The sequence below is a fragment of the Myotis nattereri genome (assembly GCF_964212035.1).
Source record: "Myotis nattereri genome assembly, chromosome: 10".
Taxonomy (NCBI): domain Eukaryota; kingdom Metazoa; phylum Chordata; class Mammalia; order Chiroptera; family Vespertilionidae; genus Myotis; species Myotis nattereri.
The window spans coordinates 68,782,939-69,027,014 of record NC_138085.1 but is presented as its reverse complement, the minus strand read 5'-3'; the positions used below and the strand labels follow the sequence as shown (position 1 = coordinate 69,027,014).

Below are 244,076 nucleotides of genomic sequence, written 5' to 3'. Positions count from 1 at the left end.
CTTGCTTTCTTTTTTAAAAAATATATTTTTTATTGATTTCAGAGAGGAAGGAAAAGGGAGAGAGAGAGAGAGAGAGAGAGAGAGAGAGAGAGAGAGAGAGAAAGAGAGAGAGAGAAACATCAATGATGAGAGAGAATTATTGATTGGCTGTCTCCTGCATGCGCCCTACTCGGGATAGAGCCCGCAACCCAGGTGTGTGCCCTGACCAGGAATCTTACTGTTACCTCCTTGTTCATAGGTCAACACTCAAACACTGAACCACACCAGCTGGACAAGACTTGCTTTCTTTATCTGAAATGCTGATATGATTAATCCCCACCTCCTAGGACTGTTGTGAAGTTGAAGCCCTACTTCCCACCCCCCCCCCACCCCCGCCCCTTGGGACATTACTGTATTTGGAGATGGGGCTTTTAAATAGGTAATTAGGTTAAAATTAGGCTATTAGGGTGAGCCCTAATTCAATCTGACTGGAGTCCTTAACAAGACAATGAGATTTGTACACAGAGACCCAGAGATGCAAGCTCAGAGGAGAGACTGTGAGAAGGCAGGCCTCCAAGCCAAGCAGAGCGCCTCAAGAGAAACCACTTTGCTCTTGGACTTCAGAACTGTGAGGAAATAACCTTCTGTTGCCCTAGCTGGTTTGGCTCAGTGGATAGAGTGTTGGCCTGTGGACCAAAGTGTCTTGGGTTCGATTCCTGTCATGGGCATGTACCTTCGTTGCAGGTTCCACCCCGACCCAGGCCTGCTCAGGGCGCCTGCAGGAGGCAACCGAGGGATGTGTTTCTCTCACATCGATGTTTCTCTCTGTCTTTCCCTCTCTCTTCTACTCTCAAAAAGCAATGGAAAAATATCCTCGGGTGAGGATTAAAAAATAATAATAAAGTAAATTAACTTTCTGTTGGTTAAGCCACCAGTCTGTAGCACTTTGTTATGGCAGCCCGAGCAGGCTAATACAATTAGCATTATAGAAGTGGGCTGAACCAGTAAGAGAACAATGACAGGAGGCAGAGTCCACCCTACTTCTATAGACCTGAGTCATGTCAGTTGACCTCCCTTCTCACATTTTCTATCCCTCTGAAGCAGAGTTGTAAGGATTAACTGAGATAAAGTATGTAAAGACGCTATTAATGACAGATGTCCAATAACAGTGGGTTCCTTCACTTCTCTCTAGAACAGAGGTTTTCAACCTTTTTCATCTCATGGCACACATAAGCTAATTATACTACTAAAATTCTGTAGCATTCCAAAAAATATATTTTATGCTGATCTGACAAAAAATAGGTATAATTCTGATTGATTTACAAAAAAAAAAAAAAAAGTAATTACTGCCCTTTTGGCTCCAAGGTGACTTTTTAAAAAATCAGGTACCTATACTTGTTTATAAGGATTTCTGGTATCAAGAATTAACCAGCCCTGGCCTTGTTAGCCCAGTCCGGGTAGCTCAGTGGGTTAGAGTGTTGTCCCAATACACCAAGATTGCGGGTTCAATCCCCAGTCAGGGAGGGCACATACAAGAATCAATCAAGGAATGCATAAGTAAATGCGACAACAAATTGATGTTTCTCCCTCTCTCTCTCTCTCACAAATCAATTTTTTTAAAAAATCAATCAGACACAACCTTATTATGTGACATGACCAATAAGATGCAACTCCATTATATAACCTATATTTATGGTTCAAGACAGGGCATTCACACACACCAGATGGCTATTGTTGTGTTGTCATTTTTTTACAATCTAGGGAAAAGAGGTCAGTACCCCTGGCTAAGTTGTCAGTCAGGTAGTGCATGTTTAAAATTTTTTGTGGCCTATTGGTTCAAAAATTGCTGTTCTAGATATCAGCTTTCTCACCAGTAATGCAGAGGACTAAAGTTCCAGGTTCCGCACTGCTCCCCTACCCCCCGCCCCCCGCCCCCCTGTCTTTTCAGCTACCTTCTGTGATTCCAACAACAACTTTAGGAACAAAAGTATAAGCCCAAAAAGTGTTTTCAGAGCGCTTTCCCTCACTTTGTCTCCCTTCTGATTTAATTCTATATTTACACATCAATCCCAAGGAGCCTAATGAAACCCCACCAGGCCAGACTAACAGACTATCCAGCCCTACAAGTTTCACTGTGGGCAAATCCAGTCAAATCCAGTCATGCAAAACCACAGTCTTTAGTGTTAAGGCTTTTATACCCCCAGGCACAAGCTTTAAATAACTGTAAACCCAAATTGTAATATTTGGTTCCAAAACCCATTTAAAACCCCATTATCTTTCCACACAGTACCTGGCTGAACAATCCAGTTGCCCTGTTCTTGGTGGATCAAATGCTTTTAAAATAAAGATTCTTTTTATTTGCTTTCTGTTTCACAGTGTGAGGTCTGGTGTCTTGTAGATCTGAGGTCTCTGTGTTCCGTGGCTGGGGATTGTAAAGGCAAACACTGACGAGTTCTCTTTTTTTCTTTTCTTGCCAAAGCATAGTATGAATGGTTTGGAAACAAGAACTACTGTTCAAAAGGGGAAGATGAGTGTAAGTAGAAGTAGCCAAAGAAGTAAAACTTGAGACTTAAAGATGCAAAAGCTAGAAATGTACATTAGGAAAGGAATTATTCATTTGCTTCCTATTTGTTCATGATATGTGAATCCTATTGGCTTATTTACTCTATAGCTTAAAATGAAACAAAGTGTTTTGAATATTTAATTTGCATTAATTTTTTATGGGAGAGAGAGAGGAAGAGAGAGAGAGAGAGTGAGAGAGAATGAGCTGGTTTGGTTGATTAAAGCATATTGTTACTGCAGTCAAAGTCATGCTTACCATGTGTATCCTGGATCCCGGCAGACTTCTAGCAAATGCGTACTCCCTGTCACCAGGGTCCTGGGCAAGGTTAGCACAGAGCAAATGCATCACCACTGTCAGTCGGCTCCACTGGTGATGCACAGGGCATTTCCCGAGTACAAGAGTCACAGCCTCCCACTAGCACACACACGCATTCAAAGCGAGTGCTCACAAATTCCGGAAAGCCAGTTCACCTTCAGCTCTGGAAATGAAGAAATCTCCTGGCACTTCTCTTGAGACTGACATTCTTGCATATTCTTTCCCCTATCATTGCACAAATGACCACAAACTTTTTTTATGTTACTTAATTTCTTATTTCAAAAAAAAAAGGCATTCTGACATTAAACTATGTGACATAGAGGAATATCTAAGTTTTCCCCTCAAGTAAATTTCTGCATTTTAGGGTTTCTGTGGGAATAACAGCAGTGTTTCCCAACTTGGAGGTGCACTTCTGTGAAGTGGAATCAAGGGCTGTTGTTATGAGCTGGATTTTTAAAACTTTAGTGGGACCTATATGTAAATGTATAGTCACAGAGAAAAAAATTGTAAAGATAGTTATCAAGCTCAGCCGGTGTGGCTCAGTAGTTGAGCCTCGACCTATGAACCAGGAGATCATTGTTTGATTCCGGTAGGGGCATATGCCTGGGTTTTGTGCTCAGTCCCCAGTATGGGGCATGCAGGAGGCAGTCTACCAATGATTCTCTCTCATCATTGATGTTTCTATCTCTCTCTCCCTCTCCCTTCCTCTCTGAAATCAATCATATATCCTATATAATAAAAGGTTAATATGCAATTCGACCGTCGCTATGGTGCACACTGACCACCAGGGGGCAGATGCTCAATGCAGGAGCTGCCCCCTCTTGGTCAGTGCGCTCCCACAGAGGGAGCACCACTCAGCCAAAAGCTGGGCTCACGGCTGGCGAGCACAGCGGCCGTGGCAGGAGTCTCCCCCACTTCCATGGCAGCACTAAGGATATCTGACTGCTGGCTCCGCACAGGGAGCAGGCCTAAGCCGTCAATCAAACATTCCCTGAGGGCTCCTGGACTGCAAGTGGGCACAGGCTGGGCTGAGGGACTCGCCACAAGTGCATGAATTTTGTGCACTGGGCCTCTAATATATATATATGTTAAAATGATAGTTACCAAAATATTAACAATGCTTATCTCTAGGGGCAGGATTATGGCAATTTTGTTTTCTTCTTTTGCTTATCTGTATATTCTAATTTCCTTTCAAATCACCTATCACTTTTGTAATAACAAATGATGTAATACAGGATAAAAGGGGAAAATGTGGAAATGTGGTTGTAGTGGGCCACCCAAATATATCAGGTCTTAATCCCTAGAATTTGTAAATGTGTCTTTGTTGGTGTGGTTAAATGAAGGATCTTGAAATGGGGACACAATTCTGCATCATCTGGGTGAGCCCTAAATGTAATTACAAGTGCCTGGCAATTCTGAATTTTTATTATACAAACTGCCTGTTGAAGTTTTTTGTCTCTTCTCTTGTAAATCAATTTTATTTATTTATTTATTTATTTTTATTTTTAAAAAAAATATTTTATTGATTTTCCTTACAGAGAGGAAGGGAGAGGGAGAGTTAGAAACATCGATCAGCTGCCTCCTGCACACTCCCCACTGGGTATGTGCCCGCAACCAAGGCACATGCCCTTGACTGGAATCAAACCCGGGACCCTTGAGTCCGCAGGTCGACGTTCTATCAACTGAACCAAACCAGTCAGGGCTCAATTTTATTTTTTTATGTTATTTTTTTCTTCATTGATTAAGGTATTATATATAGTAAATTAATCTTATTGAATGATAGTTTATACACATCAAAATACACCTATTTAAAGTTGAATGAGTTTTGATAAAGACTACCTCAAACATAATACAGAAGGCTTCCATGGCCCTAAAACATTCCTTCAAACCTATTTGCAGACAATTTCCCTGCCCACCAGCTGTGGTCGGAGACAACCACTAATCTGCTTTTTGTCACAGTAGTTTATAATCTCTCTTGTTTAGAATTTCTTATGAATGGAATCATAGAGTATATATTCTTTGTGTCTGTTTTTATCATAACTTAGCATAAGGTTTTGATATTCATCCATACTCTTGTATATGTCATTAATTTATTTCTTTTTGAGTACTATCCCAATCATATGTATCACATATATCACTATATATATGTATCACAATTTATTTTTATCATTAATATGTTAATTTATGTTTGGGTTGTTTTTATCTATCTATCTATCTATCTATCTATCATCTATCTATCATCTATCTATTTATTTTAATTCTCACCTGAGGATATTTTTCCATTGGTTTTTAGAGAGAGTGGGAGAAGGAAAGGCAGAGACAAATATCCATGTGAGAGAAACACAGTGATTGGTTGCCTCCTGCACATGCCCTGACCAGGGCCCAGGATGGGGAAGAGCCTGCAACCAGGAACATGCCCTTGACCAGAATCGAACCTGAGACCCTTCTGTCCACAGGTTGATGCTCTATCCACTGAGCCAAACCAACTAGGGCTGTTTCTAGTTTTTAGCTGCTATGAATAAAGCTGCTATAAACATTTCTTTTTGTAGACATAGGTTTTCATAAGGTAAATACTTGCGATAAGAATTGATGGGACACATGATAAGTAAATGTTTAACTTTATAAACTATGAAATTGTTGTCTTTGTGTATTAGAGTTCTAGGTGGTCCACATCCTTGATAATAGCTTGATATTATCAGGTTTTTTGTTTTTGTTTTTTATTTCCTACATTGTTTTTATTTTTTATTATTATTATTATTATTAGTTAAGGTATTACAAATGTGTCCTCATCCCCCTCCATTAACCCCCAACCTCCCCCCCCCACACAAACTCATGCTCCCATCCCCCTGTTGTCCATGTCCATTGGTTTGGCTTATATACATGTATACAAGTCCTTCGGTTGATCGATATTATCAGTTTTTTAAATAAACTTTCGTAGAACAGTTTCCGATTTTTAAAAATTGTCATAATACAGAGTTCTCATGTACACCTGCACCTACTTTTCCTATCATTAATACAGTAAATTTATCAGTTTTTAAAATGTAGTTATTCTAAGGAGTCTGTAGTGGTATCTCATTGTGGTTATAATTTCCATTTCCATGTGACTAATGATGTTTGGCACCATAAGATGCTGATTGGTCAAATAAGTATCTTCTTTTGTGAAATATTAAAAATCTTTTGTCAATGTTATAATGGCAATGAGATATAAAAATTCTTAAGTATTTTAGGGACCAATTGTTTTGTCAGACAGATGGATTGTGAATGTTTTTTCAGTTTGTGGTTTGTCTTTTTTTTTCAAATATATTTCTTTATTGATTTCAGAGAGGAAGGGAGAGGGAGAGATAGAAACATTAATGATGAGAAAGAATCATTGATTTGCTGCCTCTTGCATGCCCCCCACTGGGGATTGAGCCCGCAACCCTGGCTTGTGCCCTTGGTCAGAATGGAACCTGGGAACTCTTCAGTCCACAGGCTGATGCTCTATCCACTGAGCCAAACCGGCTAGGGTTGTCTTTTCATTGACTTAATGTCTTCAACAGTTTTTAAATTTTATGAGGTTCCACTCATTTATTTCACCTATGATTTGTACTTTTTTTTTAATCATATTTAAGACCTCTGTTAACCTGAGATAGCAAAGATTCCATCTGCAATCTTAATTCTTTTATTGCCATGTAACATAACATATTCACAGGTTATGGGTTTTAGAATGTAGACATCTTGGGGGCCATTATTCTGCCTACCAAGTAATTCCATTACCAGAATGAAGAAATGCTCTTCTGTTTCTAGTGTGCCGAGTGCTCCACTCTCTCTAAAAATCAATGGGGGGAAAAATCCTCAGGTGAGGATTAACAAACAAAAAAAAAGGGGTTGGGGAGAGATGATAATGATCATGAAGAGGAAGGGTTGGGAGATACGGATGAAGGGGAGGAGGATGAAGAAGATGAAGAGGGGGATAAAGAAGAGGAAAATGAAGATGACTAATGGAACACTGATGGATTCCAATCTTCTTTTTAAATTTTATCCAATCTCTGGGAGCAAGTCTCGGTCTCTATCTCTCTTTTTTCCCCCCTCTTGTGCTCAGTTGCCTAGTTTTTAAGGTCTCTTCTCTCTCCTTAATACCATGGTTCTCACCTTATTGGAGGGGAATTACCTTGAACAAAATACAGTGGGAAAAGAATCTCCCCCCCTTTCTGTTCCAAATATATTTTTATCTTGTCTCAACAAAAACTTTATGGAATCAACACCACCGTCTTCTGCGAGGGGGGGCGGGGGGGGGGGAGAAAAACCTGGTTCATTAGCTTTGTTGGAAGCTGGAGGGTGCTAGGCCCTGCCTAGTGCATAGAATTCTAGCTCTTCCCCCTCCTTTCTCTGCATATGGGGCTCAGATTACAGTCTCCGTGAGAATATGGGCAGTTAGCATTAACCAACATGTATCTGTCTACTTTCTTTTAAAAAGAGGAAAAGATAAAAACAAAAATGGGGGGGGGGGGGAGGCCTAGCCTGTTTGGCTCAGTGGATGGAGCGTCGGCCTGCGGACTGAAGGGTCCCAGGTTCGATTCTGGTCAAGGGCATGTGCCTTGGTTGCAGTCACATACCCAGTAGGGGGTGTGCAGGAGGCAGCTGATCGATGTTTCTCTCTCATCGATGTTTCTGGCTCTCTATCCGTCTCCCTTCCTCTCTGTAAAAAATCAATAAAAATATATTTTGAAAAAAATGGGGGAAAAATGTGGGGATGGAAGGGGAGTTAAAGAAACTGGCTGGACTAGCTTTATAGGATTTCTAGGAAACGGTGTAAAGTTTACAACAACCATATGAATGCTCGATGAAGAAAAAGCTACCTTTAAAACGAAGGGCAATTTCATGGCATTTTCACTTGCCTTTGCCCCATCCCCCCGACAAAATCTCGGGATCCTAAACCGGACTGACCTTTAGAAACGTCCCTAGTTCTAAAATTCTTTACCCCACCCCGTCAACAAAAACGAAGGAACTAGGTAAAAGAAAAGCCAGAAACGATGAGCCTTCAAGAAAACAAAACAGCCAACAGGGAGGAGGAAGCCGGAGCGGTCCACGAATTAGAAGTGAACTTCCTGCCCTGGGTAAACTTCCGGGATCAGCAACAGGGCGACCCAATCAGAACCTTCCTCCGGGAGCCAATGGGAGAGCACATTACAAAGAGCCAATCACAGCAGCGCTGTCACTGTTATGGTCCTGTCAGGGCGCCGGCGTCGTGGTGTTTGGGCCGTCGCCACGGCGGAGACTTTGCTGGGGCCTCCTCGGGGCGCTGCGCTCGTCCCGGGCTCGCTTCCGGCCTGCGCTTCCCGGCTCGCGGGCTGCAGCGTAGGGCGCCGGTGCGGGTCGGCGCCGCGGCCGCCTTGGGGCCTGGGCCCAGCCGCAGCCTCCTCCACCGCCGCCGGCTCCCAGCGGCCGCGAGATGCAGCCGCCGGGCCCGCCCCCGGCCTATTCCCCCACCAACGGGGACTTCACCTTTGTCTCCTCAGCAGACGCGGAAGGTGAGGCTGAGCCCCCTCAAGTCCCCTTGCGCCGCAGGACGCGGGGCCCTGCGCGGCGGGGTCTTTCTGGTGCCGAGGCGGTCGTGGCCGGTGGGGACGCGCCGGAAGCTGACTGCGCCCGCGGGGCCCGGGGAGAGGGCCCGGGCGGCGAGGGAGGGGCGTGGGCGCTGTCCGAGTCTCCGGGTCAGCTCCGCCCGCCCCGCGCCGTTGGGGCAGCTTGTTCTGGGCGACTGGCTCACCTCGAGTGAACCGCGGAACTCGGAGGTTGTTTTGTGTGTGTTTTTATGGAATGACTTGCTGTTACTCAGAAAGGCGACTGGCCAGGGTAGGTGTCAAAGGTGAGAACGAGGAAGGGGAGAGAGCAGTGTTCCTCTGATTTACCGTCGGTAACTCTTGCTGGGGTTGGATTCGGCGCTGCGAATCCATGGAATCTGATATTCTGCCACCGTCCCAGTTCTCCTCCTGTGTTTTTTTTTTTTTTTTTTTTTTTTGGGGGGGGGGTTGACCCGATATTCAGAGAAATAGACCCAGGTATATTTGAAACTGCTTGTACTCCCGCGAGGTGTTGACAATGGCTTCTGCAGATGTCCTTGTGACAACTGTTTGGACGAAGCAGTTGTGCCGGGGAGATTTTTCTCCAGCACAGGAAGTGCTGTTCTCCTCCTGTTCTCTGTTCCCTACCAGGCCTGGGAAGTGCAGTCTTTCTCCGCTAGTCATTTTCAAGTGTTAGTTTTAATACCCTTCTGTGCGCACACCAGTGGTTTTCCAGTGACCAGACTTACTGCCTAACATGAAAAAATAAGTTATACGTAGCTATAGGAATTTCAGTCTGGAGAAGAACGTAGTATTTCCTCAAATCCGGTTTCATAGTGCATCAGTTATTATTGCTGGTTTTCCCTCCTCCCCCTTGTTTTGCTTTTTGATTTTTTTTTTAAAGTAGTACTGTAGTGTTGGTTATAATTTAAAATGTAAAATAATAAATTTTACTGATCATAAAGAAGGTAGCTGATCCATTTCTCTCTCTTTTTTTTCCAATTACCGTTTACATTCGGTATTATTTTGTACTAGAGGCCCGGTGCACGACATTCATGCACTGGGGAGGAGGGTCCCTCAGCCTGGCCTGCGCCCTCTGGCAGTCGGGGACCCTGGGGGAATGTCCCCCGAGGGGTTCTTAGCACAAGGTTTTATTAGACAGGATAGGATAGGATTGGTTTCAGGTGTACAGCATAGTAGATAAACAGTATACTTTACAAAGTGTTCTCCCCTGTATTTCCAGTACACCTGATACCATACAGAGTTATTACAACATTATTGACTATATTTCCTATGCTGTACTTTATATCCCCATGACTATTTTGTAACTTCCAATTTCTACTTCTTAATCCCTTCACCTTTTTCACCCAGCCCCCCAACTCCCTCTATATTTGGTGAAATATAGCAACCCAAAATATTTTGGTTTGTTTCATCTAAATTTTGTAGCATAGTGCTTAGGGAGGCATATCCATGTTAATTTTCCCAGACTTTAGAAGTCTATCATTGAGTATCAGAACCTAATGTTTGTTCAAATTACTTTATGTATATACTGTTCATATCCTCCCTTCCCCTAGGAATTACCTTTCTTAAATACACCTAAGAAGTCTGACAGAGTAATATAATGAGCTAAGGTATTGACTGTACACCAAATCAAGAAACCTGGAATAATTAAAATCTGTAAGGTTTATTCAAACTTTTCCATCTAGCTTTTAAGAATATATAGACTCCCTGTATATCCAAGGACATATCCTATATAATAAAACCCTAGTAGGCAAATCGACTGAACAGCAGACCAACCGGTCACTATGACACGCGCTGACCACCAGGGAGCAGATGCTCAATGCAGGAGCTGCCCCCTGGTGGTCAGTGCACTCCCACAGGGGGAGTGCTGCTCAGCCAGAAGCCGGGCTCACGGCTGGCGAGTGCAGCAGAGGTGGCAGGAGCCTCTCTCACCTCCACAGCAGTGCTAAGGACCCCCTCGGGGGTCCCAGACTGTGAGAAGGCACAGGCCGCGCTGAGGGACTCCCTCCCCAGTGCACGAATGTCGTGCACCGCGTCTCTAGTAAACATATAATAACACCATCTGTTTAACGTTACACAACTTAAATTTACAGAGTATTTTAAGCAAATGTCTTAGTTGGTCTTTATAAGAATTCTGCTGTGTTTTAGTATTCTTGTATTTTATAATAAAACAGCTTAGAGAAGTTGAGTAACTCCACATGAAGGATATGGAATTGAAATCGAGGGTTCTGTCTCCTCAGATTTCTTTCCACTAAACCATGATGCCTCTTATATTTTTGTAAATTGAATACAGTAGGTCCTTGGGTTACGTTGGAGATCTGTTCCTATGGACGTAATGCAGTCGGAACCCACCTACTTTAGCACCTACGTCACTCACATGGGGTACATACACAGCTGTAATGAAGTGAAACAGTAAAAAAAATTTAAAAGAAAGATAATTCCTGACCTTTACTCGTGGTAAATAAATATTAAAAAACATAAAGCACATATGTACATACGTTGAAATGACAGAACTTTTTTTTTTTAATATAAATAAATGGGAGATGGCGACGTAACCATGAAACGATGTATGTCGAGTCTGACGAAACCCAAGGACTGTCTGTAGTGTATCTGGAGTATAGTGTTAAGAGACTTGGGTTGCATCCTGGCTTTACCAATTACTATCTCTGTGATATTGGGCTGGTTACTTAGCCTCTCTTAACCTCATTTCTCTTATATACAAAGTGGGAATAATAATACCCACGTGCTCAAATATTTTGCAAATGCAAAGCACTTATGATTATATCTGGCAGAGTTAAGTGCTCAGTACATGTTAATAATGCTGCTGCTGCTGCTTGGATTTCAGTATTAACTCGCCCCACACTTAGTTTTTATTGTTCTCTAGCAGGAACATTTTACTCTGCAACTCAAAGTCTTTTCTCTGATTCTTAAGCATATCATGTAAATTCTTCTTGTTTTTTTGCTGTTTCTCCAACTGAATCTTTTTGGCTCATAGATGTTTTTCGGTGTATACCTTTCCTCTGTCCACATCTCTCTTTCTTAATAATACCTATCCTTACTATTTGACCACACATATCCTTTGTCCAAAAATCTGCCTTGATGTTCCATCTCCATATCTATGCATATCTTAGTCCTCATGCTTAAAATGCCTTTCTCCTCCTCATCCCAAGTTGAAACTTTTAAACTAAACTCAAATGCTCCTTCCTAGGTGAAAACTTGCTTAACTGTCCCTCATAAACAGAAACTTTTCTCTCTCTCTCTCTTTTTATAAAATACTTTTATTTATTTACTTATTTATTTATTTATTTATTTTTATTGATTTCAGAGAGGAAGGGAGAGGGAGAGATAGAAGCATCAGTGATGAGAGAGAATCATTGATCAGCTGCCTCCTACTGGGGATCGAGCCCACAACCTTGACTTGTGCCCTTGTCCGGAATCGAACTGGGACCTTTCAGTCTGTAGGCCAAAGGTTCTCTCTCTTTTAAAAAAATACATTTTTATTGATTTCAGAGTGGGGGAGAAGGATAGAAACATCAATGATCAGAATCATTGTTTGGCTACCTCCTGCACACCCCCTCCTGGGGATGGAGCCCACAACCCAAGCATATGCCCGGGAATCAAATCGTGATCTTCTGGTTCATAGGTAGACACTCAACCACTGACCAACACCAGCTGGGCTCTCTATTTTTTCTATATCCCAACACCTACCACAGAATCCAGAATATAAATGACATAGAATAATTGTTTGTTACAGGAATAAATGACTTCTGCTTTTGTCTCATGTGATATTAATACTTGGGACTATAAAACTTAGCACATTTTGGATGGTATAACTAAAATAATCACTTAATTTAGAGCCAGAATACTTCAGTTAAAGTCCCAACTCTTATAGAAGCTGTGTGATATTGGGCAAGTTACACTGCTTCTATAAGCTATAAGTGTCTATTTTGTCACATACTAGTATAAAATGAAAAGTACACCACTTACAAGAATATTGTGGGAATTAAAGTCTACTATAGAAGTCTTTAAGGCAATCTTATGAATTTATTTTGTATCAGACAAATAGTAATTCTTTGCCTAGTTTATGTCCACAGACCATCAGCATTGGCTTTACCTGGATGCTTAGTAATGCAGAATCTGCCTTATGCATAATTTGCATTTGAACAAGATCCTTCAGTGATTTATGTGCACATTAAAGCTTGAGCCCTAATTGGTTTGGCTCAGTAGATAAAGCATCGGCCTGCGGACTGAAGGATCCCAGGTTTGATTCCTGTCAAGGGCATGTACCTTGGTTGCGGGCACATCCCCAGTAGGGGGCGTGCAGGAGGCAGCTGATCAATGTTTCTCTCTCATTGATGTTTCTAACTCTCTGTCCCTCTCCCTTCCTCTCTGTATAAAAAAATCAACAAAATATATTTTTTTAAAAAATAAAGCTTGAGAAGCACTGATTTAGAATGTTATGAAAGATCAGAAGAGGATGAATTTTATTTTAGCTAGAAGATCAGGGATAATTTGATGGAGGTGATATTTTGCAAACTCTGAAGGATAGATAATGTTTTGTATATGTAGGATAGAGAGAATACCTTCATGTGCAAAGGGGCTGCATGTGAGGAAGTCCTGACTACAAGAAATGGTCTACTAGATTTTAAAAATATCATTGTACATAATAAATGTTGTAAAGGTATGGTTGAATGGAGAAAGTAGTTAATTGTGTAGGAAGGGTTCTAGGAAGTTTTCAGGGTCAGATGAAGTATATGTTGAAGGATTAGTAGGAATTTTGCAGATTAAAAAGATGGAAGAGCATTCACTTAAGAACTACGAAGTAAAATAATTAGTGGAGGCAATTCCTGTAGCTTATACTTGTGAGAGACCTAAAACAATGCTGATTTAGACCATGAACTCTTTGGAGTTAGAAACTGTGCTTTATTCCCAGTATCATCATACCCAATGCCTACCACAAAGCCTGGCACTTATCAGGAACTCAGTAATTGTTTGATGAATGAATGAGTACATGATACTTCTCGATTAAGATAAAGGTGTTGTGGGGGTGGGAGTTGGGAGGAGAAGGGAAAAGAAGGGTATCTGTAATACTTTGAACAATAAAGATAAATTTTAAAAAAAAGATAAAGGTGGTGTGCTACTGGAACTGGTACCCTGATCTTGGACTTCCAGCCTCCAGAACTATGAGAAATAAATTTCTATTGATTATAAGTTATCTAGTCTGAGGTATTTTGTTGTAGCAGCCTGAATAGACTAAGACTCCTGTGTAAAAATGATAGTATCTACAACTCATAGTACATTATTGTGATCAGTAAGTTCTAGACATAATAAATAATTATTGTTTTGAGTAAATGATAATTTTTTTGTTTATTTGTTAAGGTGATCAAACATCTAGCCTACTCTTGTATGAAGTTCCCTCTCTCCAGAAAGGATATCACCTCTAATACAAGTTAGTAGTATAGATAGAGGAATCTTTAGTTTTTTCTTAAAAAAAATTCCCTACTTGATTTTTCAAAAATTATATCCTTGTAGGTATTATCACAAATATCATCTATATGATATGCTAATGAATTATAATACATGGTATTTAATGGGTGCAAGAACAGTTTTTCTTTCCTACTTGAAAATTGAAAATGACTTTTTAGCCAACCTTTCTTGGGGAGAAAAAGGTAATTAAGCAAGGTTTGTCATTTTAAAAAATTAATCTATTTTCATAAATTTTAAACTCAAAGCATTACACAAATCTATAAATTTTATCTGCATAAAACTATATGCACATGCAAATAAATACATATAAAACTGGTAAAATCTGAGGGTCTGTTAGTGTCCTAGTTTTGATCTATATATATAAAAACCTAAGTGACCGTTAACGACCAAACAACGGGAATGACCAGTCACTATGACGCACACTGACCATCAAGGGGTAGATGCTGAATGCAGGAGCTGCCCCCTGGTGGTCAGTGTGCTCCCACAGCCAACCTCCCGTGGCTTCTCCCCCTAGCCAGCCAACCTCCTGCAGCCACTCACCCCTGGGCCAGCCAGCCAACCTCCTGCGTCTCTCTCCCCCATTCCCCCCCACCGGTCAACCTCCTGCAGTCCATCGCACTGGCTGGCCGGCCTCCTGATGGCCCCGATCAGGGGGCCGGCCAACCTCCTGCGGTCCCTCCCCCTAGCTGGCTGGACCCCCAACAGGCTGGCTAACCTCCCGGGGTCCCTCGGGACCCCACACATGCACGAATTCATGCACTGGGCCTCTAGTAGTTACATAAGAAGCCTGGACCCCAGGCTTCCCTCTGACTGCCTGCACCACCTGGTCTTCCCTCGCAGCCCCAGCTTCGTCCGTCCGGAAGGTTGTTCGGGAGGACGTCCAGTCTAATTAGCACATTAAGCTTTTATTATTAAGCTTTTATTATTATGGATACTACACTTGACCGAGTTCTTCCTTATCTTTCAAAGTGAAGTTCTCAGGCTGAATAGAAAATTCAGAAAAAGGATCCCTCACCCATTCATACACTTGAATTGAAAGGGAGAGAAAATTACTGTTAAATTTTGTTTTGCAGTTTTCCCAGGTGGCTTTCAATAAAACTTGAAATGTCCTCATTCTGAGCCCAAACAGCAGTGGAAACATTTTTAAGGTTTCCCTTTGCAATAGATTTTTTTCAAAGAATATTTCCTCTTAAATCCACATTTTTATTATCTTTACACATTTCCTAGAAAATAACAAGAATATTTTACATAGTGTAATAAGAAAGAACTAATTTACAATTAGTGTTTTAGCCCAGCCAGTTGAGCTAACCGACCCATGAACCAGGAGGTCATGGTTAAATTCCTGGTCAGGGCACAGGCCCAGGTTGTGGGCTCGATCCTTAATAGGGGCCATGCAGGAGGCAGCCGATCCATTGATGTTTCTATCCCTCCCTCCCTCTCCCCTCCTCTCTCTGAAATTTAAAAAAAAAAAAAAAAAAAAGAATAAAATAGTGTTTTAAAATTCTGAATACCTATCCTAGAGTTAAGAACCAAGCTAGCTGTTTCTTACTCTGGTTTAATTTAAGACAGCTGTGCTCTTGAAGTGATTTGGAATCTTTTTCTTTGTTTTTTGTTTGTTTTTTAATGCTATTCTTGTTTTAGTTTGCTAACATGTTAGGCTAACTACCAATTTTTAGACTTTTCTGTTGTTTTGTTCTCACACTGATTGTGTCTTGGTGGTACTGGGAGATGTGTCAAACTGCTGTTGCTGGCATTCCTACATATATATCCATGATATTTTCCCACTTTGCATGGAATGGAAAATATTGCAGGATTATAAGCTAGAGGTGCCTTTTTGAGATTCTGGCATCCATGCTATGACAAATTGCTAAACATATACAATTCTTTATTACAGCATTCCTTAACACTATAATTTATACATCCTTTTTTGGTTTAGATTAAGTGTAGCCCCTTCTACAGGGCAGGAAACAGTTGTTAAGATCCTTTCCTGCCTCATAATTCCAAAACCTTTAATGTCACTGCTGTACTAATGACTTCCTGATCTAAATCTTCCTCTTGTTAAGTCAAGAAAAACATTTCTTCTACCTAATGGAATGGAATTTTAGTTAAATTTTAACTCATTTTCAACTGAGATTAAGACAAGCAGAAAGTAATTTTGAGAGAATATTTTTTAATTACAAGATTCTATGATGGCATCTACAAGAACTAATTTTGAACTTTAGGGAAGGACAGTAAATTCAAAAGTACTTACATTTTATCTCTAACTGAGTAAACTGTATTATAAAACCTTTTTAGAATCATACAGTGTTAAATCTGGAAAGGAATAGGAAACTGGAGACCAGAGGACATTAATGATTTGCTGTAATTAGTAGCTAAGCTAGGATTTAGCTTCATTTTATTATAATTAAATGGTTGCAGGAGTTCTCACAACCAGACTAGGTTATGACTCATAATTGATCCACTCTTTGAAGTTTTAGCCAAAATTATAATGGCTTTTCTCAAAAGCTAACCTAAAATTTAGGTTAAAATTCAGCTTTTTAAAATATATATATATATATATATATATATGTATATGTGTGTGTGTATATATATATATATATATATATATATATATATATATATATACACACACACACACACACACACTGTCTGTGGTCTCCAGAGAAGGCATGTCTATGTTAAGAATGTTTTGGGTTGCCTGGCTGGTGTGACTCAGTGGTTGAGGTCCCTGGTTTGATTCCTGATTGGGGCACATGCTTGGGTTGCAGCCTTGAACCCCTATAGGGGGAGTGAATGATGTTTATTCTCTCTATCCTTACTCCTTCCTCCCTCTCTAAAAAATAAATAAAAACATGTTTTTTTAAAAAAGAATGTTTTGGGTTGCTGTTGCCAAAATTATTTTCTAAAGTACCACTCCAGTTATGTGGCTTCTAGTTAACAACAGTGATGGTTGTTTACTAGTGCATATTGCCTGGTCCTACAGATGTCTTTTTTCTTAACTCCCGTATGACCTCAAGCAAGTCCTTTACTCTCCCCATTTTTTTTTTTTACCAGAATATGTGATATTTGTACTTCTGTGATTATCTTAACCTCTAAGCTACTGTGCAGACTATGAATGGAATTTATTTTGTAATCTGGGAAACTGAATCTCTTCACCTTTTTTAGAGGTGACCTAAAAAACCTTTTATTTTTGCCAAAACTAAAGATGTAATTATATAAAGAGAAGAGTTAGCTGAAATAGCAGGGAACTCTTATTAGTTAGATTTATCCAGAACTAATCTTTGACGTATAAAGCACTTAACATAAATATTTGGTGATTTAAATGAAAGAACATATGAATAAATACATTAAAAAGTAGAGAAAAGAGAAAACTAAGATGGCGGCATAGATAAACACCGGGAAATAGTCGCCTCCCACAACAATTGAAAATTAGCCCAAAGGACGGAGCAAACATCGTCCAAAACAACAGGAAGGCTGGCTGAGTGTAATTTCTACAACTAGAAGAAAAGAAAAGCACGCTGAGAGCCAGAGGAGCTGCGGAGGCTGAGTGCAGAGGTACGGCGGCGGCTCGCGCGCGCGCAAAGGGGGTGGCACCTGAGGACGCGGCTGTCTTTTTGAATCACAAGCTCCCGACTGCTCTGATCTCCGGTTCCGGGAAGTCTCTGGGGACCCAGGACACATACGGGGAGAGGCTGCTCTCTCAGGCGGCAGCGGGCGAACTTGGGGGCGGATTTTCCTCAGAGGTGCTTGCAGCCATTGCCGGGACACTGAGACGCGCGACTCCGGGCGCGGAGAATCAGCCATAGCGTCTTTCCCCGCCCTTTGACTCCCTGAGACCCCGCCCCACCCGGGCTGCGGCAGAGGCTTTTGCATGTGAATGCCCCAGAACTTTGCAACCTGATAATTACCTAACTGCAGCCGGGCCAGCCAGACCCGGAACTTCCAAGAGAAGGCCCAAGGCCCCACAGCGGCTTGCATTGCTTCACAGCTGAGCCTCTTCGTAGTTCCTGCTGTGTGGCCTCAGGCAGGGGCTGAATTAGCACCTCCTTAGATCCAGGAGCCACTGTACCCAGTGGTCAGAGGGGGTCCATTCTCCCACTTCAGACACAGCTGCTTCCCACAGCCAATTGGCCTGGAGGTCAATTCCTCCCAGTGATCCTACAACAATCGAGGCACCAAGAGTGCACCAAGAGTGTCCACCCCAGGTAACTGGGGAGGCTGAGCCACTGGGCCCTACAGGACACCCGGCGCGCAGGCCACTCTATCAACATAGGGAAGCAGCCAAAATGCGGAGACAAAGAAACAGGTCACAATTGGCAGAAACGGAGGAGGCCAGACGACTGGATATAGAGTTCAAGGCCACGTTTATAAGGTTTGTCAAGAATTTTATGGAAACCGCCGATAAATTTAATAAATCCCTCAAGGAGTATGGTGAGACCATGGAGGTCATGAAAAAGGACCAATTAGAAATTATGCATACACTGACTGAAATAAAGAATACTTTACAGAGATCCAACAGCAGACAAGAGGATCCCAAGAATCAAGTCAAAGATTTGAAATGCAAAGAAACAAAAAATACCCAACCGAAAAAGAAAAAAGAAAAGAGATTCAAAAAATATGAAGATAGTGTAAGGAACCTCTGGGACAACTTCAAGCGTACCAACATCAGAATTATAGGGGTACCAGAAGGAGAGAGAGGGCAAGATATTGAAAACCTTTTTGAAGAAATAATGACAGAAAACTTCCCCCACCTGGTGAAAGAAATGGACTTACAAGTCCAGGAAGCGCAGAGAACCCCAAACAAAAGGAATCCAAAGAGGACCACACCAAGACACATCATAATTAAAATGCCAAGAGCAAAGGATAAAGAGAGAATCTTAAAAGCAGCAAGAGAAAGACAGTCAGTTACCTACAAGGGAGTACCCATCCGACTGTCAGCCGATTTCTCAACAGAAACCATGCAGGCCAGAAGAGAGTGGCAAGAAATATTCAAAGAGATGAATAGCAAGAACCTGCAACCAAGATTACTTTATCCAGCAAAGCTATCATTCAGAATGGAAGGTCAGATAAAGAGCTTCACGGATAAGAAAAAGCTAAAGGAGTTCATCACCACCAAACCAGCATTATATGAAATGCTGAAAGGTATTCTTTAAGAAGAGGAAAAAGAAAAAAGGAACTCTTACCATTTGCCACAGCATGGATGGAACTGGAGAGTGGATAAATACCACAAGATCTCACTTATTTGTGGAATATAATGAACAACATAAACTGATGAACAAGGACTGATCCAGAGACGGAGAGGCATTGATTGGACTGTTGGGCCTTGGAGGGAAGGTAGGGGAGGGTGGGGGCAAGGGGGAAAGATCAACCAAAGGACTTATATGTAAGCATATAGGCCTAACCAATGGACATGGACAACGGGGGGGTGAGGGGGTGAGCGGGGAGAGGGGGGATAGAGGGTACACATATGTAATATCTTAATAAAAAATATTAAAAAAAAAAAAAAAAACAATGAACAACAACAAAAAAAAAGTAGAGAAAAATTATCTATAGTTTTTCTTTAGGCAGTAAGTTATGTCTAAAGGTTTGTGTGTGTGTATATATATATGTAATGCCTTTGAAAATAATTTATACAGTCACTTTGTTCTGTATAATGCACATAATAATGAAGGGAATGCAAGATGATATCATGTGATTTATTTTGTATGAATCTGCCATTTAAAATTTAAATTGATTCTGAAAGCAACAAATGAACAAACAAGAAAAACTCATAGACACAGGCAGCAGTGTGGTAGTTACCAGAGGGAAGGTGGATTGGGAGATTGAAAAGGATAAAGGGAGTAAAAAATATGGTAATGGAAGAAGATTTGATTTTAGGTGGTAGGCACACATTGCCATATTGAAGTGACATAGAATTGTACACTTGAAACCTGTATAATTTTATTAACCAGTGTCACCCCAATAAATTTAATTTAAATAAGTAAATAAATAAGATCTGGCCAGTTTCTTCAATGGATAGAGCATAGGCCCATGTAGTCTCAGGTTTGATTCCCGGTCAAGGACACATACCTTGCTTGCAGGTTTGATTCCCAGCCCAGTTTGGGTGCATGCAGGAGGCAACCAATCAATGTAATCTCTCTCACATTGATGTTTTTCTCTCTCGCTCTCTCTTCCTCCCTTGCACTCTAAAATCAATGGGCAAAATATATCCTTGGTGAGGATTAACCAAAAATAAATAAATAAAACAAAAGCATTGAAAAAAATTTTTTTAACTTAACTGTTATTAAGTGTAGATCAAGCATGTCAAACTCAAAGGCTAACACGGGCCAAATAAACACAAGTTTGACATGCTTGGTGTAAATTCTGGTACCAGTCCAGCTAATTAGCTATGCGACTTTTTTCATCTTTCATTTTCTTGTTGTAAAATAAAAGGTATTTAGATACCTTTAAAATATGAAAATGGTATGTAATAGTAGGTCTTCAAATGCTAATTATGTTAGTTGAATTTATGCTTATATTATAAATTCACACATTATTCCTTGGTTTATAATTTTGTCCTCTTTTCTCCTAAGAGCTCAGTGGTTCAATAGCAGCCCCAGATGTCAAATTAAACCTTGGGGGAGATTTTATTAAAGAATCTACAGCCACTACATTTCTGAGACAAAGAGGATATGGATGGCTTTTGGAAGTTGAAGATGATGATCCAGAAGATAACAAGCCACTCTTGTATGTAAAAATAATACATACTCTTTTATTTTTAAAGTTAGTTTGTGGAATGATTATAGTCTTTTATTGTTATTTAAAGATAAGTATGGAAAATCTTAACCTTTTTTGTCAAAAAATTTGGCTATTTTCAGTTTATTAGTGATCATTAAAACTGAGGAATTAATATTTTTAACCTATTAAATTGCAGAAATTAAAGGTCGCATGTTTGAGTCTGGTCAGGGCACATACGTGGGTCGCGGGTTTGGTCCCGGGTCGGTGCATAAAGGAGGCAGCCAATCAGTGTTTCTCTCAACATAGATGTCTTTTTCTCTCTCTCTTCCTCTCTGTCTCTCTCTTTCTCTGTGGTTTATGTCTTTCTCTCTGAAATCAATAACTTCAGGTGAGGATGTAAATAAATAAATAAATAAATAAATAAATAAATATTGCAAAAAGTAAAAGAATCATAATCCTCTCTTACACACACACACACACACACACACACACACACACACACACACTTTAAACTGTTAGGTCTTACCTGGGCCTATAGCTATCTTAAGTAAACATAACAATCTTTTTTTTTTAATGTGAAGTCTAAAAAAGCAGACCACTTGGTTGCTTGTTGTGGAAATTCAGTTTAAGACCATTTAAGATTTCCAAAAAGATGATTGCCCTAGCCGGTTTGGCTCAGTGGATAGAGTGTCGGCACCAGATTGAAGGAATCTGGGTTCGATTCCGGTTAAAGGCACATGCCTCGGTTGCAGACTCGATTCCCCGTCCTAATCGGGGCACATGAGGGAGGCAACCAATTGATGTGTCTCTCACATGGATGTTGCTCTCTCTGTCTCTTGTCCTCCCACTCTCTCTAAAAAGTCAATGGCAAAATATCCTTGGGTGAGGATTAACAACAACAAAAAAAAGATTATCACTCCCAAATGTCTCCCATATAGAAATTCTAAAGCTACCACTGAGGACTATAGAGAGACTTACTTTTTTTTTTTTTTAATGACTATGTTATCACTTGGAAAAAATCTGAAGAATTTAACAATTTTGAAAAGAACCAATAGCTTTATAAAATTCAGGTATTACCAAGTTATTCTCTGTAGTAATTATTGATAGATGAAGTGCTAAAACATCTTATTTCTATGTTGATATACCATATTTCATCAAATATAAGATACTATGGATTATAGGGTATAGTTATATTTATCAATAAGAAAGAAAAACTGCTTAAGACAGCATAAAGCTGAGGACATCAAAGGGCTAGCTCCTTGGTATAAAGATAAAAGAAATAACCCACCATACAAAACGAGACAGCAGGGGAGTTTATTTTTCTCAATTTGGCACTGGATGGGGTATTGGAAGAAAACTTTCCCCTGAGAATGTAAGCCCTGTACTAGTTCTCATCTAGGATTGCAGTCTGAGTTATGTGTACGGTCCAAAAAAGTCTCAAGCAGGAAATTATATTTAAAGTCCCAAATTGGTAGTGCCTTTAGAAGACTGGCAAAAGGAAAGGCAGTTCTTGGAAACACTTGGCTTCCCTTCAGGCTAACATAATTGTAAGACACCAGCGAATGTGAGATTCATCCCAACTTTAGAGATGTTAAAATGCTGAAAATGCATACCTTGGAATCAGTGAAATATGGTACTTCAAATGCAAATGCTTTGTTGACCTGTAGAGACTATGCCATTATATTTAAACTAGTGCCCCAGTGCACAGATTTGTGCACATTGAAAGGAATTAATTAGAAGGTGGCCAGCAGGGGTGGAACTGGGCAAGGCTGGACAGACACGCCCTGGAGCCAATCTTCAGCAGTCCCTCCCCAGCCGGCTGCATCTGGGGCAACACAGCGGCTCAAAGGTTGTCTGTAGAGTGAGTGGGGTCCCTCTGGCAGGTGGGATCCCTCAGCCTGGCCTGCGGGGATCAGGCCGAAACCAGCTCTCCGACATCCCCCGAGGGGTTCTGGATTGTGAGAGGGCAGTTCTCAGGTGACACACCCCAGAATTAGGCTCCCTCCTCTCTTGTTCCAGGTGCATCACCTAAGAACCACTGCTGCCAAGTCACCACAGCTTGGCAGCTCCTGCATTGAGCCTCTGCTCCCTGGTGGTCAGTGCGCATCATAGCTACCGGTCAGATGGTCGCTTAGCCTTTTATATATATATAGATATAGATATAAGTTCTACTACAGATGTCTCCATATTCACAAGTGTGCCTTTTAAATTTTTTTATTTTACAATTATAGGGAAGAATTGGATATCGATCTGAAGGATATTTACTACAAAATCCGATGTGTTTTGATGCCAATGCCATCACTTGGTTTTAATAGACAAGTGGTGAGAGACAATCCTGACTTTTGGGGTCCTCTGGCTGTTGTCCTTTTCTTTTCCATGATATCATTATATGGACAGTTTAGGGTAAGTATATCTTACTTTATATAAATTCTAAATTTTTCAGGAGTTTAAAAATTAAAGATCGCCAAATATTAACTATCATAGGACATTTCATTTGAGAAATGCTTTACCACTATGCATTATTTCTCATTGTTCATCTCTATAACTATTTTTTTAAATATATATTTTTATTGATTTCAGAGAGGGAGAGAGAGACACAAATATCAATGATGAGAGAAAATCATTGATCAGCTGCCTCCTGCATGCCCCCATCGAGCCCACAACCCAGGGATGTGCCCTGACCAGGAATCGAACCATGACATGCTGGTTCATAGTTTGATGCTCAGAAACTGAGCCACACAGGCCAGGCTCCTAGAACTATTCTTAATTATGTGGGAAGTACCTTACATTAATGTTTTTCAAACTTTTCCACATTATCATTCACATAGGAAATATTAATATTTGGCCCTAACCCGTTTGGCTAAGTGGGTAGAGCATTGGCCTGCGGACCAGAGGGTCCCAGGTTCGATTCCAGTCAAGGGCACGTACCTTGGTTGCAGGCTTCTCCCTGGCCCAGGCCCTGGTCTGGGCTCCTGCAAGAGGCAATCAGTTGATGTGTTTCTCTCACATCAGTGTTTCTCTCTGTCTTTCCCTCTCTTTTCTACTCTCCCTAAATGTCAGTGTAAAAATATCCTCTGGTGAGGATTAACCAAAAAGAAAAGAAAACATTAATATTTGTATAGTGACTGGGGTAAATGGCTGGAACTAATCCCTTCTGACCAGAAGTGACCAAAATGGCTGCCCGTGCTCTTACTGATTTCCCCAAGGGATGAAGAGTTGTAAACACAAAATTCATAATCATGTTCTTACCTTTTTCTCATTTTTAGTTCTGTTTTTTAAAATAGACATTTTAATAAATGAGGGTAGGGATTCCATCAGTATTTGTTTTGGGTTTTTTTTTGTTGTTTTTTGACTTTTTTATATATATATTTTTTATTGTTGATAGTATTACAGATATCTCCCATTCCCACCCTCACCCCCCACCCCAAGTATTTGTTTTTATATAATACTTTGTCCTACTTTCAGGGCCTTTATCATCAAAACACAACATACACAGATCACTCCCTCATCCTGAGATTGTTTCAGCTTTAGTCATTTGGAGCTCCTTCAGATTAGCTTCAGTGTCCTTTCAAAATATTCCCATACTTTTTTGAGGACTTTCTTTCCTCTGACTCTACAAAGTGTTCTGGGCTTATCTTTTACCTGCTTCAGCCCTGGAATCAGGTATTTCTCTAAGGCAGTGGTTCTCAACCTTAGCTGCACATTAGAATCACCTGGGAATCTTTTTAAAATCCTGATTTCTGGCCGAAACCGGTTTGGCTCAGTGGATAGAGCGTCGGCTTGCAGACTGAAAGGTCCCAGGTTCGATTCCGGTCAAGGGCATGTACCTGGGTTGCGGGTACGTCTCCAGTAGGAGATGTGCAGGAGGCAGCTGATCGATGTTTCTCTCTCATCGATGTTTCTGACTCTCTATCTCTCTCCTTTCCTCTCTGTAAAAAAATCAATAAGATATATTTAAAAAAAAAAAAAATCCTGGTTTCTGGGCCTCATCCTCCAGAAATTCTGTTTCTTTGTCATGGGGTGGGGCCACAACATTAGTAACAAAGAAACAGAATTTCCGGAGGATGAGGCCCAGAAATCAGGATTTTTTTTTTTTAATATATTTTATTGATTTTTTACAGAGAGGAAGGGAGAGAGATAGAGAGTTAGAAACATCGATGAGAGAGAAACATCGATCAGCTGCCTCCTGCACATCTCCCACTGGGGATGTGCCTGCAACCCAGGTACATGCCCTTGACCAGAATCGAACCCGGGACCTTTCAGTCCACAGGCTGACGCTCTATCCACTGAGCCAAACCGGTTCCGGCCAGAAATCAGGATTTTAAAAAGATTCCCAGGTGATTCTAATGTGCAGCCAAGGTTGAGAACCACTGTTCTAAGGAATCCTAGTTCCTTTTTTTTTCTTTTTTTAATATATTTTATTGATTTTTTACAGAGAGGAAGGGAGAGAAATAGAGAGTTAGAAACATCGATGAGAGAGAAACATCGATCAGCTGCCTCCTGCACATCTACTGGGGATGTGCCTGTAACCCAGGTACATGCCCTTGACCAGAATCGAACCTGGGACCTTTCAGTCCGCAAGCCAACACTCTATCCACTGAGCCAAACCGGTTTCGGCCCTAGTTCCTTTTATTAGGGAATGATATTTAGAAACCAGAACCTGGGCAATAAGAATGCTTATGTAGCTGCTGGGGTGTCATTATTTCTAGACTCCAATTAAACAGAAGATGGTAATGTATGCACATATTATTATGCTAAGTCTCAGGAGTTAAAATGATCTGAAATGTCTTTAATTCTATTAGTTGGATAAATGTGTGATTAATATAAACTTTAAAGACCTCCCATGAAGATTGGTATCCTGTTTCAGGGATGAATTTTCCTTGCAGGATGGTGAAAATCAGGGGGTTGGGAGTAAACTCTTTGTTCTCTTTTTACAGTAATCTTTTATAGTTCTTGAAGTACTGATGTGTCCTTAGGCAATTGATCATTGCTAATTTTTTTTTCATACTTTATTAAATACTAGAGGCCTGGTGCACGAAAATTCGTGCGCTCGGGGAGGAGGGGGGTCCCTCAGGCAGGCCTGCGCCCTCTCGCAGTCCAGGACCCCTCGGGGGATGTCTATCTGCTGGCTTAGGCCTGCTTCCCAGGGGATTTGGCCTAAGCTGGCAGTCAGACATCCCATTGGCAGCCTGGGAGCCCTCAGGGGATGTCCACCTCCCAGGGGAGCAGGCCTAAGCCACAGTTGGACATCCTTAGCACTGCCAAGAAGGCAGGAGAGGCTCCCACCACCGCTCCCCTCACAGCTGTCAGCCCGGCTTGTGACTGAGCGGAGCTCCCCCTGTGGGAGCACATTGACCACAAGGGGGCAGCTCCTGCATTGAGCATCTGCCCCCTGGTGGTCAGTGTGCATCATAGCAACTGATCGTTCTAGGTCGTTCCGCCATTAGGGTCAATTTGCATATTGCCCTTTCATTATATAGGATTTCAGAAAGGAAGGGAGAAGGAGAGAGAGATAGAAATATCAATGATGAGAGCAAATAACTGCCTCCTGCATGCCCTCCCACTGGGGATAAAGGCACAACCGGGTCATGTGTCTTGATTGAGGAATCTAACTGTGACCTTCTGGTTTGTAGGTCAGCTCTAACGATTGAGCCATGCCAGCGGGGCTAAATTTTCAATTTGGATCTAAAATTACATTCACATTTTATTCTTACTAAGTTTTGTAAAGATACCTGGGAAACCAAACAAACTCCCTATGACCTGAAATTGGGTATACCAACGTATCTTATATGGTAGGTAATTGAGTTCCTAGGAACTTCCCAGCTTATTTGGTACAAAGAATTAATTGCATGAATTTTTTTCCCCCTTAGGTGGTATCATGGATTATAACTATTTGGATATTTGGTTCACTAACTATTTTCTTACTGGCCAGAGTTCTTGGTGGAGAGGTAAGTGGTTAATTTTGAAAATAGCCTTTGTTTTCTATGGTAAGCTTTATTTTTGAGCTGCAGATGCCATCAGTGGCTATATTCATCATAAGTACTAGTATTTCTTGTTCCAGAATTGCTTTTAACTTATGCTCCTTCCTTTAAGAGGATCAACATATTAGTATTGTATATACTCAATAATGTTATAAGAAAGGAAGTGGAAAGAAAAGATCCCATCTCACTCATAAGTAATTGACAGCTTTTTAGGGAACCATACAATTTATTCTGTTACAGCATTCTCAAAGTTTTTGATCTCAGGTCCCCAAAGAGATTTCTTAATGTGTGTTATATTTATTATATTTACCATGTTATACATTAAAATATAAAATTTTTAAATATATTCATTTAAAATTAAAAATTAAACTAGATTCACTTTATTTTTTTTTAATATATATTTTATTGATTTTTTACAGAGAGGAAGGGAGAGAGAGAGTTAGAAACATCGATGAGAGAGAACCATCGATCAGCCGCCTCCTGCACATATCCTACGGGGGATGTGCCCGCAACCCAGGTACATGCCCTTGACCGGAATCGAACCTGGGACCCTTCAGTCCGCAGGCCGACACTCTATCCACTGAGCCAAACCGGTTTTGGCAAACTAGATTCACTTTAACATAATACATTTAAAAAAAACATTTTGCAAAACAAAAGCATTAGAAGAGTGGTGGTGTTTTATATTTTTGCAAGTACCCTAGTTCCCTCATACCTGCGGTTTTGCTTTCTGCTGTTTCAGTTACCTGTTAGCAACTGCCATCCAAAAATATTAAATAGAAAAATACAGAAGTAAACAATTCATAAGTTTTAAATTGCATACCATTCTGAGTAGCATGATGAAATCTTCTGCCATCCCATGCAGAGAGTGGATTCATCCTCCATGCAGTATTCACCTACTTATTAGTCATTTAGTGTAGGGTACTAGGGTATTAGATCAGAGAGAGAGACCACATTCACATAACGTTTATTACAGTTTAGAATTGTTAATAATTGTTCTATTTTATTGTTACTTATTTTTACTCTTTAAAAAAAAAAATATATATATATACACACACACACACACACACACACATACATACACACACACACACATTATTGATTTCAGAGAGGAAGGGAGAGGAAGAGAGAGATAGAAACATCAATGATGAGAGAGAATCATTGATCAGCTGCCTTCGGCACACCCCACACTGGGGATGGAGCTCGCAACCCGGGCATATGCCCTGACTGGGAATTAAACTGTGATCTCCTGGTTCATAGGTCAGTGCTCAACCACTGAACCATGCTGGCTGGGCAAGTTGTTGTTACTAGTATTCTTACTCTAGTTAGTTTACAAATTAAACTTTATCGTAGTATGTATGCATAGGAAAAAACATAGCACAGTATATGAAATTTGAAATAAGGTGAGTATAATACGTCATGATCTCTTCCTAATTCTCACATTATTGAAAGTATAACAAAGAATATGTAATGTTCAATATTGGTTTAAATGAATATCTAGATTTCTGTGACATTTATTTAAAAATTTAAAAATTCACAGGTTGCATATGGCCAAGTTCTTGGAGTTATAGGATATTCATTACTTCCTCTCATTGTAATAGCCCCTTTACTTTTGGTGGTTGGATCATTTGAAGTGGTGTCTACACTTATAAAAGTAAGTAGTATGTATTATAAAAAGTAGTTTACTATTTTCCAATAACAAAAGTATAATAGTTCTCTGGCTAAGAATATCATAATCTTTTACCTGCTTTAGCCCTGGAATCAGGTAACTCTTTATGAAACGATTAATAATATTTTGGGACAATGATCTTACTCGCTGATTTTACCAATGGTATTTCATTTATTTTTCTTTTAATTATCAGGAATTATAATATATGTCTGGAGGGGATAAAGAACAGAGAACAAATCAGGCCTGAGGATATTATACTTAGATAATTTTTTAAAAATATATTTTTATTGATTTCTGAGAGGAAGAGAGAGGGAATGATAGAAACATCAGTGATGAGAATCACTGATCAGCTACCTTCTATATGGAAAATATAATTTTTTAGGACCACCACTTTCAGATCTGCTATTACTGTAGCCTCCACACTAAAGTATTTGTTTTTAAGTAGTGCCACTTAATTTTTATGACATTTGGTTTTAAAGTTTATTACTCATTCCAGTATAGAAGAAATTATTTTTTTCAAAATTGGGTAACTACAGGCTAATATTGACATTATGTAAGCGTTAGGAATTGAGTAGAATGTGGATTTTGGAACCAGTCAATTCTGAATTGAAACCCTGGTTCTGCCACTTACTTGCTGTCTGCCTTGGGGAGAGGAGATACTTTTTCTTACCCTCCTCTGCAAAATGGGTATGTCAACAACTGTTATGAAGATTTTAAATGTAATGCCTAGTAACAGTGCTTGATATTGAGTAGGCAACAAGTGGTAACTGTTATTACAAATATTATCCTATGTAATAAGTAATAAAAGTCTAATATGCAAATTGATTAGAACAACCGGCCGCTATGGCACACACTGACCACCAGGGAGCAGATGCTCAACACAGGAGCTGCCCCCTGGTGGTCAGTGCACACCCACAGGGGGAGCGCTGCTCAACCAGAAGCCCTGAGCCAGGCTCACAGCTGGCAAGCACACTGGCAGTGGTAGGAGCCTCTCCTACATCCACGGCAGTGCTGAGAATGTCCGACTGCTGGCTTAGGCCTGCTCCCCGTGGAGAGAGGGCCTAAGCTGTCAGTTGGATATCCCCTGAGGGCTCCCTGACTGCGAGAGAACACAGGCTGGGCTGAGGCGACCCCCCCGCCCCCAGTGTACGAATTTTGTGCACTGGGCCTCTAGTAAAAGAATATTTTGAGAACATCTTTGTATGTTTGAACATTTTAGAGATCAAGGAGATCTTTTTTCCTTTACATTGTAATCCTAAACATTTGTTTAAATTGCCATTATTAACACATAGTTTAAAACTTTTGTAGTGTAGGAGCTAGACCCATGCTGGCATTTAATTATCTAGCCTTAGTGAACATACCACTTTACTGAATCATTCAGAATAACTTCCTGCTCATTTTTTTTTAAATTTGGGTTAAAACATGTTTTAATACTGCTGAGACTACACCCAAAATTGCTAAAACTGTGTCTTCTGTTCATTTTTAGTCATCACATTCAACTGAAAATTGGTCCTTAATAATCTTTATGGAGCATATGAATGTATTATTACAAAATGGAAAATCTTATTTATATCATTAGAAATTTAGGATAAAATTATTTTTAAACTTCACATTTTTCTTTGCCAAATTTGTTTTCCTAATGACTTAATCTTCTGTGTGTAATGAATTATTGTACATGTTCCTTGTTTCAGTCCAAATTTTGAGGAATATGTTGCAGATCTCTCATTATTTAACTACTAGAGGTCGGGTGCATGAAATTTGTGCATGGGGGGAGGGGTGTCCCTCATCCCAGCCAGCACCATCTCCAATCTGGGAACCCTCAGGGGATGTCCCACTGCCAGTTTAGGATCGGGCCTAAACCGGCAGTCGGACATCCCTTTCACAATCTGGGATTGCTGGCTCCCAACCACTCGCCTGCCTGATCACCCCCTAACCACTCCCCTACCAGCCTGATTGATGCCTATCTGCTCCCCTGCCGGCCCGGTCACCCTTATCTGCCCTCCCCTGCCAGCCTGGTTGCCCTTAACTGCCTTTCCCTGCAGGCCTAGTGTCCCCCCCCCCCCCTGAAGCTGACCTCCCCTGCAGGCCTGGTTGCCCCCAACTGCCCTCCCCTTCTGGCCTGGTCACCTCTAACTGCCCTCCCCTGCTGGCCTGATCGCCCACAACTGCTCTCTCCTGACAGCCATCTTGTGGTTGTGGGTGCTGCCATGTTTGAGGGTGTGGCAGTCAATTAGCATATTTCCTCCTTATTGTCTGGATGCGGCCATCTTTGCGATGGCGTGAGGGACAATTAGCATATTCCCTCTTTATTAGATAGGATAGCATTAAAATACAGTTTAATCTACAACCACTAATCTTTTAAAAATTAAATTTCTATAATTCTTACCAATTGTTAACCATTTATTTATAACAACAAAAATTGAAACATGACACAAATGCAATTTGATCATAAATTTATTTTATATATTTTTCTATACTTTTCTGTAGGCTTAAAATATTTACCTGGTTTTTGTTTGTTGTTTTTTATTTTTATTTGTTAAATATATTTTTATTGATTTTAGAGAAGAAGTGAGAGAGAGTGGGAGATAGAAACATCAGTGAAGATAGAGAACCACTGATTGGCTACCTCCTGCACGCCCTGTACTGGGGATGGAGCCCACAACCTGGGCATGTGCCCTTGACCAGAATCAAACCTGGGACCTTTCAGTCCACAGACCGACGCTCTATATACTGAGCCAAACCAGCTAGGGATGTTTTTTATTTTTTAACTAGAGGCCCAGTGCACGAAAATTGTGCACTCTTGGGAGGGGGCCTGCCGGGAGGGCACCGAACTGCTGGCCTGCACCCTCTCGCAGTTCGGGAGCCCTTGGGGGATATCCGACTGACAACTTAGGCCCACTACCCACGGGGAGCGGGCCCAAACCGGCAGTCAGACATTCTTAGTGCTGCCCTGGAGGCAGGAGAGGCTCTCGCCACCACCACTGTGTTTGCCTGCTGTGAGTCTGGCTTCTGGCACACTGACCACCAGGGGGCAGCTCCTTCATTGAGCGTCTTCCCCCTGGTGGTCAGTGAGCATCATAGCGATTGGTAGTTCTGTTCGGTCGATTTGCATATTAGCCTTTTATTATATAGGATTATTGTTGAAAGCATTACATATGTTTCCTTTTCCCCCCCACTAATTCCTTCTAGCCCATCCCTGTGCTGTTGTGTTTTTAGTTTAAAAATCAATAGATGGTTGGACCATCTCAAATACATTTTCAATCAGTATGCCAATATTTTTTACTCTTGTACCAGTGGTTCTCAATTGAGGGTGATTTTCTCCCTAAGGGCATTTCACAATGTCTCAAGACATTTTTGGGTGGCCCAAATTGGTGGTGGAATGTTACTGGTATATAGTAGGTTGAGACAGGGATACTGCTAAACATCCTGCAATGCATAGAACAGCTTCCCCCAACAATTATCCAGCCCAAAAATGTCAATAGTAGTACAAGGTTTAGAAACCCTTTCTATGCCGAGTCTGTTTCTATCATACTTTCCCTGATTTCTACTCTGGAAGTTCTTTCTTTCATTTTAATCTATAAATGGCTTCAGTAACTATATCAATAAGTACTACATAAATTTCAAGTAGGAATAATTTAAAATTAGATATGTGTATACTTAGAAAACCACAGTATATTTTATTTAATTAAAGTCTTCACCAAAATGTTATGTTTTTTTCCTCCTTTTTATTTAACCCTATATTTCTATCTATTCCTGGGAAAATGCTGGGATACTTAATAAACATTGTATAAAATTTTTATTTAATCTGTTTTCTTCTTAGAAGAAAGTAAAGGAAAAAATTTCTTCTGTGTAAGAAGAGTCAGTTCTCTTTCAGCAATCAAATTTCTTTCAGCAGTTTGGCCCAATAATAGTTTTTCCAGAAGTTGCCTTACCTTAAATCACCAAGGACAGTTGTTAAAAGGATTTATAACTAGATCTGTTTCTTAGAAATTCTGATTCATCACAATTAGAGTGAATCTCAGGATTTTCTTTTTTTTTTTTAATATATTTTATTGATATTTTACAGAGAGGAAGGGAGAGAGATAGAGAGTTAGAAACATCGATGAGAGAGAAACATCGATCAGCTGCCTCCTGCACATCTCCCACTGGGGATGTGCCCGCAAGCAAGGTACATGCCCTTGACCAGAATTGAACCTGGGACCCTTCAGTCCACAGGCCGACGCTCTATCCACTGAGCCAAACTGGTTTCGGCAGGATTTTCTTTTTAATAGACACCCTAGGTGATTCTTTTGATTATGCATGTTTGATAGCAAAACACTTCATTTGCAGAAGTCAAGGAGAAGAGCAAGTACTAACATTCTTAAAAGTTTTTTTTAATATATTTTTATTATTTTTTAAAATATATTTTTTATTGATTTCAGAGAGAAAGAGAGAGGGAGAGAGAGATTGAAACATTAATGATGAGAGAGAATCATTGATTGGCTGCCTCCTGCACGCCCCCTACTGGGAATCAAGCCCACAAACTGGTCATGTGCCCTTGACCGGAATTGAACCCAGGACCCTTCAGTGCACAGGCCAATGTTCTATCCACTGAGCCAAACTAGCTAGGGCCATTCTTGGAAGTTTTAAACATTCTCAATAAGTTTTAGTGCTTACCACCATTGGTTGTCAGGGTTGTTTTAAACAATATTGTAAATATTATTTTTACTCTATAATATGCAAAATGTTAATTGACTTGCTAATATGCTACCCTTTGTCTTTTTTGTTTGTTTTTTAAAGCTGTTCGGTGTTTTTTGGGCTGCCTACAGTGCTGCTTCATTGTTAGTAGGTGAAGAATTCAAGACCAAAAAGCCTCTCCTGATTTATCCAATCTTTTTATTATACATTTATTTTTTGTCCTTATATACTGGAGTATGATCTAAGTCACATGTGAGTAGAAAAAGACAATGTTACCTTTGCGTGAAGGTTGGGAATTCTTGCTGAAGGGATTGAAGAAAAGCTGTTGCTGATAAAATTTTACATGTTCCAGATATAAAGACAGGTTTAAGGCTTTTTTAAAACAATATTTTGTTTTTGGATTTAATTAAGCAATTGCAGTTACCTGGATTTTTTTTTTATCAGAATTCTAAATTCTGTTTGATTCTTCATATTCCAGTCAATAAAATATAAAAGCATTGTGTTTTTAAGATTGTGTTGCTATTCTCCTAAAAATTTGTGCCCAAAGCACCTGGAATGGTAATTACACTTCGCTTAAAGGGTAAATATGACAACATCCTGATAATCTAAAAGTGCAATTTTTTTCTTTAAAGGATTTCTCTTCACTGTAGATCTTGTAGATTTATATTTATATTTATACATATATATTTATGAAGTAATTCTTATTAACAAAATATATTTCTGAATAGCAAAAAATGAAGATACTTTAAATCTGATGCTTAAAATTTTTTTCAATTTGGCCATTAATCTTTTTATTTATAAATTTAAATTTGTTTTTTAATTAATTTTAAAATCTCATACATGTTTCAGTATGTCCTTGTTAAAATTCTTAATAATAACAACTAAAACTAATTTTAACATATGTTGATATAGATTTGGTTTGTTTGGGTGTTTTTAAAAACCATTTTTTAATATCTATACATTAAAGGTTTCTGTTTATCTTCTGACCAAAGGAGCAAAAGGTATAATGGATATGACATTCATTAAAATTAATATGTAGAAAAGCAGTAATATTTATAGCATCAGTAAATATTTTTAAGTGGTATTCCTAAGTCGTAAAAGTTGCTTGAAAGAGACCTTTAAAATCTTGTGGTCCTAAACAATGTTACATGAAGTAGAAAAAAAATAAGTGCTTCCTAGCTGTTTGTTTTGTGTTATAACACCTTGTCCTGTATTACTTGATATTTTAACAAGTATCAGGCACTCTAACAGATGTACAATATTTCCTAAGGGGGGAAACAGTAATAAATTTTAGCTAGTGAAATTTTTGTTGCAAATAACTTCATAGACTTTATATCTACCTTTAATTAATATTACCTTGTAAAGTAGATAAAATATTTATGTTCATAAAATAGCAAATGCCTAACTATTAGCAAATTATTGTATTATTTGTTCTGTTCTGAGCTGGAAGAGTTAACTGCTGCCCTCAATATGATAACATGGCCACCTCTTGGTATGTTTTCCTTCAGCGATCTTTTCCATCAGGAAATACCCAGCAATTCTGAACTAGCCTGTAAATTAGCAAGATATCAAGCCCATCTCTCTCCCTTTTACCCTCTCCCCCTTGAAAAAAGAAAGAAAAAACTTACTTTGGGCTGCAGGAAAAGTGAGTCTCTACCTTTGAACCAGAATAATGTGGAAAATTTCATATGCTGATATTTTAAACAAGTTTAAGAAAACAGATTGGAAGCACTAGAGGGATGGAACTTCTGGAACCTAAATAATATGTTGTGAGGAAGGATCTATATCTACAGAAGCAGTAACTGTAAAGTAAATATTTGTCATACTGCAGGAATTCCTGAGGATCAATACATTGTTACAGTGAATTATTATATTTGATGTCCATATTCTTGACCCTGGAATCTTTTCCTAAAAGCTTGAGGATCCATACTAGGGGATAGAATTTCACTAAGCAATAAGTCAAGGTACTTTAGGACAAAGTACATAAAAACAAAAAGGTTTAATATTTTTAAGCTATCATAATGATGTGAGATAAAATGAGGTATTTGTGTTCTAAAAAGGTTTTAAGAATAACTCATATAATCTTGTAAATTGCCCTGTTTGGGGTATATATAAATACAGTTTTAATGTTTCAAGCTCAGACAACATCTTCATATGTTAATGAGCAAAGCAGTTAAATCACATTGTCAGTTTGAAAACATGATTTGTAAATGTGTGCAAAATACAGTACTGCTACAACTAATAATGATAAGTTGACCATAACAATGTTCTCTCCTTTAATTTTTATATAGTGTTTTCTAAGTCATACTGATTTTAAATCATGATTTCCAACCTAATTATTTAGTTCATTAGTATTTCTAGAACAGAAATAGCCAATAGTCTCTTCTAGTGTATGTTTTAAGTATTAACAGCTATAGTAATCCTGATGAATGTTAGTCCTCAAAACAATTATGAGGCATATTTACTTCTGTTTCAAATTGATTGTAAAATAATTGAAATTTTTATTAAAAATCAAAGTCTATATATAATTTTCATTGTATTAAACATTGTTTAGGAAGATTTGTAAAGTTTTATGAACCATTTCTTATCCCTAAGGTCTTATAAAACAGTTTTATATGTAATAATGTATCCCAAAATTCCCCAAATGTTAATATGCTAGTACAGAGTTCTAAATGAGTGAAATTTGCATTGACTTAAAATGAGGTAGATATTTTTGTTTAAATAATGTTTAAAATTTAGTCAGTTTCTTTTAAAATTTGATGTAATAAAATGAATAAAATAATGCTTGAAACTAATAAAAATAATATTTTTCATATTTAGCAAAACCAATAGAATATTTTAAAATGATTATTACTTATCTTTTATATTTTTATTAAGGCATATTTAGTTATTTTTAGACTTCAGGGAATTGTGACATGTTTGTTTTGCCTTTTTGTTTGTTCCTTTTTGTATGTGTCACATGTTTGTTAAAATATCTTACTTCCATACAGTTCTCTCTTTTTTTTGGTATTTGAACAAGTTGCATTTATTGTTTTTCTCTTTGCAACAAAGGAGAACAACACTCAGGATGCGGAGCCATAGATTGTCTCATAGTGTTGAAAATGACCTATTACAGGATTTAGATTTGTGTTAATATAATTCTTTCCGATTGCATGGCATGGCAGTCTGAAGTAGGTCTTAACAAAGCTAAAAATCGCCCTCAGAACTCTCTGCTCTGATATTTTAGTCACATAAACAAAATAATGGTATTTTATTATCCTCTTTCATAGATGGTTTCTTTAGTTGTTAAACCCTTGTATTATATCTTTGTACTACATTTTAATTTCCCATTAGAAACTGATTTACAAGAGCTCTTTTCCTCATGTGTATAATTTCCTGGCAGTAGTTTGTGTGTTTGAGAATCTGTTGCCACTTTTTAAATAAATCCCGAAATAATGATTTTGACATCAGTGAATACTAGACATTCTTACATCTTTGCACTTGAAATCATGATATTTTCTGAAGAAAGTTGCACTTTGTGAATACATTTACTTTTAACAAACTGGTATAAATTCTTAATCCTAGCATGTCTTTATGGGGTGTAATGGTCTGAAAAGAAATAGCTAAAAAAAATATTCCCTGTACAGCCATATATAATTAAACATAAAGTTTAGGGTTAGGTCTCTCACTTAAATTTCTTTTGATATGCGGAGATTGCAATTTAAAGGTTAATTTAAGGAAAGATATCAGAATGATTAAAATGGCATTGTAAAAATAATTCCTTACTTACATTTTGTATTGGTAGTAATCCTGGTTTCAACTTTATTAATTTTCACCAAGATATCCACATGTTTTTACTTTAAGATATTTATAGTTTTTTAAAAAACATGTTTATATTGATTTCAGAGAGAGAAAGGGAGAGGGAGAAATAGAAACTCGATGTGAAAACAAAACATCAATGTGAGAGCAAAACATCGATCAGTTGCCTCCTGCATGCCCCCTACTGGGGATTGAGAGTGCATGGGATGATGCTCAACCAACTGATCCACACCAGCCGGGCTAATTTATAGTTTGCAAGAGCTTGAAAAAAAATCCTTCAGCACCCCTTCTGAATAGTTGAGTGGGATACTGGTGCTACCACTGAGATTTTTTTGACTTAGATGCAGTGAGTGTTCATAGCATCATTAGTAATATCCAAAATTGGAAACAACCCAAATAGTCAAATTATGTCACAAGAGAAAACAATAAGATTGCAAGAGCTATAACTACATGTAAGATTTTGGATGATCTCAAAAACCTAATATTGAACAAAAAAGGCCAGACACAAAAGAATATATGCTTTATGGATCTATTTATGTAAAGTACAAAAATAGGATCTTGGTTACTCCTGAGTGGGAATGAAGTAACTGAAAGAGGGTACTTGGATTGGGGTTTTAAGATGCTAATATATTCTGTTTCTTCATGTGGGTTGTGGTTTTGATCCCCGGTTGGGGCACATTTCTCTCTCACATGAATGTTTTGCTTTCTCACTCTCCCTTGCTCCCTCCCTCCAACCCTTCCTCCCTTCTCTCTGTAAAATCAATCTCTCTCACATCAGTGTTTCTCTCCCTCTGCCTCTCTCTCAAATTAATAAAAAACATCATATCCTCAGGTGAGGAATAAAAAAAAAAAACACCACAAATTGTCAACACCATCTACTGTGCTGTTAATGTTAAATAAAGTCAAGGATTTTTAGGCATGAAATATTTAATAAAACTTATTAATATGGATTTATTGCAATTTAGATTTATGAGCTTACTCGTAAAACATCCAACAAAAACAAGAAAGAAAATAGTCATTACTGCAAAGCTTCAATTGTTACACATAAAAGTATCTTAATAATTAAAAGGCAAAATATCACAATTTTAAAAAATAGTTTAATGACTGCCCGGCTGGTGTGGTTCAGTGGTCAGTGGTTGATCCTTGACCTATGAACTAGGAGGTCACTGATTCTGGTCAGGGCACATGCCTGGGTTGTGGGCTCCATCCCCACTGTGGGTCGTCTAGGAGTCAGCCATCAATGATTCTCATCATTTTAAGTTTAATGACTTTTGTTTTGTTTTGTTAATCCTCTGCTGAGGATATTTTTCCTTTGGTTTTTTTTTTTTTATTTTTTTTTTTAGAAAGAGTGTAAGGGAGGGGGAGAGACGACAGAGCGACGTTGATTGTCTCCTGCATGCACCTTGACCAGGGCCAGGGATGAGTCCCGCACCATAGGTACGTGCCCCAGACCAGAATCAAACCTGGGACCCTTCAGTTCGCAGGCCAACATCTATCCAATGAGCCAAACTAGGTAGGGCAAAATAGTTTAATGGCTTTCATTGATGTTGTGGAACTGAAGATAACATCTGGGGAAGATATAAAACCCTATTACAGATGTTCATGAAAATGATTCCTATGAAAATGGGTGGGAGGCAGTTCCGTTTATACTTGATGACTGCCATCTTAGCCCAATCGTGCTTTTTCCGATTTGGAATCTGCAGCCTTCTCGTGTGGTCCCCATTCTGACCTTGGTACCAAAGGGCCAGTACTTGAAACTGCTTTGGGATCAAGTGTTTGTGAGCCAGAAGTCACCCACGCGCATGTCTTGTTGGTTGGTATCTCCCAGCCTCACATAGTCCATGAGCTGCTCAGCATAGTCCCTCATCTTGTCCGTATGCGCCATCACCCCGCAATGCTTTTCTGTCGCACCAGTCCTGTAAGCAAGTTCCGAAACAGGTGTATGTGGAACTCGTGACCTGGGGAATTTGTGGCCAGGGGGATAGCAGCAGCCTGTTCCCTGCTTCTCCCCAACCCTGTGAGGCCAGAACTGAAAACTCAAGGGGGAACTCGGTTTTTCTTTTGAATGTGCTATGACACAGTTTAGACTTATAAAAAGGTATGCAGATTAATGCACTCAGAAACTGTGTCAAGGAATAAACAGCTTAAGAAGTAGAGCATTACTAATAGTATTTGTGATCACATTTTCTTTCCCCAAATAAAATTGATTTTCCTAAATTTGGTGTTTTTCATTTCCGTGCACTTTGTTATAATTTTATTATTTATGTATATATTCTCAAGCAATATATGTAGGGTTTTTTATGTTTTAAATTTGTATGTCAATGGGATCTTCCTGTATATTTTCTTCTGCATCTTGCTTCATCTGTGGGCCTACAGGTAGCTGTAAATTTATTCATTTCCACTGCTGTAGAGCATTTCTTTGAATGAATATATCATGTGTTATTTATTCACTCTCCAGTGGATGTGTTAGCATAGATAGCTGTTACAAAGGAGGGGAGCAGAGGAAATCAGGCATTATTAGGCATAATCACCTAAGGACCAGAAGCCGACTGGCTTCTTCAGGAAGTTACAGCTTCACACACTCCCCAGGAAACCAGGAGTCTGTTCCTCCCAGGTCACTGGGGGAAGAGAGAAAACAATACAGGGGGAGGTAAGCCAATGTGCAGTAGGAACCAAGAAGGCCACCATGGAGGTATGTCAGTCTAACCTGGGAAAAGGATTAGATTGGATAAGAGACAACCCGGAAAGATCTAGGAAATAGATTGGTTAAGGGGTGGCCCATCAGAGGCCTGGGAAATTGGTCCATTTGAAAAGGGTGCCAGGTCCTTCCCAAGCCTAATCAGCCTAACAAAGAGCTTTCTCTTTTCCTGGGAAGCCAGTTACCATGTTATGAGGACACTCAGAAGTGCTGTGGAGAAGGTAGGTGTATATGTTGAAGAATTGAGGCTTCCTGCCAACAGCCGTGAGATGGAGCCATCTTTGAAACAGATCCCTCTGCCCCAGTCAAGCCTTTATACAACTGCAGCCCCAGCCAACAGCTTGATTGCAACCTCATGAAAGACCCTGAGCCAGACTACTCAGGTGCCATTCTTTGGAAGGAGCATTGGCAAACAGCACACATAAGCAGCTTCTCAAGCTAATGGTTGAAAGGATGGAGGATGTTTATGCTGAAGAAAAGAAGACTGAGAATGGAAGAAGGCAGACAAGCTCCTTTCAGCGGTCAGAATGATTAAAATATGGAAACGGAAACAGACTTACTATAATGCTCAAGGCAAAGAACAAAAGTAATGGGTATAAGCTACAGAACGTGAGCTCATGCTGGGGTAACTACAGCCAAAATTGTGTAAGTGGCTGTAAGAAGCAGGCAGAGGCCAGATAATCACCTGCAATGTTTGACATTTTGGACTGAGCAGTACCATCATCAAATTTTGCCACTGTCCTATTAAAGTCCTTTAGAACATTGTTTTTCCTGTTCCATGACACAGTTGAAGATTAGTTTGCTTTTTTAAAAAAAGAGGGTAGATGTGTAGCCAGACTACCCAGGTTCCAATCTAGGTCTTATCACTTAACTGGGAGAACTTTGGCAAGTTACTTAGCTTCTGATTCTCAGTTTCTTCAACTATAAAATGAAAATAATAGAAGTAGTAGCTACTTCATAGGATTGAAATGATTAAATGTTAATATATGTATATGTATGCATGTGTGTATATGAACACAAGTATGTAGGTTCCGTTCATAGAGCTCAGGAGCAACGAGTGCACCTAACCCTGGATGTGTTTTCTAAATCTCATTTATTATTGAAAAGAACAGAGACTTCTTGAAGAAATGGTTGATTCCAGGACAGGGGCAGGGAAAATACAAGAAGAGCCTGGAGCATCTTTTTGTGTCAGAATCATAGGAACCTATTTGAAGGAGCTCTCATTGACGAAATCTGTAACAGTTTGAACATCAAAATAAATAATGAAAACAAAGGAATATAACCCATTGAGTAAATAACAGGACCACAATGAGAGAGACAGATGGAGGAAGGAGGAGAGAGGAGAGAGAGAGTGCCCGCAAGCACGAAAGAGTTTTTAAGGTAGAAAGTCAGGAAGAAATGATGAAATTAGAAAATTATTTGGTAACCATCATAGTAATAATTATGGATGCTAAAACTAGTGAGTGAAAGTTTGAAGAACAACAGTAACAAGATACCTAATAAGTACAAAAGATAAACTGATAACTTGGCAGAGACACCTGGCCAATACCACCTTAACCAATGTCAAACATAGTATCACAATAATGGGAGAAACCAAAATTATAATGTCTCCTGAAGCATCACTTCTGTGGTATTTTTTAAATGTTTTTTTAATTGATTTTTTTTAAAGAGAAGAAGGGAGAGGGAGAGATAGAAATAGATGTTTTCAAAGAAAAAAACATTAATCAGCTGCCTCCTGCACCACCCGGCCCTACTGCGGATCAAGCTTGAAACCTGGGCATATGCCCTGACTGGAAATCAAACGGGTGACCTTTTGGTGCATGGGACAGTGCTCAGTCACACTGGCTGGGTTTCTGTGGTATTTTTGGCAAAGAATGCTTTCATTGTGGTGATAGTTTCATGGGTGAATGCATATGTGCAAATATATCAAATTGTATACATTAGATATATGCAGTTTTTTAAATATCAATAAGGTGGAAAAATTTTTAAATTTAAACATATGTAAAAGAGCTTAGAATGTGCCTGACACATAATAAGGAATATATGTATGTTTGCTGTTACCATAAGGATATACGAGAAGCCTACATGACGTGAAGATATAAGAAGGTGAAGGTAAAGAACATGAAGGTAAGTGACATGTTCCTGAGATGACCCAAGTCCCAGGAATCCCAGGACTCGTGATAGTTTACTTTAGTGTATAATGTAGCCTGGATTTTTTTTTTAACTTGGAAAAAATCTAAAAGCATATGATTTTTAAGTGGAAAGTAAAAAAATAGCATTTTATTTGGAAAGAATGGAAAGATTTTGTAGGCAGATCAGAAGCACACCATCTGGTTAACTCAAGAGAAATTCAAAGAGCTTAGATTTCACATTTTTATCAGCCATGCATGGCTTAAGATAGATCTCCCTAAGCTAAAAATATCAAATCATATTTGTTCTGCTATTTATGAGTTAGTTGAAAATGCCAGTCAACTGCAGTGCTAAAGACCCCATTTATCTTATCTAAGAATCAGAGTCCATTATGGTTTATATTTCTCAAGTTCAAATGTTCAATGGTGTGCAAAACAAATTTATCATATGAGAAGTAGGCAAAGTTGACACAGTAGTATCTCTAAAATTAAATTTTAATTCTTTAAATATGAGATTCTTATTTTTAAACTAGAGGCCCGGTGCATGGATTCGTGCTCTGCTGGCGTCCCTCAGCCAGGCCTGCGCCCTCTCACAATCCGGGACCCCTTGAGGGATGTCAGACTGCTGGTTTCGGCCCAATTTCCACAGGCCAGTCCCAGAGACCCCACTGGTGCATGAATCCATGCACCAGGACTCTAGTATGTATATAAGATCTTTGGTTAATCTCTTCCTCTTCCTCCCTCCTCCCCTCTTCCCTCTGAGATTCATCAGTCTGTTCCATGTTTCCATGCCTGTGCGTTGAGCATCTGCCCCCTGGTGGTCAGTGTGCATCATAGCTGCCATTTGGACGGTCAGACACTTTGCATATTAGCCATTTATATAGAGAGATGATTCTTAACCAAGGACAATATTGCCCCCAGGGGATATTTTGCAAAGTGTGGAGACACTTTTGGTCCTCACTACTGGGAGTTGGGGGAGAGCACGTTACTGGCATTCAGTGATAGAAACCAGGGATGCTGCATAGGCAGCCCCCACAAGAGTGGATTATCTTATCTAAAATGTCAATAGTGTCAATGTTGAGAAATCCTGGACTAAATGAAAACATTTTTTAAAATTTCTAGCAGTTAAAGTGCTGCAAGGGGTGGAATAATACTTCCAATCCTGTCATCTTTTGTTTTTTATTTTGATTTTTTAATTGATTTTTTTAGAGAGTGAGAGAGAGAGAGAGAAACATGGATGTGAGAGAGAAACAGTGATCAGTTGCCTCCCCCATGCACCTGGACTACGGATCAAACCCACAACCCAGGCATGTGCCCTGACTGGAAATCGAACCCCAGACCCTTCTGTGCTCAGGAGGATGCTCAACCATCTGAGCCACACCAGCTGGGGCTTCTAGTCCTGTCTTGATATAGAATATTATAATTTAGCCTCAATATATATATTTTTAATCAATCAAAAATTTGTACTGCTCTATGAGTATTTGTATGGTTTTACCTTCATTTATATATGCACTACAACTGAACTAGAACTTCATTACTATCTGCCTCATAAGAATTCCACCCTCATCTCAAAATATAGAAAAGGAGAAATTTATATACAAAATTAGAGATAAACTAGGTTACAGAATGAAGCCAATATTCACTAGAGGTTGAATAAAAAAGAGAACCAATTTTAGTGGCTTCTAGCATAATGAAAAATTTTAAAATTTAATAAAGACTATTAGGCAATCTCATTAAAAAAAAATTCAAATGATACTCAAAACACAAATAAGAATTCAGCCCTGCCAGGGTTCACACACTGTGCAAATCTTTAAAGCTGCTCAGGCCATAACTACTCGTCCTGACAAACTGGGGGGATGATAAGTCTCTCCCCATCCTCCTGCTTATTTTGTGCTTGAGGAAAACAATGCTGCAGGAAGTTATCCCTGCTCCGCTCCCCAGGAGCATCATCTTGAAGGTGCACCCGTGGCCCCTGTTAAAACGGAGAAGATATGAACTGCTGAGAGCTCCTCTACACCACTTGGTTGTATTTCTCTCTAGCAAATAATTGTCCACAAAACTTCCATCAGTCTGTGGCATAATCTCGGGTTGTCTGATTGGTTTGAAAATCATGTTTAATGTGTTATGTTCCATGACTACCTCATCTATCTAGAAATCCCTTAAGTGAGAAACAAGTGCTAATTGCTTAGAGTGCACAATGGTTAAAGAAAAAACAAAGTATTAATACTCTTTATATTGATATGCTAAAGAAAAAAAGATTATTATATCTAAATTCAATCCAACTTGGTTCTTTGTTTTTATTAGCTGTTTTAAGAAATTAAGTTAGCCTGGCCGGCATGGCTCAGTGGTTGTGCATTGTTCCTATGAACCAGGAAGTCATGGTTCAATTCCTCGTCAGGGCACATGCCTGGGTTGCTGGTTCCATTCCCAGTGGAGGGCATGTAGGAGGTGGCCAATCAATGATTTTCTATCATCATTGATGTTTCTATTTCTCTCTCCCTCTCCCTTCCCTTCTGATTTAATAAAAAAGAAAGAAAAAAAGATGAGTTAATATTTAGTAAAAAAAGAAAAGAAAATTGCCAATCCAGAGGACTTATAATGAAACTAATGACCCAGTGCACAGATTCATGCACATTGAAAGGAAATTAATTAGAAGGTGGCCAGCAGGGATGGGACTGGGCGAGAGGGGTCAGACATGCGCTGGAGTCAACCTCCCGCGGTCCCTCCCCAGCCAGTCACACCTGGGGTGGCGCCGTGGCTTGAAGGGCATCTGCGTAGTGAGCAGGGTCCCTCCAGCAGGTGGGGTCTCTGGGCCTGGCCTGTGGGGGTCAAGCTGAAACTGGCCCTCTGACATCCCCTGAGAGGGCCTGGAGTGTGAGAGGGCACTCTGCAAAGTTGCTGTTGTACAAGGTGTGGAATGCAAATGCAAGTGTGCAGTAAACCAGATTCGGGGCCAACAGTGTCCCAGCAACAACATAACCCAAGGCTGAAGGTGGAATCGCAAGGCCCTGCAAGGACTCTCGCTACCTCAGTCACTGCCAAGTCACTGCAGCTCAGCAGCTCCTGCTTTGAGTGTTTGCCCTTTGGTGGTCAGTATGCATCATAGCTACCGGTCGGATGGACACTTAGTATATTAGCTTTTTTTTTTTTAATATATTTTTATTGATTTTTCACAGAGAGGAAGGGAGAGGGATAGTGAGTTAGAAACATCAGTGAGAGAGAAACATCGATCAGCTGCCTCCTGCACACTCCCTTACTGGGGATGTGCCTGCAACCAAGGTACATGCCCTTGATGGGAATCGAACCTGGGACCCTTGAGTCCGCAGGCCGATGCTCTATCCACTGAGCCAAATCGGTTAGGACAGCATATTAGTTTTTTATATAAATAGACTAGAGGCCCGGTGCACGAAATTCGTGCATGGGTGCGGTCCCAAGGCCTGGCTAGCGATCAAAGTGCGAGTGTCTGTCATGGATGGGCAGGTCCCAGCTGACCTCTGGGCCTGGGCAGCACCTGGGCCCCTGCACACCCCCCTCTGCCTGAGCCACAGCTCCCAAGTCCCCAGGCAGAGATGCAGTGAGTGCGATTGGATGCCATGGGCCAGGGCTCAGTGTGGGCCTCTGGGATTCCCAGCGGTCCTGCATGGAAGCCAGGTGGGCAGTGCGCCCTCTCCTGGCCAGCCTTGCAGACCTGCTCCTGCTTGAACCCACAGGGAGCCCGACTGGCCCCTGCAGTCCTGGTGGGTGCGGCCTGGCTTACCTGAAAGAGACCATGCGGATGCAGGGCGGGCTCCTTGCAGGCACCCAGCACCTGAGTGCAGGGACTTCCCTGTTGCTTGAGCCCTGGCATTCTGGGGGAGAGTAGCAGTGGGAGTGAGAATGAGCTCAGTGGATACCCCGCATTCTCACTGCACCTCTGTCCCTGTCACCCCCAACCCAGGTAGCTGGCAAGAGGTCAGAGCCCCCTGCCCTGGCAACACAGGAGGTTGTTCACTGCCACCCACCCCCAGTTCCTGTCCCAGCCAGGGGCCCCAATCAGGTGATAGGGCCTGCTGGCTGCTGGTTGCCATCTGCAGGGCAATTGGTAGGGGTCAGGCCTCCTGCCCGGCTCCCTCAGCTCCTGGGAGTCGGGCAGTGGCTCCGCCCCCTGCTGCCACTGGTGGCCCCCCGCTTGCACCTGCCTTGGCCTGGTGCTGCCTGCTCACCTGTTTCACCATCCTGCTGTAGTCCCGCTCTTGTCGGGGCCCATGGGGGCCGGCAGCGCCTCTACTGCTGCCCACTGCCAGCGCCATGTAGCTGACACTGCCATGTTCTGCGCCGCCCCCTGGTGGTCAGTGCATGTCATAGCGAGTGGTCCAATTCCTGGTTGAGGGGACAATTTGCATATTAGGCTTTTATTATATAGGACTAGAGGCCCGGTGCACAAAAATTTGTGCACTCGGGGGGAAGAGGGGGTCCCTCAGCCCGGCCTGTGCCCTCTAGCAGTCTGGGACCCCTCGGGAGATAACGCCCTGCTGGCTTAGGCCTGCTCCTGGGTGGCAGAGGGCAGGCCCAATCCCTAGGTGCAGCCCCTGGTCAGGCTCAGAGCAGGGCCGATTGGGGAGTTGGGGCGCCGCCCCCTGTCATGCACAGAGCAGGGCTGATTGGGAGGTTGCGATGCCATCCCCAGTCATGCTCAGGGTAGGGCCGATTGGGGGGTTGGGGCACCGCCCCCTATCACACTCAAGGCAGGGTCGATGGGGAGGTTGCAGTGCCACCCCCTTTCATGCACAGAGCAGGGCCAATCCGGGGGTTGGGGCGCTGCCCCCTGTCACGCACAGAGCAGGGCCGATCAGGGGGTTGAGGAGCTCCCCCCTGTCACTCAGAGAGTAGGGCCGATAGGGGAGTTGGGGCACCACCCCCTGTCACACACAGAGCAGGGCGGATCAGGGGGTTGGGGCGCCGCCCTCTATCACCCACAGAGCAGGGCCGATCAGGGGGTTGGGATGCCACCATTCTCACACTCAGGGCAGGGCCAATGGGAAGGTTATGGCTCTACCCTGTCACACACAGAGCAGGGCCCGTGGGAGGGGTGGGGGTTGTGGCACCGCCCTCTATCACCCACAGAGCAGGGCCGATCAGGGGGTTAGGGCGCCGCCACTCTCACACTCAGGGCAGGGCCGATGGGGAGGTTATGGCTCTACCCTGTCGCACACAGAGCAGGGCCCATGTGGGGGGGGGGGGGGGTTGGGGCACCGCACACTGTCACACACAGAGCCGCAGGGCGATCAGAGGTTGGGGAGCTCCCCCGTATCAGGCACAGAGCAGGGCTGATCAGGAGGTTGGGGCGCCTTCCCTGGTCACGAACAGAGCAGGGTGGATAGGGAGGTTGTGGCCCCACCCTCTGTCACACACAGAGCCGCAGGGCGATCAGGGGGTTTGGGCGCTGCCCCCTGTCACGCTGATCCCGTTGCCGGGAGGCCTCTCAGCTCCACTGATCCCGGTGCTGGGAGGCCTCGCGGCTCCACTGATCCCGGTGCTGGGAGGCATATTACCCTTTTACTATATAGGATAGAGGCCTGGTGCATGGGTGGGGCTGGCTGGTTTGCCCTGAATGGTGTTCTGGATCAGGGTGGGGGTCCCCACTGGGGTGCCTGGCCAGCCTGGGTGAGGGGATGATGGCTGTTTGCAGCTGGTCACACACCATTCAGGGTGGGGGTCCCCACTGGGGTGCCTGGCCAGCCTGGGTGAGGGGCTGAGGGTTGTTTGCAGCTGATCACAAACCCTTCAGGGTGGGGGTCCCCACTGGAGTGCCTGGCCAGCCTGGGTGAGGGGCTGAGGGCTGTTTGCAGCTGGTCACACACCCTTCAGGGTGGGGGTCCCCACTGGAGTGCCTGGCCAGCCTGGGTGAGGGGCTGAGGGCTGTTTTCAGGCTGGTGGGTGACGGAGGCTCCCAACTGCTCCTTTTTTTCTTTTTCTTTTTTAAATTCTGGGCCAGCTTTAGCTCTGAGGCTCCAGCCCTTAGGCCTCCGCTGCTGAAAGCAGGTAATCAAAACAATGTATAACTCCAGCTCTGACTCCAGCTCTGAGATCCCAGCTCACTGAAAGCTGTTTTCTGGGGTTTTTTTTAGCGTCTATATTTGTTACAATGTTTGAAACTGCAGGCTCAGAGGCCTGCAGCGCCAGCAGGGAACGTTGGAGTCCTCCGTCACTGAAGCAAGCAAGCCTCATGTTAGTTTCAAGCTGCCTGGCTGCCGGCACCATCTTGGCTGACAGTTAATTTGCATATTGCCCTGATTAGCCAATGGGAAGGGTAGCGGTCGTTCGCCAATTACCATGTTTCTCTTTTATTAGTGTAGATGCCACAGCCCCAATGCCATTCTTTCTCCACTCCTCATCCCAGTACTGCTTCTCAAGGGCAACTCATTTATTTTTGTTTTTTAGGTAGTCCTTTTTATAGCTTGGAATAATATCCCTATGTTAATATTTCTTGCTGTATCAATTATAGACATTTACTCCTACCCCTGAAATGTGAGGATTTAACTGCTTAAGCTTTTCTCTTGCTCCTATCCATTTTTGGTAGTTCTATTATCTTTAGTTATTTTATTGGAAGTCTTCATAACTTAAAATAAGATATAATCCTGTTTCTTGTTCTTCAGCTTTATTGTAGCAGCTCTTGTCTCCCCAACGTATGGTGAAGCCATTGCCACACCCTCTTTCCCTTCTCCCCTCACTTCTCCCACCCAGCCTCTGTTGGCTTCACTTTTGCTTTCTGTCTTTTAATTTGATGACATCAAGATTCATGACAGCAGCACTCTGTTCTGTTGCTATAAATAAATAGTCGATGTTTTGTCTATAACTAGTTCTGAACTTTGAATGGCAGTCAGCAACCTTTGCTTTATTATCACTATGTAAATATTAGTGCAGGGACAGGTGCCGCGCCAGGACATTTCTTTCCTGTTTCATGGGTCCACTTTTTGACCCCTCAGCCATCCAAGAGAGAATGCCACTTTCCTTAAATTCCATTAGTTGTTTATAATCAAGACATATTTTAGTTTGCTTCATGTCTGGACTGTAGCTTTCTTGTGATTTTTTTCTTACAAATTCCAATTGCCTTTCTTTTTTCCCTACTGAAAAGAATACGTGCCTCCTTTCTCCATCTCCAGCATGAAAGGCAGTCCATTTCCATTGTTGAATACATGCTCCGTGGAGCCCCCTGGCTTTGTCCTGTGGAGAAAGATGGCTTCCAGCCCTGCTGCAGCTTGGCATTCTTCGACACTGGGGTTGACTGCTGTGTTCTTGTTTCCCATGTCTTCTTCTTTCTTGATTTTTGCCCTTGTTTTGCTGGCATACATCCAAACATTTTCATCAAAACAAGAGTTCTTTGTTTTCTAATTGAGATCATGTTCTTGACTCTCCTTTCTGGGGGGAAAAAAAGTGATATGCACCCAAGTGAATTTCTTTTTCTTTTTTTAAATATATATTTTTATTGATTTCAGAGAAGAAGGGAGAAGGAGAGAGAGAGAAACATCAATGATGAGAGAGAATCATTCATTGGCTGCCTCCTACACATCCCCCAATGGGGATGAAGCACACAACCCGGGCATGTGCCCTTGACTGGAATTGAACCCGGGACCTTTCAGTCCGCAGGCCAATGCTCTATCCACAGAGCCAAACCAACTAGAACCCAAGTGAATTTCTTGTACTTATCTTCCAACTTTTTTCTTAGATCCCATGCAAGAAAAGCACCAATATGCTTTTTAAGGTAGTTGTAATGTTAATTCTGTAACTGAGAGCAACCATTGGTTCTCTATATGGTGGACTAGTTATCCAAATAAAATGGAGAAACCTACTATGTATTTTATAGCATGTAAGTTGTCAGTTCTTATAGAGATTGAGTGTTACCCTGATTGATTTTGTCAAATGGTCTTGAACAATATTTTCCAATAACATAGATTGACTCAATGTAAGGGTGTTATACAAACATTGTAGCTATGTAAAGAAAATACCTGCCCTAGCTGCTTTGGCTCAGTGGATAGAGCGTTGGCCTATGGACTAAAGGGTTCCAGGTTTGATCCCGGTCAAGGGCACATGCCTGGGTTGTGGGCTCGATCCCCAGTAGGGGGCGTGCAGGAGGCAGCAGATCAATGATGCTCTCTCATTATTGATGTTTCTATCTCTCCCTTTCTTTTTCTCTCTGAAATCAATAAAATATATTTTAAAATTATACAAATAAGTAAATGTATTTTTTAAAAAAGAGAAAATACCTAACTTATAACCAAAATTTTTATTTTTAAATAATGGACATGAGATAAACTGTTATTTAGCCTGAAGAATTTAAGCATATTTTAATGTTGCAGATGTTTTTGTTTTTAATTGATTTCAGAGAGGAAGGGAGAGGGAGAGATAGGAACATCAATGATGGTAATCATTGATTGGCTGCCTCCTGCACTGTCCCATACTTGGAGTCGAGCCCACATCCCGGAATATGCCCTGACTGGGAATCATATCGTGACGTCCTGGTTCATAGGTCAACATTCAACCACTGAGTCACGCCGGCTGTGCTGTTGCAAATGTTTTAAAAATACTGTTTCTTGCCCAATCAGTTTGGTTTAGTGGATGGAGCATCGGCCTGCAGACCAAAGGTTCCTGGGTTCGATTCCAGTCAAGCTCACATACCTTGGTTGCAGGCTCCTCCCCGGCCCCAGTCCTGGTCAGGGCTTGTGCAGAAGGCAACCAATTGATGTGTTTCTCTGACATTGACGTTTCTCTCTGTCTTTCCCTCTCTCTTCCACTCTCCCTAAAAATCAATGGAAAAATATCCTTGGGTGAGGATTAACAAAAACAAACAAACAAAAAACTGTTTCTTAGAATATTGATTTTTAAAAATAAATGTAACTTAGAATAGGCTGGATTTGGGAGCCTGGGACTAAAGGCATATAAAGTTTGTGGCTTTTGAAAGGCATCTATAATCCCAGGAATCTTTTTTTTTAAAATATATTTTTATTGATTTCAGAGAGGAAGGGAGAGGGAGAGAGAGATAGAAACATCAATGATGAGAGAGAATCATTGATTGGATGCCTCCTGCACTTCCCCCACTGGGGATGGATCCCACAATCCAGGCATGTGCCCTTGACTGGAATCAAAGCTGGGACCCTTCAGTCAACAGGCGTACACTCTACCCACTGAGCCAAACCAGCTAGGGCTGTTTTTTTGTTTGTTTGTTTCTGTTCTGCTTGTTTTTTGTTTTTGTTTTTTTAGATTTAATTGTGTATAGATAGGTATTTATTGCCATTTTAATGTTCATTTTTTTTATCTTTTCTTCTTCTTCTTCCTTCTTCCTTCTTCCTCCCTCCCTCTCTCCCTCCCTCCCTCCCTTCCTTCCTTCCTTCCTTCCTTCCTTTTCCTCTTCTTCTTCTTCTTCTTCTTCTTCTTCTTCCTCTTCCTCCTCTTCTTCTTCTTCCTCCTCCCCCCTCCCCCTCCCCCTCCCCTTCCTTCTCCTCCTCCTCCTCCTCCTCCTCCTCCTCCTCCTCCTCCTCCTCCTTCTTCTTCTTCTTCTTCTTCTTCTTCTTCTTCTTCTTCTTCTTCTTCTTCTTCTTCCTTTCTTTCATCTTTCTTCTTCTTCCCTTTAACATTTCTTGTAATACTGCTTTGGTGGTGATGAACTCCTTCAGTTTTTGCTTTTCTCAAAAGTTCTTTATCTGTCCTTCCATACTAAATGATAGTTTCACTGGGTCAAGTAATCTTGGTTGTAGGTCTGTGCTTTGTATCATTTTGAATATTTCTTACCAATCCTTTCTGGCCTGCCAAGTTTCTGTAGAGAAATCAACTGACGGTTTTATGGGAGCTGCCTTGTAGGTAACTAACTGCTTTTCTCTTGCTGCTTTTAAGATTCTCTTTTTGTCTTTAACCTTTGGGACACAGCCAATCGATGTATCTCTCTCACATTGATGTTTCTCTCTCTCCCTACCTTCCTTCCACTCTCTCTGAAAAGCAATGGAAAAAATATCCTGAGGTGAGGACAAAAAAAAATCCAGCTCTTCAGAAACTGATTCACACTCTGGCTGGTGTGGCTCAATTGGTTGGGTGTCACACCCCTTTCCACACACCAAAAAGTTGCCAGTTTGACTCCTGGTCAGGGCACATGCCTGGTTGCAGGCTCGATCCCCAGTAGGGGGCATCCAGGAGGCAGCCAATGGATGTTTTGCTCTCTCATCAGTCTTTCTCTTTCTCTCTTCCTGGTTTGTCCTCTCTCTCACAAAATCTGTTGTGTTTTATTTTTTTAAATCTTTAAAAGAAAGAAACTGGGTCACAAATGTAAAAATTTAGCTCCAGAGGGGAAGTTATGCCACATGCTGAGAAGCTTGGAATAAAGCAGCAAAGCCAGAGGACTACTGAATATGTACTCTACATATCTTATTAGCCTGGAGTTAGGGTTGGAATCTCAATGAAAGGGCAGGTGCCAGGAGCAAGGGGGAGGGGAAGTAAAGTCTGTTGATTGCATCAGCCAGGGTTCAGTGCAGGAAACAGAAAGCATTGGAAGTGTTTTGAGCCTGAAGGGATTTGTTGTACATATTTATGTGCTTAGAAAATCTTTGAAAGGGTTGAAGGATCAGGTTCTAGGCTGGGACTTGAGGAATGAGTCCTATAACAATGCAGAATTGACTCACTAGGAGACTGCCATCTGAGACCACTACCAGGAATGACTGAGTGCAAGACCACATTATCATTGTAACTGAACATCAATGAGTTTGCGCTGTCTGTCACTACTTGAGCCAATTAAGCAGAGACAGAGTTGAATCATATATGAGCGTTTATTCCAATACTGCTGGCAGTATGGGAGAGCAGCAGGTCATCCACAAAGATCTGCTCTGTAGCCCCCACCTAAACCAGCTTCTTATATAGGATAGGACAAAGATTACATGGGGAAGTATAGATACAGGCATGGGGGAGTAGGAGGCTGGGGTGGGACTGTTTTGGGCAACAAGGTTATCAATCTTTCCATGATAATAAGCAGTTCTGGGATGAGAATGGATCGCATTCCAAGGCTGACTCCCAGGTCCCGGGGTCATACAACTTCTAGCCAGGTTAGAATGGCCTTTCTTTAACCAGAACAAGGCAATCACAATTAACAGAGCATGAGTATATTTTCAATAACTATAGCTAGTTCCCAATATTCATTGCCCCTAACACCATGATGCCTTCCAGGGTTCAAGACTCGAACATGGTTTCTGTTGCCACAGTAACTGTGTTATAGGCAGCAGGAACAGCACGAAGGGTTAGACTGGTGGGGTTAAACTGAACCTGGGTTCAGCAACCCCGGTACATGAGTTCTGGCTAGGAAAGAAGAATTCAGAGCCAAGACTCAAAGCTATAAGAGAACATTTATTTGGAAAATCATAGAGGTGGAAGAAGTAATATGTAAAAGAAATGGGCTTAGGAAACAAAGAATAGAGACAGGAAGGGCCATAGGAGCTTGGAAGTGAGGAAGGTAAGGGTAATGTGCTTGGTGGGCTTGGGGGACAGAGAAGGGGAAGGGAAAGGCAAAGGGAAAGGGAAAAGCATGGGTGTGCCTACTGGAGGGAGAGTGCACTGGCTCCTCCTCCTGAGGGCTTTAAGGGTAGAGATTTTAGGGGAGGTCCCTGCGAAGATCTAATTATGATATTCAGCAGTTTTCCAGGTGTGTCCTTTCAGGGTCTAGGTTTCCATTGATTGATTGGTCAGCTCCAGGGCAGGGAGTCATTATTCAATGTAGCTGGTCCTGAGGTCAGCCTTGGTGTTACTTGTCTGGTTTTGCTGCTTTTCTGGGCTTGGAGCTGAAATACAACTGAAGCTTTGATGTTATCTCTCTGAAGGAAAGGTCAGAGGACCAGTACTATGTAGAGGAGGAAAGGTCACCCTGGAGGTGAGGTCCCACCCTACAATTGTCCTTTGCTAGGCACCCAGGGCTTTCCACCCTGGTGACCTTCTGTACCTGGCCCGAATGTCAGCTGGTGGCTAGATGCTGTGCAGGGGTACTGAATTCAAGAGCAAACATTTTTCTATGGTGTTTACAATCACTATAGTTTTGATTTACTTTTAACTGTTAGTGCCTTATTGCTCCAATTTTTCTCTTTTCAGAAAACTGATTTTGTGAATAGGTAATATATTCCTAATCTTGTACACATGCCATGTCACAAGTCTTCAGGCATATCCATTGGATATCCCCAGATGTGGAATTGCTGGTACGTAAAAAAGGACATGGACTGGCCAGCGTGGTTCAGTGGTTGAGCACCGACCTATGAACCAGGAGGTCATGATTCCATTCCCTGTCAGGGTGCATGCCCGGGTTGTGGGCAACATCCCCAGTAGAGGGCATGCAGGAGGCAGTCAATCAGTGATTCTCTCTCATTATTGATGTTTCTATCTTTCTCTCCCTCTCCCTTCCTCTCTGAAATCAATAAAAACACATACCAAAAAAAAAACAACAACAACAACAAAAAAAACCAACAAAAACATGGGCTAGAAACGATGAGGAAGACCCAGAGGCATTCAGACACTCTGCAGAGTAAGTCACCCTAATGTGCTTCGATTTGAGTCACTCTGTGGTGGATCCTAGGACCTTATGAAAACCAGGTTTCACGTGCTTGCTTGTCCCTTAAGTTTCCATCCAATTTACTAAGATAAACTTTTCCTTTAAAATTAAAGTAAAATTTCCTTTTGTAGGACAGTTTAGCGATATCTATCAAAATAAATAATGCATGTTCACTTCACCCAGCAATTCCGCTAGAATCGCCATAATATCTAGCAATAGTATCTGGTTGAAAAACATTATGGCCCTAACCTGTTTGCCTCAGTGGATAGAGGGTTGGCCTGCAGAATGAAGACTCCAGGTTCGATTCAGGTCAAGGGCATGTACCTTGACTGCGGGCAAATCCCCAGTAGGGGGTGTGCAGGAGGCAGCTGATCGATGTTTCTCTCTTATCGATGTTTCTAACTATCCCTCTCCCTTCCTCTGTAAAAAATCAATAAAATATATATTTAAAAAAACATTATGGTTCATGTAGTCAGCGGTTTACTGTTAGCTGTATAAAAGAATGAGGCAGCTTTTCATAAACTGATATGGAGAGATCTAGAAACATCATTAAGCAAAGAAGCAAGCTGCAGATAGTTATGTACAGTATGCTTCTAATTGTGTGATAATAAAGAGGACGACATATATACTCAAATTTGATTGTAAATGAATATTTAAAATGTCTAGAAATGATAAATACAAACCTAAGAACAGTGGTTAACTGTTGGTAGAAGACAAAGAAAGCCAGGCAAATGGAAGAGTGAAGAAAAGGATAAAGGGAGGGAAGGAAGGAGGGGGAGAATTGATTTTTTTAAAAGAAGAAGTATAGCCCTAGCTGGATTGGCTCAGTGGATGGAATGTCAGCCTGCGGACTGAAGGGTCCCGGGTTCGATTCTGGTCAAGGGCACGTGCCCAGGTTGTGGGCTGGATCCCCAGTAGGGGGCATGCAGGAGGCAGCTGATCAATGATTCTCTCATCATTGATGTTTCTCTCTCTCTCCTTCTCCCTTCCTCTCTGAAATCAATAAAGATATTTTTTAAAAAAGTATAAAATACACCTTAAGTAAAATAATTCAGAGGACAGTATACTGAAAAACCCAACATTCTTCCAAAACCTCTGGAAATGTCTATGGTGCCCAAATATTTCCTAGTTGCCTTGGTCTTTGAGTTCTTGTTTCTGCTGATTTTTCTTTTTTCTTTACTTTCTTATCTCCTGTGTGGTAGTGTCCTTTTGCAGTCTTTTTTTTTTTTTAAATATACTTTTATTGATTTCAGAGAGGAAAGGAGAGGGAGAGGGAGAGCTAGAAACATCAATGATGAGAGAGAATCATTGGCTGCCTCCTGCACACCCACTACTGGGGATTGAGCCCACAACCCAGGCATGTGCCCTTGACCGGAATTGAACCTGGGACCCTTCAGTCTGCAGGCCAATGCTCTATCCACTGAGCCAAACTGGCTAGGACTCCCTTTGCAGTCTTATGTCACAGCTGTACATCATGGCGTTTTATTCGATTTCCAAAGCACCACCACAGGCTGTCTGTAGCACACCTTTACTCATGGGGGTACATTATAGTACATTATGGCCCAACAAACAACCTCAACATGGATCCTGTTCTTTAAAAGTTCCTCAGCCACTCCCGCCTATGGCTGCCTCTCCAGAAAGAGCCTTGAAGTTGGGTACTTGTCTCCTCTTTGACCTTCTCCCCTGTCCTCTGGTGTCACTCCCAAAAATTTCTGAATTTCTTAGGCAATAAATTTTGGCTCTTTTTGCCTCAGTCCATTCCAGAGGGCCTTAACCAACCATTAAGGATGTGTGTGTGTGTGTGTGTGTGTGAACTTTTTGTTTTGAAATGATTTTATACTTACACTACAGTTGCAAAAACAATCCCTAAAGTTCCTGTTTTCCCTAATGTTAACATCTTGCGCAACCATAGTGCATTTATCAAAATCAGGAAATTAACATCAGTAAAATATTATTAACTACATGACAGACTTTGTTTGGATTTCATCAGATTTTCTGTTACTGTCCTTTTTCTGTTCCAGGATCCAGCATTGAATTTAGTCATGTCTCCTTAAGTCTTCTCCAATCTGTGATAGTTCCTGTCTTTCCTTGTCCTCGTGACCTTGAAACTTTTGAAAAGTATAGTTATTTTGTAGAATGTCTCTTAGTTTAGATCTGTTTGGTGTTTTTCCCATGGTTAGATGGAGGGTATGCATTTTTATTCTTTTTAATTTAAAAAAAATATTTTTTATTGATTTCAGAGGAAGGGAGAGGGAGAGAGAAACATTAATGATGAGAGAGGATCATTAATTGACTGTCTCCTGTACGCTTCCCACTGGGGATCGAGCCAACAATCTGGGCATGCCCTGGAATCAAACCGTGACCTCTTGGTTCATAGGTCGACAGTCAACCACTGAGTCACACTGGCCTGGCTGCAGTGAAATAGTCAGTCAGGTGGCGATGACTTCAATCTACGGAGAGTCATTGAAAAAAACAGTACCTCCTAAATATGTATTAACTTCATAAGCCTAATTTTTTGCACTAGATGCAATATTTGGAGCTAACATGCTATTGTTCCCCCTGACAGCATTTTCCTCCTATAAATCATCAGATGCATATCCCAAATATACACATCCTGTAACAGCCCTAGCTTTGGCCTCTTTCCAGGACACCAAGATATCACTGAGATGAAACAAAACTGTACCTGGAAAAATTGGGGGTGGAGAAACCCTATCCCTTCTTAATGATGAGGAAAAAATGTGGATTTTGTTTCTCTTTTATTCTGACAGTAAAATTTTAAAACCTTTAAAAAATTAACCATTTTAATACACTTTGTTAGAACAGTTTTAGATTTACAGAAAAATTGAGCATATGGTACAGAGAATTCCTATGCCCCTTTCCCTGCACTCAGTTTCCCCTATTATTATTATTTATATATTTTCATTGATTTCAGAGAGGAAGGGAAAGGGAGAGAGAGGTAGGAACATCAATAATGAGAGAGAATAATTGACTGGCTTCCTTCTGCACACCCCAGCCTGAGGATTGAGCCTGCTACCCAGGTATATGACCTGACCGGGAATTGAACCATGACCTCCTGGTTCATAGGTTGACGCTCATCCACTGAGCCATGCTAGCTGGGTTAATAATAGTTTCCCCTATTAAAGTCCATAGTTGACACTAATGTTCCCTCTTTGTGAGTACTTTCTATGAGTTTTGACAAATGCAGAATATCATGTATCTACCATTAGAGTATCACACAAAAATAGTTTCACTGCCCTAGAAATCCTATCCTCCACCTATTTATCCCTTCCTCCTTCCCACAAATTGCTGGCAACTACTTATTTTTTTACTATCTCTATAGTTTTCCTTTTCCAGAATGTCATATATTTGGAATCAGAGAGTATACAGTTTCTTCAGTGAGGCTTCTTTCACTTCACAATATGCATTTATGTTTCCTCCATGCCCTTTACAGCTTGATAGCATATTTCCTTTTATCACTGAACAATAATCATTTTTATGGATGTACCATAGGCTGTTTCTGCAGTTACTTATTTAAGGACATCTTAGTTGCTTTGACAATTATGAATAAAGCTGCTGTAAATATTTGTGTACAGATTTTGTGTGGATATAATTGAGTATTTGTGTACAGTTGACAAATTGTCTTCCAAAGGGGCTGTACCATTTTACATTCTTACCAGCAATGAATGAGAGTTCCAGTTGCTTCACATCCTTACCAGCATTTGGTATTGTCAGTTTTTTCGATTTTAGCCATTCTAATAGGTGTGCAATGGGTACCATCTTAACCATTTATTTTTTTATAAACATGTTTTTTTTTTTTATATTTTTTATTGATTTCAGAGAGGAAGGGAGAGGAACAGAGAGATAGAAACATCAGTGATGAGAGAGAATCACTGATGGCCCACACTGGGAATCGAGCCACAACCTGGGCATATGCCCTGACTGGGAATTGAACCATGACCTCCTGGTTCATAGGCAGATGCTTAACCACTGAGACACGCAGGCTGGGCCCCATCTTAGCTGTTTTTAAGTGCACAGCTCAGTGGCATTAAGAACATTTACATCCATCCACAGGATTCTTTTATCTAGCAATATTAAAACTCTACCTTTTAAACAATGACTCTTCATTCCCTCCGCTGTCTCTATGCATCTGGCTACTCAGGTCTTCATATAAGTGAATCATACCGTGTTCCCCTTTGTGTCTGGCTTCTTTAACTTAGCGTCATGTCCTCGGTACGTCCACATGGTTAGTGATGGACACCTGGGTTCCTACCGCACCTTAGCTATTGGGAATAACGCTGCTCTGAACAGGGGTGTACACATATATTTGAGACTCTGCTTTCAATTCTTTTGAGTCTATATACCCACGAGTGGAATTGCTGGATCATATAGTAATTCTATTTTACACTTTTTGAGGAACTGCTATACTGTTTTCTATAGCAGCTGTACCATCTATTCCCACCAACTGTGCGCAAGGGTTCCAATTTCTCTACATTGCTGCTAACACCTATTTTCCTTTTTTAAAAATTGTTGTCATCCTAGAGTGCTGTTATATCATTGTTGTTTTAAGAGTACATTTACTTGGCTAGAGTCCCCACAACACCCACGCACACTTACTAACAATTCACGTAACTCGAGTTGTGTGGAATGTGGTAGAGAAACTAGACTTATGAGCTCCCAGCATCTCAGATCTGGCATTTTTACTCAACAAAAAGATTCGGAAACTGGGGGGTGGGGCGTTGTAGGAGGCACGGGTTTGGGGAGATCGCCCAGTTTCTCCAAATCCAGACCAGAGATTTTTCACGGTTTATTCTCAGATTGGAGCCGCGGCCCAGGCCCGCAGGTCTCCTTCCGGCCGCCGCGGAAGAGCTGCACCGCGTGCGCCGGGAACCGTTCGGGCGCGGCTGGAACCGAGCGGAGGGCCTCGGGGCGTCTCCGACAGGTAGACCGGGAGGGGCCCCCGCCCAGCGGAAATACACAGGCGCCCCACCTCCCTCGCCCGGAGTCCCGGCGCGGGGCGGAGCCCGGCCACGCCCAGGGCTCGCCGAAAATCTGGGACGTTGAGGACGCAGCGCTGGCCGGACCGGCGGCGCGTGGCACGCGCGGACCCTCCGCGCATGCTCCCGCCGCCCCCGCCCCGCCCCCTCGCTCTCTTGCGCCCTCCCCCGCCTGCCTCCTCCGCGCTGGGCCCCTCCGAGCTGGGCCCCTGGGGGAGCGCGGCCGACGTCCGGCGTGCGTGCCGGCGGCTGACTTCACTTCCGGCTAACGCGCTCGCTTGCCCCCTGGCCCCGGATGGTGACTGGCGGCGGTGGTGCACCTCCCGGGACTGTCACTGAGCCGCTTCCCAGTGTGATTGTGCTGAGCGCAGGCCGGAAGATGGCGGCTGCGGCTGCGGCGGCCTCGGGCCCGGGCTGCTCGTCGGCGGCGGGGGCGGCCGGGGCCTCGGAGTGGCTGGTGCTGCGGGACGGCTGCATGCGCTGCGACCCCGACGGGCTGCACAGCCTCTCCTACCACCCGGCGCTCAACGCCATTCTGGCCGTCACCAGTCGCGGGACCATCAAAGTCATCGACGGTACTTCAGGGGCCACCCTGCAGGCCTCGGCGCTCAGCGGTGAGTGTGCGGCGCGCCGGGCGGGGGCCCGGTCCGCTGCGGGAGGGGCCGGGCCCGCAGGATGCCGGGGAAGGAAGCCGCCCAGCCCCGCGACTCGGCCTCCGGAGGAAGGGAAACGTCGTAACGGGAGCGGGTGGCGGCGGAGGGCAGGCAGGGGGCTCGGGCTTGGCTGGGCAGGGGGGCCCGGAACCTGATGGAGGGGGGCCGGGGGACTCGGCTTTTCAGCGCCACCGCCGGTTCGGAGAGACTAGCGAGCTGGGGAGTGGCGGGAGTTGCCTCTCGGGCCTTGGGCGTCCGGGGTAGGTTGGTCCTCCGGGCGGGAGAAGTGAGGAGGCCTCGGCTCCGGGCCTGAGGAAGGCCAGGTCCCCGGGTCGGTCCTGGAGAAAGTGTCGGATCTGCCTTCAGCCAGATGAGAGAGGCTGGCGGCCGGAGGCGAGCGTCCTTGCCAGCATCCTGGCTCTCCCCGCTTGAGGGTGGAAGCGGGTCCCCGACTGTTAGGAGGACTTGCAGGTGCTGGCGGGCTCGGCGCCGGGAGTGGGAGTGGGAGTGGGATTGGGATTGGGATTGGGATTGGGAATGGGAATGGGAATGGGGGTGGGGATGGGAATGGGAATGGGAATGGGGGTGGGTAGGCTGCCCTGGAGTGGGGGGAGGGAGGGAGGGAGGGAGGGCAGTGGGCGGGCTCGCTGCCTGAACTGTGCCGTCGACGACTTTGGGACTCTGGCGGACGCCATGGAAGACTAGACCTCGTCCCCGCAGTGCCGAGAAAGTCGGAACCTGCGGGGTGTGAACATGCCGATTCCCTTGGGTTCCCGATGAGGGGAGACTTCAGGCCCTTTCCGTGTGTGTGACCGCAGTGAACGGAAGTCGGGATTCGGAGGTGTGCGTGCGTCTCCCCCCGGAGGAGCGCCGTTCGGGGCGGTGTACACGCGGGTCCAGGGGCCGGACTTCCAGCCCGCGGCGGGTGGGCGCTCGGGGCTCCGGAGGGCAGTGTTTTGGGACCGCCCTGGCCAAGTGACGTTTCGTGGAGGTGACATTTCATTTGAGGTTTAATGAGCGACTTCATTTAGATTCATAAGTTTCGTTTGGAAAGTGAGCGTGTATGCGTGAGTGAGACTCAGGCACAGATTTCTGATACAGACGCCTGCGCCTTTAGCCAGGTGGAAATAGTAGCGCGGGCACTACCAGCTCACTTGTGTTTTAACACAGACACATCAGGAAAGGTCGTTATTCTCGTTTCCTGTGTGAGTAAACAAGGCATGTAAGTGAGTACATGGCGGTTTAGGGATACAGAGATAAAATAAGGGATTTAATTTTTGTTGATGTGAGAGTTGTGAAAGGAATGGACTGTGTATGGCTCTCGAATATAAACCTGGAACCATATCTAAGGTATGTCTAAGAGAAAGCTTTGGCTTGTAATGTTTCTTTCCTTGGCTTAAGGAACAGGAGGGGTGCCCTAGATAGAACAATGATCAGTTACTGCACCTTGGACATTATAGTTTATATTACCAATCATTAGTAATTGGATATCCTCTTAAATTCATTTAAAAATATTTCAAATTCGAGAGGGTGTAAAGAATAATTATGATGTATCCCTCACTCGGTTTAAGAAATAAAACTTTACAAAGAGAGTTGAAGCCTCCTCTATGTCCATTCTGGATTGTATTTCTCCAACCTTCCTCCTTCCATTAATATTATCTTTGATTTGGTTTTATCATTTTCATACGTATCTTCATGCTTTTTAGTATATGCTTGTAACTTTAAACAATATGCAGTACTGTTTTTATGATTTTGAGCTTTGAATAAGTGGTATTATAGTATATGTATTTGGATTTCTATAAAAAGCCATGTTAACAAGTCTTAAAAGTGTTTTCCATAAAAAGAGTAGTCTCATGGAATTTTATAATATCCGGAGGCCATGTTTGAGAAAAATAACATGTGCTAGAATTTGTTATAAGTGGTTGGGGAAATTGGACATATATGTATGTGCCTGTTCATGAAGGGAAAAAAGTAGTTACTCTGATGGTAGATTTCTAAAGGGGAGGTTTTTAGGTGCATAATATAAGTGGAAAGGTAGATGCATAGAACTGATTTGGGATGACTTTGTTGGGGCATTTGTTAGTTAGAAAGGAATGGGATTGGATACAATTGCAGATGCCTATACAGTGAGTATTGAATATATAAATAAAAATATGTAGGCCCTGGCTGGTGTGGCTCAGTTGGTTGGAGCATCATCCTGTATAGTGAAAGGTTGCAGGGTTTGATTTCCTGTCAGGGCACATACCATGTGATCCTGGTTGGGGCATATGGGAAGGCAACCCATCAATGTTTCTCTCTCCCTCCCCCTCTGTCTACAATCATTAAGCATGCCCTCAGGTGAGGATTTAAAAAAATATCCTATATAATAAAAGGCTAGTATGGAAATTGTCCCCTTGACCAGGTGTTTGACCAGGGGATGGGGCCTGCTGGCCAACCTCCTGATCGGTGGCCCCTCCCCCGGCTGGCTGTCTGGGCCCAGATCAGGGAGGGTGGGCCCAATCCCACCTGTGCACCAGGCCTCTAGTATACATATAAGAGTTATGGCAAACAAAATTCTGTAGCCTTGACTAAATTACTTAACATTTCTGTTCCAGTTTTTCCTTTTGCCAAATGGGGATAATAATTGTACTGAATTTGAGGATTAAGTGTTTATAAAAGTGCTTAGGACACTATTTAATGTTCAGAAAGTTAAAAAAAATGTTCTTGTTTACTTGTAAATCTCTGTAAATATTCTTCTTATTTTTTTGTTCTTTTTTTACTTAAAACCTGCTAAATTTTTTCAACTTAACTCCAAATTTAAACTTCTTAGGATTTTTTCCTGATTTACCTGCTTTTGCTACCCCATAGAATTCATCTAGTTTTTACTTTTATATAAGAATAAAGTATTGCCCTCGCTCGTTTAGCTCAGTGGATAGAGCTTCAGCCTACGGACTGAAGGGTCCCGGGTTCAGTTCTGGTCAAGGGCACATGCCCAGGTTTTGGGTTCAGTCCCCATTGTGGGGTGTGCAGGAGGCAGCTGATCAGTGATTCTTTAATCATTGATGTTTCTATCTCTCTCTCCCTCTCCTTTCCTCTTAGAAATCAACAAAAACATATTTAAAGATACATATATTAAAAATAAAAAAGAATAAAGTATTGTTGTCCTGGCCACTGTGGCTCGGTTGGGTGTAATCCCATGCACCTAAAGGTTGCCAGTTCCGATGATTCCCCTTCAGGGCCTATGCCTGGGATGCTGGCTTGATCATGGGGGGTGGGGGGGAAGGGCATGCAGGAGGTAGTTGATTGATGTTCTGCTCTCACATCCATGTTTATGTTTCTCCCTGCCCCTTCTTCTCTTTCTAAAAACCAATAAAATTCTTAAAAAGATGAATAAAGTATTGTTAATTTGTTCAGTATTTTCTTATTCATTTAATTATTGCTGGTGGTGTTTTTCTGTTCTTGAAATAGCTCCCCATATATATATATACTTAAAAAAATACTTCTGTTGGTTTCAGAGAGGGAGGGAGAGGAAGAGAGAGATAAAAAACATCCATGATGAAAGAGAATCATTGATTGGCTGCCTCCTGCATGCCCCACAATGGGAATCGAGCCTGCAACCTGGGCATGTGCCCTTGCCCGGAACTGAACCCGGGATCCTTCAATCTGCAGGCCGATGCTCTATCCACTGAGCCAAACCAGCTAGGGCTGTTTTTTTTTTAATTGATTTTTTGCAGAGAGGAAGGGAGAAGGATAGAGAGTTAGAAACATCGATGAGAGAGAAACATCGATCAGCTGCCTCCTGCACATCTCCTACTGGGGATGTGCCCGCCACCAAGGTACATGCCCTTGACCGGAATCGAACCTGGGACCCTTCAGTCCGCAGGCCGACGCTCTATCCACTGAGCCAAACCGGTTTAGGCTGTTTTTTGTTTTTATAGTTTTTTGAGAGCATGTGGCAAGAGAAAGGGCTTTTAGGTAGTTCTGAATTTTGAATTTTAGCTCACTAACTCACTATCTAAACTTCATGAACTTCTGCTTCCTCATTTGTAAATTAAGATTAATATTTCATAGGGTGGTTGTGAAGACTGAGTGGTAAACATATTTAAAGTATCTAACAGTTCTTGTATCTACTTGGTATAGTAGGTACACAATGAATGCTAATTCTCTTAAGTCTCATAGGTGCTTAATATTAACATGCTCATTATTTATTACTTTAAAAAATGTTCACTGACTTAGTGTTTATATACAAAGGATAATAGATATCATTCAAATGTAGATGGAAATATAAATGTTGGTAAATATATTTCAGTGTATTGGTGTAGCTAAATGTCAGAATGAAGTTTAGTCTATTCTGTATATGGATTGTTCGTGTAGTATACGTATATAAGTAAATGAAGACATGTGTATATTAATCAGTGGATATTGTAATACAGTATATGTGTAAGAGAAATTCATGTCTCTTCAGTTTTTTAAGTGGGTTCCAGATCTTGTCACAGTGAAAAGCCAAATTCCAAAGCTGCTTATTGTTTTTAGCTAAATACTCTGATTTTACATTTCTTTATGAATTTCTCCCTTTATCCTTTTCCTAGATCAGGTTGGGGAACCTTTTTTTTGCCAAGGGCCATTTGGATATTTACACATCATTCACTTATTATAATTCACTTAATATAAATTTATGTTGCTATGAAAAAAGCTACTAGATTTATTGAATTTCAAGTCCCGCCTATGGTTGCCTTGGCAGGGCCCGACCAAATGATTTCGTGGGTGGCCCACAGGCCAGGCGTTCCCTACCCCTGTCCTAGATAGGCATTGACTTTGATTTGATTTGAAAAGTTTGTACAGTGATCATAAATGAGAAAAAGATCATAATATTCCAGTTGTAGCAAAGTTCAGATTGAGAGAATTCTTACTGATAGATTGTCTGATGTAACAACTTCTTGTTTAGACTTAAAGCCCAGAGCTGCCTGCTCTAGAAGTCTTAGAATATAGAAAACTAACCAGGTTAAACTGCATAATCCTCAAGAACTGTATATGGATTGTTCGTGTAGTACACGTATATAAGTAAATGAAGACGTGTATATTAATCAATGGATTATGGAGTTTTATGGATAAAACTCATACCACTGTGTTAGAGTTAGAAAATATTTTTTTTACTACTGAATTGGCATGTATTCATGCATTAATTTGGATAAAATGTAAAATTTTCTGTATGTCTCTGCTTTGGATTATAAATGATTCAAACCACTTCCTGTTTTTTGACTAACCTTGGTACATGCAGCCTTCCTAGTCTCAATTATTCTTCCATGAAAGATAATAAACACAGTATAAGTTGGAATTTTAATAGCCCCAGAAGATAATTGCCTTTATATGAGTTCTCTATAAGAAGTAAATTCAGCAAATCTCTTTGTGGGCTATGAGTACATACGTTGGTTCTATTTCAGCTGACTAACTTCAGTAATGCTACATGATGCTCTATCTTCTGTCAAAGATTTGCTTTAGCAAAACATTTTTTTATAATGAATGAGTGGATTTATATAAGATTTGTGTTTTTTAAAATTGATTTTTATTTTAAATAAAAAATATTTTTATTGATTTCAGAGAGGAAGGAAGAAGGAGAGAGGGATAGAAACATCAATGATGAGAGAGAATTATTGATCAGCTGCCTTCTGCATGCCCTACACTGGGGATCACGCCTGTAACTGGGACATGTGCCCTTCTCGGGAATCGAATGGTGATCTCCTGGTTCAGAGGTCATTGCTCAACCACTGAGCCACACCTTTAAATTGATTTCTAGAGAGAGAGTAAGGGAGAGGGGGAGAGAGAAATACATCTGTGTGAGAGTGAAACATTAATTGGCTGTCTGCTGCACACCCACTACTGGGAATCGAGCCTGCAACCGGGCATGTGCCTGACCTGATATTGAACTCACCACCATCTGGTATACAGAAGAATGCTCCAGCTAACTGAGGCACACCAGCCATGGCCATAATATATTTTTCTAAGAAGTCAATGGTAGGGAACCATTGTAGGTTATGACATGGTTAGATTCATTTTTAGAACGCATTGAAGTTAATGCCCAGTTGTGAGAAGTGATGAGAGTATCATTAAGTTAGTTTGAGAGTTAGGAACAACATAATTTGGTGAATGTGGGGATGAGAGACATTGATGAAAATTATTCATACTTAGGTTCCTACTTTGAGTAATGAATGGCGTTTATTAACCCAAATAGGCAATACAGTAGTCCCTCTTATTTATGGTTGTGCTTTGCATGGTTTCAGGTACCCATGCGGTTAGCTATGATCTGAAAATATTAAATGGAAAATTTCAGAAGTTAAGAATGAATAAGTTTTAAAGTGTGCCTTGTTATGAGTAGCATGCTGGAACCTCAGGCTGTCCCTCTCCATCTCGCTCTGGATGGTAATCATCTGTTTGTCCTATATATTGATATTGTATATGCTACCCACCCATTAGGTAGGTAGTAGCCATCTTGGTTATCAGATCAACTGTCACAGTATTGCAGTGCTTGTGTTCAAGTAACCCTTATTTTACTTAATAATGGCTCCAAAGAGTAGTGATGCTGGCAATTTGGTTATGCCAAAGGAGCTATAAAGTGAAAAGGTGGAAATTCTCAAGTTAAGGACAGAAATAATCCTATGCTAAACTTGTTAAGATCTATAGTAAGACTGAATCTTCTATCTGAAGTTGTGAAGAAGGAAAAAGAAATTTGTGCTAGTTTGCTGAAAGAGACACCACATTCACATAACTTTTATTACACTATTTTGTTAAAATTCTATTTTATTATTAGTTATTGTTGCTAATTTCTTTCTGTGCCAAATTTACAAATTACACTTTATTATATGTTTGTAGGCATAGAAAAAGATAGTATATTTAGGGTTAGGTACTGTCTATGCTTTCAGGCATCCACTGGGGGCCTTGGGATGTATTCCCATACATAAGGGGGGTGGGGAACTACTGTACAAGGAAGTGTGGTGTGTAGCTTTTGTTGGAAAAAGCAAGAGGGAGATAGTGATTTCAGTTGTGTTAATTTTGAAGGGCATTCAAGTAGAGATATCCAGAAGGTATTTGGAAATTCAGGGTTGAAGTTTGAAAATTCGGGAATCCAGATTTGGAAGGCATTGGCATTTATAAAGCTTAGCCTTATGGTTAAGAATATTGGCTCTGGAGCCACACGGAGTTCCAGTCTGTGACTCACCACTTAGTAGCTGTGCCCATAGGCAAGACGCTTAACCCAGTGGTTCTCAACCTTCTGGCCCTTTAATACAGTTCCTCATGTTGTGACTCAACCATAAAATTATTTTCGTTGCTACTTCATAACTGTAATGTTGCTACTGTTATGAATTGTAATGTAAATATCTGATATGCAGGATGGTCTTAGGAGACCCCTGTGAAAGGGTCGTTTGACCGCCAAAGGGGTTGCGACCCATAGGTTGAGAACCGCTGGCTTAATCTCTCTCTGTACAGTGGGGCCTTGACTTACGAGTTTAATTCGTTCGGAGACCGAGCTCATTAAGGAGCTCGTTAACTCAAATTATTATTACTCTATCAACTCAATGCAAAAAATCCGCCGAGAGACAGCTGATATCTCAAAAAAACTTGTTAGTGGGGACATTCATAAGTCAAGGCTCCACTGTACTTCATAATTAATACCTAACTCAGTGGGTTATTGGAAAGATTAAGTAAACTGATATGTGTAGACACTGCTTGAACCATCCACCAAAGCACTCAATAAATGGTACTTTTTGTCTTGGTACTTTAAAAAAAAGGTATATTTTTATTGATTTCTGAGAGGAAGGGAGAGGGAGGGAGAGAACATCAGTGATGAGAGAATCATTGATCGGCTGCCTCCTGCACGCTCTCTACTGGGGATTGAGCCCACAACTTGGGCATGTGCCCTTAACCAGAATGGAACCCGAAACCCTTAAGTCCGCAGGCCAACGCTCTACCCACTGAGGCAAACCAGCTAGGGCTTGGTACCTTTTTTTTTTTTTAAACAGACTTCATTTAAAAAATATATTTTTAATGATTTCAGAGAGGAAGAGAGAGGGAGAGAGAGATGGAAACATCACTGATGAGAATCAGTGATTAGCTGTCTCCTACACACCCACTTCTGGGGATCAAGCTGGAAACCTGGGCTTGTGTCCTTGACTGGAATCAAACCCAGGACCCTTCAACTGAAGGCCCATGCTCTATCCACGGCCAAAACAGCTAGGACAGTCTTGGTGCTTTATATTTATACTAGAGGACCTGTGAACAGATTTGTTCACCGGTGGGGTCCCTTGGCCTGGCCTGCGGGGATCAGGCTGAAACCAGCTCTCTGTCATCCCCTGAGGGGTCTCGGATTGCAAGAGGGCGCAGGCCAGGCTGAGGGACCGCACCTATCCTCCAGTCCTATCCTATATAATAAAGAGGGAATATACAAATTAACCCTCCACAACACCATCACAAGATGGAGGCGTGCACAGTGGGGGCGGGGCCAGCTGCTTCACGTGCCTGCCGCTGGGGTTCCTGCAGTTTCTCCAGGGAGGCAGGGCGCCTCCTTGCAGCGGTGGGAGGCGGCAGGTGGGGCGCCTCCTTGCAGCGGTGGGAGGCGGCAGGTGGGGCGCCTCCTTGAAGCGGTGGGATGCGGGGCTGTGGGGGTGGGGCTGGAGGCTGCTCCATGTGGCTTCCTTAGGGGTTCCTGCGGCCCCGCAGGAGTCCCGGTGGCCATTTTTGTGTGACTTATGCCGATGTTTTCATGGCCCCACGAGCGCGGCCCGGAGGCGGGGCATCGGGGCGGCACTCCAGGACTTGGGGCTATCCCATGGCGCGCCGGCCATGCGGGGCCGGATTCTGGGACTCGGGGCGGTCCCATGGTGCAGGGGTGTGTGTGGGGGGGAGAGGTCCTGGGTCTTGCACAAATTCCCATGACGGGTCACTAGTCTAATTTAATAAAAGACAAACACGCAAATTGACCGTACCTTTGCTACACTAAACCACGCCCACCAGCCAATCAGAGCGACTATATGCAAATTAACCCAACCAAGATGGCGGCCAGCAGCCATGGAGCTGGAGCGAGCAGGAGGCTTGGTTGCTCCAGTCATGGAGGAAGCCAAGCTTCCCGCCTACCGCAGCCTGCTCTGAGCTCCACTGAAGGCAACAAAGTTTCAATTATAGAAGGTAAATAAATCCCAGAATTAAAAAAGAAAAGAAAAAAAGGAGAGGCTGGGAGCTTCCGTCGCCCGGGGGCTTGGTCAGCCTGAAAACGGCCCTCAGCCCCTCACCCAGACTGTCCAGGCACCCCAGTGGGGACCCCGACCATGAAGAGGCTGTGACCAGCTGCAAACAGCCATCAGCTCCTCACCCAGGCTGACCAGGCACCCCAGCGGGACCCCCACCCTGATCCGGACACCCTTCAGGGCAAACCAGCCGGCCCCCAACCGTGCACCAGGCCTCTATCCTATATAATAAAAATATGAAAACTGACCCTAACAGCAGAAGGGCTGGGAATGACTGGTCACTATGACACACACTGACCACCAGGGGGCAGACGCTCAATGGAGGAGCTGCCCTCTGGTGGTCAGGGTGCTCTCACATGGGAGGAGCTCTGCTCAGTCACAACCCAGGCTGATGGCTGCCAGTGTGGCGGTGGTGGTGGGAGCCTCTTCTGCCTCCTCAGCAGCGCTAAGGATGTCCGATTGCAGTTTAGGCCTGCTCCCCGCTGGCAAGTGTACATCCCCCGAGGGCTGCTGGGCTGCCAGAGGGATGTCTGATTGCCATCTTAGGCCCAATCCTCCCGGGGAGATGCTTGAGCCAGCAGGTGGTCATCCCCTGAGGGGTCCCAGACTGCGAGAGGGCGCAGGCTGGGCTGAGGGACTCCCCTCCCCCCGAGTGTACAAATTTTGTGCACCGGGCCTCTAGTTCTATATAATAAAAGGCTAATATGCAAATCAACTGAACAGTGGAATGACTGGTCACTATGATATGCATTGACCACCAGGGGGCTAACGCTCAATGCAGAAGCTGCCCCCTGGATGTCAGTGTGATCCCACAGCACTGCTTAGCCAGAAGCCGGGCTCATTGCTGGTGAGTGTAGCAGTGGTGTTCGGAGCCTCTCCTGCCTCCACGGCAGCACTAAGGGTGTCTGACTGCCAGCTTAGGCCCACTCCCCTTGGGGAGCCATCAGTCAGACATCCCCCTAGGGCTCCCAGACTGCGAGAGGTGCGCAGGCTGGGCTGAGGGACCCCCTCGAGTGCAGGAATCTCATGTACCGGGCCTCTAGTATGTATATAAGATCTTTGGTTAATCTCTCCCCGCCCTACCCCCTCTCCCCTTTCCTCTGAAGTTCATCATTTTGTTCCATGTTTCCATGTCTGTGGTTTCCGCTCCTTCGTTGAGCATCTGCCCCCTGGTGGTCAGTGCGCATCATAGCTACCAGTCGGCCGGTCGCTTAGGCTTTTATATATATAGACTAGAGCAGGGGTGGGCAAACTTTTTGACTCGAGGGCCACAATGGGTTCTTAAACTGGACTCAGAAGAAGGAGCTGCGGCCGTGTTTCCCAACGTTGCCATGTTAACACTGCTGCTGGTGAAGGAGCGGAGGGGAGAGCAAGAGAACCCTCCGCTCTTTCCGCTCTGTGGGCTGGATAGAACAGCTGAACTGGCTGGATTCGGCCCTGGGCCATAGTTTGCCCACCGCTGGACTAGAGGCCTGGTGCACGAAAATTGGTGCATTGGGTGGGGGGGTCCCTCAATTCAGCCTGCCCCCTCTCACAGTTCAGGAGCCCTCAGGGGATGTCCTACTGACGGCTTAGGCCCACTCCCCGCTAAGCCGCAATTTGGCCTCCCTCTGCAGGAGGTGACCAGGCCGATCAAGTGAAGGCGCCACCCCCATCACCCCGATGCTGCCGCCACTGCTGGCTGCTGCAGCTCCCGGCCCTGTTAGGGCTGGCCCTGGCCCCAGCCCACTGATGGGGGTGGGGCTATCTGGGGCCAGGACAGCTTGGGGAGGGGCTATGGGAGCTTGAGGCACCGCTGTCACACTGTCCAGCCTCTGCGATGGCTCTGGGACTGAGGCTTCATGGCCTCTCCCGCCGCTGCCTCTGGGAAAGGGGCAGTGCCCCCAGACCGGCCCGCACAGCCGGCCCTCAGCCCTCATAGCTGCGGCTTTGTCTGGAAGGACATCCGAAAGACGTCTGGTCTAATTAGCATATTACCCTTTTATTAGTATAGTTAGTATATTAGTTCAGTTCAACAAAGTGTCATTTGCGGTAATAAGATGAATTTGAAATCCAGTCCTACCGCCAAATTAAAAAAGCTTTCTATAAGAGATGACGTATCAGCTGAGACTTGAAAGAAAATGAGTTAGAGCAGTGGTTCTCAACCTTGGCTGCACATTAGAATCGCCTGGGAATCTTTTAAAATCCTGATTTCTGGGCCTCATCCTCTGGAAATTCTGTTTCTTTGTCACTAATGTTGTGGCCTCACCCCATAACAAAGAAACAGAATTTCATCTCGGACGACGAGGCCCAGAAATCAGGATTTTAAAAAGATTCCCAGGTGATTCTAATGTGCAGCCAAGGTTGAGAACCACTGAGTTAGAAGGAGCAGCATGAACAAGAGTACACAGGTAGGAAGTTGGTAATATTTGTTACAAGCAGTTTGGCATTAGAATACAAAGCATACAGAAAGGACTGATCAGAGAGCCTGAGGATCTTAGACTTGTCCCTCCTGGGCTATGCTTCTCATTTTTAAGTAGTACAAGAACTCCCAGTTTAAGGTAAAAAAAAGTCTAGGGCCTTATTATGATTAGGAGCTACATGTTTAGTATCAGTTAACATTCAATTCCCTTCTGACTGGTTTAGCTTTTAGATTTTTATGGTAACAAGTCAGTTAACACTTTTCTATCTGTCCTCCAATTTCAAAAATATTTTTGCTGTCATATTCTCATTTGTTCCTTTTTTCTTTGTGGGCTCGGTAAGGCCCTCTTTATCTCTTCACTGTCTTTGCAGTGGGAGCTTGGGAGGGAGCCGACGTAAGTGTGAATGTATTACTATATCCTTGTTGTTTAACTGGCAGTTTGTAGTTGTAATTGTACTTAAGTTTTTGTGCGTTTGTTACTCTCTACTTAGGAATGTTAGCTATAACTGTAGCTAGAATGTAGACAGTAATTGATTTCTGTAATGTAGTATGTAAGAACAGTGGGGAGATGGGTGGGAGGTACCTCTCATATGTGCATTGTACTGCTCATGACCTTATGCCTTTTGGTGCCTTTGGCAAGACACTTATCTGACTTACTATCTTTTTTTTCCTTAAAAATGTTTTCATTGATTTTAGAGAGGGAAAGAGCTAGAAACATTGATGAGAGAGAAACATCAACATCGATTGGCTGCCTCCTGCATGCCCCCTTCCCTCTCAACGGGGAATTGAGTCCACAATCTGGGCCTGTGGCCTGACTGGGAATTGAACAAGCGATCTCTTGGTGCGTGGGTCAAGGCTCAACCACTGAGCAACCCCAGCTGGGCCTGACTTACTATCTTTAAGTAGGCTAGTAATTCTTGCCCAGATTACTTTATTACCTGATAAGATAATGAATGGAGAAATTCTTTGTAACCTGTAGAACTTTAAAAATGTGAGGTATAGCCAAAGCCGGTTTGACTCAGCGGATAGAGCGTCGGCCTGCGGACTGAAAGGTCCCGGGTTCGATTCCGGTCAAGGGCATGTACCTGGGTTGCAGGCACTTCCCCAGTGGGGGATGTGCGGGAGGCAGCTGATCGATGTTTCTCTCTCATCGATGTTTCGATGTTTCTAACTCTCTATCTCTCTCCCTTCCTCTCTGTAAAAAATCAATAAAATATATTTAAAAAAAATGTGAGGTATACAACAAAGTTAAGATAAACTCTTTGGGTATAGAAGAGGAGATAAGAGAGGTACAAATAATACAAAGAAGGAAGTATAGAGAGGAGATAATGATGTACCAATAGCAAAGAGAATAAAGTAATTGCTATATAAAAGAGTTTGTGACAAGGGCAGGGCTCCTAAAAAGAAGTAGTGTCTAGTTTGAGTGTGTCAAATCAGGGCTGTATTTTAGAGGACATAAATATTATGCTTTTTAGAGGAAATGATAGAAATATTTTAGTGAGGCAGATAGGAATCCCTTCTTTGAGATTTGTTGTGGGCGCAGGAATTTAAATCTTTGTGATTTGTTTCTTTACTTTTACTTTGATTTATGAAGTAGGAAAGAGAGAAATAGGACGGGGGAGATGGCAAAGGGCAGTGGTTCTCAGCCTTGGTTGCTCATTAGAATCCTCAAGGGAGCTTTTAAAAAATACTCTGGGCCCCAGTAGTCTGGCTTAAGTGGTCTGGAGTGCAGCCCAGGCATACTTTTTTTTTTTTTTAAAGCATGCCAGGTGATTCTAATGTGCAGCTAAGTTTAGAGGTTCAAACTAACTAGGACCTCAGACAAGCATGTTTATTTGATATGCCTGGGATAAATGAGAAACAGGTTTCATTTGAACTGAATAATTACTATTTTATCTTAATTTTTTTTGTAAGAAAAACCTTCCAGATTGGTTTGTCTGCTAATAAAAACCCATCTCATTATATTTTTAAATTGTATTTAGTTAATATATAATGAAATAGTGCATGAAAGAGCAGGGATATTTCAAGGACCCAATTTCTGTTACTTTCTATTTTTTCCTTTTCTACTGTAATTCAGTTTTGGTTGATCCTTCCTCTCCCCTCCCTCCCTCCCTCCCTCCCTTGTTTCCTTCCTTCCTTTTTTGAGCTACAGACTGCTCTGGTACTTTTTCACCAAAATGCCACTACAGCTTAGGACAGTGACTGTATACTGGCAGAAGAGGAGGTAAAAAGGGGCAAGGCGTGTAGAGATGGCCGGGATCATCTGTTCCAGATCACTAGTTTCATACCTAAAACATCTAGGTGTTACATGTGTACTAAAATAATTGTGAGAATGTTGCATTTTGCCACATTTTAGTTTAATTTCAGTATATTAAAAGGCGTTGACCCCCATCACCCTCCTATCGCCTGATCAGCCCCTTGCCCAGGCCTGACGCCTCCGCCAGAGGTGTCAGGCTTGGACAGGGGACCCCCATCTCCCCCCGATCACTGGCTCTGGCCCCCGCCCAGGCCTGAGGCCTCTGGCCCAGGAATCATGCCTGGGCAGGGGACCCCCATCTCCCTCTGATCGCTTGCTCCACCCCCCGCCCAAGCCTGACGCCTCTGACCCAGGCTTCAGGCCTGGGCAAGGGGACCATCATATCCCCCCAATCCCCGGCTCCGCCCCCCACCCAGGCCTGATGCCTCAGCCAGAGGAGTTGACCCTCATCACCCTCCGATCACCAATCACCGGATCAGCCCCTTGACCAGGCCTGAGGCCTCCGGCAGAGGTGTCAGGCCTGGGCAGGGGACCCCCAGCTCCCCGCGGTTGCAGGCTCCGCCCCTGCCCAGGCCTAACGCCTCTGGCCTAGGCGTCCGGCCCAGGCAGCGGGGACCTGCAGTGGCAGCGGGGGGCGCCGCGATCGTGGGCTTCGCTTTAGGCCCAGGCAAGGGACCCCTAGCTCCTGGGACTGCCAGCTTCGACCTTGCCCAGCTCCCATCGCTGGCTCCACCCCTACTTCCTGCTATCACTGGCCAGGGCAGCAAAGGCGCCTGATTCTCCGATCATGGCTGGGGGGCAGGGCAAAGGCGGCCCCAGGGCCGCCTTTGCCCTGCCCCCCAGCTCTTAGCTCCCCCCTAGGTTTCAGATCACTGTCAGTGGCAGGGGGCTTCTTCCTGCTTTCCCTTTCGCCTCCCTGCATTGTGCCTACATATGCAAATTAGCCGCCATCTTGTTGGCAGTTAACTGCCAATCTTAGTTGGCAGTTAACTGCCAATCTTAGTTGGCAGTTAATTTGCATATAGCCCTGATTAGCCAATGAAAAAGGTATCGCCGTACGCCAATTACCATTTTTCTCTTTTGTTAGTGTAGATATGCATAGCCCATGGACATAGACACTAGTGTGATGAAAGCCTGGCGTGGAGTGGGAACCAGGTTGAGGGGCGAAAGGGGGTAAATGGGGGACATCCGTAATATTCTCAACAATGAAAACCCCCACTATATATAGAAAATAAGTCATTTATTAAAAAAGACTTACTTTGTGTCAAGTACTGGTGATACAGCAGTTAGTCTTTGCTTTCCTAGAGCTCATGGTTTAGTGCAGCGGTTCTCAACCTGTGGGTCGCAATTCCTTTGGCGGTCGAACGGATCCTTTCACAGGGGTCGCCTAAGGCCATTGGAAAGCACATATATAATTACATATTGTTTTTGTGATTAATCACTATGCTTTATGTTCAATTTGTAACAATGAAAATACATCCTGCATATCAGATATTTACATTATGATTCATAACAGTAGCAAAATTACAGTTATGAAGTAGCAATGAAAATAATTTTATGGTTGGGGGTCACCACAACATGAGGAACTGTCTTAAAGGGTCGCGGCATTAGGAAGGTTGAGAACCACTGGTTTAGTATTACACCCTCTCCCCTCCCCGACACACAATGTTGTGGTAATAAATACCATAAGAAATTAGAACTGGAATAGAGATAGACTCACAGATAGAGAGAAGGCTGACAGCTGTGGGAGGTGGGTGGAGGGATTGAGCAAAAAAAACCTCATGGACAGGGACAGCAGTGCTAATTGGGGGAGAGGGAGGTGGGTAGAAGTGGAGGAGCGATTGGGAGGGGATAAATGGTGATGGAAATAAATAAATAAATGAATAAATAGCTATTTAAAAACAAAAACCAAAACAAAAAGAATAGTGAGGAGGTTAGGCTTAGTGTTTTGTCAGGTGAATGTGGCTGAGGAAGTGAGGAAAAGAAAGTTTATTATGATAATGATCAGAGCTGGATATGGAGAAAAGCGAGAGTCAGGTAAGGACATAAAACAATGTTGTTTAATGAATTGGGCGGTCAGAGAATGGTTGGAGTTTGGAAATTGGAGTGGCCAAGTGAGCAGTGCTCTACACAGTTAAGTGTGACCATGGGTAGAAGGTGCTTGACATGAGGCTGAAGGTAAGATCAATGGAGGTGAGCAGTTAAGGAACAGAGAGACTAGTACCTTGGATCTTCTTTGTGGGCATTGAAATTAACAACATGGTTGTAAAACAGTGATTCGAGTGCTAAAATCTTCACAAAATTATAATCTTCAGAACACTGCAACAAAGAGTGAAATAACACATATTAGAGCTCATTAACAGCTTCAAAAAAACAGGGAGTTAAGTAGAAGGGAGGTATAATGTCAATAAGGAGTAAGTGATACCCAACCCATTTCCAAGACTGAAATAGGTGCTGTGTGAGCAGAAAACAGCCACCCCTGAGAAGGCTGTGGTTGCCATTTTGAGCAAGAAGTGGGTGGGAGATAGAAAAAACCCCTTAGGGATTTTAGGCCACATAGTGAGGGCTGACCTAGAGGTCTTGGCTTCTTCTGAAGTCTGCAGTAAAAAGGGATGCAGAGCATGATAAAGTTCTGTGTTCTCTGTAGGGGAGGTAAAAATTCAGTTCTAACCATTCCTTACTTCTCAGATGCTGAGAGTCTTGCAAGGAGCATGATGCACTCCTTTGTGGGGTGTGTGTGGGGCGTGTGGAGGTGTGGGGGGATGTGGGGATTGGGAGGCGAGGGAGTAGATTGCTGTGATTTCCTGCATCATAACAGCCAAATATCCCAAACCCACTTTGTTCATTGTGAGTCTGTCTTTTTTTTTTTTTTTTTTAAATATATTTTATTGATTTTTCACAGAGAGGAAGGGAGAGAGATAGAGTTAGAAACATCGATGAAAGAGAAACATCGATCAGCTGCCTCTTGCACATCCTGTGCCCGCAACCCAGGTACATGCCCTTGACCGGAATTGAACCCGGGACCTCTCAGTCCGCAGGCTGACGCTCTATCCACTGAGCCAAACCGGTTTCGGCGTGAGTCTGTCTTGACGATAGACCTAGTCATATGGTTATTCATTCATTTATTCATTCAGGGGCTAATATATTCCTCCACATATACATATATATTACTTTTGTTTTATTGAATATAAGTTGCATATATCAGACCCCTTTACCCCTTACTATTTTTGTTTATTTCTAGGAACAGTGATAATTCTCTTTTATAACAGCAATGGTAGTTACCAAGTTGATAATTTCACATTGATATCTTTATCTGATCTGCAGTATATATTTCAGTATAATCAGTTCTTATAATGTTCTTTAGAGCAGTTTTTTTTCCAGTCCAGTATTCTATATTGTATTTAGTTGCCATGTAAACATTTATCTTGAATGGACTATTGGTCTTAAAATCTTAAGTGTTTAATTTTTGTTCTTTTCACAGCTAAACCAGGTGGACAGGTGAAATGTCAGTATATTTCTGCCGTGGATAAAGTTATATTTGTGGATGACTATGCAGTAGGATGTAGGAAGGACCTTAATGGAATCTTGTTGTTAGACACTGCTCTGCAAACTCCAGTTTCAAAGCAGGATGATGTGGTTCAGCTTGAATTACCTGTTACAGAGGTAAGTTAAAATAAGTATCAATATATTTTTCTACTTAATGTAACCTCAGACCTATTAGCTGTTAAATGAAATTGGGTTGTCCAATAAGAATAAAGAGTTAACTTACTGATCACAACTTTATTTAAATAATTGTTTTTCCTGTGCATAATTAATGCTTGTTGAAGTGGTATTTAAGTGTGAACTGTACAGATTAAACTGCTGTAAGAGAGACTTCAAAATATAATGCCTTAAACAGGATAATTGCTTTCCAGTTACAGTACAGGGCTAAGTGTAGAGGCACCTTTGCTTACCTCAGTTCTTATAGCTTTCATTTTGTGAGTGTAAGACAGCTGCTCCAAGTGTCATTATTTCCCTGTCATAGTGACTAGGAGGACAAAGGCCAGGAGAGCACAGTGTGACACGACCTTCCAACCTTACTTTTCTTTCACCTTTCCTGTGTTTCTCTCTCCCCCCCTCTTCCCTCTCTGTCTCTTTCTCCTTCTTTGTTCTTGAGCTCTTTCACAAAGTCTCTTACATACACCTTTTTTATATTTACCCCTTTGGCCAGAATTTAGTCACATGACCATATCAGGCTAAGAAGCTTGGGAAAGTTGTAGTTTATTTTTTTAAGTATTAAAAAAGGGGAGGCATAAATATCAATGGACAACCAGTAAGGAATATGCTATGTATCGTATTGCTTAAAAATCCCAGTTTAGAATTTCAGCTATATGCATTTTTCTGTAGTGTTACTATTCATTACTTAATTTGTAAGTGTATCCAACTTAAACTTTTTAAAAAACAGATTTTTATTTATTTATTTTACTTATTTATATATTTTTATTGATTTCAGAGAGGAAGGGAGAGGGAGAGAGAAATAGAAACATCAATGATAAGAGAGATTCATGGATTGGTTGCCTCGAGCCTGCAACCTGGGCATGTGCCCTTGAGTGGAATCGAACCTGGGACCCTTCAGTTTGCAGGCCTATGCTCTATCCACTGAGCCTGGTAACCAGTTAGGGCTTAAACTTTTTTGTGTGCCTTGATGTTCATGTCATGTAATTTAAAAATACCTTTTAAAAATTTTTGTAATTTAAATGATCTTAAATCTACCTATCTATCTATATATATATAAAAGCCTAAGCAGCTGTTAGGACTGGTCGACCAAACGACCTGTTGACCGGTTGCTATGATGCGCATTGATCACTGGGGGAAGATGCTCAATGCAGGAGCTGCCCCCTGGTGGTCAGTGTGCTCCCACAGCCAATCTCCTGCAACCAGCCAACCTCCCGTGTTCCCTCCCCCTGGACTGGGTGAGATGGCCCCGATCACCGGCCAGGCTGAGGGACTCCACCTGTGCACAAATTGTGCACCGGGCCTCTAGTAGAATATAAAAGAATATAATCCTGTGCTCCCTAAAACAAGTGAGATATTTATTTATTTATTTATTTTTAAATTGATTTCAGAGAGGAAGGGAGAGGGAGAGAGAGATAGAAACATCCATGATGAGAAAGAATCATTGATCGGCTGCCTCCTGCATGCCCCCTACTGAGGATTGAGCCTGCAACTCAGGGATGTGCCCTGACCAGGAATTGAACCGTGACCTCCTGTTTCATAGGTCAAGGCTCAACCACTGAGCCACACCAGTCTGGCAGTATTTAGGACATGAAAAATGTCAAAGTGTTAGGTGTTTTTATTCTTTCTAGGTGGCATTTAAAAAAAATCAGCATATATCCACTTAGATTTCACACTTAGTGTCATAGCACAGTTTTCTATTATATGTTTCTTTTTTCTTCTATTATATTTTAATATTGAAATCATGTGGCTGGAAGTTAGAGTTCTGAAAACAGAATAGCCATCTTTTATTAGAATATCTGGCTATGGGGGCATGTCTAAAATCTTTGAACAGAGAATTAATTAGTTCTAGTTGTTTTGAATATTTTTCCCCTCCTAATTTAAGGAATTTAGGTCAAGTGATATCTTAATAAAGCTGATGCCTTAATAAAGGATTTATAGTATATTTATAATGGAAGATGGCATCATACTGTTCAAGTTTAAAAAAAAAACATACTGCAGAATCACAATACAATATTTGAATATTTATATGAAATAGACCCCCTAGTCAGTATTTTTCCAACTACACTGACTGAAATGCTAGGTATATAGCTAGGTCTTTTATCACCTCCTGGGCCTTGCTGGCTCTTAACATTTATTGCTGGATTTCTCTCTTTTTACCTAAATAATTACAACTCTGTTATTCACATAATATCTTATTTGTAGACCATCCAACACTCCAGGCATCCTTTACTGCATCACATTAGTTTGTCGCTCTCTTAACTGAAGTATGGGGTCCTATGTTTGGTTGGATCAGAGTAAATGTATTCTTTTCCATATATCAACCATATATTTCTGTTAAGGTAGTTCATATTGAATATATGCATAACAATTAAAAGGGCTTTTTAAAATATATCCTGGTAACCTAGTGAATGAATGCCTTCTCTGATGGTTTTGCATAGTTTGAATATTTAAAATTCTTTGAAGGGCTATACATTTATGTCTTCGAAATTTTACCTCTATTATTTCTGTTCATGGTTTTAGCTTGCCACGTTTTTTTGTTTATTTGCTTTGGTTTATGATAGCTTTTGTGTATTGAAACTTTTCCTGTGTGGTAATACACTGAATTCATGTCACGTAATTTTGCAGTAGTCCTTTCAAATCATTTAAGTTTGTTAAAAAAAAGTAAAAGTAGGCAAGCTTCGGTATAGTAACTGTTAGAATCATTACAAATTAAATTATTTGAATGAGAATTTGAACTTAACATTTTTTGTTTTATTTTCTGTGGTCATCTTTTTCATTTAGGCACAGCAGCTCTTATCAGCATGCTTAGAAAAGGTAGATATTTCTAGTACAGAGGGTTATGATATGTTCATCACACAGCTTAAAGATGGTTTAAAAAATACATCTCATGAGACTGCAGCAAACCACAAAGTTGCTAAGGTAAGAAAATTAAAAAAAAATACTTTGGAGTTATAATAGGAAAAAACCCTTATACTTTCACTTTTCTTTTTTTTGTTTTCTATACTTTCACTTTTCTGTTCTCCTTTTACCCTGACCCGCATAGATTCTATATTTTTCTCTTTTTAAAACAATATGCTTATAAGTCATCTCAAATTTGAAACTATTTTTACTTAAGTTTGACTTCAGTTTGTGGGAACTGTTTTGTTGACTTTGTTACTAAGCTTCCGTGCTTGATGAGCTTCTATTGGTCAAGAGGCTGATGAAAGAGACCTTGTCAGATTATGAGCTTCGATGAGAAATGGAATATGTCTTAGGAAATGGCATGACCATTTTGGGTTTTCTTTCAATTAAAAAAATTTAAAAAATTAAAAAAAATTTTTTTCCTGCATGATTAGGATGTCTGTGGGAGATGGTGCTTTGACTTAAATCCTTGGCTATATTTTATTAATTTCTTTCGCGTTTTTCTTATAAGATCTTTTAAAGTTATAATTGTAATACATGTAAAATTTCTATACTGAAGAATATAACATAGATGGTAAAAACCATTTTCCTAAAAATAACTTTTACATTTATAAATTTTCTCTCTCATGTACAATTGTAATTATTTGAAAATACTGTGATATATTGTCTTAGTCTGTTTGGGCTGTTATACCAGAATACCACTGACTGGGTAGCTTATAAACAACAAAATTATTGCTCACAATAGGGGAGTCAGGGAAGTCCAAGGTGAAGTCAGTCCTATCTGGTTCATAGCTGGTGCCTTCTCACTGTGTCCTCATGCAGTTGGAAAGGCAAGGGATCTCTCTCGAGCCTTTTTTGTAAAGACACTAATTTCATTCATGAGGGATGAAAGGCCCTACCTACTAATACAATCATTTTTGGGGGTTAGGATTTTAACAGATGAATTTTGGGAGTATGGGGGACACAAACATTCCGACTGTAGCATATAGCTGTGTGTGTTTTTAAATTTAAGAATGTATCTTTAATATTTTTTTTTAAATATATATTTTATTGATTTTTTACAGAGAGGAAGGGAGAGAGATAGAGAGTTAGAAACATCAATGAGAGAGAAACATCGATCAGCTGCCTCCTGCACATCTCCTACTGGGGATATGCCCGCAACCCAGGTACATGCCCTTGACTGGAATCGAACCTGGGACCTTTCAGTCTGCAGGCCGACGCTCTATCCACTGAGCCAAACCGGTTTCAGCTAATATTTTTTCTTATAAATCCTCATGGATTATATTTTTATGTTTATAATGTTTACATTGAATTATATTTTCTAGATTTACAATGATTTTATTAACCCTTATCCCAGAAATAGGACATTTTATTTAGTAAACAGAAACATACTATGCATTCAAACCGAGAATGTATTGAAAGGAATTGATTTAACATGTGTTTTGAGAACTGAAAAAATGAACAGGAAATGCTGAATTGACGCATAGATGATACCTACAGGAAGCAGCTCTCACGTAATCTGGAGGAACAAGAGGTTAGGTTTGCCAGACTCTACAAACTTAGAGAAAGGGCCCTGTTGCTCTGGGACCCAGATTTCTGAAGAGGAGCTGCTGCCCAGCTGGTACCTGTGGAGCTTGTAGCTTGTGAAAGTGAGACTCATATCTCTGAAGAGAGGTGCTACTTGTTTGATGTTAGTACCTCTGTTGGAGTTCTGAGGGAGCTCTATGAGACTAGTTCTGGGAATCCTAAGAAAACAAAACAATAAACTGCTGCTGCCAAGTCTTTTGTTGAAACAATCCTGACAGCAATAACAAGTAATAGCAAAGAGCAAGATTTTCTCCCCTTACCATGCTTTCCAATTTCCATCCTGTGTTCCTTTTGTCAGAACCCATCAGCCAGAAAACTGGTTGGCAAAGAAGAAATATAGTTTGTAGAGTCCCAGACCCAATATGACAGAGAAGAGACCTAAAGGGTAGGTTTGGTGCTTAGAGACAGTAGTTTAATAACAGGCACAGTCCACCCTTTTGCCTTCTCAGCATCTCCATACTCACAATCTATATGTATTTGAACAAAAATATTATGGTTTTACTTAACAAGGGGAACTGTTTCTTCTTACAAATGAAGAATCTCGTTCCCCATTCCCCAGAAAGGAAAGAAACAAACTTCCAACAGATATTTTATTCAACCCTGGATAATATTAGCTACTCCTAAACTTTAGTTACAGTCTCAAATGTTTAAGTAACAGAACTCTGCTACCTAAAGACTGAATTAGCTATAACTAAAAATTCTTACATAAAATAATAAGTCTATATAAGTGTGTCTATGTCTGTGTGTCTGTCTCTATCTAAATGTGGGGTGAGGAACCTTTTTTTTATGCCAAGGGCCATTTGGATAGTTACAACGTCAATCTCAAGCCATTCAAAATTATCAAGTTAAAAATTAGCCTGCTATATTTGGTCAAACATTTAATTAATTCACCCATAATGCCTTGGCAGGGCCAGACCAAATGATTTCTTGCACTTTATACAGTGGGCCAGACGTTTCTCACCCCAGAAAATCATCCATCTATCCATTTATCCATTCATCAATTATGTAATAAGGGAAGAAAATATGCATAGCTGCTCTATCCCTCAATTTTATAATGGTGAAGAGGATATACTTGACATTTATAACCTCCTCCTTCAACTACCTATTCCATATTCTTTTTGTTCTGAGCCAGCACCTCATCTGGCCAGATGTCTTTACATGGTGGAGTGACACAAATCTTAACTCTTGCAGGATCAAATCCTCAGTGGTGCTGTGTCTAAGTTGTAATGATCCATTCACTTTTACTAGTGGACATAGGGCTTAAGGGCATCCTAGAAGATCTCCTGGATTTTAACTAAGTTCTCCTTGCCCCTGTTATTTAGCAACAATCCAATTTCCCTTGTTTGTCAGTCTTAATCATACCAACTAGTAGAATAACCTCCTTTTTTTGCCTGATGTTTGGTAGCAGTGTCATCATGTAACTCAGTGGAACAATTGTATCCTGGTGGAACCTTCCCTAGGGACATAAGATTTCCATAGCATAAATCTTAAAAGTTTGAGAATTGGTTAAGTATAATACTGACACTGCTCAGGAGAAACTGTATCATATATTTTTGGTTGATTCAAAGAATAATCCTGTAAGGTAGAATTCTAACCTTTCAGGCATGTCTCCCAGTGCACAGTGACTGTAGTGAATACACAGATGCCATTGGGGAAGACTTGGGAATATGATTTACAGTGTATAGTTGAGGCACTGTTGTAGGATTCTTTCTCAAGGGGATTCAGCCTCCCTTTCAACCAAGAGGCTCTGAATGTATGAACAGTTTAGGTCTAGAAACAAAGAGGCTTTCATTCTCTCTCTTGTACATTTTTATTTTATTTAATTAAAATTTTTTTTAGATTGGTTGTAGAGGGAGAAACATCAACTTGTTCCACTTATTTATGCATTATTTATGCATTCATTGGATGTGGGGATCAAACACACAACCTTGGTATATTGGAACAATGCTCTAACCAACTGAGCTACCAAATCAGAGCCTCTCTGTTTTTTTATAGTTTAGCAATTCAAATTATATTTCTGGACACAAGTTTTCCAGTTATCTAGATAAGTAATACTTTAAGTAGGATGCCTAGAATATATTAGAGAGTGGAAACTATAGGTGAGTGGGGACAGGATATAAAGATGAAATTACTTTATAGATTTCTGGGAGAATAATGCTTATCATAAAAGCCTAACTTTTAAAGCAATTATTTTAATATTAAACTATTATGGTTAATATTTATTGAATATCTACTTTGTTAAACACTGTACCAATTCTCACTTGAATTCTCATAAGAACTTTATATGAGTAAGTATTTGTTTTTGCCCATTTCACATAAGCAGGAATCTAAAGTTAATTTGACCAGGGTACCATTATTGATGGTGAAGATGGGCTTGGAATCCAAGTCTGTGTGACTACAGATCTATTTTTTAGTTACTTTTGCTAGATTATGATGATAACAACAATAAATGCATAAGAATATGCCAAGCCAAAGTAATTTCTCATCTACCTTAGTAATAATAAATTGTACAAATATATTCTTTTTTTTTTTTTAATCCTCACCGGAGGATATTTTTCCATTGATTTTTAGAGAGAGTGGAACAGAGAGGGAAAGACAGAGAGAAATATCGATGTGAAAGAAACACACAGATTAGTTGCCTCCTGCATGAGCCCCAACCAGGGCCCAGGCTGGGGAGGAGCCTGCAAACTTGGTATGTGCTCTTGACCGGAATCGAACCTGGGACTCTTCAGTTCGCAGAACAATGCTCTATTCTCTGAGCCAAACCAGCCTGGGCTACAACTATATTATTATGAATGGAGATACTTGAGTGCCTGGTTTGTGCTTAACATTGTATGTGTGCTGAAAGAATATAAAAAATTACAGATGATTTTAGTTTTTCTTAACACCTTAAGCTCCAAGCCTGTTTTGTCTTCCTTTCCGTTTAGCCCGAGATATCTGATCTCACTGATAAGCTGGTGGCACCAGTGACTGACGAGATCCGGATGGAAAGTATAGTGTCAGTCACTGGTGACTGACATGGCGCTTAACGTATTAATTGTGGATGGGATATGTGAGAAGGTGTATTACCATCTGGTTCTTAACTGTCTTTTTGAGGGTGACTAATTGAGATTTTACTTCTTATGTAATTGCAAGTTTCTGCTTTAACTGATGAATTAATGGAGTAAACTGACTTGAGACTGATAAGTAGTTCTTTATTTTATAATGTCTACATTATGGTTTTGGTTAAAACTGTTGAATACATTTTCCTTTGCTTACACTTCCCATTTTCTTTCAGTGGGCCACAGTTACATTTCATCTTCCTCATCATGTGTTAAAGTCTATTGCCAGTGCCATTGTGAATGAACTCAAGAAAATAAATCAAAATGTTGCTGCCTTACCTGTGGCGTCTTCAGTGATGGACAGGTTGTCTTACCTCTTACCTAGTGCACGTCCAGAACTTGGAGTGGGGCCAGGCCGTTCTGTGGACAGGTATAACTTTGCTTATAAAGAGATATGACACTGAGATTGAATTGATTCATTTTTGAATTAACCAAGAACAACTGTAAATTTGATTATGATTAAAAAATTTTTCACAAGTTTTTGAAAAACGTTCAGATGGTCATTTCTATCAAAATACTGAAGTGGCTCTAGCTGGTTTGGCTCAGTGGATAGAGTGTCGGCCTGTGGACTGAAGGGTCCTGGGTTCAATTTCAGACAAGGGCACATGCCTAAGTTTTGGGCTCCATGCCTAGTGTGGGGTGTGCAGGAGACAGTAAATCAATTGATTCTCTTTCATCATTGATGTTTCTAGCTCTCTCTTCCTTTCCCTTCCTCTCTGGGGGAAAAAAAAAAACACTGAAGTAAACTAAATTACCACTTGAATTGTTAGTTTTGGCACCTGGAAGGTATTTAAAGGCTGGTAAAACTATATTTTGAAACTTAAAAATATAATTATTTACTATATAAGAATTATTTTTCTGTTGAAATTTTGTGACCTTTGGGATAAATTTTTAAAAATTGATTTTAGAGAGAGAGAGGAAGCGGGTGGGGAGAGAGAGAGAGAGAGAGAGAGAGAAAGCGAAAGAAACAAACATCTATTTGGTGTTCCACTTATTTATGCATTCACTAGAGGACCAATGCATGAAAATTGTGCATGGGGGAGAGGGCTCCCCTCAGCCCAGCCTGCACCCTCTCCATTCAGGGACCTCTCGGGGGATGTCCGGAAGTCAGACATCCCTCTCACAATCCAGGACCGTTGTCTCCTAACTGCTCACCTGCCTGCCTGATCGCCCCCAACTGCCCCCCTCTGCCGACCTGGTCGCCCCCTCACTGCCCCCCTGCCGGCCTGGTCGCCCCCAACTCCCTGCTGACCTGGTCACCCTCAACTGCCCCCCCACCCCTCGCCCCCACTGCCGGCCTGGTCGCCCCACACAACCTGATGTTCATTCGTTTGGTTGTCCCTCACTAACCCCCTCGTCGGCCTGGTCGGCCCACGTAGCCTGGTTTCAGTCATTTGGTCGTCCCTCAGTAATACCTGCAGGCCTGGTCGCCCTATAGCAGCCTGCTGTTCAATTGTTGGGTCGTCTCTCACTAACACCCCTGCCAGCCTTGTCGCCCCACGCAGCCTGCTGTTTGGTTGTTACTGTGACGGCATCCTGGGCAATTTGCATATTCCTCTATTATTAGTATAGATTAGTTGATTCTTGTATGTTCCTGGACTGGGGATGGAACTCAGAACCTTGGAGTTTTGGGACAATGTTCTAACCAACTCAGCTACCCGGCCAGGGCCTTTGAGATAAATTTTGATAAATTACAAAACCATGCTGGAATCTGACTATAAGAGCTATATATTATTTTTTATTGAAAATAATGAAAACTATTTTTAAAAAATCAATTAGGACAATTTTGAATTAAGATTTTTATGCTGCCTGCCCTCGATTTAAAGAGTATTATAGCCTGGTCAGTGTGGCTCAGTGGTTGAGCGTCAGCCTATGAACCAGGATGTCACGGTTCGATTCCTGGTCAGGGGACATGCCTGGGTTGCAGGCTTGATCCACAGTGAGGGGCATGCAACAGGGGCATGCATCAATGATTCACTCTTCATCATTGATGTTTCTGTCTGTCTTGTCTCTCTCCCTACCTCTCTGAAATCAATTAAAAAAAATAGAGTATTATAAAAATCATACCTCAACCATTATTTTCTTTAATAAAGATTTATTGGGCTTCTGCTATCTGTCAAACTCATTGAAAAGCTAGTAATGCATTCATTTAAAAACAAATTATTTGAAGTAACATCAGATTCTTTTTAAAAGCCTTACAATTTAAAAATGCTAAATATTCAGTACGAAATATTGAATTTAACTGTTTTGACTTAGGTTCACATTTGCCTTCACATGCAGCATTTTATGTTTTTACATTTTCATGAATGTGAATTGTAACTTCTTATGCTCTTTTTTGAAGTACATTTATAAATAGTACACACTAAGATTAGCAAAGGCACTACTGAATGAATTAACTTTTAACTTCTATTATCTTAAGTATGGCTCTTATATTAGTTTGCAGTACTTACTAGTTTATCTCGGTAAACTGAGATTTTGATTAATCAGTTAGTTGCCTTTTTTTAAAAAGTGATTTTATTCTATCAATAACTTCTATTGGTTGTATTAAAATTTGTAAAGAATTTTTATATTCCACTAGAGGCCTGGTTCACCAGTTTGTGCAAAGGTCGGGTCCCTTGGCCTGGCCAGCGATCGGGGCTGATCGGGGCTGTCTTGCCTAGTCCCGATGGGTGCCAATGGGGGCCAGCCGGCCATCTGTCCAAGGAGGGACCTTGGGCGAAACCAATTAGGGCGAAACTGTCATTTTTAATGTGGCTAAGTGTCAGGTGATATGTGCTGTGACTGTCCTTAAAATATTCTTTGGAACGTTTGGGGGGGCTGGGGAATGTATACTTAGAATAAATGTTTCTTGTCTGTGAGAGCTATACCTATCTTGAAGAGATTATAAAACAGCTACTCAGAGCTATTTTAATAGGCTCCAGGGTGTGTCTGGCCCTCTCACCCAGTTCCAATTGGCCAGACCCCCGCAGCAAGCTAACCTACCGGTTAGAGCGTCTGCCCACTGGTGGTCAGTGCGTGTCATAGTGAATGGTTGAGCAGTTGACCAGTCAACTGATTGGTTGGACACTTAGCATATTACGCTTGTATTATATAGGATAGTAATATTGTTATCTCTGTCTTTTGGGCAAAATGTAGAAACTGTCTTTTTTTTTTTTTTAAATATATTTTATTGATTTTTTTACAGAGAGGAAGGGAGAGAGATAGAGAGTCAGAAACATCAATGAGAGAGAAACATTGACCAGGCACCTCCTGCACATCCCCCACTGGGGATGTGCCCGCAACCAAGGTACATGCTCTTGACCGGAATTGAACCTGGGACCTTTCAGTCCGCAGGCCGACGACGCTCCATCCACTGAGCCAAACCGGTTACGGCGAAACTGTCAGTTTTTTAAAAATATATTTTTATTTCAGAGAGAAAGGGAGAGGGAGAGAGATAATAACATCAATGATGAGAGAGAATCATTGATTGGCTGCCTCCTGCACACACCCCACTGGGGATCAGCCTGCAACCTGGGCATGTGCCCTTGACCAGAATCGAACCCGGGACTCTTCTTCAGTCATAGGCTGACGCTCTATTCACTGAGTCAAACCAATTAGGGCGAAACTGTCATTTTTAATGTGGCTAAGTGTCAGGTGATATGTGCTGTGACTGTCCTTAAAATATTCTTTGGAACGTTTGGGGGGGCTGGGGAATGTATACTTAGAATACATGTTTCTTGTCTGTGAGAGCTATACCTATCTTGAAGAGATTATAAAACAGCTACTCAGAGCTATTTTAATTGCAAACAATAGCAGGGTTTGTAAAGAAGGCAGTGCAAACTGTGGTAAATATTTTATTTTAGGAAATACATTGATTAGATAGGCTATTCAGTGTTTCTGGAGGTGTTAAATGTCTCAAAATATTAATTGTGATGTAGTCTGTGTTTGTTTCATTACAGGTGAATCTAGGGACTGTATTAAGACCCTGTTGAACTTAGATCTGTTGGGGGTTTGAATTAGGTTCGGGTAGATGTCATTGCCGTTCTGTTTGGTAATATAACTAAGGAGACAGCTTTCCAAGACTGACACAGAGGACAAGGCTTTTCTAACCCAATGGCGTTTTTTTTTTCTTTCTTTCAAACCAGAACACAACTATGAGTTAATCCTAAAATCACTAGCAATATTATAGTAGATTGTGTACTAATTTAAGGAAAAATATTTTTCTGATCTTGTTGTGATGATCTTTGCCACTTTCGCTCCCTTCCCCTCCCCTCCTGTTATCAGTTACTCATTTATGTTAGGAAGAGTAAGCTTTGCTTACCAGTTCTTTCTTACTTGAATCTATTTGGACTTTTTCTAATTTTGGTATGATCCTTTAAAGAAATACTTCAATGCTCTGTGTGTTATAGGTTCACACTCAGTGAGCTCACATATTTAAATATGAAAACATATGAAGATTTCCCTTTTTTATAATTCCATGGAAAGTACAACTTTCCTGGAAAAGGATTTCTCTGAAAGAACAAACAATTGCCCTCTACGTACTTAAAAATATTAAATTAGAAAATATTTTCTCAATATGAATGAGATAAAACCACTGTTTTTTGGTTGTAATTTTACCCACTTATACAAAACTTGGCAGATGATGAAGGCATACAACTTTCTCCCTCTACATTTCCAGATTGTGTGTTCTTGGCTTGGTAATTATGTAACATCGGTTAATTAAATCTACTCCTGGAATTGTTTATAAATTGCGGCTATTAATCAGGCTTATTTTTTCCTACACTGTTTAAGAGAAATTCCTTAAAGATCATTTTTAGTTTAAAATACAAATTTGAAAGTGGTTATTAGACTATTACAAATTTTTGTTGATAATCTAGTAAAGTTTTTTCATTAGTGTGAAATAGGAGTGTCAATATCATTTGAGGCCTAACTTCGATTACATAAAGTATGTTTACTTTTAGATCATTAATGTATAGTGAAGCTAACAGACGGGAGACATTTACATCATGGCCTCATGTAGGCTATAGATGGGCACAACCAGATCCCATGGCTCAAGCTGGATTCTATCATCAGGTAAAAAATATTATAAAAAAACCCAGTTTTTTGTTTTAAAAAAACTTTTTCAAAAACTTACTTTGTGTACCCTGTGTGCTTATGTGTATGCCTTTATGTGAGTGTTTTTCTTATTCCTTTGATCATAATATTGACTGGCTAGTATTATGTCATGTATTGTGCACAAAAAGAAAAAACATTTGTTAAAAGTAACTAACAACTGAGTTAATGCTACATAACTATTTTCTTTTAGAGAGTAGGCAATATTCTTCAGATATGCTTTTTAAAATCTGTTTTCTTTGGATGTGTATTTATTTTCACTTTTTGACTTACGTATGCATAACAGAAATAAGTATTTAGGGTAATTCAATAAAAGCAACACATTCTTACTATAATTCTAATTTTATTTAGGATGAAAATTACCCATAATACTAGATAATTATAGTAGCAACATTATGTGTAGTAAAATGCAACCTGAATACATAAAGTATTGACAAATTGATTAAGATATTGGACAGAAAGAGGAATAATTAGTCAAGGAAAATAGTCATAGCTTTATGCAGGGAAAGAGGCATGTGTACATTGTAAGGATTAGTGTGACAAAAAGACATGAGAATGGGACATTATGGAGAGTTTCATTGAATAAAGTAGAGGGAAGGTAAGAAAAAATAGGTTTAGATAGGAAAAATATACTACTTCTACTGAGTACACTGTAGACTGGCTTGCCATTGTTTTATCCCTGCTAAAGAATCTAAGATATCTAACATTTACATGTAAGTTTTTTATTAAACTTGCTTATTTAATTTTAGAATTCAATGAAACTTTGAAATACATTGAAGTTACTATCATTAAGAATTTGCAGAGTGATTATTTCTTAGTTATCTTGAAGTGTTTCTGAATATGTTAACTAAAATTCAGAATGTCATATATATTTGAATATTTTATTTAAAGTTTTTCAGATTATTAGTTAGACTCATTTGGAGACTGGCTAATATTAGAATCACTTGAATTATTTTCTTAAATTAAGAATTAAATATGGACCATTTTTCCTAACTTTTTATCTTCCTTCTAGAGGCCTGGTGCACAAAATTAGTACACTCAGAGGGAGGTGGTACCTCAGCCCGGCCTGCACCCTCTCGCAGTTCGGGAGCCCTATGGGGATGTCTGACTGATGGCTTAGGCCCACTGGGATAGGGCCTAAGCCGTCAGTTGGACATCCTTAGCATTGCTGTTGAGGCGGGAGAGGTTCCTGCCACTGTGCTTGCCAGCCGTCAGCTCAGCTTCTGGCTGAGTGGCGCTCCCCCTGTGGGAGCGTACTAACCATTAAGGGGCAGCTCCTGTATTGAGCGTCTGCGCCCTGGTTGTCAGTGTGCATCATAGTGACCAGTCGTTCTGCCATTAGGCTGAAAACAGCTCTCTGACATCCACCAAGGGGTCCCAGATTGTGAGAGGGCGCAGGCCAGGCCGAGGGACCCCACCGGTGCATGATTGGGGCTGGGAAAGGATGCAGGAGATTGGCCAGCTGGGAAGGGACTGCAGGAAGGCTCCAGGGCGTGTCTGGACCATCTCGCTCAGTCCTGATCGGCCAGACCCCAGCAGCAAGCTAACCTACCAGTCGGAGCATCTCCCCTGGTGGTCAGTACACGTCATAGCGACTGGTCGACCCATTGACTGTCTTCCCCCTGGTGGTCAGTGCATGTCATAGCGAGTGTTTGAGCGGCCTTAGCATATCATTAGCATATTATGCTTTGATTGGTTGAACGGCCAACTGGACGACTGGACACTTAGCATATTAGGCTTTTATTATATAGGATTTGGTGGCATTTTCTAAAATAGCCTCTTGGAAGGGATAACTTGATATTTTTCTTATTGAATTATTATTCATTGTATTACATATTAGCCAAGAGGTAAAATCATAGGTTTTCTAGAATCTTCTGTCTGTATTAAGGGTTGATTATTCTTAATCTTCTAAAATATATAATAAATTTACACCTGTAGACACAGTAAGTGCTAATTAGAGTAAGTGATAAAAATAAAAACATTGGTTTTTAGAGGTAAGTTTGAGTTCAGGTTTTGTTATTTTATTTACATGTAGGATGTAGTCCCATGTGTCTTGAAGAATATTACATGAATTAGGTTCACTAGTTTGCATTTCATTTTTACTTGCCCTTTCTTGTATGGTTGTATGGGATTCAGTTTGTAATAATAAACTTGTTAGTTTTTTTCTTTCTATACTTAACTATATTTCAAATACTTTAGTAATATAATCAGTAGTATAATCTGTATACATAAAAGCCCAGTGACCATTACGGTAGAATGACCAGAACGACTGGTCAGTATGACATGCATTGACCACCAGGGGGCAGACTTGTAATGTAGGAGTCAGTGCGCTCCCACAGTGGGAGCGCTGCTCAGCCAGAAGCTGGGCTCATGGCTGGCGAGTGCAGTGGTGGTGGCGGGAGCCTCTCCCACCTCCTTGGCAGCGCTAAGGAGTGGCAAGCCAAGTGGTTAGGAGCAAGCAGGCGGGTGGTAAGGGGTGGGGAGCCAAGTGGTAAGGAGCAAGCAGGTGGGTGGTTAGGCGTGAGCAGGCAGGCGGTTAGGAGTTAGGGGTCCCGGATTATGAGAGCGCGCAGGCTGGCCTGAGGGACACCCCTCCCATGCACTAATTTCGTGCATCGGGCCTCTAATTTATAATAATAAAAGTGTAATATACTAATTAGACCGGACATTCTTTTGGACGAAGCCGGGGTTGCGAGGGAAGCCCAGGTCCCGGTGCCTGCCAATGGCCGGAGGGAAGCCCAGGTTCCGGGTGCCAGAGGGAAGCTGGTGCCGGCAGCTGGGGGAAGGAAGGCCTACTCTTGCATGAATTTTGTGCATCAGGCCTCTAGTCAGTAATAAATCTGAGATCATCTATGTGCTTCTATGTTTGATTTAATGGTCATTTTCTGATGAAACACAATTTTTCAAATAAAGCAGCAAGTTTAGAAACATTTAGGGATTCAGTGTATTGCTTGAACCTAATAGTGGAGGCTAATTTTCTTTTTTCAATAAAGAATTTTACCTAAATTTATTGACTTTTTTAGAAGTTTTTATTAAAAAGTTATTTTAATGTTGATTAACCTTGTGTGTTTTCTTTATAAATTTGCAGCCTGCCTCATCTGGAGATGATAGAGCCATGTGTTTTACTTGTAGTGTATGCCTTGTTTGTTGGGAACCTACTGATGAACCTTGGTGAGTCTTGATTATTCTGGACATAATAGCTAAATTAATCCTATATATTGGACTGTGTCCAGCACGGCCAGGGGTGAGCCCGAGGAGGGGCAGTGAAGGATTAAGGAAAACAGACAAGAGAATACAGTTGGAACCAGGTGGATCACTGTGCCTAGATGAGGAAACAGTGACACAGTCTGTAAGCCGAAGCTTTATTTTATAGTCAGATCACACAAAGCAAAACAAGGGCAAGATGTTTACAGTGTTCTTGCAAATTTCAATTCTGCTTCTTTCCTGTCGTTGCCATTCTCTGAACTCTATCAAGCTTCGTTCAGGCAACACTTGCTGTACCCCCCGAAGCCCACATTCCTTAGCTATCTAGGACTGTAGGGTTGGACTATAAGGTCAAGCTTACAGTCATAGCCTTTTGGCTATAATTGTGCTGGGGGGGGCTTTGCCCTCCAAGCTGGGACTTGTTTGTGGCTTTGCCACAAATCAGTCTGAGGGTTGAACCTGTCCAAATGCTGTAGCTACTCTCCACAATATGTGTGTTTCTAAATTGTGCTTTTCTGATCTAGATATAATAATATTCATGTCTTTCTGCCATCGGTATTTTTTCCCTTGTCCTCGGAGGATGAGGTAGCACTGTCTGTGCTCTGTCACATCACTTAGCATACAGTATCGCTAAGATCTTTCACTGCCTAAAGTCTGTACTTGAAAGTGCCAAAGAATAGAGTCAGACTCTGAAAACCAAGATACTATGATCAAATAAATGAAAAGAGCATGATTAACTTCAGCTGTTTAATAGTGATCTGTTGAAGGCAGGCTGTCAGTGGGGAATCCACAGATGAGGGTCTTATGATTTATGTTAATAAATTTTATTGTAATTTATATTTTTAATCTTCACCCAAAGATATATTTTTTATTGATTCTGTAGAGAGAGGAAGGGAGATGGGGGTGGGGGGAGACAGACAGGCAGACAGACAGACAAAGATATGAGAAAAACATCAGTTGGTTGCTTCCTGTAGTCATCCTGACTGGGGTTTTCAACCTGAAACCTGGATATTTGCCCTGACCCCGAATTGAACCTTTTGGTGCATGGGATGATGCCCAACCAACTGAGTTATGGTTGTAGGTCCTTGCTTTTCATCACAGGGTTCTTCTTTGTAAATATTTATTTTTAAATATATTTTATTGATTTTTAGAGAGAAAGGGAGAGGGCTGTAGAAACATCACTGACAAGAGAGAATCATTGATGCCTGCCTCCTGCACGCCCCCTACTGGAGATCAAGCCCCCAACTTGGGCACGTGCCTTCGACTGGAATCGAAATTGAACTTGGGACCCTCTAGTCAGCAGGCCAATGTTTTATCCCCTCAGCCAAACTGGCTAGGGCTTCGCAAATTTTAAATATACAATGCAGTATTAACTGTTGTCACTGTACTCTGCATACATGGAGAATTTTAAATCTATACAAAGTAGTTATTCATTTAAAGATGTAGGAAACCATTATGAGGAAATATCAGGACTTTAAGCAATTTAATCAGTATGCTGATATAGCATAAATTATACTGTAGCATTTCTGAGTTTCATCTGAGACTGTATTTGTATTGAGTTAAAGCGTATAATAACTGCTATTATGAAGTTCTGGTTGGACATGTTAGATGATGTTGAATGACTTGGTATTTGAATCTTGGTAAGGAATACTTGTTTTTTCAAAAAGAAAAGATGATCCTGATATTTTGTTTTAATGTGCAAATTTAACTGCTTTGTTATTCATTAAATTTTTTCCTGTTCATTTATGTAAAGGTCTGAGCATGAGAGACATTCCCCAAATTGCCCCTTTGTGAAAGGTGAGCACACACAGAATGTGCCATTGTCAGTCACTCTCGCAACAAGTCCTGCACAGTTTCCTTGTACGGATGGAACTGACAGAATATCTTGCTTTGGGTCGGGAAGCTGCCCCCATTTTCTAGCTGCTGCAACGAAACGAGGAAAGATCTGCATATGGGATGTTTCCAAACTTATGAAGGTATATTTTAATTTTGAAGTAATAGATTAGTAATTGAGAAAAAAAGCAGTTGTAAACTTAGCCTTTTCATTGTTTAGGTGCACTTAAAGTTTGAAATTAATGCATATGATCCAGCTATTGTACAACAGCTTATTCTGTCAGGAGAACCAAGCTCAACAGTTGAATCAAGGAGACCAACTTTGGCATGGCTAGAAGACTCCTCTAGTTGCTCAGATATACCAAAATTGGAAGGAGATAGGTATGTGAATTTGTTTTATTGGTATTTATAGACATTAAGTATTTTCCTAAATTGTATGTTCTCTTAATTCTAATTAAAGAGGCAGAAAATTATTATGTTAACAAATTAGATAATAAATGTTTGTTTAAAATGTGAAATAGCTGTATAATTCTTTTAGAAATGCCATAGTCTGTAAAATATACTTTATTTTCTACATTAACCTATGCCATTAATTGGACATAATTGCTGCATCGGAAAATAGTGTAAATAATGAACAAAACAACCCTTCGATTAGGCTTGTAATTTCAGCTTCTATTAAATCTTTTCATAAAGCTGTTGAACCAAATGGTTAAATGGTTTTAGTTTCCCCTTTTTTTTTAATTAGCACTTTAAGTTATAGACATCCTCATGAATAAATGACATAATTTGTGGCTAGAGAGGATGACCTAGTTATTTAAAACAATTTATCAGTAGCCAGCAAAGATTTGAAACAAAATTATTGCTATAGAAACATTTTGTTAAAAATTCTGTGTTGGATTCTCTTCCATTGAGCTTTTCTGGCAGATTCCTGATTTCTATAGGTTTATTTGATCTATGTGGGGAAGGAGAATAAAAATATAATCTCATTTCACTCATTTGTTTCCAAGAAACTGCAGTTGTAACTCTGAACTGGGTTAGGATTACAGAGCAACACCTGCAGTATTCTCAAGTAGGCAGATTGAAGGATTTCACAAACCACTCAACTTGCCTTAAGTATTAGCAGCTCCCCTCCCCCCTTTTCTTCTTCAATTTTATTTTTTAATTTTAAATATATTTTTTAATATTACAGTTGATGTACAATATTATATTACTTGCAGATGCAAAGCCCAGTGATTAGACATATACTAGTATATGACTTACAAAGTCATAAGTTTACTGCCCATCTAACAACTTACGTAATTATTACAATATTATTAACTACATTCTATGCTGTACTTTACATCCCCAGAGCTGTTCTGTAAATACTGATTTGTACTTATTAATCCCTTTTTCATTTCCCCTGCTACCCCCCAATCTAGCAATTGTCAAAATGTTCTCCGCATCTATGAGTCTGTTTCTGTTCTGCTTGTTTATTTTTTCTTTTTAGATTCTACATATAAGTGAAATCATGTAGTATTTGCCTTTTCTCTGACTTACTTGATTCAGCACAATACTCTCTCGATCCATCCATGTTGTTGCAGATGGCAAGATTTTTTTTATGGCTGAGTCAAATTGTATATATGCAACACTTTATCAATTCATCTGTTGATGGACACTTGGGTTGCTTCCATATCTTGCCTATTGTAAATAATGTTGCAGTGAACATATGGATGCATATGGCTTTTCTATTTCCTATTTTGGGTTTTTTGGATAAATATCCAGAAGTGGAATTGCTGGGTCCTTTTTTGTGTCTTTGTTTTAAAATCTATTTTGTGTGGTATAAGTATTGCTATCCCAGCTTTTTGTTGTTTCCTTTTTATGAAAAATCCTTTTCTGTCCCTTCACTTTCAGTCTATGTGTCTTTTGATCTAAAGTGAGTCTGTTACAGACAGCATGTGTAGGGTCTTCTTTTGTTACCCATTCAACCACCCTTTGTCTTTTGGTTGGAACATTTAATCATTTGCAATTAAAGTTATTATTGATAGATAGTATCTATTGCTATTTTATTCATACTTTTGATCTATTTTTTTCCATAAAGAAGACCCCTTTAAAAATATTTTTATTGACTTCAGAGAGGAGGGAAGAGGGAGAGAGAGAGAGAAACATCAGTGATGAGGGACAATCATTCATCAGCTGCCTCCTGCATACCCCACACTGGGGATCGAGCCCGCAGTTTATTAGCATTGTTTAATCACTTATGGTCTCAGACTACTTATACATAATTTAAGTTAGTTTTAATAGTTTTTGTGATGCTTATATTCTAGATGTAAAGCAGTGGTTGTTGTAATATTGTACTTTTTTTTCTTCCTGTCTCACATGTATACATTTTTTTGAAATTCAAATTATATTTTTACTTTGTCTTTTAAGTGATGATTTACTGGAGGATTCAGATAGTGAAGAGCATTCCAGATCAGATTCTGTGACAGGTATGTAAAAAATGTTAGATGATCTGTTTATAGCAGAGATCTTGAATTAGTAGTACGTAGTGTTTCCTACTTAACTTTAAATGGTACCTACTTGAGCCACATGAAGTAAAGGGACAGCTTTATCAATATTTTGTCCCAGATGTCAGGGAGTTGACATTGAGCTCTTAATAATGTGTTCAATTTATTTGCTTAATGTATCCTCTTTTTAAATAAAAGTAACATTTAAATTAAGGTAAAAACAGGTGAATAGAAAATACATTTTTAGGTATAAAATCATAGACATTAAGGCTTCAACTACATGCTGCCTTATTCATTATCTTATGAAATATTAAAACAGTATTTTTCATATTTAATATAGTTATAGTATGGGCAAGGCTAATAGTGCATCTCAAAATAGTTTTACTATGTCAGAATTAATATCCTGTCATTTAATTATTGTCTGATAGCATTTTCTAATATATAAAATAGTGATGCTAACATGTGTTAATTAGCGTTTTTGGGATTAAGATAAAAATATGTGAAGCATAATCCCTGGAAAGTAGCGGGTGTTTTAAAAAGTGACTGTTATTACATTTTGGCTCTTCTCTGATGTCACGTCTCATGAATTAAGGAATGTATAACTTGTTAAATCTCTCTATAAGAGACATGGTTTTATATAGTAGTCAAAAGTTATAGTTAGTTTAGAGTAGCAAGTTCTTTTTAAAATTTAGTTTGTCATGAAATCTTTTTTAAAGACACCAAACAATAATGGTCTGGTTTTGGTTTAACCTTTAGTTGTATTTTGAGGTAGTTCTTAGAAATGAAAAAAAATCAACAAAAATGTAGGAAAATGCCATGAGTGATGTACAAATGTGTAGTTAGATCCCGAATTATAAAGATTTCATTTAAAAATGTTTAGTCTTCTGCTGATAATGTTTATCCCCATCTTTGTTGTCCTTTTGCAAAAACAGAAAAGGGCTACTATTGCATTTTCTGAATTTGATAGATAATAAACTGGTCATTGGTCACCTGGAGTCTTGGCTAGAGCTTGATCTCTTCTACAAAATAGTTCTTAGGTCTTGTCAAATCACTTTAACTCTTTGGCCCTCAGTTTTTTCCTTTGTACACTGAAGTGTTTGAACTAAATTTTTCTTTTTCTACTCTTAAACTTTTAAATTCTATCTATAACATTTTCTTTGTATACTATGGTTTTGCTCTTTTCTCTGGGTCTAAGGATCTCAGTAGGTATTTTTGTAATTTTAATATCTACCTTTGGTCTCTGTCCTTATACCTTTTCTTACCTTTATTTTTTTCACCTATGCTTGGTTGATCTTTCACTCCTTCTATAGAAACTATAGTTCTGTTTACTTGACATCCCTATATCTAAAAAATTACCATATATTTTTTTAAAAATATATATTATTGATTTTTTACAGAGAGGAAGGGAGAGGGATAGAGAATTAGAAACATTGATGAGAGAGAAACATCCATCAGCTGCCTCCTGCACACTCCCCACTGGGGATGTGCCCGCAACCAAGGTACATGCCCTTGACCGGAATCGAACCTGGGGCCCTTGAGTCCACAGGCTGATGCTCTATCCACTGAGCCAAACCGGTTAGGGCTTACCATATATTCTTGACTCTGTGATACCTCAGTAGTGTTGGGAATGTTGTCTTCATGTAGTATTTAAAGGTAGCATTGGTAATAGAAATAAATTCTTCTAGTTCAAATACTTTAGTATTGCCTCCTTTTGAGATTTATAAGTATCTCATTTATTTGTAGTAAAATATGTATCTTCTTAGCTAATTATATTGATATTAGAGGGTCCCTCAGTGTGGCCTGTGGGGATTGGGTCAAAACCAGCAGTCCAATGCCACCTGCTGATCCTGCCTGCCACTCCTGCTCATCCCAGCCCTGCTACGCCTGTTGGTAGACTTGCTGCTGCTTTGCTGCGGGTTCTGGGCTGCAGTGGCCAGCTGTGAGTCCTGCATCTGGCACCTATTGGTCAGCTGAGCAGCGCTCCCCATGTGGGAGCGCACTGACCATCAGGTGGCAGCTCCTGCATTGAGCATCTGCCCCCTGGTGGTCAGTGCCCGTCATAGCGACTGGTTGACTGGTTGTTTTGTTGTTCAGTCACTTAGGCTTTTATGTATATAGATAATGCATTGACTAGATGAGTAAAAATGAAAATTAATGAAAACACATTAGAGATTTTGAGTTACATTCAGAAGGTCATTGCTAATGAATATTGTTCCTTTTTCACAGGGCATATATCACAGAAGGAAGCCATGGAAATGAGCCTTGATATAACAGCACTCAGCATTCTCCAGCAGCCAGAAAAACTTCAGTGGGAAATTGTTGCAAATGTGCTTGAAGATACCGTTAAGGATCTTGAAGAACTTGGGGCAAATTCTTGCTTAACAAACTCTAAGAGTGAAAAGACAAAGGAAAAGCACCAGGAACAACACAACATTCCCTTTCCATGTTTATTGGCTGGAGGTTTATTAACATATAAATCTCCTGCTACCTCACCCATTAGTAGTAATTCTCACAGGTCACTGGATGGTTTAAACAGAACTCAGGGTGAAAGTATTTCAGAACAAGGGTCAACTGACAATGAATCCTGCACTAATTCAGAATTAAATTCTCCTCTGGTAAGGAGGACTTTACCCATTTTGCTTCTTTATAGCATCAAGGAATCTGATGAGAAAGCAGGAAAAATCTTTTCACAGATGAACAGTATAATGAGTAAAAGCTTGCATGATGACGGCTTTACAGTTCCACAGATTATTGAAATGGAACTGGATAGTCAGGAGCAGATGTTGTTGCAGGATCCTCCCGTGACTTACATTCAGCAATTTGCGGATGCAGCGGCCAACCTTACCTCTCCAGATTCTGAGAAGTGGAACTCTGTGTTTCCCAAGCCTGGGACTTTGGTTCAATGCTTGAGACTGCCAAAGTTTGCAGAGGAGGAGAATCTTTGTATAGACTCTATAACTCCTTGTGCTGATGGAATTCATTTGTTGGTAGGACTGCGGACATGCCCTGTTGAATCCTTGAGTGCAATAAATCAAGTAGAGGCCTTGAATAATTTAAATAAATTAAACTCTGCGCTGTGTAATAGACGGAAAGGTGAACTGGAATCCAATCTTGCTGTAGTGAATGGTGCAAATATTAGTGTAATCCAACACGAATCACCAGCAGATGTACAGACCCCTTTGATAATTCAGCCTGAGCAGAGGAATGTTAGTGGTGGATATTTAATACTTTATAAAATGAATTATGCCACTCGGATAGTGACTTTAGAAGAGGAGCCAATAAAAGTCCAACATATCAAAGATCCCCAGGACGCAATTACCTCGCTCATTTTGCTTCCTCCAGATATATTGGATAATCGAGAGGATGACTGTGAGGAACCTATTGAGGAAATGCAATTAACCTCAAAAAATGGCATTGAGAGAGAAAAAAAGTCTGATATTTCTACTCTTGGACACCTGGTAATAACCACTCAGGGAGGATATGTAAAAATATTAGATCTTTCAAACTTTGAAATTTTGGCCAAAGTGGAGCCTCCCAAAAAGGAGGGCACTGAGGAACAGGACATGTTTGTTTCTGTCATTTACTGCTCCGGCACAGACAGGCTGTGTGCATGCACCAAAGGTAAGTGGTTGGTTTGTTGGGTTTCTCTACAAACCTTATAAAGTTGTATATGGCATTTGTTGATGTGTGAATTTTAGATCCATGTAAAGAGATATTTATTCTTTTATAATGAAGTGGTAAACCTTTCAACTTTTTAAACCGTTTTTAAAACTTTTTTCTACTGTCCTAAGTTAGTATTCTAACTGTAAATAAGTTAATAAATATCTCAGAAAGTATCTTCTCTGCTTTAACCTCAAGAAAATAACCTGCTGTTCTTTCTGAGTCCTGACTCTGTATTTGCTTAAATTTGTGGCCTTGGGCAAGTTACTTTAAACTTAGGTAAACGTTTGTTTCTTTACTCATAAACTAGGATAAGAAGGCCTATTTCCAGGTTTGTTAGAATTAAATTAAATCATATATGTAAAGTTTCTCGCATAGGTATTGGTCCTCATTTCCCCCTGAAATAAAAATATTTGGCAAATAATTAGTACTTTTGCCAGTTTTTTTTGTTTGATTTATTCCTACCTCTGATTGATAGTGAAATCAGTTTTGTAACATCTGAGGCTCTGTATAAATTAACATATGGTATGCATTTTTTTTTTTTTAATTTTTTTTTTTTTTAATATATTTTATTGATTTTTCACAGAGAGGAAGGGAGAGAGATAGAGAGAGTTAGAAACATCGATCAGCTGCCTCTTGCACATCCCCCATCGGGGATGTGCCCGCAACCCAGGTACATGCCCCTGACCGGAATCGAACCTGGGACCCCTCAGTCCGCAGGCCGACGCTCTATCCACTGAGCCAAACCGGTTTCGGCATGGTATGCATTTTTTTTACTTAATATGTATTTTAAGTCAGAGAGAAAAAGCTATTTTTGAAAAGGATTACTGACAATATCAGACAACATGAGTAGTCCTGTTGATAGTTTAGGGCCAGGAGATACTGAAGTCTAGGTAACTATAGCCACTACTTGGACAGAGGAATTAGATTTGAGAAGAGTGATGTATCTCATGTAGTTCTGGTAAGATTTAGCCTGTTTTTCCTCTCTTTAAAAAGATCTCAAGACTTTAGCTAAAAAGAATAATGGTTACTTTCAACAATAAAGACTTTAAATAAAATAAAGCAAGAGATGACATTAAAAAAAAATAATGGTGAATATAGTGGTTCAAGTTGCCTTTTTTGAAATACATCAAGTGGAATAACAAAGGGACAAACATCTTCAAATAACATAAAAACCTAACAAGGGTTAACTTGACAAATGGCAAGGCATCATAACTTTAGACTAATAAAGCTTTGAATTAGTTAATAAAGTTCAGAAAACACATTAAAATACTAAGCAATGTGAAGGGTATATGAATTTATTGATCATCTATGGCCAGTTCATTGTTGTTAGATCTTTACCTTTATTAATTCATTTAGTCATCACACCAACTTACGAGGTATGTGCTATCGTTGTCTCCATTTATATAGGTAAGGGAACTGAGGGAAAGCGAGGTTAAGTAAGTTGCCTATATAGAGCTAATAAATGACAGTCAGCATTCAGACCTGGCAGTCTGTCATCAGAGTGATTAAGTTACACTGTCAGAATGTACCCAAATCAGAAGACTCATTTGGTGACTTTTGGAATCTTAATCTGAAAGATTTAAAAAATGAAAAGAATTTAATTTGCCATTTGGCATGACATCACTAGTGCCTTGATATTTTTAAAAATATATAAGATGACCCCCAACTTAAGATGGTTTGACTTAGGATGTTTTGACTTTAAAATGGTGCAAAAGCGATATGTATTCAGTAGAAACCAGCTAGGCTAACCTATGTTCAGTAGGTTACATGTATTAAATGCAATTTCAATATTTTCAGTTTAGGATGGGTTTATTGGGAAGTAACTCCCATTATAAGATGAGGGGCATAGTTTTTATTTCTGGAGTTGCAGTCTTAGTGGTTTAAGTTGCCACAATCTACTTCAGAATAATTCTGACTTAATTCTAGTAAAATATGGAAACTTTTCTGTAATCTTTTTTCTATGCTACCTTTGTGCTACTGTTGTCTTAAGTATAATATTTCGATAAGTTTTAAATTCAAGCAAAAAGTGTTATTTTATAAAATCTTTGTCTCCTAAAAATGTTAAATGAGAAAAAACATTTGCTCACTTGTTATTTCTACTTTTTTTTTTTTTTTTTTGGTGAATTTGGTATTGTCTTTTATCTTGAAGGACTTTCCTTTAGTACTTATTAATAGGCAGGTTTGCTAGCAAAAAGTTCTCTCAGTCTTTGTTTATCTGGAAATGTCTATTTCACCTTCTTTTTGAAGAATAGTGCTATATATGTAGAATTAGTCGTTGACTTTGTGTACATGTCATTCTATTGGCTCTGGCCTCCATTGTTTCTGATGTCAGCTGTTAATTTCCATTGTAGTTTCCATGTCTGATGAGTTATTTTTAACTTGCTGCTTTGAAGATTTTCTCATTGACTTTGACTATAATGTATGTGTATCTGTGGATCTTTTTGTAGTCAGCCTACTTGAGTTTAATTGAAATGATTGTATTTGTAGTATAATGTTTTTCATCAAATATTGGCAGTTTTTGCCCCTTATTTTATAAAAATTTTTTTCTATGTCTTTTTCTCTTTTTTTTGAATTCTCATTACATGTATGCACTTAATTTGATTTGTCCCATAGGTCAATGAGATGCTTTTTTTATTTAAAAATTTCTTTCTTTCTTTTATTTAGCTTCTTTGATTTCTATTGGCCCATTTTTATTTCACTGATTCTTTCTACTACCATTGCAAATGTACTTTGAGCCTCTCAAGTGAACTTTTAATTTTAGTTATTTTACCTTTAAACTGCAGAATTTCCCTTTGATCTTTTAGAATATTTCTTTTTTGTTGAGATTCTTAATTTGTTGAGTCATTTTTTCCATTTGTTCCCTTAATTATCTGGTTTCTTATTTTATGAAAATATTTACAATTACTTACTTGAAATTTTTGTTCGCCAAATCTAATTTTGGGCACTCAGATGTTTCTCATTGATTTTGTTTTTCTTAAGCATGGACTGCTCTTCCTTTGCATGTTTTATAGTTTTTAATTTAATATTGGACATTTTAAATGACATCGGAGAAACTCTGGATTCTGATCCCCACTCCACCACCTACCTTCCTCACCCACCCTCTTTTGATGGTTGTTGTTCTTTGTTTGATAACCCACCTGGACCAAATTTGTGAAGCGTGTTTCTTTTGCAGTGTGTAGTTGCTGCTGACTCTCTTTTTTGTTTGTTTATTTTAACTTTAAGCCTTGTTTCTTGTTTATTGTTAACTCTGTGTTCCACATAGCTTAGTATTCAGCTAAAGATTTTGGTAAGTGGTTGTGCCCTAATACCAAATACATTTACCACTAAGGCCATGTTCATGTGTGCCCTGACTTTTATTTTTTTTATTTTTGTTTTCTGTTGAGTCCTTTCAATTCTTCCTTGCATAGGCATTGGGGGCTTGTTTGGGAATGTGCTGATGGCTTAGGCTCAGTGTGGTCTTTGCTACACATGTGTACAACCTCTAATCAATATAGGATTTATAGAGTTTACCAAACTCCCTATGCTTCTATCACATCTTTTAAGTTAAAATTCCTGGTTATTTCTAGTGTTTTGCTTGCCCCAGGATCCTGACTGTAGGTAGCAGAGTTGATGGGCCTCATTTTAGTCGTCACTGAGCCACTTTAAAATGACAGCACTCTATAAATCAGTGAGCTTCCTCTGGCAATAGAAGTGAATCAGCTGTTTTTCACAACTTGCCCCACCCTGGTTGAATGACAGTTTTGTCCAGGTTTATATAAAGTTGCTTTTCAGGAAGAGACTTTATTGCCCTCCTTATTCTGTAATTCTGGAAGTGAATCTCCAAATACTCTTGCTAGAATATAATTTTATTCATTCATTTTTGTCTCAAAATTTTGCTAAGTTTGTTTTCAGTGTTTTTCTGTGATAGAGATATAAAAAATAGAGATTCAATTTCATTGTGAAATTAAGACTCTTTGTTTTCTTCCTCCCCCTCACTGATTTTAAAGGGGGGAGGAGGAGAGAGAGAGAAAAAAACATTGATCGGTTGCCTCCCATATGAGCCCTGATTCGGGGATCAAACCCACAACCTGGGTATGTGCCCTGACTGGGAACTGAACCGCTTGGCTCTTTGGTGCATGGGACAATGTTCTAACTTACTGAGCCACACTGGCCAGGTTTGTTACTGCTGGGATTGAGATTGGCCCTTGATCCCAAAATAGCTAGTGTATTCGTTTCCTCATCTTTAAGTGGCTACAATAATTGTCCCTATCTCAAGGGTTTTTGTGAAGACTAAATGAATTAATTTAAGCATTTAAAATAGTACCTTACACATAGTAAGTAAATTCTAGTTGAATAACTATTTTCAAACATGTTTGTGTATTTGCCATTTTCCTGATTTAATTTTCAGTTTGCAATTACTTGGCAGTTTAACTTCTAAGTTCTTCGAAATATATCACTTTGTTGAATTGAACCGTGGCCTGGTTCATAGGTCAATGCTCAACCACTGAGCCATGCAGGCTGGGCTGTTATCCTTCTTTATCTGACTATCAAGTGATAGTAAAATAAATTTTCTTAACTAAGTAAAGTGCACTTGTATGGGTACCCATCCATGTATGTATGTTGATGACATATCACTACACTGTAGGTGGTGAGCTTCATTTTCTCCAAATTGGAGGAACCTGTGATGATATTGATGAAGCTGATATATTAGTGGATGGATCTCTTTCTAAAGGAATAGAACCATCTTCAGAAGGTTCCAAACCTTTATCGAATCCTTCAAGTCCTGGCATTTCAGGTATGGTATTAAGTTTTTAAATGATTTAAAAAAATGCATACTCCTGTTATGTTCAGAGTTTTCTGACTTTATTTTTTGTTGTTGTTGTTGTTAATCCTCACCTGAGGATATTTTCTCATGGATTGTTAGGAAGAGTGGAAGAGAGAGAGAAAGACAGAGAGAAACATCGATGTGAGAGAAACACATCGATTGGTTGCCTCCTGCACACATCCAACCAGGGCCTGGGCTGGGGAGGAGCCTGTAACCGAGGTATGTGCCATTGACCAAAATCGAACCCAGGACTCTTTGGTTCGCAGGCCGATGCTCTATCCACTGAGCATACTGGTTAGGGCTGAGTTTATTATATTCTTAAACAATATTCAATTTTTAAAAAATATATTTTTATTGATTTCAGAGAGGAAGGGAGGAGAGAGAGAGAGAGAAACATCAATGATGAGAGAGAATCATTGATTGGCTGCCTCCTGCATCCCCTCCACTGGGGATCGAGCTCGCAACCCAGGCATGTGCCCTTGGCTGGAATTGAACCTGGGACCCTTCAGTCCGCAGGCTGATGCTCTATCCACTGAACCAAGCCAGCTAGGGCAATATTTCAGTTTTTATAGTCAACTCTTGCTGACTTTGCTCAGGGCATTAATTTCTGTATTGGCATTCTTTTACTAGGCTTGTTTTTGTGTATTAATTATTATTTTTCCAGTAGTTGAAAAATGTTATAAACATTAAAATAAGAAGTGATTCTCAACTTTGGGTAGGTTGACCAACATTGGTTCAGTTACCTAAGGAAAAAACACATTACATTGGTCATTAAGGAGTTTTTGGTCTAGCAAGGGAAGAAAAAAAAACACATGAAAAAGAGAAGATTCATTAAGTAAGTTTAAAGTCAGTGGAATGGCCTATATTATTAATATTACTATAGGAGTTGAAAAGTCAAAAAAATACTTTCTCTCTGCAATAGCATATTCAGACCCCAATTGCCCCATTGTGAAACTTTAGATACAGTATTTAATTGTTTCATGCTCTTCCCGTGTTGCACTGAGCTCTCTTTCCCCAACCTTTATGCCTACTTTTAGTAATTTTGTACTTCCATAGAGCTGTGTTGTACTCTTAGCACTTACCACATTTTATTCCCCAGAACTAGCATTTAAAAAAAGTTTAATAAATCTGAAATAAAAAGTATGTTTGAACTCAAATGTATTCTAAATAGAAATAATACATAAAGTTGGTAGTCAATCTTAATGGACACTTATATTTGGGCATTTGATTATTCTTCTTTGCATCATAGACAGACTTAGTGATTACAAGTATAATACATGTTAAATTTAGTGATTTTTAGTATAATCTATGGTAGTCTTCACTACCTTAATGCCAGGTGTTCTCAACCTCATCTGCACTACTGACATTTTGGACTAGATTTTTTGTTGTGGTTGAAGTATTCTGTATTAGTCTTATCTCTGAATTCTGCCTACTAGAGTCTAGTACATACATTGCCCCCATCCACTTGGCCCTTGGGAGGCAAGATTGTCCCCAGGTTGAGATACACTGACTCATGTCTCTTGCTATAATTAGTCAAGACTTGATTGTTTTGATTATACAACTTAGTTTAAAAGCTACCATACTGAATGTTTTCTTAATTTATAAGTTATTGTTATAATAAAGAAGAAATTCATGAAGTTCATAAAAGTACTATTTAGTAGAAAAGCTGTGAATTAGATTATAAAGAAGTAAATACAGTCATATGCCACATAATGATGTTTTGGTCAATGATGAACTTCATATATGACAGTGGTCCTATATATCCTATATAATAAAAGTCTAATATGCTAAGTGTACAGTCGACCCATTGGCGGTTCAGCCAATCAAAGCATAATATGCTAATGATATGCTAAGGCCGCTCAACCACTCGCTATGACGTGCACTGACCACCAGGGGACAGACCCTCTGACCAGTAGGTTAGCTTGCTGCTGGGGTCTGGATGATTGGGACTGAGGGAGATGGGCTGGACACACCCTGGAGCTCTCGCACTGTCCCTCACCGGCAGGCCAACCTCCCATGTTCCTCCTCGGCCCCGATCGTGCACTGGTGGGTCCCTCAGCCTGGCCTGCACCCTCTCGCAATCTGGGAACCCTTGGGGGATGTCGGAGGGCCAGTTTTGGCCCGATCCCGCAGGCCAGGCGGAGGGATCCCATTGGTGCACAAATTCGTGCACTGGGCCTGTAGTATGATTATAAAGGAACTGTAAAATTCCTATTGCATAGTGAATTCTTAGCTGTGGTAACATTACTGTTACAATGCATTACTCAGGTGTTTGTGATGCGGCTGGTATAAACAAATCAACTGTGCTGCCAGTCATAGTAGCACATTATAGTCATACTAGGGGCCCGGTGCACGGAATTCGTGCACTGGGGGGGGGGGCGAGAGAATGTCCCTCAGCCCAGCCTGCCCCCTCTCACATACTGGGAGCCCTCAGGCGTTGACCCCCATCACCCTCCGATCGCCTGATCGGCCCCTTGCCCAGGCCTGACGCCTCCGCCAGAGGTGTCAGGCTTGGACAGGGGACCCCCATCTCCCCCCGATCACTGGCTCTAGCCCCCGCCCAGGCCTGATGTCTCTGGCCCAGGAATCATGCCTGGGCAGGGGACCCCCATCTCCCTCTGATCGCTTGCTCCACCCCCCGCCCAAGCCTGACGCCTCTGACCCAGGCTTCAGGCCTGGGCAAGGGGACAATCATATCCCCCCAATCCCCGGCTCCGCCCCCCACCCAGGCCTGATGCCTCGGCCAGAGGAGTTGATCCTCATCACCCTCCGATCACCAATCACTGGATCGGCCCCTTGACCAGGCCTGAGGCCTCCGGCAGAGGTGTCAGGCCTGGGCAGGGGACCCCCAGCTCCCCGCGGTTGCAGGCTCCGCCCCTGCCCAGGCCTAACGCCTCTGGCCTAGGCGTCTGGCCCGGGCAGCGGGGACCTGCAGTGGCAGCGGGGGGCGCCGCGATCGTGGGCTTCGCTTTAGGCCCAGGCAAGGGACCCCTAGCTCCTGGGACTGCCAGCTTCGACCGTGCCCAGCTCCCATCGCTGGCTCCACCCCTACTTCCTCCTATCACTGGCCAGGGCGGCAAAGGCGCCTGATTCTCCGATCATGGCTGGGGGGCAGGGCAAAGGCGGCCCCAGGGCCGCCTTTGCCCTGCCCCCCAGCTCTTAGCTCCCCCCTAGGTTTCAGATCACTGTCAGTGGCAGGGGGCTTCTTCCTGCTTTCCCTTTCGCCTCCCTGCATTGTGCCTACATATGCAAATTAGCCGCCATCTTGTTGGCAGTTAACTGCCAATCTTAGTTGGCAGTTAACTGCCAATCTTAGTTGGCAGTTAATTTGCATATAGCCCTGATTAGCCAATGAAAAGGGTATCGCCGTACGCCAATTACCATTTCTCTCTTTTATTAGTGTAGATACAGTACATAATTCTTTTTTTTAATTTTAAAAATGTTTTTATTGCCTTCAGAGAGAGGACGAGAGAGGAAGAGATAGAAACGTCAATGATGAGAGAGAATCATTGATTGCTGTCTCTTGCATGCCCCCTACTGGTGATCGAGCAGCAACCCTGGGCATGTGCCTTCACCGGGAATCGAACCATAACCTGGTTTATGGGTCAAAGCTCAACCACTGAGCAACACTGGCCCAGCTATCCTCTACTTTTAATTATTATTTTAGAGTGTAATCTTTCTACTTACAAAAACAGTTTGCTGTGTAACAATAGCAGTAGTCCCATACATCTCATGTTTGCCATGTTTCCTAATGTCAGACATTTTCTCTTATGCTTGATTTACTCTTGTTTTGTACAGTAATATGCTATACATAACATATAGCCTAGGTGTAGTCCAGGAGAAGTACGCCATACCACATAGCATAGGTATGCCTGTGGTTGGCAAACTGTGGCTTGTGAGCCACATGCGGCTCTTTGGCCCCTTGAGTGTGGCTCTTCCACAAAGTACCACGTGCGGGCGCGCATGTACAGTACGATTGAAACTTTGTGACCCATGCGCAGAAGTCTGTATTTTGTGGAAGAGCCACACTCAAGGGGCCAAAGAGCCACATATGGCTCACGAGCCGCGGTTTGCCGACCACTGTTAGGCTGTACTATCCATGTTTGTGTAAGTGCACCCTATGATGTTTGCACAATGATGTAATTACCCAATGATGTATTTTCTTAGAATGTATCCCGTTGTTAAGCAGCGCATGTGTAAAGAAAAGACATTGACATGCTGTTAATATTTACCAACAATTTAATACAGTTTCAGTTAGATTTATAAAGTGCTAAACTTTGAGAAAAAATGTAGTTTCAAGTACACTTAACAATTTTAACGAACTTGGTTTACATTTTCTTTGTGAACATATTCTAAACCTATCAGATTTTGTAGCTTTTGTTAATTGGAACAAGAAAAACAGCCTTTCATCTTTAATGTTAGACATTTGACAGATATGAATACATATATTTGAAGCTGGTTGTTATTCTTATAATAGTTATATGTATATATGATATTCTCAACTATCATCGACGTGGAAAAAATACTGTTTAAAGGGCAGATGTTACATGCTTGCTCATGGTTAGCATTTTTTTTTTCATGAATAAGAAAATCTAAAATTTGATATTTCTCTTATGTAAATTAGACTTTCATTTTAGCACTGTTACTTTTGTTGTTGTTTCTAATTTTAGGGTGAGGTAAAATTAGGATTTTTCTAACAGGTTGACTTTGGGTTTCTCCAGTAATGAGTACCCTTCCTATAATTTAAAATATTCAAATGTATTTTTCTTTTGCTTGTTATGTAGTCAGTGCTAGTTACTTTAATTGCATGTAGATATCTGAGCTAATATTATTAACTTTCAGGATATTTAGTAAACGTTGCAATTTGAGTAGATAATAACGTTAATTAAAACTAATATTTTTATAAAACTTCAAATTCTTCATTCACTGTTATTAAGGAGTTGATTTATTGGTGGACCAGCCATTCACCCTTGACATCTTGACATCTTTAGTGGAGCTAACTCGCTTTGAGACTTTGACTCCACGGTTTTCAGCTACTGTTCCTCCGTGCTGGGTAGAAGTTCAACAAGAACAGCAGCAAAGGAGGCATCCTCAACATTTGCATCAGCAACACCATGGAGATGCTGCTCAGCATACTAGAACTTGGAAACTACAGACTGACAGGTAAAATACTCTTCCAGGGTATTAAACTGGAAATCCATATTATATATTTTTTAGAGGCAACAGATTCTTAGATATGTATTACTGTTTCTCCTAACTTTTTATATTAATTGCTTTTGTTTGTTGTATTCCTTGCCTTAATTTTGGAAATTGCTATATTCGTACTTGTAGAATAAAATAGTGAAAATAATATACCATTGCCATTAGTTTGGCCACTCAGTCCACAAATTTAACAGTTAATGACCGATGGAATTTATATTATAGACAGACAGTAAGCAGATATTTACTATTTCATATAGTCATAAAAGATATTGAAATATATTAAAACAATATGGATATAGAATAGTTGCGTGTGTACTTGTGTGTAAGAATGAGATGTAGAGAGAGCAAATTTTAATACATAAATTTTAATATAAGGGGCCAAGAAAGGCCTCCATGAAGACATTATTTCAGAGACAGTAGGATTGCAAAGATACTGAGAAGTATGTTTTATGAATTCTAGAAAGAGCAAGAAGCTCATTGTTGGAGTTTAGTGAACGTAGTAGGATTGGTCAGAGGCCAGGTCTAAAACAGTAGCTGGTAATCAGATCCTGAATGTATTTATAGGCCACAGTGAGAATTTTATGCTGAGTGAGATGGGAAGATGTTAGAGGGTTTAAGTATAGGGGTGATGTGATATAATTTACATATTAGAAGGATGCTGTAAGACTGCTGTGTTGACTGTAGATTGAGTGGTTGTGTGTGTTAGGCAGCAGTGATGGAAGCAAGGATTCTAGTTGGGATGCTGTTGTGGTAATCCATGTGAAATGGTGATGGTAGCTTGGAACATGGTGTTAGTTGATAGAAGTAGTGAAAAGAGTGATCAGCTTTTGGATATGGATATAATTTGGAGGTAGAAGGAACAGTATATGCTGATGTAATGAACATCTGGTGTGAGAGAAGAGTCAGGGATGACTGAGGTTTTGAATTGATGAGCTAGTTGAAAAGTGGAATTTTGTTTACTGAGATTGGAATGGATAATCATGAAGTTTGGATTTATGATAAATTTGAGCTGTCTGGTAGACATTAGGATATGAATCTGGAGTTTAGTGGAGGAGTATGCTTTTGAGATTGTTTTTGTTATATATATATATATATATATATATATATATATATATATATATATATATAATTTAAATCAGAATGGACACATTAAGAAATACAGGAAGTTCTTGTTTTAAAATGCAGATTCCTGGGACCCTACTCATAGATTTAGGGTTGGGCCCAGGAATCTACAGATAATTCTGAAGCATGATAGTCCATACTGTAAGCAAAAAGGGTTTATATAATGTACAGTTCCCAAGGCAGGTATGGATTCCTAAAGTAAGATGATTCATGGCCCTAAGTAACCTCTGGGTTGGGAGCTGCTTATCTTCTCTCCTGAATGGAGAAGCATTAAATTTTGTTGGAGGCTGAAGATCACAGTGTAAAATGTGATATTAATTGTAATATGGTTATGGCTGAAGGAAGATTTTTGCTTTATTTAGCATATTCTTTCTTATTTGACAGCAACAGTTGGGATGAGCATGTATTTGAATTGGTTCTACCGAAGGCCTGTATGGTTGGACATGTGGACTTCAAATTTGTTTTGAACTCAAACATCACCAATATTCCACAGATACAAGTGACACTGCTGAAAAATAAAGCTCCGGGCTTAGGGAAAGTCAATGGTAAGAATGAGTCAAAATTTATATTTTAAGATTTTATCTTGTAGTTGGTTTCTTTAAAAAACTAATTCGTTGTCTAGGATTGCCGGTTTCCCTTTCCTGCTCTCATCCCCTTCCCCAATATTTTCTGCTCTACTTTTGGTGATTTTACTTACAAAAGCTAATCCTGGGAATACTTTAGAGCTTTTCAGTAACTCAGTATTGTTCAGAATTGCATAAACTTTTAAATTTAATTATACTTTTTGGGGAAATACAGTTCCTTTGTGAATTAGTTTCACTTTTAGCATTATTAAACTTGATACATTACTCTTTTTAAGAGGAGAATTGATTGGGAAAAGGACTTTGTTATGGAAGTCATATTCTTGTAAGGTTACTAGTGAAACCCAACCTTTCATGTCATGCCAGAAATATACCCATTTCTATTTATCTTTGTCACAAATTTAGAATTTGATATATTGAATTATAAAAAGATTCTACACATTTAGCATATTAGGAACTAGATGTTACTTGTCAGCCTTTTCTTCTTAATAGGTTAATTGAAAAAGCAGGGGGTAATTTTAGAGTAAAATGGCTACTTTACCCAAGGGGTTAAAGACAATGAAACTTGTAAATTTTCCTATTTAAAACGTGTGTGTGTGTGTGTGTGTGTGTGTATGAATTTTTGTATGTTTGTATCCTTTTGAAATATGACAGATTCTGATTTAATTTGGTTTAAGACTTAGACATTGATCTTTTTTAAAACTCTTTGGGTGCTTGTACTCTGCAGCCTAGGGTAAGAACTTTTAGTTCAGTTGCCAGCCAATTATTTCTTCAGGTGAATATTTTACTGTGATTAAAAAAGAGATGAGTGTATGAACAATTAATTGAATCTAATTTTCTTCTTCCTGACAACCATTTTGTAGCATCTGTGATGAAAATCACAACAGTTTCCAGTTTTATAGAAAATTTTAGAATTTTAGGCACATAAATCATTGATATTAAGTAAATTAAGTTTAATATTTTTATCCTCTAGAAACAGCAGTAGATAGGCAGATCACCTTTCCTTTGTCTCCAGCTCTTAACATTGAAGTGGAACAAAATGGAAAACCGTCCCTGGTTGATTTGAATGAAGAAATGCAGCACATGGATGTAGAGGAATCACAGTGTGAGTTACATTATAGAGCTGTTGTCCATGACAGTAAAAGGAATAGTGATCCAAATGCATCATGCTGGGCCCAGATTTCCTTATGGCTTGCAAAAACTTGGTTTTGAGAACATGATTAAAAAGTAACCTGTAATTCTGCTTTGGCCAAATGCTTTAACTTTCAGCTCATCTTTTTGAACACAGCTGCGCTATTACTTGCATTATTGTTTTTTAATATGTTGGGATTTGAAATTATGTCATGGTTTTATTATTACTATTGAAAATCAAAGTGAATGTAAATAAAATGGGAATGGGAAAAACCATAATATATCAGATAATTGATTATTATAGTTCCTTATCATGATAGTGAATTCATACTTGAACACATTCTAAGTATGGTATTTTGTGTGGTGGTAATAATACATGTAAATGTGATGGGAATTTGCTTATTAAATATTACACTTTACATTATCAACTACTTTAAAAGAAAATGTATATTTTTCTTTTTAGATCTTAGATTATGTCCATTTTTAGAAGATCATAAAGAAGACATTCTATGTGGGCCAGTATGGCTTGCTAGTGGCCTTGATCTATCAGGGCATGCTGGGATGTTGACATTAACAAGTCCCAAACTTGTTAAAGGTAAGGTAACATATCTTACCAAAGCAGAATAAATAATGACCCAGTTTTAAAAATAGAAAAAAAAACATGATCCAACAAAAAGTAAGATATTGTTTTATTTGGGGTTTTTATTAGCAATTCCACCAATTTCCTGGTAGCTGACATCATTTCCTTCATAAATTACTTTTTTAAAAAATTTTTTATTGATTTCAGAGAGGAAGGGAGTGGGAGAGAGAAACATCAGTGATGAGAGAAAATCTTTGATTGACTTCCCCCTGCATGCCCCCTACTGGGGATCCAGCCTGCAACCCAGGCATGTGCCCTTGACCGGATTTGAACCCAGGACACTTCAGTCCGCAGGCTGATGCTCTATCCACTGAGCCAAACCAGCTAGGGCATAAATGACTATTTTTATGTGAAATTTTCTGACCCTACTTTCTTTGTCTGAGAGGCCTTAGTGCTTTTTGAAAAAGCATAAAGTGAACACAGGGTGACTTTTGTGCGATCTAACAAAGGTCTTTAAAGTTGCCAGATATGCCCTGACATGTATCCCTTTCCTATCAGTTGGAGAGTTCTAAATAACTTTTAATTTACATATGTTTCCTTCATGTTTATCTACATTCACATATTTACCTTTAGTTCTGGTCAAGGGCATATACCTGGTTTGCAGGCTCGACCCTTATCCCAGGTGTGGGAGGGAACCAATTGATGTGTCTCTCTCACATTGATGTTTCTCTCTGTCTCTCCTCCTCCCTCCACTCTCTCTGACGATCAGTGGAAAAATATCCTTGAGTGAGGATTAACAAAAAAACAAAATAAACAAAAAAGAAGGTAATAGTGTAGTGCTAGCATGGTAGACAGGCAGATCCTTGGAAAACAACAAAGGTTATAATCACAGGAAAATTTAGTATCTGTTGGTGCAGCAATAGGCTGATGGTTTGCTGATGAGTGTATTAATTTGATCCATGCAGTTATATGTTTAAGCTACCTTTGAGGCCGGTACTATTATTTTCATTTTACGTTTGAAGGAATTGAACCACAGAGAGGTTAATTTGTCATATACCTTATAAATGGCAGTCATTATTCAAACCCAGGTAATGACCCCAAACCTTCCCTTTTTCAACTATTAATACTATAATGCTTATTTGTATGGGTGTGCATGGATGCATAAAAGGATTGTGTGGATACACATATGGGTGGTGCCTTAATGACAGGTTTTTTCTTTGTATTTTTCTGTGGTTCATAAAAATTTGTTATTAGGATCATTAACTTTTTGGGGAAAATATGCCCAACAGCTAAAAATTTTTTTCTTAATGCTACTCATGTAACTCCTGTGCTTTTTATTTTTGGGCTACCAATTGAATATAGGAAGGTATTCAATTATATTATACTAAAATAGCAGTGTAATTTTGAAAGAATTCTGAACTGTGTGTTTTCTTTTTTTTAAGTTATTTTTTTAACTTTCATTATGAAGATGAAAAACAATTTGCCCTTTTGGTGATTCGGTTATTTATCCCAATCTATGCTGCTCCTTTAGGTATGGCAGGAGGAAAATATCGTTCGTTTTTAATCCATGTCAAGGCAGTGAATGAACGAGGAACAGATGAGATCTGTAACGGCGGCATGCGTCCTGTAGTAAGACTTCCATCCCTGAAACACCAGAGTAACAAGGGCTATTCACTTGCTTCACTCTTGGCAAAAGTTGCAGCAGTCAAGGTATGAAACAGTTATTTTGAACTATAACAATTCTTTTTTAGACATTGTAGATGAGATTTGACACACTGTTGGAAGTAGTATGACCATTGTGTGTTTTTTTCAGCAGATCATTGGTTTGTATTTTTTTTTACAGTGACTTAAAAAATACTGAAAAGAAAATATTTTGAATTAACTTTAAGCAAACTACGTAAATTGCATAGGGTATATTTAGTAAGGAGTAATTGTTAGCTAGTACCTCCCTTTACATTATTTTAGGTCATAATATTTATTTCTTTAAGTGACAAAGTTTGATTTAATGCCTGTTACTGGTAACTCATCTTTTTTTTTTTTTTGATTCTGTAGAAAGGGAAGTTGGGGAGTGATTTTAGAGATAAATTGTAATATTCATGGTTAATTTTCTGCAACTAGTTAGTCTCATCATAATTGTCTGATCTTGGATTTTCCTGAAGTTTATAGAGATTTTGTTTATCATCATTATTCATAGGCAACAGTAGCAATATCAGTAATACCAATCATCTTATGATTATACAGGTTTTCTAATTTTTCAAGGACTTCTGTGCACTTTATCTGACTTAATCCTTAAAAATAAATGAGATAGGCAGGGCAGGTGCAAGTATTATTTCCATTTTTCATATTGAGAGTGAGTGAACAGCTGGGGTCAGGTGGGTCAGTTGGTTGGAGCATCTTCCCGGGCACCATAGAAGGTTGCAGGTTTGATTCCCAGTCAAGGCACATACCTAGGTTGTGGGTTTGATCCCCAGTGGGAGCACCTCTGGGAAGCAAAGCATCGATGTTTCTCTCACATAAATGTTTCTCTCTTTCTCCCCCTTCCTCTCTCTAAAATCAATTTAAAAAATCTCCCAGTGTGGATTAAAAATTTTTTTTTGAAAGTGAGTGAACATTAGAGATTGGGAGCTGTCATATCTCATGTAGCTTCTAAGTGCTGTAGCTGGGACTTGGATTCAGGATGTTATCATTATAATCTTAACCATTGGGTATTAACTTTAATAACTATGTCTTTTTCTCTTCTATTATAATTCTGAGGGAAATTAGTCATTTACTGAATATAAGGTAAAAACTCATTTTAATTTAAGATTTATGTTATGATAGTCATAATTCAGTTATTGTCCTTTATTTGAAAACTTAATAGTAAATACTTTTTAGTATAATTTGTTCATTCAATTATTTACTTTTGTATATTTAGGAAAAATCATCTAATGTTAAGAATGAAAATGCAAGTGGCACTCGTAAAGCTGAAAACCTCCGGGGTTGTGACTTACTTCAAGAGGTCTCAGTCACAATTCGAAGATTTAAGAAAACGTCAATTTCTAAGGAAAGGTAACCTCATTCCCTTTCCCTATTATTCTTATAGTAATTAAAGTACATACAAAAGAATAAATATACTAACACAATATTTTAAAATCTAACTTGAAAAATCTTAAAATTTTCATTTCTTTTATTAATAACTTGTAATCTCATTTAGGGATGAATTGTCTTTCTACTTCATTGGCTTAACCCTAGTGTCTATATACTGCTTGGTATATACCAGGAATAAAATATTTATAGCATGAGGAAAGAAATAAATAATTTTGAAGTTTTACTTACTATGTCAGAATATAATTATTATTAACTTTATTTCTTTTAAAACTTTCTACAAGCCAAGTATTGCTTACATACTGTTTTAAATCTCTTAATACCATAACATTAAGTTCAGAGGCTTGACATTTCACTGTAATATTTATTTTCAAAAGTTTTTTTAAAAAATTGTGATATTCATGATTTTGCTCTGGCTGGTGTGGCTCAGTTGGTTGAGTATCGTCCTGTGCACCGAGATGTCGCCGGTTCAATTCCTGGTCAGGGCATATGCCCAGGTTGCAGGCTCCATCCCCAGGAGGAGGAGGTATGCAGGAGGCAGCTGATGAATGTTTCTGTGTCTCATCAATATTTCTTTTTGTCTTTCCTTCTCACTGCCTCTCTCTAAAAAATGTAAAAGTCATGGAAACATATTAAAAAATTGTAATATTTATGATTTAAAATGAAGCATATGACCAACCAGCTTGTGATAGCTTTAGTCTGTTTTATTTTGGTTGTTAATGTATTTATATTTTCTTTTTTGTAGAGTACAACGATGTGCCATGTTACAGTTTTCAGAATTTCATGAGAAGCTTCTTAACACCCTTTGTAGAAAAGCAGATGATGATGGCCAAATCACAGAACACGCCCAGAGCCTCGTGTTGGATACTCTTTGTTGGTTAGCAGGAGTACATTCCAATGGACCTGGAAGGTTAATAATTAAGATTTTACTACCGCTGATGATTGCTTTTAGGATGTTATGAATGCAAGTTCAAATGTGTGCTATTGTTTTGCAGCTCAAAGGAAGGAAATGAGAGCTTGCTTTCAAAAACACGAAAATGTCTCTCGGATATTGTACGTGTTTGCTTCTTTGAGGCAGGACGAAGCATAGCCCATAAGTGTGCCCGATTTCTAGCTTTGTGCATTAGGTTGGTGTTTTTTTAATTTGAAAGTTTACTTTGTAGATGCATCTGCAGTTTGGCAGGTGATACCTTGTCTCTAGTGCAGCGGTTCTCAACCTGTGGGTCACGACCCCTTTGGGGGTCGAATGACCCTTTCACAGGGGTCGCCTAAGACCATCGGAAAACACATATATAATTACATATTGTTTTTGTGATTAATCACTATGCTTTAATTATGTTCAATTTGTAACAATGAAAATACATCCTGTATATCAGTTATTTGCATTACGATTCATAACAGTAGCAAAATTATAGTTATGAAGTAGCAACGAAAATAATTTTATGGTTGGAGGTCACCACAACATGAGGAACTGTATTAAAGGGTCGTGGCATTAGGAAGGTTGAGAACCACTGCTCTAGTGTAATATGAACCTTGTTGAATGTATGTATAATTTAAGAGAATTTGTAAAAGTTGATGAGATTCTAAGAAAGAATTTAGGGTTTTTAGGGGGAAATGTTATGTTAAATAAACCTATTAGTAAATAGGCTTCTCTGCCAATTAGTAGCAGTTTAGGGAGTTTGGTAAGGGGAACTCTTTCCCTACCTTTACTCTTACTCTCCCTGGTTGTCTTTGCATCCTTCACCCGAAGCCTTGTTCCCTGTTATATGACAGTCTTACCAGGTTTATTTGTAATATTGACCAGATCATTTTCTCTAGATCCTGAGACTCTTACCTAGGAGTGTTTAAAAGCTAATAGTCAATATTGACTGTACCTGCCTGTCAGTCCCTTTTGGTAAAGTGAATGGTTTAATGCATAAGAAAACAGTTACAAAGACCCTTAGTATAACTAGTCCTTACTATCTTTTTGCCTATTTATAGGGCTGTAAGGCAGATTTTTATTGTGATTAGTATGAATACATTTAGAAGATTTTTAAACGAACCACACCATGTTTCAATTGAATTTGGAATTTGAGTATCAATGCATTTAAATTTTTTCTTTTAAAACTTTTCAGTAATGGAAAATGTGACCCATGTCAACCAGGATTTGGATCTGTTCTATTGAAGGCTTTACTTGATAATATGTCATTTTTACCTGCAGCTGCAACTGGTGGTATGTGAAATTAGTTTAATCACTAGTAACTGTAGTTGTGGGAAGTATTTCACAATATACTTAGGATTATTTAGTAACATTTTTGTCGATTTCCCCTTTTTTTTCTGTAGCTTATCTTTTTAAGTGATTATGTTCTGATTGTGTGGGCAGGTACTTTCTGTTTAATAATATTGCTAGGAAAAAGTGGGATAGATAAGTATAAATATCAAATAATCTTAATATATACATTTTCTAATTTCATTGAAATTATTGAGTTTGGTGGTGTTTTTACTGACTGTAGATCAGATATCACAAACTAAAATGCTAGTAAGTGATCAGAGATGTGTGTGATTGGTAGCAGCTATAATCAACTGAAATTCTCTAAAAGGGGCCAGTGGGTATTTTTTTAGCACCTGAAGACTGGTAATGTCATTTAAGAATGAATGTAATTATGAAGTAGGAATTGAGAAAGCAATCCCCTAAAGTAGCATATGCATAAGGTAATGAAGATTAAAATTTTTTTAAAATGTCTTTTGCTGTTTTATATTGTTATTCTGAAAGGATACTGATATGCCCTTTTAAACCTAATGCTATATTTTTAGTAGCCATTTCTTACTGTGTTTTCTTTTATAAATGACCAACGCATTCAACCTGTTATCTCAATGAGATAAATATATTTCATAAGGATTTGATCTTTGTGGTATACCAGGAAATAAAGCTTTCTCAAAGTTATTTGGTAAATGGGTATTATCACTATCTTAATTTATTATTAATTTTTAAAAATACATTTTTACTGATTTCAGAGAGGAAGGGAGAGGGAGAGAGAGATAGAAACATCACTGGGGATCAAGCCTGCAACTTGGCCATGTGCCATAACTGGAATTAAACCGTGACCTCCTGGTTCATAAGTCGATGCTCAACCACTGAGCCTCTTTGGCTAGGCACTATATTAATTTAGATAGTCTGTTTATATTTACCTTGAACATATAGTGGACAAAACTCTTAACTCTATGTTATATAGAGTAGGATATTTTGGACTTGATCACTTTAATAGTCTTCTTTGTTTAAAATATTTTGTTGACAGTAGCCTTAGAGGTAAGATGCTTAAATTTTGGTGTGTACTTACTTAGATATCTCAAATTTTATCAAAGAGTCTTAAAATACATCACCACAATCATCTTTTAAGCAATGTTGGTCTGTATTTAACTGGCAGTATAGAATAACTATACTGCATTCACTTGCTTAGTAAGGTGTGTTAGTTGTAACTCAATGATGCCATCCATTGTTCTTGAAAATTTTAGAGCTACAGAGAAACAGTATTTCAGGATGGATGGCTTGAAGGCCCTGACATCTTTACACTTTTCTAACTATTCCAAAATGTCCCTCAGAGTCATCTCATGTTATTGAAAATCTAAATGTTTAGTTAGCCTGATATACTGATCAAAAAATGTGATTGAAATTCTTTGTCAGTGTCCTCTTAGTCATACAAGGAAGTTGGTCCTTCTTTGTAAATTGCAAGTTGTAAGAAAGTCTAGGAAAAGGAGACACTGATGAATATGAATATGAATCTGAAGTTTTCTTTGTTAGAGAAAAATGAGGAGATGTTGATTTTTGTTGTTTTTAGGTTCTGTCTATTGGTATTTTGTCTTACTGAATTATGTTAAAGATGAAGATTTGGCTGGGTGCAGTACAGCTTGCGCATCTTTGCTTACTGCTGTGTCCAGACAGTTACAGGACAGGCTAACGCCAATGGAGGCTTTACTTCAGACAAGGTATTTTAATAGATATAATGACTCATAGTGGGCCTTTCTGGACATGGAACCACCTTTGCATAGTATTGTCACATATATATTTGCTTAAAAACCATTTTTCTTACCACAATGTATTTAAATTATACCTAACCTTTTTCCAAATGATATTTAGCCTAAGGTTTTCTTTTCCCGTTTTTTTGTTCTTCTTCTTCTTTTTCTGAAACAATTCTCTTTAACAGTTTTGAAAGTCCTGAAGATTGTTATTCATAAGGCTAATAATAAGAAAGTATTTAAAAGTTCTATTTCTTGCTAATGGAAGAAGGATTTAAGATAATTTGTTTCTCTATTGTTAAAACTTCATAGGCAGAATGATGTAAATCACTTATAGTCCTTACCTAGTATTCTTTATCTCCTGATTAATTACCTAAAACTTCAACATAATGAAATAAGAAATTGAGTGGCACAATGGTTTTGTAACATTTTTAAATTGGAAATCTCGATTTTGATGAAATTTTACTCAAAGCCTTTGTACTTTTTCCTGTAAACAAATGTGATTGTGGTGAGGAATGGCTGCCTCATATCTCTTCCATGCTTCAATCTGCAGAAGATTCAGTCTGGATTCATTAGCTGCCAGCTTATTGGAATCACATTTGTTGACTCTTTCTGGACCTTGTCTTTTGGAGTATAGGTTTACAGGGACCACAGTTGAGATTCACTGAATTTAATGGGTTAAACCTGGTTAGCATCTCTTTCTGCCCTGTCTCAAACTTCTTTTAAAACCAAGTAAATAGATAATTTGTTAATTAGATGGCTGACAGGAAATTTTTTGGACATTATTTTATTTTTCAGATATGGATTATATAGCTCACCATTTGATCCAGTCCTCTTTGATTTAGAAATGAGTGGCTCTACTTGTAAAAATGTATACAACAGCAGCATTGGTGTTCAATCAGATGAAATTGATTTGTCGGATGTCCTTTCAGGTAGTAACTTCTTTTATTAAAGGAATTTCTGGATTTTAAAACTTGTATTTAAGCTACAATTGCATTCATAGATTATAGTTACTATGTTTTATCTTTAAAAACTAAAATTTAGAACTTAACATATGTGAATCACTTAGCTATTTGACTTTCCTACTTAATCCCCCACCCACCATTATTAAGGCTGTTTTTGAAAGAGTTATGAACTTGTTTTTTTATGTTTCATTGCATGTCAGTTTGACTTTAATACTTAAAAGAGACTATTTAAAATTTTATTATTTGTTGTAGTCTTTTCACTTTTATTTGGCATGTTTTTGCTGTCTTTAAAATAAAAGAACATATTTTATATTAAAAATAAAATTAATATGTACTTATGTAATAAGCAAAGATGCAGAAAGAAAAATAATTTTCTGCATATACCATTACACTCTACTGAGGAAAACTTTGTGCACATTGTTATATGTATTGTATACATTTCTGAAGAATATACTTTTAGGATTGAATGGATATAACATCCTTATAATAATCCTTATAATAAAAGGGTAATATGCAAATTGACCCTAGTGGAGGAATGACCTGGACTGACCCATCACTATGACATGCACTGACCACCAGGGGGCAGACACTCAATGCAGGAGCTGCCCCCTGGTGGTCAGTGCGCTTCCACAGAGAGAGCTCCACTCAGTCACCAGCCAGGCTGAGGACTGGGAGTGCAGCAGCGGGTGGCAGGAGCCTTTCCTGCCTCCTTGGCAGCACTAAGGATGTCCGACTGCAGCCTAGGCCCTCTCCCCCTAATTTCCCTTGATTAGTCCTTTGAACTTCCCTTAAGTAAAACATAGCACTTTAAAAAAGTTCAATTGTATAATTAGTTGTTTAATGAAATAACTTTGATATAGAAAATGTATTCCATGAGAACTGGGGCCTGTCCTTTTACTCTCATATTAAGTGCTCAGTAAATACATTTTTTTAAGACATGTGTCAGACCCTATATTAGGCACCGATTGGAGGTTGGAAAATAAGGTTATAGCAATATAATGTTGCTTTAAAAAAAAAAATATATATATATTCTTAATTGATTTCAGAGAGGAAGGGAGAGAGAGAGAGAGAAACATCAATGATGAGAGAGAATCATTGATTGGCTGCCTCCTGCACATCCCCTACTGGCGGGGGTGTTGGGAGGTTGAGCCAACAATCCGGGCATGTTCCCTTGGCCGGAATCGAACCTGGGACCCTTTAGTCTGCAGGCTGATGCTCTATCCACTGAGCCAAACCAGCTAGGGCTACTGTTACTTTTAATTTAGTCGTTCAGTAGTTGTTAGCAGTTTTTATATATCCTCATTTTTTCCATCTTGAGTTTCTGTTTCACTTTAGCTGTTAGTTATGTTTAAAGTAGTATTAACTCCAGAAAATTGAAAGAACTAAAGATAACCTTTCCCCTTACTACATACACCCTTATTTCTTTTGTGTTCATCCACCCATTTTTCTTGCTATGCTTTTATTGTTTACACTAGAGGCCTGGTGCATGAATTTGGGCACCAGTGGGGTCCCTCGGCCTGGCCTGTGGGATCAGGCTGAAACCGGCTCTCCGACATCCCGTGAGGGATCCCAGATTGTGAGAGGGTGCAGGCCAGGCTAAGGGACCCCACAGGTGCACAATCGGGCCGGGGAGTGATGAGGGAGGTTGGCCAGCCGGGGAGGAACCGCAGGAGGGCTCCAGGGTGTATCTGGCCCTCTCGCTCAGTCCCGATTGGCTGGACCCCAGTAGCAAGCTAACCTACCAGTCAGAGTGTCTGCTCCCTGTTGGTTAGGGCATGTCATAGAGACTGGTCGACCGGTCAACTATTTGTCCCCTGGAGGGCAGTGCATGTCATAGCGAATGGTTGAGCGATTTTAGCATATCATTAGCATATTATGCTTTGATTGGTTGAACGGACGACTGGATACTTAGCATATTAGGCTTTTATTATATAGGACTAGAGGCCCGGTGCACCAAAATTTGTGCACTCGGGGGGATGGGTTGGGGGTCTCTCAGCCCAGCCTGTGCCCTCTCGTAGTCTGAGACCCCTTGGGAGATAAGGACCTGCTGGCTTAGGCCTGCTCCCGGGTGGCAGAGGGCAGGCCCAATCCCTAGGTGCAGCACCTGGTCGGGCTCAGAGCAGGGCCGATTGGGGAGTTGGGGCGCCGCCCCCTGTCATGCACACAGCAGGGCGGATCAGGAGGTTGCGATGCCACCCTCAGTCATGCTCAGGGTAGGGCTGATTGGGAGGTTGGGGCACCGCCCTGTCACTCAAGGCAGGGTCGATGGGGAAGTAGTGGTGCCACCCCGTAACGCACAGAGCAGGGCCAATTGGGGTTGGGGCGCTGCCCCGTCACAGAGCAGGGCCCATCAGGGGGTTGGGACTCCGTACCCTGTCACTCACAGAGCAGGGTCAATCAGGGGGTTGGGGAGCTCCCCCCTGTCACGCACAGAGCAGGGCCCATGAGGGGGTTGGGGAGCTGCCCCCCGTCACGCACAGAGCAGGGCCGATCAGGGGGTTGAGGAGCTCCCCCCTGTCACTCACAGAGTAGGGCCAATAGGGGAGTTGGGGCACCGCCCCCTGTCACACAAACAGCAGGGTGGATCAGGGGGTTGGGGTGCCGCCCTCTAACACCCACAGAGCAGGTCCGATCAGGGGGTTGGGGCGCCGCCACTGTCACACTCAGGGCAGGGCCGATGGGGAGGTTATGGCTCTACCCCGTCACACACAGAGCAGGGCCCGTGGGGCAGGGAGGGTTGGGGCGCCGCACCCTGTCACACACAGAGCCACAGGGCGATCAGGGGTTTGGGGAGCTCCCCCCTATCAGGCACAGAGCAGGGCTGATCAGGGGGTTCGGGCGCCTTCCCCTGTCACGAACAGAGCAGGACGGATAGGGAGGTTGTGGCCCCACTCCCTGTCACACACAGAGCCGCAGGGTGATCAGGGGGTTTGGGCGCTGCCCCCTGTCATGCTGATCCCGTTGCCGGGAGGCCTCTCGGCTTTGCTGATCCCGGTGCTGGGAGGCCTCACGGCTCCGCTGATCCTGGTGCTGGGAGGCATATTACCCTTTTACTATATAGGATAGAGGCCTGGTGCACGGGTTGGGGCCGGCTGGTTTGCCCTGAAGGGTGTCCTGGATCAGGGTGGGGGTCCCCACTGGGGTGCCTGGCCAGCCTGGATGAGGGGATGATGGCTGTTTGCAGCTGGTCACACACCCTTCAGGATGGCGGTCCCGCTTGGGTGACTGGCCAGCCTGAGTGAGGGGATGATGGCTGTTTGCAGCTGGTCACACACCCTTCAGGGTGGGGGTCCCCACTTGGGTGCCTGGCCAGTCTGGGTGAGGGGCTGAGGGCTGTTTAAATACTGGCGGGTGACTGAAGCTCCCAACTGTTCCTCTTTTTATTTATTTATTTTATCTGGGCCAGCTTTAGCTCTGGCTCCAGCTCTGAGGCCTCTGCTGCTGAAAGCAGGTATCTGGTTTGTTTGGGTTCTATAATCGAAACACTGTATCAACTCCAGCTCTGAGATCCCGGGCCAGCTGAAAGCAGGATTCTGGGATTTTGTTTAGCTTCTATATTTGTAACAATGTTTTTAACTGCAAGCTCAGAGGCAGGCGGGAACGTTGGATTCCTCTGTCACTGAAGCAAGCAAGCCTCATGTTAGCTTCAAGCTGCCTGGCTGCCGGCCGCCACCTTGGCTGGCAGTTAATTTGCATATCGCCCAGATTAGCTATTGGGAAGGGTAGCGGACGTACAACTAATTACCATGTTTCTCTTTTATTAGATAGGATAGTTGTGACCATGTGATTTTTTTTTTTTTACTGTATGTGCTAAAACTGTATGCTTATAAAGTAGTATGCCTCATTTTAGAAAATTGAAAATATATACAAAATATAAAGAAACATTTAGAGATCTTGTTTATACTTTGGAATGTTTATTTATGTATTTAGTGTCATATTTATACAGTTCATATCATAGATTGTATTCTGATTTTATGCATAATTAACAGATTGGGCAATAGCTATTCTAAGTAGCTGGTTTATTATTTTTTTCTCACTTAAAATCTATATCACTCCTATTGTTTCTTGTTAATGTGAATGGACACTGAGTTGCTTTTATGCAACTCTGCTTTTGTAACAAGGACAGTATCTTCTGCTGTGAGTTTTCTTAATACCATGTCAATTGTGAAGCATTATGTAAGGGTTGTGTGTTTGTTTATATGCCTTCTGTAATTAAAATTGGACTAGCACTATAATTCTCATATGACTTTTGCCTTTTAAAGATTTATTCACATATTATAAAACTTGTGTCTTTTCTGCATTAGGAAATGGAAAGGTCAGTAGTTGCACAGCTGCTGAGGGTAGTTTCACATCTCTCACTGGTCTTCTAGAAGTTGAACCCCTACACTTTACTTGTGTGTCAACTAGTGATGGAACCAGAATTGAAAGGGATGATGCAAGTACGTTTACTGGTATATACCTTCTTTTATTATATACATCATTTTATTATATATTATAAGCTATAATAAATATTAAGTGATACATAAGGATTTAAATATCTGTTTATAGTACTTATAAGTTTCTTAACTGTCATGCTAAGTAGAAATTTATTAATAGGAGGGAGTTTTATACTTTCTAAATCTATTCATAGGATTTTTTATCCTCTAGTGCACTATTTTAAATCGTATTTTTTTATGTGTGTGCATATTGAGAAGTTTTTTTAATTTGGAAAATATTAAATGTAATGAAAATACAGGGAAGAGGAAGAGTACAATAGACTTTATATTTCCATTATCCAGTTTCAATAATCATCTGTTGATGTCAGTCTTGTGTGTATTTTTGGCATCATATTATTTTATTTCTTTCAGTTGAAATTAAAGGTATATTTGATGCAATGCTTTGAGAAGTGTGAGATGATATTAAAGCAAGTTTAAAGCAACTTCAGATTTATGAACCAATATTTGAGTGTGTTGAATAGTGTGGTTTTGCTGATGTTTTAAATGAATAATCAACGGGATGTCTCATTTTGTATATCTTTATTATCTTCTAAAACTTTAACAGAAAGTAAAAGCAATTTGCAAGAGAAGTCATGAAAAATTTAAACTTGTCCTTAGCTTCAGAATGGCAAAGGGTTTTAAAAGAAACTTATTAGTTCTTTATTTGAGTACTTTTTATATAGACTCATCTTATATCTTCCAATTGTGGAAGTAACTACTAAGTGAAATTCATGGCTTATGTATAATGATGATAGTTTCAATTTAAAATTAAATTAAATTGTAATGTTTCTTTTAAATGCAGATGCCAAAAGGGTCACAATTTGTTTTTGTTTTCTTGCACTATAATAGTCACTTTTGTACAAATTTATGTTTATACTACAATAGACATGACCAGAAATTGAACTTTCAGATATTCTTTAGTTGTAACTTAAATTCTTTCTTAGAACTATCATAAAATTATCTAAGATTTTTATTTTAAGAAAATTAAGATTTTTGAATAAGAAGTTTTAAAAATTAAAACCGATAAAAGAGTAGGTTTGAGAAATAAAAGCATTCCTTCACATTGCCCACCATTTCCTCTCCTGCAAAGGAAGCCATGGAACTGTTTTTTTTTGTTTGTTTGTTTTGTTTGTTTGTTTCTAAAGGTACTCCATGCCTATACAAGCAGTAAGTTACCTCTGTATTCTATTCAGGCTGAGACTACCTATAGCAGAAGGATTTTTATTAAACATTAGGGCAAAATCCTGCCTTTTATTCACCATTATGATTATTAAATTTATCCATATCATTGCATATATGTAGTTAGTCCTTTTTACTTGTGAAATAGCAAGATTCAGTTGTCTGAATAAAATAAAATTCATGTATTCATTACTGATTTTCTATACTGTTGGTTAACATTTGGGTACCACAGAAGGTGACCATGGTCTCTCAACTTTCTGTTTACTTTTTTTGGGGAAACACGTTGATTGTGAAATATAATGCCCATACAGAAAAGTGTTGAAAACAGTTGTATAGGCCAGCAGTTTATCTCAGCATACTAGTAAGCTGTTATTGTGACCACCCAATCAAGAAATAGTATTTCTAGTACTCTAAAGGGTGTCTTTATGTCCCCTTCCATTTATTTCTCTCTCACACTCTTCAGAAGGTAAATAAGCACTGTCCTAACTTTTCGAGTAATCATTTCTTGTTTTTTATTCTTTCTGTATAACCAATTAATTATGCATCCTTTTTTAAAAAAATATATTTTTATTAATTTCAGATAGGAAGGAAAAAGGAGAGAGAGAGCTAGAAACACCATTGATGAGAGAGAATCATTGATCGGCTGCCTCCTGCAAGCCCCCCACAGGGGATGGAGCCGACAACCTGGGCATGTGCCCTTGACCGGAATCGAACCTGGGACCTTTCATTTCGCAGGCCGATGCTCTATCCACTGAGCCAAACCGGCCAGGGCTAATTATGTATTCTTTTTTTTTTTTTTAAATATATTTTAACGATTTTTTACAGAGAAGAAGGGAGCGGGATAGAGAGCTAGAAACATCAATGAGAGAAATCGATCAGCTGCCTCCGGCTCGCCCCCTACGGGGGATGTGCCCGCAACCAAGGTACATGCCTTTGACCGGAATCGAACCTGGGACCCTTTAGTCCGCAGGCGGACGCTCTATCCACTGAGCCAAACTGGTTTCGGCAAATTATGCATTCTTAAGCACTAGTTGAGTAGGTTCTATCAGATAGAAAATTGAATTTATTTTTTTTGGTCTGCTCTCTGTTCAATGTCATGATTGTTAAATTCACTCATATCATTGCATATATGTAGATCATTGGTCTTTTTCCATTGCTGTTTACGATTCCGTTATATGAATAAAAATAAATTTATGTATCCACTATTGCTTTGTATGCTGTTGATCAACATTTGTGTTGGTCCACTGTGATATTGTTATTACTAATGGATATAGTATTCTCTTAGATTTGAATGTAAGAGTAGATTTGCTGCTTCATAGGGTTGTCATATATTCAAGTTTAGTAAGTAATGTTAAAGAAATGCACTTTTTAATTTCCATATATATGAGGATTTTCTAGTTATCTGGTTATTGATTCCTCTTTTAATTGCTGTAGGGTCAGAACAAATACTCTGATTATCATTCTTGCAAAATATGTTAGGAATTGTGGAGGGTCAGCTTTTATAAATATTCCATGAATGCTTGACAATGTTTACAACAAGTTAGCACTTGTTGGTGAAGGGTATTCTATATCTGCATTTGTGCAAGTTTGCTTTTTGTGTACTCATGACTTTAGCTATTAGTGTTTTGATATTTTTTTAGCTAAGAAGATTGGTGTTAAATGTGTCTTTTAGTTTCATCACTTATTTTTTTAATACATTTTGAAATGACAGCACAAATTTAGAATGGTTCTACTTTCTTGTGAATTGAATATTTCATCATGAGTTATCTTTTTTATCTCTAATATTGCTATTTTTTTCTAAAAGTAGTTTGTTTGATATTTGTATACCTAGCATCAACTTTCTTTTGGTTATTATTTGTATATTATATAATTTTCCTTCTTTTTACTTTAAACTTTTTATTCTTTCCTTATATTTTAGACACATATTTTTAAAACCAACACATAGCTGCCTTTTACAATCCATTCTGATACTTGTCTTTCAGCTGGAATATTTAATGTACATTTAATGTAATCACTATATACTTATATTTAAATCCACTGGTTTTTAAAATTAATGTATTCTATTATATTTCTCATCTTGCCAGATGTGTCTTTTTTTCTCCTTCTTTTGGTGATTACATTTTTATTGGCCTGTTTTTCTACTTTTTACTATTATTAACTGTTGTTACAAAGATCATAATGTAGACATAACTGTTGTCATCTGAAAGTCCTGTTGCTGCTTTTCCATATCTTGAACATTATTTATTATCTTCCCAATTTATATGGCATTGTGATTTTATACTTTAACTTGAAGTGTATTTTAATTTCACACATAAATATATTTTTTATATTTCATATTCATTTGGATTTATCTCATAATTCCATTTTCATTTTTCTTTTGAATTTTGATCTGGTATGATTTTATATCTGAAACTACTCTGTAAGATCTCCTTTTTGAATTTGTCTATTCATGAAGTAACTTAGTTTTATTGGAAAATTTTCAAATATTTTTTGAATGATTAGATGAATAAACCACATAGCCATTATTCCGATTCCAATATTATTGAACTTTCCACATTTATCATTTTTTTCTCGCTTTAGTACGTCAAAAAAATACTAGGTATTATATTACTTACCTCTACGTAACATATACATAAGTACCTTAAATAATATGGACACCCTCTTTAATTACTGGTGCTGTTTTTTCATAATCATCTAAGTTAACTATAATGTGTCATGATACATTTACCATAATTAGCATAATCAGTTCTATGGTATCTGATTTTCAATACATAATTAAATTTATCTGAATATTGCAATAACATTTTATATTTGGTTTATTTGGATTAATAGGTGTCATTTTCATTCTTGAAATATAGTTTTATGTTTTATTATAGAATTCTAAGTTAGCTATTATTCTAGTGATTTAAAGGTAATATTTCCTTATCTTTTACCTTACACTGTTTTGGTTAGACATAACCTGTCAGTCTTATTATTCCTTTTTTAAGTTCACTGTCAGTACTCAAGCTGTTTGTGAGATTCATTCATATACATTCAGTATCTCTATCTTGCTTGAGATTCATAGGGCTTCTTGAATCCTTACTTGCATTTAGTTATAGAGAGATCTGAGCCCCATAGCTCTTCAAAAATTGCTTTTGCCCTGTTTTCTGTTTTTTCTAGTGTTCAATTTCATCACTATAATTGTTATAATTTTCAATTTTTAAATATCTCCTTGTACTGTGGGTATTATCTTCTAGTTCATGTTAGTATATTAGTTCTTTCTTTTGCTGTGTAACCAATGTGGGGAAAAAAAAAAACACCTACTTTTTTTTTTTTTTTTTTTTTGACTCTACTGCAGTGTTGCCTCTGTTTAAAGCAGTGGTTCCCCCAACCTTTTTTGGCCGTGCTCCACCTAAGCATCTCTAAAACCCTGATGCCCACTTTGTGACATACAATTCTTATTAAAAAAGTGAACTTCTATTCACATGGAGGAAGCCTAAAAGACCATTAACTTGGTCTAAACAAGCTTCCAAAGAACATGGCATCCATGAAAAAGAAAAAGAAAAGAATGAAAGGACAATTGAAATACTGAGGAAGAAATCACTAAGAAATTGTTTAAAAAAATAATAATAATATGAAGTGATAAGAAAAATAGCAAGTAAGTTTTAAAACATAGAGAACTGAAATGCATAAATATATCACAATATATACTTACATACTGTGTATGAGGCTCCGAGAACCATAAGAAATGCAAAAAATTCACTGTTAATAACTCATTCTCGAATTACCCTCTCTTAAAAATCAAATTGCCCCACTGTGGAGTGTGTGCCCCACGTTGGGAACCACTGGTTTAAAGTGAGGGGTGAGCAAACTTTTTGACTCGAGGGCCACAATGGGTTTTGGAGGGCTGGAACAAAAGCATGGATGGAGTGTTTGTGTGAACTAATATAAATTCAAAGTAAACATCATTACATAAAAGGGTACGGTCTTTTGTTTTTTTTTTAGTTTTATTCATTTCAAACAGGCCGGATCGGCCAGTGGGCTGTAGTTTGCCCACGGCTGAACATGGGTCTGCTATCTATGTTAATCTATTTTTGTTCCATTGGTTAGTCTAGCCCAGGGGTCCTCAAACTACGGCCCACGGGCCACATGCAAATACAAATATTGTATTTGTTCCCGTTTTGTTTTTTTTCTTCAAAATAAGATATGTGCAGTGTGCACAGGAATTTGTTCATAGTTTTTTTTTTTAAACTATAGTCCGGCCCTCCAACGGTCTGAGGGACAGTGAACTGGCCCCCTGTTTAAAAAGTTCGAAGACACCTGGTCTAGCCCAGGCCAGTACCTCATTGTCTTAATTACTGTAACTTTTAAGTCTTGAAATCTGATAGTTTAAATCCACAAACTTTGTTTTTCTTTCTTTTTTTGGTATATTTAAAATATTGATAGAAAGTTTCAGAGTGGTGTGTAGTCATCACAACTATGTATTTCCAGAACATTTCCATCACTACAAAAAGAAATCCCATAGCCATTAGTAGTCACTCCCATTTCCCTCTCCTCCCATCTCCTGGCAATCACTAATTCATTTTGTGTCTCTGGATTTTGTCTACCCTGGACATTTTATGTAAATATGCAATTATACAATATGTGGCCTTTTTGTCTGGCTTCTTTCACTTAGTGTAATGTTTTCAAGTTTCATTCATTTGGCATGTCAGTACATCATTCCTTTTTATGAATAAACTAGAGGCCTGGTGCATGGTGGGGTCCCTCAGCGTGGCCTGCGGGGATTGGGCTGAAACCAGCAGTCCAACGCTGCCTGCTGCTGCTGCTCCGTAGGCTCACTGCTGCTCCACTCAGGTCTCCGGTCTGTGAGGGCCAGCTGTGAGCCCTGCGTCTGCCGCCCCTCGGTCAGCTGAACAGCGCTCCCACTGTGGGATCACACTGATCTCCAGGGGCCAGCTCCTGCATTGAGCGTCTGCCCACTGGTGGTTAGTGTACGTCATACTGACTACTCTAGTGGTCACTTAGGCCTGTGCCCGCGCGCGCTCACACACACATACACACATACACACACTAGAGGCCTGATGCACGAAATTTGTGCACCTGGGACCCGGGCTTTTCTCCGGCCACCGGCAGGCACCCGGGATCCAGACTTCCCTCGAAGCCCTGCTTCTCCTGGAAGGTTGTCTGGAAGGATGTATGGTCTAATTAGCATATAACACTTTTATTATTATAGACTAGAGGCCCAGTGCACAAAAATTTGTGCACTCGGGGGGTAGGGGAGGTCCTCTCAGCCCGGCCTGTGCCCTCGCAGTCTGGGACCGCTCGGGAGATAATGACCTGCTGGCTTGAGCCTGCTCCTGGGTGGCAAAGGGCAGGCCCAATCCCTAGGTGCAGCCCCTGGTCGGGCTCAGAGCAGGGCCGATTGAGGAGTTGGGGCGCTGCCCGCTGTCATGCACAGAGCAGGGCGGATCGGGAGGTTGTGATGCCACCCCTAGTCACGCTCAGGGTAGGGCCGATTGGGGGGTTGGGGCACCGCCCCCTGTCACACTCAAGGCAGGGTCGATGGGGAGGTTGTGGCGCCACCCCCTGTCATGCACAGAGCAGGGCCCATCAGGGGGGGTTGAGGCTCCATACTCTGTCACACACAGAGCAGGGCCGATCAGGGGGTTGAGGAGCTCCCCCCTGTCATGCACAGAGCAGGGCCCATCAGGGGGTTGAGGAGCTCCCCCCTGTCACTCACAGAGCAGGGCCGATAGGGGAGTTGGGTACCGCCCCCTGTCACACACAGAGCAGGGCAGATCAGGGGGTTGGGGCGCCGCCACTGTCACACTCATGGCAGGGCCGATGGGGGCAGAGGGGTGGGTTGGGGCGCCGCACCCTGTCACACACAGAGCCGCAGGGCGATCAGGGGGTTGGGGAGCTCCCCTCTGACATGAACAGAGCAGGGCGGATAGGGAGGTTGTGGCCCCGCCCCCTGTCACACACGGAGCCGCAGGGTGATTTGGGGGTTTGGGCCCTGCCCCCTGTCACGCTGATCCCGGTGCTGGGAGGCCTCGCTGCTCCGCTGATCCCGGTGCTGGGAGGCATATTACCCTTTTACTATATAGGATAGAAGCCTGGTGCACGGGTGGGGGCTGGCTAGTTTGCCCTGAAGGGTGTCCTGGATCAGGGTGGGGGTCCCGCTTGGGTGCCTGGCCCGCCTGGGTGAGGGGATGATGGCTGTTTGCAGCTGGTCACACACCCTTCAGGGTGGGGGTCCCGCTTGGGTGCCTGGCCAGCCTGTGTGAGGGACTGCGGGCTGTTTTCAGGCTGGCGGGCGACTGAAGCTCCCAAGCTGTCCTTTTTTTTTTTAATTCTGGGCCAGCTTTAGCTCTGAGGCTCCGCTCCAGCTATGAGACCTCCGCTGCTGAAAGCAGGTTTCTGGCCTTTGTTTACCTTCTGTATTTGAAACAATATTGCGGTCCTGCAGGCTGAAGCCCGGGGTTTTGTTTAGCTTCTATATTTGTTACAGTGTTGCTTAGAGTGCAGCTGAGAGGCCGGCAAGGCAGGCGGGGAAGCTTGGCTTCCTCCATCACTGAGGCAAGCAAGCCTCCCTGGTTGGTGTCAACTGCCTGTCTTCTGGCTGCCATCTTGGCTGGCAGTTAATTTGCATATCTCACTGATTAGCCAATGGGAAGGGTAGTGGCCGTATGGCTAATTGCCATGTTTCTCTTTTATTAGATAGGATAGGTAATATTCCATTGTATGGACACAACCACTTTAAAAAATATATGGGTATACCACATTTTGTTATCTACTCATCAGTTAATGGACATTTGTCTTTTTCTTTTTTTGTCTGTTAAGCAAAATACTGCAGTGCACATATTTGTATTAAGTTTACGTGTGAAATTTGTTTTTAGTTCTCTTGGTTATATACCCAGGAGTTAGCTTTCATTTCTTAAAGATAGTTTTTCTTAAAGATTCTAGGTTTTTTGTTTTAACAATATTCCTCCAACTGTATTGAGATAAAATTGGCATAACACTGAGCAAGTTTAATATGTACAAAGTATTGGTTTGATACATTTATGCTATATTGTAAAATGATTGCCACCTTTGGTAATGATTAGCTGACATCTCCAATCTATCACGTAATTACTATTTCCTTTTTGAGGTGAGAATATTTAAGACCTACTCTCAGCAGTTTTCAAGTATATAATCCAGTATTATTAGCTGCAAACATTATGCTGTACCTTTGATCTCTGTATTTTCATTTCAATTTTAGAGTCAGCTTATCAGTATATATACTCAAAGCCTATTATTTTCTAAGTTGGGATTTAAATATAAATCAGTTTGGGAGAATTGACCAAATGTTAATATTATGCCTTGCAGTTTGTTAACATGATATATACTTTAAAATATTTACATCTTCAATTTCTCTTGGTGTTTTGTAGTTTTCAGTGTAAAAGTAAAAGTACATTCTTTTTAGATTTTACCTAGATATTTGATTTTTTTATGCCATTTTAAGTGACATTTTTCTTATTTTATTTCCATTCTTTTGTTACTAGTATAATAGAAATATTGCTTTGCATATATTAATCTTGTAGCTGATAACATTACTATATTAATATACTAATTTTAATAGTTTGTAGATTCCTAGGGTTTTTTTTTTAAATATACACAATCATGTAATCTATTAATAAAGAGAATTTACTTTGTTGTTTTTCTGATCATTATATCTTTTCTTTTTCTTACTCTTTTGTGCTTCCTAGGAATTTCTGCATGATATAATAGAAATGGTGATAATATCTTTGTCTTGTTCTCAACTTTATGTGTTTATATCTAGTTTTTTAAGCCCTTATTATAAAAATAGAAAAGGGTATTGAAAAACTCAGACCATGCAAAAGATTTTAAAATTAGTTTTGTAGTAGTATGATAACTTATTTTCGTTTGATTGCTTATGTCTCTTATGTGTTTGTTGTAACAATTTTCCCATAAGTAGGGTTTGGGTGCTAGATTTTAAAATTAGTAAAGGGCTAGAGTACACATGGTTAATATTGAAAATCACTCCACTCCAACAGTACAAGTACAACATATGTGCTTCAGTAAGTCCAGTATTTTCCCTCTAGAGTCGTCTTGGTGGAACACTAGATGGAGCAGACAGATGGATTTTAGTTTGGGGCACACAGCTTATATGAGATATGATTGCTCTTTTTTTTTTTTTTTTTTTTTTTTGTCAATCTTCACCCAAGGACATTTTTTCCATTGATTTTTTTTTTTTCAGACAAAGTGGAAGGGAAGGGGGAGAGACAGAGAGAAAGAAACATCAATGTGAGCGAGATACTAGTACATCAATTGGTTGCCTCCATCATACACCCTGACTGGGGATCGAACCTGTAACCCAGGTATGTGCCCTTGATGGGAATTGAACCTGGGACCCTTCAGTTCTCAGGCTGACGTTGCAACCATTGAACCAAACCAACCCGCTGATTGCTCTTTTTTTGACCAAGTTTGTATAGTTGTATTCCTGTAAGTTAAATGAGGTATGGTATGGCTGTATTGTAATAAATATGTTTTTGTGAGTTGAGGAAATTTTTTAATTGTTAAAAGGCTATGTACAGTTTTGTTGTTACTGCTATCTTGTTTATTGTAGCTTAATTTTTTAATAGTTTATCTGAATCCTGGTCTAATACATTCATTGTTGGATGTTAAGTTAGACTGTCAGATTACCTCTTCTTTTTCCTTTTAAGGGTTTATGATCATACTTCTCTCAACTTTAGATTCATTATCTTTGAAGTGCATAAGAATAATATCTACTTATGTGCCATTGTAAAGAATAAATGAGTTGATGTAAGTTCCATGCTTGGCACCGTGCCTCACATTGGCTTTGGTATATTGCTTTTGGTTCTAATCCTAGTTTGACCACCATCAGCTCAACAGGGTAACTTCTCTGAGCCATTCTTTACTGAATCACCTAAAAAACCAGAATCATAGTATCTGCCCCTTAGGGTTGTTATCTATCTGTTGAATATAGTAGTTAAGGAAAACAGTGTCACTGGTAATGCACAATAAACATTTGCTATTATTGTAGCAATTGTCTTTCCCCAATATAACTTTCTAGTAAAGGCCTGTTATAATAAGTATTAATGCTATTGATTAGACTTGGCCTTTATTTCTTTTTTTTTTTGTGATGACCTCTTTGATTAAGTTGTGAAGTTGTTTTTATCCCAGCTTTTTTGAAAGTTTTCCAAAAATTTTTATTTCCATCAATATTTAATGGGAAAACATTTCTTTTATGATCTATATTTGAATAACAGTGAAGTGGAAAGTCAAAGAAATTTTTTAACTTGTAGCATTTTATAGACCTTTAATGATGGTAATATTCATGAGTAAGTTGTATGGGCCCTACTATTTGACTGTGAGTTGAACATGCCTCTGTCTATATTAGTGTTCTGGGAAGCTTATGGTAGGAAACTGCTTTATATATTTTGTGCAAACCAGACTCTGTCTAGATTGTGCTTTAAAATGAGTAAGTGTTATTAGTCATTTTAAACTGATAAGAACAGATACTACACTTGATCTTAGCCAAAAGGCCGAGAAGCGATATTATTAGTCATTTTAAATGATGCTTTTTTTTTGGATATATTTCTTTATTGATTTCAGGGAGGAAGAGAGAAGGAGAGAGAGATAGAAACATCAATGATGAGAGAGAATCATTGATTGGCTGCCTCCTGCAAACCCCCTACTGGGGAACGAGCCCGCAACCCAGGCATGTGCCCTTGGCCGGAATCAAACCTAGGATCCTTCAGCCCTCAGGCTGACTCTCTGAGCCAAGCCGGCTAGGGCTAAGTGATGTTCTTATAATTGAGGATTTTTTGAGCTTTTTTGGTCTGGAGGGAGAATGAAGTATTGTTGCTTGTAAGAAATCTTTGTAAAGCAAATTTCAGTTTATTTCCTATGTTCAAATTGTCTTACAGGATCACTCTCATTTTGTATTTTCATTTTAGCTATATTAAATGAAGTTCCTATGCTGAAAATATTTAAAAAAATAATTTTTTACTTATCAATTACAGTTGACATACAGTATTATATTAATTTCAGGTAGATATCCCAGTGATTAAACATTTATATAACTTAGGAAGTGTTTAAATTAGTATTCACCTGACACTGTACATGGTTATTACAATATTATTGACTATATTTCCTATGCTGCACTTCACATCCCTGTGACTATTCTGTAACTACTGATTTGTTCTTAATCCCTTCACGTTTTTCACCCATTTTCCTAAAGCCCCTTTTATCTGGCAATGATCAAAATGTTCTCTGTATATACGAGCCTGTTTCTGTTCTGTTTGTTCTTCCTTTTTTTAATATATATTCCACATATAAGTGAAATCATCTGGCATTTATCTTTTTTTTGTCTGACTTATTTCACTTAGCATAAAACTGTCTAGGTCTATCCATGTAGTTGCAAATGGCAAGATTTTATTCTTTTTTATGGCTGAGTCATATTCCATTGTATATATGCACTACTTTATTCATCTATTGTGGACACTTAGGTTGCTTCCATATCTTGGCTAATTGTAAATAATGCTGCAGTGCACATATGGGTGCATATGTCTTTTTGATTTAGTGTTTTGGGTTTCTTTGGATAAATACCCAGAAGTGGAATTGCTGGGTCCTTTTTTTCTCTTGTTATAGACTATGCTGAAAATACTTTTAAATTTAAATGTATACTGACTAATTTTTATTTGATTTAGAAGTCATTCCTGGATCACTTAAACTTGAATACTATTATAAATAGACTTTTATTATTAAGATTCCCTTATTTATATTCTCTAGATTTCTGTCTTTCAAAATGAAAATTAACTATAGTTTTAGTGTCATAATAGTATGGTACTTTGAATGTGTTTCTCTGTGAACGTTTTCTTCATCCTGTTTTTTTCCCCCCTTGTCTTATGCCAGTGAGTTCCTTCGGGGTTACTCCTGCAGTAGGTGGACTATCAACGGGGACAGTTGGGGAAGCTTCGACAGCCCTGAGTTCAGCAGCCCAGGTAGCTTTGCAGTCTCTCTCTCATGCAATGGCTTCAGCCGAGCAACAGCTACAGGTGCTGCAAGAGAAACAGCAGCAGCTTTTGAAGCTTCAGCAACAGGTTGGAGACCATTTGGCTCTTTGTTCATGCTGTCTCTAAACTTCAAAAGCTGAAAAAGTACTGTAAAAATGACCATTATTTTCATAAAGGAAAGTAGGTTGGCCAATCTAAGCATTTTCTTCAAAAATTGAGGTAAAGTTTTTGTGATATGTTTAAAAAATTATATAAATACACGTTATTTGATATACAACTTAGGTAATATAATTGATGATTTTTTTGCAATCTTTATGTAAAATCCATTCTTACATATGTTTAAACACTATTGGTCAAACATTATAGTTACCATTTGCTCTTTATATGGATTGAAGAATCTAAAACAATATTTTAAGGACCAGTCAAATTAACGTGATTTAAAATTTAGTAATAATGACATTTTGGAGATTTCATCATGGTCTAAAAATAGTGTTACAATTCTAGGCGACAAATTGTTCCAGGTTAGGGAACAAATGAGAGTCCATTTCCTGTTAATATTTTGTTTTTAGGAGAACTTTGTTTTCTTATTTTTTTTTTCTTCCTTGCCATCTTTGATTTGAGAAAGTCCTAGTTCCCAAATGCTCAGGAAATTTTATATCAGATTTTTAGTGAAATATACATAGTAAAGAAATACCCTTTGTGTGTGTTGTCTACTTTTTATTTAATTTCATTTTTATTTATCTAGGATACAGTTACTCATGTTTATCCTGTATACCCATGTAGTATTCCCCACAATTTAGGTGGGCAGGGTTAGTCTATATTTGTTGCTTTTCCTTTTTTTACAGAAAGCAAAGCTGGAAGCCAAGTTACATCAGACAACAGCTGCAGCAGCTGCGGCAGCCTCAGCAGCAGCAGCAACGTCAGCAGCAGCAGCAGCAGCAGTAGCAGCAGTCGGTGGTTCTGTTCACAACTCTGTGCCTTCCAACACAGTGGCAGCCCCTGGATTCTTCATTCATCCATCTGATGTTATTCCACCCACTCCAAAAACAACACCACTTTTTATGACTCCTCCACTCACACCACCTAATGAAGCAGTTTCCATTGTGATTAATGCTGAACTTGCACAACTTTTCCCAGGCTCAGTTATTGATCCCCCAGCAGTCAATCTTGCTGCACATAACAAAAATTCCAACAAGTCCAGAATGGTAAAGTATTATATTTTAAATAGGTATTTGCTTAGACATTTAAAAATAACTTGAAATACATGCTAATTTTAGAAGGCAAAATTTTATTTTACCCACTTAATACAGCAAATTTGATTGTTTTTATAAAATATTATAGAATGAATATTAGACAGTGAAACTTGTCATTTTGATGTTATGGTTACTAGTTTTTCTAGAGCAAGAATAATATCAATATAGAGGTATACTTTTTTCTTTTCTAGAATCCACTTGGTTCTGGTCTAGCCCTTGCAATTTCTCATGCTTCACATTTTCTTCAACCTCCACCTCACCAGTCCATTATTATAGAACGAATGCATTCAGGTAATCTTTGTCTTTCTTAAAATATTTTTCTTGCCTAGTCTGTTGGTTTTTTGAAGACTTAATATTCTGTAGTTTGATTTTTCTTTGCAAATACATTTGTTCTTGGGTAAGTACCCTTTACCAAATGCTCAAGATAATGTGCTCACCAAATTGAAGGGAACAGTGCTGCAGAATCTGTTCACTAGTTCTGTCCAAACAATGGATTTGATTTTTTTTGTTTTTAATGAATCTTGCCTGTTGAACTATACTTAACAATATTTGCCTTCAATGTAGCTGCTCAAATAACATTACAGTAGAAATTACACTTAAAGTAGTAGTATTTCTCAGACTAGCATTCTGTTATTGGAACCATTTCTTGAGAATAACAGAAAGATTTATTGAAGATTATAATAACCGAGTAAGATTAATAACACTTCATAGTCTCTGGATAATTGAAATTTTAACTAAGCTTATACCCTGCTTTACGTGCTAGAGACCTATGATCCTGATAGGTGGTTTCAATTAGATCATGTTTACTAATAAGCTATAGGCAATTTTTACCTTATAATTCTACCAATTCTTTGTTAGGTTTCAGAGCAGTGGAATTCAACAAAATCCTTAAGCGTGTTTTATAGGAGGCAGTACACGAATATATTGCATACTGTATCAGTTTTGTTTGTTTGTTTATTTTAATCCTCACGCGGAGATATTTTTCCATTGATTTTTAGAGAGAGTGGAGGGGAATGGGAAAGACAGAGAGAAATATCGATGTGAGAGAAACACATCGATTGGTTGCCTCCTGCACACGCCCTGATCAGGGCCTGGGCTGGGGAGGAGCCTGCAACTGAGGTTGGAGCCCTTGATGGGAGTCAAACCCAGGACCCTTTGGTCATCAGGCCGATGCTCTATCCACTGAGCCAAACCAGCCAGGGCCTGTGTCACTTTTCATTATATAAAGAGTTGAACCTTATTTTACTCTATTGCATATTTATTCTCTGTGGAAGAGAGTTTTTTAAAAATAAAAAAGTTGAAATGGTGTTTTCTGCCAATTAATCATTCATTGGTAACAATGTTAGTGTGTATAATATTTAAATTGTAGTTTCTTGTGCAGTCTTATGAAATGTGAGCAGTAGTTTATACTATGATTTGTTTTTTTTATCTGTGGAATTGACTATAGGGCATAAACTTTCTAAGGAGGAGAATTTTTTGTGTGTGTGTGGTTTAATTGTTTTTCTGTTTAGGAAAGTATTGGTAACTGCCTACTTTCTTTTAAACTAGCTCCATTGAGAACTGCTCTAGTTGGGTTTATTTACTTGGGTTCCTTTACTATAAAATGTAGGTGTAAAGATTACTAGCTGCCCCTCACTCCAGCCCAATAAAAAGTAAAAAGAACCTAAGTATTATGACTTTGCTTCGTGTTTCACTAATTGAGCTTAATCCTGAAGTGTGTGTGAGATGAGCGATGCAAATTTGCTCTTCCTTTCCTTTCAGATCATTTTTGCCTTTCCTTAGTGTGAGCATCTCATGCTGAGTGTGATTATAGTGCTTAAACAAAAGCACATACTACCTCTTTGTGTGAACCTTAACATTCAAGTAAACCATCTACTTCATATGGTACAAAGCTAAAAAACAGTGATACGTCAGGGGGAAAACAATGTTTGCGATAAGCTGTGTCTGTCTCCATTAGAGGACCTTGCTAAGGGATTTTTTTAGTGATATTAATGGCTACATGTTATTTCAGCCTTATAATTTTACCTTGCATTTTACCCCCAATGTATGTTGTAACTCCATAAGAAGTGAAACAAAGTTTAAGAAAACGAAAATCAAGTATTACAATGTGATATTATTAATGCATCTAGTGAAATTTTTAAAGAAAGACCAATCGGCTAAAAGAAGAGTAGATAGGTACTTTATAGAATTAATATATATTCTATTTTTTTAATTTTTGGCTTGATGTTTTAAATTAAGTCTTTCTGTAGAGTTGATTGCCTTTATAGTAACAACTTCCTATTGTGGGTGTATATATATATATTTTAAATATATTTTTATTGATTTCAGAGAGGAACAGAGAGAGATAGAAACATCAATGATGAGAGAGTATCACTGATTGGTTGCCTCCTTCATGTTCCCCACTGGGGGTTGAGCCTGCCACCCGGGCATGTACCTTGACTGGAATTGAATCTGGGATCCTTCAGTTCCCAGGCTGACGCTCTATCCACTGAGCCAAACCAGCTAGGGTTTTTTTTGTTTTGTTTTTTACTTAAGTCTTGGTGTTCAAAGTAACATAGATTGAGGTTTCAGATTTTTTTTAAAATATAGTTTGTTGATTTTTTTCAGAGAGGAAGGGAGAAGGTTAGAGAGCTAGAAACATCGATGAGAGAGAAACATCGATCAGCTGCCTCCTGCACACCTCCTACTGCGGATGTGCCCACAACCAAGGTACATGCTGTTGACCGGAATTGAACCTGGGACCTCTTGGTCTGAAGGCCAACAGTCTATCCACTGAGCCAAACTGGTTAGGGCTCAGATATTTTTTGAATGGAAATTAACTTTTCTTCTCATTTATTTGTATTTAAGTAAGTTAATTTCATTTTTTAAGAACTTTTTTTAGTATATCTTTTGGTTAATTGATATATGGTATTTTTGATCAATTGCTGTTGCTTTTTCTCTGTCTCTGTCTCTTTCTTTTTCTCTCTTTCTCTTTCTCTCATAGGAGCAAGAAGGTTTGTGACCTTGGATTTTGGCAGACCAATACTGTTGACTGATGTGTTGATTCCCACTTGTGGAGACTTGGCCTCTTTGTCAATTGACATTTGGACATTAGGAGAAGAGGTGGATGGGAGGCGATTGGTAGTAGCTACTGATATAAGCACCCATTCACTAATTCTTCATGACTTGATACCACCTCCTGTATGCAGATTCATGAAGGTAAAGAACTTCAAGAAAGTGATATAATTGATAAGTTTTCTATGTTTCTGACAAGTTATGAAAAATACTCAGACATATAATTAAAAAGTATAACTATATCAAAGTTTTTAATACGTTACTCAAATTTTTATTGTTGAAGGTCAATGTATATGTATATTTATTTTTCATTTCAGATCACTGTCATTGGACGTTATGGAAGTACAAATGCCAGAGCCAAAATTCCATTAGGATTTTACTATGGTCATACCTACATCTTGTCTTGGGAGAGTGAACTGAAGTTAATGCATGATCCTCTAAGGGGAGAAGGAGAATCTGCAAACCAGCCAGAAATTGACCAGCATTTAACAATGATGGTTGCTCTACAGGAGGATATACAGTGCAGGTTGTTAGGAAATTGCAGAATATTTTAATCTTATTGAAATCATTCTATACACACACACACACACACACATATTTAAAATAATTTTTATTGATTTCAGAGAGGAAAGGACGGAGAGACAGAGAAACATCAATAATGAGAGAATCATTGATCAGTTGCCTCCTGCACACCCCCTACTGGGGATTGAGCCCGCAACCTGGGCAGGTGCCCTTGACTGGAATTGATCCCAGGACTCTTCAATCCACAGGCCAACGTTCAATACACTGAGCCAAACTGGCTAGGACAAACCAGTTTATTTTGTATAATGTCTTGCATATATTTTTCAAGTAATGTCTTTTCATAAGTGTAAAGAAAAGAGCAGAAGGAAATAGGGTATTAGTATGTTACAATAATGTTTAATGCATTAATGTATTGCGATTAAATAATTGACCCTATTTATTTAGTACTTAAATGATATCTCTTTAATGGTTGTGTTAACGTGTTTTAGAAATTTAAATTTTAGTGTGTATTCATAAATGTACATTAAAGAACATTGCAGGAATGATTTTATTCAATTATTTTTTACTTACAGGTATAATTTAGCTTGTCATCGACTGGAAACGCTTTTGCAAAGTATAGATCTTCCTCCTCTCAACAGTGCTAACAATGCACAGTATTTCTTGAGGAAGCCAGATAAGGCAGTCGAGGAAGACAGCAGAGTTTTCTCCTCCTATCAGGATTGTATTCAGTTACAGCTTCAACTTAATTTGGCTCACAATGCAGTGCAGAGGCTCAGAGTAGCTCTAGGTGCAAGTAGGAAGATGTTGAATGAAACATCAAATCCAAGAGATTTAATTCAGACGTCTTCCACAGAGCAATTACGTACTATCATCAGATATTTATTGGACACTTTGCTCAGCCTTCTTCACTCTTCCAATGGTTTGTATTTGGCTTAAGTATTTTAAAGACTGGGACTATTTATTGTGATCTAGTTGAGTATTTTATTGTTGCCTTGATATTTCCTGGGTAATGTTAATTTTGATATCCATTCTAATGTGAAGATGAAATCTGTTCTTTAGGTTAATTCATTTTCCCCCTGTATTTTTGTTTAATGGATTTTTTGGATTATTTTTTTCTTGACTCTCTGCCATTGATGTACCACATTGTTGTGTTACTGGCAAAATAGTAAATATTGTTGAAACGTGCAACAGGGAAAACTTGATAGTTGTTAATCTAATATAGAGCTATCATTTTCTTTCCAAGAGCTATATTATTATTCATGCGCATACAAACACACATACACAGCCATCTGGTATATCCATCTCCACATACAAGAAATATAACGGATCTAAGTGCGAACTCTTCCCTTCCTCAAGTCTTTAGCAATTGAAATCCTACCTATAAATAACAAAATAAAAATAATATAATTGTGTATTGATTGCTGGTAAAGAAGAAAACATGTCTAGGAATGCTGATTTTGATATCACAGCATACACTTAAATAGGAAATTTTATTCTTTTCTTTTTTATAATAGGACACTCCGTTCCTGCAGTTTTGCAGAGCACGTTTCATGCCCAGGCCTGTGAGGAACTTTTTAAACATTTGTGCATCAGTGGAACCCCAAAGATACGGTTACATACTGGTCTTCTACTTGTTCAACTTTGTGGTGGTGAAAGATGGTGGGGTCAGTTTCTCTCTAATGTTCTTCAGGAACTATACAATTCGGAACAGCTTCTCATCTTTCCACAGGATAGGTAGGTCAGACAATACTGAACTTGTTATTAATGATTTATGCTTCTCATTTATGCTTTCTCAATCTGTGTTCAGATTTTGAAATCTGTATATTGAAACTCAGTGGAAAAATGAAGGATGTGTGTCTATTCAGAGGATGGAGTATGCCCAGTGAAGGGCATATTGAAGATTATACATGATATAACTAGACTATATTCTTTGGTTTCCTTATTGAATCATGAACTTTATAGATCTGTGTTTACTAGTATTTTCTATTAGATCATGCTATTTTATGTGTTAAATAGGTTTTTTGAGGTTATGCTACACTTCCCTCTACCTGATTTCTTGTGGTTAAATAGCTTGATAAAGCTAACTAACATTATACCTACAGAGGGGTTGTTTAGAGCCAAATATTCTATCATTAATTACTCTTAAATTCCAATGTAAATATTTTTTTAAATTAACAAATTGAATCATAATGAGTATTTTATTTATATCTTCTTTTTAGGGTCTTCATGTTACTTTCCTGCATTGGTCAAAGATCACTTAGTAATAGTGGAGTATTAGAAAGCTTACTTAATCTGTTGGATAATTTATTGTCACCTCTTCAGCCACAGTTACCCATGCATCGGAGAACAGACGGTATTATTTAAAGAGTTATCTTTAGTAGAAACATAAGATTCCTGTAAATGTTGCTTTAGAAATTAATTAGGCTTAACTACTTTTAAAAATATTCAATACTGCACATTTTGTTACTATTTTTTATAATGTAGACTTTTTTGGATGACCAGCCTTCATGTGATTGACTTCCATATAGTTACTGCTTTTTAAATCTTTTCATTATTTGAATTTGAACTTGGAAATTATTATAATGTGTTTCTTCTATGCTGTCATAACTAAAATCAAACTTTCTTAAGTTTAAGGTTTAAAGTACCATTGCTGCTGTGGTCATTGAAAATGAGTTTCATTTGAGGGAGAAAATTTTTATTGAAATAAAATCCTTAGAACATAAGATTTTTAAAATTTTATTTTATTTTTTTTTAAATATATTTTTTATTGATTTCTTACAGAGAGGAAGGGAGAGGGATAGAGAGTTAGAAACATCAATGAGAGAGAAACATTGATCCGCTGCTTCCTGCACACCCCCTACTGGGGATGTGCCCGCAACCAAGGTACATGCCCTTGACTGGAATCGAACCTGGGACCCTTCAGTCCACAGGCTGACGCTCTATCCACTGAGCCAAACCGGTTAGGGCTTTAAAATTTTATAACTTGATTAATCATAAGTTGAGAGATTTTTTTCATTTCAGTCACCTGTAAGTCTAAGGATTTTATCTTTTACCTTGTTTGCTAGTTTACAGTTTATCTGTTATATTCATCCTATATTTAAGATTCTATTTTTGTATCATGAAGCCTTTGTTTTCTATTAGAATCAATTCATTACTTGATTTGTGGTCTTAAGTTCCAATTTTGAGGCTTATTATAAATAAATACAAAGTGTTAGTAATGATATGGTATGTTTTAGATTTATAAAATGTTTTATCTCATAATTATTTTATTCAACAACATTAGAGTCCCCTGATTATTTTTTACCCTCCCATCTCTATATAGGGGTATTAGATATTCCCATGATCAGTTGGGTTGTTATGCTGGTGTCCAGGTTGCTGGATTATGTGGCAACTGTTGAAGATGAAGCAGCAGCTGCAAAGAAGCCGTTGAATGGTAAAGACAGGGAGAGGTTTCTGACAGGTATCAGAAGTTTATAATAATCTGTTGGTGGGGATTTTGAGAGACTCACAGTTCTTGCAGAACTGTTTATTGGCCGAGAGATTCCAGCTGTATATAATTTATGTAAAATATGAATTAACTTTACCAGGAATCTTTGTAAGGATGGAATTCATTTTTGAAGGATGTTAGGGACAAACCTCTTGTCTGAACATGACTTTAGTTTCTAAATACAATTATGTCCTTCATGAGGTTTCCCCCCATACCCCTTTAACCAGTTTATAATAAAACTTTACTTATGTATATATATAAGTGAAGTTTTAAAAAAGGAAATATATGAAGACTTCTTGAAGTTTTATGTTTCTTTAGTATAGTGTCATTCCATTTACCATTATAAAGTACAGTTCTCTATTAATTAATTACAAATGGCTTCTATGCTTCTAGAAATTCTGAGATTTTTGTTGTAATCATTCTTCATAGTCTTGAGGCAGCTTTTAAAAATGAAGGGAAATCAAATTGCAAGATGAATCGTTTTCTTCTCTTCCAATTTAAAACTTTATAAAAATGAAGCTATTTGAAATAGCTACATTTAATATGTAAATATAGCTAACAAGTGACATAAAATTTGAAATTTTAAACAGTGTCAGGTTCCTAGTATTAAAAAAAGATCCCCTGGAGTGTTTTATAGGTGAATCAATTGATTATGGTGTACATTATGTTTGGGAAGAGGATGGGGGATTCTTTTCATGTACTAAAGAATTTGTCTAGATATTTATTTTTTAAACAAATACTGTATGTTAGTGGTCAGTTTACTCAGTTTTAGGATTATATGTAAGACAATTAAACATGACTATAATATGAAGTTGGAATATAACAGTATTGGAGGTTTTAGTTTTCATTTATATTATTCAGAGATTATGGAAATACATTGGTGGAAGACTTTTTTTTTAGGGTTTTAAGAATATATACTGACTTGACAAATGGATAGTAGAGAATCAAAAAAGATGTCTTTAGGTTAATAAACTAAACAAATAATTGGAGTTGGGTTAAGTGTAGGAATAAATCTGAGTTTAGCAGAAGAATGACACAGAATGTCCTGGATACACTGTAAAAAAATGAGAATAAGTAGAGCTATGCAGCATGATTTTGAATTACTCAACCTTCTTTTTGCAGTCATTATGTCCAATTATACCATTTTGGGGGCATCTGCACAAAAGCATAGGAGTTTGAAATTTAGGCAATATTAAGCATTTGATCTTGTTAGATTTGAGTGACATTCCCACAGTTGTATTGTACAGAGATTAATCTTAATTGTGGAGAAAGTTGCCTGTTATCTGGAAGGAATAGAGACAGATCTCTGGTCTTAAAGTCACTTAGGATTTAGGTCTACCTTTCCAGGGTAAAATCTTAGCAATTTCTTTACAATGGTTTTCTTAATTTTTAAAACTGCTTTGTCATTATTGACACATTTATAATTTTGTGTTTGCTGGGCATTAAAAGTACTTTAAAGTTACCTTGAACAGAATTATTAATAAAACTTTTCCTTGCCCTATAGGTAACCAGTGGAGTTTTATTAACAATAATCTGCACACTCAGAACATACATAGGTCTTCCAAAGGCAGCAGTAGCCTGGACAGATTATATTCCAGGAAAATCAGAAAGCAGCTAGTTCATCATAAACAGGTAATTTTTAATACTTTTTTTATTTTAATGTTTGAGAACATTGCTTTACAAGTTGCATGGGATAGACTTGCATTAGGTATGGCATGTAAAGAACTAAGTAGGCAAATTACTTACCACTTTGAGACTGTGTTTCCCCTTATTTGTAAGACTGCAATAATAAGTAGTTTACAGATTTTCGGTGATGTCTTTTAAACTGACTACCTCTTCTTGTCTCTCTTTACTACCACTTTAAGTGAGGCCATCATTATCCTCTGTGTAGTCAAAAGGCCTTTGTTCTTTCTTATTCTAATTGGTTTTTCATGCTGCCCCGAGGGCAGCGGTTCTCAACCTGTGGGTTGAACAACCCTTTCACAGGGGTTGCCTAAGACCATCGGAAAACACATATATAATTACATATTGTTTTTGTGATTAATCACTATGCTTTAATTATGTTCAATTTGTAACAATGAAAATACATCCTGCATATCAGATATTTACATTACGATTCATAACAGTAGCAAAATTACAGTTATGAAGTAGCAACGAAAATAATTTTATGGTTGGGGATCACCACAACATGAGGTACTGTATTAAAGGGTCGCAGCATTAGAAAGGTTGAGAACCACTGCCCTAGGGAGTTCTATATGAGAAAGTGGTTAAGTCATTCAATAGATTTTTTAAGGTCTTTCTGAGCAGAGATATTTTCCCCCGTTTTGGTTCGTTTGTTAAGTACTGCCAACTAGTGGTTGCCAGGGATTAGAGATGATGCAAATGGAATATGAGGATAGTGGGTGAGCAACAAAGAAGAACATGAGGGAACCTTGTGGTGATAAAACTGTTCCATATTAACTGTAGTGATGATAGATACATGAACTAACCTATGCTTAGAATTGTATACAATGAAAATACACACACACACAAATGAGTACAAGTGAAACTGGAGAAATCTGAATAAGTTTGGTGAATTATAACATTGTCATTACCCAGTGTGATATTTTTTCTTATACTGTATTTTGTAAAACGTTATCATTGGGGAATTTCAGTAAAGTGCCCAAGAGATCTCTGTATTTTTTATTACAACTGCATATGAATCTACTGTTTTCTCAGTAAAATTGTTAATGAATACATATGCATACCAAAAATATACTGCTCTTGAATGAGATTCCCATAAAGCAAAACTAAAAAAAATATTGTCCAAACATATTTCCCCATATATTTAAAAGTAATTCTTTTCCTTTATTTAAAGAAAAGTCTATTAGGCCCAATGGCTTACATGAGAAAATCTTATGGCTATTTCCCTTCTCCCATGAGATAAGGAATGGATCATTTTTACATTATGAAATAGAAAGATCTTAGTATTGCGACTTAGAAAGATGGTTTTTCTTTTTATTGCGGTTTTGTTTTTGAAATCAGCAACACAGTTAAAATTAGGTCTTTCCGGGAATTATAATCATCCCTTGGTATCCACAGTTATTGGTTCAAGGACCCTGTAGATACCCAAATCTGTATATGCTCGTCACTTAGATAAAACTGCATAGTATTTGTATACAGCCTACGTTGTCCTGTATACTTTAAATTTATCTCTAGAGTACGTATAATACCCAATACAATGTAAATGCTATGCAAATAGTTGTTATATTGTTTAGGGAATAATGGCAAGAAAAATAAGTTCTGTATATGTTCAGTATAGGCGCAACCATGGTAATTGGGCCTAACTATATAGTGCAGGTCAAAAACAAGGTAACATTTGTACTAATTCCATTAGTGTGATATATGAATTATGTGAGGAGTATAATAATTTATTTTGTTGCTTTTATCATTGCTATCTATAAGAGTATTTTTTTTTTTAAAGCAACTTAACCTACTAAAAGCAAAACAGAAGGCTTTGGTGGAACAGATGGAAAAAGAAAAAATACAGAGTAACAAAGGATCATCATATAAACTTCTGGTAGAGCAAGCAAAACTAAAGCAGGCTACTTCAAAGGTATGATTTTATAATTTTCAATGTAATTATCTTAGAAAAGTTATTTTCCCTTTTATTATTTCAAATTATTTGAATAGATAAGTATCTTTAATAATGACCAGGAGCCAAAACCGGTTTGGCTCAGTGGATGGAGCGTCGGCCTGCAGACTGAAGGGTCCCAGGTTTGATTCCGGTCAAGGGCATGTACCTGGGTTGTGGGCACATCCCCAGTGGGGGATGTGCAGGAGTCAACTGATCGATGTTTCTCTCTCATCGATGTTTCTAACTCTCTATCTCTCTCCCTTCCTCTCTGTAAAAAATCAATAAAATATATTAAAAAAAAAATAATGACCAGGACATGTAAATATATGTTATTCAACTTATGATGGGGGTTATATTCTAATAAACCAATTAGAAGTTGAAAATATTGTTAAGTTGAAAATGCAGTTGCTCTTTCTGCTATCTTTCTGTACTGTCACAATGGTATGCATGAATGTCCTGGCTGGTGCTCTCAGAGTATCAACAATGCTGAAAAGAGAGACAAATGCCAGCTTCTTATTAGGCCATGCTCAAAAGTCATTGTCTGGTTTCTTACTGTGATGATGAAGCATGGTTACATTGATGAATTTGAAGTTATTCATGACCACAGAGCTGGGAAATCTGTTGTGACCCTCACAAGCAGATTGAACAAGTGGGGAGTAATCAGCCCCAGATTTGATGTGCAACTCAAAGATCTAGAAAAATGGTAGAACAACCTGCTGTGTCCCATCACTTTGGTTTCATTGTACTGACAACCTCAGTGGGCATAATGGACCATGAAGAAGCAAGATAAACACACACAGAAGGGAAAATCCCGGGATTCTTTTTCTTTTTTAAATTTATCTAAATTGTTGAAAGTATTATAGATGTTCCCCTTTCTTCCTCCATTGACCCTCTGCACCCGCTTTTATACCCCCTCCCAAGGCCTCCAGCACACTATTGTCTGTAGGGATGTAATATATATGTGCACATAAAATGCCTCAATGAAAAAAATATGCAATCAATACACCTAAACTATAAACATCATCACTTAGCCTACCTACCTTATTGTGCTTAGAACATAATGTCCAAAAAATGCTAGTCACACAGTACACTGTAGAGTATTGGTTCATTATTGTGATCGCTTGCCTGACTAGGAACTGTGGTTTGGTGACACTGCCTAGCATCAGGAGAGAGAATGGTACTTTATATCACTAGCCCAGATAAAGATCAGTCCTACTGCTTTGCATCATTGTGAAGTAAAAAAATTGTAAATTGAACCATTGTAAATCGGGGACCGTCTGTAGTGTATTTTCTTGAAAGTGGACTGTGTTCCAGTAAATTGAAGATAAAAGACTGAAGGAAATACAGTTGTCCTAAGTAAAATCAAGTGCAGTGATTTATTTTAAAAAAACAAAAACCTATCTAGAAGCCCACATCTGAAACCTATATGTTCATGTTGACCAGTGTCACCTCAACCAATTTAATAAAAAAAGAAACTATGTATTTTTAAACTTGTGGGGATAACATTTATATGTAGCAACCAAGTTTGTGTATTGTGTTTCTATAAATATGAAATTACAGTTATTCCCTCAGACTTTGAAATTAATACTTGAAATTATATAGGTTTCTTTAACATCTACCTTTTATGAATTTTGTTTAGGATATTTTGGTAGTGTGTATTTAGGCCATTAGATTTGACCTAATGTATTCTTTTTGTAGAATTTCACTTTTCTGAAATTCTGTTATGTATCCCATACTTACTGTAAAATAGGACGTTAGGTATATTGGTCAGTATAGATTTTAGTAATCTTACTTTTTGATCTTTAGATGATGTGAGTTTTCCGAGTGAATATTTTCAGTATCTATCTATATAAAAGCCTAAGTGACCAGACTACCCGATGACTGGCTGGTAGCTATGATGCACAGTGACCACCAGTGGGCAGATGCTCAATGCAGGAGCTGGCCTCTGGTAGTCAGTGCTCTCCCATAGTGGGAGCGCTGCTCAGCTGACAGACGGTGCCAAACACTGGGCTGATGGCTGGTGAGCACAGCTGTAGCAGCAGGAGCTTCTCCTGCGGACACTTCCCCTGTGTGCCCGAGCAGTGGTGGCAAGTGCATTCGGCTGGGATGAGCAGGAGTGGTGCAGCACCCAGCCCAGGCTCGGGCTCCTTCCCGGCCTCCTGCTGCTTTGCACACTACTTTGTGCTGTGCAAGATCAATTTGGACAGCAGGCTGCAGCTGACGAGCTGGCGGGTAAGGCCTGCTATAGTGACACAGAGGTTCACTGATCCCCGCAAGCCAGACTAAGGGACCCCAGCTGTGCATGAATCTGTGCACCAGGCCTCTAGTATAAATATATTTGTACTAAAAGAATTTCCATTCAATAGATATTGATTTAAATATTGTAAATTTCTGTGTACAGCACTTTAAGGATTTAATTCGGTTACGTCGGACAGCAGAATGGTCCCGTTCCAATTTGGACACAGAAGTTACAACAACCAAAGAAAGTCCAGAGATAGAACCACTTCCATTTACCTTGGCCCATGAACGCTGTATTTCAGTAGTCCAAAAACTTGTCCTGTTTCTCCTCTCCATGGACTTTACATGTCATGCAGACCTTTTATTATTTGTTTGTAAGGTAAGTAAACTAATAAGCATAATTTGTAATTACAGATTTATAGGGTACAAAAAGAATTAGGAAAAATGCAGTTTTTAATTGCTTTTTAATTAAGAGAAGTTATGGTGCTTTTATTGGTTTTTCCTTTTATGAAGATTTATTGTGCCTTAAAATATTTAAAAAACATTTTGTCACTGATTTCTCAGGAGACCTGATTTATATTTTAATCTAGTTAAAGCTAGATTAATGTAAATTCGAAATGTATATAATTTGGGTATGTCTCAAACATACCTTTTTAAAATAATTAAAATAGGAAATATACCAATAAATGCCAAATTACAGTAATGAGGGGGTTTTAATTCCCTGAAGCATATTCATTGTTCATAGAAACAATTTTTAACTATTCATCCCAGTTTTTAAATAAGATTTAATATTTGATTCATGAAATCGCATTTCTTTTTCATTCTCTGTCACCCAATTATTTTAACATCATAAGCATAACTCATTGAAAACTACAATGCTTTGATTTTGGGAAAAAACATGTAATTGCTAATTAAGTATATGATTTTATAAAATGTATTGCAGGTTCTTGCACGCATTGCGAATGCCACGAGGCCAACTATACATCTGTGTGAAATTGTGAATGAACCCCAACTGGAAAGACTGCTTTTACTTTTGGTTGGAACTGACTTCAATAGAGGAGATATATCTTGGGGTGGTGCTTGGGCTCAGTATTCCTTAACTTGTATGCTACAAGATATTTTAGCAGGTTTGTCAGAATTTATTTTTCATAGGAATATGCCAAAATTAGCTGGTCATTGCTCTATTAAGTAACCTTTAAAGGGAACTGTAAATCCCCAAAGTATAAAAGATTTCTTTAATGTTATCGCGATAGCAACCATTTAAATTACTTGTATTTAATTACGTTGACTTTTGTGATAACTCTAAGTCTTTTTGGAGGAGTTTATTGGCCCCATTATTAATACCAGCAGTGGGCTGCTTACTAGTTCTCTATGGCCTTGAGGAAGGTATTCTCTGTGCCTTCATATATAAAATGAGAATAATAGTCTCTTCAAATGTAAAATTAGTACCTTTCTTATAAAGTTGTTTTTGATGAATAAGGGAGTTACACATTTTGTGTTTTCTCCTACTTACTAGTTTTCAGAAATTAAAAGTAATACAATAGGTCCTAGTATTTCCTTAGGTACGTGAGGTCTCATTTGTCACTGAATCTTTTATAGTTGGTAGAGAATACATGCTGTCATTCTCTAAACTGGAGGAAGAAATATGCTTTTAATATGTTTTGGATGTCTATTTATAAATTATTCAAGCAGTTAGAACTGTTTTATTACATGCAGGAGAATTGCTGGCACCAGTAGCTGCAGAAGCCATGGAGGAAGGAACAGTGAGCGATGATGTTGGTGCAACAGCTGCCGAATCTGATGACTGCCTTCAGCAGTCTTCAGTTCAACTGCTAGAAACTATAGATGAACCTTTGACACATGATATAACAGGTATATTCTTTGTATTATAGTTTTTTTTAAATATATTTTATTGATTTTTTACAGAGAGGAAGGGAGAGGGATAGAGAGTCAGAAACATCGATGAGAGAGAAACATCGATCAGCTGCCTCCTGCACATCTCCTACTGGGGATGTGCCTGCAACCCAGGTACATGCCCTTGACCGGAATCGAACCTGGGACCCTTCAGTCCACAGGCCGACGCTCTATCCACTGATCCAAACCGGTTTCGGCGTATTATGTTTTATTTCAAGTATCCTTTAGTTTTTTTTTAATGAAAATGTTTGAAAATTAAGAATGTTGGTGAAGTATATAAATTAATATTTGTTTTTCTGTTAGGTCTTTTTGGTCTTAGTAACAGTATCAGTTATTTTCCTAATGATTATGTTTTGCTTTGACTCTCTGAATGAATGCTCATAATAAAATACTATCTATTCATAATGTCTTGGTTATTTTGATATGGTTTGATTTGACTGTGTCGAAGAAATTACAAGCTAGAAAACGTAAAGATCTTCAGTGGTTAAGAAAACAGGGATAAAGGCTCTTTAAGATTCACTTTTTGGGTATATTTGCTTTTCTTTCCTTTGTTTTTCCCCCTGTTTTTTAAAAAAGTAACTGTAGCTTAGCACAATCGTTTGTGGGATACTCCCTACTTTTCAAGACTAATACCCTGTGTATGCCACATGGTGAGAGAGAGAAGCATCGATGTGTGAGAGAGAAACATCGGTGTGTGAGAGAGAATCGTCTATGTGAGAGTGGGACATCGATTGGCTGCCTCTTGCAGGCCTCCTTCTTGGGATTGAGCTGAAACCCAGTCAGTCATATGCCCTGACAGGGAATTGAACCAGCAACCTTTCAGTTGATGGGATGATGGGATGATGGGATGATGGGATGATGGGATGATGGCAAACCAACTGAGTGAACCACACTGGCTAGGATCATTTGTCTTTATTTTATGTATGTATGTATGTATGTATGTATGTATGTATGTATTTTACATTAACTTTTTTTTTAATTTAAATTTTTTATTGTTGAAAGTATTACATATGTCTCCTTTCCCTCCATTGACCTCTCCCTGGCCGCTCTCCCTCCTCCCCCATTTGTTTTTCTTTAACCTTATATTCTCTCACGTTATTATCCTTTCTACCTAATAGTCCCTTTTCTAGATTAGAGTGTCTCCTTTTGTTTACATGAAGAACTCCTTATCTAATATTCAAACAATACATGTCCCTTTCAAAGAAGCTCTTTCCATCACCACCAGTAGTGTTGGAGATTGCCATCAGTGGTACCTTACATTTGATTCTCTCTGATAGCACTTACCATGTTGTAGTTGGTTTAATGTCTGTAGTGTACCCTCACCTCTGAACCTATATTTATTTTTGGAGGCTGGAAATTTGTTTTATTAACCTTCATATATTCTAACCCTAATACGGACTGGCATTTGCTAGACATTCTATAAAATATATGTTGAATAAGAGGGTGGGAATTTATGAGAAGATAAGATTTGTAAGGCATAGAAGCTAGTTAAGAGAGCAAAATACTTTCTAATTCATCTTAGGAAAATAAGGAGAATAACAGTCTTATAACTTGAATCTTTTTTGCTTTTCACTGGTATCATTTCCTGAAAAATTAGATGTAACATACGAATTTCTTATTGGAGGTAAAAAAATTAATAACATTTAAACTTTATGCAACTTGATTCAACAAGGATTAATTCCATGATCTTTTTCCTTTGGAATTACATTGGTTTTTAAAAATTGTGTGTTATAGAGTGGTATATTTGCATATCTACTAATACCTAATTGTCAAGATTAAAAATTTAGAAATTTTTATATCAATAGAAACATGTTACACACAAGTGAAATAACTTTTACTGTAATTAATATCAATATATTGGTTAAAATTATGTTAATTACTCCACCAGTAAAATCATTTTCAATTATTTGAAGGTGCACCTCCTCTTTCCTCTTTGGAAAAAGATAAAGAAATTGATCTTGAGCTACTTCAAGATCTAATGGAAGTTGATATTGATCCTTTAGATATTGATTTGGAAAAGGATCCTCTTGCAGCCAAAGTTTTTAAGGTATGATACAAAATAGTATTCTTTGCAAATAAAACCTTTCATCTTACTCTTTTGGTTTATTCATTACTCAACAGAGGAAAGTGTACATATTTATTACCAAATTGACCCATGATTTAATGTACTCAAAATCTTTTAAATTGCTGTATAGGTACTATAGTATACGAAATGAATAGTATAAGGAAAACTTACACCATTTTGTTAATATATCCACTAATATTATCTCATGTAAGAACCACTAATAAGCATGGGGAAGTATATTTATGGATTATAAACATTTCAAGCAGCATTTAATCTGATCCAAGCTGAATTCATTGCAGATTTTACTTCTGTGTTAGCCTTAACTTTTCTAAAGGAGATACATGCCTAATACTTTATATTTATTCTTTTTGTGTGTAAGAGATTTTATTAAGGATAGTATCCTTTTTGTGTGTAAGCGATGTTATTAACGATAGTTATCCCTCAGGTTTTAAATAAGCTATTTTTAATATTTTGTATAAAAAGAAGAGAATATTGCTGAACCATTCCTCTACATCATTAGGATTATATTCATGTCTTGGGGAATTTAAAAGATAGGATGATTATCTTGTAACCCTGTGTGAGTTTAGATAATGTACATAATAATGTCACTCCTTCTGAAGAGGCAAAAATAAACTGCAGTTGTATTCCATTTGTTTAAGCCAATAAGCAGTACATGGTATGATTATTGGGGCGCTGATTATGGCACCTACAACTACAACCCTTACATTGGAGGTCTTGGAATTCCTGTAGCAAAGCCACCTGCAAATACAGAGAAGAATGGATCACAAACAGTCAGTGTGTCAGTGTCTCAGGGTAAGTGTGTGTTTATATCTTAAGACATATGCTGTTCTTGGAAATAAGTCCTAAATTTATATTTTCCCTCTTGAGAAATTGAGCCCGAGTGTGTTCTAGCAGGGTTTAATATCACAGGTGTGCCATGAGAGTGACATTCAGAGCTGTGTGTTTCTGTCAGTAAGTTTTGAGGAGCTTCCATTTATGGTCCAAATTTCCTCTCCTCAAAATAACACTTAACAAAATAGCAAAATATATTTGTAATTGTGTTTGTCAGTGATTTTTCAGTAAATTTGCTTTTATTTTTTAATGTTAATAATAAACTTTTATATTTGTCAAAGAATAAAACTATTTTGAATATTATTTTGGCACTCTTCTATTCACATAAAATATATCATTTTTTTTTTACATTTTGAATCAATCATACATTTATTAGAGAATTACAAGTATAATACAGAGAACATATGTTGTCTTGATCCATTAGGTGTAAGTTGCTAATCTGATATTATTTTTATTTTTTTAAATATATTTTTCAAAGTAGGTCATTCTTCTACATAAACACATCAGAAGGCACATTTCATCATAATCAGGAAATTAACATTAATATTAACTAATGTTCAGACCTCATTCAAGTTTCGGCAGTTGTGTCTACATAATGTCCTTCAATGCAAAAGAATTTAGTGCAAAAACTTGCAGTACATTTATCTCTTCAGTTTCATTCAGTATGCCACGGTTTAACTTTCGTGATCTTGATACTTTTGAAAATAACAGCCTAATTACTTTATAGAATGTCTTCCAGTTTGGGTTTGTATGCTATTTCCTCATGACTAGATTGTAGTCATGCATTTTTGAGAGAAATATCATGAAAATGTAATGCTCAGGTTTTCTTATTGCATCCTATTAGGTGGCTCATAATTTTAATTTGTCCCACTACTGCAATTTTAAGTTTATTTACTTCATTAAGGAGGTGTTTGCCTATCTTCTCCATTGTAAAGTTATTCTTTTCCCCAAGTAAAAGATTTTACTGGTTTAGAAGTGGTGGCAGAGGGGTTCTTGGAAACTATTCTTTAAAAAAAAAAATTACATGTTTATTCATTTAGTTTGAATAGACCCTTGGTTTGCTGTTTTACTTAATGGATTATAATTCACTTTTATCATTATTTACTTGTTTGTTTTTATTGAGATAATATATAAATAACAAAGTTTGCTGTTTTAGCCTTTTTAAGTGTGCAGTTCTGTTGCAGTAAGTCCATTGTTAGTGTTATCCTTATTTATTTTGATGTTCAAATAGTGCCGGATTTGACCAGTGGGATCTTTTCCAAGCTGGTCTCTTGTATTTTTGTCATGTTCGCATCTTCTTTGAGCACTTCCTTGTTTTCTGGCGCAGCAAGATGCCAAGGCTGATTATTTACTTTCTCTTCCCAAGATTGAGAATTAGACATTTTAATAAGGCAAAGAGATGTCAAAACATTTTAGAGGAGAAATTGTGATTAAAAAAACAAAATTTGATTGGTAGATAGACCCCCTACTGGGGTTCGAACCTGCAACCCAGGCATGTGCCTGGAGCAGGAATCATAGGTTGATGCTCAACCACTGAGCTACATTGGCTGGGCTACTTATTGTTTTTTTTTTTAAAAAAAAAATATTGATTTTTCACAGAGAAGAAGGGAGAGGGACAGAGAGCTAGAAACATCGATGAGAGAGATCGATCAGCTGCCTCCTTCACACCCCCCACTGGGGATGTGCCCACAACCAAGGTACATGCCCTTGACCGGAATCGAACCTGGGACCCTTCAGTCCGCAGGCTGACGCTCTATCCACTGAGCCAAACCGGTTCGGCCTTATTGTTCTTTTGATGGCCATGCCCTCTTGGTGGACAAATGTAGCAGAGTGTGTATGTGTCTATACACATTTGCATTTATATTCATTTCTATGTCTATCTAGAATGCCATGAGTTCACACTGATACAACACTTAATCTAACTAATCCAACTTCATAGGCTTCATTTTAGTAGTCCCCATTTGCATAGTTGTATCTTTTTTCTGACAGTGAGGAATCTGGTTCTCAGTATCTTTAACGTATTCATTTCATTACTCTTACTTCACTTATTTGATCCACCTCATTCTACTTATTCACCTTTCCATCTCTGGACTTCTTTGTACAGGTATTATTACCTGCTATGGCTCTGATAACCCCATGCCTGGTTGTTCTTACATGAGGACACATATCCCACCCAGTTTTCTGTTTGGATGTCAACATTTTATTGTAGGAAGTAGGACATTAAAAAAAATATATTTTCATTGTTTTGTTTGTTTGTTTGTTTTTTAGCCCTAGATGCTCGTCTAGAAGTTGGACTTGAACAGCAAGCAGAACTGATGTTGAAAATGATGTCTACCTTGGAAGCAGATTCCATTTTGCAGGCATTAACAAATACATCTCCTACATGTAAGTAAAAATCGTCATTCTTAGAGTATTGCAAAAATGATTAACCTGTTGATTATTTTCAGGTGTAGCCAGCAAGGACAGATTTCTAAATTTGATGTCTGATGTGAGTCTGAATGGGCTAAATACATAGCACAGTGATGGCGAACCTATGACATGCATGTCAGAGGTGACACGCGAACTCATTTTTTTGGTTGATTTTTCTTTGTTAAATGGCATTTAAATATATAAAATAAATATGAAAAATATAAGTCTTTGTTTTACTATGGTTGCAAATATCACAAAATTTCTATATGTGACAAGGCACCAGAGTTAAGTTAGGGTTTTTCAAAATGCTGACACGCCGAGCTCAAAAGGTTCGCCATCACTGATATAGCACTTCCCTTGCCAAATTAGTAGGAAGTTGAGAAATAAGACAAAGGATTAACAAGATGGGAGAGTGGAGGGGACCAAAATATCTCCATGTAGTGCTCTTAAATTCAACTCAGAAACCAGAGTCATGTTTTTGTTATTGTCTTGTGAGGTTAAGTAAATTCCTAGGGAAGGCTATTAGCTAGCTATCTGTGAGTTTATTGCATTATATTTAAATCATTAATAAAAATGGCTTTTGTATTACTAACATCTTTATTATCCTTAAAGATTAGGATGGAAGACCTAGGTAAGGATGATAGTCAAATGGGCCTAATTGAACTGAGAATTAAAAGGATTTACTACCTAATTATAGCAAAGGAATCAAATTTTTTATAATAAGGGACAAGATGTTAAATATGTTAGGATTTCTGAGCCATATAGTGGGCATTGTAACTACACAACTCTGACTTTTTAGCAATAAAGCAGCCATAGACAATAACAATATGAAAATGAATGGGCATTGCTGTTACAAAATCAGGTGGCCTGCCAGATTTAGCTGACAGGTCACAGTTTGTTGACCCTTGATGTAAAATGCTAGACTTGGGTAGATCTGCTCCTCTCAGGTGAGTACATTTTAGATAACAGCCTATCTCTCAAAGGCAAAGATCAAGGAGAAGTACTGAGAAGATGATAATGGTTCCCCCCACCCATGTAGGCCTACGAATCACTTCACCTGCTCTGTGACATGGTGGCAACGGGCTGGTCATAGCAGTTAGAAGCTAGGGAGAGCATCATGTTCCTTCAGTCAAAGGGAGTTCACAGTTCATTTTCATAAAAGCTTTGGGTTTTTTAGTTCTCTCTGTGTTAAGTTAAATTCTTTCATTGCAAACTTCATTTATTTCTTAGGAGATACAGAAAAAAAGAGAAGATGCTGTTCTGTACTCTTAGTTTTGGTATTCTAATATTCTTGTACACTGTCTCCTATGTAATAATGGGGATCCCTTTTGTTTGGTCAGCCTTTCCATCACCACAGCTCAATACTGTCCAAAATAGTGCTTTTCTTTGTTAGCCATTTAAAAAACACACAAAAACATTTATTAGAAGATCGTTTTGTAATTGGTATCAGCTTCTCAATTGTCTTTTGATTATTGTCATGTGCAGAACTGTGTCCTCCCCTTTGTTTCCCCCCTCCCTTTTAATATAATAACTTTCTAAATATATGAAGAACTGCTCTTAGAGTCCCTATATTTCGCGCTCCTCATGAATTATATTTATTTAATTAGTTTGATATGTGGCTTGGCATCAGGATTTTTGGATGCTTCAGGGTTAAGAATCAGTTGACTAGATTGTCCATTCTAATCCCTGCTGGCCAGCCTGTGGCCTGCCAGGTTTTACTTGTGGACCAGAGCACCCTAGAAACCTCCTGGAGAAGAGAGCACAGCTCCAGTGGGCTCATGCCATGGGAACTTATAGACCAGCGATGGCGAACCTATGACATGCATGTCAGAGGTGACATGTGAACTCATTTTTTTGGTTGATTTTTCTTTGTTAAATGGCATTTAAATATATAAAATAAATATCAAAAATATAACTCTTTGTTTTACTATGGTTGCAAATATCAAAAAATTTCTATATGTGACATGGCACCAGAGTTAAGTTAGGGTTTTTCAAAATGCTGACACACCGAGCTCAAAAGGTTTGCCATCACTGTCCTAGACACTCGTGGGTGGGGGGGTGGAAGAAAGAGAGAAAGAAAAAACAGTCAATAGACTAGAGTCTAGATCAGCTGTGGGCAAACTACGGCCCGCGGGCCAGATCCGGCCCGTTTGAAATGAATAAAACTAAAAACAAAAAAGACCGTACCCTTTTATGTAATGATGTTTACTTTGAATTTATATTAGTTCACACAAACACTCCATCCGTGCTTTAGTTCTGGCCCTCCGGTCCAGTTTAAGAACCCATTGTGGCCCTCGAGTCAAAAAGTTTGCCTACCCCTGGTCTAGATTATTCTAAAACTACCTTCTTAAGAATTAGTTGAGATTCTTCTTCCTCTCCCTTTTCTTTTCCTCTTATTAATTAGGAAAAAATTTAAAAATTGCTGGAGAGTAAAGTGCAAAAAAGTTTCTTTCCTTTGGTGGACAAATCCTGTGATTTGGGAGTTTCTCTGTTGATTGTCCTTTTTGACTTTCAAATAATGTGGTAAAAACAAGTTTTCAAATAATAACAATCATTTTAAAGAATACAGTTTTAAATTAAAACAAACAAACCCACGACCATTAGTTACCTATACATAATAATAGCTAGTTAGCAGTTCTCCTGATTTGTGTATAAAATCATAATTGTGTTTAATTTTCAGTATCACAGTCTCCCACTGGAACAGATGATTCACTTCTAGGGGGTTTACAAGCAGCGAACCAATCCAACCAACTTATTATACAGTTATCATCTGTCCCAATGTTAAATGTTTGTTTCAACAAACTTTTTTCCATGCTTCAAGTCCATCATGTTCAGGTATGACTTCAGGAGAAATGATGCATTTTTAGACATTATTAACAGCCTGATATAAGATGAAAATGACTGGGGAGAGCATTCTCAACCTAACAGGGATGATTTCTTTATTATGCTCTGCTGGAAAAATATTGGAGATGCTTTGATAACCACAGCTCTTCAGTAATAGGTTATATATATTTTTTATGATTCTAAGTTTTATTGATTAGATCCCACTACAGTTGACTCTTGAAAAACACAGAGGTTAAGGGCTCTGACCGCCCTCACAACTGAAAATCACATTTAACTTTAGACTACCCCAGTTTAAACTAGGAATTGCCTTATGTTGACCAAAGGCCTTACTGATAACAGTCAATTGTATTCTTACAATAAAATAAGCTCGAGAAAAGAAAGTGTTACTAAGAAAATCTTAAGGAAGAGAAACTACGTTTACATATTTATTGAAAAAGTCTGCATGTAAGTAGTTCTGTGCAGTTCAAACTCATGCTATTCAAGGGTCAACTGTATATATTATAGTTTAAATACACTTGTATTTAAACACTTGAATCAACTTTTAAGTTAGGAAAGTATTTCTATTAGGTAAATTATAATTTTATATTAGGTAAATTATATATTTTAATTCACTTACGTTTTGATTCATCAAGAATTTTAAGATTGCTTGTCAACTAAATTGAAGTAACCAAAGTGTTTAATAGAAAAATTATTTAGACTTAATCATAAGTATTCATACAGAAGAATTTGTTTAAATAGTATTTCATAATATAACAGCTACTTTTTTCTTTCAATTTTTACTCTTTTTCAGTTGGAATCACTTCTCCAATTGTGGCTCACATTGAGCCTGAATTCTAGTTCATCTGGAAACAAAGAGAATGGAGCAGAAATTTTTTTATATAATGCTAATCGAATACCTGTCATTTCATTAAATCAAGGTAATATTTATTATTAGGAAAATTATTCTCATAGCATAAATTATAAGCTTAAAAGGTAATGATTAGGTTAATATATACTTAAACTTTGTCATAAGGGTTATAATGTTTTCTTTTTTTAAAAAAGATATTTTTATTGATTTCAGAGAGGAAAGAAGAGGGAGAGAGAGATAGAAAGATCCATGATGAGAGAGAATCATGGATTGGCTGCTTCCTGCAAGTTTCCCATGGGGATCGAGCCCACAACCCGGGCATGTGCCCTTGACAGGAATCAAACCTGGGACCTTTTGGTTTGCAGGCTGACGCTCTATCCACTGAGCCAATCCTGCCAGGGCAGTTATAATGTTTTAGTGAAAGAAAAAAATTTTTATACACTGACTTAATAATTAGCAGGAAAGAACAAAAGACCTTTATATTCTCTTATCTGTATTATTTTATGCCTGTGTGCAACTGAAATTGACAATGTTCCATGAATCTTTACATTGGATTCCCGTAAAGTGTTATCTTGATTTGCTTTTAGGGGAATTGGTAAGTTGGAAAAGAATATTATTAATGTGCCATAGAAGTTGTGTTCATTTTTTCTTGGCATATGCAAGAATGTGGAAACTAGAATAATATCTTCAACAGGAATAGAACTAGCCTTTATATCTGGCTATAAGAATTTAAGAAAATTGAAAATGATCTATTTCTGGTGCTTTCTCCCTGTGGAGGGGTATCCTGTATCTTACATGGCTCTCACATGACCTGTTTTTCAGCCTCACTGACAGCCACACTGGGTCATGGTCCCACATATGTTTGCATTGTTTCGGCAAGACCAGCCTGACATTATTAAGCTTTCATCTTTTCCTTGCATTAGTAATTATTATAAATTTTGCTCTCATCTCTTTTAAACTTTGTTATTGTGAAAAATATTAAATAAGAGTAGATAGGGAAGTAATGACTCCTTACTATCATCACATATCTGGTTAGTATTCAAACTGACAGTTGTCTCAACTTTTATAATTTTTTATAATTTGAATTCAGATCTAAAATAGGTCTACACATTATAGTTAATTATGTTTCTTCCTTTTAATCTCAGTAGGTTTCCTCTGTGTCTTTTTTATCCCCTTATAAAGTCATTTGTCAAAGAAATATGGTTATAAGTTTCCCAAGACTCCTGGGTCCTGTTTCTTTGTGACTGTATCTCCACTATGTCCTCTGTACTTCCTGTAAATTGGTAGTTATTATAAATTGTAATAAATTGAAGCTTGATCTGATTTGAGGTTTTGAAGGCATTTTATAGGTTGTCTGTCTTTATAACAAGTATTGATGTTTAATGCTTATAGTCATTAATAATAATTCACTAGATGTTTCAAAATGAACATTGTCTAAGTCTGTTATTCCTTCTTTATTTATTAGCTGAAATACTCCCAGAAAGAGAAACTTCCTTTTATATGCTATTATGTCACCTTTTGATGTTATAGTTTGTATAAAAAAAGGCAGGAAAAATGCTAGAAATTTTTTTCTTTTATAGAATTAGTTTTAAAAATGAACTGGTTCACAGACAGTCTATATTCATAAGCTATAAGTTTCTTTAATAAATATCTGTATGAGTTTATGGACTTAAACATTTTTTTTATGCTTCTATTACAGTTCTCATCTTTTTTTATTTACAGAAAAGGTCATACGTACTTTATTTTTTTAATTACGTTAAAAATTTTTAAGATTCTATATTGTGAAAGTAACAATTATAATTCTTATTGATGCTGATATTGTGCCAGTTGTGGCCCGTAAGAGACTCCTTTTTCAGTTATTTTCTGGGGGGAGAGGGGTGTGATTTTAAAAAAAAGAAATGATTCTGTTTCTGTTAACTTTTAGTATAAGAGATGCCCCCGACTCTGCATTTCCTTCCTGAGGTCTGGAATGATCCATTTTTACAGGGTGTTTTAAGAGCATACTCTAGGCACTCTATTATGTTTGTGCATTTTGAATAACTATTTTGGCTTCTCCAGCTGTTACAGGTGCTTCTTATCTGGGCCTTTCAAGCAACTTTACTACTGTTTTACTTTGTGCTTTGTTGGGAAGTTACATTGGTTTTCCCCATCCTTTATTTCTGATAAGCCTTATTATTTTCAATTTTGTGTTTTGCAGAATGTGATGATTTTTAGTAAAACACAAATTCTGTTTTAGTAGAAATGCCTGTAGTTTGGAAAAAACATTAAATTTATAATGATAATTAATGGCTGAGCTTTATACTTAGCCATAAAATGTTATTGATGCTTAATGCTTTTGTTCTTTTTAATGGGGAACTCTTTCATTTGTATAGTGACGTTAGATAGTGAGTTGATTTAAAGGAATATTTTTGAATTCTGTTTGTTTTTAATTCTGAGTAAACATTTGCTTTTTCTAAGTAGAAATTTTCTCCTTTCTTTTCTCTGCGTAGCATCAATAACTAGTTTCCTCACAGTGTTAGCCTGGTATCCCAATACCTTGCTCCGGACATGGTGCCTTGTGCTTCATAGTCTAACGATCATGACGAACATGCAGCTTAATTGTAAGTAAATATTTATTCTTTTAAGCCTATTCATTACTTTAAATCTCTGACATATACAATATTATTCTTGCTATCAGAGTCTTTAAAAAAAACTTTTTCTAAGAATTGATATAGTTTTGACAATTATTAAATTTATTTGAATATATGTCTTCTGAATTTGTTGCTATATATTGTATATTTTGTCTTTTTATGTTGATAATATATTCTCCTATAAGTGCCATTATAAATTCAAGTCATATTTTTTCCTTGTAAAATGTAATAGTTATTAAAATAAAATTGGTTACTTTTAGAGTAGAAAGTCAAATATTTAATACTTATCTGTGTTTTATGTTAATTATTCTATTAAAGTGCCTTTAATTTATAAATGATTTATTCATTATAATACTCATTAACATATATAACTAGATTCCTCAGGTTTTGTTTTTTACATTCAAAACCTATATTAACTGAACATAATTTTTCTCAGGTTCCAATGCCCTATTAAGTTGTTTTCTTTTCACACCCCAATCCCTTTTTTACCATTTTAGTTACTATAGTAAAATAATTTCTGAGCATTCACAGAAAGGAACTTTTAGTACTTTCTGTGGCTTTTGTTTCCTCCAAATCATGAAAATACTCCCCTATATTATCTTCTGTAGTGTTTATGGTTTTCCATGTTTAATTCTAGGTTTTTATTTGGCATTCTTGAGGTAGTTGTGAGGTAGGGATCAATGTTCGTATTAGAGGGTGTGGACTAGCCATTTGTAAATTGAAATCTTTATTCCAAGGGACATATGTACTACTTTCAACATAAAGATAAAAAGAAATCTTTATTTCGTTTGTAGGGTATTACAAAAGAAGGGTGGATTTCTTCTCCATTCTGTTTGGATTTAATTTTGTAAATAGAAAGCTCTGTGACATTGATAAAAATTTAAATCATTGCTTAACATGAAAATTCCATGTTCTAATTTGGAATATATTTTCCAAATATGGGATCAAAAGCATTACTATATGATACTGAAGATAGATTTTTAACACAAAGGATATTTTCTTCAGTTCAGAAAACTGGTGTATCAGTTAACAGTATACAACCTTGAAATAACTGACATGAAGAAATGAGTAGTTTTTCCCTCAGTTTATTATAAAAATCTGGATTAAAATTTACCTGAAAAGTAGATCTCTATTTCTGGAAGAGAGATAGGTTCACCAGTAGTACATTAAGCATTTAGTTATTTCTTTTCCAGTTGATTGTACGTAGAACAGAGTATTTTTCCCAATTGAAGTAGGAGAGAGGCAGGAGATCTGTGGTAGATGAAAACAGAGAATGAGTCCAACTCAGTTAATTCAGATCCTTTTAATAACCTGTAACAGCCAGGAATATGTTAGTTTTCTTTACAACTAAAAGATATCAGATACTATATTTTCATTGTTTCTTAATGTTTTATAGCTGGTTCCAGCAGTGCCATTGGTACTCAGGACAGTACTGCCCATCTGTTGGTTTCTGATCCAAACCTGATTCATGTTTTAGTGAAATTTCTTTCTGGCACCAGTCCACATGGAACAAATCAACACAGTCCACAGGTAATACGAATTTTGAAAAGCAGTGATAGACCCACACTATAAAATTAAAATGTTTGTAAAGAAAAACTTTAATGTACCTAAATATGTAACATTGTTACTGCCATAGTATTAAATGGTAGCCTTTGATGTATCAGTGTAATATTTTGAATTATTAATAATACTAGGGGCCCAGTGCACAAATTCATGCACCTAGAAAGAAACTGGGCTGCGAGGTTGTGGTAGGCATAGGAATGGGTCTTGGCCCATCCTCCATGCTCCCATCAGTCCCCTCCTGTCGTGGTCCCATGTCTGCCGGAAGCCTCACTCCTGCCGCCGCCCCTCCCACGTGCTGATAGCACCAGCCCTGCTCGCACCCACTGATGGCGCAGGAGAAGTGGGAGATCGAGAAGCCCTCAGAGGCGATCATGGCCGGCAGCCGCCACTCGCACCCGTTGATGGCATTGAGTGATCGGGACTGGCGCAGGCACTAGCAGTGGGTGGAGGCAGCAGCTTAGGCGCCAGCTGCAGGTGTGGGCAGGGCTGGCGCTGGCAGCAGGTGCGAGTGCTGGGTGGGACCACGGTGTGTGGGAACAAAGAATTTTCAGTAACCACCAGAGGCTCACCGCGATGACAGCGATTGGCGTCCCAGCTTGGTCTGGCTCCCCTGCTCACCCCCTCCACCATCCTGCCATGGCCAACGCCGCCATGTTCTGCACACGCCCCCTGGTGGTCAGTGCATGTCATAGTGACTGGTTGTGCAGTTGTTCTGGTGTGCGGTTGTTCCAGTTGTGCTACTGTTCAGTCTGTTTGCCTATTAGCCCTTCATTATATAGAATTAGTAGCTATATTGAAACTGTATTATAGGGGATAGTGTTTTCTGTTGGATTTTTGGCATTGATTTTGTATAATTTAAGCAATATTCTGAATAAATACCTGAAAGTCAGGGAAGCATTTCAAAAATTTTGGAATTAAAGTTTTAAAAATTTATGTATCATTTGTAATGACTTTTATAAGAATTGACAACTCATGTAATTTATTTTTTAATATTAGCTATTTTATTTAACAAAAAATAAGATGTATCAGAACTTATAAACATTTTTAGTCTTGCAACAGATTTCTTTTACATCATTTTGATTTCTTGCTATATTGTACTACTTTAAAAATATTTATACTTTATTATATTTCTTTTTATAGAAAAATATATGTAGTATTCATATGTAGTATTCATATGTAATATGGAAGTTATTCAAGATTATCTTGCAGTATTATCTTTTTTATCTTTTGTTGTTAATCTTTACCCTATGATATTTTTCCATTGATTTTTTTTTTTTTTAAAGAGTGGGAGAGGGAGAGACACACAGAGAGAAATATTGATGTGATAGAGACACATCAATTGATTGCCTCCCCACCCACACTCGGACCAGTGATCAAGCCTGCAATTGAGGAACATGTCCTTGACTGGAATCGAACTTGGGACCCTTTAGTCTGTGTGCCAACACTCGATCCACTGAGCCAATCCGGCTAAGGATACAGTGTTATCTTTTAGTTCTTAGCTATGTGCTAGGTCTAGGTACTGTTCTAGGTGCTAGGAATATTAGTAGTTACCAAGACCATGTCTTCTTGGAGCTTAAATTCTGCATCTGAAATTTCCTATTTATGAATATCTAAAAATGAATCAGTTTCCTGCTATCACTGATAATATTTTTGTTCTTCAAATGAAAGTTACAACAGTGTAGTATTTGATTTAACACTTGATACTTTTTAAATGAATAATTTCTTAAATGGTATCAGTAAGCAGTTTTCAATGAAATTTCATTTCTTTTCAGGTTGGGCCAACAGCTACACAAGCTATGCAAGAATTTCTTACCCGATTACAAGTGCATCTTTCTTCAACATGTCCTCAGATATTCAGTGAATTTTTACTCAAGCTAATTCATATACTTTCAACAGAAAGGTATATTTCAGTGTTTACATATATTTCTTATGTGTAATATATATTACTCCATTTTTTTGAGGGGTATATTTTGAGAGGAGATAAACAGTAGGATATTAAGATTAAGGAGGTTGCCGAAACCGGTTTGGCTCAGTGGATAGAGCGTCGGCCTGCGGACTGAAAGGTCCCAGGTTCGAGTCTGGTCGAGGGCATGTACCTGGGTTGCGGGCACATCCCCAGTACAGGATGTGCAGGAGACGGCTGATCGATGTTTCTCTCTCATTGATGTTTCTAACTCTCTATCTCTCTCTCTTCCTCTCTGTAAAAAAATCAATAAAATATATTAAAAAAAAAAAAAAAAGATTGAGGAGGAAGGGCCTGGCCAATTTTTCTCAGTGGTTGGAGCGTCAGCTTTTGTTCTTACCAGGAGAACATTTCCTGCTCTCCAAGTGGTGGAAAACAGCAAATGGTGTTTGAGGATTTGTTGTTTTTGTTCAGACACTAAATACATGGTGTCTTTCCAGTACCATTTTTCTTACCTGACATCAGTTGATATTCTACCATTCAGCACTACACTGACACTACGCAAAGTTATCACCAAATTCACAGGTTTAACTGCTCAGTTCTACAAGACTGCTCTCACTTCAGAGGATAGTAGCAAGTGCCTGGTCCCCAGGTTATATGTAAGTTAAGGTAGATTATGTTAAAAATAAAAAAAAGGGATGTATATTATAAATTGAGGGCAAGCACAATAATCAAATTTAGTTAATAAATAATAAGCCAATAGTGGAAACAAATGAAAGCATCAACCTAATCCAAACAGTATGCAGAAAATAATTTTTAAAAAGGATCAAAGACTAAATAGAAAAATAGCAAAGTGATAAATTTTAGCCCACTATATCAATAATTACATTTAATGTCATTAAATCATAGTCTACCTTAACTTACATATAATTACAACAGTGTATTTCCAATTTCTCACTCATATGTCAGAACTTTACAACAATAGATTTTCAGTTTCTTTCTTCTGTCTTTCTCCTGTCACATGTTTGCTTATGCTGTAAACACAGAAATATATTCATATAGTTTTTTGCTTTAGATAAACTCATAGCCTTTAGGCCAGCCATGGGCAAACTACGGCTCGCGGGCCGGATCCGGCCCATTTGAAATGAATAAAACTATTGAAAAAAAAAACCCGTACCCTTTTATGTAATGATGTTTACTTTGAATTTATATTAGTTCACACAAACACTCCATCCATGCTTTTGTTCCGGCCCTCCGGTCCAGTTTAATAACCCATTGTGGCCCTTGAGTCAAAAAGTTTGCCCACCCCTGCTTTAGGCATTAAAGTGAATAGTATTTTTTACCTGGAAAGAGATAAGACTCTTCTAGGGTGATTAGTGTGAATATTTGAGTCACTCTTTTTAGCAGTTGAGTTGGGTTTGGGTTTTGTTGTTGCTATGGTTACCCACACACATACAATTCGGCTACAAATTGAGGGTTTCTCACAATTCCTCAGGTTTGCTAATTCTCTAGGACAAATTGTAGAACGCAGGAAAAACATTTTATTCATGTTTACTAGCTTATTATAAAGTACACTAGAAGCCCGTTGCACGAAGATTCGTGCAATAGGCCTTCCTTCCTCTGGCTGCCGGCACCGGTTTTCCTCTGGCACCTGGGACCCAGGCCTTTGGTCCGGCCACAGTGGAGAAGCCACGCCTCTTCAGTCTTCAGTCTTCACTCTGGCCAGAGCCTTCAGTCTTCGTTCTGTGCCTGTGTATGCAAATTAACCACCATCTTTGTTGGGTTAATTTGCATACTCATCTGATTGGCTGGTGGGCATAGCGGAGTGACACCAATTTGCATGTTTCTCTTTTATTAGTGTAGATGTAATTCAGGATCAGCCTAATGGAATTGATGCATAGGGCAGGGTGCGTGGAGGTGGTGGTGGGGGTGGTTGCATTTGAATGGATGTGAACTCCAAAGTTTCTGTGTCATCACCTTCGCAACCCTAGTGGTGTTTAGCAATTTGTTAAATATTTTAGCACACTTCTTCTTACCCATGTGTATATTGCCAGTGCCTCTTTTTTATTAATTCTACTACAGGAAAGCCAGGGATCATATTCTGTCTCCTTGGAGGTGACTGTCTTTTTATAAATGTCAGGCTTTTTGGTACCCCTTGACCTCAGGGATCTGATGAGTTCAAGAAGAGTTATGACTTTATAGTCCATTTAGCTTTTTCTTAATAAGTTGCGGACGATAATTTTAGGCATAGCAGAACTTGAAAGCATTTAATTCTGATGCATAAGAATTATTTGAATCTTAATTTTTGAAATTAAAACCAGTAGGGAATGTTTAAAATAGCAACATTTGAGGATATAATATAACAGCTAATTTTATTAGGAGTACCACCTTGTGATATTTACATATTTTATTCTGTAGCTTCAGAGTCACCTGTTTGATTTACTTGGCCTTTAGTTTTCTATTTTGAAGGGAAGTCACTTTTTATTTTGTATAAAATAGAGATAAGAACAAGTACTTAGGAAGACATGGAAACCATTTGCTACAAAATGAAATAGTGAATACCATGAGTTTAATTTTTGTTTAGCTTTATTGTTTTATGTGGTTTACTCCCTCTCCCAAAGATCTTAAAGTGGATTAATTTTTAATTATCTATCTTTTTCTGCAGGGGTGCCTTTCAGACAGGCCAAGGACCTCTTGATGCCCAAGTAAAGCTCTTAGAATTTACTCTGGAGCAGAATTTTGAAGTCGTTTCAGTTAGTACTATTTCTGCTGTGATAGAGTCTGTCACCTTTTTAGTGCACCACTATATCACTTGCTCTGACAAAGTCATGTCTCGAAGTGGATCAGATAGCTCAGTGGGTGCTCGAGCATGCTTTGGGGGACTCTTTGCCAACCTCATTCGTCCAGGTGATGCAAAAGCAGTTTGTGGAGAAATGACAAGAGATCAACTCATGTTTGATATGTTAAAACTGGTTAACATTTTAGTACAGCTGCCTCTTTCGGGCAACAGGGAATACAGTGCAAGAGTTTCTGTGACCACCAATACGACAGACAGTGTTTCAGATGAAGAAAAAGTCTCAGGAGGCAAAGATGGTAATGGAAGCAATAGTAGTATTCAAGGATCACCTGCATATGTTGCTGACTTAGTGTTAGCCAATCAGCAGATTATGAGCCAGATTTTGTCTGCTCTGGGCCTGTGTAATAGTAGTGCCATGGCGATGATAATTGGTACGTATTGAAAATATTAATCTTATTCTTGTTTTTGACGCTATATCTCTTCTCTTTAGCAATGTATCAGTTCATTTTCTTTTCAGTTTATGCTGTAGGGGTAATTGTAAACTTCTTAGCATGATTGATTTTTATTAGTGAAAACTTATATAGAGTGGCTTCAATCAATGAATTAGGTTGAAATATTGAAAAATTTTAAGTTATTGGAAAATAGAAAATAATGTCAATTAAATTAAGAAAAAATATCAGTATCAGAAGGCAGGTACCATAATTTATAGTGACACATTTTTAACATTTTATTTTACTTATTTATTTTTTAATTTTTATTTTTTAATTTTTAACATTTTAAAGATGAAAATTTACATCAAATTTGGTATTAGGGAATCAGTAAGATTTATTTACATTTTCTTAAAAAGCGAAATATAAAATTTTATTCAATGTGTGTGACATGTATCAATGTAAAATATATATATTGTTGCTTCTTTTTGTTATATATATATGTATATATATATGTATATGTATATATTTTTGTGAGTGGGTGTGTATGTGAAACAGTCATCTTCTAATCATTAGCTGTTTGGAAGTATAGTTACATATAAATACCACTTATTTTTCTCTCTATTTTCTTTCTGCTTCATATATAGCTATGTGGAATTATGTTCCTCAAATATATAACATAACAACTTGTTTTTATTGTTATCAGCAATAGAGATAATTCATGTATCTCAGATTACTGAAAAGCATTCTCTACTGAATATTATGTTAGATAATTTAATTTGTAGGTACATACACACACACACACACACACACACACACACTCACACACCCCTAAGCACAGACAGCTATTAATGTACACATCCTTCAGTGGTTTCAGGAAAAATGACCATTAAGTGTATTTTAATTATGACCATTAAGTGTATTTTAATTATTACTGGGTTTTAAGAATGTACTTTAAAAAAAAGTGTAATCTTTTTATTTAAATTAGGGGCAAGTGGATTACATCTCACCAAACATGAAAACTTTCATGGTGGGTTAGATGCCATATCAGTTGGGGATGGATTATTTACCATACTGACAACCCTTAGTAAAAAAGCTTCTACAGTCCACATGATGCTGCAGCCAATTTTAACCTACATGGCCTGTGGATATATGGGCAGACAAGTAAGTTCAATCCCACAACAGTTGTAGTAATTTACGTAGTTTCTGACAATGGGAGTAGAGAATTATTTATAGGACAAAGATGAATAGAGTATTCATATTACAAATTGGAAAATGAACAATATCAACAGATGAGAACTATAAATTATTAGTGGACATTGGAGAGTAAGATGTCTTTGAAGTGTTAATTTTCAAAGACGACCACAGTGATACAGTTACCGTATTCTTAAATTATAGAATTTTTTCCCATTGTCCCAAGAAATTCTTTCCTTTCCCCCCAAAATAGCATAGTTGAATACTAAAATGTTGTCTTTAGATATTACATATGAAAATTTAATGAGTATTTTTTCAAGCTTATGTTGCATATTTAGTTTCCTTTCAATTGAAATTTGAGATTAGGGTAATTTTAAAGGGAAAATGTTAGAATATTATTGCTTTTTATATTTCCTTTTTTAAAATGATTTTTAAAAAACTTTTAGTCTTTCAAATGCAGATTTTAAAAACAATTTTGCAAAGAATTTTTTATATGTCAGTGTATAATTATTTTCTTAAGTATTTATTGCATATGCATATTTCTTGATTGGAGGCTACAAATATATTTGGGAAGGATTAATTTTTGAAATGAAGAAAAAATTAATGCACATTAACTTAAGGTAAAAGTGATAATAGTAGTTGAAGACAGATCCTTAAAAATGTGCTCTGAATTCAGAGAGGATATTATTCACTTCCTTTTTGATTCAAGTGAGATTTGTTATATGTTTTAGCAAACACTTTTATGTAGCGACAGGTTAAGGCTGTCATTTTTATAATAGACTATAAAGGAATATTACATTCAATAAGAAATTTAGTTGTCCTAATTCAGTGTAAATTAACAATTGCTATTTTAAACTTAAAATATACATGTGTATTTTTTGTTTTATTAGGGCTCTCTTGCTACTTGCCAGTTATCAGAACCATTATTGTGGTTCATTTTGAGAGTATTGGATACTAGTGATGCCTTAAAAGCATTCCATGACATGGGTAAGATAAAATTCCATTAATTGTCCTTTAAGTGTAATCATTTGATAGTATGTTATGTTCTCATTTGGGTAGTCTTTAGGTAGGTTAAGTTGATGTCAAACTATTTTAAGATTCATTTAGTATTTTTTGGTAAATTTAGGTGGTGTTCAGCTCATTTGCAACAATATGGTAACTAGCACAAGAGCTATTGTAAACACTGCAAGAAGTATGGTATCAACTATTATGAAATTTCTTGACTCTGGTCCGAATAAAGCTGTGGACAGCAGTTTGAAAACAAGAATACTAGCTTCTGAGCCTGACAATGCAGAAGGAATTCATAACTTTGCACCTCTAGGTAAGAAAATAATTATTAAATCATACTGGTATAAGTTTATGTAGTTTATTAACTGGAATGAAATAAAAAATAGTTGTTGAAATAAGTTGATCATGTTATAATATTACCATTTTAATTAAAAACACTTGATTTTAAAGGTAGTGGTTTTTGAAACCTACTAACTAGGGAAGTTTACTAATAGTTCTTTAGCAGTAATATTTGTTTTTATTTTGAGTTTAAATAAAAGTGTAATGTAGAAGAATAAATAGAAGAGATATGTCAGTTTTCACTGTAAATGCTAGTATTAAAGAACGTGTTCCTTCTTTGTGTGGTATTTTCCTTTGGAGAAGCTTCAGATTTAAATATTTGCTCCAATTTATAGTCTGTGTAGTTTCTTTTATATTTTTCATATTTGGAACTCCATGAACATTGCCATCTTAGAATTAAGGTGATTATTTTCGCCTTAGCCAGTTTGGCTCAGTGAGTAGAGCGTTGGCCCATGGACTGAAGGGTCCCATGTTTGATTCTCGGTCAAGGGCATGTACCTCAGTTGTAGGCTCCATCTCCGGCCACAACTAATCTATGTGACTCTCTCACATCGATGTTTCTTTCTCTCTGTCTCTCCCGCTCCCTCCTGTCTCTCAAAATAAATGGAAAAATATCCTCAGGTGAGGATTAACAAACAAAAAAAGTGATTATTTTCAGGTTGAAGGCTGTATTGGACATTGTGTTTTACTTAAACTATTTTAGGATTATTGTGCTAGATTTGTTATTACTTTAGTTTTCATTTAATATGTGTGTATAAAGAAATTAGGCAGCAACTAAAAATGAACTTGTCATCTCTCAGTTGACTAGGTGTTGTGATGTTTTGTGAGTATTGTGGCAAATCATGCTGAGTTTTTTAACTGCATTCATAGTACCAAAAATGTTCACGTTTTTAACTAAATTTTCTAATGTAATTATTATGATTTGAATAGTTCTTGATACTGTATTGGGTTTCTTTTGTAAGTTTTCATTTAAAATGTCTTTTGTAGGTACAATCACATCTAGCAGTCCTACTGCCCAACCAGCTGAGGTGCTTTTGCAGGCCACCCCACCCCATAGAAGAGCTCGCTCTGCAGCTTGGTCCTACATCTTTCTGCCAGAGGAGGCTTGGTGTGACCTTACCATTCACCTTCCTGCAGCAGTACTTCTTAAAGAGATACATATCCAACCTCACCTTGCATCTCTTGCAAGTCAGTAATATTTTCTGTAAAGAAACATAATAAAAGTAAACTATAATATAGGAACATAAAAATGAGAAAAGTATATAGAAAATTGTGAAACATAGGATTTCTAGATTTGTTAATTTTGGAATTCTTAGTATATTTGAAATTACCACCTAATCATTTCCCATAAAATGAACTGATGAATTTATTCCTCAGACAAATAGAATGTTTGATGAAATCCACATATATTCCAATTAATTGTTTTTCCTTTTCTTCTCCCCCAAATTTATTAAATTATAGCATTAAGTTGAAATGAGTGAGTTTACATACTTGTAGATAGCAATCTTAGTTTTTCTAGCATGACCCTCAGTACTAGCCTTGTAATGTGAAGTTAGCATAGGCTTATGTGTGTCACTCCCCAAGGTAAAGATAATTACAATTGTAATGAATTTTTAAATCATGATATTTTGAACGTTTGAGTGAATTTTTTTGTTTGATAGTTTGAGTATTATTCATTTAATTCTTTTTCATTGAATATTTTGTTACAGCTGCAAGGTAAATCAAAAGAATTTTGAGAAAATAAGTTATGCACTAACAGGAGCAGGAACTCTTTCAAGTTTTCATAAAGTAGTGTGAAATACTAGTTTGTATATATGATGGTCCCCCAAATTCTTTTAGTTAATTTTTATAGAATTATTGAAATTTTCACATTTATGTTTATTGATTGATGTCACTAAATAATTGCATGAAGAACTATGGGAGATTGTGTAGATCCCTGGCATATTTGGAAGAATAAGTTTTTCATTTATTTGTTACATTAGACTACTGTTATACCCTAATATAGTTGTGGAATCCCCCTTTTGGATAGAAAGATATAATGAATAAAATGCAGAAAGAAAGTATACTAATTCACAGGTTTTTAGCAGGTCAAAAAAGAACTATGTGCTCTAGCTGGTTTGGCTCAGTGGATAAAGCGTCAACCTGTGGGCTGAAGGGTCCCGGGTTCAATTCTGGTCAAGGGCACGTGCCTGGGGTTGCAGGCTCAATCCCCAGTAGGGACGTGCTGGAGACAGCCAGTCAGTGATTCTCATCATTGATATTTCTATCTCTCTCTCCGTCTCCTTACCTCTCTGAAATCAATAATTTAAAAAAAAAATCCTATTTAATAAAAGCCTAATATGCTAAGTGTCCAGTCGTCTGGTTGTCCTTTCAACAAATCAAAATGTAATATACTAATGATATGTTAAGGCCACTCAACTGCTTGCTATGATGTGCACTGACCACCAGGTGGCAGATAGTTGACCGGTCAACCAGTCGCTATGACGGGCACTGACCACCAATGAGCAGATGCTCTGACTGGTAGATTAACTTGCTGCTGTGGATCTGGACTGAGCGAGAAACGCCCTGGAGACCTCCCGTGGTCCTTCCCCAGCTGGCCAATTCCCGCGTCCCTCACTGGCCTCGATTGTGCACTGGTAGGGTCTGTCGGCCTGGCCTGTGTCCTCTTACAATCCGGGACCCCTCAGGGATGTCAGAGAGCTGGTTTCAGCCCGATCCCGCAGGCCTGGCCAAGGGACCCCACTGATGCACGAATTTGTGCACTGGGCCTCTAGTGTATATATAATAGAACTATGTTACATGGTAAAATATAAGTCAATGTAAGGTTTAAGGCAGTGATGGCGAACCTTTTGAGCTCAGCCTGTCAGCATTTTGAAAAACCCTAACTTAACTCTGGTGCCGTGCCACATATAGAAATTTTTTGATATTTGCAACCATAGTAAAACAAAGACTTATATTTTTGATATTTATTTTATATATTTAAATGCCATTTAACAAAGAAAAATTAACTAAAAAAATGAGTTCGCGTCTCACCTCTCACAAGCGTGTCATAGGTTTGCCATCACTGGTTTAAGGGGTTAATCTAAGATGAGGAAGAAATTGCTTTTATTTGGAAAGAGAAAGAGTGGTTCATATAAATGGTGGCTTTGAAAATATAGCTTGAATTTGCACATGGGAATTGATGTAGGAAGAATGTTACGAAGGAGAACTTAATAAAACGTTTTGATTTTATTATTGGATTGGAGCAGAAATTGAAGAGACATTGTTTTCCATTAGAAATAACATAAGCTTTAGAATCAAACATGGACTAGAATGTAAAATATGCCATTTGTTAATATGGGGGTTTGGCTTACTTAATCTCTCTTTTACTCTGTCAACTTGTGTAAAATGTGGATAATACTTATCTCAAGGATTTGAAGATTATATTTAATACTCGATATGACTTGTAATCCTGGTGTGTAATTGACATACAATAAGAGTTACTTGCTAGTTTTACTGTCCAAATTAAAATCAGAGTTCAAAGTTTGTTGTAGTTAATCCATAAATTTATTATATGGGCTTTCATGTTGTTAGGGGAAAAAAAACACTTTCCCATAGCAACTGCCAATTGTTACTTCATTAGGCCTCCTTAAATTTTAGAAGGAAATTATTTTAAAAACAACTCTTCAGGATATTTGGCTAAGGTTTGAAAGAAAGACAAAAAAATTTTCTTAAATTGTTGACAACAGTGAACATATTAATCAGATGTCCCATATTGGAGATAATTCTAAATAAAATAGAATAGAGAGTCAAGTACATGTGGACTGTATATCTTTAGTTACTCTTTTTTGAAGTGAATGTTAGAATTTTTTAAAAACTATTTTTATTATGTTGTAGATTTCATATTATATGTTGGAAAATAACTCAAAATAATTTATGGTGAGAGTCAGTGAATGATTTGGTGTATAAATGCTCTTTTGACAACTTAATTGTGAATATAACTGAAAGCTGCTGTTTTACTGGAATTTCCACTAACCTATGAAGGCTAGTTAACTTATTCTTTGGTAATTGTTTGATTTTCTCTTTTGCAGCCTGCCCATCCTCAGTGTCTGTTGAAGTGAGTGCAGATGGGATAAATATGCTACCTTTGTCCACTCCTGTAGTCACAAGTGGTCTCACCTACATAAAAATTCAGCTTGTAAAAGCAGAAGTAGCCTCTGCTGTCTGCCTTAGACTCCATCGTCCTCGAGATGCCAGCACATTAGGGCTTTCACAAATTAAGTTATTGGGCCTCACCGCTTTTGGTACCACTTCTTCAGCCACAGTTAACAATCCCTTTCTTCCATCTGAAGATCAGGTATCTAAAACAAGGTATGTTTATTTCTCATTCTAAAAAAAAAACACGCTTTCTATGAAATTACTCTGTAGTTTATTTACTTAATTTATTTAATTATGTTTTTTATTGATTTGAGAGAGAGAGAGAGAGAGAGAGAGAGAGAGAGAGAGAGAGAGAGAACAACAATGTGAGAAAAACACTGGCTGCCTCCAATTTGCCCCCTACTGGGTATGGAACCCATAACCTGGGCATGTGCCCTGACTGGGAATTGAACCAGTGACCCTTTGGTGCATGTTACAGTGTTCAACCATCTGAGCCATACCATTCAGGGCTGTGGCTTATTTTATAGGGTTTAGGCATTTCTTTGTTGAATAGGTATCTATATAAGAACCTGTTTTATTGTGTGTGCTTTTTCAAGTGTAATAGAGACAATTTTATCAAAGCAGAACCTTGAGGCTGGTTAAAATTGAGATTTATATGTGTTTAATCCTTGAGCTGATCTATAATGTGGTATATATGTGGATGGGATTCCAGTTTCTTTTTTTTTTTTTAATTGATTTTTTAAAGAGAGGAAGGGAGAGGGATAGAGAGTTAGAAAGATCGATGAAAGAGAAACATCGATCAGCTGCCTCTCGCACACCTCCCACTGGGGATGTGCTTGCAGTCAAGGTACATGCCCTTGACAGGAATCGAACCTGGGACCTTTCAGTCCTCAGGCTGACGCTCTTATCCACTGAGCCAAACAGGTTAGGGTGGATTCCAGTTTCTTGGATTGGAGTCTAATATACGAATATCTAGCCTGGCTGGTGTTGCTCAGTTGTTGAGTGTCAAGCCAAGCACCAAGAGGTCACCGGTTTGATTCCCAATTAGGGCACATGCCTTGGTTGCAGGCTTGATCCCTAATAGGGGGCATGAAGGAGATAGCCAATCAATGTTGGTTCTTTCCCATCAATGTTTCTATCTCTCTTTCTTCCTCTCTCCATAAAAATTAATAAAAACATATTTTTAAAAAGTATCCAAATGCCTATCACCAGGAATCTACTTAACCATAGAAAAGCATAGAAATTGACCAAATAGACCAGGGATCTAGTCTTATATGGTAATTCCTAAATGCCAGTTAGCAAAAGGGTTGTTTGTATTTGAGCCATACAAACTAACCAAACAAACAAGGACCTGAATATATTCTTTAATTTACATTTTTCTGGTATACTTTGTTGTTTGGAAATTTTTTAAACTGGTTTTACTGAAAGCTTTGCCTGATAAAAAAATTTAGTATATCTTGTTAATTCCCAAGCTGCCAAGACTTTACATTTTTTCACGTCTATGGTCCTATATAAGTATGTGTATATATAACAACATTTTCTGACATTACAAAAGAAGCAAGTACATAGTTTCAAAATACTATTATCACATAAATATTTTGTTTAGTTATTCTTTATTTGATAGTGCAGTATTTGAAACCTTTTTTTTTTTTTTTACATAGATTGGTGCTATTTATGAACATAGCATGCTAATCTTTAAGAAGTTTTGTTTTACTCCTGAAATAATTTGAGCTATGTAAATTTATATTATAAGTCACTTTGTATTGTGTATTTCAGTATTGGATGGTTACGATTATTACATCACTGTCTAACTCACATAAGTGATCTGGAAGGAATGATGGCAAGTGCTGCTGCACCTACTGCTAATCTGTTACAAACTTGTGCTGCCTTATTGATGTCCCCATACTGTGGAATGCATTCACCCAACATTGAGGTTGTGCTTGTGAAGATAGGCCTGCAGTCCACTAGAATTGGCCTGAAGCTTATAGACATTCTGCTGAGAAATTGTGCAGCATCAGGCAGTGATCCTACAGGTGACAATTACCTTTGATAATTTAACTTTTACATTTGCAAAGCAGTGACTTGAATTATGCCATTTGTGGTTACTGCTGTTTCTGAAATTAACTTCCATTTATGCCTTTATTATTTTTGGAGTTTGCTTTTTTGTTGCAATTTGTAGAAGAGTTATTTTTACTGAATAACATTAAATTGAGCAAATCTTATTCCATTTACTTCTTTAACAACTTTTTCCTTTTTGTTCTTTATTACAAGATTTAAATAGCCCTTTGCTTTTTGGAAGACTGAATGGGCTGTCTTCTGACTCTACTATAGATATTCTTTATCAGCTTGGAACAACTCAGGACACTGGAACAAAAGAAAGGTATATAATAATCTCATTTTTTAAATTAAGGTCACACAAACATACAATCACTTGTAGTGGAGTTATTTGTAATACTTTCTCCTTATATCATTTTATAAAAGTTAAGACCATTTATTATATTGTATATTCACCTGTATAGTTTATGTGATGCAATTTCTAGAGGTTTTTGTGAGCATTAAATATACATTTTTACGTATACCTTCCTACCCCTATCTCTCTTACCTGGAAAAAAAAATCTGATGGTTTAAAATAGAAATTTGAAAGCAAATAAAAACAAATATAGTGTTTTTAAGAAGGGGCAATGTATCTTTTCTGTTTCTTAAACTTCAAATCACTATTGCTTTAATCATTCTTTTACTCTCAGATAGTGGTCCCCAGCTTCAGGGGATTGAGAGTAGAGTGGCACTTGTAAAAGCACATATGTTGGGCTTATATTCTGTTTTCAGAGTGAAGGAGGGTGAGTGGCTGCTACTATATCAGGGGTGGGCAAACTTTTTGACTCGAGGGCCACAATGGGTTCTTAAACTGGACCGGAGGGCCGGAACAAAAGCATGGATGGAGTGTTTGAACTAATATAAATTCAGAGTAAACACCATTACATAAAAGGGTACGGTCTTTTTTTTTTTTTAGTTTTATTCATTTCAAACGGGCCGGATCCGGCCCGCAGGCCGTAGTTTGCCCACGGCTGTACTATATTAATGCATGGGAACTAGATTTATGAAACATGCTATGTTGCATGTGATTCTGCGCAATGAAGAATTAGCCCCAGATTACTACTCTAGGTTGTATGGATTTGTTGTGAGAGAAAATTTAGAAGAGATGGTGAGTTTGTTAAGTTGTATGTACTATAATTCTAGTTATATATTTTGTTATAAATCAGGTAGGAATTAATGTTTATTTGTTGAATTATAGTTATCTCAAATATTTTCATCGGTTAAGACTGGAAAGGTTATTGGAAAATTAGAACTATTATATCCTTGTTGCTTATCTAATTTCTTTCCCCTTCTATTTTAAATTAAAATTCATGAGAACATTAGTATGTTATTGTAAGTATATTTATTTCGGACAATGGTGATACTTATCCATATTAAATGTCAGTTAAGATATAATTAGTTATGTGAATATCATTTCCTTCTTTTAAGAATTCAGGCCTTGTTAAAATGGGTCAGTGATTCTGCAAGAGTGGCTGCTATGAAGAGAAGTGGCAGAATGAGCTATATGTGCCCTACCTCTTCGGCAATAGAGTATGGTCTGCTAATGCCATCTCCTTCTCATTTGCACTGTGTAGCAGCAATTCTGTGGCACAGTTATGAACTCCTTGTAGAGTATGATTTACCAGCACTGTTGGACCGAGACCTCTTTGAGTGAGTATGATTTGTGAAATTCTTTTTCTCTCCAGTACTAATTTACTTTGGTTTTAACTTGAAATAGTATTTTATATGCTTATTGGAATAAAAATAATACTTTGGAAGTAGTAGTTAAATATAGTTCGGTACAACTTTGAAATGAGATGTTACAAAAATTTAATTATCTTCATGTTTTAAGAAGATATATTAATGCAGTGGTTCTCAACCTTCCTAATGCCGCAACAGTTCCTCATGTTGTGGTGACCCCCAACCATAAAATTGTTTTCGTTGCTACTTCATAACTATAATTTTGCTACTGTTAGGAATCGTAATGTAAATATCTGATATGCAGGATGTATTTTCATTGTTACAAATTGAACATAATTAAAGCATAGTGATTAATCACAAAAACAATATGTAATTATATATGTGTTTTCCAATGGTCTTAGGTGACCCCTGTGAAAGAGTCGTTTGACCCCGAAAGGGGTCGCAACCCACAGGTTGAGAACCGCTGTATTAATGTCATTGCCTGTTTTTCCAACCTAAAAGTAGAATGTAAATGTATATGCTCCCTACATTTCATAGTGTTTATCCTGTTTGCACATTTACCCATCAGATTCTTTTATCTTTAATGTGTAACTGTGGACGAAAAGTTTAGCTAGAAATTTTGAAAGACTTGCTATGTCAGAAGGTTTTTTTGACTAATTGTTTTTCCTACTACATTTTAGACGCCTGTTACAATTGTTCTTTTGATAAGTAGTTCCCACTACCAACATTTCTTAATCATACCCAGCTAATGCATTGTTGAGCTTACTGCCTGATCATTCCTAAGTCTTAGCAGAATATTATATTTATTTTTGAAGAGTCCCATGACTGATAAAAAGTTGGGCTTTTGTTTTGGAGTCGGTCATTGTCATATTTGCCCCTACCAGTTGGTATAATCTGTGATTTATTAGTGAAAGTCATGCCCTGACTGGTTTGGCTCAGTGGATAGGGCGTCGGCCTGCGGACTCAAGGGTCCCAGGTTTGATTCCAGTCAAGGGCATGTACCTTGGTTGTGGGCACATACCCATTGGGGAGTGTGCAGGAGGCAGCTGATCGATGTTTCTCTCTCATCGATGTTTCTAACTCTCTATCCCTCTCCCTTCCTCTCTGTAAAATATGAATAAAATATATATTTTAAAAAAAGAAAGTCACTAATAACTTTTGATTTGCAAAAATGTATTTAAGCCATCAATTGTCAAATTTGCTCTAGACATTTTCTTGGTATAATTTTTCATTGTTTTTTTAATGTCACTTTTTTGAGATCACAGAGAATGGTAGAAATATTTTAATATAGATCTCTTGGTTTTAATCTATATTTTAATCTATATTTTAATATAGATCTCTTGTACTCATTTTATACTTTTATTTTACCTTCTAATTTACCTAAATACTTAATGTATATTCTGAGCAGTATTCCTGAATTCTTATCATGTAATCATATTTATGTCAAATAAATAGTATAGTTTTCATTAGAGTTTAGATTGATCTCTAGTAGAAGTATTTGGAATAAATATAAGAATATATATTATATGTACATAGACCTGATACATACACATTGCTTACCTGGTATCTTTTATTCCCCTAGGTTACTCTTCAGTTGGTCCATGTCTCTTCCCTGCAATATGGTTTTGAAAAAAGCTGTTGACAGTCTACTTTGCTCAATGTGCCACGTACACCCAAGTTATTTTTCTTTGCTGATGGGCTGGATGGGAATTACACCTCCTCCAATGCAGTGTCACCACAGACTGTCTATGACAGATGACAGCAAAAAGCAAGATCTTAGTTCATCTTTAACAGATGACTCTAAAAACGCACAAGCTCCTCTTGCACTAACGGAGTCACACTTGGCAACTCTTGCTTCCTCTTCTCAGTCTCCAGAAGCTATCAAACAATTATTGGACTCAGGTTTGCCTTCTCTTCTTGTGAGGAGTCTGGCTAGTTTCTGCTTTAGCCACATTTCTTATTCGGAAAGCATTGCTCAGTCAATAGATGCATTCCAGGACAAACTCAGGCGGCATCATGTTCCACAACAATGCAATAAGATGCCTATCACAGCAGACCTGGTTGCTCCTATTCTTAGGTTTTTGACAGAAGTTGGCAGTAGCCATGTTATGAAAGACTGGCTGGGTGGTTCAGAAGTCAATCCACTATGGACAGCACTTCTGTTTTTATTGTGTCACTCTGGGTCCACTTCTGGAGGACATAATTTAGGTGCACAACAGACCAGTGCAAGATCAGCATCTCTCTCTTCAGCTACTACAGCAGGATTGACTGCTCAACAGAGGACAGCAATTGAGAATGCAACAGTGGCATTCTTCCTGCAGTGCATTTCATGCCACCCTAATAATCAAAAGCTGATGGCACAGGTAAGAGTGGAAAACCTGGCTTATGTTTTAGGTAATTTTAATATGTTGTCAAATAGTCCTCATGAAATTAGTTAAGAAAGGGGCATGTATTATATAAGGCTAGATGGTGTTAAAGTTTGGAATTGGGTATATTTAATGGTCTGAATTTAAACCATAAATAAAATACAGTACTGGGAAAAAACCACACACAGTACTGATATCTTCTCCTTCCTCCCCTCAACTGTCAACATATTTCAGTTAATCTTTTTGATGAGCTAGTGGGCAAAAATCACAGAAATTCTAGCTATACATCGTGCTCTCTTCCTTTTTAAGAACTCTCCAAATATGAAGACCAGACCCCCAAAAACCACTTTAGCTGCTGGAACAGGATTGACCACTTGAAGATGATCATTGAATGCCTCATCTGTACTGAGGCATTGTGTTTTGTTGTAACTGGATTGTTACAATTATTGACATGAAGAAGATATTTAGAGTAGGTTTAACATAGGAGACACCTGACAAGTCACTTTAAAACTGTAAAAGATTATTCTATTCTATTAAGTCTGTGGGGCCAAAAATCTTGAAAGCTAGAATTATTTAAAAAGTAATTCTAGGCCTCGGATGGGTAGCTCAGTTGATAAAGCATCATCCTGCTATACCGAGGTTATCGGTTTAATCCCCGGTCAGGGCACATACAAGTAGCAACCAGTGAATGCATAAATGTAAGTGGAACAACAAATTGATATCTCTCTCTCTCTCTCTCTCTCTCTCTCTCTCTCTCTCTCTCTCTCCCCTCCCCTCCCCCTCCCCTTCCCCTTTCTTTTCTATGTTTCTAAAATACATAAATTTTTAAAAGAGTAAATCTAGTGGCTTACTGCCAATTTCTGCTCCTTTCTGATTGTTTCTAGCTTCAGTAAGTTGTTTGACATAAGATGGGGCTAGTAATGCCTGCCTCAGAGTTTTTTTAAAGAGAATTATTGTAATGTAATTTATGGTCTAAAGTAATTATTGGGAAACTATATCTCCTTAATGTCCCCAATTAAAACGAAATGCTTAAATTACCATTGTTATAAGCAAGGCCATGAATATGGTATTTGAAAATTTGGTTTGTGCTTTTGTATAGCATGAAACTTTGTGTCCCATTGCTTTCTGGCCTAATTATTATCTTGCAGCTTCTTGGTAAGGCTTGGTTCTATATCTTCAATGTAGTTATCATATACTAGAGGCCCGATGCACAGATTCGTGCACTGGTAGGGACTCTTGGCCTGGCCTGCAGGGATTGGACCAAAATCAGCTCTCTGACATCCTCCCAAGAGTCCTGGATTGTGAGAGGGCGATTCTCATGGTGACACACCCTGGAATTGGGCTCCTTCCTCTCTCGTTCTGGGTGCATCACGGGAGAACCACAGCTGCCAAGTCACTGTAGCTTGGCAGCTCCTGCATTGAACGTCTGCCCCCTGGTGGTCATTGCATGTCATAGCTACCAGTTGGATGGTTGTGTAGATATATATATTTATAGACTAGAGACCCAGTGCACGAAATTTGTGCATGGGTAGGGTCCCTAGGCCTGGCTGGCAATCAGGACTGATCTGTGGGTTGACCAGTGGGGCTATCGGGGGGCCCTCGCTGGCCAGGGGCCTGTGGGCTGGGGGCAGCTCCTCTGTTGATCATCTTCCCCCTGGTGGTCAGTGCGTGTCATGGCGACCAATCATTCCACCAGTCATTCTGCCATTTGGTGGAGTTGCATATTAGGCTTTCATTATATAGGATAGAATTGTATTGTAACCACATAGATATTGACCAAAGTTAACAGTAAGTTGGTTATGCTGGGTATTATTTGAAAACTCTACAGTAGTAATTTCCCTTTTCCACAGAAATTTTTGTTGCACTTCTTACCTACTTCTGTATTCATGTATTTTAAGATGAAATAATGTATTCTTTAGTTACTGATATGATATATTCACATATACTTGTTAAATCACACTCTTAATTTTCTTTTTTCAGTTAAAATACAAAGGTACAAATAAACATGGCATTTAACTTTAAATCTCTTGTCTTGCCAGGTTCTCTGTGAACTCTTTCAGGCATCTCCTCAAAGAGGGAACCTTCCTACATCGGGGAACATTTCAGGGTTTGTACGTAGATTGTTTTTGCAGTTGATGCTAGAGGATGAGAAAGTGACAATGTTTCTACAGTCTCCCTGTCCAGTGAGTATTCAACAATTAAATTAAATTTTAGTGATTAGCTCTTTGTAAAGACATTTTATAATTTCACATCAAGTTTGCGGTAATTTCTACATTCTGATTTCTAATAAAGCAAAGTAAAATTAGAAAAACTTGTATACTTCATGATAGGACCTAAAAATCTCTGAGATAACCCTCTCCACCTAGAATAACCTAATTATCTACACTAATAAAAGAGAAAAATGGTAATTGGCGTATGGCGATACCTTTTTCATTGGCTAATCAGGGCTATATGCAAATTAACTGCCAACTAAGATTGGCAGTTAACTGCCAACCAAGATTGGCAGTTAACTGCCAACAAGATGGCGGCTAATTTGCATATGTAGGCACAATGCAGGGAGGCGAAAGGGAAAGCAGGAAGAAGCCCCCTGCCACTGACAGTGATCTGAAACCCAGGGGGGAGCTAAGAGCTGGGGGGCAGGGCAAAGGCGGCCCCAGGGCCATGATCGGAGAATCAGGCGCCTTTGCCGCCCTGGCCAGTGATAGCAGGAAGTAGGGGTGGAGCCAGCGATGGGAGCTGGGCAAGGTCGAAGCTGGCAGTCCCAGGAGCTAGGGGTCCCTTGCCTGGGCCTAAAGCGAAGCCCACGATTGCGGCGCCCCCCGCTGCCACTGCAGGTCCTGAGCCGGACGCCTAGGCCAGAGGCGTTAGGCCTGGGCAGGGGCGGAGCCTGCAACCGCGGGGAGCTGGGGGTCCCCTGCCCAGGCCTGACACCTCTGCCGGAGGCCTCAGGCCTGGTCAAGGGGCCGATCCGGTGATTGGTGATCGGAGGGTGATGAGGGTCAACTCCTCTGGCTGAGGCATCAGGCCTGGGTGGGGGGCGGAGCCGGGGATTGGGGGTATATGATGGTCCCCTTGCCCAGGCCTGAAGCCTGGGTCAGAGGCGTCAGGCTTGGGCGGGGGGTGGAGCAAGCGATCAGAGGGAGATGGGGGTCCCCTGCCCAGGCATGATTCCTGGGCCAGAGGCCTCAGGCCTGGGCGGGGGCCAGAGCCAGTGATCGGGGGGAGTAGGGGGTCCCCTGTCCAAGCCTGACACCTCTGGCGGAGGTGTCAGGCCTGGGCAAGGGGCCGATCAGGCGATCGGAAGGTGATGGGGGTCAACGCCTGAGGGCTCCCAGTATGTGAGAGGGGGCAGGCTAGGCTGAGGGACACTCCTCCCCCCCCCCCCCCCCCCGCCACCCAGTGCACAAATTTCATGCACCGGGCCCCTAGTATTCTATATTAGTAGAATAGTATAATTTGATTTGGGAAAAACTAACATAATATTAGGTATAATAATGCTAATGCAAAACTTGACCTACAAATTACAGGCAGATAAATATGCCATATTTAAAGAAACACATTAAACAAGTCCGTTATATTTTGTATGCATTGTTGAATTTTTAGTCTTTTATGCTTTAAAGATGTTTTTAATATGTATTTCAAATAACCACATTTGATTTATTTTGAATTAATTTTCAGCTATACAAAGGTAGAATCAATGCTACTAGCCATGTCATCCAGCATCCAATGTATGGAGCAGGCCACAAGTTCCGGACACTTCACTTGCCAGTGTCAACAACATTATCAGAAGTTCTTGACAGGGTGTCAGGTAAGTCAGACTTAAGTTTTCTTTAACTTTATGTTATATGTATTTGGAATTTTATTACTTTATTTTACTGCATTCATTCACTCAGCAATCTTTTAATGGCTAGAAAAGAACAAGATATCTTCATATTATGAGGCATGAGTAAGTAGCTGAAGAAAAATTGTATAATACAAGTTAGCATCTATACTTCTTTTGGTGTGATGTGTGTTATGTGTAGCAATGACAGATGGGGTTGTTGGATATGTAGACAAGCTGTGGGTAGCCATTGATAGAATTTTCTCACAATAAGCCTTCTGGCTGTTTTATAGTAAGTGAATTCCAGAGTATTAGCGTGGATGACAGTAATAAAAATTTACTAAATCTAGGGAATAAATGAGTGTTCAGAAGATGAAAGTAAGGTAGAATTGATTGTTGACTTTATTGTTTATAATAGTTAGTGAATAAAGAAGACATAACTTTTCCCCTTGGCTTCTTACCTGTATTTCAAAAGCTCTCACATACTGCCTTTAAACAACATTTACTAACTACTAAAAACTTACAGTTTTGATGGCAGAATGCAAATCGACTATGGATGGTTTGAGTTTATCACCAATCCTAATCAGTGAATGAATTCATGCTATTTGTAAGCACAGTAGTTTGTACTAGGGTTGTAATAATGAGCAAGACACATATTCTGCCCTTCAAAGTATTTATGGTCTTATGTATGTTGTTAGGTTTAAAAACAAGCTGGAAACTTAACTGTTTACATTGTAATGTAAATATAAGCATATGTCTGTACATTATTAGAGGATGTGCTTCAGTTTTAAGCAATACTAATAACTGAAGGAAGTTAACAGTATCTCAGAAAAAGCTGCTGATGTTCATTTATCAGTTGTAAGTACAAATCTAAGCTTAAAGTAAAAGGCTGATTTGAAGAGTTTGGTAATTGTTACCATATATAAGTGGTAAATTAAACCATGAGAATGGATGAGATTATTATGAGAAAATAAGGTAGAAAAGATCCTTTTCCAGTTTTAGTTGCTGCCTCTAATACAACTGTGCATAAAATTGTAATTCTTATCTTTTTACAAATTATACAGTAAAATGATAGAATACTGTATAAATGTATACATAATGTTTTTTCTTATTTAAAAATGTCTGCCTTATCTGTTACAGCTACTTTTCTGAAAATTAGACTTTATGAATGTTTTTCTGACAGAGCCCTGAAAATGTCCCTCTATGATGAAGAGAAATTAGTTAAATTAAGGAGGGCAGTGGGGAAGAGTACTAAAATTCAATTATTGAGATTTCATATGTTTAACTTGATAATGGAAAAATGTTACATTTCAAAGTGATTGGAAATTTAACATTTTTGGTTTATCTTCACTATAAAAGAATGCTGTTTTCTGAAATGGTTGGAGCATTGTCCCACACACCAAAAGGTAGCCGGTTTGATTCCGGTCAGGGCACATACCCAGGTTGGAGGCAACCCAACAATATATCTCTCTCTCTCCAATTAAAAAACAAATAAAAAATATAAAATGTCATATTGTATTATTATTACAGATAAGTTCCATTTATTACCTAAGAATTTTTAAAATGAAGTGATTGTGCCACAGTACCTTGGCTGTAGGCTCCTCTCTAACCCTGGTCCTAGACAGGATACATGCAGGAGGCAACCAATCGATGTGTTTCTCTCACATTGATATTTCTCCCTGTCTTCCCCTCTCTCTGCCATTCTCTTTAAAAATCAGTGGAAAAATATCCTCAGGTGAGGATTTAAAAAAACAACAACTATCTATCTATAAAAGCCTAATATGCAAATTGTCCCCAAGGGAGTTCAACCAGGAGACCGATTGCTCACTATGACATGTGCTGACCACCAGGGGGCGGTGTGGAATGAAGGAAGGCCCCAGCCGGCAGCGAGCAGCCAGGGAAGGGAGGCCCTGGTCAGCAGCCGGGAGGCCCCGATTGGCCCTGATTGCTGGCTAGGCCTAGGGACCCTACCTGTGCACAGATTTTATGCACTGGGCCTTTAGTAATAATTTAATAAATCAATAAAAACATATTTAAAATATTTTTAAAAATAAAGTGATTGCTTTGGAAACACTACATCCTAGTAAAAACTCCAACAGAGAGTTATCTTGAGAAAACATTTTTTTTTTTTTAAATGTTGAATTTAACCTCTAATAGTGTTTTGGTCCTGTGAAAGTGTGTTTATGATCTTTGATCTTTAGACAGTATATTTTATGATATATTTACGTGTGTGTATATATTTTACAGCTCTATATCCTCACCTTAGGTGACACCTGGGCTATGCTGAGGCATGGCCTGGGAAACTCTCCAGGCAATAAGCTGGAGTAATCGTGGGCTCACCGCATACGATTTCGCTCACCCTGTATCACTGTCCTGCCTTCCTGATTCCTAGTGTCTGAAACTATTATTTCATATATCTTCTTAATTTCTAGTTATTTCAGGTGGGAGAATAAATCTCATCTTTGTTATTATATCTTGGCCAGAGTGGAAATGCAAACCAAAACAATTTTAAACAGAAAGTTGAACAAACCTCTTCTTAGTGATATTTTTTATTGCTTTATAGGGGTAACACTATATAAATTCTTATTAATTAATGGTCTTTACATGTTTCCTACCTGGCTATGCAAGGAGTTAGTTCTATGAGTTTTTTTATTTTTATTTATTATTTAAATATTTTACTCTGACTTGTGTAACTATTTTTGCCATTTCGGGTTTCTTGGTTGTTTTTGTATATAAGTAAAATGTACTGTTTTTATTATGCATTTATTAGTTACAGTGTTTACAAAATTTTTTTATTTCACAAAAGCAGAAACTGTCTAAAGGCAATCTAGTTAGGGAGAATATCTAAAAATTGAGATCACTGGGACATTTTCAGATACTTGAAAGCTGTAAAATAGGGGTCTAATATAAAAGATGATGTTTTATCATAGGATCATTTCACCTTTCTGAGACATTATATAATAAATCATAGGATCATAATTGTGTTAAGTTAGAAAAGTAAAAAGGGAATTTACATTAATCATATCTTAGTGAAAAATATTTCTAATATCAGAAAAGTTCAAGCTTTTTGGATTTCTTTTTTTTTTTTAATATATATTTTATTGATTTTTTACAGAGAGGAAGGGAGAGAGATAGAAAGTTAGAAACATCGATGAGAGAGAAACATCGATCAGCTGCCTCCTGCACATCTCCTACTGGGGATGTGCTCGCAACCCAGGTACATGCCCTTGACCGGAATCGAACCCGGGACCTTTGAGTCTGCAGGCCGACGCTCTATCCACTGAGCCAAACCGGTTCCGGCGCTTTTTGGATTTCTTAATCACTAAATCAGATCATTATATGGCCTCCATTATTTTCATGATTTCCAACAGCATGCCATATTCCAAAGTAAGGGAAGAAAATATTAATTCAGAGAGTAATAACTATCTATGAAAGTACTTGGATTTCATGTTAAAGTACTAGTAAAATATATTACTTTGCTATGTAAGTTTTCTAACTAAATAAAAGTAGCGAAACAAATCTCTGTGAATAAAATTTGTTCATTAATACTCCATTTTTAGAATAACTAAAAGTCTAATGCTTTAGGATATATCTTGAGCTTGAATTCTGTATTTGCCCTTTACAGGTTTTCAGTAACTTTGCTAAGCCTGTTTTTTTATCTTTAAAATAATTCTTTCTTGATAAGCATGTTATAAGGAACAGATTAGATTTAGGTGGCAAGCAGATTGAACTATACCTAAAATAAAGCAGATTTTCATGGTAATGGTTTTCTTGCCTTTAGAAGTAATATGAAATATTTTCTTGAGATTGGATTTTAAGCATGCTGATTTAAGAACAGTGGTGAGTTCCAGACTTTGTCTTAAAATACTTGTCCTAAATCCATTTATCGACAGTTAGTGATAATATTATCTTATATAATCTTCCCTTGAGATATTTATCACTTCCCTTCTTAATGACTTTGAAAAGCAATGTATTTTACATAATATAATATTTCCTCACAGATACACCAAGTATCACTGCCAAACTAATTAATGAACAAAAAGATGACAAAGAAAAGAAAAACCATGAAGAGAAAGAAAAAGTTAAGGCAGAAAATGGATTTCAGGACAATTATAGTGTTGTTGTTGCTTCAGGTAAGCTTTCTGTTTTTTTATAATCTTGATTTTGTTTGTGTTTCTATACAGTATAACAATTTATATTTCTAGGAATTTCATGTAATAAAGAGTATTAATGCAAAAAGCTGACATAATGATTCTTAATACTAAATATAAAACTATTATATCGAAAATCTGTTATTCTTTGGCAGTGAAACTTATTTTATGTCCAAAGCTTGTAATATGTCATCAGGTATGAGCTTGTGTGAATAGTTTACATATTGCATTTCAGCTTCACAGTGTACTGAGAATTATACTCTTACAAATCCATTGTGTTAAGGGATTTTTGTGTAACCTCCCTGTTTTTTTAAAAAAAAGCGAAATGAAAAAGTATTCGTCAGTTTTTATTTATATTGTGTTCATTACTTACATAAAATTAGAAAAAAAATAATTAAAAGAAAATTGGTTGAAAATGAGTTTTTTCCATTAGGTGCAGGAAGAAAAATGGCCAAGATAACTTGTAATATGGGAGGATGTATTCCTTGACATAGGTGTGATGATTTTAGTTCAGAAGACAAAGTTCACTTTACTCCTCAAATAGTAGACCTTTGTGTTAGTTTATTCTATCAGAGAAAAATTAAGAACATAAGATTTCCTACACATATTTGCACAAAATTACTTTATGATAAATGGACAGCCATCTGTATATCATAGAATACAGTAGTTGACAATATTTTTTTTGGAAAAAATGCAGCCCAACGTCTTTGTGGAGTTTCATGAAGAACAAGTAGAATCAGGAGATCAGGCGTTAAATTAGAAGAAACATTTCTCTCTTTTGGCATTGGTTAGGAATGTGGTGCTTTATTAAAATATTGTAGAAAAACACTTTTACTTCATTAGTGTGTTGGCTATATACAATTTTACTGATTCTTTACTTCTAGGGCTGAAATCCCAATCCAAACGTGCTGTGTCAGCTACACCACCGCGCCCACCATCCAGGAGAGGGAGGGCAATGCCTGATAAAATAGGAAGTGCTTCCTCAGCAGCAGACAATGCCAACAAAATAATTACTGTCCCAGTGTTTCACCTGTACCACAAACTTTTGGCAGGTAATGTTCACAATGATAAAACATAAATTTTAATAATCTTACAACTATATAAATCAGACGTGTAATTACCAGAATCATCATTAATCTGGTGCTATTGATGAGATAAATGAATTATTGACGTTGCCCATGAAGTCCCAAGAGAAGTGAGACCATATCCTTTTAAACACCACTGTATTATGTTGCACACTTCTGCTCTACTTTCTAAATTTCACTGTTAATGTGTCATAATATAATCACTAAAATTAATATTTTAGAGAGTACACAAGTTATATAGGAAGTATGGTGAGGCAACTTTTAAATAATTCATAGTAAAACCCTTAGATGTGTCATTGATAATTAAGCAGTATTTTCTCCCCAGCTAAAAAATATTCTTTGACCAATTTACTTTCCATTGGTCAAGGTGATATCCATTGTGTCTCCATTTTTGTATTGTATTGTTACAAATCAAAATTCCAACTAACTTTAAATGGGTTTTCCTTCTTAGCTTTACCTGGTTGTTTGTAGCAGAGGTCAGCAAATTATGGCTGGTCAACTGGATGCCCTGATTGGTTTGGCTCAGTGGATGCCTCTTTTTATAAAAAATTTTGTTAATTGAAATACATAGCTAACCCCATTTATTTATGTATTGTCCATAGGTGTTTTAATGCTACAATGGTAGAGTTAGTAGTTGCAGCACAGACCTATGGCCTTCATAGAGTGAAATATTTATTATTTAGCCTTTAATAGAAAAGATTTGCCAACCACAGATGTATAGGAATGTCTGTGTTTTTTGTTTGTTTGTTTCTATTTGCTGTGGCTCAGAAGATCTTAGTGAGATTGGTTAGCGACTAATTAACACTTTGTATAGACATCATTTATTGTTTTCACGTGTCAGAAACAGATTCTAATTTTTGTAAACTTTGCAAGGGTTGTTTTTAAATTGTTTTGAATTCGGTGTCAGAATCAAACTTCTACCTATAATTTAGTAAAAGCATTAAGTACCTGAGTAAGGTGAATCTAGTAAATGTATCCCACTTGGATTCTAGATTTAACTTAATAATGTCATTTATAGGCCAGCCATTGCCTGCTGAAATGACGCTTGCTCAACTTTTAACTCTCCTATATGACCGAAAACTTCCTCAAGGTTACCGCTCAATAGATCTGACTGTTAAATTGGGATCAAGAGTTATCACAGATCCAAGTCTGTCAAAAACAGATTCTTTTAAAAGACTACACCCTGAGAAAGGTATGTGTATGGTACTACTTTAAAAAGTACAGTCTGTAATCTCAGGAGGCAGGGATTTCTATTTACCTTTGTTTTTTTCTTATATTAACATGAAGATATTTTTCTTTATGACTGAGTTATTTGTAAATATAAAAAATTTGCCATTATTTCCATTGGAAATTAATCTTAATACCTTGGTATAGCATCACTTATTTTATAAGCACCTGTGCTTTAATTTTAAACTTTATTTCTGCATGAACCATGTGAATTATTTATAATTAAAGTTAGAATCTCAATTCAGGATTCAATTTACTGATAATTTAGATAAAGTAGTATTTTATGCTCATAAACATTTTTTTTCCTCAAACAGAAGTGGGATTAGACATTTTCTTATAATTTTACTTTTACTTATTTTCCATTAAATATTTCTAAATGTGCATTTTTATTGCCTATTTTTTTTCATATGGTTAGAACAAAATTGATTTTTTCCCCAGTTGTTGAAAAATTCTGATTGTTTCTAGTTTTTTACTACTATAAATGCTATTTGAGCAATGATTTTCATAGTGTGCATATGGTATCATCTTATTTTTACTTCAGTTTTTCCCATGATTAAAGTTCAATATTTAATTATTAGCCTTTTATATTCTTTACTAAATTTTCCTTTTTTTTTCAGCCCAAGATAATTTGTCTTTTTAAATGTTTAGTTGACCTCGTTATTGTGAACATACTAACCTTTCGATTTTCCTTTGTGAGTGATTCAAAGCATAATTTTTAATTTTCAGTAAGAAGTCTATCATTATTCATTTTTTCCTAATTGAATGCTTTAGAGCTCAACATATTACTATTTGCTGTGAATCTCTAAGGACTTACTTATTTAGACAGTGGCAATGATACTGATCTCTGGGCCATACTTTGAGTAGCAGGACTATAGGAGGCAACTTCAGAAGTCATTTAAACATTTTTTTTATAGCATCTAGCCTTAATGTAGCTGTATCTGAGTAACTTAAGATATTTATGCTCTTTTTTTTTTTTATTAGGGAGATGACATCTGCTTTGTAAATAAAAGAGTACTAAAGAAACAGATTTTTTCTTACCTATTTTTAAAATCTAGATCATGGAGATTTACTTGGTAGCTGTCCAGAAGATGAGGCTCTCACTCCAAGTGATGAATGTATGGATGGGATATTGGATGAATCTTTACTTGAAACCTGTCCCATTCAATCACCATTACAAGTTTTTGCAGGAATGGGTGGACTGGCTCTTATTGCAGAAAGACTACCCATGCTATATCCAGAAGTAATTCAACAGGTAAGATAAGATTCCTAATTGAATATATCATTCCGTGACAAAGCCCTTTGTTCTTTTGTTTGGCTTTTCATTTACAAGTTCTTTTCTCAGTTTTATTAAGGAAATATATGATTTTTAAACTTATATTAACCTTTTGGAAGTACCCTTTAACTTAGACTTTGAGTATTGTACAAATCTTTATGTGATTAAGATTCTGAAGAAATGTTGAAGACTGAACGTATTTGCCAAACTCATTACACTGTAGCATTTACCTTGATTTTATGGTGTCACTCTGTAACATTTTTGTTTTATGACGCTTTAGGTGTGATATTAATTTCTGGATCTTACTGCAAATGGGAGAGTAAAGTAGTAGTATATACTTATGTCCAAATACATTATCTTTTCGTTTAAATTGTTTTCCTTTTATTTACCGTTTCTGTTTTTGGTGGTTTATAAAACATTATATTAACCTCTTTACCTGTTCATTAATATTGCTGTTATTCTTTTATTAATGGGGGGGGTGGTACATGGAGAGTTATAAAAATAAAGCTCTTTGTTGTATTAGTTGGGAAAATGATTCTCTCTAATATCATATACTTAGTGTATTATATGTGCCTGCATCAGTTTCCTAGGGCTGCTGTAACAAACAGATTATCACAAGCAGTATGGCTTATACCATGGAACTTTTTCTCTTATGATTTAAGAAGCCGTAAGTTTGAAATTAAGTGTTAACAACTATGCTCTCTGTGGTGGCTTAGGATACCTGTCATTGGATTTAGGGTCTACTCTAAGCCAGTATGACCTCATTTTAACTTGATTACATCTGAAAAGATCCTACTTCTGATTAAGATCACATTATCAGTTCTTGGGCTCCTTGGAAAAATGCTAGGATTGGGGTAGGGAATATACAAGATCAGTCTAAATACAGAAGCCTGCTTTAATGGGATCCCACTGACCAAATCTGATACTACTTGGGTATCAAATAAAATAGAGTATTATAACCTATAGAATAACAGAATCTATACTGGTATACATCAGTAAATGAGTGAATTGGAACGGGGTCCCTCGGGGGTGAGGATGACGGAGCCCAACGCGCTGGGGCCTTTGCATGCACGACTCTGGAGACCAGGTTCAGAGACACAGATCTAGGTTTATTGAGGAAGTACAGCCGTATATAAAAGGGTAAGCAGCCAGTACAATAGGGACACGCTTGCTATGTTATCCAATGGGCGTGAGGATCGGGCTAAGAGTAGGTGGCTCTTGGAGATTTGTCAGGCGGGCGTTGCCATTTCTTGGTGTGCCAAGGAAGCATCTTTGCTGGAGTGTGCTCACAGCATTGCATCGGCCACAGCACTGAGATAAATCTCTTGAGCTCTGCCCACAGTGAATAAATAAATAGATGGGGAAGAAGGAATGTTTGCAGTTCAGTACCAACTAATAAATGTAGAAAGAAAGATTTAGAAAGTCACCATTGACAACCACTGTGGTAATTATTGATTTAGGCAAGAATTATAAAAATGCTAGTTGTAATAGATCAAAGTTTGGTGAGAAATAAGATGTTTAAATAGTCCAAAGAATCTGTCTACTTAACTAATTACAAAGGATTTAATAGAAACTTTAAACTAGAGATACATGGCAGACACCACCATACTTAAAATACCAAGTAACTCCTCAATGTTTGGAAGCTTTTAATTAAAAAAAAAAAAAAAAGAAAGAAATTCCTTTATTGATCTTATATTACTATATTTTAAGGAGATAATTTGAAGTCAAGTGATTAATTTGAACCTGGTGTTGAAACATGCAAATAGCTAAACAAACGTTTATTTTTTCTTTAGGTGAGTACCCCAGTTATAACATCCACCACTCAGGAAAAGCCAAAGGATAGTGATCAGTTTGAATGGGTGACAATTGAACAATCAGGAGAATTAGTTTATGAAGCACCAGAAACCATTGCCGCTGAACCTCCACCTATCAAATCAGCAGTACAGACCATGTCTCCTATACCGGCCCATTCTTTGGCTGCTTTTGGATTATTTCTTCGTCTTCCGGGCTATGCTGAAGTGCTACTAAAAGAGAGAAAACATGCTCAGTGCCTTCTTCGATTGGTGTTGGGAGTGACAGATGATGGAGAAGGAAGTAAGTGTTTAGTGTTATTAATGAAATTTAACATAGGTGGGTTAAGTAAAAGTTATTCAGATCATTGCCTATTAATCATCATTTATTATTTTCAAAGTTAAGCTATTACATGATTTGTTGTTGGCAACTTAATTCCAATAATAAGATGTAATAAATCTTTTTTAAAGATCTTCATTTTATTTATTTATAATAAATCTTTAAAAAACAAGTTTCATTCATTCATTCATTCATTCATTCATTCATTCATTCATTCAAGATATTTACTGAGTGTTTATAAAATTGCTGGGCATCATTGGAGGGATTTAAAGATGAAGCTGGTATTTAGACCCTACCTTCAAGTAGCTAGTGTCCTCCAGTAATAGCAATGAGGAATTTGTGTAAACATACAGATTTCACAAGTTAAAAAAGCCTTGAGATCCCTGGCCACTGTGGCTCAGTTGGCTGTTCGTCATCCAGTGCACTGATAGGTTGCCAGTTTGATTCCTGGTCAAGGCACATGCGCAGGTTGTAGGCTCGATCCCCCAGTAGGGGTCATATGTGTGTGTGTGTGTGTGTGTGTGTGTGTGTGTGTGTGTGTGGCAACCAATCAGTATTTCTCTCTTAAAAAAAAAAGGCACTGACAGCTACAGCATTATGGGGTCCCTCAGGTGTGAGATGATTTTTTCACTACCCAGTGATGTGAATAAAGTGGCATAGCAGGTTTTAGTAGAGCCATGAAGGATAGTCAATTGAGGTTGAGATGAGTTATTTTAGAAAGAAAGAATGGTTTCAGTGGTATTTGTATTCTCAGAATTCAGGGTATCCTCCCAAAATGTGTACACACTTTAACAGATGACAGCTCAATTATGAAAATGAAATGTATTTTAATAAACACTGCCTTTATAATGATTCAAAGTGTATATATACATTTTTGGGGGATACCTTGTATATGAAAAACGATAAGCTAGCTCATGAAAATTTGCATAAAAAACGAGCACTCAAAGCTCATTTTAAAAGCAAATATTGGTAACAAATCATGGAAAGGTGTCTAAAGATTTTCTAAAAAGCAATGAAGATTTATTTTAACATTAAATAAAGTAGAGATGTGATGTTAATTTTTTTAAAGTGAATTTGGCAGCAATGTTTAGATTAAAGTGAACAAATGAGGAAAATAACAATATATAATAATGTGTTTTATAATATAACTAGAGGCCCAGTGCACGAATTCATGCATGGATTCCCTTGGCCTTGCCGGTTGTCAGGGCCAATTGGGGTAGACTGGCCGGGGGGAGGGACTGTGGGAGGTTGGCTGTGGGAGTGCTCTGACCACCACAGGGGTAGCTCCTGCGTTGAGCATTTTCCCCCTGGTGGTCAGTGCACGTCATAGCTACCGGCCGGTCATCCAGTCCTAATGGTCGCTTAGGTATTTATGTATATATAGATAATAAAGAATAATAACAGAAAATTATGGTGATTATTTCAAGTGGGCTGATAATTTAATATAATAGAAAGAAACAAAGAAAACTCCCAATAAGGGTAGTAGCCTGACAAGTAGATTTTCATTTGGTTTGCCTCTAATTCTTCAGTTAATGACTATTAAATTAGAAAATTGTTACATTTTTGTTATTTTAAAGTCGCAGAAGGGTAAGAACCATTGTCTTTTAGAATTCTATTGTAATATAGTAGATATAACCCTAAACAGAAAAGGAAATAGAATTGCCTTTATGCTATTTCAGATTATTTTTAGTGAATATACAATGAGTGGTTATTAAAAATCACAATTCTGACATTCCTTTCTACAGTGATTGTCTCATCCACCATTCTTGTGACTATGGTTTTTGATGTTTGTTTTTGCATTTAATACTCCTTTATAGCTAAAACACACTAGAAAACTATATTGCAAACAAAACAAAATAGTTTATTTTTATTACCTGTTTATGGTTACAACTGCTTCCAAGGCAAGTGCACTTACTTTCATACTGTTGTGTGAAACTTTCCATGTTTCTTTTTTACTTATTAGATTTTAGTATAAATTCTAATTTATAATAAATTTAACATAGTCTAGCTATTAACTATCATATGAATATATTTCAAGTTTCTTTTGTAGTTTTTATATGATGTCTTACAGAGCTTTTCCAGACATTATTTATTTTTACATTTTAAGTTATTCAATATTGTATTTGTGGTATTTGGGTTGTTTGCTAATAAATATAGTGATTCAGTTTTCTAATATATTGTCATTATTTGTTATCCTGTATATTGTTTCTTATTGTGTTTTAAAATATTTTTAATTTTGAGGGTTTTTTTTTTTAATCTAGGTCATATTCTGCAATCTCCATCAGCCAATGTGCTTCCAACTCTTCCCTTCCACGTCCTTCGTAGTTTGTTTAGCACTACACCTTTGACAACCGACGACGGTGTGCTTCTGAGGCGAATGGCGTTGGAAATTGGAGCACTACACCTCATTCTTGTCTGTCTCTCAGCTCTGAGCCACCATGCCCCTCGAGTCCCAAACTCTAGCCTCAATCAAGCAGAGGTGGGTTCAGTTTTAATTCTTTAGATTACGAAAACCTAATTTAATTCACAGAGTACAGATGCAGTTTTTTTCTGAAGTAATCAGAAAGGCCAGTTCATTAATGGCATAAGCAAATTTAATGAGGATGCAATATACAGGTACAAAAATGTAGTTACAATATAACTTCCAGCAATAACATAAAATGAGCTTATTAATGCTATTTTTTTAGATTAGCAGCAAAAAAAATCTATAAATAAGTCTGAAAAAATATGTGTACTTCTCTTCATATAAAATATAACATTAAAAAAAGAAACAATGTTACAAACTTTTTGTCAAAAGCACTACTAAGACATGAAAATGAAAACCACTGAATGGGACACTATGTATATATGATAGCTTATATCCAGAATATTCAGAGAACTTTAAAAATCTCCCCCCCCCCAAAAAAAAAGGGGGGCAGGAAACCGAGTAGGAAAATAGATGAAAGGTTAGAATAGGCATTTTATAAGAGAGGCAATTTAACCAGTAAATGTGAAAAAGTGATCTGTTTTCTTCGTTATCAGAAAACCTCTAATACCCTATAATTGCACACCCATCAGAATGTGTAAAATTTCAAAAAACACACAAATATTCTATTATCATTTGTAATAATGTAAAGGTAATAGAATAGATGAAATAACTAGTGTAAAAATAGTAGAATGGATGAAGTAATTGTCTACTATGTAATAGAATACTATACTAAAGTAATGAAAGAAAACAAGTGCAGCCAACTACACATAATAGTATTGATTAATTTGACAAGCAAACTAAAATTCCAGACATAAAAGCATATATGCAGCATGGTTCCACTTAGATAATGTTCAAAAATTAGAAAAAATAGAACTATAGTGATTAGGGTGTCATGCTTAGGTAATAAAATTATAAAAGAATAAGGTAATATGAGTATAAAAATCGGGAGGATTCTGTCCAGTGTGACTCAGTAGTTTAAGCATCAACTTATGAACCAGGAGGTCATGATTCCATTACTGGTCAGGGCACATGTCCAGGGTGTGGGCTCGATCCTCAGAAGTGGGTGTGCAATAGGCAGCTAATCAATGATTCTCATCATTGATGTTTCTATCTCTCCCTTGTCTGAAATTAATATATATATTTTTAAAAATCAGATGAATGAAGTGTGATGAATAGGAGATGGAATTAGGGCAATTTCTTACATTTAATGATCTCACTTTTGACCTGCATGATTAAAATTGTGTTTATGATTAATTAAACTTTATCTGTTTGTTTTATGTTCCTTCTGTATATATATTATACTTCACATTTATAAATTTTTTAAAAAAATAGCTGTTTTTATCTGTAACCTTAATTATTCTATTGGTAATGTTTATATGGTAATAAAATTTTTATTTTTTATTTATCTGTTTATCTTATAAAATGTGAAAGATGGAATTCCTTAGTCACAGTTTCATAAAACTATATTGCAGATCAGTTCTGAAAGTATTGCTTATACATAATATTCTTTTAGTTTTTAAAGTAATAATTGCCAATGATGTGAGGGTAATAGTATATGAAATTTAATGAAAATTCTTTAAAGGAGGTTTGTTGTTAAAGAATTAATTTTACAATCCATAAAAGTAATAATAAAGAATTGGCCTTTTACAGAGTTTGAGATTATTTTTAAAAAACCAGTAGGTCTCAGTCATTTTTTCTGTCTTTATATTATTCACATTTTTAATATGTTCTCTATTCCCAAAATTTTTTTACACATCACTTTCTGAACAAGAAAGAAATTAAGAATTACTCCTAGAAATAATTCTCCTGATGGATGATGCCTTTATTATACACCTTAAAAGATCTGGTTCACATCCCTATTCCTTTCACTGTTTCTCTTCTCTAATTTTGAGTCATTGTCTCCTGGCATTAAGGTGCTTTACTCCATTTTTTCCTAATAAATATATATCTCTATATATAAAAAGTCAGCGATCAGAACATTGTAATGACTGAAACAGCTGGTCGCTATGATGCCCACTGTGGCCAGCGAATGGTCCCGATAATGGGTGGGGCCAGCAGCCAACTTCCTGCAGCCCCTCCCCCTGGCCTGCCCCGCCCTTGATGGGCCCCCACCACCATGATCAGCCGGCAGCTACTCCCTGTGGCTGGCCCCACCCCTGATTGACCCCCTTACCTCAATAGGGGGCAGGGCCAGCTGGCCAACCTCATGTGGCTCCCTTCCCCTGGTCAGCCCCTCCCCCAGCCAGCTCTGCTCCTGATTGCGCCCCCCTCCCCCAGCCCTCCCCCCCACCAACTATCAGAGGCAAGGCCAGTGGCTACTGCCCGCAGCCCTGACCCCGATCAGCCCTCCACATTACCAATTGAGGGTGGGGCTGGCTGGCCCACAGCCCCTCCCCACGGCTGGCCCAGCCCTGATTGGGCCCTGATCGGGGCCGGGCCGCCTGGACCCCACCTGTGCACGAATTCATGCACTAGGCCTCTAGTATATATACTAGGGGCCCGGTGCACGAAGATTCATGCATGGGGGGAGGGGTGGGTCCCTCAGCCCGACCTGCACCCTCTTCAATCTGGGAGCCCTCAGAGGAGCCCTCTCCAATCCAGGAGTTTATGTCTGTCTTTGCAATCATATGAGTGAATTGTCTGAGACCCCCCCCAACCCAGTTTGGTTTGTTGCTCACAGAATAATAGAGGCATTTTTTTTTCTTTGCTTCATCGGTGGAGATTTCCTGGAAGTTTTAGGATATCTTCCCTTTAATTTTTCTTAGACAGTCTGATTTTACATATGTCTCTGACCTTTGCTTTTCCTCTATCCCCCACCACAACAGTAACTTGCTGCAGGCTCACTATGCTCTAGTGTCTTAGGACAGTGATGGCGAACCTGTGACACGAGAACTCATTTTTTTGGTTGATTTTTCTTTGTTAAATGGCATTTAAATATATAAAATAAATATCAAAAATATAAGTCTTTGTTTTACTATGGTTGCAGATATCAAAAAATTTCTATATGTGACATGGCACCAGAGTTAAGTTAGGGTTTTTCAAAATGCTGACACGCTGAGCTCAAAGGTTCGCCATCACTGCTCTAGGAGATCTGTCTGCCACCAGAACTATGATCCCCAGCATTCCTGGTGCTCCCCGCACTCTGGGCTTCTGCTTGAGGTCCTGGCGCTGCCACCAGAACTATTCCCAGAATTCCTGGTGCTCCCCACGCTCTTGATTTTCTCTTCCTGCTCTGTCTCTGTCCCACAGCCTCCCACTCTGCCAAGTCCTCCAAGCTGCCAGCTCTCCGTCTCTGCTCTTCGTCTGGCGGCTTGGGGAGCCAAGTTCCTCAAGCCACTCTACTCTCCGCTGGCTCTCCTGCTCTCCATCCGGTGGCTTGGTCGAGCGACTGAGGGAGCCACATCACCCCAGGTCGCCAGCTCTCCTGCTCTGCTCTCAGCCTAGCACCTGTGTATGCAAATTAATCTGCCATCTTTGTTGGGTTAATTTGCATACTCACTCCTGATTGGCTGGTGAGCATAGCCGAGGGACAGTCAATTTACACGTTTCTCTATCACTATATAGGATATTTTCAATCTTTATTGATGAGATTATTACAGATGCCCCCCCCCCCCAATAGCTCCCCTTGCCACCCTATTGCCTGTGTCCATAGGTAATGCATACATGCATATAAGATCTTTGTCTATTCTCTTCCCGCACCCCCCCTTCCCTCTGAGAATTATCAGTCTGTTCAATTTCCATGCTATTGATTCTATTCCACTCACCAGTTTATTCTGTTCATCAGATATTTTATTCATTTGATTTTTAGAGTCACTTGTTGATAGATACGTATTTGTTGTCACTTTGTTTATTCATTCATCCACTGATTGGTGTTTGGGTTGTTTCTATTTTTTGCTATTGTAAGTAGTCTTCCTTTGAATATGTGTGTACATTTATTTGAATATCAATTTTATTTATTTGGGTATACCAGTATTCCTAGGAATGGAATTGCTGGGTCACATAGTAATTCTTTATTTCATTTTTTGAGGAATTTCCAAACTGTTTTCATTAACAGCTGAACTATTTATATTCCTACTGATAAATATTTTTGAAGATAAATAAAACCAAGTAGTAATAAATTTTTATGTTTTGTAATAAGCCTCAGGTATCAAGCTCTCATAACCCTACATCAACAGAAGAACAGCAGCTATATTGGGCCAAAGGGACTGGTTTTGGGACAGGCTCTACAGCTTCTGGATGGGATGTGGAACAAGCTTTAACTAAACAGAGGCTGGAAGAGGAACATGTTACCTGTCTTCTGCAGGTACAGTGATAATAGTTAAATTATTTTTTGTATTTGTATTGATTTTTAAGTATTGATGACTACCCAAATCATCTTTAGCTACTTTTATGAAGCCCATATGCTCCCTGTTCTCAATTCTTTCAAGAGACCACTGGATAAAGATTGCTTTTTCCTACTGGTAATTTTAAATTTTTTCCCTCTCAATTACTTCTTCACTGGGAGTAAAGTGACAAGAATGAAATTATTCAACAAGCGGAAAATCTCTCTTTCCAGTAATCTCATCTAAAGTGTTGAATATGGACTCTCAAAAAAACAATATTATTTATCTACTTTTATATATCTTTGTTTCTCACACTGTCTGTAACTTTTCTAGAGTCAGGGAAGTTGAACTAGTAGAGAAAGTCTTTAATACCATAGAAATGAGAAAAGGAGGTGCATCAGTCAAATGATTAATATTGGTCAAGTCTTTGAGCATTTGTTTTCAGCAATTCTAGAATGAACGGGTCATTTTTTGTATAAAATTCTAAGATTGTGTGCCCCTCAAACTGTATAGTGAATTTATTCAATAAAATAAATAATCTCAAGAGTTGCTACTAAGGTTTTAAGTTTGTGTTCTTCGGTGGATTGCTTCTATATGTCTAGTCATATATAAGGTGGGGCAAAGGTAGGTTTACAGTTGTATGTGAAACAGTTTATTCTTGTATTATTATTGTTGTATTATATTCTATACAAACAACTGTAATACTACTTTTACTCCACTTTGTATGGTGCCTCATGCAAAACACATCCTTCCCTTTTGAAAGTTTAAAGAAAATATGCCTCCTTTTTAAAGCATACAGTGCAAGAGATTGAGTTGAAAATATATACTCTTGGAATTCAGACTGAGTAACACAGTATTTCTTTCTAATTATATGAAGCTTAAATCCAATTTAAGTCCAGCAAATTTTTTTTTTTTTAGGTTCTTGCAAGTTATATAAATCCTATGTGTGGTGCAATAAATGGAGAAGCTCAGTCATCTCATGAGAGCAGAGGACAGAACAGTAATGCCCTTCCTTCTGTACTTCTAGAGCTTCTCAGTCAGTCCTGCCTCATCCCTGCCATGTCATCTTATCTAAGAAATGATTCAGGTAAATCATGTTTTAATATTTTTCTGAGGTATCTTTGTGGGCAAGTGCTTTTGCTTAATTTTTTTGTCATCAGTTTAAACAGTAAAAATACTTGGTGATTTACCCCAATCTATGTAGGAATGAGTTTAGTAGTTGTATTTTTTAAAAATTTTTTCTGGAAATATTTAGTTTGTGTATGTGTGGGGAGGAGGGGGGCCCCTAATTTGATACTATGCTGTCCTAGAACACAGACTAGAAAAGACCTCAAAGAACTCTTAGTATTCTTACTTGGTTTTAGCACACTGGATTATCATGAAATCAATAACATAACATAACTCTGTTGTCTAACTATATGTAACAAACTTAGTAATTTAAAAAATATAATTTAGAAAATTTTTCTTCAAAGAATTTAATTCAGTAAACTGTCTTTAATTAAGAGAGTTGTTATAGAAATTATACAAAACAAACTTTGCAGCCATAACTTCATGGTAGGTAACGGGAACAAATAAGTGAATTGTACATTTATTAGGATATTTTACCTTTAATATTCTTAAAAGGAATGATAAAAACTGTTAAAGAGAGAAAGTAGTTGATTTCTTAGTTAGATACAGTGGCTTCATCATTTCAATTTTTAAAATATATTTTCATCTTAGGCCAAATAATGTATTTACTGCCATAATGTACTATCTGAACTACTTAATCATTTTTATGTGCAATATAACTATATAGTTACTTAATTCTTGGTCTCTCCCCAATTCTATGCCTTACTTACTTTTTGTTTCCTAAATATGCTTATTCTTATACTTTTTATATTGGTGTTTTATAAACATTGGTATTAATCCATTTACTAACCTACCAATTAATCTTAAGATTCAAATAGAAGCTAAGTTGCTGTGGGCTTACTGTTAGATTGCACTTGTTCTCATTTTATACTTTCCCCCTCATCCTTCTTACAGTTCTCGACATGGCAAGACATGTGCCACTCTATCGAGCTCTGCTGGAATTGCTCCGAGCCATTGCTTCTTGTACGTCCATGGTGCCTCTATTGTTGCCCCTTTCTACAGAGAATGTTGAAGAGGAAGAAGAACAATCAGAGTGTCAAACTTCTGTTGGTACATTATTAGCCAAAATGAAGACCTGTGTTGATACCTACACCAACCGTTTAAGGTACTATACTTTATTCATTTCTCTTATCCTTGACTTTATCTTTTTTTATATAACTTTTAGGGTTTTCTAAATGATTTATGCAAATGATTTATGCTAATTAAACACAAATACACCCAGACAGTGTATAAAACTCCAAAGAAAAAGTATCCACTGAATTCTACACTCAGGAATGTTTATTTACATTGGCTTTCCGAACATCTCGCTATGTGATATTATCGCTATAGGTATAGAGTTTTTCTTAAATACTGGCACATTTTACCAGTTTTACAGATAGATGCTAGTTTTACCCAATATTGAAGTCAAAGACACCTTTCAGTATCAGTAAATACATATTGCTAACAGTGTACTTAATATTTCTAGTTATGCATCTTATATAGATGCTGTATTTTACATAACCATCTATTAGTGGACACTTGGGTTATTTCCAGTTTATCACAACCTCAGACACGCATGTTTTGGGGCTTGTAGAAATCTGCATAGTAGATTCATAGATGTGGAATTACTGGATTATGGGTTACTCCAATTTCATTTTGATACATATGTTATAATTCACGCTATAATCTTTTTTTTTTTTTTAGAAGTCAGAGGTTCAGTATTTCTTGGAGTTATAATAAAGTATTTATCTTCATGGAATATTAAATTTTAAAATAAATCTTTGGAAAAAAATAAAATAAATCTTTTGTGTAAGTTTATACCTCACTAGATTCAGATGATGAATTTTGTTATTATAAACTCTTTTAAAATAACCTAGTAAACCTTTTAGCAGAATCTATTCATTGGTGGTTAGTGTTACTTAAAGGTGGCTTAATTTTGATTTTTAAGGCATTTATACTGCCAATGGGAGTTTATTCATTTGTCGATGGTCTTTTGAGTCAATGTTCTTTACCGTCATTTGTAATATATCTGTTCTACCTATTTGGACTTAATTTTAAAGAACCTAAAATTTGAGAAAAATGGTATCCATCAAATAATGGCAGAGAATTGGTCACTGGAGGAATAGTTTTTGTCAATCTTCACCTTTCAGGAAGAAGTCAACTTCTCAGATAAACCTGACTGTTAGTTTATGTTACTGTCATTATCACTTTAAAAACTAGTTATGCCACTGCCAGGCATAAGAATCATAAATTAGACGAGGTTAAAGAAGAATCAATTAGTAGTGATATAAAAAGATATAGGTTTATACTATTCTTTTACCAGGGTAGGAAATGTAAAGACATATTTTCTTTGATACTATGAGATTTACTTCTATTGTAGAGAAGAGAATATATTATGTTTATCCAACTCTTCATTGTGGCAAAAATATTTCTAACTGGTAACCTTGTCAGCCAGTTTAATTATAGCAAAATAGTGTGGTGTCACAATTGAATGAAGATGTAATTTTCTAATTGAGTTAATGTCTCATTGAGAAATGTCTAATTGAGCATTCTATTCACTGCCTTGGCCACGTGTGTTTGTTGTTACTCCCATACAATAAACATATAGTTTTAACAGAGCAATTAATATGAAATATACATAGCTTTGAAATTGCCCCTATGTATTTTTAGGGGGAATTTTGTCCTGTGTTTATGTATCTTATGTTTCTGCATTTTGAGATGTAATGTAATAGTTTATAACTGAAAATTAAGAATTTATGAAACTTTTGAGTGTTTTTCCCTCAGGAGTATCTTCTTTGTTGGATGAAAAATAGTCTTAAACACTTGGACTATTGTTATATTATCTCTGGTTAAAAAATGACAAATATGTGTTGTTATAAATGTCAAAATAAGGCCATTTAAAAATAACTTTCTATATACTGCTTATTTCCCTATCAAATTTCCATTTGATTCTGCAAAAATATAGTTCTAGTGTATTGAGTTCTGAGATAATTATAGAAGATGCTTATTTAAGTGAATGGAAAATTTGCGCCTTGAGTTCCTTTTTGTTTGTTTTTCTTAATGTAGTCTCTGTTCAAATAACATAAATGGTATAATGTTTTTTCAAGTAAACTTGACTTCGGTATAAGTGTGTTAATTATTTACTATAAAAATTGAATTTCAGATAGAGGATACATGAATTTCATTTAACAAGAGCTCTTTATTTGCTACTTGGTTACCTGGAAAAAATTATTCTTTACATTCCTTCTTCAATGAGAAAAAATGACACTTCAAACTTCTGTACCAACAAAACATGCATGTGAAGATCATAATGACTTCATAGAGCTCATTTGTTATTTTATCTTTACAGTAATCCTGTGTAGTAACTATTTCTAATAATAGTTTTATTTTACTGAGAACAAACACTGCTAGTGACTTTTGTATGAGAATTTGAATATACTTCTTAGTTGAGATCCCTCATATCTCTTATATTATACAGCCTCTGTTAGGAAAAGAAAGCAGCAACGACATACATTATATAAAATCTCTACTTTCCTTTTAAGGTATGACACATTGAGAATTCATTTTCTACCTTACAGAGAGAAGGTAAAATCCATTCCAGTCTGTCAAGACTAAAGATATATATTTTTTTCATTATAAAAGAGTTGAAATAAAATGAGCAATATAGTCCAGTTTCCTATAGAGTTAAAAATAATTCCTAAGTTCAATTTAATTGAGTTTTAGAGAAAGAAGAAAGGAGAGGGAGAGGGAGAGAGAGAGAAAAACATCTATGTGAGAGTGGTTGCCACCTGCAGGCCCCCTATCGGGGGTCAAGCCTGCAACCCAGGCATGTGCCCTGACTGGGAATTGAGTTTATAACTTTTTGGTACATGGGATGACACTCAACCAACTGAGCCACACTAGCCAGGGTGGCCTAAATTCAATTTTAACACAGATTCAAAGTGTAAAACTTGCCCCTCACCCCACCCACTTACTCCATTTTGAATTGTATTAAAAAAAAAACCCGAAAGGATACTCTGAGAAGACAGTAGTCAAGGCAAGTATGTCCCGTTTACATATCACTTATAGGATATGCTTTATTGGGGTTTGGAGTATGTGTAGGTATACCCCAGCTTAGAACAGTTTTACACTATTTTTATCTTTGCACTCTTAATAAGAAATGTAAGGGTGAATAAAGTACATCTATTTAGTATAAGGATTTTTTTAAAGTTAGAACAAGTACTAGTTTACTAGTTTTGTTTATATACCTTATTGCCTTATGTTCTTCCTCTTGTTAACTTTTGATTTTTTCCCTTTTTTAAAAATCAAACATACATGTAAGGCATGCAAATTTTTGTTTTTGCTTCAAATGAAGTTTTAATATACTTAACTCTTTGGTCATCTCAAAGGAAACAGATTTGCTATATACTCTGCAGATGATTTTCATTGAAATTATTTCTTCTGTGCATGTTATATTTATAAGTTTTATCTTTTGTGGATGAGAGAAATTAAAATGTTTGCCCAAGTACAAAGAGGAAGTTAACTTTTGCTGGTGGGAATAACCTAATTGAGATTATCCTGTCTTGAGGCCATTGTTTAAACCCAGCTAATCTAGTTCTCAGGATTCAAGGAATGAAGGCTATCGGACCCTCCCCCAGCCTGAAACCTCTATAAGAGGAAAGAGAAGGAATCACTAAGAAGCTGAAAAGACAGGTCATACACCTTGCTTTTAACTGATTTGTACATTAGAAATTTTTTAATTATATTTAGATAGGTGAGACCTGACCTGGTAATAAGAGCATGACTGATTTGTTTATTTAACAGGTATTTATTGAATGCTTATGGGAGCACAACAGTAAAGTTGCATCCTCTTTCTGAGGGATTCTGACAAATTGTGGAAATAATAACTGAACAGTTTTAATAACACGGTTTGTGGTATGTTAGAAGTAGAAGAATCAATCCATATTTGGAGACCTAAAAATTAAGTAGGGAGTAGCTAAATGAAGAGGGGCAGGGGCTGGCATAACAGGATGTAGGAATTATGTTAGCAGTAAAAGAAAGCAGCACATATTTAGGGAAACCTAAAATGTCTGGTGAGCCTGGGTGTAGCATGGGTGGGAGATAGGGGTAAGAGATGAGGCTATAGATCAGCTGTTCTCAACCTGTGGGTCGCGACCCTTTGCAGTCGAATGACCCTTTCACAGGGGTCGCCTAAGGCCATCGGAAAACACATATATAATTACATATTGTTTTTGTGATTAATCACTATGCTTTAATTATGTTCAATTTGTAACAATGAAAATACATCCTGCATATCAGATATTTACATTACGATTCATAACAGTAGCAAAATTACAGTTATGAAGTAGCAACGAAAATAATTTTATGGTTGGGGGTCACCACAACATGAGGAACTCTATTAAAGGGTCGCAGCATTAGGAAGGTTGAGAACCACTGCTATAGATGAAAGGAGAGGCTAGAGGATGAAGTGATGTATTAATAGTTATTTACTCTTAAATGTGGTGATGAGCACTGAAAAGCCTTATAAAAAGACTGTCTTGCGGTAGCTGAGTGGTTGTGGTGGGAGTTGGAACAAGACTAAACTGCCCTGGAGGAGATTTTCATCCTTTCCATCTCAGTAGTAGAGCTGAATGCTTTCTCTTCATCTGCCATTTCTGGGATTGAGGATGTGTGGTCATTAGCATTCTTGCTCTTGTATTATGGACTTAAAGAGAAAGTTCCTAGGTAGAAATAAATTCTGTGTTCCAGACATTTGACTTTTAAAAAAGCAATTATGTAAATCACTTGTTAACTGTGTTATTCTGCATGTGTGTTCATATTGGAAACTGCAAATTTATCCCTGGCGTAAGTGGGTCTTGTAGCAGGGTTTCCTTTGTTTACACATAAGGATCTGAAGTCTGTAATCCCAGGCAGTTTTTCAAAACTAATTCTACTAGGTTATTTTGCTATCATATTATGAAAATATGATAGAAAACTCATCTTTTGGCTTACCAGAGGTCCAGAGTCATTGGCAGAGACTTTATTTTAAGGCTCAATGTATGACATACATGTTCATACATTCCTCTACTATTTTCATAAAGCTGTTATCCAGCTAAAGTTGTAGATGTGGAAAACTTGTATAATAGTAAGTAGGTTTTAGATAAATTTTTTCTGGAGACTTTCATCTATATTATTTTAAACTTCATCTAAATATAAAAAGAGTGCTCATATTATAATCAGATTTTATTAATCTGATCAAAAACTGTTTTCATGCTTGAAAACTGAAGGAAATTTTTTTGGTAGTAATTCCTTATCAGGGCAAAAGCTGCAGCATTTATGAGTAAGAACTTTCAGATCTTATATCACCTATGTTATTGTTAGAATCTTTCTTTATGCCTGCTAGTTCTGTAATTACTGCTGAATTTTTGCTGTTCAAATATAGAGTAATGTATATGACATATAATGATGTATATGCATACACATGTATAAGTATAACATGCATATACATGTTATATAGCAATGTACACACATCTGAAAGAGCTTCCGAATTTTATTTTTGAAATCATACATTCTAGGAATTTTCTAATTTTCCTGAATTATAATTATACCTTAATAATGAAATGATTATCTCTTAGGGTTGAAGATTAGTTTGGTGACAGATAATTGCATAACTATAATGGGATTGTTATTGTAAGCCAGAACATTACTCAAGGAATAACCACATGTTTATTGTGTTCATCTTTCCTGGCTTATCTGGTAAACTAGAGGCCTGGTGCACGAAATTCGTGCGGGTGGGGGGGAGGGCACGTGTCCCTCAGCCCAACCTTCACCCTCTCCACTCTGGGACCCCTCGGGGGATGTCTGACTGCCGGTTTAGGGATTCACAGGGATCTACAGGGATCAGGCCTAAACCGGCAGTCGGACATCCCTCTCAATCTGGGACTGCTGGCTCCCAACCGCTCACCTGCCTGCCTGCCTGATTGCTCCTAACCACTTCTGCCTGATCATTTCCTTACCACTCCGCTGCCGGCCTGATTGCCCCCAACTGCCCTCCATTGCAGGCCTGGTTGCCCCCTACTTCCCTCCCCTGCCAGCCCAATTGTCCCCAACTGCCCTCCTCTACTGGCCATCTTGTGACGACATGGGCGCGGCTATCTTGTAACCACATGGGGGCGACCATCTTGTGCGAGGGTGTGATGGTCAATTTGCATATCACCTCTTTATTATATAGGCTTATCCTGTTGACATGGCATTGTGGCAACTAGGAGTTATTTACTGTGATTTCGTCTGTTTTTTAGAAGTTGACAGTTTCCAGGCTGTTGTTAATATTTGCTGTACATATTGCATTAAGATGACAATGTTTTAATATTCTTTTATTCATAACTATAGGGCCGGTGCACGAAATTTGTGCATGGGGGGGGGGTCCCCTCAACCCAGCCTGCACCCTCTCCAATTCAGGAACCCTTGGAGGATGTCCGATTGCTGGTTTTGGACATCCCTCTCACAATCCGGGACCACTGGCTCCTACCTGCCCACCCTGCCAGCCTGATCACCCCTAACTGCCTCTGCCTGCTGGCCTGATTGCCCCTAACTGACCCCCCTGCCAGCTTGGTTGCCCCCAACTGTTTCCCACCCCTGCCAGTCTGGTCGCCCCTAACTGTCCCCCCCACTGGCCTGGTCGCCCCCAACTGCCCCCCACCCCACTCTGCCAGCCTGGTTGCCCCACGCAGCCTACTGTTCGGTCGTTTTGTTGTCCCTCACTGCCCCCCCTGCCGGCCTGGTCACCCCATGCAGCCTGCTGTTTGGACCTTTGGTTGTCCCTCACTGATGGCCTGGTTGCCCCACATGAGGGCGTCCTGAACAATTTGCATATTACCCTTTTGTTAGTATAAATTCTATGATTTTACTATCCAGCTCCACCACCTCTCTTAATGCATCCGTTTAAGATGCACAATTACTAATAATTACATAGAGCTAATTGAGTCTAACAGTTACTGTAGACAAACTAATATTGTTGATAGCTGATTATAACTAAGCAGTTTGATTAAGATAAATCAGGAATAAATCCCTTTTGGAAATGCAAAAGGCTCAGCAAAAGTGTATTAGTTCAAAATAGAGAATTTTTACATTCAGCCCTTTCCAACTTTTGTCTGAAATATAATTATCAGCATTGTTGGGGAAATCTTTAAAGGTATATGACATGTTTGTTTATTATTCTTTTTTATTTTTCAATTACAGTTTACATTCATTGTTATTTTGTATTAGTTTCAGGTGTACAGCATAATAGTTAGACATCCATACTACAAAGTATTCCGGTATTCACCTGTCATCATACATAGTTTGTATATTAGTCTTACAGCATTTGAAAATACACTTTAACTGTACATGTAAGGTAAAATATTGTTGTACTGGCTGTTGTCATTTTTTATTTGACATTCAATTAAAAGAGGAATGTCAAGGAAAAGAGGTCATTGCTCCCGACTAAGTAGTCAAGTATTGCCTGTTTTAAAAATTCTTATGGCACACTGGTTGAAAATTGCTGGTCTAGTGTGAAATTTTTATTTTTTTATTTTATTGATTTTTTACAGAGAGAAAGGGAGAGGGATAGAGAGTTAGAAACATAGATGAGAGAGAAACATCGATAAGCTGCCTCCTGCACACTCCCTACTGGGGATGTGCCTGCAACCAAGGTACATGCCCTTGACCGGAATCAAACCTGGGACCCTTGAGTCCGCAGGCTGACGCTCTATCCACTGAGCCAAACTGGTTAGGGCTAGTGTGAAAATTTATCTGTCCACAAAATAATCACATTGCAAGATGTGACCCCTTAGCTTTTATGCACCGTCCTGGTGAAATTCATCTCCTGCTAGTTCTTCCAGCCTGTGTTATCTCAAGATGAAGTCAGACTACAGTGGTGGTAGTTTGGTTTCACTTTTGAATAAGTGTGATATTTCATAGCTTCCTTGGGTTAGGAATAAAGGCAATTATTTTGTCTTTGATCTTCTGTGCAGACTTTTCCTGATGGACTCCAACAGGCAAGTAATCAGTTAGTATTGGAAAGGTTCACCAAGAATTTGAAAGAGGGACTTGCTGTCAAATAGTCTTAATTGGTTACGAGGACCTGACACAAATGATTGCATTTGAGTGTAAGGTGTTCTGGACATTGAACTTCTCTGTAACAGCATTAAAGCAAGTGTTCTTTATTGCCTTTTCCTTTGGCTATCTTGAAGCATTTTCCTGGTGCAAAGAAGTTTATCATATTTTAAAATCACTGGATTCTCTTGTAGAAATAAATACCCAGTTCCTTTTTATCTAACTAAGCAATAAGATTAGTTGACCTACTTCTTCAAAGACATTATATATCAAGGGCTTCAATCAGTTAAGAATTTCCATTCCAGTCCTCCCACTACTTTGTTTCCGTTGGAGAAACATTTTCTAGTTTCTTCTCTTTTTCCTCTGCCTTTCAAAACCTACAAAATTAGAAGGGCATGATTTCCTAGCCAAGAAGCATTTGTTTTGACCATAAAGTTCAGTTGTTCATCAACCTTTTACTGGGTGATGGAGATAGCAATGCCAACATTTATTTTAAAGTTTTTCCTCAGTCGGATTGCCCTTTGGCGATGTATATTATTTGAGACAACTCCATTGCACACAGTACCTTCATTGTCTTCTGATGTTTAATGCGACCTAAACATTACTATATTTTTATCTGATCTAGAAATTAAGGTTTTATTTTTAAAGGCTGCTCATACCTTTGTTTTGAATATTTTCTTCTTTCATACTGCTTTTAAATGCTTCCCAAGAAGAGGAAGCTTTTATTTTAAACTTTGATTTAAACCATATTGAAAACTAAAAGTGGCAGTTTTGTGTGCAAAAACTTAAGCAAAAACAAAAGGGAATCTAGACTTAAAAACTAAGCTTTAAATAAATCACAGAAAATATTTCATCTTACAGCGATCTTTGCCCCATTTACTGGTGCCTTTCAGTGGTCACTTTAATGTCTTCTGGAGATATGAGAAGCAAATAATTGTCCACAGTGTTATTTTTCAAAATTCTTACGTTTAATATTAATTTGTTTTAAACTGTAATTCCTGGCGAAGAGCTTTAGAACTGTGAACTGTGACACAGTACCTTTTATAGGTAAATGTAGAAATTTCATTTTCTTGTAGTTTTAGAATCTTTTCCTAAGATGCTGATTCTTAATAGTCATGAATCTGGACATTTCAGGATGTAGTCTCCAGATTACTTCTTCTTTAAATTATTATTTCAACTGCATGAATGTTTTGACTTTAGAATTAGGAGTGCAGGAGTTGAAGTGGTCTTCTTTAATGTTCTAAGAAAATAGCTATATTATGCTGTTTTCAGTTTAGAGATGATAAAAAAGAACATAGTTCTTGTATTTTTGTATTTAGTCTTACAAATATCCAACATAATTTGGGTGATATTAGCAGAGGCAGTTTAATAAAACTGAATGTTGAGTTATGGGGTGTTTTTTTTTTCTCCTTTTGTTTACACAAGAAAGATTTTCCCATTTTGCTCACATCCTAGTTCAGATTATGTCACAGAGCCAGAATATGCTTAATTTATTAGCTGTTTAGTTGAAATTCACAGCAGAGTGGAAAATGTTTGCAGATAATTCTGTGCAATAGTAGAAACTTCAGTTGATTCCTCATATTTCTTCAGGGCAGTGATCACAACCAGATTCAACGTATGCACAGAGCAGCGGATACCATGGTAGCGGCCGTCGCTGATTGCTTTTACCATGTTGGATCCATTGTCAGTCTCAAAGACCTACTTCCAGCTAGGTGCCTTGAACTCAAATAGCTTTTCACACAGACTTCAGGATGTGAGCTAAGGTATGGCCTTTTTTCATGAGCTGGGCCTACATATGGGTTGACAGTAACCTGCAACTTTCATAGAAAACAGACTAGTGGCTCTAGTGCAATGTCAGACAATGACTAGTTGTATTATTAGGCAGGTAGTTTGTATTCTTCTTATATTTGAACTACTCTTTTTTTTGGAGAGTGTCTCTTTTTCTCCCCATATGTTTTTGCCAGAAAGACTGCTGACATAAAAATTTCTCATTAGAACCTGGTTGTAAAGGTCTAAGGTTTATCAGCTTTATGAGAGAACCATTGTCTTCAATATGAGATGTATATGATCATTTCTTGTCCACATTTAGTGCAAAAAATAATATTTTTAAACTTCTGTGGATGTTTGCTCTTTTTCATTTTTTATTTTGCTGTCAAAAAGTTATAATAATAGAATTTCCCATCCTAATTATTTGCACCATTTTAATAATAGGGATTTCTCCTATCAGTCATCTTTCCAAAACTGGAATTAGAAAATTGGTATTCATGAATAGGGCTTGAAATTTAGAATCAGTAGTTTTCCAGGGTAACTTGCCCTATATTGCATTGATACAGTGTACTCTCCAGACCAGAGGTTCTTGTTTCTTCAAGGTGAGAATTAATTCTGGATAAATGAGCTTTACTCCCCTATCTTCCTTCTCTGCTTGGCAAGAGTGAATCTTTATTTGAGGTCAACTGATTGATGATACATTTTTAGAAAATCATCTTTTAAAGCTATTACCATAACTCTTCTGTGTTCTCAACCTGTTTATTGTTGTTTTCCTGTTATGCTTCAGTGGCCCTGTTACTTAAGAATATTTTAAGCTCTGCTATAAGGTAGAGAATTCTTTATAATTGGGGAGAGAGAGTCCTTATAAATTTAAAGGAGTTGCTGTCAAACAGCTTACACACTTTCTTGACTCTCTGTGCTTGATACTGATTGTGGATAGCTATTGGTAAATACAGAAGTTGAGACTGTTTGAGCTTGTCTACCAAAATCATATCTTCAGTAAGAAAATGGTCAGACTCACTATTATACTATAGTCTCAACTTTACTTTATAGGTATAAAAGATAACATTATCTTTGATTCTAGCAGTAAAAATGACATTTTAGTGTTAAAACATTCACTATATTTCCTTACATACGTATGCAAACATATGTTTATATACACCTACTCATACAGAAGTTGATGACTGAAATGTTATACAGTATGAGATCTATCAAGTGGTTCCTGAGTGACAAAGGAAAATTGGCCATGTGTTCTCTCTTACTTCTTATAAGGAGTCAGGGAAGTTAAGAGAGCCTAGGAGAAAAGGTAATAACCAAGTGACGCAGTATCTCTTCACTTAAATTATCTTGCCAGGTGAGGTAGTATGTACCTTATAGTTAAAAACATCTTAGGAGCCCATTCAGAATACATGCATAATACTGTATCCTTCTATGCTTGCTACCCACTGAGTGGCTCTTCTTAATTTACCTCTTCTTTTCTGAGCAGGTTTTTGTCTTTGTGATAAAGAAAAGTTCATTTGTACATAGATAACAATAATTATTTTGTTAAGGACTCTTCTACCTTCTGTAAGTCTTTCATAGTTCTCTAAGGCTCCATGCTCACTTTGTGAAATATTGTTTCTTTTTTTTAAAAAAATATATTTTATTGATTTTTTACAGAGAGGAAGGGAGAGAGATAGGGAGTTAGAAACATCGATGAGAGAGAAACATCGATCAGCTGCCTCCTGCACATCTCCTACTGGGGATATGCCCACAACCCAGGTACATGCCCTTGACCGGAATCAAACCTGGGACCTTTCAGTCCACAGGCCGACGCTCTATCCACTGAGCCAAACCGGTTTCGGCTGAAATATTGTTTTAATGTAATAGTTAAGTCCTTTTGTTGGTAGGTATGCAACTAGGAAAATAAGTGATGTGTAGTTTAGATCAGACCTTAGCAGAAATATTTTAAAACATGTTTGCTTACATGGGATTTTCATTTGTTTAAAATTATTTAATAATGAATTAGCAAATATGTAGATTTTTAGTACCTAAGCAGTAGTGTAATGATGTTTATTGTGTGAATAACATGCTGAGAATTGAAATAGGAAAAAGGCAATTGATATTTAGTTGTTATTTCCAGTGAATCTTGTAAATACTACTGCATACATCTAGAAAATGTTTAGAAACATTTTGATGCCTTATATACTGAAACCTTGCTGTAACACATCTTATTATGATACACAATTTGATAGAAGGTTGGCTACACTTTAGACTCTGAATAGGGAATAACAGAGGATTATCTTTTAAATGATTATGCCCTAGAACTTAGTGTTTATATTAAGTTTCAGTATATAGAAGCACATCGTGTTAAGATACATTAATAGTGAACCTGTACTTTACTATGGAGTACCCCCCTACCCGGGATATTAATATACTCTAAGTAAAATTTAGAGAGTGAAAATTAAAAGTATATGTGGTTCTTTGGTTCCCAAATCTTAGAAGACAGGATAGATACCTATGACTTGTACATATAGAAGTGATTTTTCTATTTCTAGGTATTTATAATTACTAAAAGTATGTTTTTAAAGTTGTGGATTTAAAGACACATCAGGTATCTGGGTCTTTTTACAGTATGACGTTTCTACAATGTTTATCTCTTGTTTGTTTGTACATTTGGAGGGAAAATCTAGCCAACTAGTTATTATGCTAAGTATTATCAGATCAGAAGCAATAATAAATCTAATGTAAACTACCTCTGATATATATTGTGTATATCAAATGCAATGCACACTATCATTTTGGTTTTTAACTACTATTGTTGACTTACGGAGATATTTATTTTTCAATCCTGAAATCTTAATTTTCCTTCATTTTTTCCAAATTAAAAAATTTCTTTAGATCTAAAAGGGAAAATGCTAAAACAGGAGTAAAACCAGATGCATCTGATCAAGAACCAGAAGGACTTACTCTTTTGGTACCAGATATCCAAAGGACTGCAGAGATCGTTTATGCAGCCACGACCAGTTTACGGCAAGCAAACCAGGGTACAGTCTGCTTCTTTCATGCCGCTCCATTACTTACTGAAAGCTGACTTTCTCTTTCCTCTATGCTAATGGTGTTCATTTACCTAAAAAATTTTTTCTGTCATTTTTTTTAAATATACTTTTTGATTTATTACAGAGAGGAAGGGAGAGGGATAGAGAGTTAGAAACATCGATGAGAGAGAAGCATTGATCAGCTGCCTCCTGCACACCTCCTACTGGGGATGTGCCTGCAACCCAGGTACATGCCCTTGACCGGAATCGAACCCGGGACTCTTCAGTCCCCAGGCCGACGCTCTATCCAGTGAGGCAAACCGGCTAGGACTCTGTGTCATGTTTTTAAGTTAATTAGGAGTAACCTCTAAATATTTATCTACTATGTATGATTGCTAACACTAAATTTTATAGGCTGAGCATGCATCACAAATTTTTTCTCATTAAAAGTCATGAAATGGAAAAATGCCATTTATGAGAGAGAAAATAGTATATTAATACTGTCAGAATTTGGTTAAAATTGGTATTTTCATGTAATAGCAACAGAAGATATAAATGACTCTGAATTATCTATTTCACTTGTGCTGTTTTGACTAAATGGATGAAACCTAATTACCATTTCATGAATTTACGCTTTAAAATTAGTGAGGTTGTTAGCCCTATTAGTTATGTTTATGAAATAGAAATAATTTTTTTTATTCTTTTTTTTTTTAAATATATTTTATTGATTTTTTACAGAGAGGAAGGGAGAGAGATAGATAGTAAGAAACATCGATGAGAGAGAAACATCGATCAGCTGCCTCCTGCACATCTCCTACTGGGGATGTGCCGCAACCCAGGTACATGTCCTTGACCGGAATCGAACCTGGGACCTTTCAGTCCGTAGGCCGACGCTCTATCCACTGAGCCAAACCGGTTTCGGCAATTTTTTTTTATTCTTAAAATGGTTCAGGAGGAAGAGGATTGTCAAGAGTTTGGTAATTTTTTAGAATTCCAAATTTGAACTCTGGAAGTTAATCATTTTTTTTTTTAATCTTCTAAAATTAATAGAAAAGAAACTAGGTGACTATTCAAAGAAGGTGGCAATGAAACCCAAACCTCTATCAGTATTAAAATCACTTGAAGAAAAATACGTGGCTGTTATGAAGAGATTACAGTTTGGTAAGTTGAAATTTTAATCTTCATTTCTTTAGATTTCATTTCAGATTTTTTAATGGTGCTATTGAAATGTGTTCTGGTAAATTAAAGATTTTAAAACTTGCTTGTACCATGAAGTATTCATATTTTCTCTCTCAATACACACACACACACACACACACACACACAATTGTAGCATCTTTTTATCTCTTGGAATTCATAGCTATAGTTATATTTGGATATCATGGTTCAGTAGAAACCTAGAAAAAACAAAGCCAGATGTCTAATAAATAAGCAGAAAGTTGTATTCTTTCTTTACTTCTATTTCTGTATATCTTAGTCTGGAGGAAGGCAAGACTATAAGCTCTTTGAAGGCAGATATATTTTCCGATTTATCATTTAACCCAAACAGCCTACCTAGAAACTTGTACTGAGTTCTTGGTAAGATTTATATAATACTAATTATAAATATCATTAATGTTTTTCCATATATTTAGAATTATATAAACACAAGATTAAAATTTATCATTGCTTTGTCAAAGTACTTAGAAAATAATCCTAATAATATTAATAATTTTTTTTATTCTATTAACTTAAATGCCAGAAGTAATACAGAGTAAACTTCAGCCTGGAATTTTTGATTTTCGAAATCAGGGGAAATAGATAAAGACTTTCTCTATTTCTTAATTTTTTTAAAGAAATATAATGAGAATACTTTTTGACATTTCTTATTCTGAATTATTTTTCCAAAAATATTTTATGCCACTCATTTAAGAATAAATTATCTACTACTTTGCATTGTTATTTAGCTGCTTGATATAATCTACCAATGTGTCCACACTGTAGATTAAAAATCATTTCTTGTTTTTTTTCTTCCATTATAGATTCCATCCATGAATGAATTAGTAGGTGTTACATTAACGTTTATAGTTTACTATTCTTCCACATTGCAGTCCTCTCCATTTTGAGTGGGAAGAAGGGCTAGTGATTTATTAGTGATTTTTGTCATTATAACAAGTATCGTCCATGCTGGTTCTTTTTTTATTTCAGTGTTTGTATTTTCTGTCTATTTAGATACATTTGAGATGGTTTCTGAAGATGAAGATGGGAAGTTGGGTTTTAAAGTAAATTACCACTACATGTCTCAGGTGAAAAATGCAAATGATGCAAACAGTGCTGCCAGAGCCCGCCGCCTTGCTCAGGAAGCTGTGACACTTTCGACCTCACTGCCTCTTTCGTCATCATCTAGTGTGTTTGTGCGCTGTGATGAGGAGCGACTTGACATCATGAAGGTAGACAAAGCAACTTTTTCCATAGTTCCCTGACTATTAAAATATTCATACAAAAAACTAGAAATACCATGAATTTAAAATTCTGTTGACCATTTTGGAGTCAGTGAAAGGAGTTCTTTTCTAATGTTAGTTCAGAATATGCAGATGAGACTGCTGTTCAAAATAAAGATTTAGAAGAAAATACTAAAATACCTTTGTTGAGCATAGTATCAAAGGATTTAATGTTGCCCAGTAGAAAAAAAGTTACAGGATTTCTACCTTGTCATCCAAGATACTTCTCTCATGTTCATACTACTGTCAGACTTCAAAATTATTTTTCTTTTATTTTTTAGGAAATTGATGTATTTACAGATCAATAAGCTATATAAACTTAGTAATGGTAATACAATAATAAATAACTTGCACTCTTATGCTTTAACACTGGTGATTTAAAAGAGTTAGTACCTGGGGAGGTGCTTTCTTTACATTTATGATTTAATTCCTAGGTTAAATATTCTATCTTCCTTGCAAGATACTCTGCTGAAACTATTGACCCATTGATTTGGAGAAGTTCTTTTGTTTGCTTGCTCTTTTGTTTTGTTCCATTGGATTTTTTAAAATAGAAATTTCATAGACCTTGCCTATATGGCTACACTCTTACTTGTTTCTTGTTAAAAACAATAGAGCCGATTATAGGATGATTACCTAGGAATTATGTTATCACTAAATAGATCACATAAATTCAGACTTGTGACTTTGTCTCTGTTAAGCAACAAGCTATACCTAATATGAAGGATCCCAAAATGGAGTCCCAAAGCAAAGATCAGATGGAGACTAGTGCCACTTACCTCCACAGGCAGCTGTTCAGAACCAGGGGCTTTGCTGCTCAGGCATTGCACAATAAAGAACTGTTGAGTGGCTCATACAACATTTGTTAAATAATTCCGACACTCACTGTTGGGTTCTTTGCTATTTTTTGGACTACCAGAAATCCTAAGGGAAATACTTACTGTTCTCTCAAAACCTTTTTGTCATAAGTTGCCACATGAGAACCTTTATTTCTGTATCTACTTGTCTCTTCCCAAAGGAAAATACTAAAAGTAAGTTATTTTAAAAAAATTAACTTATTTGAAGATTAAAGCAAAAAATTAACCTCATAACTTTGCGATATGATAATGAATGTACCTAGAATTTCAACTGGTTGAAAATGCTACAGAGAATATTATCAAGGAAAGCTCTCAGAAAAAAAAAAGTAACTTAATATTTTAAAAGGTATTTGATGTTAAGGTAAGCTTTCCTGCTGCCAATAAAGACCTATCTTTTAACAGTCCATTTTTATCAAAACCAAATCATTTGATCTTAATCTAAAACCATGTCCTTGTCCTGTATTCATTTTTATACATTCTAGTAGAGCTGTATATATACAATGTCAGAAGGTTGTTCTTTTATGTTGGATTGTCTTTTCCTACATATCAGTGTTGAACAGTAACATAGACTTTTGTGTGTTTGTATATGCATACTAGGTTCTAATAACTGGTCCAGCGGATACTCCTTATGCAAATGGCTGCTTTGAGTTTGATGTATATTTTCCTCAAGATTATCCCAGTTCACCCCCTCTTGTGAATCTAGAAACAACTGGTGGCCATAGCGTGCGATTCAATCCAAACCTTTATAATGATGGCAAGGTAATGTAATTAGTCTTTTGTTTCTAGTACCAAAGTGTTGTGACCAAAGTTTCTTTGTAATTTCAACAAAAATTTCGTTTTAGTTATATTTCCATAGTTATATTTCCATTTAGTTATATTTTCTTCAGGCTTCTCTCCCTGTGTGCAAAGATTAGCTAAAGGAATGAGAGAGAAGGAACCAAAAGGGGCAGAAACAGACAGTATTAAGAAGCACTTACTGTCTTAAGTTACTGAGGGACTAACTTAACATGTTCATTTGCCAATTGATAGCGTCCTCCCATCTGGAGATAGTAGAGCCAGATGTCTGTCTTTGCCTCTCACTTTTCTTTACTTTCCCTCTCTCCAATTCCAGTTATCTTTTCACAAGTGCCTGAAGCTAGATGAATGGCAAAAGCATGGTATTATCATCTATGTTCCTTTTTTTTGCGTATAATAACTTTCTCTTGCTATCATAACTATCCAATTTTTTTCTGTGGTAGAAATAATTGTGAACTTTATGTTAAAATGTTTTATATTTTCTTATAAATGGTAAGATGAATTCCTATCACCACCACCACCCCAAAAGTTGAAAATGAGTATAATAAAAATTATTTCATAAACCTTTTAAAATTTGACTCAAAAGAACAGCGATCACTTTTCAAAATAATTTTGGACATTTGGATGAAATTTCAACAGTAAATTCCATGCTGAGAGTATTTAATGTTTGAAAATCACTAGAAGGTCAGAAAAAATTTATAGACTTCACATGCAGACTCTGTTTTGATGATATGAGAATAGCAAGTGCTAGAGGTTGATGGTATATTAAAGATAACCCAAGTTTTCCCTTGGTTTTGCCTTTCTATTTTCAAAAGGTACAGCCTCCCTCAGATCTGGGCTTGCAAGTATCATTTTGTCTTCATCATAAGCTCATGTCATAAAATTGGAATTTGTTGTTTGGGTTTATTTTAGGAGATTTAACCACGGATAGACGTACTCTCTTTGGGAAAGCATAGAACAGGTTCTTTATAACTGAGCAAAGAAGAGGAAATAGCAAGGCTGACTTTACTTATGAGAGAGAGAGAGAGCGAGACTGGAACCTGAAAAGAGTTTTAGTGTAAAATGTTAACATTTTATTGAAGAAATTACTTTCTCAAGACTTATTGGTATAGAGAAGAGGGTAGGGTAAGGGCTTGAGGGTCCAGTATCCTGAATTACAGTAGGTCCTCGGGTTACGTCGGAGATCCATTCCTATGGCGCGACATAACGCGATTTTCACTGTAAGTCGGAACCCACCTACATAAGCACCTACGTCACTCACATGGAGCACACACACAGCAGTAATGCAGTGGTACTACAAAAAAAATTTAAAAGGAAGATAACAATTCCTGAACTTGTGGTAAATAAATAATAAAAAACAAAGAACAAATGTACATATGTTGAAATGACGAAACTTTTTTTGTTATATATAAATAAATGGGAGATGGTGACATAACCACAAAACAACGTACATCGAGTTCGACATAACCCGAGGATTGTCTGTATATAGTTTTTGTTCTATTACATACTGGTAACATTTATTCTCCATCATTAAACATTTACTTTGGTTCAAGATCTACAGGGATAAGATTACCTGCTATTGGTAGCTACAGGGATGCTTTTGATATCAAATGGGATGGTATGCCTGACAATCTATAATCATAAAAGGGTAATGTGCTAATTAGACCGGACATCTTCTGGGTGTCATTCCGGACATCTCTCTTGACAAAGCTGGGGCCGGAGGAAAGCCAGTCCGGGTCCTGGGTGCCTGCAGGTGGTCCGAGGGAAGCCAGCCCGGGCCTCGGGTGCCTGTGGCTGGAAGGAGGGAAGCAGCCCGGGTTCCAGGTGCCTGCCAGTGGCTGGAGGAGGGAAGCAGCCCAGGTCCCGGGTGCCAGAGGAAAGCCGGTGCCGGCAGCTGGGGGAAGGAAGGCCTATTCTTGCACGAATTTTTATCAGGCCTCTAATAGTTTAAATCATAACACAAAGTCTTTTAAAATTATTCATGAAATTACCTGTTAAATGAATTCATGTAGAGCATTAAGAGAACAGCAGAGAGATGGACTACTCTGATTTTCAAAGAACTGCTTATTTTCCAATTAGTTTGCAAGAGTAGATAAAATGTCCCAGGTTTTATTTTCGCCAAAAGCAGTCCATTTCCCTGTTATTCTCTTAATGCTCTGTGAAAGCAATACTGCAAAATACATGGATTTTATGTTGAACTGTGTTTGGCAGATAATTTGAGTTCATTCTTGCTATCTGAGTTGACCAAGTATATAATATGTCTTAAATTTTGATCCTCAAGACCCTATCATGTTATCTGTGAGGTCTTCCTCTTTCCAAAATGATGGTCAAATTTACCCATATACTTCAACCAAAACAATATATTGCAACAGATTGAATGCAGAGGCAGATATGAAGTCAAGATCTATTAAGTTACGCCCAATTTTCAAAATTTATAAAATTTGAAAAAGATTTTTAAAAATGAAAAATAATACCACTTTTTCTCACTGATTTTTGCTTGGAAAAGTTATTTTTTATTTAGAAATGTTAGTTGTATTTAATGTATAGTAGGTACTGATACATTTTTTGTTATTGTAATCACATCTGAAGATGTCAATTTGTTTTAACAGACTGACCCTTAAGGTTTTAGATTGGGTACATAAAACTGAGATACTTTGACATATTAGCAATTCACTTTTAGTTGTGACAGTTTGCTTTTAAAAAGCACTCCTTTCAATTCTGTCTTTTCTCTTTATTCCTCAGGTTTGTTTAAGCATATTAAATACATGGCATGGAAGACCAGAAGAGAAGTGGAATCCTCAGACCTCAAGCTTTTTGCAAGTAAACAAATTTCTCTGACAGTTTCACTTAGAAAATGTAGAGCTACTTAATATTTGAAAGAAATTATTTTAGTGACTGAGAATAAACAATAAGCCAAACAAAAAGAGAGATGGATTTATAGGAAATAAATATTAAATAGTTTATAGGTGAGCAGTCGGTGCATCTCATTTGGAGTTTAGAATCAAAATCAGACATAAGGCACAAATTAGATTTTGTCAAAATTGCCTTTTAAAAATTCTGTAAGTTGCCTTTAAAGTACACTATGATGCAACAGGTAAGACAGATTATCCCATCTCCTAGTTACTATAGGGCTTAAACTCATGTAAGTAGACGTTAATAAATTCCTGGTACTATATATTTCTAGGATATAGTTCTTCTATAATCTAGTTAGTAATGGGATTCATTTGAGGCTCAGAAGTACTGTCTCAAATTTTATAAGTTAGTTTCCACACACCATGCCATCTAATGTTTCTTGCTAATATCTTAATAGTTCTGAATCCTAGCAAAGAAATGAAAAAATAAGCATATTAATAACATGAATTAACTTTGTTACTGGTTTATTAAAGAAACAAACAAATTATTGCTACATCATAGTTTAAATTCACATATACAGTTTACTATTTAAGAAAGATTATCATAAATTATTTTCAGGTAAACTTACTGATGTTGACCTACCCTGAAAGGATTCTTTTCCTACATTCTTATTTTGAATTAGTTTAAAGAAGAAATGAAAAAAAATTTTTTAGGCTGTCACTTGTTTTTGACTCTCTAAAAAGACCTTGTTGCATCCTATGAAATAGAGAAATAGAACTATAATTTTTTCCTTTTTGCCATTCTGGAAACCAAGAAAAAAAAAGATATGTAACTCATACAAAGTAATTAAGGAACTTTATTAAGTAACAACTTCATTTTAAAAATAATTATGTCAGTTCTATTTACTTATTTATTTATTTATTTTAATATATTTTATTGATTTTTTACAGAGAGAAAGGGAGAGGGATAGAGAGTTAGAAAAATCGATGAGAGAGAAACATCGATCAGCTGCCTCCTGCACACTCCGCAACCAAGGTACATGCCCTTGACCGGAATCTAACCTGGGACCCTTGAGTCCGCAGGCCGACGCTCTATCTGCTGAGCCAAACCGGTTAGGACTATGTCAGTTCTATATAAAAAACCCCCAACACCTTTAAATATTTTTTCTATGTGCCCGTTACTCTTGACAACATAAACTAAGCTTATGAGTTTTACTATGAAAGGAAACTCAGAGATACCCTATTTTTCATTAAGTAAATTAGACTTATCTGTGAATTGGAACCAATTTTTGAATTTTAATAAAATTTATATAGTTTTATAAATAACATTTATAATTAATTTTTAAAGTTTTCTAGTTTAAATATGATTAACTTTTATCTTGCCTGTGTATCTGTATTATACATAAATTCTATAAAATAAACTTATACTCAAGGTTTTAAATTTTACAAATTGGGAAACTTAACTACCCATACATAAAAATGATCTTTTCTATATATTCCCTTTAAGGTTTTTTGTCATTTACATAGTTTATATAATCTTAATTAATATAATAAATACAACACGGTAAATAATCATTTAACAATAGAGCATACCCTTTAAAAATATCTTGTTCTAATTTTTTAGTGTTATAAATAATACTGTTATTATACGACTTTCTTTATATTTTATATAGTTTGCTGAATCTAGGCTTCCACAATTGTGACAAAATTGGCATGGTCAGGAGCAAGAAGTGGCTTTTTTTCTTCTGTGGCAAGAGTGAATAGGCTTGTCTTCATCCAGAGCTTAGGGGGAAATCTTTCATTCTTTTCCATTGAGTATGCTGTTAGCTGTGGATTTTCCATAATTCCCTTCATCATGTTGAGGACATGTCCCTCTACACCTAGTTTGTTGCATAGTCTTATCATGAACTAGAAACTTTCTTCAGAAGCAGGCTACACAAAAGTTGTAGGAAATATTAAAAATCTACAAATAACAGGATTACTTCTATTATATTCTAGTATATTTTCCCCCCCTCTGGCTCTATTTTTGTTCATCAGTTTATGTTGTTCATTATATTCCACAAATGAGTGAGATCATACGATATTTAGCTTTCTCTGACTGTATTGTTTCACTTAGCATGATGCTTTTAAAGTCTATTTTGTTGGATATGAGTATTGCTATTCCAGCTTTTGTTTTCTTTTCCATTTGCATGGAAAAAATTTTTCCATCCCTTTGCTCTCATCCTGTGTGTGTCTTTTGTTTTGAGGTGGGTCTCTTGTAGACAGCATATAGTTGGGTCATGTTTTTGTATCCATTTAGATACCCTACACCTTTTTTTTTTTTTTTTAATATATTTTATTGATTTTTTACAGAGAGGAAGGGAGAGAGATAGAGAGCTAGAAACATCAATGAGAGAGAAACATCAATCAGTTGCCTCCTGCACACCTCCTACTGGGGATATGCCCGCAACCCAGGTACATGCCCTTGATCGGAATCGAACCTGGGACCTTTCAGTCCGCAGGCCGACGCTCTATCCACTGAGCCAAACCGGTTTCGGCTAGATACCCTACACCTTTTGATTGGAGCATTTAATCCATTTACATTTAGGTTATTGTTGAGAGGTACTTATTTATAGCCATTTTAATTCTGTATGGCTAGGTTTCTCTCTCTGTTTCTTCTTCTCAGCAATCCCTTACCAGCAATCCCTTTAGCATTTATTGTAATGCTGGCTTGACGGTGATGAACTCCCTTAGCCTTTTTTTGTCTGAGCAGCTCTGTATTTGACCATCTATTTTGAATGATAGCCTTGCTGGATATAGTAATCTTGGTCTCAGATCCTTGCTTCCCATTACCTTGAATACTAGGTGTACTGGTTAATAATGGCGGATTTTGTAATCAAAGAAAACATGATAATTTCAAGAGAAACATCAAAAATGCTTTATTCATAGTAATGTCCATTGCTAGCTACACATTTCCCCCATCTTTCAGGTGATTTGTGGATACCGTCCCAATAGAACTTTTCTTATTTTGAGGCAAGCCATGTAACTGGTTTTTAATGTCCCTATTCTATATATATAAAAGCTTAAGCGACCGTTAAGGTTGGATGACCAGCCAGTAGCTATGACGAGCACTGACCACTAGGGGGCAGATGCTCAACATAGGAGCTGCCCCCTTGTGGTCAGTGTGCTCCCACAGCCAACCTCCCGTGGCTGGCCAACCTTCCACAGTCCCTCCACGCAGCCAGCCAACTTCCCATGGCCTCTCCCCTGGCCAGCCTGCCCCGATTGGCACCCATAGCTGGCTAGGTCAAAGGATCCCACCCATGCACAAATTCGTGCACCGGGCCTCTAGTAATGTATATAATTTCTTGTGAGAGGTTTGTTTCAGTTGGATGTTAATAAAGATGTCATATGCAAGAGGAGTTAACATATTTAATGGTTTGGATCATCAGCCATTTAAGAATGGTTATAAATGTTAAATATATAATACTGTTTTCCTTGAAATGGAAAATTCTTGAAATCAGCCACTGATCACAATCCTATTCAACAGCATAATTTTCCATAGACTTAATTTTTTAAAGACTTAAGGCATTTTACTAATTTTGATTGTTTCTTTTCCTCACCCCAAATATGGTACTATTTCACATTATATCGCTTTTATTGCAAATTAATATTTTGGATTGTATATTTTGTACTTTCCTATATTTAAAACATATATAAAATTTTAATATACTGTATCAAGTCTAAGAATTAAATACTTGACAAGACATAGCATGAAAATAAAGGAAATTGAAGTTAATAATTCTTAATGGGAGTGGGGCAGGAGGAGGAATATGATAAAGTGGTGGATATTTTAAAGATAAGAATAAATTAACAGGCCGAAACCGGTTTGGCTCAGTGGATAGAGCGTCGGCCTGCAGACTGAAGGGTCCTAGGTTCGATTCCGGTCAAGGGCATGTACCTGGGTTGCGGGCACATCCCCAGTAGGAGATGTGCAGGAGGCGGCTGATCAATGTTTCTCTCTCATCGATGTTTCTAACTATCTCTCTCCCTTCCTCTCTGTAAAAAATCAATAAAATATATTTAAAAAAAAAATTAACAGAATGGATAATGGTGGGACTATGGTGACCAAATGAATACATAAAACTGTAGGAGACGAGATTGCTGACTAGTTGAGTGGTCTGGTAGAGGACCATATAGCAGGGTTAATTTTTTTGTTTTGACAACGATAGTTTTTGATTTAGTCAGTTCTTGAACAAATTACAATGAGAATTTCTTATAATTTTGTGAATGCTAATAGGAAGATAAATATAAAAGGGACAGTAAATTCACCCTATTAAAGTCTAGCTCTTTATAAAAATATCAAAGAATTGACTAAGAATTAGTGAACCTACATTGTGGAATGAAATACATTGTTTATTAAGTTAAATATAACCATCCTATCTAATAAAAGAGAAACATGGTAATTAGCGTACATCCGCTACCCTTCCCATTGGCTAATCAGGGCGATATGCAAATTAACTGCCAGCCAAGGTGGCAGCTGGCAGCCAGGCAGCTTGAAGCGAACATGAGGCTTGCTTGCTTCAGTGAGGGAGGAAACCAACATTCCCCGCCTGCCTTGCTGGCCTCTGAGCTTGCAGTTTGAAATGTTGTTACAAATATAGAAGCTAAACAAAACCCCAGAAACCTGCTTTCAGCCTGCCGGGATCTCAGAGCTGGAGTTGATACAGTGTTTCGATTATAGAACCCAAACAAACCAGATACCTGCTTTCAGCAGCAGAGGCCTCAGAGCTGGAGCCAGAGCTAAAGCTGGCCCAGAATAAAAAAATAAAAATAAAAAAAGGAGCAGTTGGGTGCTTCAGTCACCCGCCAGCCTGAAAACAGCCCTCAGCCCCTCACCCAGACTGGCCAGGCACCCCAGTGGGGACCCCCACCCTGAAGGGTGTGTGACCAGCTGCAAACAGCCATCATCCCCTCACCCAGGCTGGCCAGCAACCCAGTGGGGACCCCCACCCTGATCCAGGACACCCTTCAGGGCAAACCAGCTGGCCCCCACCCGTGCACCAGGCCTCTATCCTATATAGTAAAAGGGTAATATGCCTCCCAACACCAGGATCAGCAGAGCCGCGAGGCCTCCCAGCACCGGGATCAGTGGAGCTGAGAGGCCTCCTGGCACCGGAATCAGTGTGACAGGGGGCAGTGCCCAAACCCCCTGATCGCCCTGCGGCTCTGTGTGTCATGGGGCGGGGCCACAACCTCCCTATCCGCCCTGCTCTGTTCGTGACAGGGGAAGGCGCCCCAACCCCCTGATCAGCCCTGCTCTGTGTCTGATAGGGGGGAGCTCCCCAACCCCCTATCGCCCTGCAGCTCTGTGTGTGACAGAGTGCAGCACCCCAACCCCTCCCCCCCCCCCCCCCACGGGCCCTGCTTTGTGTGTGATGGGGTAGAGCCATAACCTCCCCATCGGCCCTGCTCTGAGTGTGAGAGTGGCGGTGCCCCTACCCCATTATTGGCCCTGCTCTGTGGGTGATAGAGGGCGGCGCCCCAACCCCCTGATCCGCCCTGCTCTGTGCGTGACAGGGGTGAGCTCCCCATCCCCCTTATCGACCCTGCTCTGTGCGTGACAGGGGACAGCGCCCCAACCCCCTGATTGGCCCTGCTCTGTGCGTGACGGGGTGGCGCCGCAACCTCCCCATCGACCCTGCCTTGAGTGTGACAGGGGGCGGTGCCCCAACCCTCCAATCGGCCCTACCCTGAGCGTGACTGATGGTGGCATCGCAACCTCCCGATCTGCCCTGCTCTGTGCATGACGGGGCAGCGCCCCAACTCCCCAATAAGCCCTGCTCTGAGCCCGACCAGGGGCTGCACCTAGGGATTGGGCCTGCCCTCTGCCACCGGGAGCAGGCCTAAGACAGCAGGTTGTTATCTCCAGAGGGGTCCCAGGCTGTGAGAGGGCACAGGCCGGGCTGAGGGACCTCCCCTCCCCCCCGAGTGCACAAATTTTTGTGCACCGGACCTCTAGTCCTATATAATAAAAGGCAAATATGCAAATTGACTGAACAGGAGAACGAGTGGTTGCTATGACATGCACTGACCACCAGGGGGCAGATGTTTAATGCAGGAGCTGCCCCCTGGTGGTCAGTGCACTCCCACAGGGAGAGCTCTCAGCCAGAAGCTTACAGCTGGGGAGCGCATTGTGGTGGCTGGAGCCTCTCCTGCCTCCACAGCAGCGCTAAGGATGTCGGACTGACAGCTCCTGGATTGCTAGAGGGCATAGGTCAGGCTGAGGACCCCCTGAGTGCACGAATTTCTTGCGCCAGTCCTCTAGTATGTAATAATATACTATGGTATGTAGAAGACATTTTTCTGTTAATTACCAAATCATTTTGAATTCATAGTCTAAGAAAACTCTTTGTCCACATGTAGCTGTGATAAATACTATTTCTTCATTTGAATCCAGGTAGCTCTTTTTTGTTAATCTTCTCCCGAGGATATTTTTTTCCACTGATTTTTAGAGAGAGTGGAAGGGAGGGTGAGAGACAGAGAGAGCAACATTGATGTGATAGAGACACATCAATTGGTTGCCTCCTGCACACCTTATGGTCAAGATTTTACCCTTTTTTTTTTTTTTTTTTTTAATTAAATCTTTATTGTTCAGACCATTACATTTGTTCCTCTTTTTCCCCCCATAACTCCCCTCCTCCCAGTTCCCGCCCCACCATCCGCAATCACTCCCCACCCACTGTCCTCATCCATAGGTGCACGATTTTTGTCCAGTCTCTTCCCGCATCTCCCACACCCCTTTCCCCCCCAAGAATAGTCAGTCCATTCCCTTTCTATGTCCCTCATTCTACCACAATCACCAGTTCATTCTGTTCATCGGATTATTTATTCACTTGATTCCTAGATTCACTTGTTGATAGATGCATATTTGTTGTTCATAATTTGTATCTGTACCTTTTTCTTCCTCTTCCTCTTCTTAAAGGATACCTTTCAGCATTTCATATAATCCTGATTTGGTGGTGATGAACTCCTTTAGCTTTTCCTTATTTGTGAAGCTCTTTATCTGACCTTCAATTCTGAATGATAGCTTTGCTGGATAAAGTAATCTTGGTTGTAGGTTCTTGGCATTCATCACTTTGAATATTTCTTGCCACTCCCTTCTGGCCTGCAAAGTTTCTGTTGAGAAATCAGCTGACAGTCGAATGGGTATTCCCTTGTAGGTAACTGAGTTTCTTTCTCTTGCTGTTTTTAAGATTCTCTCTTTATCTTTTGCTCTTGGCATTTTAATTATGATGTGTCTTGGTGTGGTCCTCTTTGGATTCCTTTTGTTTGGGGTTCTCCGCGCTTCTTGGACCTGTAAGTCCATTTCTTTCACCAGGTGAGGGAAGTTTTCTGTCATTATTTCTTCAAATAGGTTTTTAATATCTTGCTCTCTCTCATCTTCTGGCACCCCCACAATTCTGATGTTGGTACGCCTGAAGCTGTCCCAGAGGCTCCTTACACTATCCTCGCATTTTTGGATTCTTTTTTCATTTTGCTTTTCCGGTTGGGTGTTTTTTGCTTCCTCGCATTTCAAATCATTGACTTGATTCTTGCGCTCCTCTGTTCTGCTGTCGGGAGTCTGTATAATATTCTTTATTTCAGTCAGTGTATGCTTAATTTCTAGTTGATTCCCCAATATAACATCGAGGGTCTCATTAGTTTTCTTGTAGATCTCATTAAGTTTATCGGCGGCTTCTAAACAGTTCTTGAGAGACCCTAAAAGTGTGGTTCCGAACTCTAGATCTTCCATGGACAATTTTGTCCTGTTTCTTTGTCTCCGCATTTTGTTATGCTTCCTTGGTGCACCCCCTAGTGGTCTTTGTGCGCAGTCTTATAGTTAAATCTTGTAGCTAATTCCAGGGAGGGTTTGACCTCCAGGCCAAGTGGCTATGAGAATCAGCTGTGTCAGCAGTGAGAGAACTTCTGTCCTCTAGGGAGGTGCTAATCTAGCCTTTGCCTGAGGCTATCCGGCAAATGCCTCTGTGCAGGGCTTGGGCGGGGCGGGTCGCACAGGATCAACAGGGTGGGCCGGAGAGAGCAGTGATGGCGGCTCTCAGTCCTGTCCCCAGGGGCTCTGCCTCTCTGAGTCCCAGCACCCGCTGCAAAGCTCGGAGAGAAAGCTGCACTTGCTCTGACCGAAGCCAGGCAGACCCGCTTCTCCCGTTTGAGTCTGGGTCCCTAAAGACTCGCCCGGATCTGGAGCTCAGAGTCTGCGACTCCCTCCCGATTGAAAACGCCAACCGCGCCCTCCGCCGCCAGCCCGCTCTGCCAAGATTTTACCCTTTTTAATTTTGCTTTAATAATAAAGTATTTGAGTCTTATAATTATTAACATTAATATTATGCTGATAATAATATGTAAAAGAAACTCCTGGTCAATAAAGCAGATATCAGTTTACTGTTAGTCAAAATTTCCCATTATAAGTATTTTTAATTTCTTTGTTGCTCAGGTGTTGGTGTCTGTTCAGTCTCTTATATTAGTAGCTGAGCCTTATTTTAATGAACCAGGATATGAACGGTCTAGAGGGACTCCTAGTGGCACACAGAGTTCTCGAGAATACGATGGCAACATTCGACAAGCAACAGTTAAGTGGGCAATGCTAGAACAAATCAGGAACCCCTCACCATGCTTTAAAGAGGTATGTTCAATAAAATTTATGGAATACTTTATTAAAGACATTATGGAATATAGTTTATTGGGATTGTACTTGCCTTATATTTGGAGTAGTTATAGTACATTAAACTTTACTATAGTTTTTAATAATAGAAAATCAGTAGTAATGATTTTTAAAACCACCTACTTCCTAAAAGACATCTGACTACATTTTGACAGTTTTTCTGTTGTCAGTAGTTTTCTTATCCTTTTCTTCTGGTCATTTGTTCATTTACATTCACCTTCTGAATATATTGCAATATGTTATATGTGCCTTATTCTCTCTGGATAGGATTTAACTATTTGAATCTGGTTGGGACTAGGCATTATTTTCTGCTATAGAACTGGGACATTTTACATTTATCATGTGATGTCATGAACCTAATTCTTCCCTGTTAATAATATAGAGTTCACTAAATTGAGTTTTATGGAGAGGAAAAATTGCATTGTCTTTTAAATTTCATTCCTTTGTAATGCTATATACTTTGTCTTTTCATTTCTGACTGGAACACATTTTGTTCCCTTGCTTGTTTAATTTTTAAGGTTATACACAAACATTTTTACTTGAAAAGAGTTGAGATCATGGCCCAGTGTGAGGAGTGGATTGCCGACATCCAGCAGTACAGCAGTGATAAGCGGGTAGGCAGAACTATGTCGCACCATGCAGCAGCTCTCAAGGTGAGTAAGCCTCCGAGCATGAGCCCTGTTGATGGCTTTTAAAGAAGAGTTGTATATTCATTGACAGAACCATGGCTACCTGATGGTAAAGGATGGGAGGGAATCAAAGAAATGTAAAATTTAAGTTCAGAGGCCTAAATTGCTACTCAAAAGTCTATTAAAAAGATAGGTTAGCCCTAACCGGTTTGGCTCAGTGGATAGAGCATCGGCCTGCGGACTAAAGGGTCCCAGGTTTGATTCCGGTCAAGGGCATGTACCTTGGTTGTGGGCACATTCCCAGTAGGAGTTGTGCAGGAGGCGGCTGATCGATGTTTCTCTCATCGATTTTTCTGACTCTCTATCCCTCTCTCTTCCACTCTGTAAAAAATCAATAAAATGTTTGTTTTTTAAAAAAAGATAGGTTAGTTTCCACAATAAATCAACAGTTCCTAAAATAAAAGAATGGGTACAGGACCTGTGATTTATTCAGGTGATGACAACAAAATGTACTCTATAAGTGAATTTTTTATTCCTTTAGCTTTTCCTTAGGCCTCTTACCTTCCAGAATTTTATTACTTGGAGTAATGAGGGAGATGGTAGCTGTAGAGCATCTGTTATACAGACCTGTTTTGGGGGAGTTGAGCAATTGTTTTCAACCTGGGCATTCATGAAGTGGAAATGTAAAACAGGATGGCTTTGGAGATTGTTTTTCTCCTGCCTCATAATATCTGTTCTTATTCCTCGTTTCTTTCATCCTCCACCAGTTATCTTCCCTCTTCCTAGCTTCAGTTTTCTCCATCTCAACTGGCTCCTTCCGTTCTAACTTTATTTTTCTATTTTAAAAACTTCTAAAAAGAAAATTATTTTCCTCTTTAACACTTGCATCCCCCAAACTAGTTTTATTTTGCCCCATTATTATAGAACTGTTTCTCTTTTTATCAAACTAGAGCAATGAATACTTCTGCCTCCATTGTAAAACCCCACCCTCTCACTAACCTTTTGCCATTTAGCTTTCATTCTACCATGCTACTCAGGGCTTTTCAACATTAATCACTCTGAGAGATGTTTTGCCAACTTTGTCCTCTCTCTCTGACAGTAGCGTAAGAAGAGTGCTCAATACGTATTTGTTGGCCTGTGCTGTGGATTTTTTTTTTTAAACTTGACTGTTTCCTCAAATGATACTGTGTTAGAATCCCTGCGTTTGCAATTCTGACATCACTCATTTCCCTGTGTAGCGTCACACTGCTCAGCTCCGGGAAGAGCTGCTAAAACTTCCTTGTCCTGACGGCTTGGACCCTGATGGTGAAGATGCCTCGGAAATGTGCAGTGCCACAGCCGGTGCTGAGGGGACGCTCATGCATGATCAGGTCAAACCCTGCAGCAGTAAAGAACTCCCCAGTGACTTCAAATTATGAGCTGCATTGACATGGACTTCATAGACACAAAGGCTTTGAAGCACAAGCCAAATATGTCAATATTTGTATGTAAGAAACTAATTATGTAATAGGTAATGAAACTGAAACTATACTATGCCCTTACGGAGATCCAGTTTAATTCAAGGTGATCTTTTATTTACCTGTACAAGAGTGTAAACTTTTTTGTGCTTTTATTTTTCAATTGTGAGAACCACTGATTGGTATGTTGAACAAATTTGTGTATACAAAGAATGGATAAATCACTGATATATAAGGGAAACTACCTTAGGAAAGAATGTTTACTGAATGTTTATTTTATTTTTTTTTTACTGTAGAGTGAGAGATTGTTAACAAAGAATATATATTGGTCATTCTTACAACTACTATTTGAAGTCAGCAACTTTTCACTGAATTTGATAGATTTTATGTTTGGCCATATCTTCATGCTCATATTTGATTTCTGAAGACCTATGTACACTTCAATAAAAGTTAATTTACATACTCCTTTTTTGATTTACTGGTACATTTTTTAAATTATAAATCTGCCATAAAAATGTGTTATAGTTGGACACTTGCACTTGTATGGATGAATTTATTACATTCAACATATTTAAATTTATGCCTTCTAATTGCAGAAAAATAAATGAACATGATTTTATTCTATGCCAATATTTGGGCTTGTGAATGTATTTGTTATTTGAATTTAAGTATATGAAAGGAATGGTCAATTTGAAAAGTCACCCTTAAACTGATTTTTTTCCTAAAGGGCTCCTTTTCTTCCTGGACTCTGGTTTTATTACTAAAGTTACCTGTATGCATTAAACACAGGCTCTGTAGAGCAGAGAGGTGGTACCTCTCTGGTGCTGTTACAGTACATTCTGTACCTGCCATATAGGCTCATTTTCATGCAAACTCTTCCTAGAGCCAAATAAATAAAGACTTAGGTGTGTTAGTATGTCTTATTTCTAAAAACAGTTTGCTGTGTGTGAAATACTTGGACACAAAAAATTGGACATTTTCAAGACCTAAGCATGGGAAAGGAAAGGATATTTTTATAAGACCAATTATCACAAAGGAAAAGCAAAGGTGATTTTTGACAGTATTTATAGAAAATAAAGTGGTACATGGGAACCCTGAATCTGGAGCTGACTAGAAGAAGACATATTCTTAACATGAATTGCTCTCTGAAAGAAGGGGAATTACAAGGTACAGAGCTCCTTAAGCATGAATGAAGGAGGGACAAACAGTATGTGACCAGGAAATCAAAGGTTCTGAAACACAGGATGGAATTTGTGTTAAGTCTGGTGGGTGGTGAACTCCAAGAATGACAAAATAGAGTCCATTTATAAAAAGTCATTTACCACAGACATGATAGCTAAAATCTCAGTATAAAATTATCAGCAATAAAAGGTGAAAGAACAGTCATCAGTCCTTTAGTCTTTGTTATTGTTTGGTCTGACAGGGTCCCATCAGGGTGGAGAATAAAAGTTGCTGTTAAATGTATTTTCCTCCAGTTTTGGATCTTCATCATTAAAATAAGCCTTGGTCATTTTCTCCACTCTATACCATTAGTCCTCAGAATACTGTTTTACAAAAAGGAAAGTAACAGTACCAGTACTATAAGGTCCAATTCATGTACATAGTACAGGTTCCTGTAGGTGAGAGTTGAATGACATGAAAATACAATGTCAGTGCAATACGGTAAGTTCTCTGATGGTGTTAGTTGCAGGTACTGTTGGGAGCATAGACGAACGACACCTACCTCAGGTAAATCACTAAGGTGATATGGTCAGGGAACACTTCGGAAGAAACATATCCCATCTTGAGGGGTGAGAATAAAGAAATTAGCCAGGGAGAAAGAACTTGTTCCAGACACGAGAGAGCAAAAGGAGAGCTCGAGTTACTGGGACCACCTTAGATACTATTGGACTTTAAAAATATGTCTATTTTTATTGATTTTAGAAAGGAAGGGAGAGGGAGAGAGATGGAAACATCAGTGATGAGAGAATCATTGATCAGCTGCCTCTTGCACGTCCAGCACTAGGGATGGAGCCTGCAACCTCTAGGTCAGGGCTCAACCACTGAACCATGATAGTGGAGATGGGGTCAAGGGGGATAAATTTTTATTTTTTTACAATTTTATTATTTTAAATTTCTTTATTAAGGTTTTACATATGTGTCCTCATCCCCCCATTACCCACCCCCACCCCACTCATGCCCTTACCCCCCTGGTGTCTGTGTCCATTGGTTAGGCTTAAATGCATGCATATACAAGTCCTTTGGTTGATCTCTCCCCCTTACCCCCACCCTCCCCTACCTTCCCTTTTAGGTTTGAGGGTCTGATTGATGCTTCTCTGTCCCTGGATCTGTTTTTGTTCATCAGTTTATGTTCATTATATTCCATAAATGAGTGAGATCTGTGATATTTATCTTTCTCTGACTGGCTTATTTCACTTAGCATAATGCTCTCCAGTTCCAGCCATGCTGTTGCAAATGGTAAGAATTCCTTTTTTACAGCAGCATAGTATTCCATTGTGTAGATGTACCGCAGTTCTAATTCACTCACCTGCTGATGGGCACTTAGGCTGTTTCCAAATCTTAGCCATGGTGAATTGTGCTGCTATGAACATAGGTGTGCATATATCCTTTTTGACTGGTGTTTCTAGTTTCTTGGGTTATATTCCTAGAAGTGGGATCACTGGGTCAAATGGGAGTTCCATTTTTAGTTTTTTGAGGAAACTCCATCTGTTCTCCACAATGGCTGCACCAGTCTGCATTCCCACCAGTAGTGCACAAGGGTTCCTTTTTCTCCGCATCCTCACCAGCACTTGTTGATTTGTTGATGATAGCCATTCTGACAGGTGTGAGATGGTATGGCATTGTCATTTTGATTTGTATCTCTTCGATGATTAGTGACTTTGAGCATGTTTTCATATGTCTCTTGGCCTTCTGTCTTCTTTCGAAAAGTATTTAAGTCCGTTGCCCATTTTTTTTTAAATATATTTTATTGATTTTTTACAGAGAGGAAGGGAGAGAGAGAGTTAGAAACATCGATGAGAGAGAAACATTGATCAGCTGCCTCCTGCACATCCCCACTGGGGATGTGCCCGCAGCCCAGGTACATGCCCTTGACTGGAATCGAACCTGAGACCCTTCAGTCCGCAAGCCGACGCTCTATCCACTGAGCCAAACCGGTTTCGGCGATTGCCCATTTTTTGATTGGGTTGTTTATTTTTCTTTTGTTAAGTTGTAGGAGTGTCCTGTAAATGTTGGAGAATTTTTTTCTTCCTCCTTGGAGTGGGATCGTTTCAGAGATGTATTGCCCTAAATTCTTCCAGGAACCCTGTGTGGTGAGGCTTACCCTGCAGGTTTCTCCAAGTGGTGTATGGCATCCTCAGTGCAGCAGGCTCTAAGTCCATGGGGGTGGGAGTGGGGTGGTGGGGTGGGGGGGAGGGGCACAGTCTCGTCTGCCACATCCGGCCTCAGAACTCGGTTTTCACCTAGAGCAGTGGTTCTCAACCTTGGCTGCACATTAAAATCACCTGGGAATCTTTCTAAAATCCTAATTTCTGGGCCCCATCCTCCGGAAATTGTTTATTTGTTACTAATGTGGCCCCACCCCATAACAAAGAAACAGAATTTCCGGAGGATGAGGCCCGGAAATCAGGATTTTAAAAAGATTCCCAGGTGATTCTAATGTGCAGCCAAGGTTGAGCACCACTGACCTAGAGCACTGCTGTGAAGAATAAAGGCGCCTGTGCTCAGCGGCAGGCAGGAAGGCTGGCAGGTTTCTGCAGCGTGCAGGCTACCTACCCTCCAAAAACTTCCCTGCATCAGCGCGGGCCAGATGTCCCCATTCGGGCATAATTTATGTAGTGGCAACGTCAACACCAAATGCTTTCCTTACACTTTAATTCATTAAAAGAATATAAAGACTTTTTCTCTGCGGCCGGGGTTCTTAACCTGGGGTTTAGGGACTCCACAGGGTCTCTCACTGCCACTGACGGTACCCAAATGCTGGTAGTAAAGGCCCACGTGACTTTTGCGGAAAGAACTACGCCTTTCATCAGGTAGTGAGGAGGGTTCAGACCCAAGCCGGTTTGGGAATTAAAGCGGCAGACCTTCCAACGAAGGGGGGTGGACTGGAACGCCGCACTCCTGCCTGAGCGGCGCCGAGGACTCCACGCCTCCCAGGACGCCTGCAGCCGGCGGCAGCCGCCCCTCGGGGCCGGGCTGAGGTCGGCCGCGCCCTCCAATCCCGTCCATTCCCCGCTCGGGGCGGGGCACCTCCACTGGGCATGCTCAGTA

General features: G+C 38.5%; 2 protein-coding genes and 1 pseudogene across 6 annotated transcripts; all 3 read left to right on the top strand.

Annotated features, from left to right (window-relative positions):
• Positions 1-8,065: 8,065 nt before the first annotated feature.
• Positions 8,066-35,742, top strand: YIPF4 (Yip1 domain family member 4). Of its 2 annotated transcripts, XM_081100820.1 has the most exons (7): positions 8,066-8,367; positions 20,481-20,634; positions 22,857-23,028; positions 26,496-26,573; positions 28,144-28,257; positions 33,052-33,201; positions 34,458-35,742. In XM_081100820.1, the coding sequence occupies exons 1-6, from the start codon at positions 8,289-8,291 to the stop codon at positions 33,187-33,189; spliced, it is 735 nt and encodes a 244-aa protein (XP_080956946.1). In that variant the 5' UTR covers positions 8,066-8,288; the 3' UTR covers positions 33,190-33,201; positions 34,458-35,742. The 2 variants fall into 2 exon arrangements, with proteins under 2 accessions (XP_080956946.1, XP_080956945.1); XM_081100819.1 differs by lacking the exon at positions 34,458-35,742 and having other exon boundaries at positions 8,076-8,367; positions 33,052-33,446.
• A 23,652-nt stretch (positions 35,743-59,394) lies between these two features.
• BIRC6 (baculoviral IAP repeat containing 6) lies at positions 59,395-240,272 on the top strand. 3 transcript variants are annotated; one of them, XM_081100815.1, is made up of 74 exons: positions 59,395-59,732; positions 77,126-77,307; positions 80,143-80,280; positions 85,127-85,320; positions 89,891-90,002; positions 93,130-93,212; positions 94,999-95,221; positions 95,299-95,459; positions 97,485-97,543; positions 99,788-101,182; positions 105,849-105,998; positions 110,966-111,191; positions 112,737-112,897; positions 113,949-114,038; positions 114,528-114,659; positions 116,176-116,354; positions 117,559-117,692; positions 118,474-118,638; positions 118,724-118,855; positions 119,843-119,940; positions 121,544-121,691; positions 122,520-122,653; positions 126,991-127,137; positions 139,261-139,448; positions 140,207-140,566; positions 140,806-140,905; positions 143,598-143,812; positions 143,986-144,194; positions 144,763-145,109; positions 145,705-145,924; positions 146,410-146,543; positions 147,513-147,650; positions 149,182-149,309; positions 151,141-151,272; positions 153,695-153,910; positions 154,475-154,658; positions 155,248-155,403; positions 157,359-157,492; positions 158,170-158,323; positions 160,631-160,747; positions 163,452-163,606; positions 164,406-164,532; positions 166,952-167,062; positions 168,489-168,622; positions 170,428-170,555; positions 173,224-173,786; positions 174,772-174,947; positions 175,868-175,964; positions 176,104-176,298; positions 177,312-177,512; positions 180,395-180,674; positions 182,238-182,494; positions 182,733-182,841; positions 183,984-184,205; positions 185,818-186,598; positions 188,641-188,784; positions 190,280-190,409; positions 194,423-194,554; positions 195,457-195,624; positions 196,676-196,849; positions 197,940-198,136; positions 199,951-200,251; positions 202,549-202,766; positions 206,893-207,057; positions 207,995-208,163; positions 209,099-209,309; positions 221,903-222,048; positions 223,090-223,200; positions 224,251-224,468; positions 225,971-226,132; positions 228,911-228,988; positions 237,494-237,682; positions 238,240-238,374; positions 239,589-240,272. In XM_081100815.1, exons 1-74 carry the CDS (start codon positions 59,414-59,416, stop codon positions 239,766-239,768), a joined length of 14,658 nt encoding a protein of 4,885 aa, XP_080956941.1. In that variant the 5' UTR covers positions 59,395-59,413; the 3' UTR covers positions 239,769-240,272. The 3 variants fall into 3 exon arrangements, with proteins under 3 accessions (XP_080956941.1, XP_080956940.1, XP_080956939.1); XM_081100814.1 differs by having other exon boundaries at positions 113,907-114,038; positions 126,991-127,125; XM_081100813.1 differs by having other exon boundaries at positions 113,907-114,038.
• On the top strand, positions 151,732-152,137 carry LOC308526362 (small ribosomal subunit protein uS8-like; annotated as a pseudogene). The gene has a single exon. The product of its transcript is annotated as a small ribosomal subunit protein uS8-like (transcript).
• Positions 240,273-244,076: the final 3,804 nt, after the last annotated feature.

Coding starts and splice junctions, on each gene's coding strand:
- YIPF4 (XM_081100820.1), top strand. CDS start 8,289: ATGCAGCCGCCGGGCCCGCCCCCGGCCTATTCCCCCACCAACGGGGAC. Junction 23,029..26,495: donor CATTATATGGACAGTTTAGG/GTAAGTATATCT, acceptor TTTCCCCCTTAG/GTGGTATCATGGATTATAAC. Junction 28,258..33,051: donor TGGTGTCTACACTTATAAAA/GTAAGTAGTATG, acceptor TGTTTTTTAAAG/CTGTTCGGTGTTTTTTGGGC.
- BIRC6 (XM_081100813.1), top strand. CDS start 59,414: ATGGTGACTGGCGGCGGTGGTGCACCTCCCGGGACTGTCACTGAGCCG. Junction 97,544..99,787: donor CAGATCAGATTCTGTGACAG/GTATGTAAAAAA, acceptor CCTTTTTCACAG/GGCATATATCACAGAAGGAA. Junction 163,607..164,405: donor TTCAAGTCCATCATGTTCAG/GTATGACTTCAG, acceptor ACTCTTTTTCAG/TTGGAATCACTTCTCCAATT.